Consider the following 246,226-nt stretch of genomic DNA (forward strand, 5'->3'; position numbering starts at 1 on the left):
CTTCCCAAAGATGTGGTATTTGGTAGGTTATCTGTCCACTTAGTGTAGGTGTGGTGTCAGGTAAATTAGATGGAGTTGATGATGGGCATGTAAGAGAGAAAAGATTACGGGGAAATAAGTGGGGGAATGGTGCCAATGGGAATGTTCCCAAATGCTATCATGGGACCAAATGGTCTCCTGTTATGCCATAAATAAAGACAAAAACTATCACTATAACATTATAACCCTATGTGGTTATTAGTGCCCACAGATCTGCAATTTTGGATATTTACAACTTGCATTGTAAGATCTTGTTATTCCGACTTGGTCCAATCTTGTCAAATGCTCCAATCCTTGTGCACCTTGCTTCTCCTTTCTCCTATGACAACCTGATACCCATTCTTCAACTGACTTTAATGAATCCCTGGTAAGGACACTGGTCCCAGCTTTGCTGAGAAACAATCTGTCTGGTTTGTATGGGATCTGCTACTCCAGAAATGGACCCAGTGATCAGGAATCCAAGGCCCTTCCTCCTGCACCAATCTTCACCCACACATCCATCTATTCCTACACTCACTAGTCCCTGGTACCAGCACTAAGTGAGAGATTACTACTTTTGAGATCCTGCTTTTGTTACTCTCTTTCCTGATTCCGCAAATTCCTTCTTTCTACCCACGTCATTTTTGCCAACATATTCCACAACCTTTGGCTGTTTTCCCCTTGCCCCCCACCATTCCTTAAAATTTCTGCAGTTAGCTTCAGAACATCTTGGACCCTGGCACTAAGGAGGCAGAATACCACCATAGGATCTGCCCTTACACTTTATTTGTCTGCCTGCATTGCACTTCCTCTGTAACTATAATACTTTGTTCTGCATTCTGTTTCCCTTTTACTATCTCAATGTACTTGTGTATGGAATGACCTGTCTGGCGCACAAACAAAAGCTTTTCACTGTATTTCAGTGTGTGTGACAATAATAAACCAATACCACTAGTGGCAAGAACACTTGCCTTCCACCCTAACTATAAGATCAACTATCTTCATATCTTCCCCGACCTCTCTCCAAACATCTGAATCATCTGTGACTACATGTCCTTACCTCTGGCTGCACAAGTAGAAGAGGCACCTTCACAGTATTTAGTGCCAAATATTGGTGAGTTGATGGAAGTTGTTCTTGGAAAGGACTGATTTGCAGGAGTTATAGTTGCAGGAATCTGTTCCAGATGCTGATGCACTTCCAACAATTTCTGTGTCTCTTCCTGATCTCCAGTATTTGGAGGTTAATTATTTCTGAAAGCTCTGGCAGTACTGATGTAATCCGTTCAAAGGGATAGCAGTCTCCACCCCCTGCAAATCCATCTGACCCATCTCCACCCCACCGCTACCATAAGAAAGGAGCAGAATTAGGCCATTTGGCCCATCGAGTTGGCTCTGCCATTCAATCAGTTCTGATTTTTTTTTCTCAATACCATTCTCCCCGTAACCCTTAACCCCCTTTCCAATTAAGAACCTATCATCTCTGCCTTAAATACACCCAATGACTTGGCCTCCACAGCCCTCTGTGGCAATGAATTCCACAGATTCACCACCCTTAGTGTAATGCTTTACAGCGCCAGTGATCCTGGTTCAATTTCGGCCACTGTCTGTAAGGAGTTTGTACATTCTCCCATGTCTGCGTGGGTTTCCTCTGGGTGCTCTGGTTTCTTCCCACGTTCCAAAAACGTACAGGTTAGGAAGTTGTGGGCATGCTATTTTGGTGCCGGAAGTGTGGCGACACTTGTGGGCTGCCCCCAGATCACTACACAAAGGATGCATTTCACTGTGTGTTTCGATGTATATGTGACTAATAAAGATATTCTTTGGCTGAAGAAATTCGTCCTCATCTCAGTTTTAAAGGGACGTCCTTTTATTCTGAGACGGCGCCCTCAGATCCTAGACTCTCCTACCAACAGAAACATCCTCTCCATGTCCACTCTATCCAGGCCAGTATTCAGTAGGTTTCGATGAGATTCCCCCTTCATCCTTCTGAACTCCATCCAAGTACAGGCCCAGAGCCATCAAATGCTCCTCATACGTTAAGCCTTTCATTCCCGGGATCGTTCTTGTAAACCTCCTCTGGACCCTCTCCAGGTCCCCTAGTTATGGGGCCTAAAATTGCTCACAATATTCAAAATGCAGTCTGACCAATGCCTCATAAAGCCTCAGCAGCACATCTTTGCTTTTATATTCTAGTCCTCTTGAAATAAATGCTAACATTGCATTTGCCTTCATTATTTGTCCCTTCCCCAAAAGGGAATAAAAACAGAAATGAATACACAACCAGTGACCTGAAAAAAGAACAGCAAGTTGACATAAGCTATCTGCACCCTCTTATCAGTCTTTCTGACTGGGTTTAAAATATTAGTTGGTTGGTAAGATGGGAAATGATTGAAATGCTCTCAGAACAATGCATGTTTTGTAATGTGAACACCTAAACAGCAGGGGGTGCACTGGTACCATGAACAGGTAAAGGACAAAGAGTCAGGCTGCTCTGCATTGCATATCATTGAAATTGTCTTTGTTTTATAAATAATAACTCAACAGGAAGGTTTTTTTAAATCTTATTTACGTTTCTTTGTGTACCAGTTCCTTCTGTTTCAACTACTTTCGAGGTTTACTCTAAAGTTTCCTTCTACTTTGGAAGGGTATCAACCTGAAATGTCGACTGACCATTTTCCTCCATAGATGCTGCCTGACCTGCTGCGTTCCACCAGCATCCTCAGTGTTGCTTCAGATTCAAGCGTCTGCAGTCTCTTGTGTCTCTGTTTCTACTTTATTCTCTCTGCAATGAGAACTGATTTGATCTCCAGTTTTGACCAATCTCATCCCCATTCAGTACAACACTGAGGCAGAGGTGACTTTGAACTCGTGAGCTGTCTGCTGATGAGCACCGTCAATCTTTGCGGAGCATATGTGTTCAGCCCACAGGGCTTCCTGCCAATCCATCACACTCCCACTCTGACCTGTCTGTCTGTGGCCTACTGCACCATTATAATGAAGTGCAATGTAAGGTTAAGGAAGAGTGTCTCATCTGGGCATGTTGCAACCTTCTGGACTGAATATCGAATGCTACAACTTCAGGTAACCTGCTTTCTTTCAGGGCTGGCTGGTCGTTCAGTTATATTGGCTCAGTTTTACTCATGGTAGTGTAATGGTTAGTGTAACGCTATTACAGCACTAGTGACCTGGGTTCAATTCTGTCTGTAAGGAGTTTGTACATTCTCCCCGTGTCTGCATGGGTTTCCTCTGGGTGCTCTGGTTTCCTCCCGCATGCCAAAGACATACGGATTAGGAAGTTGTGGGCATGCTGTGTTGGTGCCGGAAGCGTGGCGACACTTGCAGGCTGGCCCCAGGACACTCTATGAAAAAGATGTATTTCACTGTGTGTTTCGATGTACATGTGACTGATAAAGATATCTTCTTGTCTGACAATGCTGCATTTTGTAAACTCTTCCTTTTGTGTTCTCACCCGCCAACTGACTCATTTCATAGCTTTTATGTTTCTTTGTTTGTGTTCTCTCCAACTTCCCCCATTAGCCCATAGCCTGCCTGACCTTTTTTATAGCTCATCCCCATGGCAACCCTGGCCTTGTCTTATCAGAGATGTTCCCAGAGATATTCCCTTTGTCTTTATAATCCACCAACAACCCCCTGTCCAACACACACACACCCTCTCTGCAACCTCAAATCAATTTGTTTTCTCTGTTTCCCATTTCTGATGGCTTCAGCCTGAAACGTTTACTCTCTCCTCTTTCCACAGATGCTGCCTGACCTGCTGAGTCTTTCCAGCATTTTCTGCTTTTATACGATGAGGCTGGAGGAACTCAGCAGGTCAGGCAGCATCCGTGGAGAAAAGCAGGCGGTCAATGTTTCGGGTCAGGACCCTTCTTCAGGACATGTTTCAGGTCAGGACCCTTCCTCCAGCATCATCGTGTTTTTCCTCTAGATTCCAGCATCTGCAGTCCTTTGTTTCTCTATTTTCTGCTTTTATTATTCACAGCCTATTGCCAGGCACATCGACATGCTTTCTATTCTCCACCCATGAGATCAGTGCCTTTGTCTCAGCCAATCTAGCAGCACTCTCGCCTTTGAATTAGAAGGTTGTGCATTTGAATTCCAATCCAGAGACCTCAGTTCAAAAATCTAGGGTGTCACTCAAGTGCAGTGCTGTTAGAATGCTGCACTCACAGAGGAGCTGAATTTCAGGTGAGACATTAAACTAAGAACCACAACCCTCCCCACCATCAAAGGGTGCCTCAAGAAGGTGGCATCCATCACCGATGACCTTCACCGTCCGGGACATACGCTGTTCTCGTTACTACCACTGGCGAGGAGGTACAGGAGCCTGAAGACCCACACTCAACAATTTAGGAACAGCTTCTTCCCCTCTGCCATCAGATTTCTGAACGGTCCTTGAACCCATGAACACTACTTTATTATTCCTTTTTTTTGAACTATTTATTATTTTGTAATTTATCATAATTTTTATGTCTTTGCACTGTATCTCCGTTGCAAAACAACAAATTTCACAGCATACAAGTCAATGGTAATAAACCTGATTCTGATCTATCCATCTCAGGTGAATATTAATATCTCTGTAGATAGTTTTCCCTGGTTTGCTGCTCAGTTTTCATCTGCCAACATCAGCAAAATAGGTTATTTGGGCAAACTTCCAGTGTGCAGATCAGTTGTCATGATTCCAACATTGTAACAGTTGCTAGACTTCAAGATAAGATATCTTTATTAGTCACGTGTACATCGAAACACACCTTTTTGCGTAGAGTATTCTGGGGGCAGCCTGCAAGTGTCACCACACTTCCGGCGCCAACACAGCATGCCCACAACTTCCTAACCCGTACGTGTTTGGAATGTGGGAGGAAACCAGAGCACTCGGAGGAAACCCACACAGACATGGGGAGAACGTACATACTCCTTACAGATAACAGCTGGATTTGAACCCGGGTCACTGGCGCTGTAAAGCATTATGCTAACCACTACACTACCATGCCTGCCCAATCTACTTCATTGCCTGTAAGTCATTTTGGATATCCTGATTTGCAAAGGGAGCTAAAATACATAAATCATTCTTTTACACCTTAGATTATCTTTGTGATTTAATGTCATATGGTCTGCTACTATATCCAGTAAGCCAACATAGGAACTCTCCAAAATGACCATGAGGGAAGAGCAAAATCTGACCTGTATCTCAGCGTCTTCTCTCATTATTTGAAGCAAAGTGAGTCAGGTGTGGTAAAGTGGTTTCAAATAGTGGTTTCAAGTACCAGCAATCCGCAAAATGTCATAGAGTCAAGCAGCATGGAATCAGGCCATTCAGCCCACCATGTCCATGCCGACCAGTGGGCACCCATCTCTATTAATCCCATCTTCCAACACTTGGCCTGTAGCCTTCAATGCCTCAGTGATTCAACTGCTGGTCTTAAATGCTGTCAGCAACTTTGCTTCCATCGCTCTCTCCGGCACTACATTCCAAGTACTCACCACTCTCTGGGTGATAAAGGTCCCCCTCGGATCACGTATCAACCTCTTACCTCTACATCCTCGAGTTTTATTCACCTCTGATAAGGGGAAATGATTCCTGCAGTCTATCTTTACCCCTCATAAACTTATATACCTCAGTCTTAACCTCCTCTGCTCCAGGGACAACAGACCCAGCCTCTCCAGGCTCTCCTCATAACCAAATGCTCCATCCCGGGCAACATCCTCGTGAATCTCCTCTGCACCCTCTCGAGCACTGTCACATCCTTTTTATAATGCTGTGACCGGAAATGCGTGCAGTGCTCCAGCTGAGGTCTTACCAATGTTTTATAAAGTTGGAACATAACCTCCCTGCTCTTGTATTCGATGCCCTGACTTAGGAAGGCTAGTATCCCATATTCCTTCTTAACCACCATTATATACCTGCGCTGACTTTCCAGGAACTTTGGACTTGCAGAGTTAGAAACTATACTTGAAGCTTGGACATCATAATTTGCAAGTGTAATTTCTAAGCGTTAGGTAATCCCAGAATTAAGTTGCAACATTCTGGGGGGGGGTGGGGGGGAGCACTCACTCCTATTGTTGAATCTTGCTGCTTGGTTTAAACTATTGAACCGTGTGTATGACACTGGTGTACACACAGGATCTGGTGACAGCTTTTAATGAAGTTCTCCCAGCGTTACCGTCAATGCTTATTCCCCCACTAAACAACATGAGGAAACCAATGACCCGGGTTCAATTCCAGCCGCTGTCTGTCAGGACTTTGTACATTCTCCCCGTGTCTGCGTGGGTTTCCTCCGGGTGCTCCGGTTTTCTCCCACATTCCAAAGACGTACAGGTTAAGAAGTTGTGGGCATGCCCTGTTGGCGCCAGAAGTGTGGCAACATTTGCAGGCTGCCCCAAGAACACTCTATGCAAAATATGCATTTCACTGTGTGTTTCGATGTACATGTGACTGATAAAGATATCTTACCTTATCCCTTTTAACATTTATTGTTTGAAGGAGGTAACTGTGTGCAAATGGGCTGCTGCGTTTCCTGACACAACATTGACTGCACTTCAAGAGGCAATTATTTTGGTGTGAAGCAGTTAGGAATATCCCAAGGACATGGAAGATGATAGCTAAGTGCAGAATATTTAGTGGGCAGGGGTTGGATGCCAGTGTTGAATGGATAAGGTGAATGGGAACTCACCCCTGATTCTTACTCTGTGAAGAAGCCTAATACCATGTGAAGGATGTTCACCTTGTAATATAGCAAAGGACAGAGTTCTATCATGGAACCTGGGACTGCATCAGCAACTTCAGCAAACATAAGTGGAGAAAGCAAATAGTCTTAAATTTAATATAATGGTTTAAATTCCAAAATAAAAACAAAATAAATTGTAGAGTGTGTACGTGATGAACAGACATCAACTCTAACCAATAAGATTCGGAATGGTAGCACACTGCCCATTAATACTCAGGATAATCTTTCGAACACAAAAATTGAAGGAGAAAACAATGTTATCCTTAAAATGCAACAATGGACAGAAGTGAGCAGCAAACAATTTGCTGGAGGAACGTAACAGGTTGAGCAGCATCTGTGAGGTGAAAGGAATTGTCGACATTTCAGGTCGAAACCCTGCATCATGGACAGAAGTGAACATTTTTATGATGAGAACTTGAGTTAGACCACATCTGTGTTTTATCTTTGCGGATTCCAAAAGCCCATATACTGTACATGTGCGTGTATGTATGTACACACACACACACCTGTGCATGCATGCACATACACACATACATGCACACACATACATACACATTTACACAAAAACATAAAGAATCTGTATGTTTTATTTTGTTTAAAAGCCAACTAACAGTTCCTATGAGACACATCCTTTTCATCTCTTAACTAAAATATTGAAAGCTAAAATTGTTACTTTAAAATTAAAATAAACATCAGGGCTTGACAAGTAGGGTGGCAGGATGTGAAATGCTGTGTTTCATCGAGAATACATATCCATGCCAGGCCCACAGACTTCAATATGTACAGAAAGAGTAATCAAAACAGCAGCATGCACATGTACAGCAGGCAAAATACAGCAGGAATTTCCTCATCACAAGTTCCATAGAGAAACTTCAGTTGCAATTCTGCTTAAGTAGTAACGGTCGCATCACAACCTTATTAAAATATTCATCTTTTATATTCACAGTTGATCTACTCTCATTCTGCGTTTTTGTAAGGTTTTTTTTACACACATACATATCTATTGATCATCACTTCAAAAAAAATAATGGTATTTTTAATATTAAAAAAATATTCATCTTCCTTCTCACTCCCTGCCCCCAAATGCCAGTTTCATTCCCTCAAAGTAGCTTCTTCAAGAGGCAGTGGTTGAGGTGAAATTTGACTGCTAGATTTCTCCTCTTTCACCTTAATGAGATTCCGCAGATAGCTAAGCTCCACCTTGGTAATTATTGTTTATCAGACTGTGATAATGGAATAAAAATAAATCACAATTTTGACAGAAGAGTGTATACGGCTATCTGGAAACTCAGCCTTAGCAATTTTCAGCTCAACCTAAGAAAGGAGTGTGTTGTGTTGTGTTTCCTACCAACTTCTCCTTCCCACACCCTCTTCTGAAGGCATCAGCTCCCCAGACTTATTTGGCCATTATGGTCCTTTGCATGAAGAAAGTAAAGATTTGGGGAGTGAAAGAAATACTTTAAACACTGTAAATCGCAAAATTAAATAGTAAAATGTAAACCTAGGAACCTATCAGAGATTGAGCTAATCAATGTATAAAATATTGTACTGCAGAAAAAGCTAGTGTTAAGTGAAAGGACGGGTTTCTCTTCGAGTCATATTTCCGCCTTTTTCTATACAATATTCATCAAAAGCAACATAACTCGACAATACAGAGTATTGTCTGCAGAATATCACACTCGACTGATTAACAGCACCGTGCAAGTACCTTCACCTTCAAATACAGACAATCACTACAAGGGCTACTTGCATTGCAGATAGGAAGTGAGGGGTACCATGGTAACTTGCTCTGCTTGATGTCTTTGACTTTGCAATTCTAGTATATAACAAGAATCGCATTTCTGTTTCCTTCCCCATGGCACAATGTTAAGTCAAAAATCTGTAGGCCAACATGCCTGTATATGCTAATAGAAATTTCTGCAGGGATAGCGGATAAATTTTGAAGGACTGATAGCGACAAGACAAAATGGGAGATGAATTTTGTGAATTTAGAGACGTCCTTTACAATCTTTATATTTTTATTGGCTTGAGAGCACATGGGGGCGTGGGAAAAGGATATCTAGTATCATGGTTAATGATCAAGTTTGTTGATTGTCTCGGGGAGTTTGGGAAGAATTCCCAGATTTTTTTCCCCTGAGAATGCTTTTGGCTGTGCTTTTGGGACTTTGGGGTTACCAGTACTGATGAGAATGGTTGCACCAGCAGGCAGACTGGTGAGCAACAGAAGGACATTTGACCTCCACTTGCCATATTTTCACGGTGTTAAGGGGATCTCTCTGCCAGGGCATTACACGTACCTGTTAATATTACAATCTACAAACTCTTCTTCCTTGCTCTAAAAACCATTGACTGCATGCACTTATCTTCAGAGGTAGGTATGTAGATGAGCCTCTGAGAAACTGATATGATTGGCAGTTTACTGGATTTGAATGAGGTGACACCCCTATTCTGGTGGATCCAACAAGGGGAATGTTTAGAATGTTTCAGCTTAATGCACAATCGCTGCTTAAATAGTCATGTTCACACATAGTAGTCAACTTCTGGTTGTTAGTTTGCTAACACAGCACTGGCTAGAACTCTGGATTTGACCCCAGCCCACCTGATTCAGGCAGAAGAACAACAGCTGTGAAGAGTAACTAACATTCTGTACCTCATAGAGAATGAGTAACGTGTATGTCCTTTCCTACCTCTAAGGCTCTCTTGGATGGCCTGCCCATTTTACTCTCTGTAAACTAGTTGTCACCAAGACTCTGCAGCCTGTGCCTTACTCTCACCAAGTTCCATTCATCATCACCCCTGTGCCATCTGACCTACACTGGTACCCACTTAAGTAATGCTTTGATATTAAAATTCTCATCTGTGTCTTCATTTCTCTCATGGTCTCCTTATCTCTGTAATACTCGCCAATGGTACAAGCCTCTGAGGTGGGTGTTACTAACCTGGCCCCTTGTCCATCCCCAAGTTATTTCATTACACTGCTGGCAGCCATGTCTTCAGCTTGAAGGGCCCAACCTCTAGAATTTCCTCCCTAAAGTTCTCTGCCTCTCTAACACACTCATTGAAGGCAACCTCCTTCAGCAAGCATCTCATCTCCTGCCCTAATACTGTCATGTGGCTTGACACTAATTTCTGTTTCATTAAGCAATTTGAAAATGTTAAAGGCGCTTTACAAATTAAGTTGTTAATGATGGTAATATAACTTTCTACAGAAAGGGTTACATTCTAACAACATTCTGCAGGGGGGATATTTTCTAATAAGTTTCTGCAGAGGAAGTACTTTCTAATGTGCTCTTAATACACTCTGGCTCAAGCTTCCTCAACTCTGGCAGAAGGACAAAACGTTACTGAAATAAACTGCTGATACTCTGTTCCCCAGAAGTCCCTCCTTCCTGCTCTTGAAGTCATCAATCCACATGGGGTATACTTTTGTGAGCACTGCCTAACTTAAGCTGTCATATGTTATCTGTGAGACTATAAAGAGAACATCTGCAGGATGGTTGAACCCAGCCAGAACCTGCCCTGCATCTGATCAGTACATGGATGTTTTCAGCAGGAATCCCTCTGATGTTTTTCTCCATAACTTAAAGGTGCTGAGCCACTTATAGTCCTTGATCTCAACTTACAGCAGCAGGCTCAACACAGACCAGGGGACACAGGAATTGGAACAGGCCATTCCTCCTTGGAACATTCAATTAGAACTGTTTTAACCACTTTAGCTCCATATCCTCTGATAGCCTTATCCAACAAAAGCCTATTAATTTCTTCTTGAAAGCTTCAATTATCCCAGCACCCACAGCCTCCTTTAGAGAGTGAGAATTCCAGATATTGAAACTGGAATATTTAGGTCTAAGTGGTTTAGTACTATAGTACGTTACCTCACTAGGTCAACTGGGAACCTCTCTTCAGTACTTCATTAAAGACATGTGCTTCAAACACACAGGCTGCAGATTCTAACTGTGGCACAGTCACTGCAGTTAGTTACCCTACTGAGAAGAATGATTAGTAACCAGTTGAGTGAAGATTATTTCTATTTTATTGTTATTGCAAATGGGGAAAGAAAGGTCAATCTATATGAATTATTGATTTGCCACAGGAAGAGGCAATTAGCATTGTAAAGGTTGGGCAGGTAAACAATTGGAACCAATTAACCAAGAGTATTCGGCTTGAGCCAACCAATGCAGATCACCTTATAGTGAAACATCTACAGTGCCAAGTACAAAGATTAGCATGCAGTCCCACAGATAGAACAAGATCGTTGCTCAAACCCATTGATTGTAATACTACAACACTAAATGCCACTAAAGAGTACACAGATGCCCAGTCTGGTTATTTTCATGATGTAGATGTTATGCTAAGGCACAGAATTATAAGGATGACCTAATTTGTGTGAAAACAGGGCAAGACTGAAGTTAATAGAGATTTTAAGTTGTCTGTTAGATTCATCAATACAACATATGCCTAAACAAATTAGCAAAGCAGGCATCTTAAACACCGTGAACACCTAGAGTGCTGTACTATGATCAAGCAATGGATTACCACATTGGAAATGTTTGTGCCTTAAAACCCGACACTCTAGTAATAAGTGAGGAGTTCTGAATTTGATTCTTAACATTGGACTGGATGAAACTATCTGCCTCCTTATCTGCTTCAATTACAGACTGCAGCACTAAAAACATTTCGGCTTTTTTTAGCCATTATTTTTCACAAAATGCTCAATGTACCATGATAAGGAGCTCTTCACATAATATTGTCCAAGATGATCATCTTTTTCTTTTTGATTATTGAGTGCTGATAGCATTGAGCGAACTAGCTTGCACGAGTGGCTGAGTCCAAGCAAAGGGATTAGTTACCACATCACCCAAACCCCATAGGTTAATTACCCCAGATCTCTGCTTACATTCTGTTAGCTCAGAGCAATCAAACTCAATTTGTCTTCAAAGACACCTGTAATCTCACACAGTAAACAGAAAGAAAAATGTTTAGTGTTTTGAGGGAGGTCTCCAATTGAACATTTAAATTTTTTTCCCCAAATAATAATCAATCTGCTCTTATTTAAGAGCTATCAATAATTGAAAAGTTTTTTTTTAAATGAAGTAGCAATGCTAAGATATTTTCACTTTAAGGGCCATTCATTTATTATTCCTGGACAGTAAATGTACATGCTTGTCTAAAATGGGATCAGGATCTCCAAGTAAGTTCCATCTATGAACCTTAATACATCATCTACAGGCTGTTATTAATAACACAAAAGAGGGCAAGAAGAGAACGGAAGCCAGCAGTGGCATCAGAGTTGCCCACAGTAACTTTCACTCTTTAGGAATAAGTGGAGTAAATCCTCCTCTGGCTAATTTCTTTTAGATGGTAGGATTGAGAGAGCTTTGGAATACATCAACGTATTGGCATTAAAAAGAAAATCATTGCATTTATACCAGCTTATTTTTAAATCCACTGCAACAATCAAATCACAATTATCAACAGAATAGGACTGAGGCTCTCCATCCTTGACAGAGGCAGAAACTTTTCATCAATAATAAAACATTGACATTATCATATATATAGATATATATATATTTGATATAACATGATAAATTTATATTGTGGTCTTATTAAAATATTATACTGTCAGAACACAAAATTGTATTGGGAAATCCCCATTTTCCAGTGTATAGCTTGTTACTTATTATATTCTGAGGTAAAAGAAACCTTTCAACTCTCTAGGGTTTGGATAATCTTCTGGACAGTATATTTACAAGCATTAGTGCACAAAAATATGCAGCTGCCATCAGTGTTGGACTATCAAAATTCTAGTTTAATCAAAGTTCAGATTGAAAATAGAATGTCATTGTCCTTTGCTTTAGACCAACAGATGATGAAGTTGTTTTCAGAACAAAGTGGCTGGAACGAGACTGTAACCAAACACCGAAGAGCCCACACACCAGTCTTGTATCTTCCAGAGTCTCGATCGCCCTAGAAGATTGCTTCCCACTGTGAACTTTGTAGCTGGTTTGAACTCCATGATGTAACCCCCACCAGAATCCTAATCCAAGATAATGCAAGCACCAAAGGCTTTCCCGGGAGTGACACACATTTAGTAGCAGGTTCTCACCAACAGTCCTTATGCATACATTAACAGGGAAGGGCACACCATTTTAAAATTTGATTGTTCAAATTCAGTTTTGGCATTAGATTTCCCCATATTGTCTTTCATCTTCCACTACCTGACTTACTGACTTTGTCACTCCGCACTAATTGGTAGTGGTTGGTTTCTCTTCCTGCGGAAAAAATGATCATCCTCCCAGATTCTTTGGGAAACTCTGTGAATCTATCAGTGTTGTGTTGGCAGTCGTATTGTGTATCTGTGCTTGTAAATCTTGAGCCATGGTTTTCATTCCCCTCTTACTGTCCCTCTGACACAGAAAATGCTAGGATCCATCATTGCAACTCTCCTGTGCACCACCGTACTTATTTATGATGATGCAAAAAGAGGCTATTTGGCCCATCAGGTCCCTGCCATCTCCCAGTAGAGCAATGGCATCATTCCCACTCCCTCTCTCCGTAGTTCCCTGTAGCCCTGCAAATTATTCTCTTACATGCTCACCACCTCTCCTTCAATTCTTTTGCTAATTACCTACACTAAAGGTAATTTACAGTAGCCAATTTCATCTTTAGAAGATCGGAGGAAACCAGAGCAACCAGCAGAAACCAATATAATCAACAGGGTGGCTGTAGAAACCCCACACAGAAGCACACAAGGTCATGATCAAACCCAAGAGCTGGGAGGCAACAATGCCAATAGCTGTGTCACTGTACTACCCTTTAAATGACACTTCATCACCTAAGATGCAGCCAGTATGACTACTGCAGGGATCTCTCTAGCGCACACAATAATTACATCCTAATCAAGAGATGCAGATACTGAAGGTGAAGTCTTTACCTCACTTGATAACCAACTGAGAGTGGACTGCAGATCATACTTTGGGCTCTCTTGCTCCCTGTCCCATTTCCCAGCAAATTTATTTTCAGCATACATTAGGTCAATCTTAGTGCAGCCTTCCGCTAATTGTACAGAACAAGAGACACTGCATAAATATTATCGTCTGATTGTAATTTGGAAGTGGTGATTGACTCTTTAAAGAATGATTTTGATCCAAGGTAGGTCTCCAAAGTTTATATGATGGAGCAGTGGGACTGCATATTTTTTCTACGGATTTGCTTCAGATTCTCATTCTCAGGTCAGATTTCACTGGAAATGCACTGACTCCCAGTGCAGGCAAATCAAAACCAGCAAAATAAACACACTCCCAACCACAAATCACTTGGGAATGGCAGTCAAGTGACTACATAATCAAACCAGGCAGATGCAGAGATAGATTCAATTTATTATGACTTGTGTTGTCTGTATTGAACATAAATATAAAAAGCCAGTTTGTTGAAACAAATTTAAATGTTTGTTTGGCTCGTGATGCCTTGAGGTCGGGGTGGTGGAGGGAGGTTTGGGGGAAAGGGAGCAGGGATGGGGGAAATGTGTAAGAGATTGATTCGTCAAATGTTAAGCAATTCTTCAAGTGCTCCAAGTGTGAACAATGGAGTTGACAGAGATGAAAAACTGCAGCAACTTGGCAGAAAACTCTGCAGAAAACCCCACCCATAACATTGCTTTATTTTGATGTACTGTATCTTGGATCAAAGTCATTGCATAAATTCGGCAGCACTTCTAGATGTCATGTTGGAAAGTAATTAACTTTTAGACTGTGGGCACCTTTGGGAGAACAAACATTTACTGCCCATCTCTAATTGCCCTTCAAAATGAGGTGGTGAGCCACAATGTTGAATCACCACAGTTATGTGAGATCTCCCTGTACCTCCAGTTCTGTCCCACTTCCCTCACCCCAATATTGGCTGCCCAAGCACCAAACCCTAGAACCCACTCTCTCTCCTCTCTTCAGACTCTTAAAAATTACCTTTCTGTGGAAACGTTCCTCATGTCTTCGTCTTTGGCTCAGTCAATATTTTGCTGATCATAATTTACAGCATTAAAGATACTACGTTAATGTAAGAAGTTATGTTGAATGGCCCACCTATGGATAACCTGGACCAACACTCCAGTACTGCACTGAGGGTGCATTGTTCTGATGGGATATTAAAATGAGGTGCCCATTGGGGTTTTACATAGAAAGTTAACCATGCCATGGCAATATCTGAAGTTCAGGCAGCAATCCCGACTAACTTTTCTACTTCAACCATATCTTCAAAACAGACTACCTAGGGATTTATCTCGATACACTTCTGGAATGTTGCTGTGCACAGTATGGCTGCAGAGGTTCTAATTACAAATAACAGCATTGAACACCAAAATACTTAACTGTATGTGAAATCCTGAGAAACAGCATCTTTAAACATATCTGTAGTGCGCGCAGCAAAATTTTCCTCCACTAATATAAGTGAGAATATCACAAACATTAGTTACCATATGATAATGTGCTCAATATGAAAATGAACAGGGACAGGAGAGAGGTGAAGGGTGCCCAATAAATTACTGGGCCATCAGACCTTTTCCTTGCAGTCACACTAGTATGCTTATATATCTTGGATGTGAAGATACTCCAGGATCACTAATTCTTTTCACCCAATGTTATGAAAACAACCTCATTCATTAGTTTACAGGTTACCTCTATGTGCATTCTTATTTCAACCAGATTGGAAAAATTCCTGAAATTCTACATGACACTGTCAGTGACCTGGTCAACAGTACTGCTAATCATAAGCATTTAAGCTGAAGTGAGTCACTCTCGCATGGTGTAACATTGCACTGTGCCACTTTCAAGTCCACAGCTTGCAACAGTATCACCAGACCTTAAGCCATTTCAGTGTTGAAGACTCAGCATCATCTGTTAAAGAGGCAGTATTCCATCTGATATTCTGGGTGGGCTTCGAAAGTCACAGCAGGCAAGGGATCAGGCAAAGGTACAATGCTTCCATGGAGCTTTACTGGTAGGTTTGGTTGGTTCAAGCTGATTTTATGGAGCCAAGAGTTGTGTTTCAGTCTTACTTCAAAACCTGATAATCAATTTCACATCCACATCATTCCAAAAACAACACATGGATTGTGATCCCCGACACCATGGCTGGGGTCTGCAAATACTTTCCTACAGCAGACAGAGCAATCAGGTTTCCTAAAACAGTCTGCACAGAACTAATGCCAACAAGAAATACCATCAAGAGAAAAGAATACTGTCCCTTTAAACTTCTATACCTTAAAAAACTATACTTTATCTTCAGTGGCCATACTTTTGAACAAGAGAGTCCTCTCTGTTTGGACTCTTGTGTTAGGGTTGTACCAGTCAATGACTTTGTTATTCCAGGACCAGCTATAGTTCTACACACCAAAAGTGTATATTTGCACAATGAGAGGCAAATGTATTTGTTGGCTGGGTGTTCCTGTACATGGGAAGATGACCCCCTTTCACATTGACCCTGCTGAAAAACTCCTTGGATCTTGCTGGGACCCTGGTTTGCTTGCAACGCCGGCCAACAACTTTCCAACCTTTGGAATCTATTGAAAAACAATGCACTCAAAGGAGTCTGCTCATAATGTAGCCATATTGATCATTCACACAGATGAGACAGTTGAGGAGCAGTAGGGGAAGATAGTTCAAATCTACAGGCTGATCAATCCTTTCAGATAAATCTCCCCACACAGGCTTCATCACATCAATGCCTGTAACTGCATTATGTTGTGCAGTACACCTTAATAGAGTTGTGTGTACAGTCAGCTATATATAATGAGTAATTTACACTTATATTGTGGTCAGTTGTTTGTAGCAGTCTCCAGCACATCCTGCACATGGTGACACCCTTCTTCACATATAGAATGGCAGAGATAGCCAGGGTGAGTGAAAAGCCAGGATTAAATTTCTTGTTTATCCATGTGTACCGATGCAATGAATGAGTGCTTCCTTCTATCCTTGGAACAGGCTGTTGGAATCCAGGCTTTGTGGGCAGCAGCACTACAAAGGTCCCTTGAACTGATTGCCGGAGAGATGCTGCCTGATGGAAGGGTTTGAGCCAGCCGCGTCTCCAAGCTTACGCCAAACCACCTGAAAGACACACAGTGCACAATTCAGCAAATCCAGAGACACACCCACTCTTTTCTCTGCCGACCTCCTAACATACTATTGTAGGACACTGCCGTACGACCACTTAGTTAGATCCTGGCCCTCTCACACAAACTTCCCTTTTCCTTTATCCCACAGAAATCAAAGCTCATTGGATGCCCTCCTTCCAATCATTTTTTATTCCCTTTTCTTCTAAGCCATTAACTCCTTGCTGGAAGAGAATTCCAATAGGTTTGCCTCTCTCAGGTAGATACTGAGATGTTTCCCCTTGTAGGTGAGTATAGAAGTGGGGTGGGGCTAAATTTCAGAACAAGGAGTCATCAACTTAAGGCAGAGATAAGGAGGAATTTCTTCTCTCAGAGGGTCTCTGGAATTCTCTAGCCCAGACAGTAGTGAGGGCTGAATTATTAATTATATTTAAGGTTGAGGTAGACATACATTTGGTTTATAGGACAGTCAAGGATTACAGGGAACTGTGAGAAAAAAAAGTGGAGTCCAAGCCAAGATCAGATCAGCAATGATGTTATTCAATAGCAATGCAGGGCCAAGGAGATATATGATCTAAGCCAGCCCCTACTTCTCATGTTCTTATTTTTTCAGTACTTCACAAGCAGGTATATTCCTATGTGTGGGTATGGATGTTGAGTGTCAGCAGATTATTGCTGGGAGCACAACATCCAATTCCTTAAGTAAGAATGTAAAATGTTGGAAATGTTTATCAGGTCAGGCAGCATCTGTGGAGAGAGAAAAAGAGCCAATGATTCTGGTCAATAACACTTCATCAGGAGTCTATTTCTCTCCCCACAAATGGTTTCTGACCTGCTGAGTCACACGCCAGTCCTCATTGAGGGGTCAGCGGTGGGAAGGGTGAGCACCTGGGCGTCAACATCTCAGAGGATCTACCTTGGGCCCAACACATTGACGCAATCACGAAGAAGGCATGCCAGTGGCTCTACTTCATTAGGAGTTTGAGGAGATTTGGTATGTCACCAAAGACTCTTGAAAATTTCTACAGATGTATGGTGGAGAGCATTCTGCCTGGTATGGAGGCTTCAATGCGTAGGATCGAAAGAGGCACAGAGGGTTGTAGCCTTAGCCAGCTCCATTACAGGCACAACCCTCCCCACCATCGAAGACGTCTTCAAGAGGCGATGCCTCATGAAGGCAGCATCCATCATTAAGGACCCTCACCACCTGGGACATGCCCTCTTCGTGTGACTACATTGGGGACGAGGTACATGAGCCTGATGACCCACACTCAACGTTTCAGAAACAGCTTCTTCCCCTCCACCATCAGATTTCTGAACTGTCCATGAACCCATGAACACTACCTCTTATTCCTCTTTTGCACTATTTATTTATTTTTATAACTTATAGCAAGTTTTCTGTCTTGCACTGTACTGCTGCAGCAAAACAACAACTTTCATGATGGATGCCAGTGATAAACCTGATTCTGATACTTATAGCATTTTCTGCTCGAATTTCAGATTTCCAACATCTGCGGTGTTTTGATTTTGATTTCCTCCTCCCTTGCACATGTGCAGTCCAGCTTTGTGAATACGGACTGAGCGAGCAAGAGCCCGCCCCAGGGATGTTGAAGATAATTGTAAGTTTCCCACTATCCCCACTGAAGTTAACAACAACAACCTGGTACTTTTAACATGGGAAAGCATCCCAAGCTGATTTACAGAGAAGTTACCAAACAAACCTTGAACCCAGGCCACATACGGTGATTTTAAGACAAATGACCAAAAGATTGGTCATTGAAATAGGTTGTAAAGAGCATCTTAGAAGGGTGGGAGAGGGAATTCCAGAGCTGGAGCCCGGAATTCCAGAGCTGGAGCCCAGAATTCCTGCTAAAGAGCCCCCACCCAAAAGGTTCAGTTATTTTCTCCATCTACAGAGACTGTCTAACCTGCCAGGTGTTTTTTGCATTAACTAAGCTTCAGTAACTCAGAATGATGAACATTTGTAACAACACCTCCCTGCAGCCATCTCCACAAATTAGTCTTTCTCCTGGTTTTAATCTATCAACGTCTATACTCAATACTTCAACCCAGAATAAACATGATTCTGTCCGATAGAGTAAAATGGGGGATAACAAATCATTTCATTCCTCTCCTGGTTTTACTGATCTCAAGGGAAATAAGCAATGGAAGGGATGGAAAACTATCTCAGCAACAGAACAGTCCAGACCACCTCTTGCACTACTATGGACTTGTCTCTGATTGTGTTTCTTTTTGCACAGTCTTTTGTTTTCTCTTCACCGTCTTGAATAATTTATGTATAACTTATGTTTCTGTGTGTTGTCTGAATCTGCAAGCAAGTTTTCATTGTGCCTGTACCTCAATGTACTTGTGCACATGACAATAAACTCAACTTGACTACTGCCCATTACAATTAACGTATGAAGTCAAGATCCTCCTGCTACAATATAATAACAGGAAATACTCAGCAGGTCAGGCCACATCTGTGGGAAGAGAAACAGAGTTAACATTTCAGGTCAAAGACCCTTTGTCAGACTTTCAAAATCCTCTTGTAGCTTGGTCTCTTGTTTCCTAACGATAACCTTGCAGTCTGCATTTTTGTTGCAGGACAACTGTTGAAAGCAATGTGAGTGGCAACTTTTCTGATGCAGTGCCCTGCCTTGTTACTCATACTACAGAGTCCTTACGTTGCACATTTCACGAACAATGGCCTTTTCCTTCTCACTCAAGTCGTCATGATCGCAGTCTTCTGGTAACTGCCTGTCCAGGTTATCATGGACTTCCAGGACCTAAAAACCCAAATTGGATAGAAAGTTAACAGTGGCAAGACGGTAAATAGCATGTATTTCAAAACAATCATCTCAATCATCTGATGGCCCTGGAAATGTCTAAATTTAAACAGCTCTCATTTCTCAAAAATAAAACATGTTTTTTTAATTCATTCTTAGGCAGGGTTCATACTTGCTCAGGTGTTTAATTGACTAAGAGTGTCGAGCTGAGCCTCAAGGACCAAGGAGGGGAGGTGGGAACAGGATGCTCAGGTTCGATCTGCACTTGATACTGTTCATAGAGCAGGAAGAGATATTCGATAAAAGAGGAGCCTGGTTTCTATTACATGCTTCCTAACACAATCACCGTTCCAAGTTTTCAATAGACCCCATTCACCTAGTCTCAGATTTCCACCATGATTCCATTGCAAAATTCCAAATACTCTATCTGGATGGTTCTTCATTATGACAACAAGCCTGATCTTCAAAGAGGGATAATATGCTCTAAAATTTCATTTTTTTCTAATGACATAAGAGGCCTTTTGACCCATTGAGTCAATGCTGGTGCACAATGCAATCCCATTCACAAGGCAGCTAAAGAAGTTGGATCCGTCTCCGTTAGAATTTAGGGGTAATCTTATTGAAACATGTGAAATCTTAAGGAGGTGTGACAGGGTAGATGTTGAGAGGTTTCCACAGGTGGGAGAGTCTTCAGCAAGGAGACACAGTTACAAGATAAAGGGGGTGGGGGGAGGGGGGTAGTGGATCGATGGCACTAATGAGGCAACTGCTCCACCAGTTGTACCACTGGTCTGCCAGAGCTGTGCCACTGTGCTGTCCGACCTCTCCACTCTTGAGGTAGGATCGGTTGCAATTACTTTGCTAGTGGCCAATTTGAATGGTTGGCAATCTGCCAAACCTGTGGGATTTCAAATGGTGCATATTTCTGAGTTCTCATAAAGAGAAACTAGCATATGCCAAGGAGGCGAACAATTTGGAGTTTTCCAGGAAAAATCCCATACTTATGGAATTCTCTTTAGGGAAAACACTGACAAATCTCTCAACTGCACAGAACAGAAAAAAATAACTTAATTGGATCTTTCTGATGGAAGATTCGGTATGAAGTGCTGCTGCAGACATAGATCTGTTGGCTGTGCAAGAGGTTGTTTAAGGGGAATTACTACCAGGATAATATTTATCAAATCCATGTTGAGAGTTCCAGGCTTACAAATCTCTGGTTCAACAACCCTCCTCCATGACTGAATGGCCCCATTGTAAGTAAGTATGCTTATCAAAGCATTGCCTGACAAAATCCCTGAACTTCATGAAGATAATGCAAAAAAAAAACTGATTCATTCAGTCAGTGTAAAACAGTAGGCCCATTAAATGCTGACAGAATCTCTGCCTCTGTGACTTGGCAGAGAGTACGGGGTGAAGGTGGGGGGAGGAGGCAACAGAGATACTAGGGTGGAACTAGCACATCAAAATTCTTACAAGGTTACAACATCCCAACCACAATGGATGAGAATAGCTGGTAAACTCCAGAGACGTTAATCCTGCAAATGGAGGAAGCAATGAACACAAAGGGTTCAAGAGACAAAGAGCTGGGAGTTATTTGAAACAAAAACAGAAAATGCTGGAAACACTCAGCAGGTCAAGCAGCGTCTGCGGAAAGAGAAACAGCCAAAGTTTTGGATCTGCAACCTGAGGTCGGATTTCCAGCACCTGCAGCTTTTTTGATTTTTATTTGCTGTATTGATGGAGACTACTTGAAAGTTTAGGCATCCACTAAGACCATGGGCTCCCCATTTTTAGGCCAACCCGTGCACCACAATGGACCTCAGTTGAGAGGAGATCTATCTGGGGGAAGAGTAGGCTGAGGAAAAGGGGAAAAATTATAAGCAGAACTGAACAGGCGAATGGAAAAGGATAGCCTTGTGAATAAAGATCAAAATGCCATTAGCTATGATTCGAAGGACATGCTTGGTGAAGGATGAGTGAAGAGGATTATTGGGGTGGTTTTGTTGGGCAAGGCACTCACTGATCAAGTGTGAAGGGTAAAGCAAGAGGGAAAGGGAGCACAAGGAGGAGAAGGGTTGGTGGGAGTAACAGGGAAAGTCCTGGAGACGAAACAAGGAATGGAAAGGAGAGAAGGAAGTGAGGGCAGAGTGATAGGTGGTGTGGACAAAGTGTTGGAATGGTGAAGAGGAGGAACAGGAAGGGCAAGTGAAGGGGGTAGAGGAAAGGAGGAGAAAAGAATAACACATGGCTTAGGTCATGTCACAGCTTTCTCCAGGAGGAAGAAATCAAAGATTTCATTAACTGAGGCTCAGTGAAAGGAGATCTCTGGCATTTTTACTTGGTGGTCCATCTCAACACGATTTATGAATAAACACATTTTCTTTGCATAAAACAAAAACGTCTGCTGAATGTTTACCTTCATTGCATGCACTACAGCTTCGGGCTTTTGGGCACTGGGGATGAAGCCAGGTGGCAACGCTGGATTGTTGGGGTCTCCAGTTACCAGCCGAGGGGGGCCCTGTTTAAAGAACATAAGATTGGTGAGGACATGGTGCCTTAAAACAAGGTAACTGGGGGGGGGGGGGGGGGGTGTCATTCAATTCCAGGGAACAGAGAGAAGGATAGAAAGAGGAAGTAGAGAGGTGGTGAGAGCGGAAGGCTGGAGAGAAAGGGACGGGCGGAGAAAGGAGGAGGGGTGAAGGGGAGGAAGGGTAAAACAAGAGGGAGAGAGGAAGGAAGAGGGGAAAGTCGGGACAATGGGGAAATAAAACGATGCGACTGGTAGGAGACGGAACGGGCAAGGAGAGGAGAGACGGAATGGGAGAAGCAACAGGGAAGAATGTGACAGGGGAAAGTGGAGAGGAGGAGGGAAGAATGGTGCGCGGCACACCTGAGAAAGGGAAATGGGTGAGACGTACTGAAGGTGCACATCATTGAGCAACACTGTGGGATTTCCGGTCATATCCAAATGCAGCCATTTGCAAATCATAGAATGACAAAATGACAACACAGAAAGGAGACATTAGACCCTTAGTATCCAGATCAGCTCTATACAAGAGCAATCTAGCTAGTCCCACTCCGCTGCCCTGTAAATTCTTTCCTTTCAGTTACTTATCCAGCTCCCTTTTCAACTACCCAGTCACACACAGGATAAAGAAGTTTTTCTTCATATTACCTAGGGTTCTTTCGTCAATCACCTACATTCTACGTCTCCTGGTTCATGACTTTTCCACCAATGGAAATAGTTTCTCTCCATCTATTCTGTCTATACTCCATATGATCTTAAATACCTCTTTCAGATCTCATCGCAACCTCCTCAGTTCCAAGGTGAACAATTCCAACTTCTCTAGTTTATCCACGAAACTAAAGTCATTCATCCTTGGTATTGTTTTCGTAAATCTCTTCGGCACCCTTTCCGAAGCCTTTACATCTCTCCTGAAGTGTGCTCCCAGAACTGACCACAATACTTCAGTTGTAGCCAACCCAGTGTTTGACAAAGGTTCATCACGACTTCCTTGCTCTTGTATTCTGTTTCTACTTCTAAGGCCCACAATCCCATGTGCTTTTTAACCACTTCTTCAACCTGCCCTGTCACTTTTACTGAATTACGCAGATATGTCACCAAATCTCTCTGTCCCTGTAGACCGTTTAGATATATGCACTCTAGCTTATATCATCTCTTCTCATGCTTTCTACCAAAACACAACACTTCTCAATTTAATCTACCATATATCTACTTACTCCACCAGCCCGTCCACATCTTCTTACAGTCTATTACACGCAATTCAGCTATAACACGTATTTCCATAATGAGTATTGGTTATAACGTGATTGATGGTTTAGGGAAGACAACTTGCATTATGCTGGCCACAATGATTAGAGCATGATCAGGAAAACCTGTTTAAATCTGTGCTTTGAAGGCAACTACAGCCTGTGTTGCTATAACGCGACTTTCTGTAGAGCAAGGTTTGTTAGGAACTTCACTACCGTGTTGGAGCAGGACCACCTGTATTCACAAAGTCTCCAAGTTTTGTGTGATCTCCAGATTTGAAAACTGTGCCCAAGTCCAAGTCACTAATATAAATAAAAGCATTGGATGTAGTACTGAAACCAGGGGAGCTTCACAGTACGCTTCCCACCTGTTCGAAAAGCAACCTTTCACTGCTGCAACAACACTTCACTGCTCCTTGCACCAAGTTCCTGTGATGAGAACATGATTTGCAGATTAACATGTGATGGATGGATGTAAGCTCCATCTAATTCCCTGTGCAAACTAATCTTCTTGATGTGAATGATGCAAGTTAACTTTTGCAAACATTGCATCGAAGGTGAAGGAACAATGGTGGCAGTGGTTACGTTCAAGAGGTTATAGGATTCTGGTTTCATTTAATTGCGGAGAAGCTAACATAAGGAAACTACCGCACACCAGGAACAAAAGCCCTTTCCCTAACTCCACCATTCGACAACCAGACAGCTCACAGCAAGGACGAATGAAACAATTTACTAATTAAACTGTGAACTTGGTGAACCAACTCAGTAATAAGATACCAACCTCCAGGCATCATTTCTTTCTAATTCAATATACATGTCACTTCCAGAATCAGAAAAGACATAGAATAAGCTTTCAAGTAGGTTAAAACAGCCTGGAGGAATTGTCAATGTGTTTTCCTCCCCCCTTGGGCCAACTGAACCTGTTCGAGCTGCAAGGTTTACGAGAGATAAAATATAAACTCTATTTTGAGTTGAAGTTCAGCTGAAATGTCTCAAAGCTAAGGCTAGAATAACATGCTGGGACAGAATTTTTACCATTAAAAGACTCCATTCAGGTCAGTTGTAAAAATGTGTGGGGATATTTGCATCGACCTCTTAGCAGTCCTTCTAAATCATTCCAAAAGGTACTCTGCAACACTGTTGTTCTCAAGCCAGATGTGCAGCAGTCAATTTGAATGCAGCAAGTTTCCACAAACTTGGAATACTGTGTCCAGTTTTGGTCACCCTGCTATAGGAAGGATGCCAATAAGCTGGAAAGAGTGTAGCCAGAGACTTATGAGGATGTTGCTGGAACTCGAGGGACTGAATTATGGAGAGAGGTTGAGCAGGTTGGGACTTCATTCAGTGGAGTGTTAGAGAATGAGGGGGGATATTATAAAGGTGTATAAAATCATGAGGGGCATCGATAGGATTGGAGAATCATGAACTAGAGGACATAAGTTTAGGGTGAAAGGGGAGGGATAAGAACTTGAGGTGCAACCTTTTGCTCAGAGGGTGGTCCGTATATGGAATGAGCTGCCAAAGGAAGTGGTTGAGGCAGGTACATTAACAACACTTAAAAGGCACTTGGACAGGTACATGAATAGGAAAGGTTTAGAGGGATATGGGCCAAACACAGGCAAATAGGACTGGCTTAAATGGAATCTTGGTCAGCGTGGACCATTTGGGTTGAAGGCCCTGTTTCTGAGCTGTGTGACTCTATAAACAGTAACGTGACAACAGCCAGATCATCTGTTTTACTGATGGGGATTGAAAAATAAACAATCAACCAGGACTCACTCCCCTTTTCAAAACAATGCGCTGGGATCCAAGAAAACTGACAGCATCCTGCCTTAAAGGAAGCAGCTCTGCATCCTCTCAGCACTGCACAGGAGTGGGACTTGAACACAAGAAATGCTGACTCAGAGGAAGAAGAACAACCAACTGAGCCAGAGCTGTCTTTAAAACTGAAGCTGTAACAGGAAAAACAATGCTATTGTGGTTGAAGTTTTGGTATTTCCGTTGCAGGCTGTTTGTCAGTGAATTGAAATGTAAAGATTGGGCAATCAGGATACTTTGTGCGGAAGGTAAATGCTGATACAAGCACTTAGCTTGTATCAGCATTTACCTTCTGCACAAAGTATCCTGATTGGTTGCATCACGGCCTGGTATGGCAGTTCCAAAGCACAGGAACACAAGAGACTGCAAAGTAGTGGACACAGCCTAGTCCATCATGGGCACAGTCCTCTCCACCACTGACAGCATCTACAGGAGGTGCTGTCTCAGGAAGGTGACATCTATCATCAAGGATCCCCACCATCCAGGTCATACCCTCTTCTCACTGCCACTGTCAGGCAGGAGGTACAGAAGCCTGAAGTCCCACACCACCAGGTTCAGGAACAGCTACTTTCCTACAACCATCAGGTTCTTGAACCGACCTGCACAACCCTAACCCTACCCCAGCAATGGAACACTACGGACCACCTCTTGCACTACTATGGACTTGTCTCTGAATATGGCTTTTTGCACTAATGTCTTGTTTTGCACAGTCTTTTTCTTTCTTCACTGTCTTGTATAATTTATGTATTAATTATATTCTATATTCTATATTATATTATTTATATTCTGTGTGTTGTCTGTACCTATGTGCCTGTGATGCTGCTGCAAGCAAGTTTTTCATTGTACCCGTACTTCACTGTACTTATGCACATGATAATAAACTCGACTTGACTTTGTGTGCCTGTAGTAATGACACTGATCTAAGCAACAGTCACTGTTCTAACCTTCCCGCATTTAGGATTTTTATAATATAGACAGCAGCATTATAATGTCCCTCGTCTTACTGTGCTATGTCTGTTTCTTCACCTTCCTGCCCAGAAACTTGGGTACAACTCCTCTACTAGAATTTTGGAGCACATTTCTCCAGACATTTCGCAGGTCCTTCCTCCTTCTTCAAGCACTTATCCTGTTCTACCACATTCACCTAAAATCCTTGAGATCTAAGAAGCTGAAGGGTCTTGCCAGGGTGAATATGGAGATGATATTTCCTCTTATGGGAGAATCTAGGACACTAGGTCACTGTTTAAAAATAAGGAGGTGGCCTCTTTAATGCAGAGAGGAGGTGATTTTTTTTTCCTCAGAGGCAAGTGAGTCATTGGAACTCTCTCAAAAGGGCAGTGGAAATAGAATCTCTGAATGTTTTTGAAGTAAGAAGGAAATAGATTCTTAATAAGCAAGGGGGTAGGAGGTTAGTGCAGGTAGATAGGAATGTGGAGTTGAGGCCATCAGATCAGATTAAGAGGTGGTGTGGGATTGAGGGTCTGAGTGCTCAACTCCTTCTCCTCATGTTTGTATGTATGTTGTTCTCTACCAACTTCTACACACCATCCTAAATTGCTTCTTGAGATATTATGACGGAAATCTGTCTCAGTTCAGCTTGCCCTTCTGAAACTTCTCCATTATCAATGCCATTACTCATTTTCATGGGCACCCCTTTCATACCTGCCATTTCCATATTACCTTGGGACACAGGAGCCAGCCACTTTGAGTCTATGCTAGCTCAAAAAGCATTCCTATTCCCCCTCTAATTTTCCCAGCAATCTATTCTCCCCCCATTCCCATCAGGTCCCCCCAGATTCTGCCACTCACTATGGCCACTTAACCTACCAACTTGAAATAACAAGTACTAAGCGATTATGTATTTAAGGTGAGAGGGGGAAAGTTTAAAGGAGATGTGCGGGGCAAGTTTTTTTTTAAACAGAGAGTAGTAGGTGCCTGGAACGGGCTGTCAGGGGTGGTGGTGGAAGCAGATACGATAGTGGCGTTTGAGAGGCTGTTACCCCGCTGTGATAAGACTACTGAACGGTTCCCTTATACGATGAGATGGACTCTGACCTCACGATCTACCTTGTTGTGACCTTGCACCTTATTGTCTACCTGCACTGCACTTACTCTGTAGCTGTGACACTTTACTCTGTACTGTTATTGTTTTTACCTGTACTACCTCAATGTACTCTGTAGTAACTCAATGTAACTTCACTGTGTAATGAATTGACCTGTACAATCAGTATGCAAGACAAATTTTTCAATGTACCTCGGTACAAGTGACAATAATAAACCAATACCAATACCAATATCAATGAATAGGCAGGAAATGGGAGTATATAGATCATGTACAGGCAGAAAAGAATTAGTTTTACTTGACAATGAGTTCAGAGCAGACATTGTGGGCTGAAGGACCTGTTGCTGTGCTGTACTGTTCTATGATAACCTGCAAACCATCAGTCCAAAAGAGATTCATTACGCTGCTTCCTGGGATGACAGGGTTGTCCTATCACAAGAGACTAAAGAAGTTGGATCTGTATTCTTTGAAGTTTAGGAGAATGAAGGGTGATCTCATTGAAATATACACAATGTTAAGGAGGCACGATTGTGTAGATGCTGAGAATGTTTCCACTGGTGGAACAAGGAAATATAATTACAAGAAAAAGGGGTGGTCATTTAAAATGGACGTGCGTAGGAATTTCTTACCATAGAGGGAGGTGAGTCTCTGGAATTCTCTATCCCAGAGGGTTGTGGAGCCTAAATCATTGAAGGTACTTAAAGAGGAGGTAGAAAGATTTTTGTAAGATTGGAGAATTCAGGCCTATGGGGAATTGGCACAGAAGAAGAGTTGAGGTGTGGGGCAAATCAGTCATGATAGATTGAATGATGGGGTAGGGTTTACAGGCCAAGTGGCCCATTCCTGTTCTTGTTTTCTTGTGTTATTTTTGTGTTCACCCAGGGGAAACCCATGCGATCAGAGGGAGGACATGCAAACTCCTCACAAGGCAGCACCAGAGGTCAGGATTGAACCCGGATCACAGGACTCTTGAGCTGTTTAAGGACTCCATGTCACTGTAACATGAAGTCCCTAACCTTCCATGATCTCAATTGCTGACATCCTTGCAACTCTCACCTTCCAACTTCTCCTACCCACTTCCAACCTTTTTGCTTCCCTGCAAAAACCTCTGTCCCAGGTCACTTCCAACAACTTGTCTTTGCTTCAATACAAAGTGTCTTCAATACAGAATGTCAGTGTAACGTTATCAGACAAAACTTAACAGTGGGCAATTTAAGTAGAGGTGACCAAGAGATAGGTCAAAGAGATCATTTTTAAGTAGTGCCTCAAAGGAGGAGGGAGGGGTAGAGGGTGGAGAATTTTAGGGAAGGATTTCCAGAGCTTTGGGCTGACAAAGTTGGCAGTGGTGGTGAAGATGCACACTAAAGTGGAACTGGAGGAGCAAGTGCACAGTTAAGGAACAAACCTGGCCTCTGGCCTCCCATTGATCACAAGTTCAGGTTCAAGTTTATTGTCATGGGCATACATTCCCAGGGAATAAATGCCATGAAAATAAGTTTTTTGCAGCAGTAGTTCAGTACATTATAAACATGAATTACGTAAACTTAAATTAACATAAATTATACAGAATTTACGTGACAAAGTAAACAAAAATAAGCATAACAGCATTAGTGCAAGTTGAGGGAAATATAGTCCGAGGTAGAATTTGGGTTTTTCTGGTTGTTTCAAGAACCTGATGGCAGTGGGGAAGAAGCTGTTGTTGAACCTTGAGGTGTGGGTCTTCAGGCTCCTGTACCTCCTGCCTGATGGCAGCAATGAGAAGAGGGCATGGCCTGGATGGTGGGGGTCCTTAATGATGGACGTTGTCTTCCTGAGATATTGCTTCTTGTAGATGTCCTCGATGGTGGGAGAGCTGTACCCGTGATGGAACTGGCTGAGTCCACCGCTCTCTGTAGCCTCTTGTGTTTCTGTGCGTTGGAGTTCCCATACCAGGGCGTGATGCGACCAGTCAGAATGCTCCAGCCACTGTTAATCTCCAGTACTAGCACAGCCCCATTCTGGCTATCCAGTCCCCTATCATGGCCATAATTTTGTTCCCTCAGACTAACATCACCCTCGGACTCTCTAATGCTCTGACCATGCCAGCTTTTACATCCCTTTCTTCCTTTACCCCATGTCTGCCAGCAGCAATCTGGGTCCCATAGTAAACCATCCATCCAAAAAATCTGCAGATGCTGGAAGTCTGAAACAAAAACTGAAAATGCTGGAAACAGCCAGCAGGTCAGGCAGCATTTGCGGGAAGAGAAACAATCAATTCTTTGGGTCCGCAATCTTCGCCATGTTCTGTTTTCGTTTAACAACTGCATGTCTGGTTCTCACTGATGTGCATGTGGTGCACCTATTTATCAAATTGCGTTTTGCTTGTGAAATGCTCTGGATCATATTCATAGACTCATAGAATAGTTGGGACACAGAAGGTGGCCATTCAGTCTGAGTGTATATCAGCGCCTGGTAGATTAATGGCATCAGTCCAACTCTCTTGTTCTTTCCCCATAACCCTGCAAGTTATTCACCCTTGAATGTCTATCCAATTACCTTCTGAAGGCCCTGATTGACTCTGCTTCAACACATCGCGAGGCACTGAGTTCCTGATCCTAACTGCTCCCTGGAGTTAAAAAAAATGTTCACACCAATCTTGTATCTTTTGCCTCAAATTTTAAATCTGTGGCCCTGTTCTTGAACCAATCCTTCATTTACTCAATTTCTCCCTGTTGTAATAACAGAAGTTTTGACACCTCTTCAGTGCCTATCCAGTAAGCAATACAGGAATGTTAACTGTAAAGAAGGCATAGTGATTGTTAAAATGCATTGGCAGAACACTCAGGTCAGACCAGTCAACTGAGAGAATCCAACAGAGGAGCCTACAATGTACGCTATTAAGTTTCTTTCAAATTAATTAGTGGTTTAACTTTAGCTTGTGGCTGCTCAGGATGTTGAAACTCAAAATAGTACAAGGAATAATATTGGTAACAGTGGTCAACTTTCCTTCTGCAAGTCAGAAGTCTGTGAGTAGCAAACTATACTCCGCCATTCGAGCAGAGAGCACTGTTGAGGTACTGTCTTCCAGAAGAGACTTTAAGCAGACCTGTCTCCAAATCTTGATGTAAAAATTCCCGTGAGTTCGTTAGAAGACGTGGAACTAATCCAATGTTACCAAAGACAGATTAACTAGTTAGTTACCTCATTGTTCTTACCATCCATATTTCATTGCCTCAACTCATCACAAGCACTTAACAAGTTATGAAGTTCTTTTTTGAAGTGTAAACACTGTTGTTGTAACCCATTTACACATAGCAGGCTCCCATAAGCAACAATGTGATTATGATCCAATTTTTTTGTGTGGGAAATGTTGGCCTTAACTCACCAGCTCTTGGCCATGGGATCTTAAGGAAATTCAGCATGTCCCCGATGACTCTTATCAATTTTTACAGATACACTATCAAAAGCATCCTATCCGCATGCATCACAGCTTGGTGTGGCAATTGCTCTGCCCAAGACTGCAAGAAATTGCAGAGAGTTGTGGACACAGCCCAGTCCATCATGCAAACCAGCCTCCTCTCCACTGACCCTGCCTACACTTCTGGCTGCCTCGGGAAAGCAGCCAATGTAATCAAACACCCCTCCTACCCTTTCTCTCTTCTCCCCTCTCCTTTTGGGCAGAAGATACAAAAGCCTGGAAGCACGTACCACCAGGCTAAAGGACAGCTTCTATCCCGCTGTTATCAGACTCTTGAACAGATCTCTCATAAGCTAAGGATGAATTCTTGATCTCCCAGTCTACCTCCTTGTGGCCCTTGCACTCTGCACTGGACATATTTACGTATGGATCTGCCTGGATGGAACACAAAAAACAAAAGCTTTTCATTGTATCTTGGTACACGTGACAATAATAAATCAATAGAATAGACTAGAATGTTTTGCATCCACAAAAGAGGGCAGACAGGTTCTCAGTTCAGCATCTCATCTAAAAGACAGTGCAGCACTCCCCTAGGATGCCAGCCTAGATTTTAGTGCCTAAATCTCTGGAGTTGGGACAATGAACCAGACTATGACTGGCAGATGAGAGAGTGGCCACTGTGCCAAGGCTACCACTTGTGCTATTACCTTGCAGAGTTCTGAGGGTTAGCATCTGAACAGCCACAAACTAAACCCAAATGGTGGCACAGCAGTTAGCTCTGCTGTCTCACGGCTCCGTGACCCGGGTTCAATCCTGACTCTCCAGGGCTGTCTGTGCAGAGTTTCTATGTTCTCCTTGTGATCATTCGGGTTTCTCCCACATCCCAAAAGAGCAGGTTAATTGGCCACTGTAAACTGCTGTGAGCCGCACAGGAATTGGGTTGGGGGGATGGAGGGGTAAGTGAGGGGGATAAAGGTGAGAAAATAGGGTACGTGTATACGGGTGATTGATGACTGGCATGGACATGGTTGGCTGAAGGGTCTGTTTCCATGTTATATGACTTCATGATTCTAAGGCAAGAGAGTTACCAACTAAGCAACAGAGACAATGCTTTCAAAAAGTAAGTCACTGGTTGAGAAACACTTTGGGACGTTCTGAGAACGTGTGGAGAAAGATTGAGCAAGTTGGGCCTCTGGTCTTTGGAGTTTAGAAGAAGGAGATGCAATCCTACATAGAACATAGAACATTACAGCACAGGAGCAGGCTCTTTGGCCCACGATGTCTGTGCCGAACAGGATGCCAAATTAAACTGAATCTCTTCTGTCTGTACATGATCTATATCCCTCCATCCCCTGCATACTCATGTATCTCTCTAACAGCCTCTTAAATGTCCCTATCCTATCTGCTTTCACCACTACCTCTGGCACCTACCATCCTGTGTAAAAAACTTGCCCTGCACATCTCCCTCTCACCTTAAATGCATCTCCTCAAGTATTTGACATTTCTACCCTGGGAAATCTTATTGAAGTATGTAAGATTCTGAATGGACGATGGTGAAGAGAGGTTTTTCCTCATGGGGGAGTCTAGAAATGGGGGTATAGTTTTCAAAAAAAGGGTTACATAATTATGTTAAAGATGAGGAGGAATTTCTTCTCAGTGGATTATGAATACTTGGACCTCTCTACCTTTTATTCAAGGGCAAGGCTGTCAGCATTTTGGTTTAAAGGGGAGCCCAGGATAATGGGGAACAGTTAGGAAAGTGAAGACTGCAGATGCTGGAATCTGGAGCAACAAACAATCTGCTGGAGGAACTCAGCAGGTCGAGCAGCATCTGTGGAGGGAAAGCAGAGCCGAGATCACGATCAAATCACTAATGTTCTTTTTGAACGGCAGAACAGGCTCGATTGAACTGAATGGCAGAACCAGCTCCAGGTATTGAATGACCTGTTCCTCTGCCCTGGACCATATAAGGCATGTTCTTTCCTAGCTGTGCTTTGTTGGGCTGCGTACATCTTTTAAATGAACTTCTAGCTGAATCCAGATAAATCCTTATCCACATTCTACACTTACACAGGCTTGTCGACTTGTTTGTAAGTCTTTTGTGCTCACTAATTCTCTTCCTTTCCAGTAAAAAAATGTTTCTTCCTCCCTCAGTTTTCCACATTTTTCAATTCTCCTCCCACGCACTCTTTGTAACTGAACACAATCCCCTCTTGTGCCTGATAACGCACTGAGGCGACCCCATGAACTGTCAGCATAGTCACGAGGCAGGAACTGTCAACCATGCTCTTGTCAGCAGAGTGACTCATTCCTGCCGGAATAATCTGCATCTGTTATCTGCCTCTGTCGGTTGCTGCTCAGTCTCAGCCTCTATTAGATCAGAGGCGACAGATTGTTCCTCAGCTGATAGGTCGGACCAGCACAAATGGGAGACCCACGGTGCATCAGTTTATGCTTCCCCCTGTTTCCAACAGAAGCTAGCCCCTTCCACCCTGGTATTTCTCTCTTCTCCCCCCTCACATCGGGCAGAAGATACAAAAGTTTGAGAACACATACCATCAGGCTCAAGGACAGCTTTTATCCCATTGTTGTAAGATTCTTATACAATAAGGATGAACTCTTGGTCTCGCAGTCTACCTTGTCATGGCCCTTGCACTTTATTTGTCTACCTGCACTGTATTTTCTCGGTAACTGTAACACCATAGTCCGCATTCTTTTTTTCTCTCTAGTACAACTTGATGTACTTATGTATGGAATGATTGGTCAGAATGGCAGGCAAACAAAATCTTTTCACTGTGTCTCGGTCCATGTGCCAATAATAAACCAATTACAATTACGTGGAAGAGTAAACATCAAACTCCGGTCATGAAGTAATAGGCTGGAAAACCTTCTCAAACCTGAATCAATGGGTTATATCCTTTCCCTGCTGAAACACCACACCAAGCCCCAGATTACTATATTCATTCTCAGAGATGGCTGAGTACTTTGCAGAAGATATCTGTTCAATTGGCATGGATGACCGTAAGCTTCCAGTTGGCTACTTGCACTAACTCTGCACTAAATTTGTATTCTGTATATACCATTTTTTGCATTATTTGTACTTACACAATTTTTTTGTCTGTATTTATTGTACGTCTTCTGTTTTATGTATGTCCTCCGTTGTGTGAGTCTGGGGGAAACGACATTTCGTTCCTCTATGCGTTTTTATAGCATATGGGTGAATGACAATAAAGTAACTTGAACTTCAATTCTCCATCCCACTCTCACTGTGACTACTCTGTCCTTGGCTTCTTGCACTGTTCCAGCAAAGCACATCGTAAACTCAGGCAACCACGTCTGAGGATGAGACACATTACAGCCCTCGGAATTCAAAACTCAATTCAACGCTCTTGGATAACCAGCCTCACCGGTTTGTATCAGAAATGATGAAAAGTCATCCTAAATTTCAACATACGCAGATTAACAACCTGCATTGTAGCTCAGTGCATGCACACAACCACAGGAGATGCAATACCAATCCTTTCACCTCTTATGGGTGCAGGATATGGGCCAAAGGTAGGCAAATGGGGCTATCTTGGATAGACATCTTGGTCAGCATGGACAAGTTGGGCTGAATGACCTGTTTCTGTGCTGTATAACTTCATGGCTTTTCTGTTCTCAGCATCCAGGGACCCAAACAATTCTGCCAAGTGAAGCAGTGATTATTCCAATCTCATGTACTACCTTCAGTACTCACAAGGTGCTCCCCTCTGCATTAGGAAAACAAAACGCAATCAGGGAACCACTTTGCAGAGCATCTGCGTTCAGTCCACCGCGATGACCCTGAGCTACCTGTTGCCTGCCCTTTTAATTCCCATCCTACTCCCACCCTGACCGATCGATCTGTTGTAATGAGGCCCGATGTAAATTTGTGGATGGCACCTTATCTTCCATCCAGGGCCGTTGGAAGCTTTCTTGTCTTAATATTTAATTCTACAACTTTGTGTAACTCACTTTCTCTCTCTGTATCAGAAGCGGCCGTTTCTACTCTAAGTCATCCATATGAGAAATTGGTTCAGTCTTTCTCTCTCCATTAGTACAGTCTGTCCTGCTGGGCATGTCCTAAGCCCTGCATTTTGCAATATATTATGTTCCTTTGCCTGTATTCTCACCTTCTAACCACCTTCATCTCATAGCTTTTGTTCACGTTGCCTCCTCCCATGAACCCATCAACAGGATGACCTCTAGAACTTATCCCCACTGCACCCCTGGTCTCACCTATTAGCAATATTCCCTTTGTCCCTATCCACTGAAGAGTCGCGGACCTGGATTGCCCACTCTGTTCCTCTTTCCGCAGATGCTGCCTGACTGCTTGAGTGTTTGCATCATTTTCTGTTTCTATTTCAGATTTTTTTTTCCATAACCTGCTGTTTTTTTGATTTTCATCTGCAGTTGCAGCCTTGTGTCCGACACATGCTGAGATCTGTTCAGACTGCACACCCTGGGTTACTAATGGTGACAGGGAGAAAGCCAAATGGAAAATAACGAGCATGGGGCAGTTTTGTTGATGTGCAGTTGTCAGCTTTCTGTCAGTGAAGCCACAGGCTTGCCTTCTGTGAAACCCACACACACTCAAAAGCAACAGTCACGATACATCACTGAGGAAGCTGCTCTTCATAGTTCAGTTTCAAACATAACCTTGATAGTTATTCCCAGGCAACTTCTCCCCTTACTAGTAGAGAAAACACTTTGGTTGGCCAAGAGTACGAAAGACACTTCAGCGAAGACATTCACTCAGTCTTCAAGAAGGAGTCTAGTGGAAAAACACAGCAGCTGGTGAGGTGCAAGGTCATACAGTCTGTAAAGGCTTCTGACTGTGCCGAGTTAACTACTTAAACCAATGAGATGATGCAGATGCCAGCACTGGCCTTCACGCCCCTCGGAAGGAGGAATGAGGTGGTCAGTAAGACTCCTGTTATATTCTGGAATGCACTGCTTGCATGGGTGGTGACAACAGCTCCCATAGCAACCATCAAAAGCTTAACAGAGTATGTACTTGAAAAGGAAAAAACAATGGCAGAATTCCGCAAAGTCTTTCCAAAATGAACCGGATAGGCACTTAAGGGAAAATAACATAGGGCTCTGGGGAATGAACAGAGGAATAGAACTGACAGGATTGCTCGACAAAGAGTTGGCATAGACTCAGTGAGCCAAACAGCCCCCTTCATTGCTGTAATAATTCTATGGCTGTGAGGAAAGAGCAGTGGGAGTAGGGTTCCTTGGGTAGGTTATTCAGAGCTGCTCTGTTCTGTGTGATTCTGTGAAGTTATACATAAACATACACAGTGCCTCAACCTTGCTCTCCCAGATAATAAGATCTTTGCTGATCTGATTGTAACCTCAGCTCAGCATTTCCATCTTTATCAAGAATATATCTTATCTCTGTCTTAAAAATATTTAAAGATTCTGCTTTCACTATCCTTTGAGGAAAAGGGTTCCAAAGACTCACCGCTCTCTGAGTTCATCTCTGCCTTAAATTAGTAACACCTAAGTTTTAAACGTTTGCTATTTGACAAACTAATGGAATCTTCCCCAAGGATTTCTGGAAAATAAAAACGAACAGATCAACTATGTCACTGGCCACTTCATATGTTTTTTCACCCCAAGTGGTACCCTCTGAATTCTGTTCAGTTGCTGAGGACTGGGGTGGAGCCTGGGACTTCTTTTCTTCCCTCAACCTTATAACAACCTATTTACACTCACATTAAGAATGATGACGTGGCCAAGGAGATGTGATTCTATTATGGCTTGCTAGTCTTTGAGAAGAAGGAGGAAAATTTAAGGCTGAGGAAAAATAACAGAGAATGGTGGGTGCATGGAATGCACTGCCAGCAGAGGTTGTGGGGGCAGATACATTAGGGACATTTAAGAGAATGATAGAGAAATGAGAGGAAAGGGTTAACATTTGGGAGGGAAGGGTTAGGTAGATATTCAAGCAGGAGAAAATGTCGGCATAACATTGTGGGCCGAAGGGCCTGTACTGTGCTGTAGTGTCCTATGTTCTAATAATCTAGACCACCTTTACCTTTAGCCTCACCTGTTGCAGCAGTGGTCCTTAAAGGGATTGTACATCATTGTGTCAGAGCAACTTGGGTCCTGGCAGAGAGATGCTAAGGCATTGATTTACATTGATAACTGGGCTCCAAGGATACATTTACAAGGAGAGATTACTCAAACTATGAGCAACAATCTGCTGGAGGAAGTCAGTGGGTCAAGCAGCATCTGTGGGGGTAAAGGAATTGTCGACATTTCGAATCTAAAACCTGCATCAGGACTTTTGTGTCTCAATTACCTAAATTATGGCTTATTCCTTGAAAACCTAAAAGTTAAGGGGTGGCATGATTGAAATTTCAAATATGTTAAGAGGCACTGGTGGGTGGAGAGTCTGTAGGTAGAGGGCATAGTGTGAAAATCACTATTGGTATTCGTATTGGTTTATTATTGTCACATGTACTGAGATACAGTGAAAAACTTAGTTTTGCAAGCCATCCATACAGATCATTTCAAAACTTAAGTACTTTGAGGTGGTACAAGGGAAAAGCAATAACAGAAAGCAGAAAATAGTGTTAGAGTTACAGAGAAAGTGCAGTGCAGGGAGACAATAAGGTGCAAGGGCCACGACGAGGTAGATTGTGAGGTCAAGAGTTCATCTTTAAAGTACAAGAGGTCCGTTCAAGAGTCTTACAACAGCGGGATAAAAACTGTCCTTGAGCCTAGTGGTGCATTTTTTCAATCCTTTGTATCTTCTGCCCTATGGAAGAGAGAATGTCCAGGGTGGATGGGGCCTTCAATTATGCTGGCTGCTGTTCTGAGGCAGCAAGAACAGTATTCAGGAGCCTTTCAGAAAGTTAGGAAACATTTCTACATTCGAACTGTGGTAGTTTGTGAATTTTAAATATGAGATGGATTTTGTTTTGTTAGCCATTATTAAGGGGTAGGTAGAAAAAGCAAGTGTATGAAGTGAATCACTGACTAACCATGATCTAATTGAATGGTGGAACAAGCTTGAGAGGCTAATTGTCTTCATCCTTTATATCTACGTATCTGTTGTTTTCCTGTCTTACAGCTGAAGTCACTCTGTCTCCTTCAGGCTTATTAGATTCAAGGTCACAGATTCCACACATGGTCCAGATGCCCAAGAAGTAGGTCTCCATTAGTGCCAGGATTAGGTGAGCTGGATAATTTATACCATGCCTTTCATCAACCAGGCAAGACCTCAGTGTTAGGAGTCAACTACACTGCTGAAACCTAAAAGCACCATATGATTATAAGTTTATTTATGCTCGAGCCTTTGACTTAAGCCTTTGTTGAAATATTCCTGGGACCAGCCTTTATTTGACAGTTCATGTCACACAAACACAAGACATATTGGCATCATGCATGAAAGATTTTCATTTTGCGGTTGTGTGCTGGGTTGGGAAATTAGAGGACTGGGGTTTTGTTGCTGTGCTGTTGGTTGTCAATTAGACAGACTCAGACCTCTTCACCATTTCAAATCATCTGACAGATTCTGTCCCAGCCCTGTCATAATAAATTTAGCTGCACATGTAATTCAGATTAAAACGCAAAGCAAGAAAGAAATCAATTTTGAGCTTTTAATAGAAATTTATATTCCAAACTGAATTCATGGAGAGAAATGATCCAAACATATTATACAACATACTCAGGATATAGTAGAATATATCTGCTAGTCCATAATCTCTAGCACAGGTTACCAATACAGCCTCAATTCTGTAGCCTCCACCTCTGCCAACTATAATCCCATCTCTACTGGAATTGCTGAGTTGTGGAATCACTGGTAGACTTTCCCAAAAATCATGTGCAGACTTGTAGAAATGACAAACCAACAAGGCCAGTCCCATTGGATCACAGGCTCACAGAGTTGATGGAAAAAAGAATATTTTTTTATCCCCTTCACCTGTGGAGATGCAACAAGAAAGGTGGCTAAAAAGGCATACAGGATACTTTCCTTTATCAGCTGAGGCATTTAATATAAGAGCAGGAAGGCTCTGATAGAAATACGCTAACAGAGATACTCAAGGGTGCAGGTACATAGTTCCCTGAAAGTGGAGACACTGGTAGATAGGATGGTGAAGAAGACATTTGGGATGCTCACCTTGATTGGTCAGGGCACTGAGTACAAGAGTTGGGGTGTCTTGTTACAACTTCACAGGACACTGGTGAGACCACACTTGGAAGCATTGTGAGCAGTTCTGCTCACTGAGCTATAGGAAGGATGTGATTAAATTGGAAAGGGTGCAGAAAAGATTCATGAGGATGTTACCGGGACTGGAAGGCTTGAGTTATAAGGAGAGACTGGACAGGCTAGGGCTTTTTTCTTTGGAGCAAAGGAGGCTGAGGGATGACCTTATAGAGGTTTATAAAATCAGGAGGGGCATAGATAGGGTGAATGGTCACAATATTTTTTCCAGGGTCAGGGAGTCTAAAACTAGAGAACATAGATTTAAGGTGATGGGGAAAAATTTTAAGGGGTTGTGAGGGGCAAGATTTTCACAAAGAGGGTGGTGGGTATGTGGATCGAGCTGCCAGAGGAAGTGGGAGAGGCAATAACAGCTTCAACGTTTAAAAGTAGTTTAGACAGATAGGAAAGATTTAGAGAGATATGGATCTAACGCAGGCAAATGGGACGAGCTCAGGTGGGTAACTTGGTCGGCATGGACGTGTTGGGCTGAAGGGCCTGTTTCTGTGCTGTATGATTCTATAATTCTATCATTGTATACAACACTAGTTTGACTGCAGCTTGAGTACTATATACAGTTCTGGTCACCACATTACACGAAAGATGAGATTGCATTCAGGAAAGCAGAAATGAAAATTGTAGCTTCGAGCAAAGATCAGATAAATTAGCATTTTTTTTCGAATAGAGGAAGTTGGGGAGAGACTTGATTGATGTTGACAAAATTATGATGGGCCTCAACAGAGTAAACAGCAAGGATCTATTTCCCTTAGCTGAGGGGTCAAAGCACAAATGTATGGATTTAAAGTTAGAGGGGTAGATTGTGAGTAGATGAGGTCACCCAGAGAGTGGTGGGGTCTGAACTCACTGGATGAAGAGGGGTCGAGGCAGAAACAGTCATCACAGTTAAAGATTTTGATGTGGAATTCAAGAGCTGAGACATTCACAGCTGCAGGCCTAGTGTTGGGAAGTGAGATTAGCTCTTCCTGACTGGCACAGATGTGATGGGCTGAATGGTCTCCCACACTGTAAGTTTTCTAAAATTCTGTGGTTCCCTTCAGTTAACCAAGATCCCACCTACCCTGTCACAATTTCAAAGAGGAGCAGAAGAGATGTGCCAATTATGATCCCTCAGTCCTCAACCAACTATTAGTGAGAGCTGTTGTGTGCAAACTGTCTGCTGCATTTCCTGCGACAGTAATCACATGTCACATGGTATTCAATTGGTTCTGAAGTGTTTTGGGGAGGTGAGTGGAGGTTTTGAGGTGGTTAAAAATATGGGTCTGTCTTTCCCTTCTTCCCTTGCCCTCTGTAGAGTATTCCAGACCAAGGCGTAGACAGTTACCAACCAAGTGCAGATAAACAGGACTAGTGTAGCACAGTTCAATGCTGTATAATGCATGGTTCAATGCTGTAACTCTCCGAGATGGTGATCAGCTCCTCACTCCATGACCAGGGTTGGATGGGACTGACCAAATTTATGCGATGGACTCTACACACCATTACTAGGCACCAAGCCATTTACTCTACCTTATTTAGAGTCTTACACCTTTAATTTTAACATGCCCACCATGTAACAGCACAAAATAAAACCTCTTCAGCACTTTCTGACAGCTTTTAACAGGAGCAAACCTTTGGTCCCTCTTACTCCCTCATCCTCAGTATCCCCAGGTTCTTTTCTGGTAACTCTGCATCCCATGCCTGGACATAGAGTCATAGAGACATAGGACACAGAAACAGGCCATTCGGCCCACCAAGTCCACACTGACTATCAATCACCCATTTGCACTAATCCTCCATTGATCCTATTTTCATTCATCCCACATTCTCATCAACTCTCCCAGTCCTTCCTGAACCCCATTAACTTCCAAGAGGCAATAACTTCCCCATGGCTTCACCGACAGTTCTTTAAACCGTGGAATTTGGCAAAGCCAGCCCAAATCAAGATTCGTAAGAAGCATTTCCTAACTTAAACCAGGCCAATGAGACCAATGGTTCATTTGCCAGTCCTGCGATCTCCAAGTCATAAAGTTGTGAGTCATTACCGAAACTAAAGCAGAATAATCCAGGACTGTGCACTGGAGCAGTGCTGAGAAATGCTACACTGTTGAAAGCACCATCTTTCAAATATGGTAGTAAACTAAGGTCCCCAGTGGATATAAAAAAAATCCAGCATCACTATGTTGAAGAACGGGGAAGTTATGCCCATTTTCCTGACCAATACTCATCCCTCAATCAACAGCATTAAAAAAGAGAAATTAACCATGATCTTCCTGCTTTGTAGGAGATTGCTGTGTGCGACCTGGCTGCCATGGTTGCCACATTGCAATCTTGCTCGCAGTTCTAAAGCTACCTTTGGTTGTAGAACTGCTTTGGGAATATGAAAAGTGTTGTACGCACACGACTCAATCTTTCACATAACGCAATCACAATATCCAACGGCTGCTGTAAAAGGGTGCGTTCGGACCCGGTGATTATTGCAGTGGCTTTTAAACCAAACCGGTTCACATATATTCCAGAGAGATTTTTTTCATTTCAACCCTCCTAATGCAGCAAGGGTGAGTGAGTGGTTCTTGACCCACCTGCTCGAGGGGGCAATTCATGAACTAAGAGCAATCGGAGGGTGAAATAGCTTTTTTTGCACGGGCTGCACTCAAGAGTTTTCTACACAAAGGCAAATGACAGGCTCGCACTCCAACTCCAATATACCTCAGCTACATGCCCCCTGAGCCTTGTCCAGATTGCTGCTGCTTCAGTGCCGATCCCAGCTGGAATTTATCACACTGCATGCTGCTGCCAATTACACAGAGAGCATCGCTTTTACCTCCACAAGTACCAGCCTTAAATGAATGTGAACGGGCTAATTTAGACAAATAACCTTGCGGTTATCACGGATTCACAGACCCATACGTCATTATTCATGCCACTGTTGAGCCACACAGCTCATTAGTGATGAAACTGTGCCTGTGCGAGTGCAATTAGGTGTGGAATAATGCCTGACTTGATAGGATTATATATTTCTCATTGCAATCGTGCGTAAAGGGCACCGCTTAATGAGCCAGACCAGCAGAGCAACAATTGAAAACCTTGCCTTGAGAGCTCTGCTCCTCAAATTATCCACTTGGCTGAAGACTTTGTAGGAGATTCATTGCTCTCACTGATTTTGCCCCTTTCGTGTTCCATCAGCCGCAATAATCTCTTAATACATACACAATCTTTTTTGATTGTTTCAGCGGGCATGTGACCAGAGACGGTTTAAGTTAATCCGATGGTCTCCGTTTCTGTTACTGTTTCATCACTGACCGCTTTGTGCCATTCTCAAATGAATGTCATTAAGTTTATGGCATGGGGACAGGCTATTAGGCCCAGTGATCCAAGCTCCTCATCAGAATCCTCCTGTTAGCATTTCCTATGTCTTTTCTCCCCCAGCATGTTTACCTGGCTTCCCACTAGATGCAACTGGGCTTTGGCTTCAGCACCTCAATGTGATCTAAACATTGTCCAGATGAAGAAGCTTTTCCTGAATTCCCCATTGGATGTATTATCTTACATACACATCCTCTGCAGAGGGACTCTCCCACACGGGGAAGTATATTCACTGATTCTATTAAACGATTACTTAATCTCTCTGGAACGGTGTCATGATCACACACAATCTACCAGTAACATGGTGATCACGCTGCCTGTATCAAAGGGTTGTAGTCACCACACACACACACACTGTTTGAGTTGTCATGGTAATCACACACACTTGGTCAGTGATATGGTGATCACACTGCCTGTATCAAAGGGTGACAGTAATTACACCCACTGTTCAGTGTCAGGATGATCACACACCCTTGGCCAGTGACATGGTGGGGCTCTTGAGGGAATCTGAACTAGACACTTGATGCAGAATTTAGTGTATTGTACAGACCCAGGAGGAAGGCAAAGTGTTCTGCTATGATTCCAAGGGCAAGGCAACCTTGCACTGTACTCACATTTTGTGTTGGTTCTTGAAATGGTGGTGGCAGTGGTGAAGAATGTGGAGACTCTGACTTGAGCGGCGCTGGGTAAGTCTTACGGATGGCCTTCAGATCACCGGCACTTGACTGCTACAGAGGGAAACACACTGCATTTTATTAAAAGAAAGATGCTTTCCCATTCCTACAATATACTGACAAAGCTCAGAACATCTTTACACCCAATCCAAGGATTGTTGTTGACCAGACCCCTCCCACCCTGGTCAGTCTCTCTTCTCCCCTCTCCCGTCAGGCAGAAGATACAAAAGCTTAAGAGCACACACCACCAGGTTCAAGGACAGCTTCTATTCCACTGTTATCAGACTCTTGAACGGACCTCTCATAAAAAAAGAATTCTTGATCTCCCAATCTATCTCACCAGCTTCCCCTCCTTGGACTCTGTCTTTACCTCTCATTGTCTTGGTGAAGCAGCCAGCATAATCAAAGACCCCACCCACCTGGGACATTCTCTCTTCTCTCCTCTTCCATCGGGTAGAAGATACAGGAGCCTGAGGGCACGTACCACCAGACTTAAGGACAGCTTCTACCCCACTGTGATAAGACTATTGAACAGTTCCTTTATACAATGAGATGGACTATGACCTCATGATCTACCTTGTTGTGACCTTACACCTTATTGCACTGCACTTTCTCTGTAGCTGTGACATTTTACTCTGTACTGTTACTGATTTTACCTGTACTACGTCAATGCACTCTGTACTAACTCAATGTAACTGCACTGTGTAATGAATTGACCTGTACGATCGGTTTGTAAGACAAGCTTTTCACTGAACCTCGGTACAAGTGACAATAATAAACTAATACCAATATCTCGTTGTGGCCCTTGCACTTTATTTGTCTACTGGCACTGTACTTCCTCTGTAACTGCCACACTAAATTCAGCATTCTGTTTTCTTTTTACTACCTCAATGTACTTAGGTATGGCATGAACTGTCAGGGTGGCATGCAGACAAAAGCTTTTCGCTGTATCGCGGTACATGTGATAATCATAAACCAATAATATTAATGAATGACCCCGAGGCATACAAGGCAGGTGTAAACTTTGGGCATTGAAAATGAAAATAGAAATGGCACAAAAACACGGCAGGCCTATCAGCAGATGAAGGAGAAACAACTTCCTCACGAGAGCAGACCCAACATTGACTGTAGTACTTCTTAAACATTAATCTGTTCTTTCCCCTTTCGTAGATGCTGAGGGGTGTGATGCAGAAATCTAGCCCTATCACCAGACGGCGCAGTCTCAGCGATAGACACTGATAGTTATCTGGAGACGCCTGGATTATGTAATGCCTTCATGACCACAGGATGTTCCCCAAAATGATATACGGCCAATAAAGTATCTCTGTAGCATATTCACTGTTGTACTGTCTAACACTGAGCTTATGATAAACATAATCTGCATTGAGCCTATGTGCTTTAATATTGAGTGAAATTTATCATGAAATTTTTGTAATTTATACTAACTTTATGTCTTTGCACTGTACCACTGCCGCAAAACAACAAACTTCACGTCATATAAGTCAGTGATAATAAATCTGATTCTGAAAGGTGCAGTGGTATCTTTTAAAATGCTCAGAGTACATTTTCAGGAGCTCGGTAACTCACTCAGTAAGGCAATGGCTGTAGTGAGATTCAAAGCATCAGAATGCCAGCTCAGAGACAGAAGTACTGTTGTCCTAGCTGCAGCTGACACCAATTGTTCCTGTTCTTCTATTTATTTCAATTCTTGTTAACGTGCATTGAACATTTTGAACAGGTAATACCTGCCTTCAGGAGTCCCGGCTTGGAGCACCTTCCAAATCAGACAGGTATGAGCGAGCTGTATTAATGTGGGGCCTTGAGCAAGCCAAGGGGAAAGCCCCAGATTCATCAAATTTAGAATGGATGCATTTACCTGAAGTAGCTTTGCAATAGCATTTTGCTGTGTGTGCATTGTAGGTTACTCAGGGAACTCACATATGAGTTATTCCAAGGAGCCTCAGAATGTTTTCTTTTTACCAACAATGCCCATTAGGTCAATTTATCTTCTACATCAATAAAATGGAATGTTAAGACTAAATGGACACAAGGTTGTGCACACACCCTCACAAAAAAACACATGGACTGTTACTCACAGATACACACTCTCACATTGACACACTCTTTCTCTCAAACACATACACATACAAACACACTCGCACAGAAACACATAACAGGTTCACATGCAACCAGCCACACATTCTCACACCTACATGCACTATCTCTCCCACTCAATATAAACATTCTCACACTAATACTCTTTTTCACACATATGCACTCACACCGACACATACCGACTGCAACATAAAAACATATATTTGTTCCACCTCCCTTGTTTGCTTTCATGCTCCACCTTTCTCTCCTGTCAGATTCTGTCATCTGCAGCCTTTTGTGGCCTCCAACAATCACCTCCCAGTCGCTAAATCCACTCTTTCCTCCTCCATCTGGCCGTCACCCCTCCTCACCTGGATCCACCTATCGCTTGTCGGCTCTTGCTCCATCCCCTCCCCTCTCATCTTTGTACAGGCTATCTCCTCTTTACCCTTCAATCCAGATGAAGGATCTCGACCCAAAATGTTGACTGTCTGTTTCCCTCCACAGATGCTGCCTGCTCCAGCAGTGTTTATTGCTCCAGATTCCAGCATCTGCAGTCTCTTGTGCCTCACACTGACACACTCTCTCTCACACACAGACTACATTATCAAGGCACACACATACTCTCCCACTGACACTGAAACTGAGCAGACTCAGCATATGTAAGTCAGGTTATTTATATATTGCTCCATTTGGTTGGATAGTAATGAACGGGTCCTTAGGTAACCGTAAGTGACAAAGTTTAATTCTAGGGCATTGCACTGTTCAGCACTAAAAATAAATTTCTTAGAGGAAACATTAATCAAAAGGGATTTGTTGTTCTGCAGATCCACTAGGAAACTAGAATCTTTGCTTCTTCCGGGATTCTTATCACAAAATTCTGGAATTTGGGATTTAAAGATTTAACCTATCAGATTCCATCATCCCAAAGAACATGAACTGGACATTATTATTTCATATTACCTCACTGAGCTTCCAAGCAAAGCACTTCAAGTGACCTGAGAGTGGCCCTGGATCACCACCTCCAATGCGTTGCTGCCTTGACATGGCACAGTCATTGCAGAAGGCCCCACCTTGCCAAGTACAACCCTTTAGCTACATCAATTTTCACAGCCATATGGTGCTGCTGAATTCCACTGTGGGGACTGTGCGCAGTCCTAAAAGAAAGACTTGTATTTTATAGCACATTTCATATCTCTTTCTGGGAGTGCCAGAGAACCTTGCAGCCAGTGAGATATGTTTAATGGGCAGTCACTGTTGGAGTCAAAGAGTTAAACAGCACGGAAACAGGCCCTTCGGCCCAACTCGTCCCTGCTAACCAAGTTACCCACCTGCCCCTCAAATCTTTCCCCTCTCACCTTTAATCTATGACCTCAAATTTAAGACTTCCCTCTCCTAGGAGAAAGACTATGACCATCCACCTTATCTATGCCTTTCATGATTTTATAAACCTCTATAAGGTCACCCCTCATCCTCCTATGCTCCAGGGAAGAAAGCCCTTGCCTATCCAGTCTCTCCTTATGACTCAGGTCCTCCAGTCCTGGCAACATCCTTGTGAATATTTTCTGCACTTTCCAGATTAATGACTTCCCCTTCATATAGCTAGGCAACCCGAACTGCACACTGTACTCCTAGTGTGGTCTCACCAATGACTCATACAGTTATAACATGATGTCTCAATTCTTGTACTCAGTGTCCTGACTGATGAAGACAAGTGTGCCAAGTGCATTCTTCACCACCCTCTCTACCTGTGTCACCACGTTCAGCGAACTTGTACCCCTAAGTCTCTCTATTCAAGAATGCTCTCCAAGGCCCTGTCATTTACTGTGTACTGTTGTAATGTATAAAACAGCAAACATTTAAAACTCAAGTATTCTGCTTTTCAGTTCTGTGAGGGTTAAATATTGGCCAGGAGACTAGGGTAAACTCTCCTGCTCTTCTTGAAAATTGTGCTGCGGGGTTCTTTTAATTGAGAGGGCAGTGTGGGCCTTGGCTTATCACATCGTCCAAATGACCTGTGACAGTGTAGCACTCCCTCAGTGCGGCACCGGGGTGTCAAGCTGAGATTTCCACCCTCGAGTTTCTGAAGAATTAAACCCAAAACCTCATGGTTCAGAGTTCTACGCATTGAACCACAGCTGAAGCCAATGTAACTTGCCAGAAGAGGGGAAGGGAAACAACTGAGGAATTCAATGTGTAAATGCCATTGACAATCTCAACACTCACTCAACCACTTTGGCAGTCTGGAGTCACATATAGGCCAGATTGGGGTGGAAGGTAGATTTCTCCTCCTGAAGGATGATAGAGAACCAAGTGGGTTTTTATGATAATCTGGTGATTTCATGGTTACCAAAACCAAGACTAACTTTCTTTTGATAAAATTTCAGGTTTAACTTAATTGAATTCTTCAGCTGCTAGGGTGGGATTCAAACCTGCCTCACTGAATAAAGGTCCAGAACTCTGGGTGCAAGTCCTATAATGTAATGACCACACTGAGTCAACGATGCCTAACTCTCTAAGTGTGGGATCCAAAGCCATCATCGTCTTTTAGCTACGACTGACATCACCACGGTCAGCATGGAGGAGTTGGGCTGAAGGGCCTGTTTCCAAGCGGTATTACTCTATGGCTCTATCCAACTTACCAATGCTTCCCCCTCCTGTATTCCAGACCCCATACTTCACATAGCAACAGAACTTACAGCTGTTTTCCAACATGAGTGACACACAATCCATCTCTCCAGTCCTTTTTAATCCCTGCAGTCAGGATCAGGGCATCCCATGCTGCAGGGTCAGAACCTTTTCCAGCCCACGACCCCTGAAGCGGCGCGGAGGGACCGTTCATCTGTGCAGCTGTCAACCACTCTCAGATCTGGAACAAGCATTCCACTCCAGAGAGCTCCACTCTCTGACCTCCCTCACGCCTGCTGCAGCCTAAGTACTGCACATCTAATAAACTTAGCAATCCCCAAGGCAGCTTTGAGTTGGAACTAGTATGAACTAGTATTAAACGGTTCAAAGTCAGTGCAGGCCTGACTCCTTTTTATAAAACTGTCTCATTAAACTCATAATATCCTTTTCCTTTTACAATTACTCTGTAATTCAGTATTATTTAAGTGATTTTTTTAATAAGGTTTTTCCAATGCTGGCAAGGCAAGTTTTAAATAAAAATGGACTTAATCCCCCTGCAGATCCATTACCTGCAGGGCTCTGGGGAAAGTGCTCCCTGTGTGAGACAGTGTGGAATATTGACAAGAAATTAGCAGACACAATCAGTTCAAATGGTTAACTCGGCAATGCTAGTGATGAGTGTACAGGTAAAGACTATGAGTTACTTTCACCATTTAGTGGGGAATAATTGGGTAATGCTTTCAAAAGAAGGAAGCATACCCTAGATGGGGTGAACGGCCTCTTGCTATCAGGTGTGATTCTTTGACGATATCTGCAATCAGAGCGGTAGATACACCAGAAGTCCAGACACATCTCATCTCTCAACAGATAACTGGGCTTTGGTACCACTGCTTCAACAGTGCAAATATGGGGAGCAGACTATCGGAAACCTGACCTCCTGCAACCCCATCTCAAATCCAACATCTCCAGGGCAGGGGCAGGGGTGGCTGATGCTGACTGGGGCTAATGTTTATGTTTGTCTGTCTTTAGCGATGTTTGTGTGTGTGTGTGTGTGTGTGTGTGTCTGTGTGTGTCTGTGTGTGTCTGTGTGTGTCTGTGTTGTGTGTGTGCATGTTTAGCATTGTATGTGTTTGTGTGTGTGTTTTTCAATGTGTGTTTGTGTTTGTTTAGCAAGTGTATGTTTAGCAGTCTGTGTGTGTGTTTAGCAGCATGTATGTGTATATGGTTTTGTGTGTGTGTGTGTGTGAGAGAGAGAGAGAGAGAGAGAGAGAGAGTCAGTGTGAGTGAATGCATGTCTGCGTGTGGTAATCTCAGTAAACCCATGTGCAATCTTTTTTGTATCTTTATGTGTGTATGTGCATCCACATGTTAACACTTATTCTTGTAGCTCACATTTATATTAATTTTATAGGGACACGTTAACCAGCGCACTACCAAACAAAATAATGACCCGTAAAGGGAAACAACAAAATACTTCCTGGAAACATCAGAGAGCCTGCCCCAGTTCTATGTAGGAGATTTTCAAAATGTGCCAATGCTGTCTCCACCTTCTGCAGCTTGCTGTTTCTCTCCACCTTCATGAAGTGGTTAAGCTGAGGACGACCCTCCCTGAAGCATTAACAAACCCATTCACGACATGTATACTGGGAGAATTCTGGCAGCAATTTCAATTTTAGGGCTGGGGCTTGGGACTAGCTGGGTGGACACCATGGTCAGCGTGGACTGGTTGGGCCTGTATCCACGCTGTATTGCTCTATGACTCTAAGTATCTAGCACCCGTTTTCTGAGACCCATTTCACAGGCCAGCCTGTAATGAGGGAGCCCTCCAGCCAGCTAGCACTCGAGTCCATGAGTCAAACCCAAAACACAGTCAGTCTTCCAGTCAGCAGGTAGGTTAAAGAGAACAGATGAGGACTTCAACAGCATGCTGGCCATTGTACAGAGGTTAAATGGACACTGAAGCTTCCATCATGATTTCATTGCTGGGATGGGCATTGAAGGAAGCAATCAGGGCCCATGCCCGATACTAGCCCTAGTCAATTTGCATATGCAAATAACCTGTCCAACTACGATTGTATAATGGGACAGTCCATATTGCAGTGTGTTCAGGTGAATTTGATCCGAAAATGACATTACTGGTGACCCTCAAAAGGGACCCTGCAGGCTTTCTCCTAGAATAAATGTACTGGAATTCTGCATTAATCCACAGGCAGTTTCCTCTCCATTGCTCATCTCTTCCTCCTGACTTCCTCCCCTCTGCTCTTAGTGGCTGCCTCTAACTCCCCTCCCTCTCCCTGTTGGCTCCTTCACTCTTCTTTGCCTTTGGTCTTTCCTCCAAGACCCACCCACAGGATTCTGCAAGTGATCCAGAAGCACAAAATACAAATGGTCCTTGTCAACAGGCTGCCTGGAGACACCCAGCCCGGGAACGTTGCACTGTGCTTAGCCTGAAGTTGATTAACTTCTGTGAATGGAATCATTTCTAGTGCCCAGCTCATTATGGCCTGAGAAAAGTAAAGTGACTTTCTTCACATAGAGTAGACAATTGCTATATCCATCGTCGAAGATCCCCACCACCCGGGATATGCCATCTTCTCGCAGCTACCATCGGGCAGGACGTACAGAAATCCCACACCACCAGGCTCAAGAACAGCTACTTCCTTTCAACCATTCGGTTCTTGAACCAACCTGCACAGCCCTAATCACGACCTCAATATAGCAATACCGTGACCACTTTGCACTACAATAGACATTTTTTTTGTTCTAATTGTGTTATTTCTTGTAAAAAATGCATATAATTTATGATTAATTTACGTTTTTGTTGTAAATGTTGTGTATCTGATGCTATGTGCCTGTGATGCTGCTGCAAGTAAGTTTTTCATGGCACTCGTGCATATGACAATAAACTCGACTTTGACTTAGACTTCCCTGTCTTTGGTATGGCAAGGGCAAGTCGGGGGCTGTTAAAACAATATAGTAAGGATTGAAATCCGGGCGATGTCAGTGGATTCTCTCGGTCCCTTTAAGACATGCAGGAGTTTGTAAAGTGGTTCACTGACTGCATCACTGTGTGGTGAGTCAGTGATGACCCACTTGTTCAATGAAGAGGCACATCTGTGTCCCGGTGACTGTAATCCAATGCAGTCCAATAGCTTCATAGGCAATAGCCTCTAGGCTCAATGCTCAGACCTTTCACTAAATTTTGTTTGTCACTGATACTTAAAACTAGATTTCACCTCATAACATTCTGTGAGTAGGGGATTATTAAATAATTCCACCAAAGCTGACAAAAAAGCAAAAAACATTACGGATGCTGGAAATCTGAAACAAAAACAGAAAATGCTGAAAGACTCTGCAATGCTGCCTGACCTGCTGAATGTTTCCCGCAGTTTCTGCTTCTGAAGCTAACCTTCATAGCGTGCTCAGAGGCACAAGCTTCACCTCTGCAAGCATAAACAAGCAGAAAGGGTCCTCAGCAAGTTCATGAGATTTAACCAGTCAACTTTTAAGGAAGATTGTATAATCTCATTTCACATGGGTTGGAGCCACTAAAGTAGGTACAACTCAGCACTAATTGATGGTAAATATAAACATGATACCAGCAGAATGAAACCTTCAACTAATGAGCTCTGCAAAGATTGGCTGGGCAAATGTTTGTACTCAGAGATCAAGAGTATCATATTTGCTGCTCTCAGCCTAAGCCATTCAGCTGGCTTATATCAGATACCAAAATAGTATCTGAAACCATGGCAACTCCAGGAGCCGTTCAGAAAGCACATACTACCATGAGTGAATTGTTGTGCTTCATTTCAGTATCAGTATATCTGGCCAGGTCTTTTCATCCAACTATTTTTTGCTATGTGTTTCTACTTAACTGCAATTATATATTCCATGTGGTTAACCCAGTGGTTAACCTGTAGATGATTATCAATGCAGAAATGGTCTCATTTGCGGCAGCTCGGATCATGCTTCCTGGCTATGAACATATTGGACCACAGGATGCAGAAGGTGTACCCATTTCTGCAACAACTGGGGCATCACTGTCTCCCTAAACCTGCAGTACATTGAGTGGGCCACCTTTTGATGGTATGGTACCCCATCCAGCACCCTAAATCCCTCCTCTAGTGATGCTCAGTGCAGCAGTTACTAACTCAGGCTACTCCAATCCATAACTTCTTGACACCAAGAAGAACTAGGGCTTCAGATACACAGGAACACCACTGCCAGCCGCTTCTCCTCAATGTCACACACCGTCCTGACTTGGAAATATATCGCTGGTTCTCCACTGTTGCTGGGTCTAAATCCTGGAACTCCTTACCCAGCACAAGCGTGGGGAGTTCCTTCATCAGAAGAGCTGCAGCCGTTCAAGAAGGTGGCTCACCATATCGAGGGAAATTAAGGATGGGAAATAAATGCTAGACTTATTGGCAACATCCAGATCCCAAAAATTGATAAATAAAAAACTCCACGCTTTGGAAAAGCTGACATCATTTGGACAGTCAGGAGATGATTTCAAATTACAGTGCGGGTGGAATAAGACAGAATCCGCTCCTCCTGGTCATTACAGTGGTTGAATGTCAGCCCATTATCTCCTGGTCTCCAGCAGTGATTGAATGTCTGCCCACTATACTCCATGCAAATGCCAGTGGTTTAACCCTTCCACTACATTCCATTCTGCTCAACAAAATTGAGTCCACCTTACAACTTTATTACTTTGCTGCACATGTCCTTAAAAGGGAAATACTGATGGTATTCTTGAAGTGGCTAAGACAGCAGAACATAAGAATACTCTACAATATTACAACACTACACCCACCTCTTGGACCTGAGCAGTAGTTGAACATCTGTCCAATATATGCCCTAACTAGATTTAGGCGTGAATCATTCACCCCTCCCAGATCGTCATGGATTGTTCACTCCTTATACCTGCCTCCAGAATCAGGAGGTCTACGCACCACCGACAATTTTGAACCCCCACATCCCAGGTCAGTCTTGTTTAATTTCATAGCAAAAAAGATTTATTTAAAATATCCATGTATGAACCCCTGACTGACTCACCATTCAGAGCATGGTACTCATTCTAATTTCTTGAGACAGATGCATAAGCTTACTCTCTGTTCATGGACACATCAGGGAAGTGAGCAACAGACCAAAACAGCTTTTTAAACATATGGTGTATTTGTTGCTTTTACTGATGCCATGGGTCAAAATAGGAATCACTAAGGATGGATTTCTGCTCAACTAACTTTGGAGGGGTGGGAGGGGTGGGAGGGGGAGGGGCATTGAGCAGTAGGAAACCACTCTCAGATCTGGAGCAAGTTGTTTCTGAAGACATTGCTCATTCACTGCCATGGGTTCAAAACTGCTTGAATGGAGGGAAACGAATGAAGCAGTCTGCTGCATAATGCAGACAGAGCAGCCTCGCTCAGGAACTGCAGGATCCCAGTGACCTTTCCATCCCTGACAGAACATGTTAATGTTGAAGATTGTAATTGTTATATAATCAAATACAAAGGAGAGCATGCAATGCCAATACATCTAACAGTTCAGGGAATACACAAGATGAAAAGTGGCTTCAGTTACTGCAATAAGAACAGAAGTACCAGGAGCTGGAGTGGGGTATTTGAGACCACAAAGCCGCCCTGTCCTTCATTCAGATCAGGGCTGATCGTCTACCAGTTTCAAGGAGAAGATCTATCCCCTTGAGCCCCTCATTGGCCAAAAATCTCTCCCCATCAGTGAATGTTTCCACAATGAATAAACACGTTGAATATTTGCAGCTGGCTCCTCAATGTGAACTGTGTGTGTGAAATCAAAGGCAATGATTTCCCACCGGCAGTGGGGAACAAGGCTTGGGTTCTTGAGGTGCTTTCAGTCACAATAATGGTTTTCCTCACATTTTTCTATTAGCTCACTCACAACAGCGATAGTGATAAAAAAATTTTTAAAAAGGGCAAAGAATTAAGGTGAGAGGAAGAAGTTTTAAAGGGGAGCTGAAGGGAAAGTTTTTTTTACACAGAGGGTGGCTGATATCTGGAACTCGCTGCCAGAGGAGGTGGTGGAGTCAGATACCATCACTACGTCCAGGAGACATGAATAGGCAAGGCATCAAAGGGTATGGTCCTAATGTGGGCAAATAGGATTAGTGTAGATGGATAAAAAGATCAGCATGGAAGTGATGGGCTGAGGGCCAGTTTCAGTGGCAGAAGATACAAAAGCCTGAAAGCGCATACTGTACCCACCAGGCTCAAGGACAGCTTCTATCCCACTGCTATAAGACTATTGATCAGTCCCCTAGTACGATGAGATGGACTCTTGACCTCACAATCTACCTTGAATGACCTTGCACCTTATTGTCTACCTGCACTACACTTTCTCTGTAGCTGTTATACTTTTATATGTAGCTACTACTCTGCATTCTGTATTGTTTTACCTTGTACTACTTCAATGCACTGTGTAATAAATTGATCTGTATGAATGGTATGCAAGACAAGCTTTTCACTGTACCTTGGTACATAATAATAAACCAATTCCAATTCCAACTGTAATGGAGGCAAACTCAAAAAAGCTGATGTTCTAAACGTCAGGCATATTTGAAAGTAATTAAAATCACTTGCAGGTTTCAACAGAAGATAAAGCCCTGCCTCCAGCTTTGTTGATTGTCAGGGGTGGGGTAGCGCTGCTCATAGTTGTCCCATCCCTCACTGCCCGAATTGCAGGTGTAGGGCCTCTTGAATCTGGCCTGCTAAGCGAGCGTGGAAGACAGGGGTGGCAAGGTCCACAATGATCTGACTCCCTACTTCAGACAAACTGTATTTGAACTCTCTGCTGTGGTTCAAACTCTTGAATTTACATTGTGATGTACTAGACAGGGACTGATGAGTAGTGACTCTCTATGTGTGTAATATGATCTAACCTCAGAGTTCATAGTACACAGATCTCCACTAAAGCAACGCTTCAATTATTCCTTTCCCTCAGGGATTCAACAACAACCACTTCTATTTACATCATGCCTTTCAAATAACAACGTTCCTCAGGATGCTCCAAAGCAGTGCTATATTAAAAGTGGAGAAAGATGACATTAGGACTGGTGAATAAAAGCTCACATGAAGAAGTAGGAGTGTCTTAAGGAGGAGAAGGGGAGGGGGGGCAGAGATATTTATGGAGGGAATCCCAGAGCTGGGCAGCTGAAGGCATGGACACCAATGGCAGAGAAATGAACATTCAATAGGAGACACAGAAACTGCAGATGTGGAATCTGGAGCAACAAACAATCTGCTGGAGGAACTCAGCAGGTCGAGCAGCATCTGTGGGGAGAGAGGAAATGTCAACGTCTTGGGTTGAAACCCTGCATCAAGACTCACTAACCTGATGCAAGATTTTAACCCGAAACATCGACAATTCCTCCCCCACCCACAAATGAACGTCCAGGTTTGCGCAACAGAACTGCAGAAACTATGGAGGGTTGTAGGGCTGGAAGAGGCTAGAGTGAAATGGAGGGATTTTAAAGTAAGGGCAAGAATTTTAAAGTCAAGCGTCAGTGACCGAGCACAATGGGAGCTGGTGAGAGTTCAGAAATAGGCAGCAGAGTTTTGAATGGGTTAAACACCTACAGGGCAGGGTATATTAGAAGAATGAAGTCTTGGGAGCTAAAAGACCATGGATAAAAAGATTGTAGACTTCATAAGCCACATTCACCAATGTCACAGCAGACCACCAAATAGTTAGTGTTAATGTTATGGGATGTAAAAGAGAAGTAAGCAAACAATTCAAGGACGGGACAGACTTCTGTTCAGTGCACTGAAGCTCGAGGAATGAAGTCTACCTGTGAGGATATCAGCTGTACCTCATCCTTTTGTTGAAGTACCCTGTCACCCTAGTCAGTTTGTACATACCCCTCTCCACACTCTTAGTGCAACAGGGTCCCTGTTTGTGCTGGCTGATGTAATGCATGTTATCAAAACTCACCATCAATCATTCAAAGACCAGCCAGGTCCACATCCATCACTTGCATGAGTGATCTTAATTTGCTGTCAGCCCATTTCTTGGACATTCAAGAGTACAAATAAGATTGAAGAGACAACTACCATGATGAAATACCACCCCTATGAACTCTCCCATTCAGCATTCAATCTTGGCTCTGTCACACTAGTAACCGGGAGCTCAGACAAGTCTGTTTCTGCTTCCATGTTTTGACAAAGCATCCTGGAATGAGGCAGGGATTGCCAAATTTTGCACTCTTGGGCACTCAATCCAACTCAAGTCAGTTTGAATCTGGAGGTAAAACACTCTAAATAGGAGCAAAATGTGTTCCTGAGGGGGATGATTGGACTGAAGTATGAATGGAGAAGGTTTTGCCAGGCACAATCCGATGAAGGGTCCCGGACTGAAGCGTTAACCGTTCCTCCTTCCACAGATGCTGCCTGACCTGCAGAGTATTTCCAGCATTTTCTGATATTATTTCTAATTGTTTATTAAAATATGCCAGTTTTAAGATTCTACACTTAAAGGACATACAGCTCATTCTGTGTAACTCATGTTTCTATAACACAAATCGGTTATAACGTGATTGATGGATCAGGGAACACTATTTGCATTACACCGGCTGCTTTGGTTATAGTGCGACCGCAATCTGGAAAACCTGTTTAAATCTGTGCTTTGAAGCCAACTGCAACCTGTTCTGCAATAATGTGACTTTCTATAACGTGAGGTTTCTAAGGAAAATAACTATTGAGTAATAGCAGAACCAATTGCACCACCTTTTTGTTAAGGTCTTCTTAGATAGAAATTCCACCTTAAAACTGGTTCTAATACAAAACTCAAGGCTTAGGGTGGAAAATTTTGATGGTGGGGGTCCTACCGTACAGCTACCCCCACAATCGTGCCCTCATCTCATTGCTGCCATTGGACAGGAGGTACAGGAGCCTGAAGACCCACACCTCAAGGTTCAACAACAGCTTCTTCCCCACTGCCGTCAGGTTCTTGAACTGACCTGAAAAACCCTAATTCGACCTTGGACTATATTTCCCTCAACTTGCACTAATGCCGTTATGTTTATGATTATTTTTGTTTATTCTTTTATGTAAGTCATGTATAATTTATGTTAATTTATGTAATTTATGCTTGTCATGTTTGTAAAGTACTGTGCTGTTGCTGCAAAATGCTAATTTTCATGGCATTTATACCCTGGGTATGTATGCCCATGACAATAAACTTGAAATTTGTTTCAATAACCTTTGAATATAGAGGAGCGGAGCTAACAACATAATAATGTTTTTTTTTAACGGAAGAAATATCAGTCCAGCTTTTTTTTTGAAGATTTTGGTTTGCTTTTGTTTATTTTTTTTTAATTTGGGGGTTCTCTTTTCATATAATTAAATATTTTTTCAAATTCTTTTGTATCATGTTCACTTAGTAAGAGATTGGGAGGTTCAGATTATATATTTTACTCGCTGTGAGTGTATATATTAACTGTTATTATTGTTACCCGATCTCTTCGCACCGTGTATAATCACTAATGTTATGTATATTAATTTGAAATTTAATAAAAAGATTGAAAAAGAAAAGAAGAAACTTGAACTTGATACACTATACCCTCCACTTTGACATTAAAGTCCAAGCTGGCATCCTATTTCGGTGCTGAGGGGGTACTGCATTCCTGAAGCTGCCATTTTTCAAATGAAACCTCAGGTGAACATAAAACATGCCATAGCACTATTTTGGAAGAGCAGAGATATCCTGGTCAATACTGACCCCTCAGTCAACACCATTACCTCTTTGTGCTACCCAGCTGCTTTCAACATGCCTGCTGTGTTTCCTATACTACAATGGTGAATGCATTTCCTCAGTACCTCAATGACCGTAGAATGATTTAGAATGTTGAGGTTGTGACAGGCACTACGTAAATGCAACTCTTTCTGTCTTTTCCCCAGTGCATTGGAAAGCTGAAGAAGTCCTCAGTCAATGCCTCCAACCCTTCCTAGAACAAACAATATATGGTTTGCAAGACGGAAATGCAGCTGGATTCAAAGTCCAAGATATGGAAAATCAACATCTGCTCTTGGATCCCTCCTGAAAACTGTTCTTGTACTTAAAACACCCTCCTCAGTCAGTTCAAAGTTTCCTGCTGGTGCAAATGGACTCCTGTTCCCTTTGGAAATGCCCCTCCAGGAAACAGTTCAGAAGATCTCTGGGTTGGTAGGTTAATTGGCCACTGGAAATTGCCCTTAATGTGTAGGTGGGTAGGAGGATCTCGGCGGAGTTGAGCGTAATGTAAGAAGAATAAAAAATGGGATGAGTGAAGGATTAGTGTAAATGGGTGGTTGATGGGCAGTGTGGACTTGATGGGCTGAAGGGCCTATTTCCATGCCGTAGGACTCTACGATTCTAAAGCTTAAATTACAACCTACCCTTGTGCCACCTCTTGCCTTACTCATAGAGTCATGGAGGTATACGGCATGAAAACAGGCCCTTCGGCCCAACTCGTCCATGCTGACCAAGTTGCCTACTGAGTCAAAATGCCTATGTGGCTGTGGATATAGCTTCACCTGAAATTTACAACATCGTGATCAATTACTTTTGTGTCGGGTGATATCTATCGAGGTACTGGAGCAAACCCTGCTCTGGAGTAAATGGACTGGAGTGCCAGATCAGGCCTTGTCAAGCTGAATGGCAAAGGCTTGAGGGGTTCAACGCACAAGATATTGGAGGAACTCAGTGGGTCAGGCAGCAACTACGGAGGAAAATGGACAGTTGACATTTCAGGTCGAGACCCTTTGTCTGGACTGGGGTTTAATCCTGATGCTATTCAAGATGATTTTGCAGACAGATTCTTTGTTGGGTCAGGTTTTATGAAGCTATTGAATCATAGTCAGGTTTTCTGAAGGCTCAGTGGATGCAAGGAGATTTCTCCTTCAGCTGCAGTTGACAAGACAGTGGTTCCTGACAAGATGACCTGGCAAGACAACCATCTTATTCTACACAGATCAGCAGGGGGCAGCATTGAGCAGTAACTGGGGGAAGTAGGAGGTGAGGAGGTGAGGGGTGGTGAAGAGGTGAGTCAAGCTATCGTCTGCTTCTTTGCAGCCATTGTAAGGGCAATGGGAACAGATCGGCTGTGTAGGCTGGCAGTCGGATTATTCTCCGTAAGGGGGTGGGCTAGGAAAGATGGAGCTTGGGAATGGGGGTGTTTGGTTGGTATTCTAGGTCAATTCATGCCTCTATCAACAATCCAGGGGACACAGGTGGCTATGCTGAAGGTAATATAGTCTATCTGGCTCTTTCAATTTACATGTTGGAAGACTGAAGTGAAATAAAGTGCTTTGTATTGGAATTGGTATTGGTTTATTATTGTCACTTGTACCAAGGTACAGTGAAAAACTTGTCCTGCATACCAATCGTACAGGTCAATTCATTACACAGTGCAGTACAGGCGACCCCCACATTACTAGAAAACGATCCACGTTGCATCATGAAGCCACGTCAACTGCGCATGCATCAAAAATGCAAGTTGAAAAAAAATTTGTGTTTATTTATTTACTTTTTTTCACAGAAATTCTCAAAGAGCAAATTTCTATTCTACATCCCAGATGTTTTGGTAGTGATTCTGTGAATTCCATCAGGGTGTATTTCCATTACCCGGACTGCCAACAGCGCAGGGTTTGCCTGTATTCCAAAGGGCAACAACAGAATGTAGCAGAAGTCACAGCGCGATCTGCCAAGAATGAACAAACACTATAGCTTCCAGGGTGCTCCACTTGGCAAAGCACACTGTGAATTCCTTTACATTTGTAACATTCTGTTGCTTTTGATACCAATTTCCTGATTATGGCTGCATGTTATGGGGTATTGGGGAGCTGGCACAGAAGAGGAGTTGAGTTGCCTGCTCCTGCTCCTATTTTCTGGTGTTCTTGCAAAAAGCTCCGTTTAATCTGATGAAGAATCATCAATTTGAAACATTAACTCTGTTTCCACAGAAGCTGCTGCACTGTTGAGTATCTCTGGCATTCAAAGTTTTTGTTTTGAGCTGATCTGTTGCTTGAGAGATTGCTTGACTCTGGGAAGTTGTTTTTGTGTAGAATGCATGCAGTACCGAGTTCCCGATTTACCAGGTTCGGACCTCAATTATTGATGTGCTTGACGCTACTCCCAGCGTGTCCTTCTGCACTTCCCACTGAACCAGGGTTGACCCCGCGGCCTGACAGAACTGGTAGACTGACGGGTATGCTGGGCATGGAGACTGCAAATTGTGGTCCTGTGCATTTCTGTCGCTAATGATTATCCATCCCACCCAGTTTTAGGCTGGTGTTTCTGTTTTGAGTCTGTCCAATTTAGCATGATTACAGTGCCACACAACACAATGGAGGGTGTCCTTGGTGGGACGATGGGACTTTGCTCCCAAAATAACTGGGTAGTTCTCACTTCTACCAATGATTTAATGGACAGGTGCATCCACTGCAGATAGATTGGTGAACACAAGGTCAAGCCAGGAGAATTCCAAGTGCAAACAGGAGGAACAGCACCTCATTTTCCATCTTGGAACCTTGAAGCCTAACGGCATGAACATTGAATTCTCCCACTTTAGGTAATCGCCATCCCCCTTATCCACGACCCCCACCATGCTTCTTCTCTTCTTTTCTAGCCTCCCTTTGTTTTTTTTTCCTTTCTCTCCTTACCTTTGACCCATCCACTGGTGGATCTGCTCTCCCCTCCTCCCCTGCACCTGCCTATCACTATCTCTTACCTATATCTGCCTATCACCACCATGTGCCCATCCCACCTCCCCTCTTCTGTCCACTGATCACTGCTCTGCTTTTCCCTCCTATATATTGGGCTTCCCCTTTTCCTATCTTCAGTCCTGATGAAGAGTCCTGACCCCAGATGTTGAAGGCCTGCTTTTCTCCACTTGCCAGTGACACCCATATCCTGTGCATGGATATAAAATAATTTGTTTGAATTTCACAGCTCAAAGATTCTCTCTTGTTACACAGATCCTTCTATGTACCACATCCTGCCCTAAATACATACTGTCCTGCACTGCATCAATCTATTTGCTTTAAGGAGGAGAGGGAAGAGGTGATCACAAGATCAGTTCAATGAATGCAGGAAATAAAGCCTTCTCTTATACATTGTTGGTCTCTTTGTGCCATCGTTCACTGTTACAGCCAATGCTCTCCTCTCGTGATGGTGTGGCCTCTTGCTGTGGTACAAGCCACTCTTGCCCCCAGCCCAGTCCACATGGAGGATGCTGCCTGGCCTGCTGAGTCCCTCCAGCATCATCGTGTTTTTCATCCAGATTCCACCATCTAACCAGTCCTTTGTTTCTCTAGTTTATTCCTCAAATTAGTTCACTCAGCACCTGCCACAGACTCCTCAGGACTCAGCCAGCTCAATCAGTGATAGTGCTGCCAAGCTATCTTTGGTGATGAACATTGAAGTCTCATTCTCCTGGATAGTCATACATTCATGGAGTCATCGGCATAGAAACAGGTCGTCCGGCTCACCGAGTTCGCACTGACCACCAACCACTTATTTACACTAATCCTAAATCAACCCCATTATTTTATCCTCATCAACTCCCCCAGATTCTACCACTCACCTCCACACTAGGGGCAAATTAACCTGCCAACCCGCAGGTTTTTGGTATGTGGGAGGAAACCGGAGCACCCGGGAGAAATCCACGTGGTCACAGGGAGAATGTGCAAACTCCACGCAGACAGCACCCGAGGTCAGGATTGAACCTGGCTCTCTGGAGCTGTGAAGCAGCGGCTCTGCCCGCTGCACCAAAGTGCCACCCTTCCAAGTGTTGATCAATATGGGGGAGACTAATTCATCAGCTGAGGGAGGACAGTAGAGGGTAGTCATAGTCATAGAGTTGTACAGCACAGAAACAGGTCCGTCAGCCCACCATGTTCTTGCCACCCATTACACCCATCTCCACTAATCCCATTTATCCACATTAGGTCTGTAACCTTCTAAAAGCAGGAGGTTTCTTTACTCATATTCAACTGGGTGCCATGAGACTTTATGGAGTTTGGAGTTAATGTTGAGGGCTTCAGGGGCTATTCCTTCCCCCCGTGTACACCTCTCGTGCCTGTCCTGCCAGTGAGACAGGAGGTATCCAGGGATTGTGATCGAGAAGTCTGGCATATTACCTGTGAGATGTGATTCTCTGAGTATGAACTCATCAGGCTTGACTAGTCTGTGGGACAGTTCTCCTAAGTCAGACACTGGGAGTTGTTTTTCCAAGTCTGAATTCAGAGCTGGGTCGATGCAAGATGGTATATCTGGTTTTATTATTCTGCTGTTTCAGTGGGGTGGTGAGGGTACAAATGAATGACTTGCTGGACAATTTCACATTTAGCGTTTAGGAATCAATCACATTTGTCATAAAACACAGATGGTAAGTTGCATCCTCACATTATGGGTGAGTTTTCCTTTTGGTGCTTTACCCTGGCAAGGTCTGGCATTACAAGGTGGATGGAAGAGATTATCGAGTCTTGAATTACCTTGAGGCCCAGGCCATTACTCACCTCCACCCCTCTCTGCCTGCTACCAAATGTGCACAGGAAGCTCTCGCAAAACACAGTGGCTAGAACTGAATAACCAACCAGCACAGAGCTGCATGAGATTCCTGCTGCTCTTTCAGATGTGACCACTGTACCAACTGGAGGTTTGGGTTACTTGGAGCAGGGAATCCCATCTCCCCGGAGACAGATTACCCCTTACTCCCTGACCCAGCTCCCCAACATTTTCCACAGCTGGGGCAGGCCAGTCAGTCGGTAACCAGCAGCCCCGTCACCAGACACCATCACACCTCACCTTGATCACATAGGACGGTCTGACAGATCTCCCCGAGCTTAAACCAGAAAGGAACGAGTTGTGCTCTGGAGAACAGTCCTTAAAAGAAATTGGGAAAAGTTAAAGATGGAAACTAGAGAGCTTGTAAAGAATTGAAAAAGACAAAAAGATCAGCAAAAGCATCCAGAGACATTTAAAAAGAAACTACAGAAGATGGAAGAGTCAATTAACTTATGAGGAATGTAAAGCTTATGAGAGGTTTAAAACTATGGCCCAATGATTAAACTACTCTCCCTGTATGCTGAAACCTGGATTATTAATTTGGGCAGGGGAGTTGCAGCCCACCTACAAAATTTAAACTGGAATTAAAAGGCTAGTGTATGTAATGGTGACTGTGTTGGATTGGCAGGCACGATAGTGTAGCAGTTAGCGTAACCCGGGTTCGATTCCGGCCGCTGTCTGTAAGGAGTTTGCACGTTCTCCCCGTGTCCGCATGAGTTTCCTCCGGGCGCTCTGGTTTCCTCCCACGTTCCAAAGACGTACGGGTTAGGAAGTTGTGGGCGTGCCATGTTGGCGCCAGAAGCGTGGCGACACTTGTGGGCTGCCCCCAGGACACTCTACGCAAAAGATGCATTTCACTGTGTTTCAATGTACATGTGACCAATAAAGATATCTTATCTTATCTTGTTGTAAATGCGCCTTCAGCTAACTAAAGTCAATCAATAAATTGCAGATGCTTGAAATGTGAAATAAAAACAGCAAATTCTGGAAAAACTCAGCAGGTCAGGGAACAGAGTTAATGTTTCAGGTGCGAGATCTTTCATTATAAGTGGACTGATGGAGGGACTTCGACAAACTTTAATTCTGTTTCTCCTTCCATAGATGCTGACTATACTTCTGATTGTTACCAGCATTTTCTGTTTTCAGCTTATTAATTTCCTTTCGGAGAGGATGTTTACTGTGATGGTCCTGGCAAGCAAACATCACTCCAGACCCATTTTACTTCTCACCCCTCACCCCCACCACCACTGTAACAACCAGATGCCCTTCTCTGATGGATGGCCAATAAATGCTGGCCTTGCCAGTGACACCCATATCCTGTGCACGGATATGAAATAACTTGTTTGAATTTCATGGCTCAAAGGTTCTCTCTTGTTACACAGATCCTTCTATGTACCACATCCTGCCCTAAATACATACTGTCCTGCACTGCATCAATCTATTTGCTTTAAGGAGGAGAGGGAAGAGGTGATCACAAGATTAGTTCAATGCATGCAGGAAATAAAGCCTTCTCGTATACATTGTTGGTCTCTTTGTGCCATCATTCACTGTTACAGCCAATGCTCTCCTCTCATGATGGTGTGGCCTCTTGCTGTGGTACAAGCCACTCTCACCTCCAGCCCAGTCCACATGGGTGATTGACAGTAACGTCTGCTAGCTGGTGTCTGATTGATAGCAGGCAGGTTTAAGCTCCTGGACAACCAATGTTTGAAGCTACGCTTCCCACTGAAGGATTATATTTCCGTTCAATCCATCCAGAGTTACCACGGTTGCCTCCCAGATCGATCAGGATGTACAGGACATGCTGGGTTCTTTAGGTGTGGAAGTTGAGGGGTGACCAGATTGAGGGTTTTCTAACAACGTAGTAATTTTTAGGGTAGACAAGAAAAAATGGATTACACATGTGGGAGAGACCAGAAGCAGAGGGCTGAAATAGAGGACAGTCACCGATAAACGCGGCGAGGAATTCCAGGAGGAACTTCTGCAGTTGGTGAACAGTGTGGAATGTACCAGCACCAGGAGCCAAATACCACAGATGCTCCTAAAGGGAAGCCAGATAACCATAAGAGGGAGGAAAGAATAGAAGGTCAAGTTGAGGGAGTGAGACGAAGACAGGTGGGAAGAGGTTGGTATGCAGAATAAACACCAGCATGCACCTATGGACAAATGACTGGTTTCTGTGCTGTTTTACGCTGGGTAATCCTATTGGAGACCCCTTCTCAATACTTTTTTTATGTTCCAATCCAACATTGAAGAAAAAAAACAGGTTTTTCCATCTTGAACAATTGTCCACACGGAATCCCTCAGCCCTACCTGCCCATCAGGCCTGCAATGGATCCAGTTCCCCTTCTTCTGCTCTCACCCAGAACTCTGCAGATCGTTTCTTCACTGACCATTCCTGCAACACCTCCCAGAAAGACACTATTGAATCTGGTTCCACTGCCTTCGTAGCACTGGGTTCTAGATGAAAATAACTCTCTCAAGAATAAATGTCCCTGGAATGAAATGCTCAAACAATAGAGCTTCACTCTGGTATTGTGTAAGGTAATATGCTGCTGACTAACGATTACCCAGACCTACCATATCCTGCACTTCTTCCAGAGAAAACATAAAGACATCGGAAGATGGATGGAGTGGGCTATATGATCCCCTAAGCCTACTCTGCATTTAATGACGTCATGGACGATCTTCGCCTCAGCTAGATTTTATTCTCTGATCCCCATAACCTTAGCTCCACAAAAGTCTAAAAATCCCTCTGTCTCCACTTAAGGAGTCAAGATACATTTCCAAGTTTAAAAAGAGTCAGAAAGTCTACCAGCTGGCCCAGTTGAACAATGAATTTATAACTGCTGGAGTGGTGAAGAGTGCAGGGTCTTCCCGGGCTTTATATACACATCACCATTTTTTATACGTTAAGTGTTGACAGCAGGTTAGAGTCATAGAGCGGGGAAAAAAGGCCCTTCAGCCCATCGTGTCCATGCCAGTCACCAAGCACTCATCCCATTTTTCCTCTTGAATTCCCATCAACTACTTTCCTGATTCTCCTGTCATTCATTTCCACTAGGGGCAATTTACAGTAACCAATTAATAAGATAAGATATCTTTATTAGTCACATGTACATTGAAACACACAGTGAAATACATCTTTTTGCGTAGAGTGTTCTGGGGACAGCCCGCAAGTGTCGTCACGCTTCTGGCACCAACGTAGCATGCCCACAACTTCCTAACCCATACGTCTTTGGAATGTGGGAGGAATCCAGAGCACCCTGAGGAAACCTACGCAGACATGGAGAGAACGAACAAACTCCTTACAGACAGCAGCCAGAATTGAACCGGGGTCGCTGGCACTGTAATAGCATTACGCTAACCGCTACACTACCGTGCCTGCCCCATCTACTCATAAACACAACTTTGGCAAGTGGGAGGAAACCGGAACACCAGGGGAAACCTACATGGTCATGGGGGAACAAGCAAACTCGACACATACTACACCCTGGGTCAGCCTCAAATCCTGTCTCTGAAGCCGTGAGGCAGCAGCACTACCACTGTGCCACTGTGCTGCAGTTCATTCTTCATGTGGGGTCTCACATCCAATAATACCTTGCCACCTTCCGAATGTGTGCACCCTTCCAGGAAAACCCTTAGGGGGCCAGCAACTTCCAGCCATCCTTCCAGTGGTACTGAGGCCAAACCCAGATGCAACTAGTTAACTTAAGCCTCTATTAAAGTATCAAATCTTGACCTTGCTGATTTACACGGAGCCAATGGCAGCAGGAGATGTTTCTTGAGCATCCACCCAGGTATCTCAGGGTCATGTCTGTATTAAGTATCGAGCTCTTCACTGAGTGTTGAACAAAGAACCACAGGTTATCCCACTGCTCCAAAAATGTGGAACTTGATGGTTAAGTCCACGAACCCATGAATTAGCATCTGTTTGCTCCAAAACCAGTGATGCAAATGATTAAAGTATTTTTGTAACTCTCATGCAACATACATAGCAGATATCCGCATTCGTTGATGGATAGCCATCATTAAGCAGGCAAGCTGGCAGGCAGTCACACCACTTAATTGAATGACTTGACCCAGGTTGCATTCAGATGGTTTGCTAATTATTTACCCTGGGTAAGCTTCCTGGGAATGAACTTAAATAAAACAAAATAATAGACACTGAGACTGCAGGAAGCAAGCAGATCATAGCATGACCAAAATCCAGCTGAGGCCAAAATCAGTAACACTGAACACCACAAAATCAGTCACACTGAACACCAATCCGTAAACAACATTACCCACAGGGTTATGTTTAAAGGGCTAATGCAATTTCACCACATTGATTGTGCAGATCAGATTAAGAAGCACACTATAAGATGTTGGTAAGGCCACATTTGGAGCACTGTGTACAGTTCTGGTCGCCCTGCTATTGGAAAGATATAATTAAACTGGAAAGAGTGCAGAAAAAGATTTACAAGGATGTTACCGGGACTGGAGGGTTTCAGTTATAAGGAGAGATTGGATAGGCTGGGGATTTTTTCCCTGGAGCGTAAGAGGCTGAGGGATGACCTTATAGAGGTTTATAAAATCACAAGGGGCATAGATAAAGTGAATAGTCACAGTTTATTTTCCTGGTTAGGGGAGACCAGAACTAGAAGGCAAAGGTTTAAAGTGAGAGGAGAAAGATTTAAAAGGGACCTGAGGGGCAACTTTTCCCACACAGAGGGTGGCCCATACATGGAATGAGCTGTCAGAGGAAGTGGTAGAGGCAGGTACATTAAGATAAGATATCTTTATTAGTCACATGCACTTCGAAACACACAGTGAAATGCATCTTTTGCGTAGAGTGTTCTGGGGGCAGCCCGCAAGTGTCGCCACGCTTTCGGCGCCAACACAGCATGCCCACAACTTCCTAACCCGTATGTCTTTGGAATGTGGGAGGAAACCGGAGCACCCAGAGGAAACCAACGCAGACACGGGGAGAACATACAAACTCCTCACAGACAGCGGCCGGAATTGAACCCGGGTCGCTGGCGCCGTAAAGCGTTACGTTAACCGCTACACTACCGTGCCTGCCCAATGTGTAAAAGGTGTGTACAGGTACATGGATAGGAAAGGTTTAGAGGGATATGGGCCGAATGCAGGCAAATGGGACCAGCTCAGTTAGGATGCTTGGTGGGCATGGACAAGTTGGGCCAAAGGGCCTGTTTTCCATGCTGTGTAGCACTATGGCTCTATGAATCTAATGCCAATTAGTAATATTAGTTTTTTTGGGATTGGGTGGGCAATAAGAATAAGGATGTACACAGGAATACTCAGTAGGTCAGGTAGCATCAATGCAGAGAAAAACAGAGTTGTGTCTGGTTGATGACCTTTCATCAAAACAGCTGAGCGCCTCTTGATTCTTTTCTGTTTTTATTTCAGATTCCAAACAGCCACAGTACTTCAGTTCTGGGAGGTTTCTCTGGGGTTGGACATCCTTATCCAGAACTATGTGTAAAAAGAAAAACAACAAAACCAGAGAACACCACCACAGCAGATGCCAACCCACACAAACATCTCCATCACCAACATGTCAGGCCTTGGGGTTTGGACGTACCTGTGTGAAACTTCTTGGTGAGTTACGTTGTTTTGTGAGCTAAGGAGGGAGAGGATAAGTTATTTGGTCACCCAAGAGGGAATCAGTCACCTTTACCTTCGAGTGAGACATTATCAACACTGTCCCCCAACAATGTGCACCCCTATGTTAGAGAGGGCTCTCGACAGCTGTGTGTGGAGAGGATGTTTCTTCCTGTGGGAGAATCTAGAATGAAGGATCACTTTTTAAAAATAAGCGGTGGCCTATTTAACATAGAAATGAGGCAGACTTTTTCACTCAGAGAGTTGAGAACCCTTACGGGACGACACAGTGGTGCAGCTGGTAGTGCTGAGGCCTCACGGCTTCAGTGACCCGTTTCAATCCTGACTTTGGGTTCTGTCCATGTGGAGTTTGCACGTTCTCCCTGTGGCTACGTGGGTTTCCTCCAGCTGTTCTGGTTTCTTTCCACATCCCAACGATTGGTAGACTAATTGTCTGCTGGAAATTGCCTCCGGGGGCAGGTGAGTGGTAGAATCCAATGGTGGAATCTTGGGAGATGTGGAGGGTGGGAGTTGATAGGCTAATTCCTGGGATGAACGTGTTCTCCTATCTTGAGCTGCTAAAGAAATTAAATCTATATTCATTTGAGTTTAGTAGAATGAAGGGTGATTTTATTGAAACATGTAAGATCTTGAGGGAATATGACTAGCTGGATGCTGACATACTTCCACTAGTGGGACAAACTCAAATAAGGGGACATGGTGACAAGATTAGAGGGTGGACATTTAAAACTGAATTGTGAGAAACTTCCTCTCACAGAAGGGAGTGAATCTCTAGAATTCTCTACCTAGAGGGTTGTGAGGGCTAGATCATTGGGTGCATTTAAGGAGGAAGTTGATACATTTTTGAATGCTGCAGGGAACTGGTGCAGAAGAGATGATGCCTGGGACAGATCACCCATGATCGTATTGAATGGTGGGACAGGTTTGAGGGGCTGAGTGGCCTCTCCCTGCTCCTATTTTCTAATGTTCTTATGTTGATGGGAATGCAGGATTAGTGTGGGACAAACGTAGCTTGACGGTTGGTACAGACTCGGTGGGCTAAAGGGCGTTTTTCCTGTACAGTATGGCTCTGTGAACTCTCTTCCTCAAAGGGTCATGGAATATTTCTAAGGCAGACAATGATAGTTTCTTGATAAGCGAGGAGGTGAAAGGTTACCAAGGATAGGTGGAAATAGGAAGCTGAGGTTACACTCGGATCAACCAGCTCCGTCATGGACACAACCCTCCCCACCATTGAGGACATCTCCAACAGGTGGTGCCTCCAGAAGGCGGCATCCATCACTCAGGACACTCACCATCCAGGACATGCCCTCTTCTCGTTACTGTAATCGAGGAGGAGATACGGGAGCCTGAAGACCCACACTCAACGATTCAGAACCAGCTTCTTCCCCTCCGTCATTAGATTTCTGAACAGTCCATGAACCAATGAACACTACCTCATTATTCCTTTTATTTATTTTGTAATTTATAGTAATTTTATATCTTTGCACTGTACTGCTGCTGCAAAACAACAAACTTCACGTCATCTAAGTCAGTGATGATAAATCTGATTCTGGTTCTGAATGGTAGAACAGGCTTGATGGGCTAAATGGCGTACACCTGCTGCTAATTCCTGTATTTGGTTGTACATTCCTGTTGTGACAATTGTGTTCAGCATTATTGCTGTGAGACAGATGTCTCCTTCCAGCCCAAGCCTCATTATTAACATGGGGGATAGTTCGGGTATAGAGACTAACTAAAACTGTTGGGTCTTTAAAGTAATTTTTACCTTGAGAACTTTGTCTGTACCCTATCACAGCCATTCCCTCTGCTCGATCCACCCCACCTCTCTCCTCAGCTCAAAGCAACCCACTTTTCCAGTTCCGTTTAAAGATCCTTGACCTGTTAACTGCCACTCCTATCCCCACAGATGCTGCCTGACCCACTGAGTGTTTCCAACATTTTCTGTTTTTGTTTCGGATTTACAGCATCTGCAGTTTTTTTGCATCAGGAGGAATAGATGCCCCCCTTACAAAGCTTGGCTGCTGGCCGTGAGTGCTTTCCTTGGGCTGGATGGGGAAGCCTAGCAACGACCAATCAACTGCCTGCCCAAGGCTGGAGGGGAATCTTGGAGAGATACCTACTCATCAGGAACCTCTCAGAGCACATAAGAACACATGGAACAGAACTGGAAGGCCATTCAGCCCCTCCACCGTTCTATAAAATCATGACTGATCTTTTACCTCAGCACCATCCGCCAGCATTAACCTTGGTTCCCTTAATATCAAACAATCTATTCATCTCTGTCTTGAAAGTACTCAGTGACTGAGCATCCACTGTCCTCTGGAGTAAAGAGTTCCAAAGACTCACCACCCTCCAGGTGAAGATGTTTTCTGTCATCACAGTTCTGAATGGCCGACCTCTTATTTTGTGACTGTGACCCCTGGTTCCAGGCACCCCAAGGAAAACATCACTCCTGCATCTACCAATTTTTGTTACTCTTGTTAATAATTACACACAAGCTCAGAAAAAAAAACACACACACGTACACCACCATGTACACACAAAAATGCACCAACAGACACAAAAACACAAAACCACACTCACATCCACACACACACAAGAATATGCAAAACTGCAAACACACACAAATACACACAACTAGATAAGCAAAAATAATCACACGCACACAACCACATACACACAAATACACAGACACACAAATACACATTACCAGACACACTAATACAATCAAATACAATCACACACACACACACACACACATCCCTACAACCACAAACACACATACATGAACAGGTTAACAAATCACTGTTTTTATAAAAAGAATTTTTGATCTTGCCTATCGTTCTTTCGCCAGATCTGATTGTTCGAATGATGACAGGCTGGGAGTGGAACATCTTTATTCACTGCCTCTGATAGTTGTTGAAGATTCCTGCCCCTCACTCCACTCTGCATCTTTGCCATGGGAAGTGACAATCCATTTTGGAAGGGAACCAGTTAGCCTTTGCTCACAAACAAAAAAGCCTTTCAATTAATTGGAAGCTTTCTCTTCTTCCAAAAATGTTGCTAAATAGACAACCATTGTTCATGGTCACACCACAATATTGGCACATTCATGATCCTGTCAGTGTTGAGGTGTCTAAATATTTGCCTGCAATTAATGTCAGTCGTTCTAAAATCAAAATGAAAGATGGATGCATTCTTAAATTAGAAACTCAAGCGTCTCTGATTATTAATGGAAAAAACCTCGCTGCGCTGAGCAAGCTCTCTTCTGATGTGAAGTGACAGCTTATGTTCAGAATATTATTAGGTATACAATGAAGGAACTGCTTATGGTGGTGCAGATTAGACACTAGTACTGAAGTTGGTTAAAAAGAGTATTGTTCGATGGCTGGTGACATTGCGGTCAAGCACAACGATAATTAAACTCCAGACAAGTCCAGACAGACAATGGGCGTCTACACAATGGGGACATTCATCAATTGTTTGCTTAAGAGTTTTTTTTTGGTGTGTTTATGATGCCAAATATTGCATTGCAGGATGAATCTAATTCGCATTTTATTTGGGGAAAAATGTGCAACTGCCCTCCTGTGAAAGGGTGGCCTTACAGGTAAGCTTCCTCCGTAGCTTGCTCATTAACTTGCCTTTTCCAAATGCCAGCTTTTTCAGCCTTGCAAGGACAAAGAGTCAAAGTGGAATTGCCAGGAACCTGATCCAGGATGTCTGAATGCTAGCAGTTTCAGAGAGCATGAGGGCGCCGTCATGGCAACAGCTTACATCGGTCCGAAAGAGAATGTAAAACTGTCAACATCCTGCTTGTGGGATTTACGTGCGTGATATTCAGTCACACACCATGTACTGCAGCCAATGTCATGGACCATAAACATAAGTACAACTTTAAAAGGAAGGCCAGCAACATGCAGCATTGATGCGTAGTCTCTCTCACCCTCTTTGCCCTGTCTCGCTCTCGTAATCTCTCATCTTCTTGCTTTCTCACGCTCTCTTCATATCTACCCTGCAATATTTAAGTGTTTTCAACTGTTGCTTCAGGCTTGTGTTGCTATCCACGTAAGTCATAGATTCAAAATGACTTAGGCCCTGTCACTTCTGCAGGTAGGAATGCTGGGATAGTCCCAATTTCCTTGCTGTCTCAGTGCCAAAGATAAACCGACAATTTGCATTTATAGGTGTCTTTAACACAGTGAAACATCACAGTATACACACATACACATGCTCAAAACCACAGACACAGAAACACACACAACTAGACACACAAACACACACCATATACACACAAATACAATCACACAACCTCCACATACTCTCTCTCTCTCTCTCTCACACACACACACACACACACACACACACACACACACACACACACACACACACACACACACACACACACACACACACCCACCCACCCATAACCTCATGCAAACATACAAACATGAACAGAGTGACAAATCACTACAAAAAGAATTTGTCATCTTGCCTCTTGTTCTTTTGCCAGATCTGGTTGTTCAAATCATGACAGGCTGGGAGTGCAACATTCTTCAGCCCACTGAGTCCACACCATCAAGACTGTAATTTTACATGAATCCTAAAGTAAACCCATTTTATTTTCACCACACTCCCATCAACTCCCCCCAGATTCTACTATTCACCCACAGAATCTGGGCAATTCACATGGCTAGTTAACCTACTAACCCTTTGGGATGTTGGAGGAAACCGGAGCACCTGGAGGAAACCCACCTAGTCACAGGGAGAACGTACAAACTCCATTCCACACAGATAGAACAGGGGTCAGGAATGAACCCTGGTCACTGGAGCTGTGAGACAGCAGCTCCACTAGGTACACCACTGTGCTGCCCACTAATAATATTTTTAAACAATATTTGCTACCAAATCGTATAGAGGTGATAACAGGGCAGGTCAAAAGCATGGCCAAAGAGGTGGGTTTAGGGACCACTTTGAAAGAGGAGATAGAGGTGGGGAAGGGGAGGAGGGATTAGGAGGGATCGGCCAGAGCTTCAGAGGCAAGAAGTAAGGCTGCCATTGGAGGAGAATAAAAATTTGGAATGAACTGATTTCACAGAGTTTTAGGACTGAGCAAAGTTATAAGGACAGGGAGGGTTGAGGCTATGGAGAGATCTGAAAACAAGAGTGTCATGTAGTCAAATTTGATAATGATATACACATGAGTGGGAAAGCAAGTTGTGAGTAGGACGCAAAGAGTCTAAAGGACGACAGACAGGTTGAGTGGGTGGATAAATATTTGGCAGATGGAATATAATGTGGAGAGAACATTATTCACTTTGGTGGGAAGCCCAATGTTGTTTAAATAGGGGAGAGACTGAAGGATGCTGCAGTACATAGGCTGTCCCCATACATGAAACACTGTAAGTTACAGGTGGAATGTTAGTGTTTGTTGCAGAGGGGATGGAATATAAAAGTAGGTAAATCTTGCCAGGGCATCGGGGAGACCAAATCTAAAGTACTGCGCACTGCTTTGATCACCTTACTTCCAGAAGGATTTCTTTGCGTTGGAGGGAGTTTGCAAAAGATTAAGTGAAGAGGTTGTCTTCAGAGGGAAGAATTTTAAAAATATGGCCCGATATTCATAGGAGTCTAGAAGAATGAGAGGTGGTCTTATTGAAGCACATAATGTTATGAAGGGTATTGGAGGAGTGGATGCTAAGAGGGTATTGGTATTGGTATTGGTTTATTATTGTCATTTGTACCGAGGTACAGTGAAAAACTTGTCTTGCATACCATTCATACAGATCAATTCATTACACGGTGCAGTTACATTGAGTTAGTGCAGAGTAAGCATCGAGATAATACAGGTAAAAACAATAACAGAGTAAAGTGTCACAGCTACAGAGAAGTGCATTGCAGGTAGACAATAAGGTGCAAGGTCATAACAAGGTAGATTGTGAGGTCAAGAGTCCATCTCATCGTATAAGGGAACTGTTCAATAGTCTTATCACAGTGGGATAGAAGCTGTCCTTGAGCCTGGTGGGATGTGCCCTCAGACTCTTCGATTGTGGATTGTGGATCTAGAACTAATGGGTGTAGTTTCAGAATAATTATGTCAGAGGTGAGGAGGAATTTACTTTCTTAAAGGATTGTGAACCTTTAGAACCTGATACCTCAAGATTTGGGCAGGGGGCAGGGCTAAATAATTGAATATATTCAAGGACGAGACAGACAGTGTTTTGGTCGATATGGAGTGAAGGGTTATGAGGAATGAGCAGGAAGTTGGAGCTTCCTGAATGGCAGAGTAGGCTTGAGGTACTGTGTAGTCAACTCTTGCACCTCTCTCTTACGTTCTTGTGTGATGTCCCTTGTCCGGGAACTGATGTGTATCAGTGAGCAGGGATCAGTGGGTGAGTGGGCATGAGGTAGGAATGTAGGCTGTGGTCCCAGGAGACATCAATGCTGGCATAGTCATGGGTCGAGGGCAGGGAAAGTGGGTGTCAGGGTACTGCTGCCACAGCTGGTACAAGCAAATCAAGAAGTAATGGTTAAAAGATGTGACATTGTTCTATTGCGATAGACTTTAAATGGGGAACCTCTCTGGTTCATTGAAGTCTCTGAGTGCAGATGCATGACCATCCTTACCTCACATGCAGATAGATAAGGAGGGAGATTTCCACCAGGCTCATTCTTGCCCTTGAAAGGAGGAAATCTGGCATTTTTAATCAGGTCTGACCTATGTGTGACCCAAGGGCCTCAGCAATGCAGTTTGACTCTGTCCCTCTCTCCACAGACGCTGCCTGATCTGCTGAGTATTTCCAGCATATTTCAGATTTCTAGCATCTGCAGCTTTTGGATGGATTCCTAACTGCCCCCTAAAATGCCCCAGCAGGCCTTTCAGTTCTAGGACTGTTAAGTTTGGGCAATAAATGTTATCGTTGCCAACAACACCCCCATTCTGTGAAAGCCAATGCTCCCCCAGCCTTTCCAAATTTAGAAATGGGCTCTCAGACTTACCTTCAACTACCATAGGACTGTGATCCTAATAAAGCCAGTGCTCCAAGTCACAGAGATTAATGTTCAACAACTCACTTTGGCTGCAGCTCTCCTCACTGCAGGCAATGTAGCTGGTTGTCACAATGACAACTGGATCAGTAACTGCCCGATTACAGGCTGACAGCCCCCTAATCACCCACGAGAGCATCTGGACCAATAGTTAATGAGTGAATCAGACTTGATCCTGTGCAGAACCAGCAACAAAAGGGACCTCCCATGGTCAGAGCCAGAAGTGATTGTTACAGGAACTGCTTCACTGCGTGAGGCAAACTCATCATTGTCTGAAGGATGGAGCAGAGTTCTCAGACACATTTCAGAGGCTGCTTCTCAGGGTTCCTGAATTAAATGGACTGTGCTAGCTGCCTGGAGGCCACAGCTACTGCAGAGTTTGAGAAAGGATCACCAAGGTCACAAAGCAGTGTTTCACAGACTGATTAAATTGGGCTTCAAGTGAAGGGGGTGAGGAGGGCTTCCAAAGCAGCTTTACTGGACTGGACTAATGAGAAGATTACACTGCTGTGTTTTATTTCAATCATTCTGATGTGTGTCTTAGCGGTGCAGTTATTTTCAAATGGCTGTCTGTCTGAGAAGAGCACTGGCTGGTTCCTGAACATCTCAAGCCTCCGTACTATGCACTGCAACAATTAAATTTATTGTAGAGCCTCAAAGAATAAAATAAAAATCATCGGCATGGGTTACAACTTTAGCCTGAGCTGACCACTGTTGCAAGGGGAAGTGTGGCATGTAAGATTAAACTGTTCACATCTATCTTTTGTTTCCTACCTCGCTTGCTTGGTGGAGCATACTGTATCTCAGTACATGTGACAATAATAAACCAATACCAATCTTCATTCCCTCTATCCGCAGCCTATTCTGGCTACCAGAGCGTCTCATCATCCTGAATATATTGATGTTTCTTCATTGTCAATGTGTCTGGGGCTCCCTAACCAATAGCACCAGGGAGCACCTTCACCAGAGGGAGTGGAATGGTTCAAAAGCCAGGCCACCAATGGCAATTAGGAATGAACAATAAACACTGTCCTTGTCTGTAAAAGCTACAACTGTGAATAAATAAAACAGTAAAAATTGGGAAATTAGATGGTAAATGGGTTTATTATTGTCACATGTACCGAGGTACAGTGAAAAACTTGTCTTGCGTACCATCCATACAGATCATTTCATTACAACAGTGCATTGAGGTAGTACAAGGGAAAACAATAACAGCAGAATATAAAGTGTCACAGTCACACTACCAATGTACTTGTACTACCAATGCTCTGAAGATGAGGCAGGAAAGTAGAGCTCCTACTTGTCATGTTTTTTTATCTTGTCGGTCAATCACTTGCTCCAGACCAGAGAGGTGTTGGGACCTTGATGGATGCAAATTGGCTGACAGGCTTCTTACATTAACAAGGATTACTCTACAAAAGTAACTTGTTGGTGTAAATTGCACTGAGATGGTGAAAGGCACTGTTTTTAGCCAAAGTCTCAAGTTCCACCCTTCCCGTTAACCCATGCTCACTCAGCTGATCTCAGCCAGAATGTGATGGGATCAGCATCAATCGTACCAACATTGAAGACAGTGGGCTTGGGGTCCATACAATGTACTGGTTCAATAGATGTTGGTAACATGAGCATACCAGTAAGAAACTTAAGTTGCTGGGTGCCAATGTCCCTGGAGTTAGATGGAGAGCAAACCCACTCCCTGTGGGTGAGCAGGTGAACCAGTGGCCATCCAGACACCACTGCACCAATTACAGTGGCCAGGAGCTGCTGGCAAATGCTCCGGATTCAAACTGGCACAGTTCTTGGAATCTCTGTACAGATTTGTGGATGTCAGCTAAGGACAGGATTAGGCTGCTCTGTGGTAATCCTGCAGCAGTTAATCTCGCCAATCTTCATTGTCTAGACTCATGGATCAGGCAGGATGCTAACATCTAAAGTGACAGATCGAGCCTCTCACTGCTAGCACAAAGTAGGGGAATAAGGTAATGAAATCGTAATGTACCTCGGACTCTATACACAGTGTTGGAGAAGCAGATGATCTTAAGTGAAATGGGAAAGCATGTTGTTTCCTTCAACCCATCTTCAATAGTTGGAGGTCCCTTGTTTGTGTGTGTGTGTGCGCGTGCGCATGCGTAGGTGTGTGTGTAGGTGTGTATGTGTGTAGGGGTGTGTGTGTTTTGTGTGTCTGTGTGTGTGTAGGTGTGTGTGTGTGTGTGTAGATGTACGTCTCTGTGTGCGTGCGTGCATGTGTGTGTGTGTGTAGATGTACGTCTCTGTGTGCGTGCGTGCGTGCGTGCGTGCGTGCGTGCGTGCGTGTGTGTGTGTGTCCGCATGAAGCAACATGCCGAGGCAGACCTCTGGCACACACCTACAGTTGAGATAGCTGACTGAGATTTATGAGTGAACTGTTAATGAGGAATCCTTCAAGCAGTGGATTAGCCACACAAGGTGAATTCTTTCCACTGAACCTTCCACTGATAATTACAGTGTTTGGCAAATGTCAAATAAGCTCTCTGTGGCAGAACCCCAAAACTGTTCAGAGCACCCCATACTGTTCAGAGCACCCCATACCTTGATTAAGTATGAAATGCTGGTGCAATCTATGACACCCCTCATTTGGGAAGTCCAACTATCTGTCTAAGAGAACTTTGCCCGAGAAAATCCTTCCAGAATTTGGATTCAGTTCTTGGTTGACTGGGTAAAAACTTTGACCAATTTTATTGCCGCCAAATGCAGTTGTCTAGGTTCAAGACTCACTTCAGAGACAACAGTGAAGTTAGGTTGACATTCCCGTTTGGGACTGAGGAAGTGCTACACTGTCAAATGTATCATTTTTCAGGCAAGATGTTAAATGGACAACACAGTGGTTCAATAGTTAAGTGCTGCGGTCTCACAGCTCCAGTGACCCGGGTCAATCCTGACCGGGTTCAAGCAGTGTTGTCTGAGAAGAGTTTGCACGTTCTCCCTGTGACTGCATGGGATTCATCACCCCTCCCCTATCCTCCTGTCTCTTCCCACATCCCAAACTCATGGATTGGTTTGTTCATTGGCCACTGTAAATTACCCCTAGTCGGTGGTAGAGCAGGGGACTCATTAATGAGCATGTGTGAAAGAATAGGTTACAGGGAAATAAATGTGGGAATTGGAGTTGAAGTCCAGCAAAGACTTGATCCAAATGGCCTTCAATGTTGTAGGAACATATGAAAAATTCCAAAGCTCTGTGTGTGTGTTTGTGTGTGTGTGTGTGTGTGTGTGCGTGCACATGCGTATGTGTGAGTATGTGTAGTTGTGTGTAGTGTGTGAGTGTGTGCGCACATGTATGTGTACATGCGTATGTGTGTGCACATGTATGTGTGCCTGTGTGTAGTATGTGTGTGTGTATGCATGTATGTGTACACACATGTATAGGTGTGTGTGCGCACATGTGTGTAGGTGTATGTGTGTGTATATGCATGTGTGTGTTTGTGTGTGTAAGTGTGTTTGTGTGTGTGTGTGTGTGTGTGTGTGTGTGTGTGTGTGTGTGTGTGTGTGTAAGTGTGCACATGAGGAGCAACGTGCCCTGAGGCGGACTTCTGGCAAAGTAAGAAATGCAATGGCATCATCCAGAGAATGGTCAATACCCAAAGCTCAAACAATATCAACAAAGCAGAGTGTCTGCTCATTATCATATTGCTGTTTGTGGGAGCTTGCTACGTACAAAGGGCTAAGCCATTTCCTCTGTTACAAAGTGACCACACTTCAAAAGTATTTTATTGGTTGTAAACTGCTTTGAAGGTCCTTTATAAATTCAAGTCTTTCTTTAGCTTCTGGAAGAGCAGCAGTGGGTAAGAACAGGATGAGTCCCAGCTAAAAGTTCGTCACAGATAGTTTTAGTGTCAAGGTCAGGGGTGAATAATGGCCAGGAAAAAGCAACAAGATGCTGGAGGAACTCAGCAGGCCAGGCAGCATCCGTGGAGAAAAGCAGGCAGTCAACGTTTCAGGGCAAGACCCTTCTTCAAGATAGGAAACGGGGAAGCCCAATGTCTGGGGGGGGGAGCAGAGCAGTGATAAGTGGACAAAGGAAGGGAGGTGGGGTGGGCATAAGGTGGTGATAGGTAGATGCAGATAAGAGACAGTGATAGGCATGTGCGGGGGAGGAGGGGAGAGCACCTCCACCAGGGGAAGGGTCAAAGATATGGAGGCAGGCGGCATGGGGGGAGGGGAGGAGAGGAAAGGCAGAGAGAAAAAGATAGCAAGGATACAAAAGAGAGAGAGGCCAGGAGAGGGAAGAAAAGAAGAGGCAAAGTGAGAGGGGATGGGGGGGGGGGGGGGGGTTGGTTTACTTGAAGTGGGAGAATTCGATGTTCATCCCGTTAGGCTGTAAGGTCCCAAAACAGAAAATAAGATGCTGTTCCTCCAGTTTGCATTTGGATTTCTCTCAGCAGTGGAGGAGGCTAAGGACTGACATATCTGTGATGGAGTGGGAGGGGGAGTTGAAGTGACTGGCAACGGGAGATGAAGATAGTGGTTACGGACAGAGCGTAGGTTTTCTACGAAACGGTCACCAAATTTGCGTTTGGTCTCACCAATGTAGGCCACACTTGGAGCACCAAATGCAGTAGATGATATTAGGGGAGGTGTAGGTAAATATCTGCCTCACCTGAAAGGACTGTTTGGGTCCCTGGATGGAGGTGATGGAGATTGTGTAGGGGCAGGTGTTGCACCTATGGCGGGGGCAGTGGAAAGTTCCCGGGGTGGGAGCAGGATGGGTGGGGGGGGGGGGGGGAGCGGGGAAGGAGTGAACTAGGGAGTTGCGGAAAGAGTGGTCCCTATGAAAGGCAGGAAGGGATGGGGAGGGGAAGATATGCTTGGTGGTGGGGTCCTGTTGGAGATGGCGGAAATGGTGGAGAGTGATGTGTTGGATGTTTTAGGCTGGTGGGATGAAATGTGAGGACCCTACCCCTGTTGGGTCTGGGAGGGGTGGGGGTGAGAGCAGAGGTGCGGGAAATGGCAGAGATGCGGGTGCGAGCTCTCTTGACCACAGCAGAAGGGAAGCCATGGTTAGTAAAGAAGTTGGGCATTTCGGATATACTGGAGTGGAAAGCCTCATCATGGGAGCAGGTGAGGCGGAGGCAGAGAAATTGAGGCACGTTTGCCTGAGGCTGTCTGTTGCCCTTGGAGCAGCACCCAGTGGTAGTCAGAGGTTGGGTAGTGGAGGCATGGCAGGAGATATAGAAAGCACTGATAACTAAGAGGAAGGCAGGTCACAGATTATTCCACCTTAAATACTAAAATGGCTTCAATGGAAACTTCATTTGCTTCGCACCTCTGAACGGAAGTCTGGATATTGTCTCCTGGAGTTAACGTTAGGTACATGAATGATAGAGAAATGGAAGGGTATGTGGGAGGGAAAGGTTAGATAGATATTAGAGCAGGATAAAATGTCGGCACAACATTGTGGGCCTAAGGGCCTCTACCGTGCTATAGTGTTCTATGTTCTATGAATTAGTGTTAGGTATGTGACCGACAGAAGAGTAATGGAATTGCCTCTGTATCCCTGTGATGGGATGCCAGATGCAGAGATTCAGTTCGATCTGTGGGTGGCAGCAGTATGTCTACACCAGGCCTGTGTTTGACAGTTACAAATTATCTCCCATTTAATCAAATGCAGCCCATTATTCCTCTTGTCAAATCTATTTATACTAACTCAGATACAACCTAACCTAGGAACCCACAATGAGCTGGCTTGCTGGTTCTAATCCAACATATGATCTACACCAAGTTCTCCACAGCAAGGGCACAAGACATTTTTGCTTCTTCAGACAGATTGGCACCACCCAGGACACAACTGGTTGCTGTGCCATCCACTACCTCACCTATCGCCTCCTTCCACCACTGGCTGCGGTGTGTACCATCGACAGACACTCAGCGGGGTTTCTTTCACCACTCTTCCCAAAGTCGGATACTGTGCACGCTAGAAGAACAAGGTAAGTAGGGACTAAAACTCTGGTTAGACCACACTTTTGGTGACCAACCATCTGCTGCCTCATTATAGGAAGGATGTGGAAGCTTTAGAGAGTGTGTAGAGGAGATTTACCAGGATGCTGTCTGGATTGGAGAGCATGTCTTATGAGGAAAGAGGAACAAAGGACTGCAGATGCTGGAATCTAAATGAAAAACACAATGATGCTGGAGGAACTCAACAGGCCAGACAGCATCTGTGGAGAAAAGCAGGCAGTCAACATTTCAGGTCCGAACGTTTTGAGACCTGAAACGTTGACCGCCTGCTTTTCTCCACGGATGCTGCCTGGCCTGCTGAGTTCCTCCAGCATCATTTTATGAGGAAAGGTTGAGTGAGCTGGGGCTTTTCTCTTTGGAGCGATGCAGGATGAGAGGTGACTTTATAGAAATGTATAAGGTTATGAGAGGCATGGATAGAGTGGACAGCCAGCACCTTTTCCCCAGGGCGGCAATGGCCAATACCAGAGGACACCAGTTTAAGGTCCGAGGAGGAAAGTTTAGGGGAGATGTCGGAGATAGTTTTTTTACACAGAGAGTGGTGGGTGCCTGGAACGCACTGCCGGGGGTGGTGGTAGAGGCTGATACAATAGGAACATTTAAGATAGGCACATGGATGTAAGAAAAATGGAGGGTATAGGTTGTGTAGGAGGGAAGGGTTAGATTGATCATGGAGTAGGTTTATATAGGTTGGCACAACATTGTGGGCTGAAGGGCCTGTACTGTGTTGTACAGTTCTATGTTCTATGTTCTAAAAGGGCATAGGATCACCATCAGCTCCAAGATCCTCTGCAGGCAGGCTCAACGGCAGCTTTTATCCCACTGTTGTAAGATTCTTGAACAGACCTCTTATACGATAAAGATGAACTCCTGATCTCTCAGTCTGCCACATCATGGCCCTCGCACCTTATTTGTCTACCTGAACTGCACTTTTTCTGTAATTGTAACACTACATTCTGCATTCTGTTTTTGTTTTCCTTTTGTACTACCTTTGTACTTATGTATGGAATGATCTGTCCAGATGGCACGCAAACAAAAGGTTTTCACTGTACCTCCGTACATATGACAATAATAAACCAATGATCAATTGCTGTCCTGATGAGGGTACAGATATCCATTCCTTCATCGTTATTGGGGCAAAAATCTAAAGGCACAGTGCAACTACCTTCAGCACATGGCATTCAGTGATGTAAAGAAGTCCATATGGTGGACTACCAATGGGCAATAACTAAAAACATTAAATGCTGGAAAAACTCAGCAGGTCAGGCAGCATCTGTAGAAAGAGAAGAGTCAACCTTTCAGGTCTTTCTGTTTTTATTTCAGACTTCCAGCATCTGCATTTTTTTTCCTTTACAAAGGGGCAATGGGCATTGACCTTGAGAGCAAAACGCACCCCATGCTCAACTGTACACAACTACACTCGTCCTTAATGTATGTAAAGATTACTGAGTGGGCTACTGACCCTGCTAGCCACTTCCTGCACACGTCCCTGGGCTCAACACCGTTTTCCTGCCTGGACCCTTTCAATCTTGATTCCCCTGTGGGACAAAATCCATCCCAGTCTTGAATATAGTCAGTGACTCAGCATCTCAACCCCTTGGGGTGGAGTGATCCAGAGATTTATAATCCTCTGAGAGAGAAGTATCCTCATCTCAGTCAGTCCTGAGTAAGGTCTCTTTACTCTGAAGCTATACCCCCTAATTCTATACTCCCCCAGCAGAGGGAACATCCTCACAGTGTTTCCCCTGTAGTGTCCCCTCCAAATCTTCTGAATGTTGTGTTAAGCCCAACATCTCCCTCTGTTCACAGACCAGTGGGAGTGGTACTGGTGACTAGTGTAAACGGCAAGCCTTGACTTGAGTAGAAATAAGAGTATACTGTCATGTGATTTTAAATAATTTAGAATTTAGAGAATGTGAACAGCCATAAAATTATTATTTACAAAATGACATGGCTTACAACACCCTATAGCTCACTATCAAAATAAAACTAAAGTGGAACAATCAGGGTTATGAATAAATATTTAAAATGAATAAATCAAAAGGAGGCTGATTCTCTTCCTTCCAATAATAAGCAAGCTTTCCACCTCCGTGTATCCTGCTGATAATCCTTCGCCCCTCTACAATGCCAGTCGATGAGATAAACGATCAATACGTCACCATTAGTAAAGGCAACATGTCACATCAAGGTCATACTGGCAGTGAGGCCGCATTGGCTGCCCACGGCCAATAAACCAGTCACAGGTCTGCCACTGACGCCGGAGCTGCAGGCCTTTGGAGATCGATGACAATAACTAATGGAGCCTTTCCCCTCATCCTGACACTTCTGCACAATGGAGGGGATGCCACAGGATTGATGAGGTTTAGGCCGATGGCTGTGAGAGAAATTGATGAGCAACTTCTTCGGGCTAAATCCAAAACTTACCTTGTCCAAATAGATACACTTGTTTAATTTAATGGCAGCGATACATTTTGATCAGGTACCTGATCGAAATGTTTTAAGGCAGGACCAGCAACCTTTGGCCAAATAAATCTGAAATGCCTTTACAAAAAGTAACAAAATGGGCAGCTCAAGTGACAAAGATATCCCTGGAAACAGGAACAATATTCTTGCTTTGAATACAGAATGGTTACTCAGTGCGGGTAAACCAGATTTCCTCTCTGTGTATCTTTGGGAAAGAGGGCCATGATTACAGTGCAGTTAAGGAGTCCTTTCAGGAGTGGGAGGTACATGGGAGAAGTTTCACCCATCTGCAGAGCAGAGTGGAAAAATGCAGTAGCCGGTGCTTACATTTCTTGGCACGCGTGGTGGGTCACAGGTCAAAGTGGAAAAGATTCCCTGCTTGCGCACAATCTCGTAAGTGACCCCAGTCACAGTACTTATTTGCCTCATAGCTCCTTTAATTAACCTCCACCATCTTCTTTTTCTACACAATGTTTCACTGGAGACAGCAAATAATAGCATAAGAAAAGCATTTAGAAGGAAATATTTTATTCTTTTATGGGATATGGACATTGCTGTTAAGGTCAACGTTTAGTGTCCATCCCTAACTACCACTGAGGAATGGTGAGCTGCCTTCCTGAACCGCTGAGGTCCTTCCAGTAAAGGCGCCCCACAGTGTTGGTGGGTGGGAAGTTTCAGGACTTGCACCCGTGAGTGATGAAGGAAAGACAGTGGGGAGTTCTGACAGATTGGGACATTTGGGTGGCTTGCTACAACATTTCTGAAGGTAGTTAATAGCCAAACAACCTCATTATTGTGGGTCCAAGCCAGACCAGGTAAGAATGCAGATAGGATTACAAAAATGGAACTGGATGGATTTTCATGGTTTCCATTTATGATTCTGGTTTTTAACTTCTAGATTCTTTAATTAACAAAATTTAAATTCTGCATCTACTGCAGTGGGATTTTAACTTGTGCCTTCACTTCCAGGTCCCGCCTTATGAGCCCAGTAGTCAACCACTATGCTGTCATTTCCTAAAGCTATGTCCCTTCCTGGATCCACAGAGCACGAAAAAAATAAACACTTATTTTTATGCATCAAACTTTCTGATAAAGGTTTAAACCAAAACTCCACCTGCCCACTCAGGGGAGCGGCCTACTGTATCCTTCAATAAACATCACAAAGTCCAGATTATCAAGTTGTTGTTTCTGGGACATTTCAACAGTGACTATATTTGAAAAGAATTTTAATGGCTGTCTAATGCTTTGGGATGTTCCAAGATTGAGAGAGGTGCTATAGAATGCTGCCTTTCTTTTTCAAGAGGCCATAGAGTCATAGAGTTCTACAGCACAGAAACAGGCCCTGTGGTTCGCCCTGTCCATGCCAACCTTTTTATCCATTTACAAAAATCCCATTTCCCTGCATTAGGACCGTATCCTTCTATGCCTCTTGAAGTCGTGTCATTATTTCTCAGGTTTAAAAGAACCAACACTCCATTTTCATTCACAGCTATAATTACCTTTCCATTCTGACTTCTTTTAGTGATTGTACGTTCAAGAATCTGTGTTGGTTTATCGTTTCAGGGGAAAATAGTCCTAGTACCCAATCTCACACATGGTTTATTTTCTGCTTTAACGCTGACTAGAATATACACCAGAGTCCTTCATGAAAAAGTTAAGGCAGTCTGTCCAGTTCCTATCAGGCCCATAATATGCAGCCTTTCTAATTCCCCATTGAACTGCTTATCTCACCCAGGTGGAGTGGCCAGTTATAGATGTTGCAGAGGCAGGAAATCCAAACTATAAAGCAAAATTGTTGGAAGCAGAGGAAGCAGGTAGTCAGAATGTGCAGGGAGACTTAAGAATTAATCTTACAGGCTGATGACCTTTTAATAGAGCAGTTTTGGTGAAAGGTCATGGAACTTAAATATTAACTCTCCCTTTTTACTCTTCAGTAATAGCGTGATGTCCTTCCATACTTGCAAGATGCCGACAGAGAGTATTTTCAGCTTTTCAAAATGAGGATGATGTACCAATGGGCAAGGGGAAATGTCACACTGGGAAAATAAGTATTGACAGCTCATTTTCCTGAGGCATCAGCCTGTGGAGGAGCTTTATTTGGCATTCACTTGTAGTATCCCGCAGTTGAAAGAAATAGTGTCTGTAAAGTGAGATGCGCTGTATTCCAGATCTAAGATCCTTTCACAGCGACAAGCTGGGTACAGGGTCAAACAAAGCATTGTGAACACTTCAGTTTGGTTATTCTCGCCATCATCCATCGTGTTGGAAGCTGGCAGACAGATCCAAATGTGACAGGGTATCTCTTACTTCTCTCCCTTAAACAACCCACTTCAAGAAAAATGGGGTCTGTCTATAATTGGGCAGAAAGGAATGGTGGAGCTGAAGCCACAGAAAAGCACAGTGTTTTGAATATATTTAGACAGCCGCAATGTTACCTAAAGTGTTGTGGCAGCTTTTGTGTGGCTGGTCGGTGATTCAACGGATATGCCTAAGGCACGTTGTTCCTTTGCAGCTTATTATCTTCTGACCACGACCCAGTAATTTCACTGCCCAAGGAAATATTATTCACACACATAAAGGTGAGAGGCACAGAAAGAAAGACTTGCAATTCTACCTCATCTTTCACTGCCTCATCACATCGCCCTGCACCTCATAGTCAATGAGGAACTTCTGGTCCCTGTAGCGTAGGAAACCCGAGAGCGACTTTGTGCACAGCAAGCTCCCACGAACAACAACATGAAAATGCGATCAATCCGTGTTGGTAAATTTGACTGTGGGATTAGCGCTGCCCATGGCAACTGGGATAAAATGTGAGAGACTTATCCCTTGAAGTGCAGGGTAATTTTTTCTCTCAGAGGGTAGTGAATCTCTGAAATTCTCTGCTCCTGAGGGTGGTGGAGGCCAAATCATTAGAAATACTTTAGCTGGAGATGAATAAATATTTGAAAGATCGAGGAATTGAGGGCTGTGGGAAATGGCACAGAAGAGGAGTTGATCACATTGAATGGCTGAGGGGCCTGATGACCTACTCTTGTACTGTGCTCTGGGGTAGGCACGGTAGTGTAGGGGCAGGCACGGTGGTGTAGGGGCAGGCACGGTGGTGTAGGGCAGGCACAGTAGTGTAGGGGCAGGCACAGTGGTGTAGGGGCAGGCACGGTAGTGTCGCGGTTAGCATAATGCTATTACAGTGCCAGCGACCCGGGTTCAATTCCGGCCACTGTCTGTAAGGAGCTTGTATGTTCTCCCTGTATCTGCGTGGGTTTCCTCCGGGTGCTCCGGTTTCCTCCCACATTCCAAAGATGTACAGGTTAGGAAGTTGTGGGCATGCTATGTTGGCGCCGGAAGCGTGGCGACACTTGCGGGCTGCCCCCAGAACACTCTACGCAGAAGATGTATTATATTGTGTGTTTCGATGTATATGTGACGAATAAAGATATCTTATCTTATCAAAAATTATTCATGATGATGGGGGATATCTGCAGGGAAAAGAGATTTACAAACGCTTCTTGCTGGATATTAAATTTAACAATTATTCAAAAATTGCTAGGTTCAGAACAACCTCTGAAAGGGACTTGCCTGGAACCCCCTTTCTGTTTATTCAGGTGACTGGATGTCACTAGATGCTGGTTCATTCCTGAGTAAAGAAATATAGTGGGTGTTGAAAGGTATTCCAGATTTCCAGTGGTACTTCATTAAGAGATCACTCAGGTGTTCCCCTAAGATCAACTGTGCTTATAAATAATTCATGAAAAGTGCTACACATACCTGTCTGTCTGGGACCCAAAACCAGACAGAAGCTCAGTATAGCAACACTATGACCACTTTGATCACTTTGCACTACATTGGACTTTGTTTTTGTCGTTCTAATTGTGTTCTTTCTTGTAAAAACTGTGTATAATTTGCAGTGTAGCGGTTAGCGTAACGCTTTCCAGCACCAGCAACCCGGGTTCAATTCTGGCCACTGTCTGTACGGAGTTTGTACATTCTCCCTGTGTCTGAGTGGGTTTCCTCTGGGTGCTCCAGTTTCCTCCCACATTCCAAAAGACGTACAGATTAGGAAGTTGTGAGCATGCTATGTTAGCGCCAGAAGCGTGGCGACACTTGTGGGCTGCCCCCAGAACATTACACAAAAGATGTAGTTCACTGTGTGTTTTGAGATACATGTGACTAATAAAGATATCTTATTTTTCTTGTGAATGCTGTTTATCTAATGGTATGTGCCTGTGATGCTGCTGCAAGTAAGTTTTTCATTACACCTGTGCATACATGTACTTGTGCATGTGACAATAAACTTGACTTTGACTTTGAAATGACACTTGGTAACTATGTTATCCTCTTGTCACCTTGCACCAAGTCTCAAATGAGCATTAATAGAGGTGATATTAACCTGTTGTCATACTTCCATTTTCACAGAATGCTCAGTCACACAGCACAGAAACAGGCTCTTCAACCCACCGTGTCTGTGCCAACCATCAAGAACCCATTTACACTAATCCCAATTTTATTCCCCACACATTCCCATCATCTTCCCCCCGCACCACCACCACCCCCCAACTCCTCTCAGATTCTACCACTCACCTACACACTAAGGGAATATACAGTGGCTAATTAACCTGCCACCCCATCTTTGGAAGGAGACCGGGGCCCCGGGGGGGGGGGGGGAAATCCACATGGTCATAGGGAGAATGTGTTCACTCCACACAGCAAAGGTCAGGATGGAACCTGGTTCACTGGAGCTGTGAGGCAGCAGTTCCATTAGCTGATTTACAGTGCCACCTCCACTTTCGATATTTAGACAGGTTAGTCTCCTCAGGACACTAAAGGGCTTCAAGCCATCCCTCTGAGCTCAGCACATTACTGCTGAAATGCAACATCAGTAGCCTGCTTCCAACTCATCGAAGGATGCACGAACAGCGTTAGCTTAGGGCAAACCATACACGACTCACCATCAACAGCCACAGATGCTGTAAAATTTTTTGGTACCCAAACTGTTCTAACGTACACTTGTGGGAACACACAAGACAAATCAAGCAAGCGGTTTAGGGTACACAGGAGGATGCGTAAAGCTACTGTGACGGGGGTTGAAGAGGGGATGGAGGGGAGGTGTGGGGTGATCAGGAGAGATAGTCAGGCAGATGACTAAGGCAGGGTGTCAGGCAGTTGACTGGGTGCCAGGTCAGGTTAGAACATAGAACACTACAGCACAGTACAGGCTCTTCGGCCCACAATGTTGTGCCGACATTTTATCCTGCTCTTAAGAGCTATCTAACCCTTCTCTCCCACATAGGCCCCTATTTTACTATCATTCATGTGTCTATCTAAGAGTCTTTTAAATGTCCCTAATGTATCTGCCCCCACAACCTCTGCAGGCAGTGTGTTCCACGCACCCACCACTCTCTGTGTAAAAAACTTGCCCTGACATCCCCCTTTTACCTTCCCCCAATCACGTTAAAATTATGTCCCCTCGTGTTAGCCATGATTAGCCATGCACAATGACTTGGAGTTGGGTGGGCCAGGTAATAGTGATCACCGTTTAAGGGGCTAAAATGTGAAGTACATTCTGGCAGGCTATGCAGGCAGCTGATACATCTGGATGGGGAAATGTTTGCCGTACATTCTATCAATGAGGAGTCAGGAAGTGTATACCTGTGATAAGATCTTGTTATCTTCTTCCAGAAACTTGACTTTGTTTTCCAGTTGTCTGATATAGGCTGAAGCAGGATCTGCAAAAGAGCGACACAGGAGAGATTAACGGAGATCTTCTGGGTGAGTCTCATCACCTCATACTTAGAAAACATAGAAGGACGCCATTCAGCCCTTCAAGCCTGCTCCTCCATTCAATACGATCATGACATCATCTACATTCAATACTCTGTACCCTCTTCCCATGTCCTTTGATCCCTCTAGCACTCTGGCTCCCTTGTTGAATATACTTCATGATTTATCTTCAACTGCTTCCTGTGGTAGAGAATTCTATAGGTTCACCATTGCCTAGGAGAAAAAAAATCTCCTCATGTCAATCTTAGATGCTTTATCCTTACAGTGTGACCCCTGGTACCGGACATCCCAACCACTGGTAACTGGTTCTAATCCGTCCAGTTCTGTTAGAACACCTTTATGTACTGCTTCTTCCCATTGACCTTTAAACTTAGGGGTGTAGGTTTTACACTTCAAAAAGTGAAAGAAGAATCCAGCTCCTTAACACTGCTGAATAATAGTTTCAAAAGATCTTCAGTCGCTAAAAAATCTCTAACTAAACAATGGGATAAAAATTTGCTGCTTTAGGTGGCTCTGATTTCACATAGGCTTTCCATTAATCACTAGGCCTGTTCCTAGGTCCATTTCATGTTAATGGACTATAACGTAATGGATGACAACTGTAATAGCTCTAGTTTTGGCTTGCTGATTAAGACAAATTTCCACCCCAACATGTTAAGCAGGCCTTGGTATTGCCACATTAAAAAGTCCCCTGAGAAGCCAATCAATTCGATAATGTTAAATATGGACCACAAAACCCCATTCATGCAATCACTGGATATTCATAGTTGGGTCAAATTCATAGCTTTCAAGGGGATGCAGCACAAGCTTATTGATCTGATCTACAAAGGTTCAGCAAGTGGAAAGAGAGAGAGCGTTAATGATTCAAGTTGAAAACCCCTTCATCAGAAACATTAACTTTGTTTCTGGTTTTGTTTGAATTCCTTGGCATGATGAGATTTGCTCTGGCATTGGCCTGCACATATTGACCCTCAGTCTCCAACTGCGTGAGCTTTCAGTGAAAGGCCTGGCCATGTAATGCAATGCCTCCCAGCAAGTGAAGGATGAGGCAGGCATATTCTGCACTGTACTCTGGCCGAAAGCAGCCTGTTCAGGTCATCGTGCCCCAATGCAAGGCTGTCAAAGTGAAGCAAGGAAATCCTAGCTTGGCAAACCATGGTTACATCCCAAAGTCATATCTCTGCATGGCAAACAGTTCAAACCACCATTGCACCATGGATGCAGTGTATAACATCTACAAAAGGCACTGCGTTTAATCAACTAGCCTATGCCAACAGCTCCTCCCAATCCCACGATCAATACCACCAAGTACAAAGGCAGCAAGCACATGGAAACCTGCAGCCTCCCTCCAAGTCATGCAATGATATATCCTTGTTCCTTTATTGTCACTGGCTTTTAAACCCTACAATTCCCTACCCGTCAGCACTGTGGGAATACCCCCACCAGGACGACAGCAGTAGCTCAAGGGTTTCATCACCACCTTCTCAAGGACAATGTGAGATGGGCAATGAATAGCGGGGCCAGTGATGCCCAGATCCCAAAACAATAATATGCAGCAAGAACAACGGAGAGTTTCACTGAAACATAAAAGAATAAAATACAGTCTGAAGCACTGAAGCTTGTCAGAAACCTAAGGAAAGTGTTTGGAAACAGCATGCAGTGTGAGTGATTATGAACCGGTTAAAGACATAAACATTTGCATCCTCTACAAACAGAGCAGAATAATCTTCAACCAGTGTTCCTTCACTATAGTCAATACAGACAAACTGCAGTTTGCTTTTCCTAGTTTGGGAGAAATTTGTCCTCTGCAGGTGCTAAATATGTGATTTAGTGGTGACTGCATATTTTAGTCTGTTTCAGAAATTCAGTAAAATTAACTCCAAAGTGTCTGGATTACTACAACTGTCTATTTAGCAAAGACAAATTTTCAGTTACTCAATTCAAATTCCTTTGAACTAAATTCCTCATTTTTATTAAGTAATGAAAGGGGCACTAAATTCGCGTGAAATTCCATATTTTTCATACAAAAGTGATGAATCGTCAGAGGAGACAGTATTACAATTGTTGTTTTGTATAAGGGAACTAGTAGGGAAGATAGATTTCTATAATGAATCACATGATCTCAGGGGCTTTGCAATCAATAAAGTTGTTCTGAGCTGTGGTCATTGTTATTGTATTGGAAAGACAGCAGTTGATTCAAGAGCTGCTTTGTGCAAACAGCAACATTATAATGACCAATGATCCATCTTAACACCTGTCAGAATTGGTCAGGAAATTTGCCCTACCCCTTTCAAGCGGGTGCCTTAGGAATTATATACCCAACCTGACACGTCAGAGAGGCCTCAACTGAACATCGTATCTGATCTGATTGCCCCTTACAAAAGCCCCTCAGAACACCACGGAGATTTTATACTGAAATGATTCAGAGGCAAAAATTGTTTAAAAAATTCCAATCCGGTTCAGACACCAGGCATTCTCACCCATCGAACATGCAAAAAAGAACAGGAGTAAAAAGCAACTAGTTATCATTTAAGAAAAACATAAACTTATGTTTAAAACAAAACACTCCCAACGTTGTGATAACTCACTTACATTTAAAAGACAATTGGATAGTTACATGGATAGAAAGGTTGGAGGGATATGGGCCAACCACAGGCCAATGGGAATAGCTCAGTCAGACAACTTGGTCAACATGGACGAGTTGGATTGAAGGGCCTGTTCCTGTGCAGTATGACTCTATGACTCTATGATTCTCGCAGCCACTGCTGACTATAGTTTTGAAACAGTACAGGATACAACTTGAAATCCTGTACAGTGTTCTATACCTGTATGGATGATGAATGCATTTCCCAAGCTGATCAAGCCTCTGTATTTCATGAAGGTTTTGAAAGGACATCATTTTCCTGCTTCTAGTGGCATACACCTTGAGACACTATATCAGGGAATCTGAAATTTTGCAACCTATCCATTCCAATTTCTCATGTCTACCACCCCAGCAAAAACAGACCAATATTTGCAACATCATGACTGAGTCATTTATTTGTGCCTGAATCTTCAAATGCACCAATATTGGCTCAGGCCTTGGGGCTTGAGGCTTGAAAGCCAGGCCTTGGGGCTGGGGAGGTGCCTTTTATTCTTGCTTTGAATTAAGTACAGTGACTATCATCAGAGTGTTAAATTTCAAGTCCAATGACCTGCCATGGAGTCAATGTAACTCCAGGATGTCACCCTGAAACGTGTGTTGGATACAGGATATCATTATGAGCCCCAGGGTCTCCACAACCCCTCCAGGTGAAGTTTAAAGGTGCCACATGTGCTTCAGATGGCCACACCAGCCATGAGCTGTCTGGAGTTGTCCATATGCTCCATGTCAGGTTGAAGCCTGGTTGTTAGATGTAAAGTTTTTTTTTGCTCAAGCTTTCCTCCAAGATTCTTCAGAGCCCTTTAAATGTTTCAGTTGCTCAGGGGGCACCCCCAGAATTCACCAATGTTTACAGGAGGCGGATGGAATGTGTGAATATGTATGGGGTAAGGAGGTGGAGGGTGGGAGTTGTGTTCTGCAATGCATCATTTACTAGGACAAGGGCTCAGCAATGCACCAAGGTCTACAAAGGGGTTGCTCTATACTGCACCACTTATGGGTGGGTGGAGGGGGGGAGGTGGGGGTGAGTCACAGGAACAAATCAATATTACTGGAGTGTCCTAGAATCCACCAATATTTGCAGAGGAGCTCCAGAATGCACCAATATTTACAGAGAGATCAGAAGGAATGAACTAATATTACTAGAATGCCTTAAAATGCATCATTAGCCACAGGTGAGTGCTTGAGAATGTACAGATATTCAAACCAACCTCCCCTCCAGTGACTCTGTCTACACTTCCTGCTGCCTCAAGAAAGCAGCTAGCATAATTAAGGACCCCTCCCACCCTGGTCATTCTCTCTTCTCCCCTCTCCCATTGGACAGAAGATACAAAAGCCTGAGAGCACATACCACCAGACTCGGACAGCTTCTATCCCGCTGTTATCAGATTCTTGAACAGACCTCTCATACACTAAAGGATGAATTCTTGATCTCCCAATCTATCTTGTCGTATCCCTTGCACTTTATTTGTCTACCTGCACTGTACTTTCTCTGTAACTGCAACAGTATATTCTGCATTCGGTTTTCTTTTTACAACCTCAATGTAATTATGTTCGGCATGAGCTATCTGCATGGTACACAAAACAAAAACCTTTCACTGTATCTAGCTACATGTGACAATAATAAACCAATACCAATTATCTAAATGAATCAGTATTTGCAAGGGTGGAGGCAGAACAATCATTGAAATTGCCCCATTCTTTGTAGGGCAGACTTACTGGAATGCACCAAAACTGAAGGGTGAAATAAATGCTGGAGTTACTCAGCAGGTCAGACATGCTCCAAATGCACCAATATTACCATGGGATTATGATCTTGCACCTTATTGTCTGCCTGCACTGCACTTTCTCTGTAGCTGTGACACTTTACTCTGCATTCTGTGTTGTTTTACCTTGTACTACCTCAATGCACTGTGTAATGAATTGATCTGTATGAGCAGTAGGCAGGGCAGGTTTTTCACTGTACCTCGGTACAGGTGACAATAGTAAACCAATTCCAATTCCAATGGGAGCCTACAATGCACAGACACTGAAACCAATTTGAAAATCTCTTATGTACTATGTTACTGTTAAAGCTCAAACAAGCAGGATGGGGTGTGAACTGGAGAAATATTCCCACTGATTCACAGAGCTCGGCTTTTGAAGAAACAAGAGTACAAACCACACCTTATGACTTGGCCATTATTCTTCTTTCTTGCATAACATTGACAGGCTTTCCATTTATATTAACACCATGTTGTTGATGCCAGAGGCACAAATCTCTGGAATCAGTTCAACACTAAAATAAAAGCAGCATTTTGTTGAGAATTTAAAGTGGAAGGAACACAAGTGGCTCCTTCAATAGGGCTGTGGTGCACTGACCACAGATCTTCCCCTCAAGAGCTACAATTTGAAGTTACAAGTGGTTGCAAACACTAAACTATTCCAGCTCCCATATTCAATGACCTTGATAACATAGCCCTCTGCCCCACCCCCCACATACTATAATAACTCAAGATGTTCACTTAACCAGCATTTGAAACGTTGTGAAGAAAAAGATCTAAAAAATATAAGAAACTGTAAATGCCGGAAATGCAAAATAAAAACAGAAAATGTTTGAAACACTCAGCAGGTCAGACAGCATCCGTGGAAAGAGACACAGAGATATTATAGAACATGGAACACTACAGCACAGTACAGGCCCTTCGGCCCACAATGTTGTGCCGACATTTTATCCTCTAAGATCTATCTAACCCTTCCCTCCCACATAGTCCCCCATTTCTCTATCATTCATGTGTCTATCTAAGAGTCTCTTAAATGTCCCTAATATATCTGCCCCCACAACCTCTGCAGGCAGTGCGTTCCATGCACCCACCACTCTCCGTGTAAAAAAACTTACCCCTGACATCTCCCTTATACTTTCCTCCAATCACCTTAAAATTATGTCCCCTCGTGTTAGCCATTGTCGCCCTGGGAAAAAGTCTCTGACTGTCCACTCGATCTATGTCTCTTATCATCTTGTACACCTCTATCAAATTGTTTCAAGTTTAAGACTCTTCGTTAGGACTGTGGAGATGCCAGTCATTGTGCAATGAAGATTCACCAGACTGGCCCCTGGGATGGCAGGTTTCCTGTAAGAGGAGAGATTGAGTAGACTAGGCCTGTATTCTCTACAGGTTGGGAGAACAAGAGGGCATCTCGTTGAAACTAACAAAATTACAGGGCTCAACAGGAATGGATGCAGGGAGGATGTTTCACCTGGCTGAGCAGTCTAGGACCAGGGGTTACAGACTTAGAATAAAGGGTAGGCCATTTAGGACTGAGGGAGCGGGGATAAATTCAGGGCTTTAGGGAAAAAGCAGGAGAGTATGAATAAGTGAATGGTTCTGACCAAGAGCCAGTATAATGCCAAAGGGCCAAATGGTCCCCATCTGCAAAGTAACGTTCTATAAGTAATGACGATTCGTCCGCAGTGGTTCAGAAATGAGTGAAACGCCCTCAGAGAGAGGTGCCAGTGAGAAAGTAAAATTATTACAAATTAGTTTTAATGGCTTCTTGACCAGCATGGCATTGTCATGTGATCTCCATCTTTAACCAGGGACGAATCAAAATACTTTTCCTCTTCCAAGGGATATGCCATTAAATCCTAGTTCAAAGGGACATTAGAACATAAGAAATGGAAGCAGGAATGGGCTGTTTGGCCCTTTGTTCCTGACATGTCATTGGGTGCACTTTTACCTTGGAGCTACTTTGCTGCAATATCTCCATAGCCTTTGATTCCCTTAACATCCAAAAATCCATCAATCACTGTCTTAAATATACTCAGCGAATGAACCTCCATAGTCCCCTTGGGTACAAAATTCCAAAGATTCACAACCCTCTGGGGGAACGAATTTCTCCTCATCTCTACCCTGAATGGCTGACCGCCTATTTTCAAACTATGGCCCCTGGTTTCAGACATCCCAGCCAGCGGAATCATCATCCCACATCCATAAGGTCTGGGCCCATGTGAGTTTTAGCCAACAAAGTGCTCTTTAAAGCTTAGACTTCTATGAGATCATGGGTTTCAGGAGAAGAAGATGTAAAGTGAAAAATATATGAAGATCTACACTTGATCAATGTAAATATTACATAAGAAGTTCAAAATGAAATTAATATCTATGAGGCTTGTAGGACTTGGGATTCAACATGTCCATTCACCGCAGAACAGCTACCTGAAAGGAAGCTGAGCCCTGTGGTTAAAACAGCAAAGTACAAATTGAAAAGGCACAGATGAGCTGTAGAGTGCTCTAGTCAGGATATAAAGCAATAATGTACAATTATATGCCACTTCAAGGTTGTGAAAGAATGGTTACTAGAGTGGTTCCAGTGCTGAGGGACTGCAGCATCAAGTTTAGATTGGAGAAGCTAAAGGCTATCCTCCTTGAAGCAAAGAAGATTTGATAAAGACATACAGGATCATGACTGGTTCAGATAAGGTAACTAAATGGAAGCTATTACTCATAACAGTGCTTCAAGCATCAGGGACCACCAGGTTTTAAGCTTTGGGCAACAATTGCAAGGGGGAGGTGAGGAAAATGTTTTTTCACACAGAATGTAGTAATGATCTGGAATTCATCGCCTTTAGGGGAAACAATCAGTTTTCGAAAGGGAATTGATGGAAATTAAGTTGCTGGGTTATGGGAAAGAGTGAGGAAGTGGAAATGTTGGGATTACTTCACAAAGAATCGGCACAGACTCAATGTGTTGAATGGCCTCCTCCGTAACATTTAATGACCTTGTGATTCTAAATGCTTCATAGGAGCTTTAACAAACAGACACCAAAGAAGAAGGCATTCAGACAAGTGGCCAAAAGCCTGGTGAATGATGTGGGTTGCATCATCTTAAAAGCAATAAAAGAGACAAAGAGTCAGAGAGGGCCAGGGGAGGAAATCCAGAGTTTAGGGATGATGCAACTGAGGACAATGGCTGCCATTGGTGGAGCAAAGGAAGTTCATGCTCTGTGCCTTTCTAAATCAACAAGACAACTGAAGTATGAGAAGTACTGAACCATGAGGCGGGTCCCTGGTGTTCAAGGATTGAGGCATGAAGAAAGACTGGTAAAACCTGAACGACGTAGTAGGCTGTATCTCAAATAACAATGAGATGGGGTACAGGAAGGAGACAGAGAGCATAGTGACATGGTGTCATGGCAACAACCTTTCCCTCAATGTCAACAAAACAAAATAGCTGGTCATTGACTGCAGGAAAGGGGGCAGTGTACATGCACCTGTCTACAGCAACAGGTTGACAGCGTCAAGTTCCTAGGCATGAACATCACCAATAGCCTGTCCTGATCCAACCACGTAGATGCCACAGCCAAGAAAGCTCACCAGTGCCTTTACTTCCTCAGGAGGCTAAAGAAATTAGGTTTGTCCCCTTTGACACTCACTAACTTTTATCGATGCACCATAGAAAGCATCCAATCTGGATGCATCACAGCTTGATATGGCAACTGCTCTACCCAGGACTGCAAGAAACTCCAGAGAGTTGTGGACACAGCCCTGTACGTCACAGAAACGAGCCTCCCCTGCATGGACTCTGTCTTCACTGCCTTGGTGAAGCAGCCAGCATAATCAAAGACCCCATCCACCCAGGTCATTCTCTCTTCTCTCCTCTCCCATTAGACAGAAGATACAGGAGCCTGAGGGTACATACAACCAGGCTCAAGGACAGCTTCTATCCCACTGTGATAAGACTATTGACCGGTTCCCTTATACAATGAGATGGAGTCTTGACCTCACAATCTACCTTGTTATGACCTTGCACCTTATTGTCTACCTGCACTGCATTTCCTCTATAGCTGCGACACTTTACTCTGTACTGTTTTTTTTTACCTGTACTACCTCAATGCACTCTATACTAACTCAATGTACTCTGTACTAACTAAATGTAACTGCACTGTGTAATGAATTGACCTGTACGATCGGTATGCAAGACAAGTTTTTCACTGTATCCCTGTACAACTGACAATAATAAACCAATACCAATACAAATCACTCTTGGAAGAGGCTGCCATGTTTCCTACTTTGCATGAGTGCTTACATTTTGAAGTGCAGTTCATTGGCTAAAATATTTCAGATGCCTAAATGTTACAGGAAGCACTATATAAATACAAGACTTTCTCTTCTTTTGTTTCTTTGAAATTAACTTTTTGTTGGGGCAGTTGGGTGGTAGGTGTGCACTGCTTACCATTCCTCTGAGGGGAAAAGAAATATATTTTTGTTTCCAGCACAGTTCTTGGCAACAATCCATCAACCTCGACAAGAAACTGTATTCATGGCAAGATAATAAAGCCTTGAACTTCGTTATGAGTTTGAGGAGATTTGGTCTGTCACCAAAGACTCTTACACATTTCTATAGATATACGGTGGAGAGCATTCTGACTGATTACATCACCACCTGGTATGGAGGCTCCAATGCAAAGGATCGAAAGAGGCTGCAGAGGGTTGTAGACTCAGCCAGCTCCATCACAGGAACATCTTCAAAAGGTGGTGCTTCAAGAAGGCGGCATCCATCATTAAGGACCCTCACCATCCAAGACATGTCCTCTTCTCATTACTACCATTGGGGGGAAGATACAGGAGCCTGAAGACCCACACTCAGCGATTCAGGAACAGCTTCCTCCCCTCCGCCATCAGATTTCTAAATGGTCCATGAACCCATGAATGCTACCTCGTTATTCCTTTTTATTGCACTATTTAGTTATTTTTGTAATATATACTAATTTTATGTCTTTGCACTGTACTGCTGCCGCGAAACAACAAATTTCACATCATCTGTCAGTGATAATAAATCTGATTCTGAAAGGGTTAATGGTTTAGAATGAGAAACCTGCCTTGCCTGCCTGACGAAACACCAGCAGCAAAACATCTTCTCTTCTGTTGATTTTCAACTGCTTAATAAGCATCTCTACAACACAGTCTGGCAACTCCTTCTGCCACATACCACTGGATATAGGAATGAGCTTCACCCCCTCACTTTATTATGCAATGTTTTTAAAACAACTCAATAAAATGCTATGGGAGATGCTGTGCTGTCAACCTGCATTTAACTCTCAGTTAGGAGTTGATGTAGATGGCAGAATGGAAATATCCTGGGCACTGTGAACCTGCAGTGTGGTTTTTCCTGCTCACTTCCACTAGGAGGTGGGAAGAACACAGAAAGGCTCTTTACCCCTGTACTATTACCAGTCCTTCACTGGAACTGCAGCCGTTCAAAGAGTTGCAGCACCTTCTGGAGCAAACGGGTCATCAACGAGGTGAAAGACACCCTTTGTTCTGCCCGAAACTTGTTGATCTCCCTGCACTGCGAGATGTTCCTAAGGGAATGCTGCTGACCGGCATATTGCAGGCTGCAGGAGTATGTGCTGAGGGATGCACTGAAGCTGGGTGCAGCCAACGCAAGGGCTCGGTGGGGAAGGACTACAGTTTAGGGTTCTTCTGCCACTGGAGAGGAAGACCCTTAAATATTGTAAATATGAGATTGTGGTAGCACCCCAGGGAGCCACATGAGTGGCATCGGTGCTGTTTCTTTAATATAAAAAGGTAACACTAATGATTGATCCATACATAAATGCAAAGGTTTGCACTGCTTTATTGCTGTATATAGTTTGTTTTCTATGGTGAATAAAATTTACTTTGGAATAAAAATACGGTCTAAACCATAAGGCAGAATGCCTCGTCACCAGATCTGACCAACAGGCACCAAGACCTGACTTGGCTTGCGGTGAGAGGTGCCCTCCCAGTCAGAGCTTTCCTCTGCAGACAACATATCACCCTCAATGTATGCTGTCCTCAGGACGGCCGCGGTGGGGAAGAAACGGTCACCCACCTCTTTGCAGACTGTGGATTTATACGAAGGTGTGGAGACGGATGCAAGGGTCTGTGTCCCGGTTCATCCCCAGCAGCTGCGTGACAGAGGACTCTCTGATCTATGGGCTGTTCCTGGGGACACACACCGAGAGAGATATCAAGTGCTGCTGGAAGGTCATCAACTTGGTGAAGGGCGCCCTTTGGTCCGCCCGAAACTTATTGATCTTTCAGCACAGCGAGATGTACGCAAGGGAATGCTGCAGACCAGCACAGTCCAGGCAGCAGGAGTACGTGCTGAGGGACGCACTGACAGTGCTAAGGGTCTGTGGGGAAGGACTACAGTATCGGCTCCTCCTGCTACCACACACGGAGGGGCAGAGTTGGGTGGGGAAGCCCCTTGAACAATCAAAGAGGTATCACCTCAGGGAGCCATGTAAGATAAGATATCTTTATTAGTCACATGTACATCGAAACACAGAGTGAAATGCACCTTTTTGCGTAGAGTGTTCTGGAGGCAGCCCGCAAGTATCGCCACGCTTCCGGCACCAACATAGCATGCCCACAACTTCCTGACCCGTATGTCTTTGGAATGTGGGAGGAAACCGGAGCACCCGGAGGAAACCCACGCAGACACGGGGAGAACGTACAAACTCCTTACAGACAGTGGCGGGAATTGAACCTGGGTCGCTGGCGCTGTAATAGTATCATGCTAAATGATGCTCTGTTTGTTTGTGTTTTTTCTTTACTACTGAATGTAACAATCATGAATGTTAAGATTTTGTTTTTGAACTGTTTCTTCCTTTGTATATATATATATATTTTGTTACTATGAATAAAGTTTATTTTTGAAATTAAAAAAAGCACTTTCTCAAGGGCAATAAGGGATGAGCAATAAATGCTAAACAATAAATTTTAAAAAGTCACCAAGAGGCTGCAGTTATAGCAGAAAATAAATAGATTCCCCTGAAGCAAATTAGGCTGATTAAGAAAATAGATCAGTTTGGTTAGATTTGGATCGCCCTTTACTTTTAAGAATAAAAGTGATAAGGTGGAAGGCACCTTGACGATTATGGTACAGGTGAGAACTTCAGGGGTTGTGAGTTCAAATCTCATCAGCACAAATTCAGTGGTCTGAGAGCTGGCATTTGATAAAATAATCAAGGCAGCTGTCAGATTATTGCAAAAACCCAACTGGTTTATTAATGTCTTTCAGACAAGTGAACTTCTCACTGTTATGTGGTCTGGCACACACGTGGGCCCTCATGATGTTGTAAAGGCAGCTGGAGATGGACACTAACGGGGGTACTGCCAGAGCTCACATCCTCCTCTCACTGTGCACAGATAAAATGCCTATCATTTCACCTCTTGTAACCCACTTATTTCCTTCAGGATTTGGCTGATTCTATGTGAAGAGAGCGGCCAATCAGACCTGATGATGCAGTACTGGAGTTACTGCTCAGTTTCAAGGAATGGAAACTATCAGAAGCAATCCTGCAACAACTTGTATCTGTATGACATTAAAATGCCCCCGTGTGTTTCATGGGAGTTCTGTCAAACAAAATTGGTCACCCAATCAGGTTGAGCAAGCTAGGGCTTTTCTCTTTGGAGAGAAGGAGGATGAGAGGGGACTTGATAGAGGTGTACAAGATGATAAGAGGCATAGATCGAGTGGACAGTCAGAGATTTTTCCCAGTGCAACAATGGCTAACATGAGGGACATAATTTTAAGGTGATTGGAGGAAGGTATAAGGGGGATGTCAGGGGTAAGTTTTTTTACACAGAGAGTGGTGGGTGCGTGGAATGCACTGCCGGCAGAGGTTGTGGGAGCAGATACATTAGGGACATTTAAGAGACTCTTAGATAGACGCATGAATGATAGAGAAATGGGGGCTATGTGGGAGGGAAGGGTTAGATAGATCTTAGAGCAGGATAAAATGTCGGCACAACATTGTGGGCCAAAGGGCCTGTACTGTGCTGCAGTGTTCTATGTTCAATCATATTAAGGAGGTATTACATCTGATGAATGAAAGCCTGATTAAGCAGGTAGGTTTTAAAGTGTTTTAATTGAAGAAAGACAGGTTGAGAGGCAGAGAGGATTAGTAATTTTGGAGCTAAGAATCTTGGCAATTGAAAGCACAATTCCCATTGGCGTTGCAATAAAATCAAAGGCGTGCAAGATTCCAAGTGCAGCTACCTTGGAGGGCTGCTGAGCTGGGAGAAGTTACTGTATAGGACTGGGAAAGATTTAAAATGAGGGTGAGAGTTTTGAAATCTAGCCATTGCGTAACCGGGAGCCATGTAGGTCACCAAACACAGGTGGATGACAGGGTGTGAGTTGGAATATGAACAGCAGAGTTATGGATGTGTTCATATTCCAGTAAATTGGGATGCTGACCAAGAGAACAATGGAAGAGTCAACTGTTGCGATAATTAAGGCATGGATGAGGGATTTGGTTTGGAACGTATCTGAATGGGAGGTGGAAAGAAGACAACAAAACTCTCCTACTGATGAAACGTTTCTGAGGAAAAGTATTTTTCACTGAGATTCATACACATTTCAGTCTGCTCCCTCAGTGTCAAGATGCTACGATATAGAACAGTACAGCACAGGAATAGGCCCTTCAGCCCACAGTGTTGTGCAAATGATATGTCACAAAATAAACCAGGGAAGAAGGAGAGCAGATCAGTTGGGCCAAATGGGGTGTCTGTGTGTTGTAAAATCCAATGCAAATCCACCCCTCAATCCACGGAGAAGTGGTGGAGAAGCTTGTGTGGTCCTGAGATCCCGAGAGCGATGCCGTCTGGAGCTATGCTCCTGGTAGGGTCACCCATGGCGATAAGGTCGATGGTGAGGTCCCTGACAAAGAACAATCCAACCATGACCTCGACAGTGGAACAGGCGGATGAAGTTACTTCGAACTCAACGGCTGTGAAGGCGGATGAAGGCTGCAACAAATCCATCAGCTCCAATCGTCATGGTTTCCATGCCATTGGAATCAGTTGGTTGATTTGTGAAGTATCGTGTGCTTTTTGTAGTGCAACATCAAGTACACGTTAAACAAATACACGCACAGGCGTCTTCGCTCTGTGGGCTAATAAATAGATCAACGGAACGAAGACCATCATCCTCGGCCTCGAAGGATAGCCACGACGATGACCCCTCAATCAGAATTTCTTTTCACCCTGCCACCCCCCCAACTCAGGAGAAGTTGATGGGCAGCAAACACTAATGGAAAACCCTTGCCACCCTCAATGCTTCAACCTGAGGCTAAAATGAGGTGCCCCACGTGCTTTGAGCTACAAAAATGGCCACTGCACCCTTTAAGTTATCAGCCAGCAGACGACTGGCCATAGAGTTGCAAGAGCATCACTGTAGCCATGGAATTGCTATTGTATCACCAAGTAGTGTAGCAGTTAGCGTAATGCTATTACAGCGCCAGCGACCCGGGTTCAGATCCGGCCGCTGTCTGTAAGGAGTTTGTATGTTCTCCCCATGTCTGTGTGGGTTTCCTCCGGGTGCTCCGGTTTCCTCCCACATTCCAAAGACATACAGGTTAGGAAGTTGTGGGCATGCTATGTTAGTGCCAGAAATGTGGCGACACTTGCGGGCTGCCCCCAGAACAATACGCAAAAAGATGTATTTCACTGTGTGTCACTGTGTACATGTGAGTAATAAAGAAATCTTATCTTGTCTTAGCTTATGATGAGATCCAGTGGTCCCAGGATACTTAATAGCTTTCTATCCTTTCAAGACCTTTATGTTTTTAAAGTCATGATGATCACTTGAACATTATAGCCGAGAAATTTGATTGTGCCTCAGCCTGAGCTGTGTACAGTGTTAGCATCCACTGAGATCTCTGGAACAATTTGTGAAGTTAGGCAATATTATATTAAATGTAGCACTCTACTGTTTAGCATCCAGACTCATGGAGTGAGATGGGACCTCAACCGTTCCCACACCGGGAGCTCTATCCAGAGTTCACATCGACTGCATCACGGCGTGATGTCTGGGAAGCAAGGCAGAGCTTAAGGAATTCTCTCCTTGGCAAAGTGTACAGCAGAAAACGCTGCCATGGAGGTGATGATAAAGGAAACAGGTAGGGATAGAGCTTTACAGTAGTGGGCACCTGAAGAGAAGGCAATCACCTGTGAGGTTGGGCAAACCGTCCCTCCAACACCCCTATCTTGGAGCCTCCGTGCCATAAGTGACCTCACCCCACTACAAAGGTGCGGACTGATCAAGGGGTCGGTGATAACAGCAAAAGGCTGTGATGTGGGTCACTCATAAAGGCTGTGATGGGTGGAGGGAGTACCAGTGAATCAGCTTCATCATCCTGGAACAACACCTCATATTCCTCCCTTGGAGTCTCCAACCTGATGGCCTCAACAATTTCTCTAACTTCTGGTAACCCTACCCCCTTTTTCTCCCCCCCCCCACTCCTTTGTCTTCCCTTATTCCTGTGGCTCCCCTCTCCCGCCTTGATGACCTGCCCATCTCCTCTCCTCCCTTCATCCTTTATTCCATGGTCCACTGCCCTCTCCCACCAAATTCCTTCTTCTTCAGCCCTTTGCCTCTTCTACCTGTCACCTCTCAGCTTATTACATCTTCCAACCCCACCCACCTACCTTCCCCCCTCATCTGGACTCGCCTATCACCTGAACTCACCTATCACATGCCTGCGTGTGCTCCTCCCCCTTCCCCCATCTCCTTATTCCGGCTTCTGCCCTCTTCCCTTCCAGGCCCGATGAAGTGTCTCAGCTGGAAACGTTGATTGTTTATTTCCCTCCATGGATGCTGCCTGACCTGCTGAGTTCCTCCAGCATTTTGTGTGTGTTGCTCCAGATTCCAGCATCCACAGAATTCCTTGTGTCTCCACTGAAAACTGGGGCTGGCTGATGTGGTGTGAAAGTGCAGGCAGTTTAATAGATGTCTCAGTGCCGATCCCCTAGTGAAGTGCTCCTGTGAATGTCCAACAAAGGTCGTAGATGGCCCCTAAAAGCTCCGCTCACCGCCAACAGGGGAGTAACGGTATGATGTGTGGCCTGTGGCATCGTGAGGTACATGGCTAAAGCTGGGCAAACATCAGCCGCACGAAGGTGAACCACTCATTGGACCAGTTTCCCAGTGGCTCCGATTTCACCCGGAAGGATTGTGAGCATGATCTAACCAGGCTAAACCTCTCTATTGAGCAAGTTGCAGAAAAATCACGTGCAAATGGATCCAACTTCTGGACTTGTGTTCCTCAGGCAGTAAACTGAACATGAAGATAAATCACTTCAGGCTCAGTTTGGTACCCAGTGCTTGGTAGCCTCAGGCAACAAGAAAATTAAAGGAGCTCTGTCGTTTCACCGGGTGGGAATACAGGGTGAATAATGACACCACTGTATCAGCCAATGATTTGGATGCAGGGGTGGGAATTAATGGCATGCTCTGAACTCATGGCTGAAAGTGGAGATTACTATGTTTAGAACATAGAACATAGAACACTACAGCACAGTACAGGCCCTTTGGCCCACAATGTTGTGCTGACATGTTATCCTGCTCTAAGATCTATATAACCCTTCCCTCCCACATAGCCCTCCCATTTCTCTATCATTCATGTATCTATCTAAGAGTCTCTTAAATGTCCCTAATGTATCTGCCCCAACAACCTCTGCCGGCAGTGCGTTCCACACACCCACCACTCTCTGTGTAAAGAATTTACCCTGATATCCCCCTTATATCTTCCTCCAGTCACCTTAAAATTATGTCCCCTCGTGTTAGCCATTGTCGCCCTGGGAAAAAGTCTCCAACAAAATTTAGTTTTGGTTAAAAAATCCAAACTCAGCATAAAATCAATGCAGAAGTGCAATCTCTAAGTGTGACTGATGCATAAATTACTCAGTCATCTCTACTCTGCTGGGAGTAGCACTGTCCTTGTGTGCAGTCGTTAAAATAAGCAAACACTTTATATTGCTATGGCAGGTAAAGCAAAGTGTAAATGGCACAGAAATTCCTCAGTGCATGGAGTGGGATGTTAAATGCCTGGCTAGCCAATAAATCCTTCTTAGGGTGCCCACTACTGTACAATTCTGTTGTGCACAATACAACAGGAGAGGCTTGCACACTTAACAAACATTCCTCTGCTTTCCCAACAACCGTGGAGTGAAAGGAGGGGAGAGAGTTTATGTTACAGAGAAGAGGGATCGCGATTCAGTCTTCAGCATTTTCTTTGATTTTCAATCAGATGAGTAGATTAAAATTTTACACCTGAAAGAGGTGTAAGAAAATACAGAATTAGGACATTGGAACTTCAGCTCCATTTTCCTGAATTATTCCCCTGTTCCTTGACTCCCATAATCTCCACAGCCCTCTCAGAATTTCAAAGATTCAACACCCTCTGAGGGAAAAAATTTCTCCTCGTCTCAGTGTAACTCAAGGACAACTTCTATCCGCCATTATCAGACTTGAACTGACCTCTCATTCGCTAAAAGATTAACTCTTGATCTCCCAGTCTACCTCGTCATGGCCCTTGCACTTCATTTTTCTGCATGCACGGCACTTCCTCTGTAATTGCAACTCCATATTCTGCATTCTGCTTTCTCTATACTGCCTCAATGTACTTATGTATGGAATGATCTGTCTGGATGGCGTGCAAACAAAAGCTTTTCACTGTATCTCGGTACATGTGACAATAACAAGATAAGATATAGAGCATAGTGGTTAGCATAATGCTTTACAGCGCCAGCGACCCAGGTTCAAATCTGACCACTGTCTGTAAGGAGTTTGTACGTTCTCCTCGTGTCTGTGTGGGTTTCCTCCGGGTGCTCCGGTTTCCTCCCACATTCCAAAGATGTATGGGTTAGGAAGTTATGGGCATGCTATGTTGGTGCCGGAAGCGTGGCGATACTTGCGGGCTGCCCTCCAAAATCACTACGCAAAAGATGTATTTCACTGTCTGTTTTGATATACATGTGACTAATAAAGATCTTTTCTTATCTTACATTGAAACACACAGTGAAATACATCTTTTGCATAGCGTGTTCTGGGGGCAGCCCGCAAGTGTCGCCACACTTCCAGTGCCAATGTAGTATGCCCACAATTTCCAAACCCGTATGTCTTTGGAATGTGGGAGGAAACCGGAGCACCTAGAGGAAACCCACGCAGACACAGGGAGAACGTACAAACTCCTTGCAGACAGCGGTGGGAATTGAACCCATGTCGCTGGCACTGTAATAGCGTTACCCTAACCGCTGCACTTCTGTGCCTGCCTAAACTAATACCGATAACAATACTCCTCCAGTCAGTCCACAAGGGACACAAAATCCCGCTCTTCTCTCTCCTTCCCAATCGCCTATGAGTGGAATCCTTTCCCCTTGCAACATAAGGAGTCTATTCAGCCTCTTGAGCCTATCTCACCTCCCCCCCCCCCCCAACCATTCAGTGAGTTCATGGCTAATCCATGACCACATACTTCCCTGACATCCCCTAACAATTTTGTTTGTTGAAAACCTATTGAATTAACAATAAAATTTAACAATTGATGCAGCATCAATTGGTTCTCATAGAAGATCAATCCACCATCTGTAGGCTGAGCAGCTCTGCAGAACCTCTCTGGCAGGAGGGATGTGAGAGGGGAGGGAGAGGTGGTGTCCCAGTGGGAGATCAATTCAACTACAGTTATACCCCTGCAGAAATCTGGTTTAAATCTACATTGGATTTCAAAGCAGCAGCTCTTGTAGAAGTGGGAGTGTGAAACAATTGGGTGATTATGCATATGAAGACAAGATATCTTTATTAGCCAGTGGGCAAGGGATATGGCTCCGAGTTTAGTATAAGGCTATATAGTGAGTGAATACTAAGGCTTTCTGCTGGTAAAGGAGTTCAAGTTGTGCCCAAAATTAGCTTCATTGTTGGTCATGGCCCAATCAGGGAATGAGACGGAACAATTAGCTCCACAATGCGGGCCAGGGGTCAGATGACCAGATGCCGACACGATTACAGAGTCACAAGGAATAGAAAGAGGCTTAAGTCCTGTTGTCTTCTAAGTGAATTACTTTAACTCAATGACAGCCAGTTTCCTTCACATCCAGGCCTCACTTGATCAACATGCTTTCGGTGAGAATGGAAAGAAAACTAATTACTGAAATGAAAAGAAAACTCCAGAATATAAACTTGGTAATTTCTTGTTTATAAAGCTGGTGTATTAATCCCATGGTTCTGTAATGAACTCCATTATGAAATATGGATGAATTTTATAAGAGAAAAATTTGCTTTTATATAGTGCCCTTTATCCCACCAGAACATCCCAAACCACATTACTGCCTATAGACGGAGACTTGTGTCCATTTCCCTCCCTACATGCTCTCTGACCCAGAGTTCCTCCAGCTCCTTTATGTGCTACTGCCTCTGAAGTACCTTTGAAGCATTGCCACTGTTAATATCCCAACCTGCAAATCTACATGATCTCAGGATATATGCAGCACATGGGTAAAAAACTTACCCCTGACATCCCCCTTATACCCTCCTCCAATCACCTTAAAATTATGTCTCCTCATGTTAACCATTGTCAGACATTTTCCTTGTGCGACAATGGCTAACATGAGGGGACATAATTCTAAGTTGATTGGAGGGAGGTGTAAGGGGGATGTCAGGGGTAAGTTTCTTACACAGAGAGTGGTGGGTGCGTGAAACGCGCTGCCTGCAGAGGTTGTGGGGGCAGATACATTAGGGACATTTAAGAGACTCTTAGATAGACACATGAATGATAGAAAAATAGGGAGCTATGAGGGAGGGAAGGGTTAGATAGATCTTAGAGCAGGATAAAATGTTGGCACAACATTGTGGGCCAAAGGGCCTGTACTGTGCTGTAGTGTTCTATGTTCTATGGGTGACTCCGCACAGATGTAAACAATTACTCTTAATAGTCTCTCACTTGCTACCTCTAGAAGAGCTACTGCTTCAAAAACCACTGTAGGTTTCTACTGGTCTCTGAAAGGATGACCTGTTCAAGCCAAAGTACACAGCATGGCTGGAAGCATTTATCAATGGATGAAATCTGTTGCTACAAACAATCTGCTGAAGAAACTCAGTGGGTTGAGCAGCATCTGTAGGAGGAAAGGAATTGTCGATGTTTTGGGTCGAAACTACGCATTGGGACCGAGAATGGAGAGGGGAGATGGCCGGTGCAGAGAGGAGAAGGGGAGTGGTGAAAAAGGATTCCAGGGCGATTGGTGGACTGGGGAGGGGTGCAAGATGACAGGCAGGTGGTGCCAGGTAGGGGAGGTAAGATGACCTGCCTGTTGCATTGCAGAGTATACAAGTAAGCAGTGGAGCAGTGAGAGCCTAATCATCACATTTACAGTGGAGAAGAGCCTCCTCATTTATTTAAAAGAAAATGTTCATTACATTCAAATGGGGCAGTGTGCAAAATGATTAGGACTAGTTAGAGAGTCACTGAATAATTGAACCTTCTGCCAAATTCGTACTGCTGAAATCAGTGAGCTCCATGAAACAGGAGGCTGGTTTCTGACACAGGAATTGCCACTGTTTGCTCACTGGTTCCCTTTTCGACAAGCTCGACACTAAATTATTCTCAATGGACTGCATGTGTACTTTTTAAAAAAGCTTGTAGGTTCCAAAAGCTTTATTTAAAATCATTGAGCAGGAATTTCTCAAAATCTTTCAGTGTTTATATAAAGAGAATGAAAGTCCTTTTTTGAATTAAATCCAAGGAAGTTTGAGTGCAATAAATTTTGCACCAAAAGTATCCAAGTTGCTTGATGATGTTTGTGCTTTGGCCTCAATTCCAGAAGTTGGGGGAAACAACTGGAAGAAACTCTGGTCAGGATATTCCCACATCTCTTCTCCTTGGTGCTCAGGGCTTGAAAGCAATGGAAAACTTGGGTGTCCCTTTAATAGAGACATAAGAGACTAGTTTATTACATCCTTTTCTTTGCTATCTGTTTTCATTTATTTCTACATCAAAGAACCTTTGGTCCAATTACTATGCTGAAGCCATTTGATTTCTGTCACCAATAGGTTTCTATTGGTCAATGTAAAATCAATGTAAAATCCACCTCAAAATCATTTGACTATCAACTACACCCAATGTTAAATAAAGTCTGCTGCTAAAATGCTGGAAACATAAGATGTTTCGAAGCAATATGGAGTGAACCTCTCAGTATCACAAACTGTTGTGTTGTCCCATACAGTATGGCAATAAATTTTCTCTCAGGCTTGTGATTGCCAAACTAAATGTTGTTACTAAAGTGAAAAACGAGATAAACTATTTCAGCTCAACCATAGAGTGAAAAACAATGCCAGCATTTTAGCTGGCAGTGCACACAGGCATGCAGGCACAGGCACACACACACACACACACACAAGGCATAATGTCATAGAACCAATAGAACCATAGAACACTACAGTACAGAAAACAGGCCATTCAGCCCTTCTAGTCTGTGCTGAAACTTTATTCTGCTAGTCCCATTGACGATCACCCAGTCCACAACCCTCCAGACCTCTCCCATCCATGTATCAATCCAATTTATTCTTAAAACTTGAGAGTGAGCCCGCATTTACCACGTCAGATGGCAGCTCGTTCCACACTCTCACCACTCTCCGAGTGAAGAAGTTCCCCTTAAATCTTTCCCCTTTCACCCTAAAGCCGTGTCCTATCTGATTAAGTTGCTGTATAATTTTTTTCCAACCCATTAAAATTTTGGCCTTTTCTCTCAGTAAATGATTCATCACCACTATTCAATACTTCATACATACCTCAAAGAAATTCCGTCTCCCTACCTTCATCCCAACACTACGTTTAAGCACCTTCCTATTCAGCAACAGAGTTGGCTTTATCTAATCCTTCTGCTGAGTTAATTCCTCCACACTTAGTGAGTGGTGTCATTGCTCCTCTCTGTATTTCCCTCCATACAGATGTGTGTACTTTGGGGCATGCTGCAGGTCAGTGTAATGACACAGAGTGTACATACTACTCCCAGTTGGTGCTAAATCGCCTTAGCTCCCTCTGTACTGCTCCAGTATGCCCATACATCTGACCTGAAATTGATTAGTTTATCACAGTGCACTGTTAGTTAGCCAATTTTCAATCCAGGCTAATGCATTTGCCCTCCATTCCCATAAGTTCTTACCTTTGGGATGGCTTCAAAGACAATGCACAGATGTCAGTCTCTTTCTATCTTCCTAACATGGTCCAGAAACGGAAGTTGTGGGCATGCTATGTTGGCGCCGGAAGCGTCGCGACACTTGCGGGCTGCCCCCAGAACACCCTACGCAAAAGATGCACCACAGTGTGTTTCGATGTACATGTGACTAATAAAGAAATCTTATTTTATCTCTTATCTTATTTACATTTATTTGTTTGCAGGATATGGGTGTGTTGGAAAGAGCAGCAATTATTGCCCATGCCTGATTGCCCTCATTGGACGAGAGGGCAATTAAGAGGCAACCACATTACTGCCTGATCTGAGCTATATGTGACTCCAGACCTCACGATGCAGTTGATTCTGAGAGCAAATCGGAACAAGCAATGAGTGCAGTGATGTCCACATCTCAATAATGAATAAAAATGGGGGGTTCAGATCAATGCATTAGTTTCCTATACATTAGATTAAGATCTTTATTAGTCACATGTACATCAAAACATACAATGAAATGCATCTTTTTGTGTGGAATGTTCTAGGGGCAGTCCGCAAGTGTCTCCACGCTTCCGGCGCCAACATAGCATGTCCACAACTTCCTAACCCGTATGTCTTTGGAATGTGGGAGGAAACTGGAGCACCTGGAGGAAACCCACGCAGACACGGGGAGAATGTACAAACTCCTTACAGACCGGGGCCGGAATTGAACCCGGGTCACTGGCGCTGTAATAGTGTTACACTAATTACTCCTGACAGTTTTTTTTAATCTTGAATTTATTTGATTATTTGGATTTAAATTTCCCAGCTCCCATAGTGGGATTTGAACTCAGGCCTCATGAGCAATGGTCGCTGGCGCTGTAATAGTGTTACACTAATTACTCCTGACAGTTTTTTTTATCTTGAATTTATTTGATTATTTGGATTTAAATTTCCCAGCTCCCATAGTGGGATTTGAACCCAGGCCTCGTGAGCAATGGTCCAGGCCTCCGTAACCTCAGTCAGTAGTTTAACCACTGTGTATTGTTCCCTTTGTCTTTTTTAGCAACTGCATCGGATTACAGCAGGGCTAGTTAATGTAAAATGAGCACCAAGGAACAACACTCCTAATTCGCTTCTAAAATTTCGCCCTATTTAGGGCTTTGGCAAGGGTCATTAAAGGCTTTGGAAAAGGTTCTGGCCATTGTTGGTGTGTCCAAGTCATATCATCCTTTGACATTGCCCATAATACTGGCCGACGAGGCCTACCACTTCACCGTGAGTATTGCTTCCTTCCTGTTGCAGTAAAGGTCAGAGTGCAAACAGATAAAGTCACTGTGTTTCTTTGTCTGTATGTCAGGTGATTGACAGACACATGACAGAAGGATGAAATCTACACCTACCTGTGGCAATGAAGCAAGAAGCCATAGTCCGTGCTAACTGTGGCAAGTATTGTGCCAATAACCCTGGCATGGTTTCATATGTCTGCTGCAGGCACTTCTCCCATTCAAACGACACAAAGAAACAATCGTAGCAAAGGATTTTTTTCAACAAGGATATTGATTACTTTGTTTTTTTTAAAGATCTTTCTGAGTGTCAAAGTGCATCCCAAACACATTGGCAAGATTTATGAGGATGTTGCCACCAGGACTTGAGGTACTGAGTTATAGGGAGAGGTTGGACAAACATAGGACATAGAACACTAGGATTTTATTCCTTGGAGTGTAGGAGACTGAGAGGTGACCTTATAGAGGTGTATAAAATCATGAGGGGCATAGATAGGGTGAATGCAATTAGTCTTTTGCCCAGGGTTGGGGAATCAAGAACTAGAGAGCATAGGCTTAAGGTGAGAGGGGAAAGATTTAATAGGAACTTGAGGGGCAACTTTTTTTACACAAGGGGTGATGGCTATCTAGAATGAGCTGCCAGAGGAAATGGCTGGGGCAGGTATAATAACAACTTTTAAAAACCAGTTGGACAGGTACATGGATAGGAAAGGTTTAGAGGGTTATGGGCCAAACGCTGGCAAATGAGACTAGCTTGGATGGGGCACCTTGGTTGGCATGGACCAGTTGGGCAGAAGGGCCTGTTTCCATGCTGTATGATTCTAAATGTCTGTATTTGATTATTGGCAATTATAGGGTGCTGGGACAATAAATGGGGATATAAAGGAAAAGAAGAATAGTGTTTAAACTGGGTCTTTCTGGACTTTCAGACATTCAGATATCAGGATGTCTAAGGCATTTATAGCCTGAGCAGGGATGGGATGGGAGATGCCTGTCCCCAAAGAACAATGGCAGCATGAAGCACAATCAAAAATCTGCCATCAAACCAAACAGATCTACAGTACTCTTAAGTCCTTTTGAAGCAATATGTGGCTAATTAACGACATAAGAAAGTGGAGGCAGAGGTACTTTACATGACCCCCTCGAATCTGTCCCACCATTCACATGAGAGAACAATTATTCCATATCATCCACATATCTGCTTGATTGCCGAGTGCCTGATTCCCCTAAGAGTTTGAAAATCTGTTGACCAATGTCCTCAATGACCGAATATCCACAGGGTCCATAACAAGGAAGGAGATCTGCCATCTTTCACTGGTCAGGCTTTCCAACAGTTTGCATTGGTTGGCTGTGCAGTCGGTTAACCTACAAAAATACCACCACACACGACTTAAATTCCCTAAGCCGTGAATCAACAAATATGAACCTGAACACCCAGATGGAGACACAAGAGACTGCAGCCGGTGGAATCTGGAGCAACAAACAATCTGCTTGAGGAACGCGGTGGGTCGAGCAGCGCCTGTGGAGGGAAGGAATTTGTCAACGTTTTGGGTCGAAACCCTGCTGCTGGGTTCCTCCAGCAGATTGCTTGTGGCTCTAAACACCCAGGTGTTTGGGAACTGGGGGATGCTTCTACCATTCTTTCAGGCAGTGACTTCAGACACTCACTATCTTCAATGTACAAATGAATATTCTTTGACTGCCCACTAACCGTACTAGTTACTGACCATTCTGCGAAGAGGAAAAGGTCCTTCATACCACCTTGTCCTGGTCTCATCATGATTGCATACACCTTGATTATATGTCCCCTCAATCTCCCTGACTATTATTTCTGAACATTCCAATCGCTTCCAGAGATGGATGCATTTGTAGGCATTCCCCTTGACCAGGAGAATGACCAGGAATGGGAAAGAAAGCAACCTCAGTCTAGGCAGTCCCACCCCATAACTGTAAATGATCCAGATGTGGCTACATCCCCTGGACCCTCTGCACCAGTGTCGCATCCTTCCTGTAATCTGATGACCAGAACCTGCACACAGCACAGGTATTGCTCGAACATTTATGAATTTTCACTGTCACACCATTGACTCTTTGGGCTATGTGTCTTCACTTTACAAGTCCACTTTTCACTACAATGAACAGCACCCCACTCCCCACCCACTGGAATACACTGGAGCAAAATACCCAGGATGCATTTTGTCAGCCCTTCTCGATTTACAAAATCGTGCTAACGAAACATTCCCCAGGAGCACATCCCTTTGATGACACGAGGAATGGCTTTTCTCAAGCTGTCATTTTCATAGTGCTTGTCATGTTCACGCAGCAGTTTGGAGGACCTTGCTGTGGGCAAATTGGCTGTAATATTCCCTTCATTACAAACACTTCAAAAAAGTATTGTTTAATTAGCTGTGAACTGCTCTGAGGCAGCCCAAGGTCGTGACAGGAGCTAAGTGAATGAGAGTCTTTCATTCTTTTAGTAGGTTTTTAATACACTTCAGTCAGTTTGACAGACAAGTAACACCTGTTGGGTTCTTACGTCTGCCTTATTGGCTTTCCGCAAGACCTGTTTGTCAAAATCTCATTTTCTGTCTGTGGTGTTCCCTCATGAAGTTTGTCACCAAATTAAAGACGGTGTCACAACCACAAACCAAAAAAATATTGAACCACTGGGAGAAAGGGAAATTAGATTAAGCAGTTTCCTTTCAAAAGGAAGCCAAAAGCAATGTTGCATGAAAGTTCTGTGACATTTACCAATGTCCTTAACGGGGGAATAGTAACCTCATGGCTTTTATTAAGAGCACTTGGACCTTTACTATCAGACTGTAGAAGAGGTGAACTTATTAAAACAGATAAGGTTCTGAAGGGGCTTAATAGGGTAGATGTTGTGAAGATGTTTTTCCCTCATGGGGGAATCCAGATCTAGGAGGTGCATTTCCAGCATATGGTGTCACTAATTAGAACTGAGATGAGGAGGAATTTCTCTCCCAGAGCGTCAAGAATCTCTGGAATTCTCCACTTCACGGAGATGTGGAGGGCTATGTCAAGGTTGAGGTGGATAGATTTTGGACTGTGGTGATAGTCGGGGGGGGGGGGGGGGGGGGGGGGGGGGGTCAAAGGCTATGGGACACATGCAGGGAAGTAGAGATGAGGCCAAGATCAGATCAGCCTTAATCCTATTGAGCGACAGAGCAGGCTCAAAGTGCTAATATGGCAAACTCTTGGACTACTTCTTATGTTCTTAATGTCAATACCATCACAATGTTGGATGTCACCCAGTGCATAGTTGAATGTACTTTTATAAGTCTGACTCTCCATGAGCTGAGAAGGGGAGGAGAATTCCATTGCTGATTATTAGTTACTACCCTGCCCTGGGAATGAGCCAAGCTCAATTTTCTATTTTGATTTACAACTGCAAGCCAATTTTTTCAGCTATGTGGTTAATAATCATATAAAACATGCTATGCAACTCTCTGAAAGTAACTTGGCTCCGCTCACCTCCAACAACACTGCATACTTTCAAGTATTTGTGTGCAAGATAAATTCAAGGGTATCAAACAAAGCAACCCAGGCAACTTAATTGAGGAATGTTTGCTTTATGCTATTCATTAACAGTCAGATTAGCCACCACCTTAATAGCAGCTAGACTTTGTACAGCCCCATCCACATTGAACAACACCCTTGCCCAAGATATTTACTTGTCAAAATATTTAATTTAAAAAATGCATACAGATAATTCTTTTCACCCACCTTGGAAATTCCAGAAAATTTGTCAGTGTGTCCATAAACTGCAAATCAGAATGAGGGTTAAAAGCTCTCATTGAATGAATTAAGCAGCAATAGTAAAACTTTCCACTTGACGTAAACATAAATATTTAACTATGGTATAATGATAAGTCTATAATGGCTTATGAAGTGTGGGTTATAAAGATACCTATCTCTAACAACTCAGAGATCATAAGATGAAGAAATTCAGAGCCAAATCCAGGCTGATCCACGATTGGACTCTTCAAACCTTCTACACTACATTAAATATCTTTGATGCAGTTCCAATAGACCAATTCCTTGGAGATAATGGCACTGCCTGAAAAAGCAGAAGGCTCGTTACCCAGTTTGTGCTGATAGCTAATCTCATCTGTTATACTTGGCGTCAGCATTCTGGGCTCTTGTTTGTGGGATCGAGTGGTTGGTGAGGGGGTTGGGAGGAGGTAGTTATAGGGGTGATAGGGGAGGGGAGAGCCTCCTGGGATTCCTGAACCTGGTTACTATCCAGTGACAATACACAAAAGGAGGAACTCGGCAGGTCAGGCAGCATCCATGGAGGGAAATAAACAGTCAACGTTTCAGGCTGAGACCCTTCATCAGGTCTGGAAGGAAGAGAGCAGAAGCCAGAATAAGAAGGTGGGGGGAGAGGGAGGAGAACACGCAGGCAGGGAATAGGTGAGTCCAGGTGATAGGCAAGTCCAGGTGAGAGGGGGAAGGTAGGTGACCTCTGCCTTGATAGTACAGATATAAGATAAGATACCTTTATTAGTCACATGTACGTTGAAACGCACAGTGAAATGTATCTTTTGCGTAGAGTGTTCTGGGCGCAGCCCGCAAGTGTCACCACGCTTCCGGCGCCAACATAGCATTCCCACAGCTTCCTAACCTGTACGTCTTTGGAATGTGGGAGGAAACTGGAGCACCCGGAGGAAACCCATGCAGACATGGGGAGAACATACAAACTCCTTACAGACAGCGGCTGGAATTGAACCCGGGTCGCTGGCGCTGTAATAGCATTATGCTAAACCGTTACACTACCGTGCCAATGAATATGTATGTACTGTTGCCGCAAAACAACAAATTTCACTTCATACGTCAGTGATAAGAAAGCTGATTCTGATTTTGACGTGGTTACATGAAAAGCTTTGGCTGTGTGACGCCCACCATGGTCGAATAGCCTGTTGACATTCTCCATCCAAACTCACATGTGAAGACTGCACTTTGGAGCCAGGAACAGGAGGACAGAAAGCAAAACTGGAAGGAGCAAATGCTTATTTGTTAATGGTCTCCTACCAAGTGGTTAGGCATGTGTTATATTCCTGGAGCTTGCATAATTAGCAACAGAACAGATGCCTCAGAGTATATTCATTTTCAAACGTGAGGACAAGGATGTGACTTGCGCTACATGTGTTGAAAGTTGATCTGTCTTCCAAAGGTAGAACTTGCACTATGTTAAGTCTTACTCAGTCTGCAGGGATTGACGTGAGCTGTGCATGGATTGACTGTGCATGGGCTGATTTTACATGCAGATGGTGTCCTTGCAAACCCTGGAGGTCCCTTGAAGATTACTATAAATTCCACAATGCAATATCAAAGATACAACTGAAGACAAGCACTCTAGAGAGACCACTGAGTACACTCTATTTCCGACTTACATAAGTAAACTTTTGGTGTGTGAGTCCACACAGTGAAATTTAAAGAAAGGACAAGGATTTTAAATTCGACAAACCAAAGCACAGGGTGCCAGTAAGGAGAAAGATGGTGAAGCAAAGGAAGTTAATGTACTGAGGTGGGAGCCAAAACAATGCTTTCAAGAGCTGTGCAGAGTGAAGGGTGGAGATGAGTTCCAGTTTCCAGGTCAGGGAGCTTTGGTCGGGATATTGCAGTGGGGTAGATCCAAAAGCTTACATAAAAGAAACTAGAACAGTACAATTCCAGAGCATCTCCATTGAACAGCCAATCATGTGAGAGCTATAACTAGAGGTTTAAGGACGTTGATGAACAGAGGATCCTGCTACTCACTGAACGTGGTACTCTCCTTTCCACTCTCTGTAAACTTGCAGACATCCAAGTCTGCTGTCCACGTGCTGACTCACACCGATTTCCATTCAGCTGTCACCCCTTGTGATTTCCCAGTCAACCTTGATCAGCCAGCCTCTCCCAATCAAGTTTAGCCAGTTCCTGCTTTACACCACCAAAATTAGCTTTGTCCGATTTAGGACCTTAACTTGTTGAGCAGCCACATCTCTTTCCATAACTACCTTAAAACTAATAGAACTATGTTCACTGGACCCAAAGTGCTCTCCCACTGACACTTCAGCCACTTGCCCCAGTCTCAGTTCCCAAAAGGAGAAATGAGTGTTGCCTCCACCTCTAATACAGCCATCTACACATTGATTAAGAAAACTTTTCTAGATACACATAAATTCTGCCCCCATCTAATCCCTTAGCACCATGGTAGTCCCAGTCAATATAAGGGAAGTTGAAATCACCTCCTATTATAACCCTATTATTTGTGCAGCTTTCTGCGATCTCCTATATTTTTGCTCCTCTAATTTCCGCTGACTATTGCAGGTTGTCACAGAATCATGGAACATTAATCTGTACCTGCGTTTTTTGCTGTATGTCTAATCCCATTCTCTTGCTTGTTTCTCATACTGTTCAATATTCCCTGTTACCAAGCAACTATCAATCTATGTGGTAGACCTCATCAGCAGTTCAACCAGAGAGGCCCACCAATCTATCCGTTCTGTGTAAATATTTCCCTATTTGCCCTTTTACTCCTTTTTGCAATTCTTTAAATGTGAGTCCTCATGTTACCATCCCACTGACTGATTAGAAATAACTAAATGCTACTTATAACCCTTAATAGCCTTCAAGGCCTTGATTAAGAGGTCACACAATAATCTTATCAGCATTACAGAAAACAACACCATAATTTTTGTAACTTTTCCTTGCCTTCACAGTATTTACCTTTCACCGAATGACCATGATGTACACAGCCAACAACTGCTGCCAAAAAATAACTTCAACTTGCCCTCTGTACTTTGCAGTCATGTAAGAAATTGTGTGAACACACAGATTGATTAACATTTGAAAGAGAAGAAGAGATCAATTGTCTTCCTCATTCAAGACAGGCCTAGTCTCAGCATACCCTCCTGGATCACTAAGTAACGGTTGGGTTACACTGGGGCAATTCACTGCATAATTTGAGTTGAATGGTTCTAAGGCATTTCACCCCTCCTTGCATTGAATTATCAAACATATGATGTAGAGAAAATTCGACCCAATTATGTCTTGCTCTATGCCAATCTTTCCACAACAGCCTCGTCTCCACTTGACATCATCATCTCCTTGCTGGGGTTGATCCAGGTGGACATTCCCACACAAGAGTCTGATCGTGGAATTATTACTTTACCGGACACTCTGACGGAGGCCTGAACCACTGATCCAGAGGGACAAGCTCAAATTGCACTGTGCCACCTGGGTAGTTTTAATTCAAGTAATTAAGTAAATCTGGAATTAAAAAGCTCGTGCCAGTAACAGTAACCACAAAACTATCAGTTGTCGTAAAAACCCATGTGGTTCACTAATGTCCTTAAGGGAAAGAAATCTGCGGCCCTTATCTGTGGTTTGGCCTACATGTGACTCCAGACCTTACTGAAAATTGTATTTCAACTACTCACTGAACAAACGCTCCCCTAACAGGAACACTCTGTTGCCTTATGTTGATTCCACAATGACTGGCACACTTGTTGCTATTCGGCTGATAACTTCAGCTATTACAGTAGTTGTGGTAGATATCTGACAATTGAATACTAAGTCAAAAAGAATCTTCTTCTAACAGGTGCAGATGACAAGGGTGACCTGATAACACACCACTGAATGTACTCCCTGTTAGCTAATAGGATTGCTGCTCTAATCTGCTCTAATAAATAACTAAGATTTCAATCCTTCTTTCACCTTTTGAACTCTTTATTGGGCTGTGTAACTCTTTCTGCACTGATGATTTGTTACCCTGGTGCGTTAACGTTAGACGGACACTGGGATCACCATTCTTCCATCTGCCAGCTGGAGATCATAAATTCAGTGTGGAAAGATTATTCTCGTCCTCTGCTAGTATGTCAGCAAAGCCTCCTGGTGACATTTGCAGACTTAACACTTTTGTTGTATTGAGGGTTGGCACAGCAACGAAGCTAGTACAGCTGCTGCCTCACAACACCAGGGGACCCAGACTCAATGTGACCTCCGGAGCTGCCAGTATGGAGTTTGCACGTTCTCCTTATGACTGCGTGGGTTTGCCCCGGGTGCTCCAGTTTCCTCGCGCACCCTAAAGACATGCGGGCTGATAGGTTTATTGGCCACTGTACATTGCCCCGAGTGTGTAGGCCATAGAATCATACAGCACAGAAACAGACCAAACAGCTCAGCATATATCTGTATTAACCCCACCTTCCAGCACTTGGCCCAGAGCCTTCAATGCTGAGACGATTCATCGTGACACCTCTTAAGTGCTGTCAGTGACTCTGCTTCCACCACACTCTCCAGCAGTACATTGCAGGTCCTCACCACTCTCTTGGTGAAAAAGATCCCCTCATAACTCCTCTATAACTCATAACTCACTGTGTGTTTCGATGTACATGTGACTAGTAAACATACCTTATCTTATATCTCTTCCCCCTAATCCTAAATCTACATCCTCTAGTTTTATTCACCTCTGATAAGGGGAAAGGTTCCCTGCAGTCTACCTTACCTAATAATTTTATATACCTCAGTCATGTACCTTCTTAACCACCTCTGCTCCAGAGGAAACAGACCTAGCCTCACCAGTCTCTGCTCATAACTAAAACACTCCATCCTGGTGAATCTCCTCCACACCCTCTCCAGCACGATTCACATCCTTTCTATTTCATTCCAGAATTTGATGGGAATGCTGGATAAATTGGTCAGGGAATAGGATTGCTCTGATGCGCCAGAATAGATTTAATGGGCCGAAATGGCCTCTCTGTACTGTTATTGTTTTTACCTGTACTACCTCAATGCACTCTGTACTAACCCAATGTAACTGCACTGTGTAATGAATTGATCTGTACAATCAGTATGCAAGACAAGTTTTTCACTGTACCTCGGTACAAGTGACAATAATAAACCAATACCAATTATTTTGCAAAGAAATATGGAAAATATAAAATCTTCCTTGCAGTGCGTTTTAATTCAGCTTTATAATTCCTGCATTTGCCAGGTGCCTTCGTGTGAAGATCTATAAAAGGCAGCTCCAGCCTCACTCTGTGTAGAGCCTTATGAAAGGGTTGGTTTATTCAGTCACCAGCTTCAAGCCTCCTTCAACTCTTCCCAGTTGACTCCTTTTCCTTGGCAGCTACTCCCCTTCTCTCAGATTACGTGCTGACACTTGATACATGACTGTTACATTACTTCTCTCGTCTATCTGTCAGACGGCTCCAGCAGAGTTTGCACAAGATCCATTTTCAGAAGCAGTTTCAAATTTTTGCCGATTTTTGAGCTGAGGTGGGTCACCTGTGTCTTCCCTCTCAGGCAGATGCCTTAGAAAAAGCCTTATTGTTCCATCTCACATTCAGTTCGATGCTTTTGATGATCATTGTCAGTAGTCTTTGCATGTCGTCTACATCTTCTCTTCATAGTCAGTTAAACTAATATATATTCACAGGTAGCCTTTCTGCAATCTAAATAGCAATCCTCAGTAGAGATTGGTTCTAAAGAGGAATACAAAAAAGGAGAACATAAAAACAACAGAAAAGTTCACAAAGTATGTTCGCTTAATGACCTGCTCTAAGAGGACGTATTCTTCAACATCAGATCCACCACAGACCCAATCCCAGTGAGGACTGGAGTCACGTAAAGTTGTGTCATTGCTGCAACCTTTCTGTCTTCCTTCCTTGCTTACGATTCTGCCCGTCACCTGCAAATCGATCCCCACTGGAGTGGTGCTAAGCTGCAGGACATGTGGGAAACAGTTCAACCTCTGCCGCCTCCACTTCAGAAGCAAAGTCACTCCAACATCTATTGTCAAGTCACTGCACAGAGATGATGCACACTTGGAGGCTGAGCTCAAAATCGTCGCTGATTCCTACACTGTGGCATATGAGAGAAAGACACTAAACATCTAGAAGACAAAGATCCTTCACCACTCTGCCCCTATTATACAACTGCTCTCTGGCGACAAAGATCCAGGCAAATCTCCGGTCACGGTAGTGTAGCGGTTAGCGTAACGTTATTACAGTGCCAGCGACCCGGGTCCAATTCCTGCTGTTGTCTGTAAGGAGTTTGTACGTTCTCCCCAAGTCTGCGTGGGTTTCCTCTGGATGCTCCAATTTACTCCCACATTCCAAAGACGTACGGGTTAGGAGCTGTGGGCATGCTACGTTGGCACTGGAAGAATGGCGATACCTGTGGGCTGCCCCCAGCACAAAGACGCATTTCACTGTACGTTTCGATGTACATGTGACTAATAAATAAATATCTTATCTTATCATGAAGCACATTCCATATGTAGGGAGCCACATCTCAGGGTGGGCAGACATTGATGACAGAATCTATTGACACCCTAATGTGCCAGCACTGCTCGAAGATCAAGACCACAAACCCAGCACCAAGCACATGGTCTACAAGCAGCAGTGATCCCACCCTCCTGTATGTGTTGGAGACATGGACAACTTACAAAAGGCACCTCAAGGCACTGGAGGTGGAGCGCCCACTTCATCTCCAGTGATCCCACTGGTAAGAAAGGTGAAGCAGGGCGACACTCACTCAGTTCTGCTGATGCTCACCACTGAGTTGGATCATATTGTTTGCAGACCTGACATCAGGCTCCCAAAACAGGCACATCACTCAAGAGCTCCATAAGGGTCTTGAAATCACTTCAAGAATATCCTCAAATCCCCCTTGGAAAAGATATAACATCTCCGCCAATCCATGTGAGCCCCAGGTTTGCGACCAGAGGAACTGGCGGAGAAGTATTTAGGAAGGCACCAAGCACTTTTGATTATTTTCAAGGGGAGTACAGAGAAGTCAAGGGCAAACAGCTAAAGGAACTTGTAGGGACTCAGTCAACAACCCACCCACCCCGACAAGCACTCCTGCTTCACCCGCAGCAGAGTCTGCGGTTCCTACACTGGCCCCATCAGCCACTTCAAAACCCACAGAAATGAAGATGAAGCAAGTCAACCTTAATCCTGAGGAACTGCCTGAGTAGAAACGGGGCTGTGCATGTTTGGGTTTGTGTGTGTGTGTACGTCACGCAGCACAGAAAACAGGCCCTTTGGCCCACCATATCCATGTTGACCACCAGATACCCATCTCTGCTAATCCCATGTTCTAGCATTTGGTCCATAGTTTTCTGTGCCTTGGTGGCATCTAGTTACCTCTGTTTCCACCACCCTTCAGGCAATGCATTCCTCTGTGTGTGTCTGTGTGTATGTCTGTATGTATGTCTGTGTATGTGTCTGTGTGCACGTCGGTGTGTTTGTGTGCAATAAAGATGTACATGTGTGTGTCTATGTGTGTGCATGTGTGCGCGTGCTTGTGTGTGCGTGTGTCTGCGTGTGTTCGTGTGTGTGTATGTATGTATGAGTGTGTATGTGTGTGTGTGTGTGTGTATGCATGTGTGTGTTTGTGTGTGTGTGTGTGTTTGTGTGTCTATCTGGGGGTTATGTCCAAATATGTTTGTGTGTGTGTGTGTGTGTGTGTGTGTGTGTGTGTGTGTGTGTGTGTGTGCGTGTGTGTCTATCTGGGGGTTATGTCCATGTATGTTTGTGTGTGTGTGTGTGTGTGTGTGTGTGTGTGCGCGCACGCACACACGCGCCTGCGAGAGAGTGAAATCATTGCAGACCCCAGCATGCAGAGGTCCACATTCTAAACAATGCTTCAGAGCTTGCTCTGTTTACAAAGCCTCTGCGCTGCTGTGATGAGGCTTGGCCGATGCGGTCATATTCAAAAGCCTTCTGTCAATATTCAAATCTGTGGGCAGCCTGACGCTGTCAAAATCATTTAGCTGTAACTGATGTCATGTACTAGGAACACCCACTGGGTTCACAGCACACAGCGTGGGAATGAGCTGAGTGGTTCAATAAGGAAGATGGTTGAAAAGATCTGCGTGGGACAAGGGGTCACAACATAATGTATTTACAGTCACTGGGTTGGGGAGAGGAGGGGTAACAAAGGTCTCCACCAGTGAGTGCAGAATCACAAACATGCATCCCAGGAGGGAGCCACTTTGGATGCAATGAACACAGGGTAAAAGCAGGTGTCCTGAGTTAGTCACCGCCTCACTAACAATGGAAGAAGCTGATAAAGCTAGATAGTCTCCTCCTGTTCCCTATGCTGATGTTAGCTTCACATTTGTCCTACCTCACTTCCCTTTACCTTTAATATTTTGCTTTCAGGATTTATCTGGTGTCACCAGATCAGTTGGTTTGGAGTCACAGAAGGGCCAGGTAGCAGATTTCCTTCCATGAAGAACATTTGTAATAGTCCTAGTCATAGAGTTATAGACCATAGAACATAGAACAGTAGAGCACAGAACAGGCCCTTTGGCCCACAATGCTGTGTCGACATTGCTATTCCCTCCTACCTACAGGGTGTCCATATCCCTCCATTTTCCTCTCATTCACGTGCCCATCCAAGCCCCTATTAAAAGCCCCCAGTGAATTTGCCTCCACCACCCTATCAGGCAACGCATTCCAGGCATCCATCACTCTCTCAGTAAAAAATGTGTCCCTCACGTCTGTTCCGAACCTATCCCCTCTCACCTTCAATGCATGCCCTCTGGTATTGGAAGAGTTATACGGCATGAAAACAGGCTCTTCAGCCCAACTCGTCCATGCCGACCAAGTAACCAGTCCCATTTGCCCATGTTTGGCCCATATCCCTCTAGACCTTTCCTATCCATGAACCTGTCCACATGTCTTTTAAACACTGTAATTGTACCTTCCTCTACAGCTTCCTCTGGCAGCTCGTTCCAGATATGAGACAATGGCTAACACGAGGGGACATAATTTTGTGATTGGAGGAAGGTATAAGGGGGATGTCAGGGGTAAGTTTTTTACACAGAGAGTGGTGGGTGCATGGAACGCACTGCCTGCAGAGGTTGCGGGGGCAGATACATTAGGGACATTTAAGAGACTCTTAGATAGACACATGAATGATAGAAAAATAGGGGGCGATGTGGGAGGGAAGGGTTAGATAGATCTTAGAGCAGGATAAAATGTCGGCACAACATTGTGGGCCGAAGGGCCTGTACTGTGCTGTAGTGTTCTATGTTCTATACCCACCACCTGCTGTGTCACAAAATTGCCCCTCAGATCCCCTTTAAATCTTACCCCCTCACCTTAACCTATGCCCTCTAGTTTTAGACTCCCCCACCCTGGGGAAAAGTTCATCCGCCTCAATAGCTCTGCTCATTCTGCCTTTGGAAGGCTCTTTTGATGAGGAGTCACACAAGCGTAGAAACAGGCCATTCAGCCCACAGTGTCAATGCTGGCCATTTGTGAATCGGCTGGGTTTTTAAACAACCCATCAGTTTCATGGTTACCACTACTGACGCATTATTCTAGACTGATTTAGTTAGTTGAAATTACATTGCCCAACTGGTGAAATCTGAACTCATTGCTCGTTTGGAACCAGGAGAGCATACGCTGAAGCAACAATAAATCCACCCTCATTATTAGTTGACTATGAAAACCTACACCAAAATGCAGAGCAGGGAGACACGCCTGGCAGGTCAGGCTTGGCATGTCCTCCACTCCCAGAGAGAAAAAAAGTGGAGTCAATAAACAAGCTGAGTCAAAATGTCCCAGATCTGTGTCTTCTTGTTCTCCTGCTCTGCATTTCTCAATTCCTACATTCTTTTGTCTCTATTCCCACTCTCTAACAGTTTGCATTCGCTCGTTGACCAGATAGTAGGATACAATGTTGGCACAACATTGTGGGCCGAAGGGCCTGTACTGTGCTGTAATGTTCTATAATCTTGTTTACAGCTTAATGACATGGTCACCCATTGACCCTATCAGACACCTCCCCCACCCTCCACCCCATGTCCCTGCAGTTTTACAAGCTCCTTTTGTCTCTTTCCCAGTTCTGACGAAAGGTCACCGACCGGAAACACTGACTCTGTTTCTCTTCCCAGAGATGCGGCCTGACCTGCTGAGTACTTCCAACATTTTTTGTTTTTATTTCAGACTTCCAGCATCTGCAGCTTTTTTTTAGCCGTGGTTGTCAGCACTGAGCATGTGTGAGAGCACTGCTCACCAATTGTACTCACCTCCACTGACTTCAATAGGACTAAACGTGCAGGAAGTGAGTACAACTGGTGACCAATAACAGTACATTAGTGAGCTAAGATCTGCCTCTCCCCTTACAGCCCTTCCTGAAGGTGTACTTATTAAACAAGTTTTGTTAATCAGCTGCAACACACTCAAAATGCTGGAGGAACTCAGCAGGTCAGGCAGCAGCTATGGAGGGAAATGAACAATCAACGTTTCGGGGCGAAACCCTTCGTCCGGACTGGTGAAAGGTCAATGGAGGGTCTCAACCAGAAACGTCAACTGTCTATTTCCCTCCGTAGATGCTGCCTGACCTGCTCAGTTCCTCCAGCGTTTTGTGTGTTGCTCCTGATTTCCAGCATCTGCAGTCTCTTGCTTCTCCATTTTGTTAATCAGCTGCCCTGGTCACTCCGTAGGTTCACAGAATCGTGTCTTGATTTGAACATAAGAACATAAATAGCAGGAGTATATAATAATGATGTACAATAGACACTGGCCTTGCCATCAATGCCCATGAACCATAGATTAAAAAAAAATGAAAAGATAATTTTTGAAATGTGCAGCAATAAGTCTCCGAAAGAAAATATTGAATGCAATACGTCTTAATTTTTCGGGAATGCTCTGCACTTATTTCCGATTTCCTGCAAGACTGAGAAGAGCTGAGTTTTCCTTACTTGTATAATATTTTCTGATGTTAGTTTAGAGATGACAATTTTTCTTTAGTTTTGCTGGGTTTTGCAGGTAAATACAGATCACAATTGTCAGGGATAATATTTAAATTCTCTTAGCTGACCTTTTTCAGATCCCTCTCAATAACCCTTGAATGCAGAGGAGCGGTGTTGACGACATAGTAATGTTTCTTTTTCTTTTTAATTGAAGAACTATCAGTCCAGTTTTTTTTTTGAAGTTTTTGGTTTTTTTTGGGTTTATTATCAATATTTTTTTGATTTGGAGGTTCTTCTTTCATATAATTAAATTTCATTTCTTTTCAATCTTTCCTTTTGTATTTGTTCACTTAATAAGAGAACGGGAGGTCTAGATTTCTTTTTTTTACTCCTTGTGATTATACATTTTAACTGTTATGATTGCTATCCTGATCTCTTAGCACCATATGTATAATTACTAATGTTATATATATTATTTTGTACTAATTTGAAAATTAGTAAAAAAAGATTGAAAAAGAAAGAAAGAACGTTCGCTTAGCTTCCCAATTCATCTGAATTTTTGATCACCATATTTAACAATTTGCTTTGGTGAACCTTCCTTTCTTGTATCCTATTCCTCCTGCATTCCAATGTTTTTCATTCATTCACAGGTTTGTTTGGCCACTTCAGAGTTAATTCCTTTCTTGGGACTGGAGTCACATACTGGCTAGGCAAGGTAAGGGCTGAAGCTTTCCTTTCCTAAAGATTGAGATGAGTTTTAAATAAGAATCCAGTACTTGCATGGCCACTATTACTTTGAACACATTTAAATTCCCAATGTATTTATTTTCTTAAATTTAAATTCCATGACAGCTACAATGGGATTTGACCTCTTGCCTTGAGATTGATGGTCTCTGCACCCCTAAAGCACAATCCAGTGATGTAACCCCTCTGCTACTGTCCCAGACCTGGACCTTTGCCTTTGAACTGAAGGTCTGTTTTTCTTATTACCAGATGAACATTCGCTTTGCTTCCGATGCATTCCTCTGCCTTGGGACTTGAAAGAGACTGCAGATTCCCTGCTGTGATGCCATTTTCCAGACCCCTCCGTGACATTCCCTCATTCCACGTAAATGATATTCCCCAGTTTCACACCACTCCACGCATCCTACGCCACACTGCCTCCACATTATTGCTTCCCGTTATCCGTCATTTTCCTCCACCTTGAACCTGTCCTTTGGAATCCCTTTGCTCAGATCCCTTTGGTCAAACTGCTCCTTCCCCCCTCGAAACAAAGGAAGAAGGGAGCTGGGATGTGTACATTATCCAAGTGCCTAAGGAACACAATAAATGACTTTAAATTGTGGCAAACCTTGTGTAAGATGAATGTTTCTTTCCCCTCCTCACCTTCACACTGACAATCTTCATTGCCTTGTTTCATAAGCCCTCCGAGAACCTTCCATTTAATATATGAATGTTGCTTCATTATGCTGACATATGTCAGACTGCTGTTTATCGATTACAGCTTGGTGTTGAACACCATCATCCCCTCAGTGCTAATCAACAAACTTCAAAGCCTGGGCCTCTGTACCTCCCCCTGCAACTGCATCCTTGACTTCCTTATCGGGAGACCACAGTCAGTGCAGATCAGTAGAAACATCTCCTCCTCGCTGACAATCAACACAGGCGCACCACAAGGATGCATGCTTAGTCCACTGCTCTACTCTCTCTACACTCATGATTGTGTGGCTAGGCACAGCTCAAACGCCATCTATAAATTCGCCAATGACACCACTGTTGGCAGAATCTCAGATGGCGACAAGGAGGTGCAAAGGAGTGAGATAGATCAGTTGGTTGAGTGGTATCACAACATCAACCTCGCACTCGACGTCAGCAAGACCAAGGAGTTGATTGTGGACTTCAGAAAAGGAAAGTCAGGAGAACACACACCAGTCCTCTTTGAGGGGTCAGTGGTGGAAAGGGTGAGCAGCTTCAAGTTCCTGGGTGTCAATATCTCAGAAGATCTATCCTGGGCCCAATGCATTGATGTAATCATGAAGGCATGCCAGCAGCTCTACTTCATTAGGACTTGGAGGAGATTTGGTCTGTCACCAAAGACTCTTGAAAATTTCTTCAGATGTACAGTGGAGAGCATTCTGACTGGTTGCATCACCGCCTGGTATGGAGGCTCCAATGCGCAGGATCAAAAGAGGCTGCAGAGGGTTGTAGACTCGGCCAGCTCCATTACGGGCACAACCCTCCCCACTATCGAGGACATCTTCAAGAGGCAGTGACTCAAGAAGGCGGCATCCATCATTAAGGACCCTCACCACCCAGGACATACCCTCTTCACGTTACTACCACCGAGGAGGAGGTACAGGAGCCTGAAGACCCACACTCAATGGTTCAGAACAGCTTCTTCCCCTCCGCCATCAGATTTATGAACGGTCCATGAATCCATGAACACAACCTCATTATCCCTCTTTTGCACTATTTAGTTTTGTAACTTATAGTAATTTTTATGTCTTGTACTGTACTGTTGCAGCAAAACAACAAATTTCACAACATATGTCAGTGATAACAAACCTGATTCTGTTTCTGACGGTTCACAGGTTTAACACCCTGGTCTCAGAAGCAGTCCGTCAACCTCGGCCCCCAGTGTCGGCTACAGTGCACAATGGTAAAGTGTGGCAGCTCCAGATACACAGATAGTACACTGTAACCAACAGGCTGTTAGTTTATCAGGAACTGGGTGGATTAGATTCAGGACAGGCTGACTCTCCCCTTCCTGCCACTGATCTAATAGTTTGATCAGGAATTCTTTTCAAATTGCAGCAACCTTGATCGAGATGGTGTGATAAGCTTGTGTGGAAAAGAACAATGGGAACAGCCAGGAATGCCATTTATTCCAGAGTCTCTTATCAGACACATTGAAAATCCATTACCTACAAACGACCCATTTCCCACACTTGACACACTCAGCATCGGATCAACAAACACCTCTGTTTAGCACAATCGCCTCTTTAAACAGACTTTACCCTGGGCCAGTCACATTTATGTTCATGAGCAACACACAAAAAGCTGGAGGAACTCAGTGGGGCCTCGGCCCAAAATGTCGAAGGTCCATTTCCCTCCACAGATGCTGCCTAACCCACTGAGTTCCTCCAGCTTTTTTTGGGTGTTGCTCCAGATTACAGCATCTGCAGTCTCTTGTGTCTACATTGATGATCTTGGCCAGAATGTGTGTGTGTGTGTGTGTGTGTGTGTGTGTGGGGGGGGGGGGGGTGGGGGGGGTGTTGTGGGAGGGAGGAATCCTGATGCAAATTGTTCTTGTGAAATGGAGGAAAGCTTCAATATTGACAAGGCAGGTTCAATAACCTCTTAAATATCAGGCTTGAATTTTTCAGTTTTAAGTGATAGAAACCCAAAAGTCCAGTTGAAACAATTCTCTTTTGACTTCTTTTCACTGAGAAATGGCAATGAAGAATCTATATGTTGCTATCAGAATATTGTATTCACAACACACACGCAGACCACTGGCTCAATCCACTCCCAGTCAGTGGCCTGGAATGGTGTAAAATACCAAAGATGAAAGCCTCGGTGGAAACAAAGTGAAATAAAAGCAAAGGTGCACACAATTCCATGAAAGGAAATGAGGATTTTGCTAATGTTGTTCATTCTGAGGGGTTTCACTCCAGGGGCTGTGTGACTTTGCAGACATTTTGTTTATCACCTCCAGTGCTCAATGAAGCAGTTAACAGCCTTAGTAAAAGAAAAACTGACAAGAATATGACTGGCAGGATCACTTTCTGTGCTAATAAAATCAGAAAGTGCTGGAAACACTCAGCAGGTGAGGCAGAATCTGTGTGAAGTGAAATACAGTTAACTTTTCAGATTGAAGACATTTCATTAGCACTTCAGCCTAAAACATCAACTTTCTCTTTCCACAGACACCACTTGACCTGTGATTGTTTCCAACATATTCTGCATTTGTACCAGATTTCCAGCATCTGCAGTTTTTATTTTTCACATTTAATGCTAGGAAGGCAAGGAGGCTCATTTCAAACCCTGTGCAAGCTGCAATAAAAGCATCATTGCGATGGATAAAATCCACTACCTCCGAAACAGAAGCAGAGTGAAGACCAGCCTTTACCCTTGTGTCTGACAAGTGACAGGTGTTCTGTTCATATATTCCTCTATGATCAAAGTAAGGTGGATTTCATATCATGGAGCTACATCATTTAGTTTGTAGAATCAGAGCACAGATACATCATGTCCATGCATTTTTACTATAATTCAACTGCACATGTAAGGTACTGAATGTTCATGCAACTTACTGGCTGAAGAGTTTTATCAAACAAAGTTAACCAATTTTGCCAAACAGCAAAAACAATTGAAACACCTGTGGATCGAACCAAAACTATAAACCGTAATGTTCAAACACATGTACAGTGTTCGCCCACATTATCACAGTTCAGGTAATAGAAATTCGCCCTAAGGGAATTCACAAACCACTACCAAAAGAACTAAGATAAAATAAGATATCTTTATTAGTCACATGTACACAGTGAAATGCATCTTTTGCGTAGAGTGTTCTGGGGGCAGCCCACAAGTGTCGCCATGCTTCCGGCACCAACATAGCACACCCACAACTTCCCAACCCGTATGTCTTTGGAATGTGGGAGGAAACCAGAGCACCCGGAGGAAAGCCATGCAGACACGGGGAGAACGCACAAACTCCTTACAGATAGTGGCCAGAATTGAACCCAGGTCGCTGGCGCTGTAATAGCATTACACTAACCGCAACACTACCGTGCCTGCCTAATTGAGATACAAAATAAAATTCACTCTTATAGAATTTGTGTGAGAAAAAAATGACTAAATAAACACAAAATGTGAACGAAACAACAAAATTTGTCAATTATTGTCAAGGGTTCGCAATACAGACAGTTTTGTAGCAATGCAACCCCTCCATAATGCAGGGTGTGCTCTAGTACCCCAGTTACAACCTCAGGACAGACAACTACGTAAGAAGCACGTAACAAGCCCACACACCACAGCCACTGGAAAATGCCAGCTGTCAACATTATACTAGGTAAAAAATAATTTTTAGAAGTATAACTGGGTGGATTTGCTAACATCTACAGTAGACAATGTATGAGGGGCATAGACAGAGTAGATAGTAGGAAACTTTTCAAAGCAGAGGAGACTAAAACTAGAGGGCAATAGATGTAAGGTGAGGGATAGGAGGTTGGGAGGGGATTCAAGGAAGAAGCTTATCTTCCTGAGCTGGCAGGTGAGCTTCCTGAGCTGGGTGAATGGAATTTGAAACATACTGCTTTGTGTGGGTGGTGAAGGCAGTTACTCTCATAACGTTTAGGTATCTCGACAAGCACTTGAATCACCAATGCATAGAAAGCTGCAGACCAAATACTGGCAAGTGGGATCTGTATGGATAGGTGCTTGATGGTCAGCATGGACATGGTAGGCCAAAGGGCCTGTTTCTGCACCATGTGACTCTCTGAGTCAGCAGCTTTGCAAGGGAAAGGAATAGAGGGGTAGGGAGGAATTAAACCAGAAGTTGTAAACTGCAGCTACATTTTAACAGATGAGGGGGAGCTACACATTAGAGGAGATTCATTCAAGTATGGAAAGACCCATTTATTTACCTCTGAACACTACCATTCCCTTCAATGCAAAGAACTTTAGTGAGTCTTCTGTTATTTATTTCTATCATCCAGTAATAGCTCTACAGCACAGCCTTGCTGTTTGAGTTTCACCTCCTTTGCTTGATAGATAAAACATCATTTTGCTATCTGGATTATAACTGCATTTATGCCAGAGTACCATATGCTTGGCAATACACAAGTTTGCACTAATTTTCATTATCCATGGGGGAAGAGAGGGGATCTCTCATTAAGGAAGATAATGGGAAGTTCCATTTTGAACACAATGCAAGTGCTGCTTAATAGACAAAATATGTTGTTTATGAGGTTAGCTGCTGACTATTTATTCTGCAAGCCCCTTGGTTATGACTAATTGCCCATCTGGTGGCTTCAAGCTGGAACTTTACCCTTGGCACTGCTTTAGATGAATCTCCTCCAACTCTTTGCTGCATGGACTGATGGTGGGTGCCGGGAAAATGTCACAATCCTGGAATCCAAGATTTATGGAGCCAATAATTCTCCTCCAAAACCCACTGCACTTCATCCTGCTAGAATTGCACTTTGGACATTTACCCAATCTGATCTTTGACCCCTTGTCTCTCAAGTAGCTTTACTACACCATTTTTCAGTTGGTTAAGCTAACATATCTATCTGTGTTTATTCGATCTGCCACAAAAGTGCAAGGTATTAATCAGTTTTTTAAAAATTGCAATTTAAGCTATTTGGCCAGAAGCAAATTGAGGAATGACGTAAAACATGATGACAGAAAGAAATATGGATGTAAATATTTTACACTTTGACAGTATATCATTAGAAATTATATTCTGGCATTAAAACTGCACACAATATGGATGTTCTAATTAGGGGCCTGAGCACCAAGTGAATTGATTGAACGTAAATACAAAAAATGTTGAAAACACACAGCAAGTCTGTAAGGGACCAGAAAGAGAGAGGGCGAGTTAGCACATCAGGTAGAGAATGCTGTGCTGTGAGAGTGTCTCTTTCCGAAGCATTTTACTCTCTTTTGTCTCAAAGTTTTGAGAGTCTGGTATTGGGCTTGCAAATGATAAGGTAAGGTATCTTTATTACTCACATGTACATCCAAACACATAGTGAAATGCATCTTTTGCGTAGAATGTTCTGGAGGCAGCCCACAAGTGTCGCCATGCTCCCGGCGCCAACATAGCATGCCCACGACTTCCTAACCTGTACACCTTTGGAGGAAACCAGAGCACCTGGAGGAAACCCACAGAGACATGGGGAGAACATACAAACTCCTTACCAGAATTGCTGGAATTGAACCCGGGTCTCTAGCGTTGTAATAGTGTTACGCTGACCGCTACAAAATGATGGGGCCTGCAGTGGCAGCACAGTGGTGCAGCCAGCAGAGCTGCTGCCTCCCAGCTCCAGCGACCCAAGTGCAATCCTGACCTCGCGTCTGTCTGTGTGGGCTTTTTTGTGCCTTCTCCCTGTGACCAGGTGGGTTTCCTCTGGGTGTTCTAGTTTCCTCCCACATCCTACAGATGCGCCAGTTGGTAGGTAAATGGATGCTGTAAATTACCCCTTGGAGTGGTAGAATCTGGAGGGAAGTGATGGAAGTACAGGGAGAATAAAATGAGATAATTATAAATGGGCGCTGGATCCACTGGTGACTGAAGGCCATGATCGTAAGGCAGCTTTCAAAAAAGGTAACTTCTCAAGAAATCGAACTTTGTGCTGGGAACGTGCAGAGGAATGGGGGTGGTTGAGAGAATGGTCGGCTGAGGGTTTTAGACGGGTCATCAGCGCTAAGGCAGATATGGGACTGAGTTCAATAACCAGGCCCCAACCAACTGAAGGTAACAGGGCAGGCTCAATGTCTTCCCCTGTCCTGCCTGATTCTAGTTTCAAGGAAGGAGGGGGGGTACAAGCTGGAGAACGGAGTGATTTGGAGACTTTGGGCTGGAGGACATTCCAGGGATGAAGCAGACTGAAGATATGGAGGGATTTCTCACAGTCATACAGCTTGGAAACTAGCCCATCAGCCCATGAATCTGCACTGATGACCAACCACCCATTTACACTCATCCCGTTTTATTCTCCCCACATTTCCCAACAACTCACCCCGGATTCCAGCACCCACCTACACACTAGGGACAATTTACAGTGACCAATTAACCTACCAATTTGCGTGGCTTTGGGATGTGGGTGGAAGCTGGAGAACCCAGAGGAAACCCACTCAGTCATAGATAACACAGAACAGTATAGCACAGGAACAGGCCCTTTGGCCCATGACGTCTGTGCCAACAATGATGCCAATCCAAATCACTGCCATCTGCCTGCACATGCTCTATATCCCTCCATTCTGTGCCAGTTCATGTGCTGATCTAAATGCCTCTTAAATATTTAAAGAAGCACCTTGACAGGCACATGAACAGAGAATGGGTAAACCCCACGCAGATAGCACCAGAGGTCAGGACTGAACCTGGTTTGCAGGGTTTGTGAGCTACCAACTGTACCATTGTGCCACTGGGCAAGAATTTTAAATGGGTTAGGTGGTTAGGTCCGCAAACAAAATCTGAGGGCAGAGCACACATTGCAGACTGAATCAGATGGGAGGAACTTGGGTGGTGGTCAAGTACAGCGTTCAGGCCAACTGAAGTCTAGAGGTACTAAAGACTTCAGCAATAGAAAGTGCAAGCAACAGAGCGGACAATTTAAAAAATAACAAGTATTAATTGACAACACTGTGTCAGCCAACGAATAGGAGGTGGGCGGAGCCTATATATGAGTCACAGCTAACAGTCATTGTTTCGAGAAAAAAGTCAACTTGCTCTGAAAGAGCAGAAGGAAGAGAAGCCACAGCGCGTTCTCACAATAAAAGCAGGGTCATTTCTCCAGAAAGAAGCTGGACACAAATTGTGTGCATAACATGAAATCACAGTGACTTACAGTAGTATGATCACCAAGCTGAATTGACAGGGGGATTATCCAACCTTTAACAAGCTGACCTGTTATAGCACAATGATTATATGCAGCCTTTTACAAAAATAAATGTAAGAGAAAATAAATCCTTGCACCTCAATAATGCCTCAGGTATTCCAAAGACTCCCCAGTGTAAGAAACACAGGAGCCAATTTGCACTCAGCAGTATCCTACAAAACACAATGCAATAATGACCAGATAATCATTTATTAAATAATGTTGTTTGAAGAACATATGTTGCCGACGACACCATGGGAATCCTGTTTTTTGAACCAGCACACTAGAGTCCTTTACATCATTTGAGAAGACAAAATTGGGATCTTCTGCTTATCCCTCATCTGAAAGATGACAGAGCAGCACACCCCCAGCAGTGCACCCACCAATGCATCTGTATAGGTTTTGTATTAACGTCTCCACAACAGGCCTCAAGCTCTTCTTAAAAAATTTAAATGCAACTTTAAATGGAAAGTGGTTATAAATTTAAAATGACAGCACGTGTTTTTTTAAACAGAATAAAGAGGGCAGCATCAGTATGATGAAGACAGCTTGCTCAAGAAATGCTAATTCTTGCACCGTCAGGCTTTCCACCGTGCAAGCTGAGAATTCAAACGCCTACGGTAGGTGCTTTCACAAGTTAATCCTCTGAAACAACGTGTGATTAGAGAGCAGTTGGCTGGGAACAGGCTGATGTGCTGAGCACAGTGTTTGGATTCATAATAAATACAGTCTCTGGTTCCACATTGCCAAGGTTCAGATAATGCTTGTGGGATCAGGAGGAGAGAGAAATGCACAAGCATAATACAATTAGCAAAGAAGTGCAAACCTTTGAAGGTTTAGTGGTAAAGAAAATTTGCCTTCAAAATTTGTACTGTGGTGCTGATGTGAAGCAATTATTCAGTCCACGTTAACCTGAATGCTTAGCTTCTGTTAGTTATGGTTGGCCATCTCAGGGGCTAGCAACAATTTGCAGAAGGATACCATTCAGCCCATTATGCTTCTAAGCCTGTAGTGGTCTGGAATTTTCTTTAAACACCCTGGAGTCCCAGTGATATTCCTAGGTTACCGGAGACTCCTCCATGTCAAATCCAGATAGCTCCTAAGGATGCCTCAGGTTAACATGGGAATCAGCCTTACCAGAGATGTAGTAAGCACAAGAAGCAGAGTACAAATCAAGAGTCCACACCAAGAGAGATCCCCTATAGTGAGGAAAAACAGCCACTTTGTGCATATTAATACATTTTGACTCATGGTAGTGGGTCAGAAGGTGTCATGTTGCCATCACAAAACATGGTGGAGTTTCCACTGTAATTCTGAAATACTGTACCACCTCTTTTATGCAAGAAATAAAATTATAAGATCTAATAACTTAACATAGTAGGCAGATTCTTTGGGTGGGGAAGGAACAGAGGTGTCAGTACTAAAAAGCGAGAATAATGGCCGCTCATGGGCAAGGTCCAACTGCAACCAAAAAATCAAACATTGCAAGCACGTTGTTCTGTTGGTGCCTCATAGAACGGGATTGACACCTTCAATAAAACAATCTGTATGCTACCATTCACGTGCACACTTCAACACACAGTACACGACATACGTCACACAAATTAGCTTCAAGCAAGCATTTCCTATTTTAGATAGCCCCTTTAAAAAGCAGGAATAATAGCTATTTATGCTAAATGAATTTTTATTTTAAACTGCAGATGAAGATGTGAAACATTAACTCTGTTTTGATGCTGCCTGACCTGCTGAGTGTCTCCACATTTTCTGTCTTTATACCTTTCCCTGGACCTGACCTCTCCTGCAGATTGGTAATCTTGCTGCTCCCTGTGAATTCAATGGGCTCTGGAACATGTGAAAGGCATGAGCTAAATGCATAGGGAAGAGCAGGATCAAGTTCTTTCCTGTCGCTATTAGTCACTTAGTGCACTAACCCCTTATCAATGGGATATCTGGCCACCTGTACACCAGAACCAAGGTCACTGCAACCTAAGTAAGCAAGCTGCAGCACACAGATGGCAAATACATCTGATGAATTTGAAGGCTGAGCTCCAAGTCATCCACTGAAGCAGACAACAGTATGGGCCTGATGCTCAACACCCACAAAATAAAAACTCCTCTTCCAACTTGCCTCCACTGTACAACAGTTCCCTCCAACAATAAAGCTTGGAAAACATGAGCCACTTCCCGTATCTCTTTCATCCGAGGACACAATGCTACACGGAATTGTCACTTGTGAGGAGGATACAAAGAGGCTTCAATGCAATTTTGACCAAGTGGATAGGTGGGCAACTGGACGGTAGATGCAATGTAACATGGATAACTGTGAATTTATTCACTTCCAAAGGCAAACCAGAAAGGCATGGTATTATTAAAATAGTGACAGATTGGAAACTGTTTTTGTTCAAAGGGAGATGTGTGACCTTGTACACCAGTCACCATAGGCCAACATACAGGCACAGCAGAGGTTAAGAAGTTAAATGGTACACCAACTAGTACTGCAATAAGTTTTGAGTACAGCAGCAAAGTTGCCTTGGACCACACCTGAAATACTATGTGCAGCTTTTGCTCTCCTTACCTAATAAAGGATGTAATTGCCCCAGAGGATGGTGTGGTGAAGACATTTTAATTCCTGAGACTATGGTATGAGGAGAGATTGAGTCAAGCAGACCTGTACTCAAGAGAGTCTAGAAGAACAAGAAGGGATCTCATTGAAGATTACAGGATTCTGACAGGACACCAGAGGATGTTTCCTCCAGGTGTGGGGGGATGTCCAGCATCAGTGCAAAAGTCTCAACTAGTGTCTATTTCAGGAGTCTCACTGCAGCTGACTGAGAGTGACATGGGCCTCATTGTTGATGACATTGGCTTGGAAGATGATGCCGAGTTTGATTTGCTTATTACCCCAGAGAGAGCACCACCCTGTGATCCCTCCTGACCTACTGGCGTCGCAGTGTATTGCTGCTCCTGGCCAAATCTATGTTCACTGGAGATTTCAGGGATAGCTGGTAAATTAAAAAATGTGAAAATCATCAATTATCCAAGAAAATGTACATTCAGATTTATGGAGGATATATCATGATCTCAGTTGGAACAATTTATGCTCGCTGACATCAGCCTGACATAAATTCCATTCCAGACCACCATGTGTGAATTGGAGAAGCAGCCTTGGAGACAGTGTTTGCAAACGAGACTATAAACTGACAAAAGCCAGGCCTTGTGAAGTGATGATGGGAGCCCTGCTACTAAGGCTTGATAGAAACCCCAGCATTGGAAGCAATAAAAAGTGGTATGTTTGGAATCCTTGATATTAGATACTTAGGGGGAGAAAAGGCTGTTAAATGTGCTCATACTGCTTGAGAACACTGCTAAGAACATTAACATTCAATGTACTGAGCTTATCAGCAGGACATCAGGCATTCTTCTGTGAGCACATGGTTCTTCTCCGGGTACATCAAGACGTGCAGGTTGGTAGGTTAATTGGCCACTGTAAATTGCCCCTGTTGCGTAGGTGAGTGGTAGAATCTGGGGTGAGTTGATGGGAATGTGGTGAGAATGGAGTGGGTTGAGTGTAGGATCAGTGTCAATGGGTACTTGATGATCAGCATGGAGCTGGTCAGCCGAAAGACCTGTCTTCCATGCTGCACGATTCCGTGTGACTCTGTAACCCAAGCTTTAACAATGAACTTTGTTGCAGGTCTCCAAATGGACTGGTTGTAAAGGATTTACATGGTGAGCTGGCACATAGACCTAGATCTTACTTAATCTCAATTGATCAGGCACTAATCAGTACCAGAATGGAGCGCTGAACATAGATTTGGCCAGGAGCAGCAATACACTGCGACGCCAGTAGGTCAGGAGGGATCACAGGGTGGTGCTCTCTCTGGGGTAATAAGCAAATCAAACTCGGCATCATCTCCCAAGCCAACGTCATCAAGCCCATCACTCTCTGCATAAAGTTACTCCTCAGTTCTTTACTGGATTGATTGATGATGGTCACAACCCCCGGTCTTTAACACACCGACTTCAGATCATGCTATGAACCATTATATAGACTTTTAGCAAATAATTCAACCAAAGTTCCTGCCTTGAATTAAGACTGCCTGACAGCCATCCTTAAATATGTGAAAGGTTTACCTTCCTACATTAAGCAAAATGTTGTAAATGGAAAAAGGCTAGGCTAAATGCATTGGGAACATTTTGAAGACAGTCTATTCCTATGGGTGGAGATTGGTGTGCTATATATGATGGCAAAATTAGATTCGTAAATCAAAGACACATACGCCAAAGAATCAATGATGGTATTGCAAAAATGTATAAATTGAACGTCTCTGAATTGATGAATTATTGAATATTGTTTCTAAATACAGCCTATTTCCACAAAATAAAAATCTGCCCAAATTCAAAGATTTTTATGGTTATTAGTCAGGCACTAATTATATTTCTTTAAATGTTTAACCCTGTTGATTGAACCCAATGACAATGACGTACCCACTGCACAACAGATCGATAAAAGCAAGATTATGTGGTCTGCTTATACATTGTTGGAGGGAATTGTTTAGTTGTATATACTATGCCAAGGTGGCACAATGGCACAGCTGGTAGAGCTGCTGCCTCACAGTCAGTGACCCAAGTTCGATCCTGACCTTGGATGCTGTTTGTGTAGAGTTTGCACGTTGTTAACTGTGCGATGCATTTGATACAATTAAGAAGGTACATTAGGGAATTTATTGCTCCATTTCTTTCATTATGTTTCTACACAGAGTCTAAGGATGCGTTGAAAGCTCTATCCCTGCACAGTCCCTTGGTAAGGAACAATTGTGGTAGCTTTTTCTGCAATCATCATCCCATCTAGTCAAAGAAGATACAATTGTCCATCTTAGCCGCATTCACTCCAAGGAGCTGGAGGTCTGTATAAACTGGGTATATTTCCTGTGGCTTCATTTATTTGCACTGTTGGCTGACAAAATGAAATAAAACTCAATCACTGTATGTGGCCATATGCAAGGATACTGGAGGAGTTATTGCTGCCAGCACTAATAAAAAGTTCTGGGTAAACATTAAACAAAACTTGCAACCAGTGTAAAATTGCCTCAGTGCCCGATTTCTCCCTCATTCCTCTCCACAGTCATACAGTCAGTTATGAATGTCACCATCTGGTACAATAACTAAATTGACCTGTGAGGTTGTCAATTTTACCCACCCTACCCTTAAATCAACATAACTCACTTGTCAAGAGGAGGGAAAAGAGTGAAGGTGAATGGATATCCACTAATCTTAAAAGACCAAAAGGAGAAACGCTGCTGTACTTCTGCACTGACCATGGGCATCAGGTTTACAGGTGGCACCAGGTATCAGCAGGGGGGAAAAGCCTGGACGGAGGTTTCTTTTCATTGGCATTGACCTGGCGATGTTATAAAATGTTAAAGGCAGCACCCTACAGCGCAATTACTTAATGCTTGTTGTACTGAACCTTGTTGCTCACCAGAAATCAAAGCAATAAATGTACAAGAGGGAATTTGTACTTCATTTATGAGTGTTTTCTTAACCTAGCATGGAGACTCATAAAACTAATGGACTGGTGTACATTGCCCTTTCCTCCTGACCATACTGATCCCCAGAGGCACAGTTTGAATTATGCACTCATATAGATGCATTACTTCTGACAAGTGCACTCAGCTGTACTCAGCACCTTCTCCCTCCCGGCATCTTGCCTGATTCAGGACACACCCTGTGGAAAGCAGATGAGAGAAGGGCATGAGATTATTAATCCAGTCACACAGAGCAGGATTGATCCAGTGCTACACTAACGTATAACAACGGGAGTTTCAACTGTGGGGGAAATGCAAAACCAGGAGCCACAAATATAAGGATCATCACTGATAAATCCAATAGAAAATGACTCTCTTTCTATAATGTTTAAAATTATGAGAGCAATAAATAACGTGGGACGGTAACATTCTTTTCCCCCAGGGTAGGAAAGTCCAAAACTAGGGGGCATAGGATTAGGGTGAGAGGGGAAAGATTTAAAAGGGACCTGAGGGGCAACTTTTTCATGCAGAGGATGGTAAGTACATGGAATGAGCTGCCAGAGGAAGTGGTCGAGGCAGGCACAATAGTATCACTTAGGAAGCACTTGGATAGGTACATGGGGGGGTGGGGGAGCTGGGTGGGGAGGTCTTAGAGGGATATGGGCTGAATGCAGGAAATTGGGACTAATTGAATGGGCACTGTGGTCAGCATGGACTCTTTGGGCCAAAGGGCCTGTGCCCGTGCTGTATTGCTTTATGACTATAAAATTGAGAAGAAACTTTGCCACGTAGACAAAGGTTTGAATGTGGAATTCACTTCCAGGGAGTCTGTGGTGTTGAATGGCAGTGATGCATTTAACAAGCCATTAGTATTCAAGTGAGAAATGATTAGAAACTCACAACAGAATCATGCAGTGGTAGCAAGTTAGGAGGCCATTCAGCCCTTAGAAACTATGTTAGAGCCATGCAACTAGTCCCACTACCCATGCCCTTTCTCATAGAACATAGTACAGCACAGGAACAGGCCCTTCAGCCCACAATGTCTGCACTGAATGCCAAATTAAACTAATTGCCTGTATATGATCCATATCCCCTCATTCCCTGCATATTCCTGTGTCTATCTGACAGCCTCTTAAACGCCACTATTGTATCCTCTTCCACCACCACCCCTGGCAGCCCGTTCCAGGCACCCGCCACTCTCTGTGTAAAATACTTGCCCTGCACATCTCCTTTAAACTTTACCCCTCTCACCTTAAGGGCATGTCCTCTAATACTTGATATTTCTACCTGGGAAAAAGATCCTGTCCACCCTGTCTATGCCTCTCATAATCTTATAAACTTCTCCTTGGACCTGTAATTTTTTAATTCTTTTGTACTGATCCAATTCCCTTTCGAAAGCTGCAGTTGAATGCGCTTCCACCATCCCATCAGGCAAAGCATTCCAAACTGCGTAAAGATGCTTTTCCCCGTATCATCTATCATTCTCTTGTGAACCACCTCAGATCTATGTCTCTTTTTCTGGATCTTTCCACCAATGGGACAGCTTAAAAACATAGAACACTACAGCACAGTACAGGCCCTTCGGCCCACAATGTTGTGCTGACATCTTATCCTGCTCTAAGATCTATCTAACCCTTCCCTCCCACATAGCACCCCATTTCTCTATCATTCATGTGTTTATCTAAGAGTCTCTTAAATGTCCCTAATGTATCTGCCCCCACAACCTCTGCAGGCAGTGCATTCCACGCACCCACCACTGACATCTGACATCCCCCTTACACCTTCCTCCAATCACCTCAAAATGATGTCCCCTCGCGTTAGCCATTGTCGCCCTGGGAAAAAGTCTCTGACTGTCCAACCGCTTAAACCGCTCATTAGTTTGTACAGGAAACAGGAGAAGCCTTGTGAGGTGGGGAGAGCCGTGGCCAGAATGACTTGCCGTACATCTATCTGAAAGGGTTAATGGGGCCTCAGTTTAATGTGGCAGTTGAATGATGACCGATCCATCAAGAGTGCAGCACTCCCTCAGTTCCTCGCTGGAATGCCAACTTAGATTCTGTCATTCAAGTATGGCAGTAAAACCACAGCCCAGGAAGGGACTGTTACCCAATTACTTGATTTACGGCCTTGCAATTGCCCATGGCCTCAGAGTGGGGTTAATGGAGAATCTCCATGGTTACCAATGAATAATTCCTGGAGTAAGGTATGTGTACATTGTTCTTTCGTTCATGGGATGTGCACAGTGCCAGGAATCCCGCTGTATATTGTCCATCCCTGATTGACTCTGAACTGAAAGGAGATTGTAATTGATGTGAAATGTTTTCACAAATGCATAAGGCACAATAAGATAAGGTATTTGTTTATTAGTCACATGTACATCGAAACACACAGTGAAATATGTCTTTTTGCGTTGCTAAGAATGTTCTGGGGCAGCCCACAAGAGTTGCCATTCTTCTGGCGCCAACATAGCATGCCCACAGCTCCTAACCTGTACGTCTTTGGAGTGTGGGAGGAAACTGAAGCACCCGGAGGAAACCCAGGCAGACACACGGGGAGAATGTACAAACTCCTTACAGGCAGCAGCGGGAATTAAACCTAGGTCGCTGGTGCTGTAATAGCGTTACGCTAACCGCTATGCTACCGTGCAAAGGTAATGGTCAATTTGCAAGGCAGACACATAAACTGAAAATCAAAAATCTGCAGATGTTGGAAATCTGCATTTCTGACAAAGGGTCTCTGAGATGAAGCATTAACTGGTTCTCTTTCCACAGATGCCACCTGACTTGTTGAGTGTTTCCATCATTTTCTGGTTTTACTTCAAAACATGTAACCTAAATGCATGATGAATCTTCAAGCTCCTGCTGCTACCCGAGTGTTGGAATTAATCGTTACAGAGCAGGTCAACCACGTGACTCTCCTGTCCAATAGAATTGCAGTATCTACACAGAGAGCTACACGACGGTATGGTACCTGATAGCAATGAACTGGGCTATTTTGTTTTCTATGATGTCCTCCATCACAGGCTATACATTCTAGGCTGTATAGTCTTTGGAGACACACAAGACTGCAGATTCTGGAACACAGAGCAAGAAACAATCTGCTGGAGAAAGTCAGTGGGTCGAGCAGCATTTGTGGGAGGAAAGGAACTGCTGATGTTTTGGGTTGAAACACTGCATCAGGATAGACCTTCCTTGGAGCAGAGTAGTAGTTCAGAAGAAACTCTGTTTGCCCCTGCAACATTACCACAATCCCAATCCATTTACCTTCCATCTTAATAAAGCAACACCCCACTGCCTTCAGAACCCTGACATCCAATCCCTGAACACCAGCCCCACAGCATAAGCCAGTAAAGCAGGCCCAAGAAGATTCTAAACAGAACAATAAATACCAAAGGGCTAAGGCCTATAGACAGAATTGGTTAAATGTGTGGTGATCCAATCCCAGACCTCAAGGTCTGTGGTGCTGCTACCGTGAGCAATCCCCCCCTTCTACACGATAGTATCAACAGTAACTGAGGCAGGAAGGGAACATGCTGGTGGGGAAGGCTTTGGGTGGTGGGGCAGAGGCATGGGAGCAAGGGCCAGCCACATGAGAATATATGGAAGAGGCTGACTGGAGAAAGGAAATCAAGACAGGGCCTCAAGGCCATGGTTTCTGCTGACGTTCTGACCTATCTTGGGTGAGATCACAGACAAGGAGCCCCCACTGCCCCAGGTCAGAGACAAAGTATTGGCAATTATTACACAACAAGTGTCAGTGATTTCAGGAGAGTAATGGAGACAATTGGTTGATGGCTCTAATTTTCTCGAACAAAGGTTATGCCCTGATTCCTTAAAGAACCTGACAAACCATCATAGGCCTGAAACATTAACCCTCGTTTTCTCTCTCCACAGGACTTGCACTTTCTTTTACTTCAATGTTCTAAGTTACTGAAGTTAAACAAGATCTAGTACTTAGTAAAAAGGAACAGAAATACCTCATTATTTCACTGTGCAGAATATTTTAACAGGCTCATCACAGATGAATTTTGCTTGCCCAGCCTCTTAATGGCTAAAGTCACATTAATTTGTGTGCAGTCTAAAATGGAGATTATCCTTTTACATGTTCCTGATATTCTTGGTAAGTCTTTGACGATGCAGATTGTCTGTTGCCTGACTTATCTATGAAGCAAGAGGGGCTTGATTGGACCTGCTGGGCCTCAGGCTTGTTGTACATGCAAATCGAGTTTGATTTCCAGTGTTATGTTTCCTAGCAACTCACCTAGCTGCCTCTTAAATTCAGATGAGCCAAACTACATTTCGAAACAGTGATTAAGCCTGTATGTCACCCCTGGGACATTACACTGGCTCCACAACCTTTCTCAGCCATGGAATCTCTTGGGAAAATAGCAAATAAAGAGAGAAAACCTGGAATAATTCTTCTTTGGAATTACCCGCGCCATCCGGAAGGGTTATGTTATTTATTGTTTTACATTTAGTCAAGAGGGAAAGAAGATAAGAAAAAGTAGCCAGTGTTAAAATAAACGATCTTTTGAATAGATTTTTACATTATCACTTTATGTTTCCTTGGAATTTATGCAATCAATTCCACCAGTTCCAAAGAAAACAGAAAATGCAATTTCAGCTGCTCACACCCAGAGATAGGCTTTGACAGCCTGTTAATTGAAAGCACTGGGCTATCACCCTTTACCTCAGCATTCTGTCCTCACACACAAGCACGTGACTGATAGCTGTTCAACATAAACCACCAGAACAGCAGAAGTTCCTTTTATTCTCTGGAAGAGACACTGCGACACCACAGAGGTTCATATCATTCCTTCTCTTTAAAAAGTTGCTTTTCTTGTCATTGTAATTTTTAGAACATATCTATCATTGGCATCGGTGGTTAATGGCCAGCTGCCACCTCACACAGGGTCTGTGCCGAGCTAGGAGTCAATAGAATGGCTGGGAGTTTCAGGGAAATGTTGGCATTACCCTAAAACTGATGAGATTTACTCTGTGTAACTGTCAACAATCTTGAGATTTCTATTGCAGTCAGTTGCTTGTATTTTTTCCTTTCCGGAATGCACTCCAACATTAGATCAAGCAATTTCCTTGAACTTATGGTGAGGAATCTGTACAAAGATCCTGTCCCAGGAAGGACCTGGTGCATAGATCTCTCCTCTGTTCATTACAACAAAAGGGAAAAGCTTGTGGGACTGAACTGAGTACTGGTTAATGCAGAATTTCAAATCGTTTGAGTGCATTTAAATTACTGTAAATCTGTTGGGTTTTTTTTGCAAATTTCAGAAAGAATTTTCTCAGTTTTTATTAGCTGGTTAAAGCAGGAGGTGTGGCTTAGCCAGCTGTCAGTGTATGTTTTCTGGGTGGGGCTTGTTCTAGCCCCCCCCTACCCTTACACAAGGCCTTGAGGGAGGCTCTGACGATTCAAAGGCCAACAGCAAGGGGTAGAGATGGTTCCAAGTCACACCTTCCCACTCAGCAAGTCTGAGAATTTTGCGGAGACGAGCAGCTAGCGAGAGCTTCACTGCACTAACAGCTTCACTTGGCTAAAACCATTTCTTACGTTCAGTTCACAGTTATCTTCATTTAAATAAAAAAAGACAGGAAACCCAAAATCAAAAAGGAAAATCTGGAAACAGTCAGTCAGCCATTGCAGATAGGAAGTAAATTGGAAAGAAATTTTCACAGAACTTAATCAGAACACTCATAGCACCTGTTCTTCAGAAGTATTCAACTTGATATTTCTGTCAACAACACCATGTCTGACAAGTTGAACATTTGTAATATTTTCTCTTCTGATTTACAGGAAACAGCCCGGGGTCCTTGTCTAATTGCAGCAAAATCTCAATTAAAAACCAGTCACTAAGCCTTTCTGTGGTTTTAATTCAGTAACGGGATGTGGGGCATCCATGGCAGGACCAATATTTGGGTATCAGTTGCCCTTCCCTGTACTGTTGCAGTCCTCAAGGCAAAGGTCGGGCCTGAATTTCCTGGAATCAGATGCAGTGATGAAGAAGGAACAGCGATATACTTCCCAGTCAGGACGCGGTGTGTCTTGGAGAGGGACCCTGCAAGTGGCGGTGCTCCCATGCACCTGCTGCCCTTGTCCTTTCGGGTGGTAGAGATCACAGTTTTGTGCCTCAGGGATATCTAGAATTGCAGGTTTCCCACTCATTTCTCCTTATGTGAACAGGGCCAATATTTTGATTATACTCCTGGGAAGTGCCTTCAGATACTTTGCTATATAAATGGAAATTGTTGCAGTTGACAAAGATGGTGGGAAAGAGAAGTGTGGGAGTGTTGGGCAATTTACAATTGTTCAAAGACCTCCCGCATTTCAGAGAACACATCCAACATTTGCTTAAAGGTGTCCTGTTAATCATCTGTCAAGTTCATTCCATAATAAAGTTTAACTTGTTCACCTTGAAAGTTTGATAGCAGGTTGTGTCAAGGAGAAAGAAATCACCTTGACAGACTACCCCCGTCTTTCAAACGTGCCACAAATAGATTCTGACGCGCATGACCCCTTATCACCAACACACACAGGTGTGCAGTTGTCAGTAATGAATTAGCCACAACTGTCACAAGCTGTCGGTTCGAAGAAACGCTCCCGAAATGCTGCCAGGCTTCGTTCCTTGTCAAGTGTCAAGGAAACCCAGTTACACTTTATGTAGACTGACCTTGAACCTTAGCCGGGCCATTGTGGAATGAGGTCAGGCACTATTTCTTCAAGTAAAGAGGGAAGGAACTCTGGAACCCTCTTCCCCAAGGGAGCTGCGGGTACTGTGGACCACCGCAACTTCACTACTGAAATGGAGTGATTTTGTAAGATGTGGGTATCAATGAAGACTGAGCAGAGGTAATGGCAGAAGCTAAGATCAGCCATGATTTAAATAGAAATGTGTACAGGGGCTGCATAGCTCTGCCTGTTCCTCCCACTGGGTCCCCTCCCCCCACTGTTCCCATCTCCCTCATTTGGTCCCCATGCTCCACCTTCCTCTCCTTTCAGCCCTTTCTTGCCTCCACCTATCACCTCTCAGCCTCTGTCGCTAAATCCACTCTTCCCTCCTCCACCTGCCTGTCACCCCTCCTCACCTGGATCCACCTATCGCTTGCCAGCTCTTGCTCCACCCCTTCCGCTCACCTCTTTACGCTGGCTGTCTCCCCTCTACTCTTTCAGCCCCGATGAAGGGTCTCGACCCAAAATGTCGACCATCCCTTTCCCTCCACATATGCTGCAGACCCACTGAGTTTCCTCCAGCATTTTCTTTTCTGCTCTGGATTCAACTTCTGCAGTATCTTGTGTCTCCAGCCAGCTCCACGGTTCGTTGTCAGCGACTGAACCAGTGCCCACCTCGGCCAGCCGGGGCGGGGATGGTGTGCAGGACTTAAAAAAGGAGAGGTGTAAAAGGGTGAAGAAACTTCCTGCTGACCATCTACTGGAAAACCACTGACCATCCAAACCAGGTGAGGAAATGGGCATCGCCAGATCACTCTGTTCCAAGACATGCCCATGACGGCCAAGTCAACAGTGGTAACCAATAATGGAGAGGTTCGTTGCATCTTTTAAATTGCTCTAATGGGACTGATGTTTGACACCAACAAAAAAACTAGCACAGGATTATCTGCCAAATAACTAATGCCTCAGAGGAGATAAAGGATTCAATTACTCATCTCCCAAGCCTGCATTTGGATCCACACACACTGCCCAATACTTCTGCTAGGGTGTGGTTATAACATACCCACACCCTACCTAACATAAGGTGCTTCAAAACACCTTTCTTTCAAACATGTGAAATTAAATTCAGTAGGAATAAACTCAGGGCTATAAATACTCAATTTAGGCAGTGTCCCATGCATATACTCTATGACCTAAATTTACTGGTTAATTAACCAACTGAAGCTGGTTCCTCAGGTTTCCTCATTAGGCAGGTGAAGGCACAGCAATAAATGTTACCGCTATTTATTACAGGTCATGCGGGTTTAATCCCAAAGAGTCCCATAATAAGAGTCATTAATAAAGATAATGTTGAAGGTGATTATACCGTCCCCGACCCGAGGAGGGAGCAATTAACCCAATGCGATTTATGAAGAGATTATCTGCGCCCATTAACCGATTGAACAAATGTAATCCTGAGAGCAGCCACAGGAAATCCAGCACTGTTGCTTCTGCTGAGTAGCAGGCAGTGTAATTAATAAAGATTTTGATCCAGCAGAGGCAGAACTGTGGGCAGCAGTTTCTGAATCTTCCAATCACGTTAACAGAGGCCAGGGCATAAAAGTAACAGCGAGAGGGAGAGAGAAGAGAGTGTAAATTCCCTTGAGTCAACGGGATGGAAAACAGCCAGAATAGAAACATGAAAACCGTTGTCAGATGCTCATTTCAGAATCAGAATCAGGATTATTATCACTGACATATGTTGTGAAATTTGTTGTTTTGTGGCAACAGTACAGTGCAAGACATAAATATTACTAAGTTACAAAAATAAATAAAAAGTGCAAAAGAGGAATAACGAGGTAGTGTTCATGGACCGTTCAGAAATCTGATGGCGGAGGGGAAGAAGCTGTTCCTGAAACGTTGAGTGTGGGTCTTCAGGTCAGCGAGGAGGAGATGTTACTACCGTTACAAACTGACTGTGGTCTCCCGAAAAGGAAGTCAAGGATCCAGTTGCAGAGGGAGGTACAGGGGGCCATGTTTTGAATTTTGTTGATCAGTACTGATGGGATGATGGTGTTGAACGCCCAGCTGTAATTGATAAACAGCAGCTCACTTCTGTCTTTGGGATATGACAATAAATCTGAATTGCAACCTGTGTGTAAAAAATTCAATGCAACAAAACATCTCATGATTCCTGATGGATTATAGACAATTATTGAAGGATAACCATCACTGGTGAATATTCCTACATCTAGCATGGCTTTACGCTTTGGAATTCCCTCTCTATTTCTCTCTGTTTCTCCCATCCTTTAAAACACAAATATAAAGTCTACTCTTTAACCTCCAATTATTTGGCCTTCTCTCCTAACATCCCCTTAAGTTGCTCAGTTTCAAATTTTGCTTGGTAGCTGTACTGTGTAGACTCTCGGGATGTTTTACCACATTTTTCATGGTTAAAATAAAACACTATTAATTCACTAAGCCAAGACTTGTCATTATGATAAGTGGGCAATTCCAGTTTATTCCAATTGCTGCTCCAGGTTAACACACCTTGCCAAATGTCACTGTGTACTGCAGGTTCCTGGCTCTGATTGACCTTGTAACTACAGAATGGTGCTGGACATCACACCAGTTACAAAAGCAAATGATGTGACTTGGCTCCTTGATCTTCAACTGACTTAAAACAGAAAACATCCAAAGCCAATGCTCCAAACAACAATTATTTGTTAAAGAGCTAATACATGCCATATGCCTTCTTCACCATGTCTACCTGTGTTGCTACTTTCAGGGAACAATATACCTGTACTCCTAGGTCTCTCTGTTAAACAACACTCCCCAGGGCCCTACCATTCATTGTGTATGTCCTGCCCTGGTTTAACTTCCCAAAATGTATCACTTTGCCCATGTCTGAGTTAAATTCCATCTGCCATTTGCTTGCCCACTTTCCTAGTTGATCTATATCCTGTTATAACCTTAGACAACCTTCTTTACTGTCCACTATACCACCAATTTTGGTGTCATCTGCAAATAAAGGCGTACAGGAGTGAGATAGATCAGCTGGTTGAGTGGTGTCACAACAACAACCTCGCACTCAGCGTCAGGAAGACTAAGGAATTGATTGTGGACTTCAGGAAGGGGAGGTCGGGAGAACACACACCAGTCCTCAATGAGGGGTCAGCAGTGGAAAGGGTGAGAAGCTTCAAGTTCCTGGCCGTCAACATCTCTTGGGCCCAACACATTGATGCAATCATGAAGAAGGCATGCCAGCAGCTCTACTTCATTAGGAGTTTGAGGAGATTCAATGAGCAGGATCAAAAGAGGCAGCAGAGGGTTGTAGACTCAGCCAGCTCCATCACGGGTACAACCCTCCCCACCATCGAGGACATCTTCAAGAGGTGGTTCCTCAAGAAGGCAGCATCCATCATTAAGGACCCTCACCATCCGGGACATGCCCTCTTCACATTACTACCATCAAGGAGGAGGTACAGGTGCCTGAAGACCCACACTCAACGCTTCAGGAACAGCTTCTTCCCCTCCGTCATCAGATTCATGAACAATCCATGAACCCATGAACACTACCTCGTTATTCCTCTTTTGCACTATTTATTTATTTTTGTAACATAGTAATTTTTATGTATTTATGTCTTGCACTGTACTGCTGCCGCAAAACAACAAATTTCATGACATACGTCAGTGATAATAAACCTGATTTTGACTTACTAATCATGCCACCTATATTCTCATCCAAATCATGAATATATATGATGAATAACAGGGGCTAACATTGATCCCTGTGGTTTTATTAGTCTGAATAACAGCTCCCCTTATGATTATTCAGTGAGCTACCCAAACACACAGGTTAGATCACGCTGTACTCTTTGAGTCCCCTGAAATGGTAGTTAGGCTGTACAATTGTTCTGGTACTCTGTGTGCCCAGAAATGATGGTAGGTAGGCTATATGCTTGTTCTGTATGGGAGGAGGAAGGGTAGACTGGACCATATTTTTCATTGTTGGTTCTTATTGGTCAACTCTGTTGAGATGTGCATATGGAGACATCACATGGAGTACTGAGCTGGGCTTTGCAGCAAGGACTGCCATGGAGATATGCCAGTAAGTTTGCCGTCTCAAAGCTCACAGAAGGGTAACTTTGGAGCAACCAATGCCTTTTATTTAGAAGGTGAGGGAAACCTTGAGAAATTACAAATTATTGCTGAACTTCACTGTAATAGCTCGAAGAGTGTAGCTTGGGGCAAATAATGATCACGGGAGAATGAAATGTAAGTCACTGGCAGAATGTACTTCATAAATAATATTAAAATATAATAAAAATCAATTATACTAACTACTGTCAAACATCCTCTGCAAAGGTATCATAAGCCTCTGTAACTCCTGTGAAAAAAAAGTATTTTGTGTAACTTTTTTTAATGGTAAAGTCAATATCCCTCTCTGAGAATATTAAGAATCTTGTCAACTCGTTCGCTTCTTTCAAATTGTTCAATAGTACACAGAAAAGTCAAAAGTTTTAAACACGGTACTGGTACTACTTGATTTAAAATTCAAACCAGGTCTTATTAACCACATTTACAGTTGAAAACATTTTTGTTGTAAAATGGAGCTGCATCATTTAAATCGGTATATAAGTTTTGAGAATTTTTTTGTGCTGGAGTAATTTCTTGTGCACAGAAGTTTAACTTTTTTTTCCATTTAATCGGGTCACAAGTATGTCTGTAATTCTGGTAGAGCTATTTCCAGTGGCTGGGATAATTTAGGTCAATGGTTCTGCAGTCGCTATGTGATTTTTGCCAGATAACCTGCCTTATCTTCTCTATCTATAAACAAAAATGCAGAAACCTCTAATTACTTTTAACACCTCATTATTAAACTTCTATACTTTGAGTAGCTTTGCTTGAAAGCAAACAGCCTAATGTGTCCAAAATTAGCTCTTAGCAGGATGATTCACTGCATAATTTCATCTGTGTAGTACTAAATTCCATAGGGGCTTTCTGCTCACTGAGAGCAGCCAGTGTGTAAACCTTTGGGCACTTAAAGGAAAGGAATCATTGACCATCATAGTGGATCAATGCAGGCAAGACCTTAGGTGTGATTTGAAGGCTGTGAAGGGTAGCTATAGATGGATAGACTATCATGTGCCAAATAAACCAAGTCATCCATATTCACACTATCTTATGAGTAGGACATGTGTGCCAGAGGTTTTAAAACTGATGGGGTGCTGGCGAGACCACAGCCCCAGGAGTGCATCTTTATTAAGGAGGGATGTACTTGCATGGGAGGTAGTTCAGAAGAGATTTGCTCAGTTAATTCATGGTTGAAGGAGTCCTTTAATGAGGAAAGGTTGAACAAATTGGGCTTATACTCATTGAAGCTTTGACAAATGAGAGGTGACCTTGGTAATTGGTAATTACTTTATTGTTGTCACATGTACCAAGATACAGTGAAAAGCTTTGTTTGCATGCCATCCAGACAGATCATTCCATACATAAGTACATCGAGGTAGTACAAAAGGAAAACAATAACAGAATGCAGAATATAGTGTTACAGTTACAGAGAAAGTGCAATACAGGTAGACAAATACGGTGCAAGGGCCATGATGAGGAAGACTGAGAGATCAAGAGCATCTTTATTGTATAAGAGGTCTGTTCAAGAGTCTTATAACAGCAGGATAGAAGCTCTCCCTAAGCCTGCTGTTATGTGTTCTCAAGCTTTTGTATCTTCTGCCTGATGTAAAGGGGGAGAAGATAGAATGACTGGGGTGGGAGGGTCTTCGATTATGTTGGCTGCTTTCCTGAGGCAGTGTGAAATGTAGACAGCATCAATGGAGGGGAGGCTGGTTTTTGTGATAGACTGGGCTGTGCTCACAACTTTCTGCAATCTATAGTCGCCAATTAACCTACCAACTAGGGAGCATAGTTTCAGAATAAGAAGTTGTCCATTTATAATGAAGATGCGGATTTTCTTCTCAAAGGGAATATGTGGCAGCTTCTTGGATATCTATAGCTCTGAGCTAAGGAGGCTGAGTTACAGAATATATATCCAAGGCTGAGAGAGATTTTTGGGCAATAGCGGGATGAGGATTATGGGGATCAGGAAGGAAGGTGGAGCAGACATCAAAGAAATGACCTTATTGAAAAGTAGAGTGGGCTCATGAGGTCATTTACATGCCTCCTGCTCCTCCTTCTGACATTCTTAACTTGCATTTGTATGGCACCTTCTGCAATCTCAAGATCTTCCGACAGGCTCCATTGCAAAGGAAGTACTTATGAATTGCAATCACTGCTGCAATGTAGGGAATCATGAGTAATATTGGGAGGACTAGTCATAAGATCAGACAACTATAGGACCAAGGCTCCACCCTTCCTGTTTATGTGATTCTGTGCCAACATACCCCAGGGTATTCTGTCATTCCATTACATCAATTCTACACCTGTTTAACCAGATACCTAAACTAATGGACGGACCTGTGGAAGCTGGGTAATTGATCTGGACCAGAGTCATTCCTGTGTTCATAGACTCATGGAGAGTCACGGAGAGGTACAGCACAGAGATAGGACCTTCGGCCCACCAAGACTGTGCCTACCACTAACCACCCATTTACACTAATAGTATATTAATCCCATTTTATTCTTCCCACATTCCCATCAGCTCTTCCCAGATTCTACCTACATACCAGGGACAAATGTTACCATGGCCAATTAACCTACCCATCTGCACATATTTGGGATGTGGTAGGAAAGCGGACTCCACAGAAACAGCACCGGAGGGCATGATTGAACCCTGGTGTTGCGAGGCAGCAACTCTACGAGCTGCCCTGTGCTGTTCGCATGTATAGAACAATCCCTCTGCCGATAAAAATCCTTTTACATTTTTCTGTACGCTTATTGGATGTGGGCATCACTACTTAATGCACAGTGTACAATGTAATTACAGAAAAGCCACACCCACAGCATTTAATAGACCTCTGTTTCATCACTGTCACTGTGACTGCTGCCTCATTAGGTAAAATAGTCTGGCACTAAAAAAAGTCAGTGGTACCATAGACCAATAAAAGACCAATAAACTTGAGGCTTGGTAAATATACAGACTCAAGCCAAGACCACCAGTCCCTGCAAACCTGGGGAGCTGGTTTGCTGTGTTTACACTCAATAGCAATTATACCTCTGGGTTTAATTCTTCTTGGAGGTTAAGGGAGAGTGACGAAAGACAGTCATAGAAGGGTTTGGTTAGAGTAAATACACAAAAGCTATATCCAGTGACAGGAGCGCTGGTAAACTGCAGGCAAAGAAATAACCACAATGGTGAAAGAATCAGGTGGTGACAGAAGGAAATATATCTTTCTGCAGTTGGTTCAGCTTGAAGGAGCAGCGCAAGTAGATTCAACAGTAAATTTCAAAGGAAATTGGATTATTGCTTGAAGGGGAAAATGTATGGGACTCTGGTGATTGGGCAGGAGACTGGGACTAATTGGGTAGCTCTTTCAAAAGGAACCCAGCACAGGTGCAATCGACTGAATGGGATCCTTCTATGCAGATTAATTCGAAGGCTCTATCACACTGTGAAACCAAGAGATTAGCAAACAATTGAACCATTCTAATAAAAAGGGGGAGGTGGTGCAAAGGTCGCCCTCCTCGACAGGAACAACTTTAGCAGCCAAATGTAAAAAGGACCTCAGACTAAAACAAGAAACGTCGCTATTGATTGTTCAGATATTCCCATGACTGACGTTCCTCTGAATTGTTTGTTTTCAAAGTTAATTATAGAACTCAATTGTGCCTAACAGGAAAAATGAGAGAAATTATAGATGGCACTGTGTTTCAGAGACGATGCAGGAAAAACAGAAACTGTTCATTCATTGGCTTAGAACCCAGAACTCAATCTGATGTGACTTGGAGGAGTGCTGAGGAACTGCTGCATTGTCTTTTGGATTAAACATTAAACCAGATCCTCATCTGACCTCTTGAGGCAGATGGAAAAGATACCACAGCACTAACGGAAAAGTTTAACATCTCATTCAAAAGGTTAGCGCCTCCAATACACCCTGAGCATTGGACAGGAGCAACAGCTGGGATCTGTTATACTGGAGTGACCTTGAACCTGCCAGCTGCAGGCCAAGACAAGACGGCACTGCAGACACAAGAGGCTGCAGTTGCTGGAATCTGGAGCAACAAACCACCTGTGAGAAGAACTCGGCAGGTCGAGCAGCGTCTGTAGGAAGAAAGGATTGTTGACTTTTCGGGTCGAAACCCTGCATCGGGACTTAGAGCGGAGAGGGGAGATGGCTGATACAAAGAGGAGGAAGAGGGGAGTGGTGAGAAAGGATACTGAAGCAACTGGTGGACTGAGGAGGGATGTAAGATGACAGGCAGATGGTGCCAGGAAGGGGAGTGGAACGAGGGTGGAGCAGGAAGACTGTGGCAGGTGAATGATGGATGGGAGGCAGACAGAGAGAGAGGAAGGAAAGGAAAACAACAGATGGAATAAGGTGGGGGGGGGAGGGGAGCGTGAAGGCGGGGGACGGCTGCTGGAGGGAGATAAGCAGGAACACAGAGCACTACCAGAGCTGGATTCGGATAAGTAAAGGAGGTGAGAACGGGAACCACGAGGGGAAAGGTGAACAGAGGTTGGAACCAGATTGGAGGGGGTTGTGAGCGGGGGTGGAGGGAGGTGGGTGAAGAGGGTGGATGGAACAAGGAGGGGAAGGTGGATGAAGATGAGTGAAGGAACAGCACTACCTCAGACCTGGAGGCCGGTCATCTTCTCAATGCTGATTGTTGTATGTTTCCCATACAGGCTGTCCCTGGTTATGAACGCCTGACTTATGGACACCCCTGTATACGAGCGAGCTCCCATATTGTTATTAAATTCAAAAGTACTTCATACATATATACAGAAGGTCCTCAAGGACCACACATTCCTACAAACAGCAGAACTTGTTTCGTCTCCCTCTTCACTTTTAATAATTGTTCTTTCTTATCAGTCTTACGTGCTTTTGATACCATTCATTACGATACTGTGGAGACATGGTTAGCAGAGTGATTTTTATGTATTTCCCAACAAAATTGATGCATGAACGTCTGTAAAATTGGAACCCGTTCATTACCTGGGGACAGGCTGGAGTAATTACTACTCGCTTACATACTACGGGCAATTAACCTGCCAATCCGCACACCTTTCGGGTGTGGGAGGTAACAGGAGCACCCAGGGGAAACCCATGGGGACACAGGGAGAATGTGCAAACTCCACACAGACAGCACACAAGGTCAGGTTTGAACCCAGGTTGCTGGCAGTGTGAGGCAACACTCCTACAAGATGCACCACCATGCCACCCTTTGAAGCCAGTAGCCGATGAGCAATACAAATAAGACCCCAGGACACACACTCCTCCACGGTAGCAACAGTTTGTACCATCTGCAGAACGCACTGAAGCAATTCACCAAGACTCCTTAGACAGCACCTTCCAAACACACTACCTGTACCAGCTAGAAGAAGGGCAGCAAAAACTGGGATCACCACCACTTGGAAGTTGCCCTCCAAGCCTCACACCATCCTGACTTGGAAATATGTCACCATTCCTTCTCCATCACTGGATCAAAATCCTGGAGCAGCAGCATTGTGGGTATACACACTCCTCAAGGACTGCAGCCATTCAAGAAGGCAGCTCACCACATCTCCACAAGGGCAACTAGGGATGGGCAATTAAATGCCGGATCAGCCTGCAAAGTCCACATCCCTTGAATGAATATATAAAAAAAAGCACACCACCACCAACATTAAAAATCTCCCAGCCTCACAACCCACTTGTTCTGAACCAAGGTTCCCATAGCAACCCTGTACAGGCTGGCCATCAGAGGTGGCAGTACTTAATCTGCTTGTGACTGTGACATCGTACTCACAATCAAGCAGGTAACCTTTCACTCCTCAATCTGTACTCATGCCACTCTTTCATTATGAAAAGTAGAATTTGCAGATATTGTGCAAGTTTAGGCATTCTGCCATTCAAGTCACAATGCTTGTGAGGGGTGTAATGGAGTTTCCAAAAAAAAACTGCATCATTTTAACATTGTGATGGTGATGGAGACCAGAGCAGTGGCTGCAAGTAATTGTGTTTCTCAACTGGCGTTAAAATTCCAATCTCAGTTGCGAGCCGAACTCCAGCACACATCATAATCGTTCTTTCTCTGCAATCCGAAACTGGATACATCATGAGGTACATTGCGTAACTGCAAGGTGTGGATGTCTGGCTGCAGAGAAGCAGAAGTGTCAAGGAAGTAAATCAATTTACACCAGCAGTGTGTGAGGAAATCCTATTAATTAAACATGGGTTATGAAACAGGGTAAATACAGCAATCATGTTATAGTTTAAATAAGTGAACTTTAATGAAGCAAAACTGAGATGCCAGAGGTCCCTGGTGGGTAATAAACATTGAAAATAGCTTGAATATTGCTCACTAGATCACAGTTAATGATGCGTTCAAAATCTCATAAAGCTTTTATAAACAAATCTTGACTTGGCTAATAACTGCAGGAACAAGTCACACTCTTAAATAGAGGGAAAAATACATCAGATGATGCCAATATGAATTACACCAATTGAACAGTCAGCCCTGTTGAAGGTAGGAAACTCAGCAGCCAGTTTGTGCACAGTTAGCTCCCAGAAAGGGGTAATGACCAGATAATTTCAGTGATGTTGATTTGAAGAATAAAAATTGGGCATGGCACGAGGAACAACTCTCCTGCTCTTCTTCAAGGGAGCATCATAGGATCTTTTGATGCTTTCATGATGGGACATACAGAGCCTCAGAGACAAGAGTGTTATCCAGTTAAGTGAAGGTCATATTGATATGGTGCTGCCTCAGACCTCAGACCTGAAGGCGGTTCCAGAACAAGGTCAGCCTGATCACCATTGATGTCTATTTGAGTAAGGAGTCTTAACATTCTCTCCTCCAAATGTCTGGGAATGCTGAGTGAATTGAAATCTTCAGGACTGAGATGGAGAGCTCTATGTTTGTATCAAGACTGTGATAAAAGTAGGGAAGTGGGGTTAAATGACTGATAGAACAGGCTGAAGGGAGATGGAGGCTGCTGAAAAATCTTCCCACTAATGATCTGCTTGACCATGGGCTCTGTTCCCCGTACTGAGGCACAAATCTGAAGGTTGTAGGTTCAAGATCTGCTGTGGACACTTTCAGAGTAAAAATCTCAGCTGAGATTTCAGTACTGTGAAGTTGCATCCTTTCAGAAGAGACATGAAGCTGAGGCCCTATCTGCTCTCGCACATAAGCTTTAAGAGATCTCACATTTTTGAAGAAGAGCAGAGAAGTTAACCCTGGTGCACGAGTACAAAAGTGATCCCTCACCTCATTGAAACGGTGGCCATTGTTCTTTGTGGGGACTTGCTGTGTATAAACTGTGCCTTGTTTCCTGCACAACAGTAAGGACACTGCAAAAGTATTCCGTTGGTTGTAAAATGCGTCAAAGGATTATGATGGGGTGTTTTCAATGGGTGATCTTCCCTCTCTATTACCAGTTATTGTACCGAAGCAGAAAGCTAAGAGCTTCTCTGGTTCAGACCTCTGCTAGAACCATTCCAGCTAAGGCAGTGGGAGAACTGCTATGATTGGCTTTGGTGTCTCTTGGCAACAAAGAGCTGAAAGGAAAAACCTGTCAGAATTGGAAAGGAACGGCATTCCTGGTTCCGAGATCATGTCTGTATTTAAATGACTGCAATAAAACATCTACAACTTACACCATTTGATTCACTGCTTGAATGAAAGCAATAGGATCCATATTGAACTAAAATTTTATTCTCATCCTTCCAGCCTGATACTATCAGCCTGGTGCTATTCTGAATATTCCATTGAGGAGATCACATCACTGTAGATCAAGTCAGTTGGACAGGTAACAGTGCCTTGGGGAACAATATAGCTGACAGACCAGCAATGCGAATACTGCTAAGAGAAAGCTTATGTGCACTTGTTGCAGTGCTGGGAATGATGGAATTGGCTAGACTGATGAAAGTTGAGCCGCTGTAGCTAACTGTGTTCGCTCAACCGCTGCTGCAAGGTGAGACTAGGACGTTCCCAGGAGCCATAGTCATACAGGATGGAAATAGGCCTTTTGGCCCACTGGGTCCATGCTGACCCTAAACCATCCATTTATACTAATCCTACATGAATCCCATTTTTTCGTTCCCTCCATATTTCCATACATTTCCAACAGATTCCACCACTCGCCTACACAAGGGGTAACTTACAGTGGTCTACCAACTTGTCCTACTTTGGAGTGTGGGAGTAAAATGGAGCATCAAAGTTGGGGACTATACAGGAAGAAGAAAATCTTGCCTTGATCTAGCACCTTTCCCAACCTCAGGATACCCCAAAGCACGTTACAGTCTCTGAAATATTTTTTTGAAGTGTATTCATTGCTGTAATCCAATATCACAACCAACATAGTCAAAGACTCCATCCACCCTGGACATTCTCTTTTCTCCCCCCTCCCTTCGGGCAGAAGATACAAAAGCCTGAAAACGCACCACCAGGCTCAAGTACAGCTTCTATCTCACTGTTATAAGACTATTGAATCATCCCCTAGTATGATAAGATGGACTTTTGACCTCACAATCATTTTGGCCTTGCACCTTATTGTCAACCTGCACTGCACTTTCTCTGTACAGTAACAGTTTATTCTGCGTTCTGTTATTGTTTTACCTTGTACTATCTCAATGCACTGTTGTAATGAATTGATCTGTATGGATGGTATGCAAGACAAATTTTTCACTGTACCTTAGTTCATGTGACAATAACAAACCAATTTACCAATTGATTTACCAATTTATGGATAGTGGGGTCCCTGTGTGATGATCATTGGTTAATCTGTTTAGTTAAAAGATAAATTTGTCCAGTATACCAGCTACAAGCACAGGTTTTCCTCCAGTCTGGGCAGTTTCTTATGACTCATGCCACTGTGAAGCTGAGGGAGAACATCTGGTACTGAATGTTCATGCACTCTCTCCTCCAGCCTTTCAGTAATGCAGCTCTAGTGCATAGACACATTTGCACATTACATTCTCTGAACAGGATGTTTAGTAAAGGTCAAATCTTATCAGGAACATCAAGTAGGGGTAATTGGGAGGCTAACTCAATTAGAAAACTCACGGGCTCACTTTCCCTTAACTTCACCATTACGTAACTCTTTTCACACCTGGCAGGTAGTGTGAACCTCTCCGTGTGAAGTGTGGTAAATCCTAACGGAAACAACCAATCACAGTAACAAACGAGAAACTGAAGGAATTCAGCGGGTCAGACAGCATCTGTGGAGGGAAATAGACAGTCGATGTCTTGGGTCGAGACCCTTCCTCTGGACTGAAAGATAAGAGGGGAGATAGCCAGTGTAAAGAAGTGAGGGGAAAGGATGGAGCAAGAGCTGGCAAGTGATAGGTGGATCTAGGTGAGGTGATAGGCAGATCGTAGAGGGAAGAGTAGAAACAGCGACTGGGAGGCTGGGAGGTGATTGGTGGAGGTGACAGAGGGCTGCAGATGATGCAATCTGATAGGAGAGGAAGGCGGAGCATGGGACCAAATAAGGGAGGTGGGGTGGGCAGGTGGGAATGGTGGGGGAGGGGACCCAGCGGGAGGAGTGTGTGGGTGATGGGCAGTTGGAGTGATGGGGAATTTACTGCACCTGCTTTACCAAGGAGACGAATGTTCAAGAATTCTGTACAAGGCGGAAGTTTTAAAAAGCGAGAAAGATGTGGATATCTAGCACCTTTCACATCCCTTCAGGACGTTACAAAGTGCCTGCCATTAAAGTACATTTGAAGTATATCCACTGTGGTAATCACTTTTAGACTGGGCTCTTTGGGAGGTGCCTATGGTTTATAGCTCTCAAATACTCACTTTTCTTGGCATGAGCATAATGCTGTTCTGTCTTCAAGTGACATTCTGTTCATGTCTGTGGGAGTTTGTTCCATGCTTCCTTTTTTTAAAAAAATATTTCAAAAATATATCTTTTTCATCATATACACAGGAAGTAGAATTGGGACATGTCTTTCTCTACATTCATTGTACCATCAATTCGATGCAACATGTGAATAGCATTTATGTTGTTTCCTTAAACACTACAGCAGTGAAGCGTTTGAGATGCTGTTACACAGGGCCCAGCCCTTCAGTGTCTAGTGGCAGCAGGACCCTACACTGTGGTCCGTCCACACAAAGCCTTTGCGGTACCTGCACTATGCTCCTTCTCCATTTTGAGCAGTAACCGACTGGGGATTCCCAGGACCCAGTGTCGGGCATATGAATGACGCGGCTTAACCGTCAGAGTCAACCGCGTGTCGTTAGAACTGGGGATGTTGGCCTGGGAGATAATGCTGATACTGTTCACTTATCCTGCTAGTGGATCTGGCAGGATAAAATGGAATAATATGAGATTCAGCTGTCTGATCTCTGCAATTAACCTGAATAAATAAAAGACAACCACCAATTTAGTCACAGTAACAAATTCCTCCTGTAAACATTTATAGATTGACATTTTACTAAACAAATGGTGGAAAGAATGGAGGGCAATTAATTTAAAGAACGTTAAACTCATTAAGATGGAGCACATTGTTGACACAAGCATTGCAAACATTGTTTAAAATTTGCAAACAATGCAGCTTCAGGTTCTCATTAAGTGATCCCTGGGTGCCCTACAGTCTTTCTGGACATTTTGTCCAATAACCTTCCCGTAACCTTTATTGTTATTTCACTGTCCCAACCCTCAAGCGCTGAACTGATTTGTCACATAATCTACAGGCCATCTCCGGGTAATGAACGGGTTCTGTTTTTACAGACGTTCAAGTCGATTTTGGCCGCAAGTTGGAAAATTCTCAAAAAGCACTCGATAAAGTAACCACCCCTCCACAGGTCTGTAATGAAAGGCATCAAAAGCACATAAGACTGGTAAGAAAGAACAGCCACTAAAAGTAGAGAGAGGAAACCATCTCTGCCGTCCGTGGGAAAGAACGTGTGTATGTGCATCGGACTTTTGAGTTTAAAATTATGGGAGCTCGTTCGTATGAAGGGGTGTCCATAAGTCGTGCTTCGTAACCTGGGGACAGCCTGTAAAATCGTTCTCCCTCGTCAGTGTTCTTGCCTTCTCCCTGCAGACACAGACTGCTGATGGGCTGATTTCTGTGGCTGCTCATGTTGATTACTGCATGTAACATCAGATGGAGAAGGTAATCATAGGGAATCCCTTCAGACGCACCACATCAGCGGGAGAAAGGGACGAAGGGTGCAAAGATTCACAGGACAAAGCTAGGGCATGGTAGTGTAGCAGTTACTATTACAGCGCCAGAGACTCAGGTTCGATTCCCGCTGCTGTCTGTAAGGAGTTTGTACGTTCTCCCATGTCCGCACGGGTTTCCTCCGGGTGCTCCAGTTTCCTCCCACATTCCAAAGACGTACAGGTTAGGAATTGAGGGCATGCTATGTTGGCGCTGGAAGAGTGGCGACACTTGCGGGCTGCCCCCAGCACACTCGAAGTAACGTAAAAAGATGCATTTCACTGTGTACATGTGACTTATAAATAAATATCTATCTATCTTAGGGCAGAGGTGAGGTAGCATTTCTTTGTGCTGTGGCTGGATTGGGCTGCAAAGAAACACTGATGGGGCCAGGATGTCAGATGAATTTCAGGAAGCAACTAGGTGCTGTAATGGGGAGAAGGCAGAGCTGGTGTTCTAGGTGGAAACTCTTCATGTTTCAATGCCACGTCAGACTGCCAGGCCTGGCTAACTGTGGCTTCTCTAAGTAACAGAAGTTAGTGACACTAGACTCAATTCACAGAATGACTCAGCCCAGAAGATACCTCAATATCCATTTTTTTGGATGTTATTGCAATTAATGGATATAGTGTTGGTACAGGAACGTGAGGCTGAGGTAAAAGATCAGCCATGACCTTGATGAATTGCAGGGGTTTGAAGATTACACTTGCTTCAGTCTGCCTCCCCTCCCCTCCACTTTTCAGGGAATGCCTTCCAGATCAGACTTGGCAGTGTAAAATAGAAGCTCCACACAGTGGCAATTTTCTATCCTGCAAAGTGGGATGCTGCTTGGGGAATTTCCCTGTCAATTAATGTCCAGTAAGTGATTGCGACTGATTTTATGCACACAATTTGTAAGTTAACATCCTCCATTCACTGCATTTTTTTTCCTGGAGACTTTACCCTCTTTTTAATAAAGAAATTGCTCTTGTTTCTGTTTAATCCTCTCTTCAAGCAGACTGTTTATTGAGTAAACTGTTTTGCCTGCTGCATGGTAGACAGTTTGCTGTGAGTCTTCGACCTGGCTCTAACTCATTGGCTGACAGTCTTAAAGGAACATAAGAATAGAATTAGGAGAAGGCCACTTGTTCCCTGGAACCCATTCTGCCACTCAACAAGACCATGGCTGATCTTTTACCTTTGTGCCACTTTCCTGCACTAACTCCATATCCTCCTAAATGCTTAATATCCAAAGACCTATCCGTGCTCGTCTTCAATTTTCACAATGTCTGACTCTCCACAGCCCACTTGCATAGAGAATCCCAAAGGTGCACCACCATGTGTACCCTGTGCATTAAATGTCTCACCTCTTACACACTGGAACCTCCAGACCAATGGTCATCAGCACAGGTTCACTTTGCAGGAAGGTCCACCCCACTGATTTATCCCCTTCCCAATGGGAACTTCTGACCTAAGAGAAGAAAGTGCTCACTTTCTGTGCATTGTGCTAGTGCTTTCTAACGAGGCTCGGCAACAATACAATGGAACAACCTATTGGATTACGGTATTGGGTAATCTGTCAATTTAAATTCAACACTGTCACATTGGTCAGCAAGGCGAACGTAGCACAGACTAAAACTACATTTAAGGCAATACAGACTGCTCATACACATGCACCATAAACACACACACACACACACACACATACACACACACACACACACAGAAACAGACACACACACACAAATTCACGTGCATGCATGCAGCCCAGAATGAGGACGAAGCATCCATGGCTAGGAATCCAGTTTTTCTTTCCTGAACTGGACTACTTGGGGAATTCTGATAGCAGTCTGAATATATCATTGTGCCCCAGCTGTCTGCAAGCCTTGTAAAGGAATCTCCCAGGTTGGGTTGAGAAAAGGAATCTCCCAGGTTGGTTTGTTGGCACCCAGTTTTCATTCCAATCCCCAACCTCAAAAGGAAAAGCAACTCGTCCTGCTTTCAGTTGCATGAAATCTGTCAGCTTGGTGGGCACCATGGTCGGCATGGACGAGTTGGGCCGAAGGGCCTGTTTCCATGCTGTGTCACTCTATATATATCTCACTAACACACACAGATCCTATTTCCCTTGTGTGATCTTAAACAGCAAACTTTGGTCAGACCCCTGAGCATGGGTGGGCCATAATCAAGCTGGACTATGCCCTTGTTGTCCCTTTACTTCTGCTCCCATCCTGGGGGTTCTGAGGCCAATGCAGGAATCACAGAATGGACAGGCAGTTGCCGACATGACTGACAGTTTGGAAGGGGGTACACATCCTTTGTTTATGCAAGGCTTCTGTGTGGTCCCAATCCGTGGCCTTAAGGTTCTTAATACCATCCCAAATGGTCCTTCACCACTCGGAGTGGTCAGAGGCCAGAGATTCCCTGGAGTCAGAGGGATGCTACATTTCTTCAAGGACCCTCCCCTCTGGCTGCACGATAATCTTTTCACATGAAGAGCTCACATATGCACTCTCAAATACACACGCACACAAACACACACACAGACACACACACACACACACACACACATGCATGCACTCCCGATTAAAGGGATGGGATCCATGGCTAGGAGCCCAGACTTTTTTTCCTGAACCTGGGATATTGAGGCCAATTTCCACCTCATGTTGCAGAGGGATCCAGCCTAGGATTTGAAAAACATGTCTCCTCTCTCTAATGGACACTGACTCTTCATGTTTAGGGGCAAGGGATGTTCTGCCAGATCATCTTCCATATTCCTCGAAATTTCAATGTCACTGAGTGTAAGTAAGTGGCAACAGAATCAAAGGAGTGCAAATGGGTGCATGAGAGAGAATAATTTGCAGGACTAGAGGGAAATAAGGAGAGGGAAAATTGGATAGATGGGATTGCTCTGCTGGGAGCTAGCATGAATCCGATGGACCAAGTGGCCTGCTTCTGTGCCTTAGTAAGTAAACTGAATACTATCAAGTTGCAGCTGCAGTCCTGTTGCAGATATCATGAAGTTTACATAAGACATCAAATGGATAGGCAGAGTTTATTACTTCTAGGTTTAAGGAGATAATTACCATGAAACCAGAAGAATGTGAGTCTCTGCAAAGCGACACAGGTGGCTGGAGTGAGTGTAATTCAAAGCAACACTAGTCCCGAGATTCACCTGCAGGGTCACATTCCAGTCTCACTTGGTTGAGTGGCTCAAAATAAAACAGCAGCGTCTCAAAACTGCAATAATGGGGACCGTATGAATCACGTGGGGAGGGTAAGACCACCAAGGCGAAGTATTTCAGACTTCCAAAAGCAAGTAATATTGAATAATTCACTGTGAGAATCAACCAATGAGAGGAGCTGGGGAATGAAACAGTTTAGAAGGAAGTGTCCAGGTGCCTCCAGATTCCATTTTGTTCTCAATAAGTGAAATTATGTCTTTAAAACGGATCTCAAAACAGTTGCACAGATTTGAACACATTAAGGTTTTTTATAAAACTGGAGATTCTCTTTCATGCACCAGTTGAGTTACTGGCCACAGATCTGGCTGACACATCTAAAATAAAACAAAGTGCTATCATTTCAAGTCAATGACCTAGGTTGGTTCTGATGAAAGTTTATTGACATGAAGTATTAATTCTGTTTCTCTCCCCACAGATGCTGATTGACCCACTGAGTATTTCCAGCATTCTTTGCTTTTATTCCAGGCTTCCAACTTCTGCTGTGTATTGCTTTACAATGACTTAATCATCTTTCGTTGGGTTATTTGTATGATGCAGCTATGTATGAGGATGTAGCTATGGTTGTGCCATACAGCTCCAGGGACCCAAGTTCGATCCTGACCTTGGGTTTGTCCGTGTGGAGTTTCCATGTTTTCCACATGACAATGTGTGTTTTCATCGGACCTTCCACATTCCAAAGACATGCTGTTAGGTTAATTGGCCAATGTAAAGTATCCCTTAATGTGACTAAGTGGAAAAAATAATAAAAAGGGAGTTGATGGGCATGTGAAAGAGAATTAGTTGCAGTGCTCTGGGTGAAAGGGATTGGGACTGATGGGATCGCTCTGGGAGCTGCCATGAACTGGAGGGATTAAATGGCCTTCTTCTGTGCTGTAGTAATAAGTAAGAACTCTGCTTCTGAAATTTGCTTCCACTAAAGTCAATGGAACCAAGTTCAAGCCACGGACTTTACCACATCTGATGTTTAGCACATACAACAGAGTAAATGTCTACTCCTCAGTCACTGTAAATCAATGGTCCTGATAAGGCACTGGATACAACACCAAATGAAACCATAAGACACCGTCTTTTCTCATATATTATGAGCAGTTATGAGGAGAGACTTTTGTATGTATCCTGCATTTCGTGATCTTAGGACATTCAAAAGACTCCAAAACTAATGAAACACATGCAAAGACCATTGAAACCTGAGGGAAATAACAAAAAGTGCAGGAGGATGGACTCTGGATTTTAGATTGGTACTGTTAGGAATTAGTCTCTTCTATTGACAGAAAAGTAGCAGAACTCGACTTCCTGCATTCAAACTCAATCTTTCACTTCAGCTTGTAGCTGCTCAGTTTTCCACCATCCAGTAAAAGGGAACATTTCTCTCCTCAACCTTCCATCCTCCCCTCTCACCATCAGAGGCCAATGACTATCAGCTTCCAAATTCCTTGAAAAATAAACTCCCGAAAGCCAACCTCAGGCCTGAGTTTCTGAAGCAAACGGAGTGCGCAGATGGCGGGCGGCTCAGAGTTGAAGTGCGTAAGCCAATTGCTCATCCTGGCAGCCAGCAGATGTAATCCCTCTGTACACTGGGCTGAGCAGACAGTGCCCTGGCTTGAGGAGCAGCCATATGTAACCCCTAACCCTGCGATACAGTTGATGCTATCATTTCACACAACCCTCTCACTCTCAATCCACATTGCTGCAGTGGTTCATGTTTAATCTGAAAACTTGGTATTTTTCCAGCTGAGGCTGTATTTGTAAAATAGAGTGGATGGAGCTCTTATGTTTATTCAAAGTATCTAAACTTTTTGTACAGAGCTTGAACCTTTCAGTTGTTACTTATGGTTCAGTTTGGTGTGTTTTCTCGGTTTTTATTAGTGTTTGACAACATTAGTATATATGATCATTTTAAGTACTAGCTCAGTCTCTGCAAAGCCCAATTAAATCAACATTAAAAATAATACAATAACTACTTGGGGCTAATGATTGCTTTGACAAAATTCAGCTCTGGTCGCCTCATTATAGGAAGGATGTGGAAGCTTTAGAGAGGAGGTGCAGAGGAGATTTACCAGGATGCTGCCTGGATTGGAGAGCATGTCTTATGAGGATAGGTTGAGTGAGCTAGGGCTTTTCTCTTTGGAGAGAAGGAAGATGAGAGGTCACTTGATAGAGGTGTACAAGATGATAAGAGGCATAGATCGAGTGGACAGTCAGAGACTTTTTCCCAGGGTGAAAATGGCAGCATAATTTTAAGGTGATTGGAGGAAGGTATAAGGGGGATGTCAGAGGTAGTTTTTTTTTTACGCACTGCCAGCAGAGGTTGTGGGGGCAGATACATTAGGGACATTTAAGAGACTCTTAGATAGCCCTCCATTTCTCTACCATTCATGTGGCTATGTGGGAGGGAAGGGTTAGATAGATATTACAGCAGGATAAAATGTCAGCACAACAATGTGGGCCGAAGGGCCTGTACTGTGCTGTAATGTTCTATGTCGGTGTCTGAAGCCTCCACTTTCTTTCATTGAACTATGAAAAAGTTTTGTTTCTTGCCCCATTTCTGTCTTCTAGCCTTTTTCACCAATGAAGTGCCAATGGCCAGCACATCCCACTGACAAATTGGATTAGCCATTTGTTTATAGAAGCACTTTGAAAAGACGAGCGCAGCATTCTTAAAGCATTGTAAATGCATGGTTGACCCTTAATGCCCTATCAGCGTGAATCAATATTTCAGGTAGGTCTTCAGGGTACTTTTTGTTTTTTGATCAGTTAAAATGTAAAACTTCAAGCCCTAGTTACCTACACCACATTACATTGTTAACCTGCGCTGGCTGGTTCTCCCTGCACTGCACTTTGACAATGGGGATTTTAGTCACCCCACTTTCAGGTGAGGTAGGCTTGGATCAACCTGTCTTATTCAGTAAGCAATGACGATTGGAACTCTCAAGCTTCCCTAACAAAAAAAAGAACTTCAAAGTCAAGGTTTTCTCTATAAACATAAAATGCAAAATGAGGTGGCAAGGAGCCCAGATTGCAAAAGGTTAAGTTTCAGGCAGAGGTCACGTTGCCTTTTAATTTCCAGGACCACCAGCTCTTGGCAGGAACTGCAACCACCCAAAGACTCATGCCACTCACACGCATCCTCCTCCCCCCATTGTTCAAAACTCCCCATCTTCTAATGAAATACAGCCTGTTGCCTCTAAAAATTTTCAAATAGCACACAATTGGTCGCTTCCACATATCAGATCAGAATAGCTTTTGCGATTGCAAAGCCTTTTCTTTCTATGGTAATTCAGTTGAAAAGTTACTGTACAGAGCCCTGGACCATTGAACATAGATTTAATGATACGAGTTCAAAATCCACCAAGCCAGCTGCAGAGAACTTGTTAAAACAAAACTAAATCAGTAATGATCATTATGAAACTACTGGGTTGCTGTAAGACCCCTCTGATTCACTAACATCCTTCAGGGAAAGAAGACTACCAAGGAAGCTTGGCTGTGTGGATTAGGAATTGGCTTGCATGTAGAAAGCAGAGGGTTGTGGTGGAAGGAGTGCCCTCGGATTGGAAGGCAGTGACTAGTGGTGTCCCGCAGGGATCGGTTCTGGGACCTCTATTTTTTGTGATATTTATAGATGACTTAGATGAGGGGGTGGAGGGCTGGGTTAGTAAGTTTGCAGACGACACTAAGATAGGCGGTGTTGTGGATAGTGTGGAGGGCTGTCGGAGCTTACAGAGGGATATTGATAGGATGCAGAGCTGGGCTGACAAGTGGCAGATGGAGTTCAATCCGGAGAAGTGTGAGGTGGTACACTTTGGAAGGACAAACTCCAGGGCAGAGTACAGGGTAAACGGCAAGGTACTTGGCAGTGTGGAGGAGCACAGGGATCTGGGGGTTCATATTCACAGTTCATTGAAAGTTGCCTCACAGGTGGAAAGAGCAGTTAAGAAGGCTAATGGGATGTTGGCTTTCATAAATCGCGGGATTGAGTTTAAGAGCCGCGAGGTGATGATGCAGCTTTACAAAACTCTAGTTAGGCCACACTTAGAGTACTGTGTTCAGTTCTGGTCGCCTCATTATAGGAAGGATGTGGAGGCGTTGGAGAGGGTGCAGAGGAGATTTACCAGGATGCTGCCTGGATTGGAGAGTATTGAATATGAGGAGAGGCTTAAGGTGCTAGGGCTTTATTCACTGGAAAGGAGGAGGATGAGAGGAGACATGATAGAGGTATATAAAATATTGAGAGGAATAGATAGACAGTCAGCGCCTCCTTCCCAGGGCACCAATGCTCAAGATGAGAGGTCATGGCTTTAAGGTTATGGGTGGGAGGTTCAGGGGAGATGTCAGGGGGAGGTTTTTCACCCAGAGAGTGGTTGGTGCATGGAATGCACTGCCTGGGGTGGTGGTGGAGGCAGATACATTGAACAGGTTCAAGAGCTTGTTGGATAGGCATATGGAGGAACGTGAGAGAGAGGGATATGCGGGAGGAAGGGGTTAGGTAGTGTGAGGGTGGTCTGATGGACGGCACGACACGGTGGGCCGAAGGGCCTGTTTTGTGCTGTATGGTTCTATGGTTCTCTTACCCAAGCTGACCTGAATGTGACTCCGGACCAAACAAAAAGCCTCCTCAGTCCAGGGGCACTTAGGGATGGACAATAAATGCTGGCATGGCCAGTGATGTCTCACCTCATGAATAAATCACCTCCCCAAATTAATTCCTGGTACAAAAGCATATTTGCCCAGTCCTCTACTTCTCCCTTCTCGTCCTGCTCCCATGTCAAAGATTGCATTCAGTGTGAGCTGTTCCTAGGTATCGATTACTGTTGTTTGGAACCCTCCTAGAGCAGCAACTATATTAAGAGCTTCTTCAGCTTTGTTTTAATTCACATTATGTTTATTCCCAAACAACTAAACGTAATTCAATACCCTCATAAATTACAGGCAGCCTAAAGAAAAACAATCACCAGATAATACCTGAGGAAAGCACAACAGTCAGCCTAGTCACCACATTTATATTCATTTAACTCCAGAGAATTCCAATGCCTGCTTGAGTGCTTCAGGTCAATAATTTTACCCACATTTATAACTCATGGTTAATTCTGATAAGGTTTCTTCCTGGGCATTGCCGAGGCTAAGGATCGCAGCTCCCCACTTCCTTCACAGTCTGCCAGAACAGAGTACCATCAAAGAGGCAGATTTTGCTGGTCAGACCACACTCAAGAGATAGAAAGGTCAACCAACAATGTTTGTTGTTCTGATGTTGCTGAGGATTTCCTTGTAATAAGTAGATTATATTTATTTGCTTTCAGGGTACAGTGATGATGAAAAGCCTGTATTTATTGATTTATTACCCATCCTTACTTACCCTGGGCAACCATGTGAATCTTTGTCAAAGCTATTATTTGAACAACTGAGCAGCCTGCAAATACACTTCAGGTAGTAAAGTCAAGCACATAATATAGGACTGGACCCATGTTACCAACCAGACCGGGAGAGTGAGCAGCTTTTGTTCCCCTAAAGACATTAATGAACCAATTGGGTTTTCAATTAGAAAGACTGACCCTCTCATTTTAATGCAAGATGAGAATCACTGTCTAACCTCGCTTGAAAGGAGTAGAGGTTTGAGAAGGTAATTTAGTGCCTAGACAGCTGTTGACAGCTCTTGGCATGGCCATCAGCAGTTTCACAGAGGTGTCTTTATTTTCCTCCAGACCCTTTCTACTTTCCTGATGCTTTGCCTCATTGTCACAAGCTCTCAATCCCTCATCCGTTTCACTGTGCTTCACTTAAAAAAATTACTATTTCAAAAATTCAACAGAAATTCGATAAATATTTGTACACATTGATCGCTATATCAAAATGATCATGGTCTAACCTCTCCAGTGGAGTCATGAACAGGGGGGCACAGCCACAAAATAGCAGATGAGCAGATGAAATAACAAATAATTAGAACTGAGGTGCATAGAAATTTCTTCTGTCAGAGGGTAGTGATTCTTTGGAGTTCTCTGACCCCAGAGTGGTGGAGGCCAGATCATTAAATATATTTAAGGTGGAATTGGTTTACTATTTTTGGAATTGGAATTGGTTTACGATTTACTGGTTTTTGCCCTGTGCTACCTCAATGCACAGTGTAATCAATTGATCTGTACGATTGGTATGCAAGACAAGTTTTTCGCTGTACCTCGGTACGAGTGACAATAATAAACCAATACTATTGTCACTTGTACCGAGGTACAGTGAAAAACTTGCCTTGCATACCATTCATACAGATCAATTGATTACACAGTGCAGTGAGGTAGTACAAGGTAAAACAATACAGAATGCAGTAAATGTGTCACAGCTACAGAGAAAATACAGTGATAGATAAATATTTGAATCATCGAAGAATTGAGGGTTATGTGGAACTGTCACAGAAGAGGAGCTGAGGCCATCGTAGATCATACGAATGGCAGGGCAGACTTGAAGGGCCAGGTAGCCTCCTCCTGCTCTTATTTTCTTGTGACAGAACAGAGGTTGCCACAAGTCATACATGAACACAGTTAGTAGCCTGCGAATATAACTTAGAAGAAATCTCTTCAGAAAGAGAAGAATATTTGTGTCAATTGCGGGAATAATTCATGCATCAAAAATCACAGAGGAGGGAAGGACAAACACACACACACACACACACACACACACACACACACAGAGCTGGAAGCTCCCCTCCAAGTCCCACATTATCGTGACTTGACACTCCTTCATTCTCATTGGGTGAAAAGTCCTGGAAGTCTGGCGGAGCAGCACTCCGAGAGTATCCCCAGCAGAAGGCAGCAGCTGACCACCACCTTCGCATGGGCAATGAGGAATGGGGAAAATTGGTGAACTTGCCAACGACGCCCACATCCCATAACATTAAAAAATAGATTCTTCACTCTCCCCTGTCCTTTCAAAGGCAAGTAATAATGTAAATAATATTTTAAGAACTTTCATCTCATTAGACCCCAAAGAGTGAAACAATGAATAAGTTCATATTGTTCCCTCTTTCCCTGACACAAACACACACACACAAAAGTTGTCTTTAAGGCTTCACCCATGAAACAACAGTCTCTGTCTGTTCTGGCTGTGATGACATATTGGAACAATGGGCCAGTTTGTTTAAAACACACAAATGCATGAGGGGTAAACAAATGTTCAAATGGTTTATTAGCTTTGATTCTTTATTCAGTTCCTCAGACATCTTTCTGATGAGGGCAATTTGCGGCTGGCTGCTTTAATAAAGGAGATTCAAAGTTAGGAAGGAGAAGGTGGCAAATGAGTGAAGTTCAGAAGGACCCTAGAACAACAAAAGCAAAATTCAATGGAAGCTTTCAACATTAGGAAGGGGTTTTTAAAAGAGCAAATATGGGGCAACTTTCCCTCAGCAGGAAGATCAGTATATAAGATACGATATCTTTATTAGTCACATGTACATTGAAACACACAGTGAAATGCATCTTTTGCGTAGAGTGTTCTGGGGGGCAGCCCGCAAGTGTCGCCACGCTTCCAGTGCCAACAAAGCATGCCCACAACTTCCCAACCCCTATGTCTTTGGAATGTGGGAGGAAACCGGAGCACCCGGAGGAAACCCACACAGACATGGGGAGAACGTACAAACTCCTTACAGACAGCGGCCGGAATTGAACCCAGGTCACTGGCGCTGTAAAGTGTTATGCTAAGTGCTACACTACCGTGGCTGAGGACATGCATTAATCTGCAAGAAAACTAAGGCTAGGGGCAGGGTTTTTTTTTTAGTGCAACTGACTATTATAATAGCATCATTGAGTATCCACGTTGACCAAGGTGCCCACCAAGCTAGTCCCATTTGCCTGCGTTTGGCCCATATCCCTCTTAACCATCCGATCCACGTACTTATCCAAATGTCTTTTGAATGTTGTTATTGTAACATCTGTCTGACATTCAGCTTCAATTGTTACTTCCAATAAGACTTTCCAATACAAACAGCTGAAAAACGAATAAAATCAGGGCTAAGGGAGCATGTCGGAGAGCTCTTGCAAAGAGCCTATACTGGCGCGATGGGCCGAACTGCCTGGTGCGCTGGGTGATTCAGTGATATGCTCCTCCTTCTAAGTACAGCAACTCGTGTTGGAAGTTATCCCACAGACTGCAGTCTCCAGCTCATTGCACAAGCGGCAGTGTCCGGGAACGAGGTGAGGCGAGCAGACTGCGTGGTTCCTGAACCACGGAATCCACCCTTAATCTAGCGATCTTTCTCAAACACGCCTTGCAGCTCAAATCACTGCGCTATGATCAAAGGTGGTGAAACATCTCGCTGCTGGCTGGGCTGGGGGAGGGAGGGGGTGGAGAATCAGACAGCGCGCAGCGGGGATCGAACCCTTGTCTCCGCGGATCCCTACAAAACCACGCTGCAGGTTTGTCAAGAGACTTTCCAACACAACTCTTGTTTCACAATGTAAACATTGTAGCGGCCGACCAGCAACAAGGGCGGCGCTGATCACATGACTGCAAACTCAGTTACCAAACACCTCATAAATGTCATCCCTGACCAAATTTCTACTTGCCCACATCAATTTCAACGGAAAGTACTTAAAATCGTCTGCCCTCCGCCATAAATCCATAACCTTAACCAGTTAATGTGTCAAGATAGCTCCAGATTTGGCAGCTTAAACTCATTACAGTTCAATTGCTTGATTCATAATAGCTTAATTGTAAAACAGCAAGAAATCAAAGTCCTTCCTGTCACCAACATTAAAATAGGAGTACACCCCAAAAGTACTTTTTTGGCTGTAAATCACCCTGAGATTATGAAAGGTGCTATAGAAATGCAAATCTTTCTTTCTTGCTGTCCAATGAGAGCACTTGGGTGTTTTCCCAGTGGACCAACTCATGGATTCCTGTATTTAGAAAGTCATGTGAAAATACAGCACAGAAACAGGCCTTTTGCCCACCAGTCCATGATCTGCTCAATTAACACCATAAGAACATAAGAAATAAGAGCAGGAGTAGGCCATCTGGCCCATTGAGCCTGCTCCGCCATTCAATAAGATCATGGCCGATCTGGCCGTGGACTCAGATCCACCTACCTGCCTTTTCCCCATAACCCTTAATTCCCCTACTATGCAAAAATCTATCTAACTGTGTCTTAAATATAATGAGGTAGCCTCTACTGCTTCCCTGGGCAGAGAATTCCACAGATTCACTACTCTCTGGGAACAGCAGTTTCTCCTCATCTCCGTCCTAAATCTATTTCCCCGAATCTTGAGGCTACGTCCCCTAGTTCTAGTCTCACCTACCAGCAGAAACAACTTTCCTGCCTCTATGTTATCTATCCGTTTCAAATATTTCAATGATCCCCTCTCATTCTTCTGAATTCCAGCGAATATAGTCCCAGGCGACTCAATCTCTCCTCATAGGCTAATCCCCTCACCTTCGGAATCAACCTGGTGAACTTCCTCTGCACCACCTCCAAACTTACCAATTCACACGTCTTTGGAATGTATTATTTCTAATTTCTGTTTTATTTCAGATTTCCAGCACCTGCAGACTTAGTTTTTATTTTTTTCCCTGTATTGAGAAAGTGTTGAGGTGGCAACTTTCAAATGAGGTGTAAAACTGAGTGCCCCATCTTTTATCTCAGGTAAATGCAAACCATCCCACATCGTGATTTTGAAGGAGGGCAGGGGAGTCCCTCAACAAGCATCACCAAAGTATTTTTGCCTGATCATTATCATAGTGTTGACACAAGAGACTGCAGATGCTGGAAGATCTCACCGGGTCAGGCAGCATCCGTGGAGGCAAATGGACAGTCGATGTTTTGGGTCGAGACCCTTCATCGGGGCTGAAAGATAGAGGGGAGATAGCCAGTATAAAGAGCTGAAGGGAAGGGGTCTTAGTGTTGGTGGGAGCCTGCATTGCACAACTACCTGCTGGACTTCCCAGGGCACATCCACGGTGCTTCATCGGCTGTAAGTGCTTTGAGAGATGCCATGGTTGTGCATGCTGCTAAACAATACAACTCCACTTTCTTTCACACAATTAGGGATACGATGAAGGATGCGTACCCAATTCCCTCTAGTCTGAATCCCAAGTTTCCACAAAGCCTATTGCTGCCATGTAATATCGGGTGAAGTCAGTGAAGATACTCTAAAAGGAAGGTTTTTTTTATATATCGGCCTCTGTTTGGACACATGGCTCAGTTTATCAGCTTTACCCATGTTACAATAACAATGGGCTCATTTGCAAAACAGAAGCATCCGATCTGGATGCATCAAGGCTTGGTATGGCAACTGCTCTGCCCAGGACTGCAAGAAACTGAAGGGAGTTGTGGACACAGCCCGGGATGTCATGGAAACCAGCCTCCCCTCCATGGACTCTGCCTTTACCTCTTGCTGCCTTGGTGAAGCAGCCAGCATAATCAAAGACCTCACCCACCCGGGTCATTCTTTCTTCTCCCCTCTCCCATCAGGCAGATGATACAGGAGCCTGAGGGCACATACCACCAGGCTCAAGGACAGCTTCTATCCCACTGTGATAAGACTGTGATAATGGTTCCCTTATACGTTGAGATGGCCTCTTAACCTCACAATCTACCTTGTTGTGACCTTGCACCTGATTGTCTACCTGCAATGCACTTCCCTGTAGCTGTGACACTTTACCTGTTATTGTCTTTTTAACCTGTACTACCTCAATGCACTCTGTACTAACTCAATGTATCTCACTGTGTAATGAATTGATCTGTACAAACGGTATGCAAGACAAGTTTTTCACTGTACCTCGGTACATGACAATAATAAACCAACACTATATCATTTTATCAATTATCTTTCTAAGATAGGAACACTGAATGGTAGAAGGTTGCCAACCAGCATAGTCTTTCACTCACTTCAAAGAGGCCAAGCCCACAAAAATGTCAGTGATTTGGAATGAAAAATGTAACAACACAATTTCATACTATTAGCATAGGGGTGGTGTGTCAAAGGCATGTTGCTCGCCCTAACCAGACAAACACAGGCACTTAACATTTTGCATTGCTCAAGGAAGCAGGCTCATCGCCAAAGCAGCCATCATTGACAATCCAGCATCTAATTAATTGCATCACAGCCCACTGTCTGGGCCCCTCACAAGCTTAGGGCGTCAGAAAGCACACTGGCAAGTCAACCTGTCATTAAAAAGAAATGAATGTTATCCCGTCTGGTGTTTATCTTGGAGATGAATCCACGGGAGCTTGGTTTAGTTGGGGGAAGGGTGGGGAAAGGGAGTTACAGACTGTCATCATGCACACAGACAGTGCGCACTGTAGCACTGAAGTGCGGGCACTGGCTCCACTGCATCCCACGGGTTATGTCCAGGGAGAGTCAGAAACTTTGCCCCAGCGCACCATCGCCCCATCAGCCGGCTACAGGGGTTCAAGACATGACTCACCACCACCTTCCTGAGGGCAACAAATAGTGGACTTGCTGGTAATGCCCACATCCCAAAAAATGGACAAACTTTGTAGAGGGAGGGGAAAGACAGGCAAGGGATTTAACTGATGCAAAATAAACTGCTGGAGCAACTCAACGGGTCAGGCAGCATCTGTGGGGGGAAATGGAGAGTTGACATTTCAGGTCAAGACCTTTCATCTGGACTGAGGGGAGATAGCTAGAATAAAGAGGCGAGGAGGAGGGGTGGAGCAAGAGCTGGCAAGCGATTCGTGGATCCAGGCGAGGAGGAGTGATTGGAAGGTGGAGTCAGGTGAGAGGGTCCTCACTGGTTCCAGGTTGATTTCTGTCCATTCTGCGGAGCCCTCCTTGTCAGGAACGTGGGTGGGACAGTGAGACATCACATGGAGGTAGGTGCCTGGGAATGGTGGAGAGAGGACTTCCCACAAAATCCCAGAGCATTTCTGGTTTATGGGAGTAGAACACTACGGCGATGGGTCACAATGACAAGTAGATGCCACAGGGGAGCAAGGAGCAATGGAGGATTGGTGCAAGTGAGAAGGAGAAGGAACGTAATTGGTGAGAGGCTGGAATCCATCACCCTGTCATTTGATTTACTATATTGATCCCAAAGTCAGAGCTGCAGGAATTTAATTTTAAATTATAATTAATATTCCCAGCATCTTACCTAAATGTGCAGATTCCTTGCTGGGGTATAGATTGTGTGCTTCTTAAACATGCTGTAACATCTTGTCCTAACTAGGACCAGTCACCTGGGAGTGGGCTATTATATTGGAGGTGGATGATCTACTGTTAAATTCCATGTTCTGCTGTAATCAGAACACAAATGTCAGCGTGCTGTTAGCTACCTGCCATCACACCTCTCGCTGCAGAAATAAAACAACTATCCTGCTCTTCTACCTCACAATCTATCCCATTTTGTTCCTACTTTTCACCTGCTGGCACACATTGTAAAAAAATAAATGGTTAGTCTCTATTGTGTGTTGGAACGAATGAACATATATACATTGACACACTATCCCTTATAATTTTGTGGAAGAGTACTACCCCTGAAATATTTCCCCAACTTCACCCCTGAAAGGTCTGCCTCTCATTTTCAGAATCGGCCCTCTATGCCTAGGCTCAACAGAAATAGTCTCTGTACTTAATGTCTAGAAAACTTCAATCGTCACCATCTAAATTCCAGTTTAACTGATCTCTCCTTGTAATGTAACCATTGACGTCCAGCTATCATTCAATGTAAATTCAGCTTTGTACGACAACAGGAAAATGTACCTCTTCCTCTCGACCAGCAATCAAACAACCCCCCCTTTCCTTCTGCATTGTTGAACACAGCTACGCAACTCAGGTCTGATGGCACCTGGTAAATGTCTTGACTTTTAATTTTATATCTGAACACACCTGCTCTGCAGTGTCCATATCATTCTGTCTATTCACACCTGGCATGCTCCCTTACACTGCCACAACAACAACCCTTGCACACTCACTCAACCACCATCCCTCATGCACACCCTCATACTCAGCAACAACCTCTTGTACAGTCACTAACACTGACTTCCTCACACACCCACACTCCTTCCTCCACTAAGCCCGGACGCCCAGTTACCATTCCCCAGTGACACACATTTAGACCATGTGCAGTTTCAAATGGACAATTCCTCAAAGCTGCTTCCACACAAGTGACCAATCAAAACGATCCATATTAATTGGGTGGATGTGTGGAACAGAGTGGTTGAGTGAGTGAGTGGATGGACAGTTATGGTCCTGGCACTGAGCTGGGCAAATGAAAGGGCACGTTTTATCCTCCTATCCCTTCAGCAGGGTACTGATCTGCAGACTGCCCCACATGACCTCTGACCATATTGTCCACACACTGCTGCCTGCTGTTGTCGTCCTGCCACTAGTTCTTCTGGGTCAAAAAGCAATTAAAACTTTCAGCATCAGAGCAATCCGCTTATAAACAGCAGAATCTTTTGTCTGTGCTGTCAGATGCTGCTTCGGAGAGGCCTTGTCACCTTTCTGGATTAGCAAGCTGTCTTGAAGTTGCCAATTCACCAATGTAGTGATATTTCAATTGACAACTGCCCATTCCATCCAATTAGCCTCAAACATCCAGACTTCTGCCAATGAAAGAAATACTTACATTTGTACCATAGTATTGTCATGGCATAAAGGAGGTCATGTGACTCATTGGGTCAATGCTGATTTCCTGGGAGAACAATCCCTTTTACCCACTATTTCCCAAATGGTCTCCAAGTTACTCCGTCTCAAAAACCTGAACAATTCCCTTGAGAATACACCGATTGATTCTGTTTCCATGCATTAGCAGTGAGTTCCAGATCATGAGCTAGAAATTGCTCCAAGCTATTTTGTTTTTGGCACTAAGAGTGTTATACGTCACCCTGACACTGTTTGCGAAAGTCACTTAAAGAGCAGGAACTTCAATTACAAGGTTCACAGAACAGCGTTGTCCCCCTTCCCCATGTAACACTGCGCTGAAGCAGACATTGTTGGGTTTCCCTGCAGCATTCCCTACTGAAGTAGTGCAAATTCTCTGTTGTTATCATGTAGCACAGCAGGTATAATCTTTGCAGCCAGCTCTTAAGGGGACACACTGCAATACAAGCAACACTCTTCCAGTTACAGGGGAGTGTTACTACTGAATGAATGGATCCTATAATGGCGTCATGGGGGTGGTGGGAGTGCATTTCCAGGGGGTATGTGGACGATCTGTGAAGAATGGTGGCAATGGAGGCAGGCTGTTTGTGCAAGGGAGCCATTGAGACCCTCTGGAGCTGCAACCAAGAACTCCTGGCAGGAGCTGTCAGGGAAGTCTCTGTAAGGACACGAGTACAATCAATGAATACTTGCACATTAGGGGAGCCTGCACTGCAGGCAAATCCCAACACGCGCTCTGCTGACTCCTGTGGGTTGAAAGAAAAGTAGTTGGATATCACCTCTATTTGGGGCACAAAACATTTGCTGTGCATGGTACTAAGGCCCAATGAGTCCCCAAATAAGTCTCCAAACTGGAGAAATGTATCATCAGTTGCTTTTCCTCTTGTTTGCTGCATTAAAATATAATGACAGAGATGGCAGCTGTCATGTCACTACTGCTAAGCAGCAAGGAAATTGTGTCAGTTCCTTATCAGAAGCAGTGCCCATACCTGTCATAGAGGCAAGGGAAAATGCAGTGGTGGATTGACGGGGGCCGAAGTGTCTGTGCCCATTACCCCTCCCTCCTCTCCATCATCCACATTGAACTACAAACCACGAGTTGCCCCACACCACTGTACAGCAGTCTCATAGATCACAGTGTGCATCAGTGTTGTGCCTAGCTGCAATAAGCTCCCTGAGGCCCAGCAACAACTTCTAACATAATCAGAGCATTGGAAACTCAAGCAGTCGGACACAGGCAGCAAACCTCGATGTTCTAGAGAAGATTCAAGTCTCTTGCTGAGTTGCTGCAGGGTTTCCTCTTAGTATTACTGGGAGTCAACAATGAAGGTTGTAGACTGCACATCTGTTGGTAAGGCAGAGGTGAAAATTGCACTTGTTGATGACATCATCATTTGCACAAATGACACTGGCAAACTTCAAATCTGCCAAAGTGGAAGTGCCTGTTCCAATTCTACAGTGGATAGGACTTGCAAATGCATTAAAATAAGTCTAAAACGGATTTTATGTGCATATGATAAAGGTGTTAGGTGATCCACTTGCAAGGCTATAAGGTTTCCTTGCCTTTGGTGTGGTGTTCAGGTGACCTCCCAATGCAGCGGTGAGCAGTACACCGAAATGTGGCAGGGATTAGCGGCAGCAACTTGGGAAGATCCTGAGGTTAGGAAGCTCTGAGTGACCATGACCCTATCTCCACAGGCAAAACAGTCCAAGCACCCGTGAGTTCACAGATCTCAGTGAGAGCAAAAAATAGAGTTTGGGCATTGTCCCTTTTAAATAGTATGGTTCAGGGGAGACAGGATTAGTGAAAGGTGGTTGTCACTGTCACTGAGGTTAAAAATCTCACTGCAGATGAACTTTGGATGTTGACCTACCGTTCATGTCATTTGGAGGAGTTTTACACCAGAAAAATAGTATGAGGGAGAATGAAATGAAGAAACACATTTTTCATCAGGCACCAAGACTCAAAAACATAAGACAGAGGAACAGAATTAGACCGTTCAGCCCATCGAGTCTACTCTGCTATTAAATCATGGCTGATTTTTTTTTTCTCAACCCCATTCTCCCGCCTTCTCCCAACCCTTAACCTCCTTACCAATCAAGAACCTATCGATCTCTGCCTTAAACACACCCAATGACTTGGCCTCCACAGCCATCTGTGGCAACAAATTCCACAGATTCACCACCCTCTGGCTGAAGAAATTCCTCCTCACCTCAATTCTAGAGGGATATCCCTTTATTCTGAGGCTGTGCCCTCAGATCCTAGACTCTTCTGATGGAAACATCCTCTCCACATCCACTCTATCCAGGCCTTTCAGTATCCATTCAGATTTCAATGAGATACCTCTTCATCCTTTTGAACTCCATCGAGTGCAGGCCCAAGAGCCATCAAACGCTCCTCATACGTTAAGCTTTTCATTCCCAGCACTATTCTTGTGAACCTCCTCTGGACCCTCCCCAGGGCAAGCACATCTTTCCTTAGATATGGGGCCCAAAACTGCTCACCATATTTCAAATGCAGTCTGACCAATGCCTTATAAAGACTCAGCAGTACACCCTTGACGTATACAAAAACATGTACAAGGTTGCTCCCTTCCAGGTCAAGCTGATTTTCAACAGTGCAGGGCTGTTCTTTTTGGGGTTGAGGAAGCAAATTTCTGGCCCTAATATTTCTTTAACATCTTGAAATTGTTTTCATATTTTTATTTCTGGGCAGTTGTAACTTCTCCCAACTTGTGTCAATGTTACTTTTTAATTTGTCAATGTGGAAACTGGCAAGATGGAAAAGAGATTACCGTGATCCAGTCTGTTAGAATTGTCTGGTGATACAACAACTCGCATTGTAACTTCTTATGGAGCATGCACCATGCTACAACATGCACGGTCAAAACTCCTCATGAGTCAATAGGGGAGAAAGCCTTTTGTTGGAATTAGTTACCAAGTGATGAAAAGATGGCAGCAAAACTGCAAGTGTATTTGAATAAATAAACACACTGATAAGGATTTAGGTCTGGCACCACTGCTATCGAAACCATCAATGCTGACTGAAAAACACCACTTGATCCTGTTGTTTCAGAACCAGCGATGAGGAACACAGCCCTGATACAAAAGGACTTACATTTATCAAGCAACCTCAGGATGCGCCCAAGCACTTCACACCCAATGTGAACTTAAAGCGGTCACCGGTGTCGAAAAGAAAACAAGCTTTTACACACGGAACACTCCCACTGTCAGCAATAGTTTTTGAAGTGAAACTTCTGTAAAATACACGTCAGACGGGCATGGCTTAATTCGTCTCATTTAAACAAAGTTGATAATTTCCAGGAGAGAGGAATGTCCTGGGAATGAGTTAGCATACATCATTATTACTCAGTGACTCCCACCAGATCAAGAAGAGCATTGAGCAAAGCCTTGGACCTAGTGTGGTGTGGACATGTTCCTGGGGATTAATGTGCCTTCAGTCCCACCCCAGTGATTTGTTGGTGCCTGTTAGCTGGCAGCTTAGGGTTTGCACTTGTAGATTGTTCTTACCTCACTGAAATTTGGTGTGCTGATGTGGGACTGTGTAAAGGCCACAGATCTGCAACATGGGAGCCATGAAACTCAAACAACACCCACTGAAGGAATTCTTTTCAGCTAGACTGTATCCTGGAACAGAATATACAAAACCTCCGCCCAGTGCTGCCACTTGTGTGAATTTGTATGCAGTTTTCAGAGAAAACCTCAAGAAGCAAACAAACACAAGTTTGACTGCTCTCAAAGTCAGGGTCACCCTGTCTCAGAAAACTTGCAGGGGAGCTCCAGCTGAGACAAGCCCCATTTCTGCTCACTCCTGTATTGCCAAGGTCAGGATTGGTTCTCAAGGCTGCGTGGAGCCTCTGGTTTTTGGCGAATACAACTTTTGCATTCACACGTGGAAGGGACATTTGGCTGCAGTGCAGGGTTCCCAGAAATCAGGGCATTCAGGCTCTTTTGCCCTTCCAGACACCTCACTACTAATGTCCTTCCATAAGTGCACTTTGCACAAGAAAGCTGCCTCCTGCACATGTTGTTCTTCACAAGCCTTCCTTGGGGACTCTTCTAACCCCTTCCTCAGTATTGTAACTTGCATTCATTGCTTGCCAACACTCTCCAGTAGCTGTGATTCTTTAAGGCTACTTCTCGAGATCACAGCTGCACTACCAATGTAAGAAATTCAGCTCCTAGTAGCTCCAGTTCCTTTATGGAGAACCATAACACAAGGGCTGTTAAATATGCTGTTAATATTTTGGAAATGGCACAAACAAATATAGCAATTACTTCTACAGATTTTTGAAATAGCATTAGGAAAATTACCAACACCATTTTAAAATCAAAGAACTCGGATAAATTTCTCGGTCTTGATCTTACAGAGATACAAACTGCAACTACACCTACTGTATGTCCTGCGCAACTAATGAAGTTATGCGTGTGAATGAAACTTTCCACAATATCAGGGCTTCCCAAATTGCTTCCAAGCCAAGTAAGTTCTTCGTGAAACATAATCGCTTCAGGTAAAGTGTAGTAAATTATGGACTGATGTGACAAATCGTGCTCTAAACTATAAAATTGACATCTTACCAACCCTCTATTTATTAGACAAACACACTGGTATACAAGTCTTATTGGCACAAAATTCACCTTCTTCTTTGCAATTCCTTCTAAGAATGCCTAGAATTTACACTCATATAATTTTTACAGTATTTCTTTCCTGTGTATGTCATCTAATGTGGAGCTGCCACTTCACAGCTCCAGTGACCTGGGTTCAATCCTGATTTCTAGTACAATTCCACGAACAGCAACTAGATGATTTTTTTTTAAGTACTATTGAGTAAGGGATGAATATTGGACAGGAATGACTCCCATGATCTTCTTTGAAGTAGTGCCACAGAGGGCTTTTGCATTCACGTTGGAGGGTGAATACACTTTATCCGAGAAACAGCACCTCTGCCTGAGCAGCACTCCCTCAGCCCACGGTTTCTGTGCTCTAGCCTCTGGGAGTGGGACACAATCTTCAGACCCACAAGTGACAGTGCTGTCAACAATCACAGGACATTAACTATTATTTTAAACATGACCTTTCAGGTCTGGATTTCAAAACTTGGTAAATACCCACATCCTAAAATTTTCCTCTTCCTCTGCCCAGACTTCTGTACTCCTTAATAAGGGAATCCTGGGCATGCGTTACACTGCAACAACCTTGAAGGCAGGCTGCAGCCTAACACTGAATACATCAGACTTACACACCCTTTGATTTTTAAAGTACATTTATACTGTCAACATGCTTAAAATAAAAAAAGATGTAGCAGTTCCCTCATAATGCCAAATCAACTTCTCCTAAATTTAGCACAAGAGAATTTTAATTATTTAAGAGAGTTCCTTTCTGTAAGATTTTTTTTGGTGGTGATAAAATCAATGACTTAGATGAAAAAACTTAAATTTATGTGCAGAACTTTTATGATAAAATCAATGACAGATGAAAAAACTTAAATTTATGTGCAGAACTTTTATGATAAAATCAATGACTTAGATGAAAAAAACTTAAATTTATGTGCAGAACTTTTATTCATTTCAGTGGGTTTGAAATTTGGCTCAGGGATCTTCTTACAGGACTTCTATTGGGTCCAACCTCAGTAGTGACGGAGCAGAGCCAAGCATGGGTGTAGTCTAACCTTTATAAGGGTCTTTGTGACATGCCTATCCTGACACAATTGTAAATAATTACTAAAGATTGTTGTATTTAGAAAAGGAAGCACTTGCATTTATATAATCACCTTTCATGACTTCAAATGCCCCAGTGTGCTACCAGCCAATTGGAATACTTTTGCAATATTCTCACTGGCATAATCTACGAAACAGTGCAATCAACTTGTGCACAGCAAGCTCCCAATAAGAGTAACATGATAAATACCAGATGAGTTCTATGACGGTGCTGTTAAACACATAACAATATTATATCCTGTACAAGTTGGTGGAGGGGCAGGGTAGTGAGGCTGTGAGAAGAGCTGTTGTAAAAAGGCTGCAGGTATTGGTGTGGTATAGACTGCAATTGAGTAATATTGCACAGCCTCTAGTTTAATATAGTGCAAATGTCACCCACAGTAGTAATAGACTGGTCCAGATGAAGGATCTCAACCTGAAATGTTGACTGTTCACTTCCCTCCACTGATGCTGCCTGACCCGCTGAGTTCCTGCAGCATCTTGCTTGCTGCAGTCTCTCATGCCTTCATCAGTTTGATACCTTGAACTTAAGAGTTATTGCAAATAATTGCATTATCTCAATGCAACTTGTCCTCCAAACCTGATGATCATTCCATGGGAAGTTCCAGAGAATAAGTCCAAGGATAGTTGGTGACTGTCGGGCACAGATAGCTCATTCTTCTAATTAAGCTCTCAGAAGATTTAAACAGCTGCCATGACATTTACTGCAGCTAGATTCTGACTATGGACCATTTAGTGTGATGGATGTGCAATTGAATTATCAGTGAAGAATATATTGCAACCAGACTCCACTGTCTATGGAAGCAGCAAATCAATCGCTGGCTTTCCTGTCCAATACAAACAGGCATTTTCGCAGAGTGTGCTCATTATCTCTTCCTGAAATTTCCTTGCAATTTCCATATCAAAAAGGAAGCCTTTCTTCATCACCATTCTCCAGGAGACAGAGAATAACAGACAGATGGAGTCGGCTGCTTCAGCGGGCAATTAACCTCACCCGAACAAATGCTAACTTGCCTCATTACTGAAAGAAAGGAAAGCCACCTTCCCAACTGTAATCCTGACGGGCAAAGCATGAACAATAATCCAGAAGACCATAAAACTGACAAGCCATAGATGACAGGTAAAGGAAATTTAGGAATGTGGATTTCAATTGGGCTCACTTTCAGGGACTGGACTTATTTTGAGTACTGCAGCTGTGACACACGTTACTAAAAATTGTTGGCTGCTACCTTTTATCATCCCTGAATACCAGGAAATGGCCTGAAATTAAGATTTAACAGACAGACATGAAGAGTCCCACCCTTGTCCATCTGTCCCACACCTTGTCCATCTGGCTTGTTCTATAGAGTTGTGATGCCCTATTACACACACAGTCTCCATCCAAGCCAGAGCCACACAGCCTTTAGGGTAACCTGGGGAAATGTGTTGTGCTCGTGGCAAGGTCTAACACTAGTGATAACACATGATAGGTTAAAAAAAAAATCCTAAGCAAAAATCCTAGTTAAAAATCAGAATCAGGTTTCTCATCACTGACATATGTCATGAAATTTATTGTCTTGCAGCAGCAGTACAGTGCAAGACGTAAGGATATAAAAATTACTGTAAGTTACAAAAATAAGTAAATAGTGCAAAAGAGGAATAACAAGATGGTGTTCATGGATTCATGGACTGTTCAAAAATCTAATGGCGGGGGATGAAGCTGTTCCTGAATCACTGAGTGTGGGTCTTCAGGCTCCCGCACCTCCTCCCTGATGGTAGTAACATGAAGAGGGCATGTTCCGGGTGGTGAGGGTCCCTAATGATGGATGCTGTCTTCTCGAGGCATCGCCTCTTGAAGATGTCTGGATGGTGGAGAGGGTTGTACCCATTATGGAGCTGGCTGTCTCCAACCCTCTGCAGCCTCTTTCGATCCTGCACATTGGAGCCTCCGTACCCAAAGGCCATTCAAGATGGAAAATGTTGAACATTTCTCTCAGGGTTCTTGAGTCGATTAAGAATGACTGTGAAAATCATAATGACTCACGCTTGTCTTTATTAGTCAAGGCATTGAGTTCAAGAGTCAGGAAGTTATGTTACAGCTTTATAAATCTTGGTTAGGCTGCACCTGGAGTATTGCATTCAGTTCTGGTTGCCCCATTACAGGAAGGATGTGGAAGCTTTGGAGAGGGTGCAGAAGAGGTTCACCAGGATGCTGCCTAGATTAGAGGGCATGTGCTATAAGGAGAGGTTGAACAAACTTGGGTTGTTTTCTCTGGAGTGTCAGAGGCTGAGGGGAGACCTGATAGAAGTTTATAAGATTATGAGAAGCACAGATAGAATAGACAGCCAGTATCTTTGTCATCATTATCACATTGCTCTGTATAGGATATTGCCATACAAAATGACCATGTAACAAGCACTCCTTTGGGATGTGAGAGGTACTGTATATAATGAAAGTCTTTCTCCTGAGAAGCAGCAATAACTTGAGATGAGCCCTATGAGTTGGCTCTTTGTCTACATCAAAACCTTAGGGAGGTCAACAAATAGCATGGAAACAAATGTACACACATCTCCCTCATCCAATAGTTCCCTTGCAGCACAGGGATGCCAACTCAACAGGAGTAAAATAGATATAGTATCAGTTTGGGAGATGCAGTGATTATAAGTTACATTATGGTAACCAATCCAAACACTCATTTTTGCAAGAAAAACATAACTGAAGTATGACCACATAACATAAACCTGCAAAGAGATTAAATATCAGCTCTCGATGCTCAGGATGATGTGCAATCTATAAAGGATGAAGATATTGAGGATTTGTAAGTAGGGCATGTATGTTTCAATTTTTATTTTTAGGATACTCCAGGGGAGCTTTTTATTCCAGTCTTTAATCATTGTTTAGCAAAACTGAATACTTTTGGTTATTAAAAGCTTAATGCAAATTCATTAACTTTCTGCTCTTACAATGAATTGCAATGAAATTGGTAAAGGCAATAAGATTTTTTTTAAATTGCATGTTCAAAATTATCCATTGCCATCCACATTTTTTACTACTCCTGAGTTTTCACCCTCCCAACCCGGAGTTACCCAGTTCCGCCACGGATCAGAGTATTCCACCATGTGTCCACAAACAAACATGATTGATCAGCTGCCAGTGCACAGTCTGCATTTTGAAAGCTACATTCTTAAACTAATATGCAGGGCTGGCGTTATAAAATACATTGGCAGCAGAGGTGCACAGAGAAAATAAGCAGGGCTGTCTTTTTCTTTGGTTAAAATCGAAAATTCAAGCCCCAATTAGAAGCAGCTAGTGAGCACATTGTCCCCACCAACGATAATATTCCACGCTGTTAAAGCCAGAGCCAGGGCAGAAGCCCAAAACTAGGGTTTCTTTACTGCTACAACCACACTGGGTACCATTGCATCAATTAGTAACGTATCTAAAGCTTTTGCTTTGTCTTAGTGTAGCAAAATAGTGATTTAGGAGCCCTAATTGCACCTACACCTTTGCAGACCTCTTGCTATTTTTTTGTGTGGGAATTATTGTGTGAGAGAAAAAAGCATCTGAAAGGGCCCCCAGTTCCCACAGTTCTGTTCAAATGGTCCCTCCTTTACTGCTCACAGACTTAGTAAGAGCTCAGGCCCTTGAGCGCAAGCATTAAACATTGTTAACTCCTGATCAATACCCCATTTCAATGCAGAAAAATCTTGCAAGTGGCAAATCAATTCTTATTTACTCCTATTACACTGAACTCATGAAGGCACAGGATGGTGTCTAATTAGTTACGTTTCCATTTCTCTGCCAATGGTATACTAAGTGTTACCAGGGCAACACACAACCATCTTCTTTTGCATGCTCGCAAGGGCTTGTAAAAGACCAAACAAAATTGTTCGGGTCTCCATCTGAAATACCGTCCTTTCTTCAAATGCTGAACTAATATAAAGACGGAAAACACTATTGTCATTCCAAGACTTTGATTTGTTTACGTGCTATGATTTATATTTAGTTAGTCCCAAGAGTAGAAATGATTTATTTTGAGAACGGCACTCCCTGAGCTTCTAATTGCTGTAGAAAATTTCTTAGCAAATTAATTTAATTTAAACAAACGCAGTATAATGACCCATTGCAGAGGTCATGACATGACACAATGCACAAAATTTTTACTCCAAGGTCAAGTCATCAGAAGAGATGAACTGATAACCATAGAAATTTATAGCACAAATGCAGATTCCTGAGCCATAGGTCTGTGCCAGCTCTTTGTTAGAACTTTGTTAGAACCAAATTAATTCCACTGATCTACTATCTCCCCATAGCCTTGTACCTTGTTGGGTTTCAGATAAAACAAAACTGAAGGAGTGTTGCACGGCTGGGAGTGACATCTTTTGAATGAGGCTTGCGAGAACAATGTGGCAAGTTGGAGTTTAAAAGAAACAGCGTTCATAGCGGTCAAGTCAGGCTAATACTGAATCCCCACCATCGGTAGTATCTACATGAGGTGCTGCCTCAAGAAGGCAACATCCATCAGCAAAGATCCCCACCATCCGGGGCTGCCATCTTCTCACAGCTACCATCGTGTAGGAGGTACAAAAGCCTTAAGTCCCACACCATCACGTTCAAGAACAGTTACTTCCCTTCAACCATTCGGCCACTACAGTTCGGCAACACTATGACCACTTTACACTAAAATGGACATTGTTGCTTTTTGTTCTTATGTGTTCTTTCTTCTAAAAATTGTGCATAATTTATGCTTAATTTATATTTTTCTTGTGACTGCTGCTTATCTGATGCCATGTGCCTGTGATGCTGCTGCAAGTAAGTTTTTCATTGCACTTGTGCATACATGTACTTGTGCACATGACAATCAACTCGATTTTCGACTTTCCCTAGTCGATTCTGGCCTCCTGCTCAAATCGATTCACATCACACTTACAAGTCACCTGGCCAAATGCACCGATGGACAGCAGAATTAAAACTTACACACATCCATAAGCAGTGTCTACCTTTTATTGCTCCTAATGTGATTTCACTCTGTTGTTGTCCTCTAACTCTTGATCAATTTTATTTCTACTTCATTATAATCCTTGCCAGAACCAAAAAGAATGTGGATAATTGTCTGAAAATTTTACTGGGGTATAGTCAAAAATTAGGAGAGTAGAACAAACTTAATAGCTATTCCAAAATGATGACATGGAAACAATCAGTCAAGAGCCATATTGTGAACTGTAGGATATCCTGAGGGGAAGAAAACTTTTTTTATTTTACCCCTAATTTAACAAAAATAGAAAATAGTGGAAATACTCAGCAGATCCGAACAGAGTGCGAGAGAGAGATTACATATCTGTAATATCTTTTATGACCTCAGAACATCTCAAAGTTCTTCACACACAATTTTATAAGAAAGAGATTAAAGAAAATAATAATGAGAGGACAAGAGAAGATAAAACTTGCATTTATATAGCTCTTTTCAAACTTCTTTCAGTGGGTCCCAAATCCCATTCCAGCCAATGAAGTGCTGTCTAAAGTATTGCAGTATTGGCAACTTTCTATCACATTATATCACACCTTTGATGAAACAATATTTTGGAGGCCATTCTGTCCCATTCAATCAGATTGTGGCTGATTTTTACCTCAGGACCACTTTCCATACTAATCCCATATCCCTCAATTCCTTTAATATCAAAAAAATCTATAATTTTCTGTCGGGAATATAGCATGAGGCTATTTCAATCCTTTAGCCACAGGGAAGTGCCCTTTAAACAATGAATTTAATATAATAAGAAAGTAACTTAATTGAAACTATTTTTGCTGATTCCTTCTAAAGCTCCCTGGCATTTAAATGAGTGTGGGTACATTTTTACCAACAGGGATAATGACTACTACTATTTAATTACTTGGAGTATCCAATATATCTTTCTCAAAACAAAAGCAAAATGTGCCCTTTTTTTAAAAAAAAAGCCCAAGGATCAGTTGAATAAACTCCTGAAGTCCTACAGCAATTCATCCCCTCCCGTCCATCCACAAAGAAGTGGACTTCTTGCAATGAAGCAGTACTGGGTTCTGAACTTGTACAAATCAGTAGCCTTCAGATGCAAATCTCTATGAATATTATTGGTCAAATCTCTAACTTTCTTTGCAGGAAAAGGGAGAGAACAAGAAGGAAAAGGTTTAAAGTAGCCCTGTGTTTAGGAATATTTTTGGCAACATTTGGATTTAAGAACACAGGGCCCCTTTAAATTCGGGGACTGTAGACAGTGCTAGACCAGAGAGCCTGGGCCAGTTGCAAACTTGCACCTAATCCAACCACTGAACATGCTGCTTGTGCAACCAATGATCTTTCAATACCCATGTTAGGTTCTTTGTTCAACCCAGAATTGTTTAGATTGTGGTAATCAGAGTTGTATTCAAATAAATCCAGCACACACAAGACTAACCTTGATCCTTCCACACAATGTTTACTACCACCGTAACCAGAGGCAGCTTATAAATTATTTGGCAATGAGCTGTTATTTTCATATGGCTCAGTCAATGCCCCTTGGTTAGTTCCTCCCTTCATTTCAACAATTCCATTTTGCATTTATATGGCTCCTTTAACATAGTAAAATATTACTTGCTATTCTTCTGTGTGAGAGAACTGACAAGGAACCTCCACATATGTGTATGGTCATTCTACCAGACTAGAAACTTTTTATCCCCCTCAAAAATACTTTATTCATGATAAAAAATATATACAAAAGAAGAAAACAGTGCAAAAAAACCTTTACATTAGTGGTCATTATATTCAGTAGTGTAAACTTAAAAAAAACACAAACACAGCACCATGCCACTCACTTGGCTCCCTGAGTTCATAGTTCAAGGGGCTTCCCCACCCAACTCTGCCCCTCCATTTGCGGTAGCGGAAGGAACCTATACTGTGGTCCTTCCCCACAGAGCCTTGGTGTTGGTTGCACCCAGCTTCAGTGTGTCCCTCAGCACGTACTCCTGCTGCCCGGACTGTGCCAGTCTGCAGCATTCCCTTAGGGACATCTCGCTGTGCTGGAAGACCAACAAGTTTCGGGCAGACCAAAGGGCATCCTTCACCGAGTTGGTGACCTTCCAGGAGCACTTGATGTCTGTCTGTGTGTGTGTCGCCAGGAACAGCCCGTAGATCAGCGAGTCCTCTGTCACGCAGCTGCTGGGGGTGAACTGGGACATGGACCCTTGCATCCGTCTCCACACCGTCTTAGCAAATCCACAGTCTGCAAAGAGGTGGGTAACCGTTTCTTCCCCACCTCAGCTGTCCTGAGGACAGCGTACATTGGGGGTGATATGTCATCTGTAGAGGAAAGCTCTGACTGGGAGGGCACCTCTCACTGACAGCCAAGCAAGATCTTGGCGCTTGTTGTCAGATCTGGTGATGAGGCATTCTGCCATATGTTTTGGACCGTTTGCTCAGCGAACAAACCCACAGAATCCATAGTGTCCCTGCCCCACGATGTCTGCAGTACATTTCAAGCTGACCACTGCCTGATGGACTTGTGGTCAAAGGCGCTTACTTGGAAGAACTCTCCCACAAAGGACAGCAAAGTCCAGATAGTTGGGGTGTTGCACTGTAGAGGGGCCAGGCCTATCTTCCGCAACACTAGGGACAGGTGGAACCTCAGCATGTAGTGACACTTGCTGCCAATGTACTTTGGATCCACACACTGACTGATGCAGCCACACGTGAAGGTGGTCATCAGGATGAGGGCAACGTTGGGTACACTTTTGCCCCCATTCTCAGGGGACGTGCAGTGTGACCCATCAGATTCTCTCCACCTTGGTCCTCCAGATAAACTAGAAGACGTCCCGGGTGATTGCTGAGGCAGAGGAGCGAGGAACAGGTGGTCATTCTACCAGAAACAGTGACAAGCTCAAAGAAGCAGAACTAGTTGGGTACACAGACCGTACGGATAGAGCCTTCCACCCCATGGGTGCACGCTAGAGTGAAAATGACTCAGAGATTGAGAACCAACCAAAACAAAAATTAAACACGTGTTTATAATGCACCTCTTACAGCACTTCTGAAATGCAGGGACCACTGTAATATCAGAAGCACAGTAGCCAGTACGAGTTCAGCAAGATCCTACAAACGGCTTTGAGTTAATGACCAGTTCACCTGTTTCAGCAATGTTAATTGAAGCACAAATGCTGGTCAGTTGTCCGGGGGAGGTCTCATGGTGAATACTCAAGAGAGCAGAAGGATCCTCTATTTAATACCACAGCTGAAAGTAGCGTTGTCGTCGATGGTGCTTCAGCCTGGAGTTTGTGCTCGAATCCCTACAGTGGCAGTACATAGCAATGGTTGGCACATTAGTGACACTAGAAACCCAAAGAAATGTGGTTGAATGATTACAGTTGCTGGATTAGTTATGAGAGTATGAGAACACTATTAACAATCTCATTCAAAATGGATGGCTCTTCCAGAGCGCTTATAGTCCAAATTTCCACATCCTTCAGCTTGCCCAACACTGGTTGAAGGCTTGGTACTAAATTTATGTCTCCTGTTTTTTCTTCCTTTGTTTCTGTCCGGCCCTATGCCAGGCAGGTCAGGCAACACTAGGAACTAACTCAGAAACCAATGAGCTGGATCCCGCTGGCAGTGCTGTGGAGAGCCACCACTAGTGGCAGTGGGCAGTTCCAGGGTCCTGCGCTTGCCCACTGCCATGCAAAGGTACCAAAGATACGGGAGGTCAGATGCCAGTGCATCTGACTTCCCAGTGTGCCACTGCACCCAGCACGCCACTGCACCCAGCACAAGAGTCCAGGGATGGTCTTCGATCGTGCTGAGCTGAGGAGGCTGGAAAAGCTGCTAGCCCTCTGCATCTAGTGTAGCCCATTCATTTAAATGAAGCCACTGTCCTTCACTAAAAAGGCGTGAAGCCAAGTGCACCTGTTCCTTTTGTTACGGACTCAGTGAAAGTCCCTTTAAGATAGAGAGTGTGTGTGTATGTGTGTGTGGGGGGCGTGCTTACGTCAATAGAAGATAAAGGACGTAATGACGTTGTTGAAGAAGTCAGAAGGAGAGAGAGAGAGAAGGGAGAGAGACACCAGCCTGCTAGTTTTCTCTATCGATGGATGAGAAACAATAACTGTGTTTGCCACTGAAATCCATGTATGGAAGTTGGAAGTAATCCGGTGGAGTTCACTTTGTTGTTGACCTGTAGAAGGAAACAGGTATTTGTATGTGGACGACCACGATTCGGATGCTTTTCGGGGTGAGGAAGTCACTACCGAGTAAACACTGAAGTGTCGCTTGGGTTCCATCGTGGAACATTTGGATTTTGTATTTACTCTCTCTATGTTTCTCTATGTCTACGTCTTATCTTCAGACAACGGTGGTTGTTGAAGAAGCCCTTGCTCATGTTTCACCTTATGGCTTGCGGAACTGAATAAGAACCATTCCGGAACTTGGGGTTTGGGACTTTGTCACACACACACACACACACACACACACACACACACACGAAGAGTTTAGTTTTGGGGTTAACGTTCAAGGTTTAACATTTTTGAATTCTAACATACTAACATTTTTACTTTTATTTTACGTATTATCATAAGTAGTGATTAATAAAATAGTTTTTAACACTGAATCCTGCTCAGTGTGTTTCTTTTGTTGCTGGTTCGTGACACTTTGTTTTAGTTAATGTAAATTAATTAATTTACAGAAGTGTAAAATATATTTGTAATTTTTGAATGTAAGTAATAACTGCTTCTGTGTGTGAATAAGGGAAGTATATTCTATAATTCTGTAGACACTGGATACATCCCTTTAAATAACTGCAAAACATCAGACAGCAATTCAGCATATAATACCTGAAGATTAAAATTTGTATAAAGACAGAATTAATGCTAAAATTATTTAATTGAATGCCAGAATGCATTAATTGATTTTTTTTATTATTATTCTTAAATCAGTGATTCAGTGATGTTGCTTTTCCATTCACTGCCAGAAGGGATAAACAAAATGCTGCAAATGGTGTGCGGAAATATTTTTGACAACCTGCCACAACTTCGAGTTCACCGAGAACAATGCGAAAGATTCCGACTGTAGCAGACTGGAGCCTACAGCAAAGTGGCAAGAGCCCCCGGCTGCCCCACTTTGGGAATACTTGCAGTTCTTTCCTTCCCTACTGTTGGGAACATCAATTCCACCACAACTACTGCTGCAAGATCAAGCAGCACATTTGATGCGTCAGTTCCCTTGACAGATCTGGCTTGCTGGAGCCACACTTCACAACAAAACTGCACCATTCTAATAGCGAATCATCAACTCAAACATGTGGCAACTGGACTACACAGGCACATCGCTCCCCTACCAACTCAAGGGGACAGCTTTTAGAAAACCAGGAAGGGTCAGAGTTAAGAACGAGCGATTGTGTTATCAATTCCATGAACAAGTTAGAATGCAAGAGCAGAAATTTTTAAATATTACACTGTTTGGTATCATAAATAAAACCATGTTTGTACCCCCATTATTGTGCATCAGCCAGAGGTATTGGCAATCTTACCTTCCTCAGCAGAATACCCCCTGATCCTGTCAACCTGGTTTAAGAAATGCAGACAAACAAGGCCTACCAGCTGTTATATTTCTAGTTTATCCCATTTGAACTTCGTGACCCTGGAGGTTTATAAGGGACTTTAATTTTTTTTTAATTTTGAAGTCAACATCTCCAAGATACATGCAGAATAAATGAAACACGAGGAGTGTTTGATGTTTCTGGGCCTGTACTCAACACCCCTATTGGGGGCTGGTTATCAAAACCCGTGTTTCAAAACATTTGCTGCAGTTTGCCAATTCTCACTGAGGAACATCCCACCAATGCTCACAATATAATCTCACAGCCTGAAGCCAGAGTGGCAGGGAATGGGGTGTGCAGAGGGGGGGATGGTGTCGCAAGGTTTAGGGAGAGTACGTCTGAAGCATCAAACACATTGGAATGTTTATGAGTCCGAGGGCCCTGCTGAGAAATGCTTCTGCACGAACTTACCCTCTCAACCGTACTTCTCCTTCCCCCCCCCCAATTTTTAAAATATGCTTTCTTTACAAATCTATTTAACAGAGGACTTTCATTGGATGGGCATCTTTGTTACCTATGCCTTGTTGTAATATGAAAGGCTCTCACTGCCAGACCTCTGTGAGGAGTCCAATACTCTTTGGGAAGTAAGGTTTCCGGCGTATAAAGTTTACCACCGGACTGGGGACCAGTTTACTATTGTGAGGCTGCATTGTACTCTGTCCAATCCAGTCAGCCAGCCTGATAACCATGCAAGTATCTGACCGTCTGGTGAGATGGAAGCGCTTTTAACATGAGACGGCAGAGAGGGTATTGAAATTCGGTCCCGCCCCCTCTGAATCAATGGGAGCCTAATCCAAGCATCAAATTTCAATGTATCTCATCACATCCCATTATACAGATTCCCTGACCCTAACTCTAACACACTCAAGCAGGGCAGTTCCTCCATTTCCAGAGGCCTGGCTCTTTAGACCGAACTGCACATCATTCACACCCCACCTCTGAACTGAGATGTACCAGCGTTTCCGCATTGTCACTGAGCATCGCTTTCCCTCCTTCCTTACCCGCTCAGTTCTTATTTGCAAGCTCCAAGCCCCCTCCACCTCCCCAACCCCATCCTGACAAAGTGTTGGTTCTTTGCCGAGTACTTTCACAGAAAACTCCTCACCTCCCATTCCTCACCTTGGTGCCCAATTATGCAAGCATGAACCTCAATGACAATCAGGCCGTTCCAATCCTGCCCTCAATCAGTATCTGTGTAACCGCAATTATTCAAGTAGGTAAAAATTCATTGTGTGGGAGAGCTGTAACCTCTTTCAAAAACTAAATCACTGATCTCTGGATTAGGGAAACTGTTAATAGTAGTTTTGTTTTCCTGTTCTTGTGTTTTCATCCTGATCACAGACAAAAACATCAGTGCTGCCAAGTGCTGGTTAAATGCATTAGTTAGATCTTATCACACAACAATGTAACCGCATTCTTGCTCCCAGATGGCTGTGTGCTGAGCTGTTGAGCCCAATCTCTTCCATTTCATCGCTGCTTCTGAAGGACTGGACCCTAAAGCCTATAGTAAACAACAAGAGCGAACGTAAACAGATTTACAGAGGACACTGGCAAACTCCATTGAAAGACAGCAGTTAATTTTAAGTTAACCTATATCCCTTGTTAAAAGCATCTCAAAGAAAACACTTCCACATTTCCTCTGAACGTGTCACGAATAAGCATTTAAAGTGAGAGTCTGAATTGCGTTCTGATCATGGAGTCATAAAGTCCAGGAGGCATAGAATTATACAGCACTGACAGGCACCCAACAGTCCACCATCTCCATAACGAGTAACAAGTGCCCATCTATGCTAGAGATGCAACAGACTGCAGATGCTGGAGTCTGGAGCAACAGTCTGCTGGAGGAACTCAGTGGGTTGAGCAGCATCTGTGGGGAGAAGCAACCGTAAAAAATTCCTTCCCCCACCACAGATGCTGCTCGACTCACTGAGTTCCTCCAACAGACTGTTTGTTGGCCTATCTATACTAATCCGTTTTCCAGAACTTAGTCCATAGTCTTCTACACCTTGGGGGAGATTCAGTTGCTGATCTAGATACTTCTTAAATGTTGTCAGAGTCTCTACCTCCTACCATCCACTCAGGCAGTGCGTTCCAGATTCCAACTATCCTCTGGGTAAAGAAAATCCTTCCTCAGATCCCCTCTAAACCTCCTACCCCTTACCTTAAATCCATGCCCTCTGGGTTTAGACAAATCTGTATGGGGGAACTGTTTTCTACTACCTACCCTATCAAGGCCCGTCATAACTTAGTCTCTCTCTATCAGGTCCCCTCTCAGCCTCCTCCGCTCCAAGGAAAACAAACCCAGCCTATCCAGTCTGTCAAAGGGAGTGAAGTTGGAGCAAGAGAGAGAGAGAGAGAGAGAGAGAGAGAGAGAGAGAAAGAGAGAGAGAGAGAGAGAAAAAGAGAGAAAAAGAGAGAGAGAGAGAGAAAAGAGAGAGAGAGAGAGAAAAAGAGAGAGAGAGAAAAAGAGAGAGAGAGCTAAGATAACTTTATTAGTCACATGTACGTCAAAACACACAGTGAAATGCATCATTTGCATAGAGTGTTCTGGGGGCAGCCCACAAGTGTCGCCACGCTTCCGGCACCAAAATAGCATGCCCACAACGAGAGGGAGAGAGGGAGGGAGAGAGTTTAATAGACATGCACCTCCAGCTAACTAACCCATGAGATAAACCTGTGGTCATTATTAATAAGGTGCAGCAGATTCCTAAATGAGAGGGAAATTGCCAGAGGTGTGGATCATTGCTGGCCTCAAAGTTCTTTGTTGGGAGGGAAGAGGAACTTGTTATAAGATTTACCACAGAAAAGTGTACCCAATGGCAAATCGTATTTAACAGACAGTATACAATGCCTCACGAGGAGTTTTGCAAGACACTTGCACTGAGACTATACAAGGCCAGAGTAGGAAAGCAAGCATGCAGTTTGCTTTAGTTACATAAACAAACCCAGCCTATCCAGTCTGGTTATAATCGCTCTGAAATTGGAGAGAGAATGCAGAACGAACACTTGGTAACTGTTACCCTTAAAAGTGTATCACAGCATCAGTCAGGAGAAAATAAAAAAAACTGCAGATGTTGAAAATCTGAAATAAAAACAGAAAATGCTGGAAAAACTCAGCAGGTCAGGCAGCATCTGTGGAAAGAGAAATGGTCAACGTTTCAGGACTGTGACCCTTGGTCAGAACCAAATCAGTTTGGCAGACTCTTGTGAGGAGTGAAACTGTACTTTTTAAATAACCATTTTAAAGAGATTCTACAGCAATGATAAATGGATTAGATTTAAAATCAGAGCCATAGTGGGTACAGATATTGCCAAGGGACCATTTGTCACATGGTCATGAGCTGTTTACAAAGAAGCTGCCTCATAGGTGGTGATCCATAGACTCCTGCTATCTGGTTGTTATTGGTTGGAGCTTTTTTGTAAAGTCACTGAGCTGCAGCTGCTACGTGACAGCCAATGGCAATAAAGAAAACATTTACCGTTGGAGATCGCACCCAGGCGGGTTTGCAGCAATCAATCTCATTCCCTTCTTTCCCTGCTGCTCTGCTCACACCATTCTCCTGCCAGGGCCCCAGGGTCCAATCAGCTGGAATCCAATTACCCAGACAAAGGGCTGGTTTCACAAGCAGAGCCCTTCCCCTGCCTCTGAGGTTTCAAAGCAACTGTCACTCTTCAGTGCCCTTTGTTTTTTTTTGTGCTTTGAGAGTACGGAACGCGAATAAAAGGAGACCCATTCACAGCCAATGTGAATGAGATTGCTGAGCCCCAACAGGGAAAAGGCAATTTACAACAGAAATTGTCTTCCCTTCTGCAACTGCAGTTTCACTCAGAATGGTTTGCCACAGCAGTCCCCAGTGTTGAACAAACTGAGCATCACTCTTCCTTCCACTGCTTTCTCAGTGAGAAATGGTGCCTTTCACCACCTTCCCCACCTCCCCTCACCCTTCCTCAATTAAATCCCACTGTGATTCAGGAGACAAAAGCCACAACAGCATAATGAAGGAGTGTCTTTGGAGTGGTTAATGGCCGTGCATTCCAACAGTGCTTTGCTTGCCTGGAGAGGGGAGTCGTTACCTCACGCTGAAGGGATAACCCATTCAATCAGCAGTCTGCAGCAAGTCACCATAAACTGGGCTTGAGAAGCAAGTGTGTAAAAATAAAGGGGACCCTGATGAGTGCTAGAGAGCATTTTCAGCCCCCTGCTGCTGCAATGAGAGTTAGTTGCAGACGATCTGGGCCCATCAGTCTTTCCAACATCTGCCAGAGAAGACATTTTAACTTCATCAAGCTCTTTTGCATAAAAGTTACCCCCTAGATACTCTTTTTACACAGAGAGTGGTGGGTGTGTGGAACGCACTGCCAGCAGAAGGTTGTGGGGGCAGATACATTAGGGACATTTAAGAGACTCTTAGATAGACACATGAATGATAGAAAAATAGGGGGCTATGTGGGAGGGAAGGGTTAGCTAGATCTTAGAGCAGGATAAAATGTCGGCACAACATTGTGGGCCGAAGGGCCTGTACTGTGCTGTAGTGTTCTCCCTCTCTGAATCTATTCTTTTCTGGAGTAAATAATACAAATGTTTACATCCAGTGCTCACACCCTGACTTTAACAAGCTATATAAGATAAGATTTCTTTATTAGTCACATGTACATTGAAACACACAGTGAAATGTATCTTTTTTGCGTGGAATATTCTGGGGACAGCCCACAAGTGTCGCCACGCTTCCGGTGCCAACACAGCATGCCCACAACTTCCTAACCCGTATGTCTTTGGAATGTGGGAGGAAACCGGAGTGCCCGGAGGAAACCCACGCAGACTCGGGGAGAACGTACAAACTCTTTACAGACAGCAGCGGGAATTGAACCCGGGTTGCTGGTGTTGTAAAGTGTTACACTAACTGCTACAACAGGAGACTTGGAAAATATCAATGGAGATGGACAATGTGGATTTATGGAAGTGAAACTGTGTTTGGCAAATAGAGTCATGCAGAATGGAAGCAGGCCCTTCGGCCCAACTGATCCATGCTGACTGTGTTACCCAGTGAGCTAGCCCCATCTGCCCACATTTGGCCCATAGCCCTCTAAACCTCTCCTATCCATTTACTTATCTAGATGGCTTTTAATGTTGCTAATGTGCCGACCTCAACCATTATTTCTGGCATCTTATTCCAAATACGCAACACCCTTTGCGTGAAGAAGCTGCCCCTGATGTTCTTTTTAAATCTCTCGCCTTAAACCTATGCCCTCTTGTTTTTAGCACCCCCTCCCTGGGAAAAAGACGATGTGCTTTCACCCTGTCTATGCCCCTCATGATCTTTTATACCTCTATCAGGTCACCCCTCAATCTCCTGCGTTCCAGGGAATAAAGTCCTAGTCTACACAACCTCTCCTTGTAACTCAGGTCCCCAAGTCCAGGCAACATCCTGGTAAAACCTTTCTACACCCTTTCTAGTTTACTAACATCTTTCCTATAACAGGGTGACCAAAACTGTACACAATACTCCAGTTCCGGCCTCACCAACATCTTACGTAACTGCGACATAACTTCCAAACCTACTGGACCTTTTTGAGGATGTAATTAGTAAAACAGATAAAGGAGAACCAGTGGATGCAATGTATTTGGATTTTCTGAAGGCTTTTAATAAAGTCTGTTAAATAGTCTTTTAAATTGATTGACAGTCAAAATATGGGGAGTAGGAATAAACGGGATGTTTTTGGGGTGGCAGGTGGTAACTAACAATGCCTCAGCTATTCATAGAACATAGAACACTACAGCACAGTACAGGCTCTTAGGCCCACCATGTTGTGCCGACATTTTATCCTGCTCTAAGATCTATCTAACCCTTCCCTCCCACATAAACCTCCATTTCTCTATCATTCAAGTGTCTATCTAAGAGTCTTTTAAATGTCCCTGATGTATCTACCCCCACAACCTCTGCAGGCAGTGCGTTCCACGCACCCACCACTCTCTGTGTAAAAAAAACTTACCCCTGACATCCCCCTTATCCAATCACCTTAAAATTATGCCCCATCGTGTTAGCTATTGTCGCACTGGGAAAAAGTCTGACTGTCCACTCGATCTATGCCTCTTATTCAAAGCAGAGATTAATGATTTAAACATACAACACCAAACAGTACAGCACAGGAACAGGCCCTTCAGCCCATCATGTCTGTGCTGACCAAGATGCCAATCCCATCTGCCTGTACATGTCCTGTATTTGTCGATTCCTGTTCAGGTGCCTGTCTAAATGCTTCTTAAAGTTGCTGTCATATCTGCTTCTACCACCTCTCTGGCAGCAAGTTCCAGGCACATACCACTCTCTGTTTAAGTAAGCTTGCCTCACACATCTCCCTTAAACGTTCCCCCTCTCACAAACCTATGCCTTCTCGTATTTGACATTTCACCTTGGTAAAAAGACTCTGACCATCTACCCTATCTATGCCTTTCATAGTTTTATATCTTTCTATCAGGTCACCCCCTCAGCCTCCAACATGCCAAAGAAAACAATCAAAATTTGTCCAGCCAGCCTCTCCTTATCTAATACTCTCCAATCCAGGCAATATCCTGGTGAACCTCTTCTGCAACCTCTTCAAAGCCTTCACATCCCTTCTGTAGTGTGCCAACTAGAACGGCAAATGTGGCCTAGCTAAAGTTTTAGACAGCTGCAACGTGACTTCCCAGCTTTTATACTCAATGCCTGATCAATGAAGGCAAGCATGTGGTTTACCTTCTTTACCACCCCATCCACGTGTTGCCACTTAAGATAAGACAAGATATCTTTATTAGTTACATGTACATCAAAACACACAGTGGAATACAGCTTTTATGTAGTGTTCTCTGGGGGCAGCCCGCAAGTGTCGCCACGCTTCCGGTGCCAACATAGCATGTCCACAACTTCTTAACCCGTACATCTTTGGAATGTGGGAGGAAACCGGAGCACCCGGAGGAAACCCATGCAGACACAGGGAGAATGTACAAACTCCTTACAGACAGTGGCCAGAATTGAACCCAGTTCGCTGGCGCTGTAATACAGGGAGTTTTGGACTTGCACACAAAATCCCTCTGTACATCAACGCACCTAAACATCCTGCTATTTACTGTATACTTACCTCTTGCATTTGACCTCCCAGAATGCAACACCTCACTTTTATGGATTAAACTCCATCTGCTATTTCTCCACCCAAATCTCCAATTGATCAATATCCTGCTGTATCCTTTGACAATCTTTCTCACTATCCACTATCTTTGATTTCCCTTTCATGGAATGAGTGTAAATAGGTACAACAGGTGGCATGGACGTGGTAGGCCGAAAAGCCTGCTTCTGTGATGTGTGACTCTACGATTCTAAATTCATGTTGACTCTGCCCAATCCTGTTACTGTTTTCCAAGTACCCTGTTATCACTTCCTTAATATTAGATTTCAGGACTACCCCTATTCCTGATATTGGGCTAGCTGGTCTATATTTCTGCATTACCTCTCTTCTTTTCTTAAATGGCGGGATTACATTTGCCATTTTATAATCTCTGGATACTAGTCAAAATTCAGTAGATTAATGGGAGATGATGACAAGTGCATCCACTATCTCTATATCCAGCTCCTTCATTTCTGCAGGTTCTTTTTCTGTTTTCTGAGTGCTTCCCTCCCTCCTCAGTCCTCCAACCCCATCCTCCCTAACCTCAAATGAATCATAATTTCAGCTGCACATGTTTTTGGCATCAAGTCCTGCTCACCCTCACTGCTGAGTTACATTGGCTTCCAGCCCCCATGCCTGATGTATAAAAATCATCATGTGTGTGTTTAAATTCCTTCATTGGATCAGCCCAGTGGACACAGCTCAGCACATCACCTCCTCTCCATGGACTCTGTCTACACTTCTCGCTGCCTTGGTGAAGCAGACAGCATAATCAAAGACCCCACCCACCCAGGACATTCTCTCTTCTCCCCTCTACCATCAGGCAGAAGATACAAAAGCCCAAAAGCACGTACCACCAGGCTCAAAGATAGCTTCTATCTTGCTGTTATAAGACTATGGAACGGTCCCCGGTATGATAGATGGACTCTTGACCTCACAATCTACCTCGTTATGACTTTGCACCTTATTGTCCACCTGCACTGCACTTTCTCTATAGCTGTGACACTTTATTCTGCATTCTGTTATTGCTTTTACCCTGTACTACCTCAATGCACTGTGCAATGAATTGATCTGTATGAACAGTATGCAAGACAGGTTTTTCACTGTACCTCACTACATGTGACAATAATAAACCAATTCAAATTCCAACCAAAAAAGGGCACCACAGTGGCACAGCTAGTAGAGTCACTGCCTCGCAACACCAGAAACCAGGTTCGATCCTGACCTCAGGTGCTGTCTGCATGAAGCTTCCACGTTCTCTGCGACTGTGTGGGTTTCCTCCACTTTCCACCCACATCCCACAGACGTGCAGGTTGGTAGGTTAATTGGCCACTGTAAATTGCCTCCAATGTATAGGTGAGTGGTACAAACTGGGGGCAGTGGATGAGAACGTAGGAGGAATAAAATGGGATTAGTGCAGATGGTCAGTGCAGACTCCATGGGCAGAAGGGCCTGTTTCCGTGCTGTATCTCTCTGTGGCTCTATAACCTTTCCCCACTCCAGCCCATGTTCCCCCGGCATCAGCCTTTTCTCCCATTACTGGCAGCTTAGTCACAGCCCAGCATATCAGAAACCTCCTGCAAAGATAACTCCTAGCTTCTTTTGACTTCTCCAGCTTTGTTTTTAGCCTTTCCATCACAATTGCAGTCACATTCACTCAAATTCCCTCTCCTTCCTCCCTTAAAACACACCTCCTTCCCAATGCCTCCTTAGGCATTCCTGTTCTGAGACCATAATGCAATAGCAATCTTTCAAGATGCTTCAATAGTTATCATAATCATACTCTCTGCCCTTTATACTCCCCTGGGAAATACAAGACCTGAAATTCAAAAACTTTCATTAGACTTGCTAATCTATAATTGGCTGTGTTGACTGGATTTGATCTGGAGCTTTACTGCACACAGCCCATTAACTACTATAGCGGTTACAATATTCTGTAATTTCCCACAACGAAAGTGGCAATACACATTTACACTACACCCTTTAAACCAAATCAGGTCAGCCACTGGGCATGTGGGAATATGGATGGTTCAGCAAATTCAATTATTAGATTTCTCCTTCAAGGCAAAAGAAATTCTAGTAGAGCCTTGTATCGTGCTTCAGAGGCTAGTGCAAAACAGCATAAAACTGTATCCAGCTTTTCATCAACAAGGTGTGTTACACTGAGATTGAATTTCATAACTGCACACCATGGGGTGGAAATTCAATGGACCTGAATTTCAAATGAAGAGTTTAATATGAATATCCAACAGCATTGTGTGTTTCATGCATACAACAGAGGATCGATCTTAAATTAAATTTAAATTAAATTTTTTTTTAAATTTTCAAAAATTTTATTTACAGCGTAGTAACAGGCTCTTCCAGCCCAATGAGTCCGCGCCGCCCATTTTAAACCCAAATTAACCTACCCGTACATCTTTGCAATGTGGGAGGAAACCGGAGCACCCGGAGGAAACCCACGCAGACACAGAAGAACGTACAAACTCCTTACAGACAGCAACGGGAATCGAACCCCGATCTCTACACTAATAAATTAAAGCTTAACCCAATTCAAGTAGAAGGAAATGGCTTCCCATTCATCTAAGTTTTGTTATAAAAATAATTTCAAGCAAATTTATTTTTCAGGAAAAGTCTCTTGATACTTAGCTAAACAAGAGGGTTTAGAACAGAAGGAGTGTGTCACTCTGATGATGAACAGCATTTTATCTCCCAGGATTCAGGAGGCATGCCAGACCACTAGTCCAGGAACATCCTGGAAAAGGCACCCTGGCTAAATATTTGCCCACAACTCCCGCATCCCATCTCTCCCCTTCTGCATCTAAACTCTTTGGGCAATCACAACCAGTCCAGGAGAACACACTGGTCAAGAGTTATCCGCAAAGACACACACCTATCTGATATCAGCCTGTCCCATCCAGAAATGGGCAAAATTCCTTCTGTAAAATATGCGTGGAGCCAACATCTGGCAAACCAGATCGCAATGTATTTCACAGACCAACTACTTTTTGAGAAAAATACCACCATCTAATATTCTGTCGATTCATACTCCAGCATGGGTTAACTACATGGACCTCCCCAATTTGTTAAATTGGAATAATGTCTCAAAAAGCATCTATGGGTGGGATATTTTTAAGTAACGTATTTGCACCTAAAAGAAGACTGCTGAGGCTCGGGTCTGCTTGCAAGGCCCCTGCAGTTGAACACCCACTGTCAAGACTCATATGCAAGTAATGACTAGGGTTAGGAGTGAGCGTGGAATTTGTAGAAGTGTGCATACCAGCTGGGAGAAAATGATGAGGAAGAGAGCAAGAATAAAGCAAAGTAATTCTATTAAAGGAGGAGGGAGGCTTATTCCGATAACCTTCTTCAGCTAAAATTACGCTCGCTGATTTGGTGTATTGGTCATCCCTTGAAACACCTCATTAAAATGGAAGAAATAGCAAGAGAAGGCCATCTGGCTCTCCTTGCCTGCTCCACCATTCATTAGAGTCATAGAGAGATACAACATGGAATTGGGCCCTTTGGTCCCCAGTACCACGCTGACCTCCATGTTCCAGCACAGCACCACCCACGGTACCCTTGACTCCGTCAACATCCAGAAATCTGTTGATGTGCATTTTGAACGGACGTAACAACCAAGCCTCCACAGCAGACCAGGGTAGAGAATCCCAAAGGTTTATCACCCTCTGAGTTAAGAAATTTCTCCTCACCTCATTGGTTCTTCAACATGCCCATTAGGATGAATCATGCGTGACCGACATCAGTAAAGGGCATTTACTATTCTCATTCTCAATAGCTGCAATGAACCTGTACCTGAAACAAATTTTGGCTGAAGGCTGCAATAAACCAATGGCTGGCCGGAAGTATTTGAATCAGGTGCAGCAGGTTTAGATGCTGCTTACATTTACACCTTTCTAAATTAAAATTAGAAATTCAGTAGTAAATTGATGGTGACACAGAGACTTGACTAAACGTATGACAATGTAACAAGAGGTTTTGGCTGTGATTTCAATAGAAACCACACAACCAAAATAAAACAGTAATGCAAAGAGCCAAAAAGCACACTAATTTCTGTGCCTGCCTAATGCTCTTGACAATGCAGGAAATATCCATGGTTACATAACACAGCGTATTCCCAAGTGAGATCCTGCAAAATGGTATAATGGTTTTCACCTACATGCTGTCATGCCACAGCTGAAGAGACTGATCAGAGCACACTAAAAAAGATTTATACTACACAGTTATAATCTATTGCATTCAAATAAATATTTGCCCTTTAATGGGCTTCATATTTACAACAACAGCAACGACTGAAGAATTTCTCGTTTTACAGGGACCGAGGCATTGACTGACTATAACTGTGCAGCAAAGGTACAAAGATGGAATACAGACTTGGCATACTACCAGCGACAGGAACAAGCACAAGACGCAAGTGTAGTAAAGAGCAGCAGATGCTACGATCTATTCTGAAGTCCCTTTCCCAATTAAAACATTTTTGTTTACTGAAGTGCACATTTTTGAAATGTCCAAGAATTGCAGTGTTATTTTCTCAATCCCAACTAATCAGGATTGTTCTCTCCACTAATCACCAAGACTGATTATCACAAGTCTTCAGGCACATGCATTTTGCTGACCTATTTCAAATGAAGGAGCTTCTCACTGATTAGCACATTAATAACACATTGGAACATTGAACATATGGTTCTGTATCTATTCGCAAACATGCATGGTTACTCTTCTTATGTGAGTCATGATGGTGAGTGGGAGAGGGTAATTGTAGCAGTAAGGGTGGGGAAGAGGGGAGGACAGAGTCCAGGCCACTAAAGGAACTTCCTCAATGTAATGGCACAGATACCATCTGTAACAGCTGTGTAATGTGATGACCTATCCTGGCACAGATTGAAATCTTCAGCCAACCAGTGAATGAAACAATCCTAACTACTTCTGCCTCCAATGTCTTGACCACTATTTATCCCCCAGCCAACATCATCAAAAAGACAGGTTATGTAGTCAACATCAGATTGCAGTGGGAGTTTGTTGTACCCACACTGGTTGGCACTCTACCTACATTACAACAGGATCAACATTTCAAAAATGCCTCATTGATTGTAAGCACTTTTGGAAATCTAGAGATCCTGGAAGATGTTAGAGAAATGAAACTTTACTTTTTCTCAGTGTTGGCTTTAAGCTCTCACCTTCACCCTGAGCCCTTGGAGCCTGAGGCTAATTAAAATGGCCCAGGTAAGGATGGGTCCTATTGATTGTGATGAATGACCCGATCTTTGCTCATCAATTATGCCAAATTTAAATATAAATTTAATATAAATATTTTTTTGAAAATGAATTAACCAAGTTCTTCTCATTGTCTTGGAAGACATCCCCACAGATCCACATATTGGGAAGCCCAGTGGAAAATAATGTCGGAAATGAATGACTAACGTTTCCTCTTTAGCGCCTTTGAATTACAAAATATATAGAATGTAGAACAACTTTCTAACTCAGTATATCACTGATCAAACACAGTAGATATTTAAGTACAAATATCATTATCCACCTTTCCAAACAGCATTTATAAAACGCTGGTGTATCAATGAAAGGAATACAAGGAGCTTGTGTTCACCTGCTGCAGGTGCATTACAAGGTCACAAAGTGCTAATGAATCCAAACAGGTGAACAGCTAGACTTTCCTTGCATTCCACCAGCTTATCATCTAAATTCCAGCTTCAAGCTTGCCTGACCACATTCCTCCTGCTTACATTTTTAATGTCTTCCTTTCAGTTAATGAATGATGTCATCTGTGAAGCATACCAGTGGCAGGAAATTGAGCAGAATATCCAGTGCCCTTTCTGACACAGATTCCTCCTTAACATTTCCAGTCCCATGACTCACTTGCAAAGAAGAACACTAGTTGAAAGCAACTTCTTTAAAACATGTACAATTGACTAAATACACAAGAACCTGTCTGGTGCGATTAATGTGACCAATGTGATCACTGTCAAAGGAAAATTAATCATTTATGTCCCCATTCTGTTTATTTTCTTTCTTTGCCTCTCCACACCACCCTTCCCCTCCACCCAAATGTCCCTATTTTGACCTCCCTTCTTAATTTAAACCCCCACCCCCACACCCTTCTGGAATCTGACCTCTGTTTTTGGTTGTGAATACAAATCTTTGCCTCTTTTTTGCCAGGTTTCTTCCTTCTTTTTGAAAGAGAATCCCTCGGGATCAAGGATGATTTGTTTTCCACTCCAGATACAGTGGGCTCGGAGGTGACCGAAGAGGTGACTGTCGGAGCTGCATTCTCTTCCACAGATGAGGTAGCTGATGGGATGTTCGGTGAGGTGGTGTGCTTGTTCCGCTGTTTACACTGAACCTCTGTGTGGTCTCAATACATGGACCAGGATCTTATTGTCGTCCCGAATACCTCCCCACCTTGAACGGACACTCTTGAATCTCTTCCTCTGCTATGACTGAGCTTGGAATAAGGCGTCTGATTTGGGAGTCTGTTACCAGGCATACAAATGACATGGCTTACTGGATGAGGATGATTTGGGCCTCAGTGCTGAGGTTGTCGGTCTGGGAGAGAACACTGATGTTGGTTCACTTATCTTTCCAATGGATTTGGAGGATTTTGTGGAGACAGTGTTGGTGGTGTCTTTCCAATGTCTTGTGGTTGCTGTTGTAGGTAGTCCAGATGTCAGAACCATCAAGGAGGGCAGGGATCACTGCTGTCCAACAGACCATAAGCTCTATGCCAGGTCTGTGGTCTTGATCTTCAAACACCTTTTCTCCATGCCAAGTTGAGTTTATTGTCATGTGTACAAACACAGTGATGCACAGGTACAGTGAAAAACATACAGCAGCATCAGAGGTATGTGGGCTCTTCCACTGACCAAAAGCTGTCCCGGCACATTGAAGATGATCTGTGAATTTCATCAACGATGTCTGCCGTTGTTGAGAAGTAGCTCCAGGGAGAACAGATCTAAGGGACTGATAAAGATTAATCCCTGACTCGTACAGAATCTATAATTAACCTCCTCCATAATCCAAACCCAGCCTTTACAAAATTCCTTCAATTTGTTTGCCAGCTGCACAGACCAGTGAACCTCCATAGCTCACTTGTCAGAATCTACCAACTATAATCTTTCTCGATTTCAAGGTACACCTGCCTCCCTAATTTCCTGTTTGCTGCCACCCTCTACATTACCACAGTTGTTTGGAGGCCTGCGGGCAATTCCCACCAATGTGTTCTGCCCCTTGGTCCTTAGCTCTAACCCAGACTGATTCTACATCTAGATTTTCTGAGCCAACGCTAAAAGATGAACTCTTAATCTCCCAAACTACTTTGTCATGGCCCTCACACTTTATTTGTCTACCTGCACTGCATTTTCTCTGCGTTCTGTTTTCTTTTTTTACTACCGCAATGTACTTATGTATGGCATGATCTGCCTGGATGGTGTGCAAACAAAAAGCTTTTCATTGTATTTCAGTACATGTGACAATAATAAGATATCTTTATTAGTCACATGTACATCAAAACACACACTGAAATGCATCTTTTTGCGTAGAAACCAATACCCTTTCCCACTAATGCTTTCTTTTATTAGTTTCAACCCAACTCCCTTTTAAGTCTGCATAGCAGAAAATGCAGCACAGGATGCAAAATGGAGGCTAGGTTCATTACAGAATAATCACACAAGCATATCAGTGAGGGTTACATCAAACACAAGAGCTTAGAAAGGATCCATCATTTCCATGGAGGATCATAGCTGTAAAATTAAATATGTTTCTTTGCCCAATACACTGGGTATTTGAATATGCTCAGTGTAATCCATGGATAAGCAGTGTAGATTAGAGAAAAACTGGCTGATATGATCATAGTGAAGCTTTTTTGCATGGATGACTGTTTCAAGAATAAAATGGCAATGCAGCTAAAGACCATTAATCTATCCATCAAAGAAACAAACACCTTAATTTCAACAGCGCCTTTTCAAAATCTTAGATTATCCCAAAGTACTTTACAGCCAACAAAATATTCAGTCGTAAGCAAAATGTATTACATATATATAGATTTGACAACTCATCAGTAAAATATAAATATAATATTGCTTTATCTTGCTTTTGAGGAACGTGCAAACAAAATCAAATAATTAACAAACATTCGATTTAGTTTTAAGTAAATGAATACTGGTTTGAATTGATTCAACACCGATGTACACAACTTCCATTTTAATAACTAAAAAGATCAAGACAATTAATCTGCAGCAATCCCATTTATGCTTCTTCCTCATTTAAAGTAGGAACATTAGAAATCTTGTGAAACAGCTGGTGATATTTAACCCTCAAAGACTTTCAGGAATGGGAATCAGCAGCTATAAAGGTTAAGAAGTACTTTTGCAATGTTTACTCTCTCCCTTGTAAGAGGATCTCAATAAATATTCATCTCACATCCCTTGAAAGCAGAAATGTATCTTCTATTGATGATTTTGAGAGTGATTGACAAGTTAGTATTGGGAGGTTTCTCCCTCCAGTTAGTAAACCAAGAACCGGGGAGATTAGCCTCAGTATAGGGGCTCAGCCATGTAGGATTGAGAGCAGGAGGACTCGGAAAACAATGATTTTTTAAAATTTGTTTATCAGGCTCTGTGCATGACTGACAATGCCAACATTTACTCCCCATCCCTAATTGCCCTTGAGAAAGTAAGCAGCCTTCTTGAACTGTTGCAGTCCTTCTGGTGAAGGTATTCCCACACAGCAATTTGGTAGGGCAATTGGTAATTGATTTATTATTGTCACATGTACCGAGGTACAGTGGAAAAATTTGTTTTACATGCCATCATTTCACTAAATCAGCACATCGAGGTCGTACAAGGGAAAAGAAATAGAAATAGATCCACCAACAATAAAGCAAGAGCAATATATTTCCAAGTCGGTATTGTGTGCAGCTTGGAGTGGAACATGTATTTGATGATGTTCACATGCATCTGAAGCACTTGTCCTTCTTGGAGGTGGAGGTCACAGATTTAAATGTAAGATAGGATAAGATATCTTTATTAGTCACATGTACATTGAAACACACAGTGAAATACATCTTTTGCGCAGCGTGTTCTGGGGGCAGCCCACAAGTGTCGCCACGCTTCCGGCACCAACATAGCATGCCCACAACTTCCTAACCTGTACTTCTTTGGAATGTGGGAGGAAACCCAAGCACCCGGAGGAAACCCACGCAGACACGGGGAGAACGTACAAACTGCTTACAGACAGCGGCTGGAATTGAACCTGGGTCGCTAGTGCTGTAATAGCGTTCCGCTAACCCCTACACTACCATGCCTGCCTGGGTGAGTGAATGCAGTGCTTTTTGTAGAAGTAGCCCTGTGTACTGGTGATGGAGGGAATAAAATGTTTAGGGTGATGGATGGGATACGAATCAAGTAGGCTGCTCTATGCCAGAGGGATTCGAGCTTCTCTGGTGTTGAGCCTGAAGACGATGGCTTCAGTTGGATGGGAAAACCACCACATGCCCGTTTCCCTCCAAGTCACACAACAACCTGGCTTCCAACTACATTGCTTTTCCTTCATCATGTTAATAGAGCAACCCACACCCAAGCAAGTCGAGGGTATTCCATCACACTTCTGACATACCTTGTAGATGGTGAAAAGGCTTTGCCACCTCAGAAAGCGAGTCACTCACTGCAGGATACCCAGCCTCCAATCTGCTCTTATAGTCACAGTTCTTAAGTGGCCTCCATCTGTGGTTCTAGTCAATGGTGACCCCCAGCATATTAACAGAGGGGGACTCGTTGCATTGAATGTCAAGGGAAAGTGGTTAGACTCTATCCTGCTAGAGATGGTCATTGCTTGGCACTTTTGTAACACAATTATTACTAGGCACCTATCATTTGCTGGGAAGTTGCAAAAGGAATTGAACATTGTGCAATGATCACTAAACATCCCCAAATCCAAACTATGTTGTAAAGAAGGTCATTGATGAAATAGATAGTTGGAATTCTCCACCTCAAGGCATTGGATGCCAGTCAATTAGTACAATAAAGGCGGAAATCAGTGACATTATTGGTCCATTAAGGAAAAGGATATGAGAAGAGAGTGGGAAAGTGGATCTGAGGTCGAGGATCCAATCTTTTTGAGTGTTTGGACAGCCTTGAGGGGCAGTGTATAACCTACCCTACACGTGTCCAATATCCTAATGCACATAAAATCTTGATCACGCAGAAATTCGGTGCATCCTGACCCACACAAGTTCTCAGTTCAGTAACTTCATCCCTATTTTCAAGGGCTTGCTCCTCCCTTTCTCTAATTTTCTCAGCCGTACACCTTCTCCACATGTCCTCTCCCCAACCAGCTTCTCTGTGATTCTGGCTCCTTGCATATTCTTCAATTTCAAAATCTCTCCCCCTTCACGCCCAAGACCTTGGAATTCCCTCCATTAACTGCCGAGCCTTTTTATTCCTCTCTCCACCTTCATGAAAGCCCTCAAAAACTCTTTAATCAAGCTTGTAGTTACTTATCTTAATACCTCCTTATAAGTCAGTGTCATACTTTGCTTGATAATCTTCCAATGAATTGCATTGTGTAGTTACATTTTTAAGGGTGACTTAGAAACACAAGTTGTTGTGGGCATGTAGTGATTGTGTGAAATATGACCACCATCCTCCTGTCTCTTTATGGGATGGGAGAAGATAAAACAGAAAATTACAGCAGTGCCTAAGCTTCAGAAATGCAGATATAGGAAACTCAACAGCAAACTTAGGCTGATTTGTTCCCATTCCCCAAAGTAGGCTGACAAATGTCGAATATAGTTCATCATTGCCCAGCCTTTGAGACTAGCACAGATCAAAGATCAAAACTGGTACAAAGCTGTTTTGTATCAACTGGTATCACTCTGGGCAATCCAGTTATTATCTAAGCCATCGCAAAACTCATTTTTAAAAAAATACTTCTCATGCCTGGAAACCAGCTTTAATTCCTTTCTGTATCCTCCAAAGACAGATCTGGTACTGTCAGAATAAATCATTCCATGCCACGAAGACATTACATGCATCAGTGAAATAATTGAGAAACTGCAGCCAGCTATCTCCACAGCCTGAACCAGACTGGCATGCTGCACTAGTCATTTATGACATCGATCGCATTTTGAATGTTAGTCACATAACTTTTCTAAGCATTCTCTTATCAAAAGTATACACAAACTTCAGGGATAAAAATACCATGGATTATATTAAATTCCAGTTGTTCCAAAGTTAAATTACTTTTACATAGTCATGAAGCTATGGACCTTGGGAATGCTTGATTGTGAATTATGCAATGAAGTGGTGCGGGATGTAAGATTCAGGTACCTGTCACAGGCAGGCTACTTTTAAGGCAAAATTTGATACCTTAACACAAGCAAATACAGAATGATTCTTGATTCTTAAGTTTAACTCGCCAAAGCCATTTCTGAAATTGAACTGGTAAAACAGTTCTTGCATTGCATTATTGACTGCCTCTTGCATTGGGTACTGTTTACCCAACACAGTACTTTTGAGAAGTCTGCTAAGCTTTACAGAAGTGGCACAATGAAATTTTACGATGAAAACTTGTTTTAAAGGACAAACCAATCCAATAAAAATAAAAAAAGTATTTTATGCTTCTGTTTCATTCCAGATGCCAAAACATCTGCTACAAGTTTCCAAAATTAGAACCAACATGGGTCGTCCAACTGCCTAATTGACAGGAATTGCAGAGTGCAAATAAGTAATTTTTTAATACAAAATAAGAGAATGGTGTACTTTTCTGCAGAGTTGATAAGAGAATATGAATTTCAAATGAGATTACTGAGAGTAAAATTTTTGCTGGTGAATGGTTAATTACAAAGATGGAAAAAAATTAAAAACAAGAGATTGAGTTTTTTTACTTGAAAAGGTCATCTTATATTTATTTCAGATATTACTTGTTTTTTTTAAATAGCCTCCAGCAAGAAAGAGACAGGAAATTTGACAAATCAGTATTTATACAGGGTGAAGAAAAAGCACGATAAAAGTTCAAATAAAAACACTAAATGCTGATAAGGCACGGGTCAAACAACGTCAGCAGCAACAGAAACAGAGTTAACGTTTCAGTGAGGTCCAGTTGGACATTACCGCTGTTTCCCTTGCCACAGATGGAGCCTGACCCATTCAGTATTTCTAGTACTTAATAATTTTATTTGGTTCAGAATTGAATTTAGATCTGGGAACAGTTGCTTAGAAAAGGAAAATATGAAAATAATGACTGTACTTATATAATGCAAATTACTGGATAACTACAGAATAAATACAGAAATGTTGGAAATACTTGGGTCAAGCAGCAGTCACAGTTTGAGTTCTCAGAAAATCTTATTCACTGTTTTACTCTCCACAGATGCTGCCTGACCAGCTGATTACTTCCAGTTTTTTTTCTGTTCTTATTTTAATTTTCCAGCATCCCTGGTATTTTGCTTTTGTATTATATAATCCTAATTTTTCAGTACGTGTTTTGATGCAGTACACAGTGTTTCACTCCCCAACATATAAATTCACTCATTCAATCAACACAGTATGAACTTATTTGGCTGCAAAATCTCTCAGGCAACTTTTAACAGGCGCAGTTTCAGCCAGAGATGACATGTTTTCATGATTATCCAAAGTAGGACGGCTTTGACTTTTCATGGAAGTGGTCAATTCATCTTCAATAAACAATGTTTCAGCACAATAACCAAAGCCCAAGCTTAAGCACTGAAGTTTATGGTGGCAGCATTTCCCGTGACTTCCATCATTGTTTCCAATGGAAAGGATAACTGTTCAAGTCTCCTAGCAACACTGACTATTCTGATACCTTTCAGACTTGCCGATTCTAACACAGCAACCCCTCCTCCCGCCATCCTCAACATCTGTATACTCGGGGCCATCCATAACTCTGCTGCCCGTGTCCCAGCTCACACTGGCCCAGGTTCCCCAGTTACTCTTGTACATGTGGTGAAACAGCACCTCTCCCTCCCCAGTCTCTCCACCTTCCAATTCAGGTCTCCTGGTCATCCCAGAGCTGAATCACTCCATTGGCCAATCCCCTTGGCTGCAAAGACTCTAAGCTCCAGAATTCACTCCTTCAACCTCTCTCTCTCTCTCTCACTCCTTAAGTCACTCCTTCAGATCTCCCACCTTAGTCATAGAAACAGGCCTTTCGGCCCAACTCATCCATGCTGACCTGGTCCCATTTGCCTGCATTTGGCCCATATCCTTCTAAACCCTTTCTATCCATGTACCTGTCCAAATGTCTTTTAAACCTTGTAACTGTACCCGCCTCTGCAGCTTCCTCTGGCAGCTCGTTCCACATACCCACCACCCTCTGTGTGAAACAGTTGCCCCCCTCGGGTCCTCTTTAAACCTTTCTCCTCTCACCTTAAACCTGTGGCCCTCTTGTTTTAGTCTCCCCCTACCCTGGGTAAAAAGTTCATCTGCCTCAAATGTCGGCCTTAGCTTCTAGTCGGCTCACTCTGCCTTTGGAAGGCTGAAAGAGGCAGGCAAGCCCAGAGAAAGCGGCCGTTCGGCCCCGCACGCCCATGCTGTCCTCTCCTTTCTCATCCCAGAAACGTTGACCAGAACGAATGCGGGCGGAGGAGGAGGTTTGGGACTCACCATTCAGCCCGTTGGGAATGCTCCTGTGGTGATGAGGGGGTCCCGAGAGGTCGTCGCTGGAGCTTTTGAGCGGGGCTCCCTTGTCCGCCGCTCTGGGGTGCTGGTGGTGGTCGGGGCTGCCGGCGCTGCCGGTGCTGGAGGTACTGCTGCCGTCCCCCACGTCCCGGGGCCCGGATCCGCCGTTCAGGTTACTCAGGCTGGTCTGGCTGTCGATGGAGCTCCGGCTGCCCGCCCCGCTCCGCTCCTCTTCCAGCATCAGCGCGATCTCCTTCAGTTCCAGGTTCTCGGCCAGCAGCGCGTCCTGCCTGCGCTCCAGCTCGGCCAACTTCTGCTGGTAGGTGCCCAGCTCCCTCCACAACAGGCTGGCGGCGAAGCGGCCGAACCTCTGCCACTCCCTGCACAGCTTCTTGCCTTTCTGCCGGTCGTCGTCCAGGAAGCAGCAGAGCTCCCGCAGCTCGGAGTTGTCGTCCTGCAACCGCTGGTTGATGTCTTTGAGTCCCCGGATCTCCTGGAGGTGCAGCTGGAGGCGCCGGTTCACCTCCTTCATCAAGTTGCCGTGCTCCAGCATCAGGCTCATCCTCTCGCTCTCCGTGCGCCGCAGCCTCTTCACCAGCTCCGCCTTGCCCCATTTCACCAGCTCCTCGTCCGCTATCTTCGACAGATCTTCCTTGGACCCGTCCGGTGAATTCTTAGCCATAGCCTTTCAGGTCTCCTACCCTCCTCTAACAACCTCTCTGTGTCTTAATGCAACCGTCCGTAGCAGCCAATTCACCTCCGGACGCTGGAGTGCATGGTGCCTTGATTATGGACCTCCCGTCCCCCTCTCTGGGTCTCTCCCAAGGGGCGAGGAAGCCGGAGCTAGGAGAGAGAGAGAGACAGGGCAGAGAAAACAAACACACAGCGAGATTTCTGTTCCAACCGGCTCCGCGATGCCAAGAGGCAAGAATTCCCCCTCTGCCCGTTGCTAAAAGAGAAATTATAATCCCAGACCGTGAGGTCAATTGGCTTGCGATGGCGTAAGGCTGGTTCTTGCTGGGAGAGAGTGCGATGGTGCTGAGCGCGGCCAAGGCAGAGGTCTCCAACCCACCTCGCTCTCGGGTGCTCCCGGCGACGCGGCCGGCGGCTCTCCGCTCTCCGCTCTCCGAGGGCAGCGCCAAGGCAACAGCAAAGTGCAACTAGTTTCCTGAAATCGATACTCGCAACAAAGAACTTCAGCCTCTCTCGCCCTCCTCCTCGGGACTGAATTTAACGCCTCTCGTCCAATGGTCGTGTCACTCGCTCAGCGACACCCAATCATTGTGAAGGCAAACGGAATTAAAGGCAGGTAGCCGACAGAGAGATTTGGACAGCCCTTATGTGTATGTGTGTCTCTCCCTCTCTCTCTCCTACACACACACACACAGAGTGGGTTGGACTCTCTCTGCACACGCTAGGCTCTATAATGCGTGGGGCATGACTTACATCAAACTGCACTCACATTAACCATTTCGCAACCCCAGCTACCTGTAGGCATATCTGATCCCATCCTGAGGCGCGGTGCAGAAGCAGATTAAATTGCGACTTTTCTTTTAGTATTGGTTGATTATTGTCACGTGTACCGGGATACAGTGAGACACTTTCGTTTGCGTGCCATGCAGGCAGATTATGCCGTACGTAAGTACCTCGAGGAAGTGGAAGGAGAAACAGAACGTAGAATATAGTGCAGAGACATTGCAGAGCAGGTGAGCAAATAAAGTGCAAGGGCCACGACGAGGTGGATTTGGGAGATCAAGGCATCTTTTCAAAGAGGATTGGGGTCACAGAAAGGAATGCTATTTCGCCATCATGTGACGAATAGGAGCTGATATCAAACGGAACATTTGTGGGGGCAGATACATTAGGGACATTCAAGAGACCCTTAGACACATGAATGATAGAGAAATAGGGGGCTATGTGGGAGGGAAGGGTGAGCTAGGTCTTAGAGCAGGATAAAATGTCAGCACAACATTGTGGGCCGAAGGGCCTGTTCTGTGCTATACTGTTCTATGGAACAGCAGCGACGGGCCGAATAGTCTCCTGGGGACACAAGAGACTGTAGATGCTGGAATCTGGATCAAAGCAAAATCAAACTGTCCTCCTTCCAATACTGTTCCAAATAAATCTTTAGAACAAAGAATATTTTCTGTTTACTCAGATCTGCGCGTCAAGGGGATCCTCTCGCAGCCTTCAGGTTATTAAAATGGGATCCCCCAATTTATTGCGCAAAACAAAACTGCTGGAGGGACTCAGCCGGTCGAGCAGCGTCTATTGGGTGAAAGGAGTCTCTTGTACTTCCATTTCCATAATTTCAGGTTCAGGGAAACAAAGGACTGCAGATGCTGGAATCTCGATGGAAAACACGATGATGCTGGAGGAACTCAGCAGGCCAGGCAGCATCCGTGGAGAAAAGCAGGCAGTCAACGTTTCGAGTCAGGACTGCTGCCCTGACCCGCTGAGTTGCTCCAGCATCATCGTGTGTTTCATTTCAGGTTCAGGACGTGTCCTTGACTGGGTCTGAAGGTGGGACGGTCTGGCAGAGGGCAGTCACCCCCCGTGGCTGGTCTCCCTCTCGCAATCGGCGTGCCTGCTATTCCCCTTCCCCACCTCCCCCCCCCCCCACCACCCCCCTTGGCCACACTATTCTGGAGTGACCTGGAAGGAACTCTCAGGAATAACGCTCCAAATGTGACTCGGTCTGAAACCAGACTCAGACGCACCTGTTCAGCAAAAGACCGCTGAGCATTTTTGCAGTTCACTGCCTTGGCCTCATGCTGTCTCGGTGCAGCGGTCTGGGAGTCTCTGTTTTCTCCTGGTACACTGATAGCTGGGATTATTTATTGAAATCGGCGACGCCGCGAACCTGTCTCCTTCCAAAGTGGAATTAATTTTCCGGGCGTTCCGGGACAGGGTTATAATCCATCCGTGACACATGTTCGACCTTCGCAATTTTTAATTGAGCAGGTTGGAAGCTTATTCCCCTGTTCGCTTCCCAGATCGTTCTCTAATGAGGGAGTTCTAAATAACTTCTTGGTATGCCATGTACATAGATAAGATGATTTCACAAAAGTCTGGTAAATTATGTTTAGGTGTTATTCCATTCATTATAGTGCGTTTCAAAATCCCCACAAAACAGGACATCTGAGAATTTACCTTCATGGTTTAATTTAACACGCAGCAGATGATACAGTGCTCAATTTAGAAAGGAATACTCATTCCTTATCGTTGACAGTGCAGGATTGCAAGACGTCCAACTTGCCAAAATGCCATTTTGAAAGGATAACGTGATAAAGTTACTTAAACAAACAGCTGATAGGCCACACTTAAAAGCTGTATCTCGGGGCTGGATGTTGTCAACGTTGACATGGAGAGTTCACTTGTTTGATCTAGTATCTGTAAAGATTGCAGCAAAATGCTTCATTATCTTGGAATGGGCTAAATGGATTTCTTGCTGCCAAATGCCTCACCACCATCGTTCACTTTCCTCTCTACTTCTCCAGCTATTGACTTGTTGACAGCTTTGTTGCCCCCCCCCGCCCCATGTGCCCTCATTCCCTGCACCCCCTACTGCAATTTTCATCCTTGATCTGCTTCCAGGACTAGGGTATTTGCACCCTCCCCCACACCTGCTCTGCCATTCAGTAAGATCTTTTACCTCCATGCTACTTGGTATTGGTATTGGTTTATTATTGTCACTTGTACCGAGGTACAGTGAAAAACTTGTCTTGCATACCGTTCGTACAGATTATTGAGGTAGTACAGAGTACATTGAGGCTTTCCTGCACTAACCCCAAATCCAATGATTCCCTCAATATCCAAAGAAAATCTCTTGATTCTCTCTTGAATATGCCCCGCAACTGAGCTCCATAGTCCCTTTGGGTAGGAACTTACACTATCTTTTGGGTAAAGAAATCTCTTCTTGGTCCTGTAGTCAAGGCTCTCTGATTTAGAAGTCAAAACAGAAAAAAAAATCGGAAATATTCAGCAGGTCAGGCAGCATTGGTGAAGTGAGAAATAGAAAGTTAATATTTCAAGTCAATAATCGTTCATCAGTAGCACTGGGACTCACTGCTGATGGACAAAGTGGTCCAAGATTCAAGAGTTTCAGCAAGTAACAATCTCCTTAAACCCATTCAGTCCAATCAACAGATGCAAAGGGATGGTGGACCTCTCTGCCTTGGCCAAATTCTAACCCAGTATCAAAAAACAAACTGCTGGAGGAACTCAGTGGGTCAGGCAGCATCTGTGGAGGGAAATGGACAGTCGACATTTCGGGTGGAGACCCTTCATCTGAACTTCCCCTCTACTAACACTTTCCTCTGCCTGGCAGAACCTGTTCATAGCCTGAACAGCTTCTCTTTCGATTCCTCCCACTTTTTTTTAGTAATGGAGCACTCCAGATGAAGGGTCTGAAGCCTTCACTCTAGACGAAGGGTTTATACCACTGGGCAGACACGGTAGTGTAGCGGTTAGCGTAATGCTATTACATGCTAGTGACCCGGGTTCAATTCCAGCTGCTGCCTGTAAGGAGTTTGTACATTCTCCCCGTGTCTGCATGGGTTCCCTCCGGGTGCTCCAGTTTCCTCCCACATTCCAAAGACGTAAGGGTCAGGAAGTTGTGGGCATGCTACGTTGGCGCCGGAAGCGTGGCAACACTTGCAGGCTGCCCCCAGAACACTCTACGGAAGAAGATGCACTTCACTGTGTGTTTTGATGTTTATGTGATTAATAAAGATATCTTATCTTAAACCTGAAACGTCGACTGTCCATTTCCCTCCACAGATGCTGCCTGACCCGCTGAGTTCCTGCAGCAGTTTGTTTTTGCTCCAGATTCTTGCATCTACAGTTGCTTGTGTCTCTACCTGACTCAGTATCCCTTTATACTCCCCACTCCCTGAATTTTATAACTTTCTCTCTCAGCTCACCAATGCTGATCAAACTGCTGCAGATTTCCAGTCTCACCACCTATTGAATTATTTATAAATGTTGGCTATCAAGATACACCTGAAACCTGCCTTTCAATTTGCAGTATAGCAGTCAATTTGCAAGTGCAAGCTGAAAGTACTTGAGATGAATGATAATTCACACTGTATGTGCTCTGAAACCACTTGGCCATCACTAAAATAAAAACAGTGAAAGCTGGAGATATTGAGCAGGTCATGTAGCATCTGTGGACAGAGAAACAGAGTTAATGCTTCAGATCAATAACATTAACTTAGGAATGCCATCGCTAAACTTTTTTTTGCTGCTTTTAAGAATTGAAAGTGTTGGGAGCTGGTTACAGTATAAATGATTCACAAAATACACACAACATTAAAAGTGAAAGGCCTTGAAATTGCCCTGAAATCACTCATCAGTAGAATTAGCAATGAAATAATGCTTTGAAGAAAAGCAACATGATTCTTAGGAATCTCTGGACCATGGTTGCTCAAAGTAGAGAAGGAGCATTTGGGATGGAATTGAGAATCTGGACTTCATGCATTGGGGGTTCATAGAAGCCCTAGGTAAGTGTGCTACCTCACAAACTGTCCACACACCTACCTCTGATCCATCTGTGGAGGAGTCTGTGGTTCCTACATTGGTTCATCAGCCACCCCAGATACACCCCAGGTTAAAAGCCCAGTCCAGATGAAGGGTCTCGACCCGAAACGTCAACTAGCCATTTCCCTCCATAGATGCTGCCTGACCCACTGAGTTCCTCCAGCACTTTGTGTGTGTTGCTCCAGTTTAAAAGACATTTGGACAGGTTCACGGACAGGAAAGGTTTGGAGGGGTATGGGCCAAATGCAGGCAAGTGGGACTAGCTCAGGAAGGCAGCTAGATCAACATGGACGACTTGGGCTGAAGGACCCGTTTCTGTGATGTATAACAAGTTACGTCTAAGCAAGTTACGTTTAATGCCAATAACCAGATGGGTCCAGAAATCCCTGGAAACAGGTTGTAAAACAAAGAAACCTTTACTCGTACTTCTTTTTCTTTTGGGTAAAATGTAATTTTTATGAAGAAATAAGAAAAAAAGTTGCGCACTGGGTAGTGACAACAATCATTCAACACAGCCTTTTGATGGATTGTGTGTGTTTTACATTAGCATCCCCTGGTGGACAATAATGGCAAGAACACATGATGGGAATCCCAGACCTGTGCCAACTGGGCCAAACCAAGTCTGCTGTGATGAACAATTCCCTCTGCAAACAGAAGACCACCTCACGTTGTTGCATTAACAATTGTGTTTGATTTGTGGTGCATTCGTTAGTGTGTCCCTATCGTTTGCACAAACCTGACTTTTATATTTTGGCATCTATTCTTGCCAGCCTTCCCAGGAAGCCAAGGTTCTGAATTTTTCCTCAAGGAGGCAAATAGTGTGCTGAAGAAGCTCATTAGTTCTTTCCATCCTACTGCTTCCAGGTAGCAAGTCCCAAATTTACGTGGTTCTGTGAGTCTGTGACTTGATGAGAGAGAGAGTCATAGACCAATACAGAAAGGATACAGGTCCTTCGGCCCAACCAGTTCATGCTGACCACTGTGCCCACCCAGTTAGTCCCACTTCCTGCATTCGGCCCATATCCCTCCAAGCCCTGCCCCTCCATGTACCTATCCAAGTGCTTCTTAAATGATACTATGGTATCTGCCTCAACCACTTCCTCTGGCAGCTCGTTCCATACACTCACCACCCTCTGTGTGAAAAAGTTGCCCCTCAAGTCCCTTTTAAATCTTTACCCTCTAACCCTCATTCTATGCCCCCTAGTTTTGGACTCCCCTGCCCTGGGGAAAAGTCTGCTACCATCCACCTTATCTATGCCCCTCTCATAACTTTAACCACTTCTATAAGGTCGCCTTTCTATGTTCCAAGGGATAGAGACCTAGCCTGGCCAACCTCTCCCTATAACTCAGGACCTCTACTCCAGGCAACATCCTCGTAGATCTTCCCTGCACTCTTTCCAGTTTAACCACGTCTTTCCTATAACAGGGTGACCAAAACTGTGCACAGCACTCCAAGTGCAGCCTCACCAATGACTTATACAACTGTAACATAATGTCCCAACTCCTACACTGCCTTCTGTTGGTAAGTCTGTAATGGACGGAAGTGCGTTAATCACCTGCACGTGGAGTGCAGGGGCCGAGTCCGGTGGTGCTGGGAATTTTCAGCATTAAGTTCAGTAATCTGCTTCTCTGACCATCAGATATATTCAAAAAGTTTTAAAAAACTCAGCTTGAACAGAATCCAATGCTCAACCCGAGCTTTGCCCCTGTCAAAGGCTGCCAGGGTGTTCCGGAGATAGGGAGCCAACTGTACTCTGCCTGTGGTTCGTCAGCACTGAGCCCTGGCTACACCTCACCAAATACCTCCTGGATGGTGGGGGATGGGGGTCAGCAAGATTGGGCATCTATATCTGTCCCAGGTCTGTGATGACTGATGTTGATCGGGGGTCACAAAAAGATAATGCTGGAAACACTGAGCAAGTCAGAAAGCATCTATGGGAAAAGAAATTGATGAAGGGTTTTCAGCCTGTTAACTCTGTTTGGAATTGGAAATGGAATTGGAATTTTTTTTATTATTGTCACATGTACCGAGGTACAGTGAAAAACTTGTCTTGCGTTCCGTTCATACAGATCAATTCATTACACAGTGCATTGAGGTAGTACAAGGTAAAACAATAACAGAATGTAGAATAAAGTGTTACAGTTACAGAGAAGGTGCAGTGCAGGCAGGCAATAAGGTGCAAGGTCATAACAAGGTAGATTGTGAGATCAAGAGTTCATCTTATTGTACTAGGGAACTGTTCAATAGCCTTATGACAGCAGGATTGAAGCTGTTCTTGAGCCTGGTGGTATGTGCTCTTTCTCCGGATGGTGCCTGACCCGCTGAGTGTTTCCAGCATTTTCCAGCATTTTCTGTTTTAGTTTCTGAATTCCAATATCTGCAGGTTTTTATTGACTGATGATTGTCAGTGGAAGGCGAGTCAGGCTCATCCATGTGTTAGACACAACCAGCAAGAAATAAAATCACCAATATCCAAACCGGTAGAACTGAGCACAAGAGTTCTTTGCGCTTATTTGATGACTCGGTTAGTTTCTCTTTTCCAATATCCCTTCCCATGGAGGGAGCTCGGGGGTTGTTTGTCACCAGGTCAGGACTCCCCTTTTGGCTTCTGACCAAGTAGATCCAGAAACATTTAAGGCCCTGTCAATCAGGTCAGTTACATCCCTGAGTCTGGTTTTATTAACTTCACCAGGTCGTGGCTAACTCTTCATTCAATTGCCTCTGAAATATTTCCATGCTTTTCCTTGGCCACTGAGACATAATTTGTACACAACATTCTCCATAAACATCATTCTTTTTTCCAGCTTCTTTTTCATCTTCCCTTGACTGTTTCCAAAAACAATTTCTACTTAGAGAAGTCCTTTACACAATGCCACACATCACTTTAAATGTTGGAACTTTAGGACTGTGGTCATTGTTGCGATAACAAGCTTCCATGGTCTCAGATAATCTGTTCCAGAAAGACTGACTGAGGGGTGAGTATTAGATAGGACACATGATGACTCACCCTCTCTTCAAAATAGTGCCATAGGATCTTTCATATCCCTCTGAGAGCCTTGCTTTTGGGGACTCCCACATTTCCCTGTCTGAATCTGTAAAAAAAGTTTTAAACCAAACTCACAAATAATATTTTCTGTGATTCTTATCTCTCTTTGATCTCTCATTTTCCTGATCAACCCCTCTGTGACCTTTGACATGACCAAACCATCCATCCTGCATGGCACTCCTCTGTTGTCCAGTGCAGAGGGATTTTGCTCTGTCTGTAACCAGAGCATCTCCTGCAAAGGCATTCCTCACCCACCTAGTGTTCCCTTGGACCACCCTATATCTTAACTTCTTCTGCCACAAAATAAGATGAGCTCATAACTTGCAGTCATTACCTTCAGACTTTCTCTTTGACAAGCATGAAGTTAACATTACCAGACTTGGGGAGGAGCTGATCTGATTGACAGGGCTTTAAATATTTTTGGACCTACCTGGTGGGAAGTGAACAGGGAGTCACTTGTTTATACATATAGAATCGTCCCATCAATGGTTAGAATTTACTGCAAGAGTCCTCTGGGTTGGGCTTGTGGGGAGATAAACTCTCACACCTCTTTCAGGCAGCAAGTGCTGACAAGCAAATGTTCCCTCAAAGGCTCGTGGTTTGTTATTGAACCAGTAATGCTAGCCTGAACTAACAATCTAGAGAGCTGAATTCAAATCCCACCACTGAAGCTGAGGAATTAAAACAATTAAATAAGCCCTGATACAGGGTTTCGACCTGAAACATCGACAATTCCTTTCCTCCCACAGATGCTGCTCAACCCACTGAGTTCTTCCAGCAGATTGTTTGTTGCTCAATTAAATAAATCTGGAATAAGAAGTGGTGAAACTACTGGTTTACTGTAAAACCTGTCTGGTTCACTAACATTTTTTGTGTCCTTGCGCACCCTGGCCTACTCGTGACTTCAGACCCACAGCAATGTGGTTGGCATTGATATGGTTCTACAATGGGCAATAAATGCTTAGCCTTCCGGAGGTACTGCTAGTGACCATGTCAGGACAATGACCTACAGCTCCAGGCTTTCAACCTTGACACTTACTTGTGCAGAGCAACTCTCTGTGACACATTCTACTTGGAGGGGCCTGATGAGGACATTTCAGACAGCGAAACTAAGGAAGCAAAGATGGCTCATCGGGTGGCTGTCAAAACACATTTTCTTGTTACCTAATTACTGTTGGTACTGTTGGTTTGGCTTTACATTTCTGGTAAATCTAACTTGTCACAACAAGACGTAACCTGTACCAAAGCAGAGTAAGGTTGCAGGTCGATGACCTTCTATACAAATCTATAGAATGTGACTGTCCTTCCCCTGGAGGGAGATAATTCAGCGGTTGCAGGAACTTCTCATTTTGTTCTTTCTCCTACCCTGCTTTTCCACTTCTGTTACTTGCACGAAAACTATGAACAGCTCAGATCTTTCTTATTTTCAATGTGAGGTCGGCAAATTGATACTTTAACTCTTTTACTCTCTGCAGATGCTGCCTGACCTGCTGAGTATTCCCAGCCTTAGTCTTGTTTTCACTAAAGCCTACTTCATTATGAAACCCACAGTCATTAACATGTCAGTATTATCAAACATAGCCACACCAGTAAGAGATGTGATAGGTTGGCTTGAAAGCTACTGCTGTCAATATAAGTTTATGTAAATGTGGAATCTGCATGCATTAACAGCTGCCATGTGTCAAAAGGTATAAACCATTCATGGCCGATGCTTATAAAGGCAGGTTTCACGCAGAGCCCATCTGAGAGTAAGCATAGTGCAGGGCTGTTTGTTTCCTGTGACAGTAGCCTGTCACTTCTTTCTCCTTGATGCAGTTACTGTAACAAAACAGTCAGTGACAGGGAGCATTTGGACCCATGCCTCAATGGATGTAACATATGGCATTTTTACATTATGGAAATAATCCTGAGGGAGCAGTGTTTGAAGCCCTGGAGCCACCCATACACTGCTCTCTCCTGCTCTCTCTCTCTCTCCATCTCTCATTTTATCTTTCAGCTGCTGCTCACGATCAAGATGGAAAATTCTCCAAGCTGAAGAAAAGGTGGAAGCTCTGGCTGTTCACTGATAGGTTTCACTGGGGAACCACGACTTCCAGTTGTTGAAACGCTTCACTGTAGAACATATTCAGTTTCACTTACTACACCACTGACGCACAGTAGCAGCAGTTTGCACTGCAGTTAGGCTGCATCTGGAGTATTGCATTCGGTTCTGGTCACCCCATTATAGGAATGATGTGGAGGCTTTGGAGAGGGTGCAGAAGAGGTTTACCAGGATGCTGCCTGGATTAGACGGCACGTACTATAAGGAGAGGTTGGACAAACTTGGGTTGTTTTCTCTGGAGGCTGAAGGGAGATCTGATAGAGGTTTATAAGATTATGAGACGCATAGATAGAGCAGGCAGTCAGTATCTTTTTCCCAGGGTTGAAATGTCTAATACCAGAGGACATGCATTTAAGGTGAGAGGGGGTAAGTTCAAAGGAGATGCGCGAGGCAAGTTTTTTACACAGAGAGTGGTGGGTGCCTGGGATGCGCTGCCAGGGGTGGTGGTGGAGGCAGATATGATAGGGGTGTTCAAGAGGCTCTTAAATAGGCACATGAATGTGTGGGAAATGTAAAGATATGGATATTTAGGTGGAAGGGATTAGTTTAGTTGGGCACTTGATTACTAATTTCATTAGATTGACACAACATTGTGGGCCGAAGGGCCTGTTCCATGCTGTTCTATGTTCTATCTACAGCATGTGTTGCAGCAGCTCACCAACACTCCTTATTCAGCACCTTCCAAACCCACCACCTTTATCAGCTGGAAAGAGAAAGGCAGCAAAAACATGGGAACACCGTCACCTGGAAGTTGCCTTTCCAAGCCACACACCATCCCGACTTGGAAATGTATCGCCGTTCCTTCACCGTCGCTGGGTCAAAGTCCCGGAACTCCCTCCCTGACAGCATTATGGGTACACCCACACCTCAAGGACTGCAGCGGTTCAAGAAGGCAGCTCATCCGCACCTTCTCAAGGGCAACTAGGTATGGGCAATTAAATGCTGGCTCAGCCTGTGAAGCCCACAGCCCACAATGCATAAAAATGATTAGTGCCCATGGACATTTACATGACCTTTATTTCAGTGGAAGAATTGTGAACTCAACAAAAAGTAATGGCCCTCCATTTGCATCTGAGGTAGTCCCTTGGGATCAAGGATGATTTGCTTCCACTCCTACTCCGTGGGTTCTGAGATGTGTGCTGAGGCCAATGTTGGCTTTGCCACAGGTGGCGGGGAGGGAATGGGAATAAGCTGGTACAGTGTACCAGTGAGAAACTGGCTGACACAATCAGCAGAAATAGATCGTCAGAAAAGTTGTACCAGTGAGAAATTAATGTGGTGTTCATCCCTGTGCGGGAGGAGATTGACAGGCGACGGAGAATATGGGAGATGGTGTGTTCTTCCCACTAGTTTTGATGGGTTTCCACGTGCTCCTGACAAAGAGGCTCAACCATCCCAGATGCTTCTTCTCCAGGGGTTCCCAGGAGGCAGTGAGGGGGTCAGATTTTTTCCAGGGGAATTGCAAACACCCTTGAATTTCCTAGGAATCTCTTGCAGTGCCAGAAGTCACAGTGGGGTGCCTGCTTTCATATCAGCCATGCAAACTACGTGACCTCTGTGTAATTAGGACCTCAGTCCTAAAAATTGGATCACTTATCACTCAGTGGATTTCAAGGATTTTGTGGAGACAGCAGTGGTGATAGTTCTTCAGTATTTCGAAGTGCCAGCTGTGAGTAGTCCAAGTCTAGAATGGCAGAGATCACTGCGGTCTGGTAGACTATGAGGTTAGTGCTGGATTTGAGGACTTGATCTTCAGACATATTCTTCCTCACACAGCCAAAGGCTGTGCCGGTGCAGTGAAGGTCTTGGTGAATTTCATCACTGATATCTGCCTTCAGTGAGAGGTGCCTCCCAAGATACGGGAAGTAATCCATACGTTCCCAGGATCTCATCGTGGCTCTTTGTTGTTGGGGGCAGTGTTGTGCAGTGACTCCAGTTTGACAGAGGACCTTCTGTGGATGTTTAGTTTAAAGTCAAACTTGTATGCTTCAGCGAGCGAGTTGTCAATGACTTGGAGCTTGGCCTCCAAATGTACACATTCACAAAGCATCATCTGTGCACTGCAGCTCAGTGACAGAGGTTAAAGAGTCACAGAGTCACACTGTACAGAAGAAGGCCCTTTGGCCTGCCATATCCATGCTGACCATCAAGTGCCTATCCATACTGATCCAGTTTAACAGCACTTGGTCTGTAGCCTTTTATGCCTTGGGGATTTAAGTTCTCGCTTAGATACTTAAATGTTGCAAGAGTACCTGCCTCCATCAGCCACACAGGAAGGGCATTCCAGATTCCATCCACCCGCTGAGTGAAACAATTCTTCCTCAGGCCTGGGGAATAATGGCTGTTTGGCTGATAAAAAGAAATTAAGGCCAAGACAGATTTTCAGAAGGTAAGGGTTAAGAGGAACAGGCAGGAAAGTGGAGTTGAAGCCAAAATTAGATCAGCCACGATCTTACTGAACAGGGAACCAGCTCGAGTCTACTCCTGCTCCCATTTCAAATTATAGAATCAGATCCCAAAGGATTGGTTTACTTTCCAATTAGCTGGGAAGGCAAGGTCCTGCTGAGGTCACAGTTCAAGAAGACGTTGGATTAAAATCCCTTCCCCTGTTCTCCAGTCCTTTTCTGGCTCTACAGCACTCCGGGATTCCTAAATCCAATTCTGGCCCTTCAGTTCATTAATGTGGTCAGTGAAAACACACCTGATTCAGGAACCTTGTGCAACTACCCACCTGGGTCATTAACTATTGGAATACAGATCCCAAGCTGGGACACAACCACTTTAAAAAGATTATTGAGGTATGCCATTTTGTTGTCTGCACAAAATGTTACTTCACTAAAGTTGACAGCAGAACATAAGTAAAGATGCAAGTCAGAATTCTCCCAGAACAATAACTTTACTATTCTTTAACTCGGAAAGAAGGAGTGAAGTGGGAGTCTTGCATTCCAGATGTTCTATACCCTACCAGCATGGAACCACAGCTGGAGTGGTACAACACAGTGAGTTCAAAGCTGCTGAATATCCAAATGTGATTCTGATGGAGGTAGGATTGTCATGTTTATTGTCATGGGCATAAATACCCAGAGTAAATTGGTAAATTGGTTTATTATTGTCACATAAGATATCATTATTAGCCACATATACATCAAAACACACTGTAAAATGCATCTTTTGCTTAGAGTATTCTGGGGGCAGCCCGCAAGTAAGATAAGATAAGATAAGATATCTTTATTAGTCACATGTACATCGAAACATACAGTGAAATACATCTTTTGCGTAGAATGTTCTGAGGGCAGCCCGCAAGTGTCGCTATGCTTCCGGCACCAACATAGCATGCCCACAACTTCCTAACCTGTACGTCTTTGGAATGTGGGAGGAAACCGGAGCACCCGGAGGAAACCCACGCAGACACACAGGGAGAATGTACAAACTCCTTACAGACAGCGGCCGGAATTGAACCCAGATCGCTGGCACTGTAATAGCGTCACGCTAACCACTACACTACTCTGCCTGCCCGTATGTACCAATGTACAGTGGAAAACTTTGTTTTGCATGCCATCCATACAGATCATTTCAACACATCAGTACATCAAGGTAGTAAAAGGGAAAAGCAATAACAGAATGCAGAACATAGTGTTACAGTTACAGAGAAAGTGCAGTGCGGGCAGACAATAAGGTGCAAGGCCATGATGAGGTAAATTGTGAAGTCAGGAGTCCATCTTATTGTACAACAGGTCCATTCAATAGTTTTATAGCAGCGGGATAGAAGCTGTCCTTGAGGCTAGTAGTATGTGTTTTCAGGCTTTTGTATCTTTTGCCTGATGGGAGGGGGGAGAAGAGAGAATGTCCGGGGTTGGAAGGGTCTTTGTTTATGTTGGCTGCTTTACCAAGGCAGCAAGAACTGTCAACAGAGTCCATAGAGGGGAGGCTGGTTTTTGTGATGTGCTGAACTGTGTCCACAACTCTCTGCAGTTTTTTGCGATCTCGGGCAGAGCAGTTGCCACACCAAGCCATGATGCATCTGGATAGGATGCTTTTTATGGTGCATCAATAAAAATTGGTGATGGTCAACAGGGACATACTGAATATCTTTAACCTCTTGAGGAAGTAGAGGCACTGGTGAGCTTTCTTGGCTGTGGTGTCTATATGGTTGGACCAGGACAGCCTCTTGGTGATGTTTACTCTTAGGAACTTGAAGCTCTCAACCCTCTTGACCTCAGCACCGTTGATGTAAACAGGAGCATGTGCACCATCCTGCATCGTGAAGTCAATGACCATCTCTTAGGTATAAATACCATGAAAATTAGCTTTTTGCAGCAGCAGCACAGTATATTACAAACTGACACCATAAATTACCTAAACAAATTAACATAACATTGGTCTATCTCATAATTATCTCACAATCAAGTTAATGCTCTCTGTTATATCAAGCTGGGTCATTAAAAAATAGATGCTTCCTTACTGAGAGCAATTGTTTCTTGTTTATGTGGTCACTTTCTTAGTTGGGAATGATATGCAGAATTACATGTGGAAAGGATTAGAAAACTTCAACTTCTTAACTCACCCGATGACACCTGTTTATTCACTGGGTGTCTATGAGCGTGAGTGAGAGAGATGGGAGAGAATGCCAAGGACAGTGAGAGGTTGAATGCAAGGGTGAGATACAGAGTGAATGCGTCTTTGTGAGGTAGTGGATGACTGCATGTGTGTATGAGTGTGTGTTGCATCTTTACAAAACACTGGTTACTCCATACTTGGAGTGTTGTGTGCAGTCTGGTCACCACATTATAGAAAGGATGTGTTGTGCTGGAGAGAGTGCAGAGGAGATTCACCAAGGTACCTGGACTGGAGGATTTTAGCTATGGGGAGAGATTGGATTGGCTGAGTTTATTTTCCCCAGAGCGAAGGAGGCAGAAGGATAACCTGCTGGAAGTCACTCTGATCTACCTGTTGAGCTCTTTAAGAATTTTACATGATTCAACAAGGTTATCTCTTATTCTTGTAAATGCTAAAGAAGAGATGCCTGGTCTACTCAACCTCTGCTCATATGACATACCTACCATCGCAGGAACCAGTCTAGTGACTCTTTGCTACCCTCCCTTTGTAGCAAGAATATTTTTTTTAACATAATGACCCCAAAATTATACACAATATTCCAGAAGTTGTCTCACCAGGCGTGGTTTCACCAAATAAGCTTCAGGCCTCCAGGGGAGAGAATTTTAAAGATTCACCACTCTGAGCAAAGGTATTTCTCCTCATTTCAGTCCTAAGTGGCCTACCCTTATTTTGAGATTTAACCCCCTCCCCAATCCTAGACTCCATAGCCAAGGGGACATCCTCACATATCCAACAACTGAGCTCTATACTCTTGTACTGGGCTCTTACAGTAAAGGCTATGTATGTGAAAGAAAATTAAAGAGAGAACACATAGTTGGTGGGTTAATTGGCCACTGTAAATTGTGCCTAGTGTGTAGGGAATGGCAGAATCTGGGAAAGTCGTTGGGAATTGATGGGAACGCGGAGAAAATAAAAACCAGATTAGTATAGGATTAGTGTGAATGGATGTTTAATGGTCGGCAATGGACACTGTAGACAATAGGGGCGGCTTCTATGTTTTGTGTGTGTGTGTGTGTGTGTGTGTGTGTGTGTGTGTGTGTGTGTGTGTGTGTGTGTGTGTGCACGCATGCATGTGAGTGTATGTGTGAGTTTGAGGGAGAGAGAGGTTGTGAATATGTGGCATACTACCACACTTTAAAAAGTAAAGCAAATTAAATGGTAGAACTGTAAAATATATCTGAATGAGTCAAAACTGCAGCTGTGTAGGCAATTGAATTTAATTTGCAGTAAAGTCAATCATTTTCACAACTTATTTGATCTAATTATGATATTTTGACCTTAAGTAGTAGCTTATAGGCCTCAGCGGATTTAATTTAATTTTTAATGGTAAGGTGAAGCGAAGTGGATTTTTTAATTAATTGATTGCCTAAACTTTCAATGTTATCACATGGAGTAATGTGATATTATATTGTTTAACACAATCCCAGGGTTCTGGTAATGGTTTCAAAATAGTCCCAAAACCGATAACTCTGTTTCATTTTGTACACCATGTTCTCATTTCCAAAACTTCAATTTAGTACTTGGCCTTTGTGATTGCAAGTTTCCCAAACAACCTCTCAAAACTTGCCAGATGGATTTATGTTCTTTGCTATTATTGTTGTGAAGTTCCACTTCGCTCACAGGCAAAATGGTTGGACAGTTAATCAATCCCAGAACTTTGCAATGAGAAAGCAAAAAACTGAAGATGCTGAAAAACTGAAATAAAAATGGGAAATGCGCGAGGCATTCAACAAGTCAGATGGCAACTGTGGAGTGAGAAACAGTTATCATTTCAGGTCCATGATCCTTTATCGACATGAAGTGTTAACTCTATTCCTTTCAACACAGATGATACCTGACTTGCTGAGACCATAAAGCAATAGGAACAGAATTAGGCCACTCAGCCCATCAAATCTGCTCCACCATTCAATCACTCTGATTTCCTTTTCTCAACCCCATTCTTCTGCCTTCTCCCCGTAACCTTTAATCCCCTTATCAATCATGAACCTATCAATCTCTGCCACAACTACACCCAATAAATTGGCCTCTACAGCCCTCCGTGGCAACAGATTCAACAGATTCATCACCATCTGGCTGAAGAAATTCCTCCTCATCTCAGTTCTAAAGGAACATCCCTTTATTCTGAGCCCTCGGGTCCTAGACTCTCCTACCAACAGAAATATCCTCTCCATGTCCAGTCTATCCAGCCCTTTCAGTATTCAGAGAGATTCCCCTCTCATCCTTCTGAACTCCATCGAGTACAGGCCCAGAGCCATCAAATGCTCCTCATATGTTAACCCTGTCGTTCCTGGGGTCATTCCTGAGTATTTCCTGAATTATGTAATTTCTTCCAAGCTTTTTCATGGACTGTTAAAGCTTGGTGACTTTACACTTCATTAACTGGCACAATTCAGTAACCTGCAATGCTGAGGGAGAAGCCAGGCCAACACTGGGAAATTTCAAGTGAGTGCTCAGGCAAACATTGGATTAACCAATATATGTGACTAACAGGCGTCTTTCAAGTCAGGCACTCGCTGGATAACCAAGCTTTCGCTCAATCATTTCTCAGCCATCAGAGGGAACAAAGTCAGTCACTTTTCTTTCACTTCTGAGAGCTGTGTATGGGGGCAGAGGGCAAACTCAACAGGGGAACTGGCAATACAATAACTCTTACCACAATGTTATTTAAGTACTCTAAGGATGCTGGAGCTTGATCCTTCCTCACACCTCCAAAACCAATCATATTTAAATTCTTAGACATGATCTGCCTCCTTCTCAACTAACCCATTGGTTGTCAAATACACTGTAGGTTTGACGAGGTGTTGTGTTAATTCAACTTTTTTCTCTTTTTTTTCCTTTGTCCGGTTTTTTGGCTGATGGCCCAGCCAAGATCACTAAACCAGAGTGGAGAAATTCTGACAGGAAATATTAGATGGTAAAGCCCAACTCCTGTTAGTTCTGGAGTTGAGCTTATACTGAAACCTCGATCTCACGACTGTGTGACATTATTCACATGAGGTACTAAATTACAGAACACAGGAATACAAGAAAACAGAGGCAGGAATAGGCCACTCAGCCTCTCATGCCTGCCCCGTCCTTCAATATGACCATGGCTAATCTGTGCTGGCTTCATCTTCTGTGCCAGTTCCCCATAACCCTCAATTCTTCGATCTTTCAAATACTTATCGATCTTCGCCTTAAAAATACCTAATTGTCTGGCCTCTACCACCCTCGGGGGCAGAGAATTCCAAAGATTCACCACCCTCTGATCGAAGACACTTCTATGAACCTCAGTTTTAAATGAACAGCCCCTTATCTTGTAACTGTGTCCCCTTGTTCGTGACTCTCCCAGTAGTGAAGCATCTCAGCTTCGTTCTTGCCAAGCCCATTTAGATCTTAATGTTTGAATACGGTCACCCTTCATTCTTCTAAACACCAAGGAATACAGACCCAGGCTGTCTAACCTCTCTCGATAGGATAACCCTCTCATCCCAGGAATTAGACTCCTGAACCTCCGATGGACTGCTTCCAATACGACTTTCTCCTTCTTTAGGTAAGGGGTCAAAAACAGTACTCGAGGTGTGGCCTCACCGACACCCTGTACAACTGTAACTAGACCTCCTATTTTTAAAATCCAACCCCTTAGCAATAAAGGGCAACATGCCATTTGCTTCTTAGCTACTTGTTGGACCTGCCTGCTAACTTTTTGTGACTCATGCAATGGAACACTTAGATCCCTCTGAACTTCACTCACTCTATTTAGGTAATAATCCATCCTTTGATTCCTCTTACCAAAGTGCATCACCTCACACTTCCCTACATTAAACTCCATTTACTAGGTTTTTGCCCAGGCACTCAATCTATCCGTATCCCATTGCAGAATTACAATATCCTCATCACAATGTGCCCTTTCACCTATTTTCATATCATTGGGAAACTTGGAAACCTTACATTTCGTTCCCTCCTCCTGGTCAATAATGCAAACAGTAAACAATTGAGGGCCAAGAACTGATCCCAGGGGTACTCCACTCGTTACATCCCTCTAGCTTGAAAAGGACCCATTTATTCCAACTCTTTATTTTCTATGTGACAGCCAGTTTCCAATCCATGGTAACACAATTCCTCCTATACCTTGGGCTCTTGATTTATGCAACAGACTCTAATATGGCACTTTGTTAAATGCTTTTTGGAAGTCTATTAAAACTGCAACTACAAGTTCCTCTCTATCAACCTTCCTGTCATATCCTCAAACAATTTAAATACATTTGTCAATCATAATTTACATTTCATGAAACCTTTCTGACTAGTTTTTATTATATTCAGTTTTATTAAATGCTTAGTTATTTACTCTTTGATTATTAACTCTAGTATCTTTCCAACAAAAGATGTTAAACTAAATGGTCAAAAGTTCTCTGCCTTCTGCCTTCCTTCGTTTTGGAACAAAGGAGTCACACTGGCTGTTTTCCAGTCTTCTGGTACCCTCCTGGAATTCAGCAAGTTTTGAAAAATTTTAACCAATGGGTCCACTATCTCTACAGCTATTTCCTTTAAAACCCTTGGATTTAGGCCATCAGGTGCACCCATATCAGCAAATGTTGTAACCTTGCACCTTGTTCCATTCTCCAAGTCATTAATGTATATAGTAAACAAATGAGGGCCAAGAACCGATCCCTGGGGTACTCCACTAGTTACCTCCCTCCAGCCTGAAAAAGACCCATTTATTCCAAATCTCTGTTTTCCATGATATAGCCAGAAGATGACCTGACACTATTCAAAGGAGAGTGGGTGAGAAGGTCAACTTCCTTCCATGATTCATAAAACTGACTAGTTATCCTGATTGCAGATTCTGGCCCCTTATTGGGAGGGGTTCAACATTTGCTTCCTAAAAATACAGTCTCAGTATTTCCAGCATCTTTTATTTTTATTTTGGACCTTCAGTCTGGGCAATATCTTGAAGAGCAAAATACTATTCTGATGAAGGTTCATTGCCTGAAACACTAATGCTATTCCTTTTTCCACAGATGCTGCCTGACTGCTGATTATTGCCAGCACTCTGTTTTTGTTTTGGCAGTACTTTGTTAGGCTTGTTCATTGGGGACTGATTCATGGAAACCTCTTCACCTCTCCTTCACGTTATTCCCTGCTGGTTTTCTTGCCTTCTCATTTCATTTTCCTGAGCTTCATTTCCCAGCTCTTTGTCCTTTCCTTCATTGCTGCAATTCCTATTTCATTATCTAGTCCTTCAGTTTTCCTTTACTCACTGTTCTTTTACTTATTTCTCCCCATGTTTCTTTTCCTTTTCTTCCTGCTTTCTTACTCTTTCATTACAAGTTTCTCTTCTGTATTCTGTTCATTCTTTTTATTGCAGTGTTCACTTGAAATGGAAGAGAATGAGACAGATAGTCTCAAAGATGTGCCTTAAGCCCAGGATGACCAGGGGCATATAAGGTCATTTATTGGATTTGCGTCAGAAGCTTGTGGATTCAAGCCCAGTTTTAGGACTTGGTTATTTAATGTAGACTGACACTGCAGTGCAGTATTGACAGAGCACTAGGTTATTGGATGTGCTATATATGAGATGTGGTGTTAAACTATGATCTTGTCTACACTGTTGCTACAGTTAAATCCTGTGGTGCTTCATAGAAAAACTGGAACCTATTTCAGTTCCTTGCCCAACTTTATTTCCTTGGAATGATTTAATGCTTATTTACACTCCAGTAACTTGACTGCAACATAATTCACTGGGTTAAGTGGCTTCATTCATTAGATCTATGTCAATAAAAAGTACAATTGTTATTTATAGAAAATGGATCGGGAAGAAAAAAAATGCTGTGGTTATTGACCATTTGTTGAAAGCTTCCAGCTATTGTAAAGCCGTTATCATGTAGAACATTCACGTACTAGGAAGCATTAAAAGTGTATTTTGTTATGTCAAAACAATTTATGATAACCCGTTGGAGGAGGTCCATTTCCAACTTGCCCAGAGCATCCTCACATGCAGAATAAGTGCTGATCTTGCCTGTGAGGCTTACATTAAAGTATAACTGGCTTTTTAAACCTCTGAAGCTGTTGTGCCCCTTCCTATCTTTTGTCATCCACACTGGGATATTATAGAGTAGCCCATGATTTAAACTAAATGAATGCCTTATTAAACAAAAAGAACACAGGGAGAGAAAAGCAACATTTCTGCTAATGTTCTTCCTTTCACATAGGCAGACTGGTTCTGCCCAATTCGACACTGAAACATTTGTACAGAGAGCAGTTGCTTGTCTGTTACAATATTTAAAGGGGGACACTGGCAATACTATATAACCCACATATGGCACATTCCTCCTTTAATAATTAAAAAAAGTGAGAAAGCAAACATCTGAAGCACAAAGTCCTCCAGATCCTTGGATTGATAGACTGTCCTTCCTGTTCTGGCCCTATGCTTGTTCCTCTGAAATGGGATACCCTCCTCCATCATGACTTTGTATGATCTGAGGCATAGTGTGTGTGTAGTTGCTATTACCTACTACCATGTCTGGAGCTGGTCAAGTATGGGCTTCATCCTCATTGTGTCTGTACTCATTAGCAGTGTGCAGGTCTTTGTGCTGATGCTGCGTCTGTCTTCTTTTGGCTGCCTCCAATTGTCTTCCTGCAATTTTTGGCACTTCTGGTTTCCGTGTTCTACGAACCACATTCACCTCTGAGATGTGGGGCTGAAATGCTTACTTGCACTGATGCAACCTCATGGTCCTGTCGCAATCTACCTTTACCAGTCTCAGCTGTTGGACTGTACTAGTTCCAAGGATAGGTGGGGCATCCTTCTTGTCCACTGCAATGAAATCCAATCAAATGTTTCTGGATTCCTTGCCTCATCACCTTCAGAGAACATCTCCCAGCTAGCTTCAGTGTGCTCAGTGTACATCGATTGGACATGACTCATTCCTTTAACTGAACTGCCTCGAGATGGATGGTTTGCTTCAGGAGGTCAATACTTGTAGTTCCCAAATGAAGATGAAATGTCACTGGTTGCACTTGCACCAGCACTTCTGTTGAAATACTGCCAGCGGGTTTTCCTTCCACAGAACTGACCTTGTTTGGCAACTGGTACATTGCGTTCAACTAGTACTCTTGAGTCTGTACGTAAAATATTGAATTCTGTTATTGGAACACTGGTCTTTATGTTAGGGGAAAAGATATGAGTGGGTAAAAGTTATAATGCAGCTATACAAAATTCTGCTTAGGCCACATCTTGTCTACCTCTGAACACTACATGCTAGATTATTTCAGGGGGGTACATAGTTAAATTCCTAGGCGAGATAGCACAAAATAGATTTGAGTTCCCATGAAGTTAAATAATGAAGAGACAATCTGAGAAAAGTTTTCAAGATCTAAGTGGAACTGATAGTGTAGACAGAGAGAAACTATTTTCACTGTTTGGGGAGACAAAGACAGGGAAGAGAGTCCAAAATCTAGAGCACTTCAGGAGTGGTTAGAAAATACTTCTGCATATAACTGTTGGAACTCTCTTCAACAAATGCCAATTGATGCACAAAAACAAACTAATAGAGGAACTCAGTGGGTCAGGCAGCATCCGGGGAAGGAAACGGACAGTGGATGTTTCGGGTCGAGACCCTTCATCTCGTCTGAGAGAATAGAGAGGAGACAGCCGGTATAAGGAGGTGAGGGGAAGGGGTGGAGCAAGAGCTGGCAAGCGATAGGTGGATCCAGGTGAGGAGTGGTGATAGGCAGATGGAGGAGAGAAGGGTGGAAATAATGACAGAGGCTGGGAGGTGATAGGTGGAGGCAACAAAGGGCTGCAGATGGCAGAATAGGAAAGGAAAGTGGAGCTTGGAACCAAGTAAGGGAGGTGGGGTGAGGTGGGCAGATGGGAACAGTAGGGGGAGGGGACCAAGTGGAAGGAGTGTGTGGATGATGGGCAGATGGACTAGGACAAAGAAACTGGATGATCAGGGGCTGGGGGGAGGGGTTGTGTTTCGGAGGAACTGGGTAGACCGGGAGGAGAGAGAAAGGGACAGAGGGGAAGCAGGTTGCCTGAAATTGGTGAATTCAATGTTCACGCTGTCGGGTTGTAGACTACTCGGGCAGAATATGGGGGGGATATATGGAGTTAGATCACAAATTACCCATGATTTCAGAGAACGATGCAACAGGCTTGAAGGGTGAATAGCCTCTTCCTGCTTCCATGTCCTTAAAGCTGCAAATTTGTAGAACTGAACCATTGCTGAAAAGACATTTGAAAGGAAGCAGAGATCTGGAGCTTTGAAAAACTGAAAGGTGGACATCACCGGGTTTAGAGCACCAACCACAAATACAAAAACAGGGCACAAAAACAAAATGGACAAATCTGAACCAAGAGGCCTGTAATCGTAGAAAAGGAGGGATCAGTTTCAGAACTGGAGTCAACAAGCATGAGGAGAGATTAGAAGATTTTATTTCAGCAGAACGTTGGACTTTGATCAAATGTAGTTAATGTTCTTTTAGGTGCCAGACTTCTGTTTTTCTTATGGTGATTCATCCTACCTATAAAATTATCTAATTTGAAGAACCCAACACAGTAAAAACTAACAAACAATTGGGCAAAATGACAATATCACACTTTTCCTCATGCTCTTTCACTTTTGTGTCTTGTGCCAGTGACCTGTGTCTGCTAAGAGATAAAAGGTATAAGGAGGGGAATTGTGAAGTCATCCACTTTGGAAGGAAGAAGGGAAAAGCAGAACATGGCTTAAGTACAGGGAAACTACAGAATGTTGTAGTACAAAAGTATCTGGGTGACCTTGTACATGAAGCACTGAGCTAGCAAGCAAGTACATCAAGTAATTAGCTAGGCAAATGGAATGTTGGCCTTGTATGTTGCATAGAGGATAATGAGTCTTGTTACTACTGTACAGGGTGTTGATGAGACTGCACCTGGAGTAATACATAATATTTTGGCTTATGTAGGGAGGGATATACTTGCATTGGAAGCAGCTCAAAGAAGGTTTGGGGATGAAGGGGTTGTCGCATGAGGAAAGGTCGAGCAGGTTGGGTCTATACCACTGGAGTTTAGAAGAATGAGTGGTAATCTTAATGAAAACGATATGATTCTGATTGGGTTTGACAAGGTTGACGCCGGGGGGATGTTTCCCCTCATATAAAACTAGGGAACATAACTTCAACATGAGAAGTCACCCATTTATGAAATGTTCTCTCCCTGTATCTCTGTCCCAGAGAGTTGCAGAAGTCTGGGATAGACAGATTGATGATCTATCAGATTATGAGGAACAGGCACGAAAGTGGAGCTGAGGTCAAGTTCAGATCAGCCATGTTCATACTGAATGGTGAACCCAGGTGAAGGAAGCATTTGGCCCATTGTTGCTCCTTCTTCTTATGTTTTCATATCCCAAGCAAAGAGAGTGTTACATCTTAACATGTGGAGACTGAGTTCCATCCCATAGGAAGTTAATTTATTCTCTTCAACCTGATGAGAATAAACCCAGCCGATCCAATCTTTCCTTATAATACGGCTCTCCATTACAGGCAACATCACGGTGAATCTCTTCTGCACTCTCTCTATTGCTACAACATCCTTCCTACAGTGTGACAACCAGAACTATACTCTGTGGCCTAACCAATGTTTTGTACGATTGCAATTTGACATCCCAACTCTTATACACAGTGCCTCAGCCAATGCAAGCATACCAAATCCCTTTTTCACTACCCTATCCACCTGTGTACCAGTTTCAGTGAGCTATGGACTTGCACCCCAAGGTCTCTCTGCACATCAACACTCTTAAGATCACTGCAATTTAGTCTAAATGTCCTACCAGAATTTGACTTTACAAAGTGCATTACCTCACACGTCTGCCTCCACTCCACCCAACTTTCCAGGTGATCTATGTTCTGCTGTATCCTTAGACAACCTTATTCGCTATCTATAACTCCACCAATTTTTGTGTCATCTACAAACTTATTAATCATAACACCTACATTCTCATCCAGTCATGTATATATATCATGAACAACAAAGGTCCCAGCACCAACCCCTTCGGTACACCACTTGTTAAAGACTTCCAGTCAGGAAAACATCCATCCACCACCACCATCTGCCTCCTATCACCAAGCCACTCAGATACCTTGTGCCTGAAAGGCAGCACAGTGGTGCAGCTGGTAGAGCCATTGCCTCATAGCACCAGACACCCGGGTTTAATTCTGACATTGAATGCTGTCAGTATGATGTTTGCACGTTCTCCCTATGACCACACGTGTTTCCTCTGGGTGCTCTGGTTTCCTCCCACATCCTAAAGAAGTGCGACTTGGTTGATCTACTCTGTGGGCCTGTTCCTTGTTTGACATCGGGATTAAGCCCCAAGTGAGGCCACCTCACATTTTCATGCACCCCTTGAATACACTGGAAGCAGGAGAAATACTTGGAAATAGGACCTTGATACATTGTTGAAACAGACATTGTCCTTTGGTTTGAGAATTCTTGCCTTCAATAAAGGATGTTTTGTTCTTAGGTCTGCCTAGTCTGAGAGATATTACCAACACCAAAGAACCCCACAGACACAACACTGGGGATTAAAATTGTAATGACACTGTTTATGTCATGGGGACCTTTAAAAACCTCAAAGAGAAGTGGATATTATAAAGTGATGTGAACCTTGCACTGCATTTTTAACCAGCTCCTGTTGCTCTGCAGATATCCTTGTTGAATGTGATTACCATTTACTATGCACCTTTAAATTCACCAGTGGATGTGACCTACCTGAATTCAGATCAATTTTCATGCGAAAGCCACTTAACATAAAATAGTGGCACAGGTGGCCTGGTGCAAATAAAACATAAACTATCAAAGGATCAAGTCCCTCTGCCTGCCCAAATGGAAATAATTAAAAATATTTGTTCGGTTTTAAATAAAGAACCTTTTCAAAAGATTGTAACAAAAAAAGAACATAGAACATAGAACAGCACAGCCTAGGAACAAGCCCTTTGGCCCACGATGTCTATGCCAAACAAGAATCCAAATTAAACTAAATCTCTTCTGCCTGCATGTGATCCATATTCCTCCATATTCATGAGTCTATCTAAAAGCTTCATCACCACTATCATATCTGTTTCCACCACTACCCCTGGCAGCTCGTTCCAGCCACCTGCCATTCTCAACGTAAAAAAACTTACCCCACATATCTCCCTCAAACTTTTCCCTTCTCACCTTACATGGATGTCCTCTCGTATTTGAACCTTCAATTCATGTCCTTTGAAATTTGAAGCAAGTTGAAGACTGAGTATCAAAACTATTTTAATAGTTTAGGAATAATGTTTTTTTTAATTAACATCAGGCTAATCTTTTGTATACATTTATTTCCCAGTGTAGTTGTTGCAGAAATCTTTTTTTTGGGGGTATGGAGATAAATGAGGAACAGGCTTGTTATATGCTAACAGAGATATGCTATAGATTGCAAATAAACTATCAATGTTAATTACATTGTAGATTAAACAAAGTGAACAGGGAGAAAGATAATTAATAAACTGCAAGATGAAGTATGCTTCATTGATTGCTGCCATATAAAAAGGCAGGCCCAGAATTTGCTGAAGAAGGCTGTTGCACAGTGTATGCATACGGCTGGAGTAACATTTATCGGTTGATCTCTGTGAATTATTCCTGCGCTGCTAATTATTGGAACTGCAAATCAATTGAGTCCCAATAAGTTTAAGAGGACAACTGGGAACTCAATGAGTCATGGGACCAATGCTCTTGCCTCCTTAACCATTCATGTTTAAGGCTAAAGAAAGAAACAAAGGAATGACAGAAAAGGCAATTAAGTGCAGAAAGAGAAATGAAAAGCGAAGCAAATTGACCTGAGAGATAATAGAAAGAAAATGGTTAGAAAAAATTAAAACATTTACAATTTAAAATGCTACTCGGAATAAGTTACTGATTATAGGAATGAGATTCTGTTAGCTTCATTTGTTCCCTTTCTAATGTGTTTCATGTCAGGATCATTACTTACATGATTAACAGGATCATCACGATGCATATGGCAACCCCAACCATTTACCATAAGTTCTAATGAGAGGTCATCCACTTGAAGCGCTTGTTTCTTTCTGCATGATGATGCCTGACCTGCTGATTAGTTCTGGTATTTTCTGTTTTTATTTCAGATTCCCAGCATCTGCATTTTTTTTTGGCTTTTCAATCTGCTGCCACATTCATCAGAAATAATGGCGCAAAACCAGCAATTTCTTGAAGCACCTGGGGAGGATGACCACAGGACTACTGTCAGAGCAGTGCAGAACACCGGCAACCATGCTTTCAGCTTCAGGACCCCAAACCTGCAATTATAATCCCAGCCTAACCTCACAGCCTCATCTTGCCTTTTTAAAGATATTCCTTAAAACCTATGACCAAGCACTTGGGTGGTCATCTCTCCTCTTATTTCCTTGATGTCTAATTTTATTTGATAGTACACCTGTGAAACCTCTTGGGGAATGTTTTGCTATGTTAAAAGGACCATGTAAATCCAACTTGTTATTGTTGTTGATGCAATATCTTGTGCCTCACAGCTCCAGGGACCCAGATTCAATCCTGGCCTTAGATGCTGTCTGTGCAGAGTTTGCACATTTTCCTCGTGACACCATGGGTTTCCCCCCAGGTATTCTGATTTCCTCTCCCAGACACCAATGCAAACATTTAGTAGAAGATTAAGATGATGAAAAAAATGCAATCATTTTGCAAGGATTTGTTATTTAGCAATCCCAATACATCAGAGCTCATCAGACTAGCAAGTGTTGAAGCCAATGCAGAGCCAACAACAGTTCTGATTGAAGGGTCTCGACCCAAAATGTCGACTGTCCATTTCCTTCCATAGATGCAGCCTGACCTGCTGAGTCCCTCCAGCTCCTTTGTGTGTTGCGAATGATTCCAAGTATCCTTTTGTTATTTACCATACTCACCACAGCACCCGTCCATGGATAAAGGTGCACATTTGTAACTTATAAATGGTTAATAAAGGCACATCTGTCAATGTGATGAGTGAACAAACTTTTAACAATCTTCATTGCTGGTTTATTCTAACTCAGTGATACAGTGTCATTTCTCCCCTTTGTGAAGGATTCATGCCTACACTGACACCATTAGTCATGAAAAATGGTTGCAAAATAGCATATTGGTTAAATTAGCATGAACACAGTGCCTAAGATAACGACACTAAAAGTGAAGCTGCAATGAAGCAAGATTTTGTTCTACCTCTGTGTATAAGAGCAATTCCATCACAAACATTGAAACAAGTCACAGACGATGTGCCCTCTTGTGATGCTACATATACACTGCAGGAGCCGCTCAATGCTCTTGCAGAACTTATGATCGAACCTACCTCAAATCTTGGGGCAAGAGGTAACCATAGTGTCATCCTACAGTTCCTAAGGAATGCATTATGGGCTTTGCTTATGTAGGCTATAAAAGAATCATGAAAACTAAACAGTTGTTAAGGGAGAAGGTTTTGGTAGAACACAAAATCAACATAGGTCTGGCATGTCAAGCAACCACAATGTCCAATCTACAAGACCTTAACCAACACTCCATTCTGTTCTAAGTTACACAGCTTTTCCACAACCTGTTCCTCCAGAGCAGAGGACACTGGCTGAGGATAGAAATAGACTGCTGTGGCAACACGGTGAATGTAGATAAGGGCTTTGTGGACAACTGTTTTGAATAAGTCAGCACATCGTGTCAAAAGCCCATTACCCCCCCAAATAGAGTGCATGCAAATTAAAAATCCATGCCCAGTCCACAAAGAGTTGTATGAGGCAATATTTTACAAACTGGAATTGTATTCTTTAGGCCTTAAGGAGGACTTAGAGTTTTCCCCTCTTTGTCCCCGAATCAGTTCTCCTTTATTTTCTCTATGGTTAGAAAGCTTAGGACTAGGGCATTTAGATAAGAAGCTTACACCATTCTATAACCTAGTGTTCGAGATGCTGCTTTGCCCATCCCATTACAGTTTGCACAGCACTGATTATTAAGAGGTTCAACAGCCTGTTTTATCAGCAAGTATTTTCTGGTTCTAAGCATTATTTGCTTTTTTTTCTGATCATAAAGGCATGGTAGTGTAGCGGTTAGCGTAACGCTATTACAGCGCCAGCGAC

General features: G+C 43.6%; 1 protein-coding gene across 4 annotated transcripts; it reads right to left on the bottom strand.

The window, feature by feature from the left end:
- Positions 1–11,871: 11,871 nt before the first annotated feature.
- Positions 11,872–218,069, bottom strand: LOC127569970 (coiled-coil domain-containing protein 85C-like). Of its 4 annotated transcripts, XM_052015090.1 has the most exons (7): positions 216,791–218,069; positions 89,057–89,133; positions 62,519–62,596; positions 42,917–43,030; positions 22,069–22,170; positions 19,551–19,652; positions 11,872–16,858 (listed from the first exon to the last, which is right to left on the bottom strand). In XM_052015090.1, the coding sequence occupies exons 1-7, from the start codon at positions 217,485–217,487 to the stop codon at positions 16,769–16,771; spliced, it is 1,260 nt and encodes a 419-aa protein (XP_051871050.1). In that variant the 5' UTR covers positions 217,488–218,069; the 3' UTR covers positions 11,872–16,768. The 4 variants fall into 4 exon arrangements, with proteins under 4 accessions (XP_051871050.1, XP_051871060.1, XP_051871069.1 ...); XM_052015100.1 differs by lacking the exon at positions 62,519–62,596; XM_052015109.1 differs by lacking the exon at positions 22,069–22,170.
- Positions 218,070–246,226: the final 28,157 nt, after the last annotated feature.

Source organism: Pristis pectinata, chromosome 1 (assembly GCF_009764475.1).
Source record: "Pristis pectinata isolate sPriPec2 chromosome 1, sPriPec2.1.pri, whole genome shotgun sequence".
In the NCBI taxonomy this organism is placed as follows: domain Eukaryota; kingdom Metazoa; phylum Chordata; class Chondrichthyes; order Rhinopristiformes; family Pristidae; genus Pristis; species Pristis pectinata.

What these genes read in the sequence shown, in the direction of transcription:
- LOC127569970 (XM_052015090.1), bottom strand. Translation starts at nt 217,487, where the DNA reads ATGGCTAAGAATTCACCGGACGGGTCCAAGGAAGATCTGTCGAAGATA. An exon ending in TTCAAGAACCAACACAAAAT is followed by an intron (nt 22,171 to 42,916) that starts GTGAGTACAGTG and finishes TTCTTTAAACAG; the next exon opens with GGCCCCCCTCGGCTGGTAAC. An exon ending in CTGTAGTGCATGCAATGAAG is followed by an intron (nt 19,653 to 22,068) that starts GTAAACATTCAG and finishes TTGGGTTTTTAG; the next exon opens with GTCCTGGAAGTCCATGATAA.